The sequence below is a fragment of the Gobio gobio genome (assembly GCF_949357685.1).
Source record: "Gobio gobio genome assembly, chromosome: 11".
Taxonomy (NCBI): Eukaryota; Metazoa; Chordata; class Actinopteri; order Cypriniformes; family Gobionidae; genus Gobio; species Gobio gobio.
Genome location: NC_137104.1, coordinates 40,552,821 through 40,841,178, shown reverse-complemented (window position 1 = coordinate 40,841,178; position 288,358 = coordinate 40,552,821). Strand labels below are relative to the sequence as shown.

Sequence of the window (288,358 nt, the reverse complement as noted above, 5' to 3'; positions counted from 1 at the left end):
AAGTCTACGAGGGCGTTTAGAAATGATAATGGATAGATAATGGCGATATTTCTGCGAGGCAACAAACATTTTGAGAGAAAAGGCTAGAAGCTCTATCTGGACACATTTAAGTGTTGTGTTTCACAAAGACTGGCATCACTGGGATCTATTTGGAGTGGAAGTCCACTCTTAGTTCTGCTGGAATGAGAGTTGGCATTTCATCTGCTACAAAAGCGAACAGAGTTCCTACATAAACTGCTGTTGTTGCGCTATAAAGTGTTATTGATTGTTTTTGAATTGAAACCGGCTATCCTTTCACTCAGGAAAAAGAATATGGCAACACTTTACAGAAAGGATCAATTCATTATCACTGGTTAATGTGTTAGATTTCATGAACTAAAAATAAAACATTTTACAGCATTTATTAATCTAGTTCAATGTTAAAGTATACACATACTATTGTTCATCATTGCTATTTAATGTTTGTGCATAATATATTAAAAGTAGAAAAACTTTTGTTTAAAAATGTTGAAAAACACATCAATTATATTGATTCATTTAGCTGGCAAATGAGACAAAAACAGGAGCCTACCATATTAGCAGATATGTAAAAAGGATTATGGATGTGTATCCAAAATAATAATGGATATTTCTTCACTTCACTATGCTTTCTAATGAATAATGAAAAATTATACTTTTTTTTGTAAGTAGGCCTGCTGTATATACTGTATTAACCCTTAAATGCATGAATGTTTCGGCAATCATTATTACACATTTGGGTATTTAGCAGATCTAGTATATCTAACACAAATGGACCTCTACTGCATGATGTTAATATACAACTATTAATATTAGAGTAACAATTACAGAAGAATAAAATAAAGCATATTTTGTTACCTTTTGGAGCTTGGAAGGGTTCAGTTTGAGCAGATGTTTTATCATCGCTGTCCTCATCAGAGCTCATTACATTCAGTATCTGGCTCATATTCGCCATCTCAAACATATTCTCAAAACTATCATTTCAACATTTTCAAAACAATATTTTGATTGCTGACAGCTTCTTCACCAGATCCACTATCAAGTGACAGTGACACTAATATTTGATTGCGTTCAGTACTTATGTTCAGACATTTTTTCCATTCCACTGAGTCATAATTGGCTGAGGAATATATTGTCAAGTCTATGAGGGCGTTTAGAAATGATAATGGATAGATAATGGCGATATTTCTGCGAGGCAACAAACGTTTTGAGCGAAAGGGCAAGAAGTATTGGACACATTTAATGTGTTGTGTTTCACAAAGACTGGCATCACTGGGATCTATGTGGACACTAATATTTGATTTGGTTCAGTACTTCCTCTGCAGTAAATCGCTGAGCCATTTCAAGTTTTTCAGATGATACTTCCTATTTTTTTTTTGTTTTCTGCCTGTGGTAACTATTAGTGAAACGTCACGTCATCGTTGTGTATCAGACATTGCCACCTTGCACTTATTCAGTCATCAAAGATTCAATTATTGACGTCCCGGGGTAACTAAAGACCCAAGGTATGAGTTTAAGGGTTAATGTGCTGCAAAATAATACATAACACATTTTAATAAAAAAACGGCAGTATCCTAAAATAAACAAATAAATAAAAGTTGAATAACTCGAATAAATAAAAATGAAAAAGTATTGTTAATTGTTAGTTCATGATATCTAATGCATTGGGAATTTTTTATTAAAAAACGTTCAAATTAAACGTTGTTGCAAAGTGTTTCTAAGGATACATGTTCCTTGAATCCATGGGAAAACACTTTTAGAACCAAGAAGTCTTAAACACTGGCACTGTATGACAGCTTTACAAATATAACAGTTGTAATCACTCTGAGTGTCATATCAGACAACCATTAGTTCCTTATATATTTCCCTATGGGCCTTTCTCACGACGCAACAGTCAAAACATATAAGAAATATGGTACCTCAAATCTACCTCAGGTCAGGGCACGAGTAGGCTGCATATAAGTAGATTTGTTCTGCCCATTAATCTTGACAGCATGCCTTTATAGGTCCACGGTACCCTGCTGGGTTGGGCTGGGTTTTGTTTTGCTCGCTGTTAGCGATGTTAGTGTGACATTGAGTCCCATTCCACCTTCTCCAGCTTATGAATTAAGGAGAAAACTCCCTTTAGAGGGTTCCACCATCACTCACGGAGACAGTGGTACACGGCTGTTAATACTCTACTCACTGTGGTTCAACCCTAGCAGTGCGACCTGGCTAGTCCAGTGGGACTGCATATGTGATTAATGTAGCATTCTAGGCTGGGAGTTTTCATTTTCCCCCTATCAAGGGAACCAGTCTCTGGGGGTCTAGCTAGTGCTGGTGAAACTGTGTTCTCTACTGTTATTCTCAGGTGTCCCAATTGACTCCCAGAAGGAGAAACAGCACCACCAGTGTGGTTGCCATAGAAGGTTGATACCAGCGTCTCCAGTTCAACTAGTCAATCTACAGTGTAAGCTACTAATAAATACTACATTGAAGATTTTTTTATTATTATTTGTTTCCCTTTTTATACGTTTCTTGCAATTTGACTAATTTATCTGCCACAATTTTCAATTAGGGTGACATAATTAAACTTTAACAGGTTAACTTACACTAAATACCACTATAACCACTAGAAAATCAGTCGGTTCATTCAAGCAGTTCAGTGATTCAGTGATTCAAAGAATCGGTTCTGTGATTCTTTTAGGTCCTAGTTTTTTTTAATTGTTGAGTTTAATTTGTTAATGAATCATGCACGGCTGTATTTCATAAAAGCATCATATGCCTTACAATAAATTTAGGCTTACGAGACCTGTTTTGTGAAACTGTTCAACTGATTCTGCAAAGTTTTAACCCAAGGAATCATTTGTTCATGAAGCGAACATTGCTAATACTGATCAACAACCGCATTTAAGTAAATATTATTTTGTAAAGCTACCATGTAATGCTATTTAGTATATACAAATAAAGACCACAGGTAAATTGATGGTTGCAGCGCAAAGGAGAGTTATCTAGACGCAGCAGCTCCCTTTTATTAAACTTATCAAATGAACTCAAAACTTTACAAAAACACTGGAGAATATTCCGTAGCAGCAACATATCAACCAACAAAGCAAAGATGAGGGCTGACAGAGAACTGAAAGAAACACAGGGCTTTAATTTACACCAAACAGAGGAACTAATGAGACTAATTAATGAGACACACCTGAACAGAACTAACTATATCAGTAACCATAGAAGCAAACAGTGACAGAACAGAGGAGAACTGATACTAATAAACACACTAGAAGACTGACAAGAAAACTCAGGCCCCGTCCACATGGAGACGCGTTTAGCTTTATACCAACATGTCCTCCAACCAATACGCTTATAGCCTATAGGTCGTTTGTCACTTCCCTGATATACGACCCATAGGAGCGTTTACTAAAGTTGCGCCCCTATCGACAACAGGACACTTTCATTTTAATTAATGAAATACGACCCATAGGAGTGTTTACTAAAGGTGTGCCCCTATCGACAACAGGACGATATTTAATATTAATGCTATGTTTTCTTTTATTGGCATCATATTTCGGATTTTGTGTAGCTCAATTGATAGAGCATTTCAAAATACAACATCATGTAATCATGTAATCATGTGATCATGTAATCGTGGGTTTGATCCCAGGGAATACACGTGCTCATAAAGTGTATATGCACTATAAATCACTGGGTAGGTCTAGGGGTGGGGTGGTTGTAATTGTTAATAAAAAAAGATTTTTGCTAAATGGAAATATGACAAATGGTGATAAAAAGTCCACACATTGCATTTAAATGAACACGCATTTTGATTGGTAACGACAGTCATACGTCATTTCATGACGACAGACGTAACACTACACTGTCATTATTTTTACACCAGCTAGAGGGCGAATGACTTTAAAACGTAAATAAAGGTCGTAATAAGGTGCTTAAAAAACGACCTATAGAGTCGTTTTTTTTTTTTGGCGGACAGGGTGCTGTATACATAATATTGTATCGTATCAACGTTTCGTCCAGACGGATCCGCCGTTTTAGGTGCCTGAAACCGGTATTTTTTATCTCAGAGTGGATAAATCTGAAACTGACACCCTTGCGTTTTTGTGTGTACAGCCAAAATGTAGGCATATATTTTGTGAAATGGTGATGTCATCACACCACGTCCCGCACGGTAAAGACTAGACGGGATACAGCTACGGCCACTGGGCATGCGCACATCAATATTGCATCATTTAATTACTGTATTTGCATTATTGTAATGGTAGGTTTAGGGTTGGGGTAGGTTATTAAAAACCCAATCTGGTCTGCCTTCTAGCCACAACTCTTCTTCTCCGTTTTAGTGCATTTCTGTGGCAGAATTACAGCGCCACATACTGGTCTGGCATGTATACTACATCGTTTTGAGTCGGTTTCAGTGGTTTCGTGTGTACGCAGATATTTCTTGAGGGAGAAATAAGAACTGGTTTCGTGTGGATGATGCCTCAGGCATGAACTAAACAGAAAACACATTGAAAACCAATCAAAAACAAACTCTAAACAAGGCTAAACAAAGTCAAAACGTGACATAAACAGGCATCTGCAAATCATTTTTGATAACACTTTAGTTTACAATGTCCTTGTTATATATGTCACATGTAGTAATAACAGTAAATGATGCATAATTATATGCAACTATCCCTAACCCAAACCTTAATCCTACTGTAACCCTATTAAATACATGTTGTTAATTAATAATATATAATTACACAGTAACAATGACACCTTAAAATAAAGTGTAACCGATTTTTTTAACTGCATATTTTCAATGAACTGTGCAAACAAACTAAAAACCCTTCCTAATACGTTTAATGTAGGAAAGAGTAGATATTTTCAGTGAGCACTGATTACCTCAGTATGCTTGGCTAATGAGTGCTAATGATAGCTATTACATTAACTAATGTTAATGATTAGAACCTTGTTTTAAAGTGCTACTTTTTTCTTCTTCTTAAAAAGTAAACTATGTACACTGGTTAACAAATCCAATCCAAACCCACAAAACAGAACAAAAAGAATGCAGGAATAAAGCAAAGTGTGTGTGTGTGTGTGTGTGTGTGTGTGTGTGTGTGTGTGTGTGTGTGTGTGTGTGTGTGTGTGTGTGTGTGTGTGTGTGTGTGTGTGTGTGTGTGTGTGTGTGTGTGTGTGTGTGTGTGTGTGTGTGTGTGTGTGTGTGTGTGTGTGTGTGTGTGTGTGTGTGTGTGTGTGTGTGTGTGTGTGTGTGTGTGTGTGTGTGTGTGTGTGTGTGTGTCTGTGTGTGTGTGGGTGTGTGTGTGGGTGTGGTGCACAAAAGTATGGAACAAAATCACTTTGGCACATACAAGGTCAATTCTGATACAATTTCAAAATTTGGGGCGGCAATTGGCTTGGAAATTGAAGTAAAAGACAGTCCAATTTACGGACCATTTCAATTCCATCCCTGTCTCCAGCTGGAAGGCAATTCTGAAACCAGAACTGCCACAGAATGCAACTTGCGAGACTTGGGTATGTTTATCACGTAAGGGATCTACCGCACACACACAAACACTAACCCACCTCAGTGGCGTCTGAGCAGAGCAGGCCCTATTATCTGCGCTCTAAAGCTGGGTCATAAGTGGTGGTGATTGTTCACACTGAGGGAGAGAGGGCACAGGAAATGTGTCATTTACTTCACTCTCAGCGACATGATCGCAGCAAAACTTAAATGACAGGGGTGGCCATCATACTGCAATTGTAACCCCTCTGAAATTCCTTAAAGGTTCCATTAATGATTCTCAAAAGCACCAAAATAACTCATCTTATACACTCCTATTATAAAACCAAATAACAAAAACAGTATTATGTTTTTCAATTTTTAACATATTTACCAAAAGCACATGTTGAATGTTTTCAAAATGAACCATTAATTGCACTAATTTAAGTATTACAACCAAATACAACAAAACACAGTAATGGTTGTGTTAATAAAAACATAATAACAGTGTTTCGGTGAGTTAAATGATTAACTGACTAAGTTGATTCAGACTGATGAGTTTGTCTACAACTCATTAATTCATAATTTGGATGGGCTTATGAAAAAAAAATAATGTGTAGGGAATTTCACAAATATTGCAAAGAATAGGCAAGTAACTCGCTAAATTAAATGTGAAATTTTGAAGAAAAATGTACTCCAATAATCTTAGTTTTATATACAACTTGAAAAAATGTACAGTGAACTGTTCAGTTGTTCATGAATCTGACTATGAAACTGATGGCCAGTTTTGGGTAAGTTAATTTGTTACTAATTACATCCGTGTTTCCACCGCAGGAACTTTCCCCAGGAACTAGGAACTTTGGGGTGGTACTCGGTGTGTTTCGACCGCAAGAACCAGGTTCTAAATGAAGTTCCAGGTAAATATTTCTGCGTTCAGTAAATATATGTCTTGCTCTTTCTGTCCGATGGCGCGCGTTCGTCTCAGCAATCGGTCAATGTCCGTAATGGCTGATAACATACGTTGTCATTTTAAATCTAGCTTTACGAGCTTTCAGAATACGCTTTAGTATCAGTGATCTCTTTTCCGCAGTTTTGTTAATGACCTCTTTAGTAAACCAATACATAACTATCAAAAGCATCTCCTCCATACTTGTTATTGTTGCAGACAGTGTCGCGCAAAACTGATTACTGTCTGTCGCTGACTGGGAGGAGCAGTTGCGCACTGTCCTACATCACCGGACTAATTTGCCTAATCTTCACGGTACTTTAGACCGCAGTGGAAACGCAGACAGTAGCAGGTCTGGGGGGAAAAAAGTTCCTGTAAAAAAAGTTTCTGGTACAAATTGTTCCGGGTAATTTCGGTGGAAACGCGGCTTTATATAGAATTGCTTTACATTTTCATGGGAAAAGTAATTTAATCTATACATTCACACTGTCAGTCCAAATCCAATTATTTGAATATCTGATTGGAATCTGATCTAAAATTATTGACTGTCCACACTGTGTATCGTAACTGTTAAGATCAGATCTGTGTGTCCAGGCCGCTCTTTTGTTTTCCGGAATATCTGCATTGGTTTCGATGGCAATGTGAGTCACACGAGACCAGATCAGAGCAGTCAGACTGAATTTCCAGAAATGTGATTAAAACCACATACACTATTTTGCCCACAGTTTTAGGGCCTCCTGCCTTTACATGTCCATGAACTTTAATGACATCCCATTCTTAATATGTAGGGTTTAATATGGAGTTGGCCCACCCTTTGCTCTCTTCTGAGAAGGCTTTCCACAGGATTTAGGAGTGTGTTTATGGGAATTTTTGACCATTCTTAGAAGCGCATTTGTGAGGTCAGGCACTGATGTTAGACAAGTTCCTCCAAACCAAACTCGCTCATCCATGTCTTTATGGACCTTGCTTTGTGCACTGGTGCACAGTCATGTTGGAATAGGAAGGGGCCATCCCTGAACTGTTCCCACAAAGTTTGGAGCATGAAACTGTCCAAAAGGTCTTGGTATGCTGAAGCATTAAGAATTCCTTTCATTGGAACTAAGAGGCCAAGCCCAACCCCTGAAAAAAAATACCCACACCATAATCCCCCCTCCACCAAACTTTACACTCGGCACAATGCAGTCAGGTACCGTTCTCCTGGCAACCACCATGTCCAGACTCGTCCATCGAATTTCCAGACAGAGAAGTGTGATTCGTCACTCCAGAGAACACGTCTCCACTGCTCTAGAGTCCAGTGGTGGCATGCTTTATACCACTGCATCCCACACTTTGCATTGCACTTGGTGATGTAAGGCTTGGATGCAGCTTCACAGCCATGAAAACCCACTCCATGAAGCTCTCTACGCACTGTTCTTGAGCTAATCTGAAGGCCACACGAAGTTTGGAGGTGACAGCTGTGCACTGTGCGCCTCAGCATGCGCTGACCCCGCTCTGTGAGTTTACGTGGCCTACTACTAGTTGCTGTTGTTCCCAATTGGTTCCACGTTGTTATAATACCACTAACAGTTGACCGTGGAATATTTAGTAGTGAGGAAATTTTACAAATGGACTTATTACACAGGTAGCAAGGTATCACGCTTGAATTCACTGAGCTCCTGAGAGCAACCCATTCTTTCATAAATGTTTGTAGAAGCATCTGCATGCCTAAGTGCTTGATTTTATACACCTGTGGCCATGGAAGTGATTGGTACGCCTGAATTCAATGATTTGGAGGGGTGTCCCAATACTTTTGGCAATATAGTGTATGTATGTAGCTCGATTTTTTTTCAGATTTGGGCTGACAGTGAGTGCATTCCAAATCATGTTCTCAACCCGACAATGCACGTGATCATGTAAATGCGTAACCCGTTTTCCTTTATCAGAGTATCGGAGCATAAACTGATCGCCACAGTTAGATTTTTGCACCTTACACCGATTTTGCCCAGTAAACACATTAACCTGATTTCTGTGGGTTTATTGACGTGTGTGATTTGTGACGTCCTTACTGTGAATTTAAGTGCATCCAGACAGAGAGAGCATTCTCACTAAATTTTTTCTTGACCCAAAAAATAATAAAAAGAAGAAGTGGTACTGTCAAAATGCTGCATCTGTAACTGCATGAGAGAATAATATATGAGCCGTAAGTTTCCCACTGACATGTTGCAATACTCACAACCGACATAACGAAATATTAATTTGTATGAGTCAGATAAGCAGATTGTAATGAGTCAGATAAGCAAATTATTACTTTTTGACGTCATTGATGGGAAATAACCTGATTTATTAATAAAGTATTTTACTGTGGTTTACTTGCGTTATCAAGTTATTGGTTTGCATGTAAACCCGGACAACAGGTTATTTCAATAAGCAGATTTTTGTGAGTTATCAGTGTACTGGTGTGCATGTAAACGTGCTCAGTCTGAACGTAGCCTTAATTACTGTAATTAATTACTTAGTAATGCATCACCCAACACTGCTGGTGACACTGTATTCTTGTCATATGTGCTAATGTCAGTGCCGAGACAAGCAATCAGTGACTTAAAAATCAATTCAATTTTGTGTAAACACTTGCCTTACTAAAAAATGATGTACTTAATTCACTTAACTTAGTCAAGTGGATTTTGCTTGATTCATGCGTGAAATTTACCTGAAAAAATCTGAGCGCAAAAGCTTGCAAAAGAACAGTTGAGTAAAATGTACTTTTTTCAGTGTAGAAAGACATGATAATTTATTGTCTGCACATTTATTTTAACAGAACTGAATGTCAGATTTTTTTTAATAAATAAAAATTGGTTCTCAGATCACAACTCTACCAAACAAAGCAAATATGTATTGAGATAACCACACAATGAATCTCCCTAGATGAGAGCAATAGAGAAACAATTTTCCCAAACTGTTGTTTTTTCAGTCCCTTGAAAGCTCTCCTTTCTTCCGCTTGTCAAATTTGGTAAATTTGATTGGTCTAACCTTTAAAGAGTGATTTAAAATCAGATAAGAGCTTTCCGCCGCTCAGCAATGACAGATCTTGAGGACCATTGCAATTTGTTTGATACAGTAATCTCGTCTTCCTCGTTTTTTTCCTCCCTCAAATCTCATCTATCTGTGCCCTATTACTAACCTTCATTTGCTATTCCACACTCTACCCCTTTTCCCCTAATGCAAGCCCTTCTCTCTATTCCTCGTTTTCATATTACCGTCTCTCTAGCCTTGTTTTATCCCTTTATGCCTGGCTCTCTTCCCCCTCTCTCTCCGTAATAACAGGCCTATGGTAAATGCTGCTCCCTCATGCCCTCCCTTGCTCTCTCCCTCTCCCACCAGCCAAATTACCAGTTGGTTACTATAGAGACGTGTTTATAAATGCGCTTTCCTCTTTTTATGATTCCCAATCTCCCCCTTTTCTCTCTCCACCTCCCCTCCTGCTTTTCTCTGCCAGCATTTCCTGCCCTGCAAGGCGCCTATTCTTTCTCTTTTTCCCTTTGCTTCCTCTTTCTGCTTTCTATTTTTGGGTATTATTATCCTCTTTTCTCCATCTCCATATGTTTTGCCCTCTCGGTTCATTTTATCTTTATTCGGACTGTGTTTTTCATAAGTTGTCATCATCGCTCGAATCTCCCCCATAGTTCCCGGCGAGACCGATCGGCTTCTATGACACATTTTGATTTGTTGTGCAGTTCTCGCAGTCTTTCACTGCAGAGAAGCCCTCGGTCCCACCTCAATTAAACAGCTGTGTCAAATGACTAATAATCTGAGATGTTTACCGTGCAAGCTGTCTCTCTGTACCGACACATGTCTCTTGAAAAAAAAGAACGGTGCATTTGTTAAAGATGTTAGATGGAGATTACAAATTGGACTGTATATCACTTATCAAATTAAGTTTAGGGGACCTTTTCACTAATCAAGTTAGGAAGAAGGAAGTAAAAATGATAAATATAAAATCCCTGCATCCATCAGTCAAACAAATTTGATCTCCAATAAGCATTTCAAATGCAACTTAATATGTTTAGAGCAAAAGGTCAAAACAATTTAGAACAGCAAAACATATAAGTGTCATGGGAGTGCAAACAATTGCATACTCAGACAAATAGGCCTATACAGTCTTCTGTCATCCTTTAGGAGCCATTTGCACAGCACCGTTTTCAACAAAGAGCGGAATTTTTTTATACGTTTTGCTGGTTCATTCACACAAAAACGGCATTTTGGCGGCCTGGAAATGCAAGCTTTTGAAATCATGTTTCAAAATGCACGTTTTTGAAAACAATGTCATTATCGCCTCTATATTATCAACAAAAACTCAATTTTGTGAAAACAAAATGCGCTTGCGTATTCTGCATCCAGGCTACGTCTACATTTACAGGATACATTTGAAAATGGAGTTTTCGTTTGAAAACGCTCTCCGTCCACACTAGCATTTTCCAGTTTCTCATCCACACTGAAACCCGTACAAGGACTGGCACCAAAATATATTTCTGAGCTTATAAACTTTCGTTACTCACAGAGATCTCTGAGATCCCAAGACCAGATGCTCCTTGAAATTTCTCGGTCATGCTGAAAAGGCAAAGGAGATCGCATGTTCTCAGTTGCTGTCCTAAAGTTGTGGAATGGTTTACCAATGTCTATCAGATCGTCTACCCCTGTAAACATGTTTAAAACCTGTCTTAAGATGTATTTGTTTGATGATGCCTTTGCTACTTATTGGTTTGGTCCTTAGCACTTTAGTACACTCTGTTTTTTTAAGATGCTTTATAAATACATTTTGATTTGATTTGAATTTGATGTCGGAAAACGCTAAATTCACCTTACTGCCCATGTGTAAAACCTTATGAAAGTTTACTGAGATGATACGCACAGAATATTTTATGTAGCTCTTTCCCCGCCAGCGTTTTTATTTTATTTCTTTTTTTTAAGTTGCCAGCCACCACCGGCATTTTTGGTCATTTTCAGAAAAATGTCATGCCCCCCAGAATATTTTGTTGTATGAATATCTGAACATGCAATATATGAAAAGAAATAACAGACCCTCTGCTTTTAAACCAAAAATCCTGTTTTATTCTAGCTTCATGCATCTTTTTTTATCAACACTTGAATGTGGATAAGTTTCATTAAAAAAAATTTGAGCAAAAAGCTAAGAAAATCGCATGGGTCGGATTCACAATGATGATCAAAACATAGATGGAGTAGATCGTGTCCATCAACACCCCCAAAGCTTCACAACTTCCGGGGTTGACATTTCAATTGATAACATTAGGCCGTTTTTTTTTATATGCTGCTTATTGTTGATGATCGCATTATTTTTCATTTGCATCTTCTTACATATGAGATCGCTCTGCCCAGACACTGTGCCGACACTATATTGCTGTCTGGGTTGCCTGTGTTTTGATCTGGGGATGCTGTACTCGATCAGGAGATGCGTAATAGCGCCCCCTAGCTTTTAACATGGAAACCCGTGAAATCTTGTCGATTGCAGCGAAACATTTTCTCATAAAACACGAGATAACTCTTCAATGGCAGGGAAAGAGATTACAAAATATCTCACCATTCACTGATGCATCCAGGTCGCTCAGTCCCCGTTATATGTTTGGTCTAAACACAACCGTTTTGCAGGACAGCAGTTGCGAGTAAGCTTTCTGTCATCTTTGCAGGACTGGGATATGAAGAGTGTACAAAGGAACATATCTTTAGCAACAGTGTGAAAGTGAATAGCCTAGCACATAACAAGCACAATAGAATTAGTACTAATTAGTAGAATTAGTAGTAATAAACATATGCATAATTATCGGTTCAATATGCATCACATGACTAAACATACATCATCGTTTTCAAATCTGTTTTCACAGTCCACATAACAACGCTAAACGGCGTTTTCAAATATATCCACTTGGCAAAAGCGTTTTCAAAAAGCTGTTTTCACAGGACAAAAACACAGTCTCAGTGTGGACAGAAGGCCAAAACGGAGAGAAAAAGAAGCGTTTTCAAATGAAAAAGTATTAGTGTGGAAAAGGACCCAGTCTACTGGCATGTAGCGTTTCTTTACAAAGAGACATCGCCAACTACTGGCCTGGTAGCATGTTTTCAACAACATTATCGTCTGTACACGAAAAAATACAGGCGACCAATAAGACCAAAGTTTTTAGGAATTAAATTATTAAAGGATTTAAGGAAATAAAGAAAAATAAATAAGAATGGTAAAAGTTCCAGTTCTATTGTGGTTATGAAGTAAAATATTTGCAAATAATATATATATTTTTTAATATGCACATTCACTCTGATTTTCATCTGCTTAATATGTAAAAAGGCAAATATTTTCTTGTCACGTCAAATCCAGATATGATTTACATAAATAATGTCATATTTAAAATTCAAAATGGTGAAATTTCATTAAAAATGTCAAGTAGCTTGCATCACTTGATATTATTGTTGGTCATTGAATGATTTTATCGTAAAACGTCATCTTATGACGCACTCTTTCACTGCTATAACTAAAGTGTTGCTTTGGAATTCGCACAGTAAGCCCCGCCTTCTTGGATTTGATTGGCCATCTCACTCATTCTAACAGTGACGAGCGCTGTTAGACCACTAAGGCAGACCAACCTAAAAATTTAACATTTGTCATCCTAGCAACAAACAGGGGTGCATTTCCCGAAAGCGTCGTTAGCCAACTATGGTTGCAAGTTATTATCTGTCACAATTCACCAGTGTGAGTCCCCATGAGAACCACCTGAGGGCACTCCACTCCAGACTGTCACTCCATCAAGGACTACATCTCTCATAATCCTTTGCCCGGACTCTTCAACACCCATTGATTACATCCACCTGCACCCCATTACCTAGTTCACCCTATATAAGCCTGTTCATTCTGTCAATCATTGCTAAGTCTTGTTTGTTTGTCTATACTGCATTTCTGAGCATTCTCCCTGGTTTCATGTCTCTTGGTTTTGGATTTCTTGCCTGTTCCGTGGATTACCCGTTTGCCTGTCTCTCCTGTCTTGTTTGCCTGTTTGGACTGCTTACCTGTTATGACCTCTTGCCTGTTTTTGACTACGATTGTGGATTACCCTCTCAATAAAGCTGCGTTTGGATCCTCAACCTTCTGACTCAGAGCAGTACGTTACATTATCAGCATAGTTCAAAGAGTCAGTGTTTCCCAAAACCATAGTTCCAACAAACGTTCGCAAACAGCATGGCACAGTTGCGTGGTTGGAACGACAGCGCTCGACCTGTGGTTAGTAGCATAGTTTCTTTTTTTTTTCATAACATGTGGACTTAATAAATCCTTATCTTGAGATAATAAGCAAGCTGACATTCAGTGCAACCTATATCTTTTATTTAGAATACATACAAATGTCATTTACGTCTTTTAGTTTGTCAAGAGATTTAAAGCACTGTTTTTAAAGAGCATGCATGTACGTACGTGCTCTAGTACGTGGACGAGCCAATGATTGAATCTGGAAATAACGCAAAATAACTGAGAATTAGTGCTCAGATGCCATGTTCATAATTTATAGCAAAAAATCTACACTGTAAAAAAAAATCTGGTCTCCAATTGAAAATTTTCTAGTGACCGATCACATCTAAATTTTTTAGTTGTTCAAATTGAATTTCTTGAATTTTAATTGAATTAAATTGCATCAATTCACAGAAATTCAATTTGGCCAACTGAAAAATTTTGATGTGATCGGTCACTAGAAAATTTTCAATTGGAGACCTGAATTTTTTTTACAGTGTAGCATTAATTCAACCTTAAACGGATTCATTAAAATAAGTTATTACTCCACCGCCTGCGTGACATCATTAACCAACGTGGCACAAATTTGCGACAATATGGTTTCGGGAAACAGCCGTCAGTAGCTAGTTGATTTCTTCAACGATGCATCGTACTATGGTAGTTAAGCAGTGAGTTACATTGTTGTACAGGAAACGCCCCCCAGAGCGGTGTTTAATAGAGTACAGCAGAGCAGCATCAAGAATACCAATTATTAGGGGGGGACAATTTGGTAATTTCTAATTATTCGGGGGGACTTGTCCCCCTCATTGTCTATGGTGGTTACGGCCCTGCTGTATTTAATAATGAAAAATGCAGTTATGCCCAAATACAAATGCTGCTGGGTGTAATGGAAAGCTAATATATTTACTCAAGCTTCCAGAAGTTACTCAACAAAACTAATAAATACTCTGTTTGCTAATTGTAGTTAACTATAGGAACAGAGTACAATAGTCTTTGACTCTCTAAAGGACATGTTAGTCAGTAAGGTTATTAGTTCAAGTGCTGTTAGAAAAGCCATAGCTAAAGCAACAGTCTATATCACTGGAGCTGATGAACTAGTTTTGTCTCATTACACAAGGAAGTTTAATTTGAGCTAATGGCAGTGTAATTTAGTACCTAGGCACTTTTTGTAAGTGCATTACAATTAGGTCTTATGACTCATGCAAAGAAAGTCGATGATGAATTTGTACAAATCAGACCAGTAATATTCAAGGACAAAGAAGGGACCAGGTTAATGACCGCACCAGGCTTAACACTCCTCTAAGATTTTTTTTTTTTTTACATTATAAAATCAATTCAGCCAAGCTAATGCACACTGAGCAGGAAAAATTCAGACCAGCAAGGGTTGCATTGCACAAATGACTTGTCATTAAAGACCATTCAGGCTAAAAGACAGATTGATTTAAGCACCGTGACGCACTGTGCCTAACACATTGCCGAAATGTGTTCTGGCTGTTGTAATTGGTGTTATTTACTTTGTGCAGCAGCAAGGCACCTAAAATTCAAGTGAAACTATTTTTTAATGTTATTGTCACCACTGTGTTCAGTTTGATTGGACTTTCAGTTTGTTTGTATCTGTCACGTGTTCCTTTGTTCTGTTTCCCGCCACTCGTCTGTCTCCCCGGTTACCATTATTATTATGCTGCGTTCCAGGCAACCTGTAACCCGTGTATTTCCAACCTTCTACCTGTGAAAGTGCACTGGAACGGTAGTCAAACCCGTGACTTCCCAATGAACTCGTACTAGATCGATGTACTCCCAGTTATGAGCTCTGACGTCACATAGCCCGCGAAACAACAACGGCAGCCCTTACGGATGCGGTGGGAATATACAAATAACGTATAATAAAAGGTATGACAGCTTCTCTTGCCTTATGCACTGTTTTTCCTCCTTCCTTTCCCTCAAATAAGCAAGGAGTAAGCACCTTTGGCGATTGAAATGATTGTAATTGAGCATAACAGTCCGCCATGCTTTGTTTACATCTAGCTATCACAATACCTTGCGCTCAGGCAGTTTGGCGTGACTTTGCCTGGAACGTCGTGAGTCGTGGTTTGAAGTAGTAATTTACGGGCTCAAAAACCTGCCTGGAACGCAGCATTAGTTCATCTGTGTCAGGTGTGTGTCATCATTATCCTCATTGTGTTCACTATTTAAGTTCCTTCCGTTCCTTCAATCTCTGTCCGATCTCCGTTATGTTAGATGTGTTGTACTATTGCTTGACTGCCTGCTTTGAAATTACTTTAAATTAAACTATGTTTGGGATCTGTATTTACCTGTCCTTGTCGTGTCCTGCCGGCACACTATTGATCATGCAAAGTCCGATTCATTTCCGTGAACCGGTTCTTTTCGGACAGTTCGGCTAAATGAACCGGTTCAAAAAGCTGATTCATAGGTTCCTGACGTCATCATGCAATTTAGATAAACCACTTTTGTGTTTCATTTTTTTTTATTGCTGAAATAAGACTTTTATCTCCTGCATCCTATTCTCCTGTAATCCAGAATGGCTGCACAGCTGAAAGGTTAGTTTGAGCTGTTCTAATTTGCTTTTCCTTCAACCTAAAGCTTATTTATTGGTGTGAAAGGGCCTTTACATTTGCCAAAAATGTAACTTTTTTTATTATTAAAAAATAAACAAACAAGCCTAGCCCAACTAAGAAAATGTAACACAAAATTAACATAACACATTTCAAGGTGACATTGTTACAATGTAATTATATTAATTAACAACATATACTTACTATAGGGTTAGGATGAATTAGGGTTTGGTTGAGGGTTAGTTGCATGCAATTATGCATCATTTACAGTTATTACTATGGTAAGTGCATGTAACATATGCAGCAAGGACATTTTAAGTACATAAAAAGTAAATAAGGAACGCAATTAGTAATTTAAGGGAGTATTCCCTTAAATTCCGAGCGCATTCCGAGGTGCACAGTACGCAGAAGTCGCCAGTCAATAACTACAGACCTACAAGCTTCGTGTGGCTTTCAGATTGGCTCAAGAACAGTGCTTAGAGAGCTTCATGGAATGGGTTTCCATGGTGGAGCGGCTGCATCCAAGCAAGTGCCATGCAAAGGGTCAGATGCAGAAAGCACGCCGCCACTGGACTCTAGAGCAGTGGAGACGTGTTCTCTGGAGTGACGAATCATGCTTCCCTGCCTGGAAATCCGATGGACGAGTCTGGGTTTGGCGGTTGCCGGGAGAATGGTACTTGCCTGACTGCATTGTGCCAAGTGTAAAGTTTGGTGGAGGGGGGATTATGGTGTGGGGGTTGTTTTTCAGGGTTTGGGCTTGGCCCCTTAGTTCCAGTGAAAGGAACCCTTAATGCTTCAGCATACCAAGACATTTTGGACAATTTCATGCTCCCAACTTTGTGGGAACAGTTTAGGGATGGCCCCTTCCTGTTCCAACATGTAAGAAAATGTAACACAAAATTAACATAACACATTTCAAGGTGACATTGTTACAATGTAATTATATTAATTAACAACATATACTTACTATAGGGTTAGGATGAATTAGGGTTTGGTTGAGGGTTAGTTGCATGCAATTATGCATCATTTACAGTTATTACTATGGTAAGTGCATGTAACATATGCAGCAAGGACATTTTAAGTACATAAAAAGTAAATAAGGAACGCAATTAGTAATTTAAGGGAGTAAAACAATATTATAATGTATTAAAAGTAACTTTCCCCAACACTGAAGAAAACGATATGCATGGCACACCGACGGACATTAAAAATAAATTTATTATGACTACATGCTGCAGTTATGTCGCCTTGTAGTCTCGCGTAGCCAGACCTTCAGACTGATGGCAGAAGGTATGGACTCCATCGCAGTTTTCATTATTCGAGGACCGCCCAAGAGGACGTTTGACTGACATGTAACACAACAAATCACAGTTCGTTTTGTTCCGCGTCATGTTTAGAAGCGTGAAAAATGTAAAGTCGATGTCCCTGCAATAACAGACCAGCGTGCATCTAATAAATTATTCATGAACGTTGTGCAGGTTTACTGCAACAGTGGAGCCGCGAACCTCACATACTTTTGAAAATCCAGTGTTTAGTTGATCCTGGTAAGAGCTCATTGTCACAGTTGTAAACATGACGTGTTCTTCTTCCACGAGGGAGTTTGGAGTCGCGGCATTTGTTTCTAGCAGGACCGTTAAGGAATGCAACACATGTCTCGCGGACATCCTGTAGAATTCAGCCAATCAGAAAACGACTTTGAAACTCCTGAAGTGTTTCCAGATAAGTGTGCCATATGCATCAGACGTTCAGCCAGCGGTCCGTGGGCATGACGTCTGAGGCTGAGACTATGTCGCCTGCAGCTGAAAACGCGCCATTGACCAACAAAAACCTAGTAGTATTTTGCAGTATTTTTGTGTTATTTAAAAGGCGCTTTAGTTATATGCGCCTATATGCGGGTGCACAATGCGCGTGCACTTTGCTTATTACACACACAGGGACGCAGCACACAAACATTTTTAAATATAAAAATAATAATAATAATAATCCGCCATGGTGCAACCGCAACTGGCTTTTAAAGGGAATGGGATCTGATTGGTTTATTGCACATTAACGCCCAAAACACACCCATGACTCATTAAGTCAACTTCGAAGCTTAATGAATCAGTGAGTCGATTCAGCGATTTGGATCGCCTAAGTCATGTGATTTCAGCAGTTTGGCGGTTTGACACGCAATCCGAATCATGATTCGACTCGCTGATTCATAACGCTTCGAAGCTTCATGATGCCGTGTTTTGAAATCGGTCATCACTATATAAGTTGTTATTTAGGTTTTTTTTTGCGCACAAAAACTATTCTCATCGCTTCATAAAGTTATTGTAGAACCACTGTAGTGAGATGGACTTTGTAACGATGTCTTTAGTACCTTTTATGGGTCTTGAGAGTGTAAAGTGCATTGTGCCAATGGAGGCCTTTCTGAGCCATCGGATTTCAACTAAAATATCTTAATTTATGTTCCGAAGATGAACGGAGGTATTACAGGTGTCCAACGACATGAGGGTAAGTAATTAATGACAGAATTTTCCTTTTTGGGTGAACTGACCCTTTAAAGTGAATTAAAAGCATACTTCCAGTCCTTTTTAGCTAAACTATACAAACAGAGTGACAAGTCAGATTTCTAGGTGAAAGACTATCATGAACTGGTTCTTTTTAGTGAATCACAAAAACTTCATCTGACTCACTTACTGAACCGCAAGTTACTAATTTCCTCATATAAAAATAAGGGATGAATAAAATGTGTTAACACAATCTGTTCTTTTACTATTATTGTTAAAATAACCCCAGCATTTGGCAACAGAATTGCATTTCTTTTACCTAAACATGTCTTCCTCAAATTCAAAAGTATCATTCATGGAACTGTTAGGTAACTAAATCTTTAAACAAGAAGATGAATCATAGTCATTAAACTTCATAAGATTCTCACCCCAAGTAACAACACTGGTGTCTTTCACTCAAAATGTGTGTTGGCCTTGTTGTCGTCTTCAGTCACAGCCTGTCTTGCATCAAATTTGCAGCTCGCTTTTTCATTGTCCCAATCTGCATGCAGCAGAGGGAGGAAAAACGATTTGGACACAGCGCTAAACACATTCACACACCTTCTGTCATCCTTCTGTTCCTCTCATGGGGTGTCGTTCTCCGTGCCTTGTTACCCGGGGGTGCAGAGCCAGGGACGGGAACACTCATGTGATGTCATAGACACGGGGGAAAGAGATGATGGGACACAGAAGCGTGACATTAAAGATGTAAAGCTAGTTACCTCCTGCTGTTTTCCACAGCCAGTTAACCGTCAAGTGCCTCGCGTAGGGCCAAGGCTTTCTGCAAAAGCTTCATCTGAGAACAGAATTCATGCAAGCACATTGCGGATGTACAGGAAAGGCTTCCATACACTACATGGCTTTTGCCCAGATATTTGTCCCATTTTACAGTCTGAAGGAGCTGAAACTAGCTGTCAAAAGTCAGAGCCAGTCTTCAGATTTTGTATGAATGGCACAGACTTCGATTTTCTAGCTTCAGACTATGATTCCATCCAGTCAGAGGATATCAAACATACACTATATTAGCAACAGTATTGGGACACCCCTCCAAATCATTAAATTCAAGTGTTCCAATCATTTCCATGGACAAACGTGTATAAAATCAAGCACCTAGGCATGCAGACTGCTTCTACAAACATTTGTGAAAGAATAGGTCACTCTCAGGAGCTCAGTGAATTCAAGCGTGGTACCGTGATAGGTTGCCTGTGCAATAAGTCAATTTGTGGAATTTCCTCACTACTAAATATTCCATGGTCAACTGTTTGTGGTATTATAACAAAGTGAAGCAATTGGGAACAACAGCAACTCAGCCACTAAGTGGTAGGCCACGTAAAATCACAGAGCGGGGTCAGCGCATTCCGAGGTGCACAGTACGCAGAAGTCGCCAGTCAATAACTACAGACCTACAAGCTTCGTGTGGCTTTCAGATTGGCTCAAGAACAGTGCTTGGAGAGCTTCATGGAATGGGTTTCCATGGTGGAGCGGCTGCATCCAAGCAAGTGCCATGCAAAGGGTCAGATGCAGAAAGCACGCCGCCACTGGACTCTAGAGCAGTGGAGACGTGTTCTCTGGAGTGACGAATCATGCTTCTCTGCCTGGAAATCCGATGGACGAGTCTGGGTTTGGCGGTTGCCGGGAGAATGGTACTTGCCTGACTGCATTGTGCCAAGTGTAAAGTTTGGTGGAGGGGGGATTATGGTGTGGGGGTTGTTTTTCAGGGTTTGGGCTTGGCCCCTTAGTTCCAGTGAAAGGAACCCTTAATGCTTCAGCATACCAAGACATTTTGGACAATTTCATGCTCCCAACTTTGTGGAAACAGTTTGGGGATGGCCCCTTCCTGTTCCAACATGACTGCGCACCAGTGCACAAAGTAAGGTCCATAAAGACATGGATGAGCGGGTTTGGTGTGGAGGAACTTGACTGGCCTGCACAGAGTCCTGACCTCAATCCGATATAACACCTTTGGGATGAATTAGAGCGGAGACTGTGCGCCAGGCCTTCTCATCCAACATCAGAGCCTGACCTCACAAAAGCGCTTCTAGAAGAATGGTCCATAAACACACTCCTAAACCTTGTGGAAGAGCTGAAGCTGTTATTACTGCCTGGTGGGCCAACTCCATATTAAACCCTACGGATTAAGAATGGGATGTCATTAAAGTTCATGTGCATGTAAAGGCAGGCGTCCCAAAACGTTTGGCAGTATAGTGTATTTGATACTTTGAGCCGATTTTAGAATAAAAAATCTTTTTTTATCTTTCATGCGTATGTAGCAACAATGTTCATATGTTTCACGGTTGTGTTCAGAACTAATGAATTAGCGTATGATGCCCAGTTTTTTTTTTCTGTAACCATTTACAAAGACGGTAAGAGCCTTGTGTATTAAAATCTGTTCAGATTTTAAAAGCAGTGTAGTGTTTTCCAGCCTTAGCAGATGCATGCATGTTTTTTTGGCTTTTCCTTGAACAGTTCGGCCAGATTAAGTTTCTTTTTTTAATATATATATATATATATATATATATATATATATATATATATATATATATATATATATATATATATATATATATATATATATATATATATATATATATATATATATATATATATGTTCAGGCACTTTTGAATGATGTATTAATATAAACAGTATTATATTTAGATTTCAGTGCTGCACACATAAACGTTTCCTTCTGCACAGATGACTCATTGCAGACCCTGTCATTGAGATAAGCATCGGGGGCAAACAACAGCGCTCCACCACTGTGACAGAGATTTGATTTAAAACTTGAACTTGTCCTTGAAATAGAACAGAACATAAAACCAACAGTGTTAGTGAGAAAGTTTCTGTTTGTAACATCTGAGGCTTATGTAATACTACTGAAAATCAAACTTTTGTTCTACGTTGAGGTTACTCGACTTGCTGAAGACATTTCTGAGATGGATGTCAGTTAAAGTCCCCCTGTAGTCATTAAATGTATCCCTTTAAACTCATCTTTGATCACCAAAATGACATATGTAAAAGTTTTTTCCTTTGAAAAAAAATTATTTGTGCCTTAAAATAGCTTGTGTAACACCCTTGCTTAATTTAGTATACGCTGATTCATGAATATGCAAATTAGCCCCACCCCCACTCACTCGCACAAGCTCAGAAATACAGTCCGCAAACTTACTGAGCTGAACGCTGCACAATGCTGCTCTTTAAAACATCAGACACATAATGGTAGTTAATATGATTATCCTTTTGCTTGACTACGTTATTAAACAGCAAATAATCTGTTGCTAATGTTACACAAACCATGTTCCCGTTTGCCATCTCAGTCTGCCTTCAGTATCAGTCAGTATCCTTAAACGCTTAGAACAACTTAGAACATCAGTGGAGAAAGGCATATAGTTCATCATAACATTGTAATAAACATCATATACATAATTCATCCACTTTATTACTAAATATGTTGATTTGTTGATTTTTCATATCAACAAAAAAATATACCGTAATAATTTGGCTTCCCTTGAGACTCCAGAGAATAGTTAATGATATGCTAAAGCCCGCCAGCACCTAGACGTGATTGGTTTTTGTCTTTGATTCACTGCAGTTTTAAAGAGAAAATTCTCAACAATGGCGTTGACTTATGAATTTGAACATGGTCTTAAAGCATAGTTAAAACACCACACAGACATATAAACAACATTAAAACTTGATTTTCACCACAGGGAGACTTTAACAGCTTCTATTTGTGTCGTACACAAAAAGGAGGACAGTGTGTTCTATTTTCAGTGTGCATGAAAATGCAGATTATCTTATTAAAGTCCTTATGAAGTGACCGGAGAGCATTTCATTTCAAACTTTGTCATAATGGCTTTATTAAGTCAGATATTCCAAAATTTGCCAGCAAGCTCAAACTTTTTCTGTCACGGTTATGGACATTTCAAGGGTATGGGTAATTTGAGTCACAGTATGACTGGGATTTGTGTCAATTAATGAAGTATTTTGGTGAGTTCCAGGCGTATTGGTCCTGACGCCCTGCTGTTGAGTCTCAATAATTGAAGCCTATAATAGTTTGCGCTAACTTGGCACCAGGAAAGTCCATTGCTACAATACCAAACCGCTTGCTTTGACCGACATAGCCTGTCAGAAATTCATACAGGCGGGGGTTTATTAGCCGAGCCAGGGAATTGGGATGTGCCAGGATACTGGCGCCGCTGCTGTAGGTGAGGAACATACGGTTTTTGTAACCAACCGTAGCCGCCTCCAGATGAGTGGAGACACTTCTCCATTTCTTCTCTACTTCCTCCGGCTGCAGAGAGGACACCTGGGGCGAAAAACAAAAGTGGTGAGGGTGCGAAAACTCTCTCTGATGGATTTTTTAAGATTAATATAAAGAGTCTCCTAAGTAAGTCTGTTTTCCAGAACTCTTTGAAATTATTCAAAAAATTGTATAATTTAATATTTTCTCTCCCACCCCATTGCTCTCTTTCCTGGGTTTGGTTCTTCAACCACGGGCACTTTTAGAAGTTCCAGAAGTTGAGAAGATTTTTTCTCCCCCTCTTTTTGTTAAATGAACATTAAAATACATTAAACTGTCTTGGAAGCCTTGTTGCAGTGCCTTTATTTATTTTTGCTACTTTTCATATGCCTTTTGTAAACTGTATTTTATTGTTGCGCCAGAGCCAGACTTTTAATCTTAAAATGAAAATTCCTCATAAGGATTCTTTGATGAATAAAAAAGTTCAAAAAAGCAGCTTTTAGTTGAAAATTGGTAAATGTCATTATTGCCACTTTTGATCAAAATCAATGAATCCTTGCTGAATAAAATTATGTTCTTATAAAAACAAACCAACACAAAAAATATCTGCCCCTGGTTTTTTGAATGGTAGTAAATGCATATCAATTTGAGCATTATTAACACCACAACTAACATTTCTGGCTCTAATAAAGTTTTATCAAAAGTTACTTACTTACCATGTTAATGAAGAGCATGCATGCATAAGATATGAAACGTGATCAGTGAATACATTTATTACGAATATTATTAATGTCTGTCACTTCCAATGAAGCTATAACTTTGTCAAATTATGCAAAAAATTTGAAAATATGTTTTAATTGTTTATCTAGAATGCCTAAAGAATGAGTAAGCAAGGCATACAAGTCAGTAATTGTATTCCAAAAATGTTTAATCATAATTGATAATTTCCATTACCATTGTTTCATGAATTTCAAATGTGTAAGTTACATTTGTTGGTTCAGCAAAACGAAATCATGAACCCTTCTTTGATGCTGCTGGACATTAAATTATAGTGAGAGTGTAAAAAGTGATTTTAAATGAGTTTATTTTCTCCATAAGCTCACAAAAAATGAACAAACTGAAAAGTCCCTTCCATATTCACAAACCCATCAATACTTTTCACACAGCTTAACCCTGGGATATTGTCATTCTAAACACTACTTTTAACCCTGGGTAAAGGAACGTTTCACACTTGTAATTTAGAAGTGGGGTTAGCACTGCTTTTTACCCGGGGTTATGAAACAAGTTCACAGTTTATGTCAAGTTTAGGCTTACAAACAGGGTTTGGTGTTTCTACCTATAATTTCCCTCTGATTTTAGGGATAACTTATGGGTAGGGTTAGGTTTAGGGGTAGGGATTTGGTTAGGACTACATTTTCGGACAGGAATGTTTTGCCAGGATCAACAAAATAGCTTTACTGTAGCTGAAACAATAGAGCGTGACACTAGCAACGCCTAGGTCATGGGTTCGATTCCCAGGAAAAGCAAGAACTGACAAAGTGTGTACCTTTAATGCAATGAAAGTCACTTTGGATAAAAGCGTCTGCCAAATGCATAAATGTAAATGTAAAATATGTTTACCTAAAAACAACTGCAAAATCAGGAAAAAATCAGGTGTGTACGTTCCTTAACCCTGGGTTAATGTCCATTTTTGCATATTTGTAGTGTCTGTCACTGATTGGGCGAACGCTGCACACAATATGTGCATATAAAGGCTCTAGAATGGTGATTCCTCATATTATGTATTTCCAACTGTACTATCAACACTGCATGAAAAGAGTAAAATCTGGAAGGATATGGATACGGAATCAGTAAACTCCCACTTAAAGGGTTAGTTCACCCAAAAATGAAAATTCAGTCATTAATTACTAACCCTCATGTCGTTCGACACCCGTAAGACCTCCGTTCATCTTCGGAACACAAATTTTTGTTGAAATCCGATGGCGCAGAAAGGCCTCCATTGGCAGCAATGACATTTCCTCTCTCAAGACCCATAAAAGGTAAAGACGTTGTCAAAAAGTCACTACAATGCTTCTACAATAATTTTATGAAGCGACGAGAATAGTTTTTGTGCGAAAAAAAAAAAATCTAAATAACGACTTTATTCAACAAGTTCTTGTCTTCCGTCTGGGCCTCTGACGTGAACTCACGGAGTACCACGATGCAAAAACTATATTCGTTGCTTCATAAAATTATTGTAGAACCACTGTAGTGAGATGGACTTTTAAAAAAAATATCTTTAGTACCTTTTATTGAGAGAGGAAATGTCATTGCTGCCAATGGAGGCCTTTCTGAGCAATCGGATTTCAACAAAAATATCTTAATTTGTGTTCCAAAGATGAACAAAGGTCTTACGGGTGTCAAATGACATGAGGGTAAGAAATTAATGACATAATTTTTATTTTTGGGTGAACTAACACTTTAAATTCAAGTTTGCAGAATGTATGCAGGTTAAAATGGACCAAGGTTACACAAAACCGTAAATATCCACAAACAACCATGTACCTTAAGTCAGTGGACATGTTCAGAAAGTTCAGTTCCTGAATAGACTTTTTCGGACTATAAAGGTAAGAATGAAACCGTCTCTTCTTCACTGCAATTTTCATGTTTTCTGTCATTTTTTACCCTCAAACGTGTTGTTTTTCTATTATTGTCCAAAGGTTATACTATTGGTGTGGTGCTTATGATATTCCAGGATCAACAAAGATGATGATCCAGATATATATTGCACTTGGTGAAACCAGTTTCTGCGGAACACACAGTGTGAAACAGCATCTTATGAATACCCAGGATTAATTGTTATTAGTTTTTTTTGTCATAAAGGCCTTCTGAAGCAAAGCGATGCGTCTTTGTAGGAAAAAATATCCATATTTATAACTTTATAAACTATAATCACTGGCTTCTGGTAACGGACGTATGCGAGTCGAGTTCCGGGCGAGGAGTGACCTCTGACCCAAAGCATGACGTATTGACGAACACGGAAGTGCAGAGGATAGAGCAAAACAAAACACCGGTCCCGAATTAGAAGTCTAAAATGAGAAGTTTTAAAGGGGTCCTTGATTATGATATCACTTTTTTAACTTTAGTTAGTGTGTAATGTTGCTGTTTGAGCATAAACAACATCTGCAAAGTTATGAGGCTCAAAGTTCAAAGAAAAGGGAGATATTTTCTTTCACAGAAATCGCTTTTTAAGGACTACAACAAGCTTCTTCCCGGGTTGGTGACATCACAAACCCTAAAATGTACATAAACCCTAGCCCGGGTACACGCAACAAAGGGGTATGAGGCCATGTTGGGCTGCTTTAGAGAAGAGGAAGAGTTGTTGTAGAAGAGCACATTTAGGAGTCTGCTCAAGCTGTTGCATTTTTTTCACGTTTTTTGTATGTAACACAAATGCAATAGCATGTTATAAAAGCAAGATGACAACATAAGTTAAACCGTAATTAAAATAAACTATACATATTCTATCTTCATGCAGCATATATTCTCTGGCTCTGTAGGAATCTTACAACAGTTACCACACAAGTGATTTATAGATTATCATGACAGAATATGCTAATGACTTCAAGATAGTTAACCCACATCAGCTACATAAATTCGTCAACTAACCATTCAGCAACCATTCTGTTGCAGTCTACATGTTGTCATTTCTTCTTGAGTCTCTCCATCATTATCCAACTCTGGTTTGAACATAAAAGGCTGAACAGTTTCGGACATTTTCAGTGCGTGTCTGCATGAGGTAATCGGAGCTGCTAACATGAGCTCTTGAGGCTCTGCCCTGTTTTTGCTCACCCTCAAAAATTGACAATTTTAACATGCTATAAAAATTATTTTTGGGGAATTTTGAAAACTTCACATACCCTCTTTGGGGACATTAGAGACTTATTGTACATCTTGTAGAAAGAGGCATAATAGGACCCCTTTAAAGAGAAATGTCGATGAGCTTGAGTTTGTTGACCAGCCCTATTTGTTTGAACTGCGAGAGGTGTCTACTCTCACCTAAGCTTAACCTACTCCTACATCCTACGTCATGCGTTGAATACAGTGAAAAAAATATGGGATCATTTTCATTTGTGCACTGTAAAAAAAAATTGGGGGGAAAAATTGTGTAAATTGATCATTACATATTGGCCCAATAAATGACTTCCAAATAATTATCGCCATGCAAAAAGATGCATTGTACTAATCATAGCTTAAGGTCTTCACTAAAAATTAAAATTGTATATTCACCGAACATATTTAATTGTGCTCAGTCAATCTATGAAGTCGAAGTGAAAAATCCATGTTGGCTGAACAAGTCCTCCGTCCGAAAAACGGTATACGCATGCGCAAAATGCGCTTGAAAAAAACCGTTTGTGTGGAGATTTCAAACGCGGAGACGCGGGAGCGGCAGCGCGAGCGGAGCCGAACCAGTAGGTGCTGAAGACCGAGACACATTCCCGAGAGAATAGAGATATTCATCTCACAAAGACTTTGGTGAGTATTTAGCACTGAAATTATTCTCCAGAGTTTTGCTTTATGACCGGGTATGAAGTTTAAAAGACATTTTGTAGAATCACGAGTTCATGCATTCATTGTTTTCATGAGTGTGTTCTCGTTTACCACATAATTATCTAATGGTAGCCTGTAGCCAATAGTTTTATTTTCCTCATGTCTTATATGTCTAAAACAATAGGTAATAAGGAAATTAAGTCATTTTTGTGATATGTGCGGCATGCGACTGTTGAACACGGTGCGTTTGGCGTCGGCCTCTTTCTGGGCTTAAGTTATTGCCTTTTAATATCAAACACGATTTTCTTATGTCCATTCATTCGTCTCATCCTCATTATATAATGAAGAAACTTCTGTTCTGTCTCTTGCCAGATGTGATGCAGGGGAGCTTTGTCATTAATGTTAGTTTTTATTTTTATTTGCAGGTTTTTAGCTTGCCGTGCCGTGTTTTCTTCACCACAAGACATCCTGTTATGCAGAAGACTTCATGAATGTATTCAAAGTTTTTCCTTATTGAAAATAAGGTATTTTCACCCAAATATCCTGTGTTGGAATTTACTTGTTAATAAAGTAATGTGATAAAATGTCAACCCTGTTGTCTGTTTCTGTATTTTGCTTAATATATTTATGTTTTTAGTCATTTTTGTCTTTTGGGACAGTGAGAAATAAACAATTGTTACTACAATTTAAAATATTTAATTGGACCAACCACACAGTTTCGCTGTAAAACATTTCTCCAATTCAAAAATTTCCAGTGACTGATCACATCTAAATTTTTCAATTTGGCCAACTAAAAAATTTAGATGTGATCGGTCACTAGAAAATTTTTAATTGGAGAGGTCTGACATTTTTTACAGTGTTGGTAAATTACATTTTTCCATTAGCTCAACATATTTCTAATTGAGCCCATGTTAACAGGCTGTTGCCACAATGGATAAAATTCAATTCACAGAAATTCAATTTGGCTAATTGAAAATTTTAGATGTGACCAGTCACTAGAAAATTTTGAGTTGGGAAGATTATAAATTCATTCCATTGGCTCAACATACACGGGTTTCCTGTTTACAAACATTACAGGGTGTGTGCGCATCCTGGAGGCAGAAAGACAGATCGCTGAGCTGGTCCGCTACTGCAACAACCTTAAGTATTGAAGCTTTCCTTATTGTTTGTATATAACTGCTGACTCAATAAAACGTGATTTTAGTTGGATCTGTTTGTCTGTCTTTAATTTTGCAGTGTTGCTGTGATACATGTATGAATGATCATGTTAGGCTAGTAATGTACTAGCCGCATCTACTGGACAGCGCGAATTTGTTTTTATTTACGTGCCACATTTCATGACTGCACATATATACACAAAATACTAAACTGTAAATAAAATATTTGACAATGGATTACGTGAGAAGCCTTAGTACCTCCGACCGTGCCGATTATATATATAAAAAAACTTACTCTCAGCAATGGTGAGATCTTGCCAGATCCTTACGCTATACATGACGATCTGTGGATTGTGGATGACAAAAAATGGCCAGCAATTGAATCGCCTGATATATACAATTATTTAATTCAGACACCAAGTGTTTATACTAGAGAAAGTATTAGAGCGTCCAAATCCCTCGATGCATAAAACTACGTGCGGTCATGTGCAGCTTGTTAAATACTTTGATGCTGCACCGGATTTTTGCATGTTGAGGTCAGGTGTGCTCCCTAGTCAAAGGCAAGGGATTAAAGCCAAGCCTTATGATGCCTGGGTGTATGTCCACAAGGCCCTTGGGTACATCCTCACAGCTAACTGCAAATGCATGGCAGGGTACGTCTACCTATCAAAATGTACCTGCAATAACAAAAATAATTTTTTGGCAAACGCATAGGTATGTTAAACATCAGGCACCCAGCACTGGCTCTGTTGGTACAATTAACCACGCAGCAACTCCTTGGCATTTTGACTTACAGACACGCCACTACCAACCTACAACACGAGAGGTTTCTTCTTTCTGCCTCTCGGGTGCGTGCGCAAGCAGTGATGACGTCGCAGAGAAATCCATGTATATTATTTCCAATTGAGCCCATGTTAACAGGCTCTTGCCACAATTGATAAAATTACATTTACAGAATTTCACTTGGGCCAATTTAAAACTTTAGATGTAAACAGTCACTAGACAATTTTGAGTTGGGAAGATTATACATTTTTTACAGTGTGGGTGAACCCTCCCTTTACCTCTTTCAAGTGTGTGCTTACCTTCCAGTCATCTGCAATGTCCAGTGAGTTGTAGCGTATGCCCAGGTCAGGGCCGGTGAAGTCTTGCAGTACAATCAGCTTTCCTCGCGCCTCTCCCATAGTGGGCATCTCACGACTATGCCACAGCAGGTCCCAGTGTGCATACTCATTAATGTAGCGCACAACTGCCCCGTAGATATCCCGCGTGTCACTCAACTCCTCTTTCAGCCTCATCAGCACAGTTTCCGATGGATACTCTCTGAGGAAAGCCACCACGTCCATCAACACGTCCCCAAAGTGAGCATACTGATACGAGATTCCGTGGTGGATGGTCAAGTTGCCTTTTGCATGCCGGACACGGATATCCAGAAAGCGGATCCCGGCGCGCAACTGGAAAGTGAGGGACCAGGAGTTACACTCGGACAGTGAGCCACCATACAAGGCCATGGTGTTGTGTGTGCCGGGCATCGTCACATCTGTTATGGAGTAGATGTCAGGTATGGTGGCCATCCAGGAAGGGTTCAGGATCTCAGGCGTGGAGGTGTCATCATAGTCAGGTGTCTGGATGGCCTCGTATCCTGGGAAGGCCGTGCTATAAGGACAAGCAGAGGTCAGATGAGGCAAAGAATGCATCCTTATCTGTCTTACTAAAAAGATACAAGATTACTGTGAAAACCCTCTTATCTATAATGGATAGATATAATGAAATTAGATAATTGGTTCATTTGCTCACAATAATAGCAGGTAGACAAAGAGAAGACAGAGTAGACAGTCTGAGATAAAAGCACTATGGCTAACAGATGGAGGACTTTTCTTTTCGGTGAAATTGATTTTTTTTCCCTTAACTATAAATGGAATAAGAACTGTAATTTGTTATATTGGATACTATGAAAGAGGTTTTGGAATTATGGTTATGAACCTTACCCCAGCAAAACGCCCATCACCATTAGCTGCAAAATGTGTCCTCTGGTGCCTTCCATAATGAGCCTTTTCAATGCGCACTGATCCTTTACTGTAAAGATAATCATTACAGTAATTCAATTATGATTTCACTGTCACTTGTGATTATTATAGCAAATTTTTGTGGTATGACTATGACATCACCCTACACAAAAAGCAGACATTTGGTAATTATTTTATGGGGTCTAAAAGTATGCTTCCATTTGCAGCCTTTTCTAATTTGATATTCTTCATTACAAATTATAGCAGATTATATAATTTATAATGTATATATTTGTTTTAATTTCAGAATGTCTTAGTATTTAGTTTGTGACCTTTTTGCTTCAAGCTGACAAGAACAAACTCTGATAATCCTGTTCTCCAGGAAGATTTCAGATGTTCCAGTATTTTGTGACTAGTATTTACAGTATATGTGAATGTCTACAAAAGAGTTCATATGATCAATGTCACAAATGTATTTAATTAGCAGTGTTGGGGGAAACACATTACAAGTAACTCGAGTTACGTAATCAGATTACTTTTTTCAAGTAACTAGTAAAGTAACACTTAATTTACAACAAAATATGTGAGTACATGTGGTCACTTCTTCTTGAGTCTCTCCATCATTATGCGACTCCGGTTTTGAACATAAAAGGCTGAATAGTTTTGGATATTTTCAGTGCGTCTCTGTGTGAGGTAATCGTTAACACAAGCTCTTGAAAGGGGGCCGGGAGCAGCAGCTCATTTGCATTTAAAGGGAAACACAAAAACAGCAATTTTTGCTTACCCTCGAAAAATGACAATTTTAACATGCTATAAAATATTATCTGTGGGGTATTTTGAGCTATACCTTCACATACACACTCTGGGGACGTCAGAGACTTATTTTACATCTTGTAAAAAGGGGCATAAAGGAACCCCTTTTAAGAGAAATGTCAGATGAGCTTGAGTTTGTTGACCTGCCCTATTTGTTTGAACTGCGAGAGGCGTCTACTATCACCTAAGCCTATGCTACTCCTAAATCCTATGTCATGCATCAAATAGAGTGAATAAATTATGGGATCATTATAATCAATCAATCAAATTTTATTTATAGCGGATACTATAGGGTTACGCATTACAAGTAACTCGAGTTACGTAATCAGATTACTTTTTTCAAGTAACTAGTAAAGTAAAGCATTACTTTTAAATTTACAACAAAATATCTGAGTTACTTTTTCGAATAAGTAACACAAGTTGCTTTGTTTTCCCATGTGCTGACAGCTCTCCTGGTCTCATGTTTCATTCAGCCTTATTATTAACATTTTGGTGTAAAAGGGTCTTTATATTTGCCCAAAAATAGATAAAAAAAACAAAAACAAAGCCGAGCCAAGGTGAGAAAAAGTAAACGCATTACTTGTCTTAAAAATTAACTCAGTAACCCAATTAATGCAATATTGTAATGCATTCCTTTATCAAAAAGTAACTTTCCCCAACACTGTTGATCAGTGATTTAGAACTAGTCCATTTCTGATTCATTTTACATAATTTATTAATTTGTTAATCTCTTTGTTCAAAATGTTCTATTTCCAGATGGAAATTAAAAACATTCCAGATTTACAGACTTCTGGACTCCACGGTATATGTATTCTGGATTTGTTGCAAAACTAAAAACCTTCTAACAAACTCTGTGTTGGTAAATACTTTTATATTCAAATTCATCTTAACCACAGCCAGAGAAGGGATCTCTTACCGTGTGAACCTGAAGAGGTCTGTGATGCAGATGCACAAAGAACCAAGGCACTGTCAGGTTAGCCGTAAAGCCTGCTGTTTCTACCCCCTTTTTTAGCGAGTACACAGTTCTGGCTTGACCAATACAAACTGACCCTTTTGTTTGAGGTGTCATTGTGCCTATTAATAGTGTACACTAAAAAGCTGACTCGTTGAGAGTGGACAAAATGCTCCAATCCGAACTCAGTTGCCTTGCAGATCAGATCAGATCGTGTTATAGTTTATAACTTGATATTTCAATATATATTTAACTTTAAAATCTTTAGTACACCACTTTAAGGTTCTCTCAATATAGGATATTTCAAAATCTTTAAGTTTCATTGTACTGCACATTATTTCTATGTTTATTAATGAACCAAACATAAACAAAAAGGGTAGAAATAGAAAAGTTCTACAGGTATATGGAATGAAATAGCTAAAAGTAAAATATTACCCTGTTGATGTATAATATATGTATAGATACATTATCTCAAAGAGGTTTAGTGTAAATAAACATGAGCCTGAACTTATGATAAACATGGTCAAAGTTAAGTTTTCTTACCAGAGTTTATGGGAAAATGTAAGTTTACATTTTCTGTGAGCTATCTGCAGCTTTTTTTTCCCAGGGGTGAAGCAAAAAAGTTTGCTTATTTACAGAGCAAACATCTTTGTTGTTGTGTGTAGAGTACCCAGCGTCAAACCTTGGAAAGTGGGTTTAATTTACAGAAAAACAAAACAGCCTAGAATTAGCATACTACATTTTCTTTCTCTATTTCCCACCCCCACAGAGGTGCTGCCTGTAATTTTACCATGTATCATGGCTAGTTTGTTTGTCCAACCAGCTAATGTGTACGGAGCCCCTAATGGAATATGGTGGGTGATGGAAAACAATTAATTCAGTCATGACAACTCTCTTTGGCATGATAATGGATTTGACAACATTAATATGTTTGGTCTTGGTGAAATAGATCTGCTACGCAGCTGCTGCAGAGCAAGTACAGGACTTGCTACTGCCAATAGATACAAGTAAGACATGCTGCTATGAGCAAGTAAGACATGCTGCTTCTATAAAATATAGTGTTCATGAATTACCCATAGCAGATCTATACAGGTGGAGCTGGGGAAGGTGGCGGGTTTCTTTTTAACTTCATCGGAATGGTACGAAAAGTTTTTGACACTTGCTATGTGACTACAAAAAATACCATGGACATGAATCGAAAAGGTTAAATGGTCCTGAAAAAAACTAGTCACACTTGTGTTCCTTGCAGTCAAAAATTATTGCATTGGAAATAAATGGGAGATGAATTTCATCAAGTGGATTTATTGCTTTAATTTTCTTGTAGTTTTAGAGGAAAATGTGTTTTTGAAATATATGTCATTCAAATTGAAAATAGTATTTTTGTGCCTTTTTCATAACAATAAACATAAAATTCTGTAACTTATTAAAACAGGTTTCACTTCAGCAATAATCTGACAAGTGTCGTCTTTGAAAAGAGATAAAACTTAAGTCTGTGCTCTAAAGCATTCAAGAATTATGACAGTTTAAAGCTGCTGTTCTTAACTTTTTTGTGTTCAAGATTTATAAAAATGATATAATGAGAATGTACAACATGAATCCATTTTCCAAACCGTGTTTTTGCCTTACCCTGAGTCATATGGTGCACTTATAATAAGTGTTTATATTGGGACTATTTTAGACCAGACTGGTAGGAACCGCTGCGGAGGAGCACAGACCCTGTGTGACTCGCCATGGCATTAAACAGAGAGAAGTAGCTCCGGCTGCAATGTTCTTCCGCAAGACGCATGCAGTTCTGTTTAGTAACCGCTAGAGCGCAAAAAGACTGCAGCTTTAAGTTGGAAATTAAATTTTCAGGTCTATGCTCAAAAAGTGAACAAATGGATTTTAACTACTGCATAAATATAATTTAGTTCCATAAAATTGCCTAGAAAATATTAAATATTAAATAAAAAACATTAACTAACAAAAATGTAGTACATTAGTTTCATTGAAATAAATAAAAGAATTGCGCATTAGGCACACAGTGTGCAGAAGTTGCCAACTTTCTGCAGAGCCAATAGTTACAGACCTCCAAACTTCATGGCCTTCAGATTAGCTCAAGAACAGTGCGTAGAGAACTTCATGGAATGGGTTTCCATGGGCAATGCAAAGCGTCAGATGCAGTGGTGTAAAGCACACCGCCACTGGAATCTAGAGGAGTGGAGACGTGTTCTCTGGAGTGACAAATCAGGACCCACTTTATATTAGGTGGCCTTAACTACTATGTACTAACATTTTAATTAATCATTTGATACAATGCACTTATTGTGTACATACATGTTTTTACATTGTACTTACATTTCTAAAAAATATACCTGCATGTAATTACGTCTGTAATTAATTTCTGTAGTTACATTTGTAATTGCACAGTTGACACTTCCCTTACACCTAACCCTACCCTTAAACTTACCCATACCCATGACCTCAACCCGATAGAACACCTTTGGGGTGAATTGGAGCGGAGACTGGAAGCCAGGCCTTCTCGTCCAATATCAGTGCCTGACCTTACAAATGCGCTTCTTGAAGAATCGTCAAAAATTCCCATAAACACACTCAACCTTGTGAAAAGGCTTCCCAGAGGAGTTGAAGCTGTTATAGCTGCAAAGGGTGGGCCAACTCCATATCAAACCCTTCAGATTAAGAATGGGATGTCATTAAAGTTAATGTGCATGTAAAGGCCGCCGTCCCAAAACTTTTGGCAATATAGTGTATTTCTTAAAACAATAAATGAAGCAAAATGTACAGTAACATTTATCAAATTAACAGGCACTTTTCATCCAAAGCAAGTGATTTGCTTAATAAACTGGAGAAAAATGAAAACAATCTCAAGAAAACACATTTTTCTTGCATTATCAGGTTCTAATTAGCAAAATTTCAATTTTGATAAACATGTAAACATTGTCAAATAAAGAAAATCGCTCCAACAAATCAACTTTCATTTATTGTATAGCCCTTTTTGTGTTTAGCTACATTATTTCCACAAAATGACTATTGTATTGCACTTCAGGAAATAACTTTTTTTTTTCAAGTTTAAAAGCTCAAATGCAATTAACAGTGAAACACTATAATAATGCCCAGCATGACGTTATCTATGCATCTCACTTCTGCTTCTTCTATTTCCCATTATGCTTTTGAAATCAGCTGGTTATCCCCCATGATCCCTGAGCCATATCTTCTGAAATAAATAATAAACATATTTAATTAAAATGAAAATGTGCCTTGTTTCCCCTTTAATCCTAATATAGTCTCTGTAATTGTGCTTCTATTTGCTTTGCTTGTATGCAGCGGCATACATAAATATGTTATTGTGTTGAGGCCATCAAGCATTTAACAAAGCAAATCTTAATTTGACTTTACCTGAGTAAACAATATTCATTCTCACGCACAATAAACAGTCTACGCTGATCTACATTGGTTCTGTGTAAAGCTGTGTGTTTAAAGAGGTTTTGATATTTTGACAAATATCATCTTTACTAAATTGTTGCACACAAATTCCCCCAACACATTAGTGAATTAGGATTTCTTTTCTAATCTAAACTGGACTCTTGACACCAATTATGAAGAGTTTTATAATGAACGCTGATAATCATTTTTACGTCTTTGCCGTTTTTCTAAACGAACAGACTTGAGCTTTACCCATTTATCTTCCACGTCCCCACACTCTCTCTATCTGTTTCTCATTAGTGTCTGTGGTGACAGGATGTGTATTGTGATGCTTTATGTCCTTTGTTTCCTTTTGTCTCTGTCTGTTTTGCAATTACAGGGAAACAGACGTTTTCTATTGGTTGATGATTCTAATCTGTCATTTTTTATGGTGGAGTAATTACAAGTTCAAAGTGGAGCTGTGTCTTTCAGTGCCTTTGGTCCCCACGTCCAATCCTTCAAACAACCTTTATTAAAACTTTATTTCACTTCTCTATTATTGCTCTCTTTGCTTAGCCATTAAGTGAACAAAGATGAGCGATTAATTCTCTACGGAGCTGAGCCGCAGACTTGTGCAGGGGATCGAGATTCACATCGGAGGAAGCAGTTAAAGCGACAACATTTGTGCATTGACACCTCAAGTTGAGAGGTGAAATCAGTGACATCTGTGTTGATACTACTGGAGTTTCTGGAGGATTCAGAGCATAAATAACATCATGTTTAATTCAGATTTTAAATGTGGTTTGCAAGGTTTTATTATGTTAAAAAGTGATATAAATTAACATTAGGTTTGGGCATTTAGAAATAGTTTATAGGATGTATTTATTGACTGTGCATTTAAATCAATCATATACCACACCGTATAAAGCATTTATTTATGCATTTGGCTCATTTTATTCAAGTTATACCTTTTCTTTTAAGATTAAGAATTCTTTGGGAATAAAACCCATGATCTTGCCGTTGATGGTGGCATGCTCTGCTGTATGTTTTACAGACACACACTTTTCACATATGGGAATGTGGATTTTAGAATGTAGTTTTGCTATATAGACCAGTTGTTGGTCTATTCAGTAATTATATTTTGTAACAGCAAAACTATGCTGATTCATAACGCTCCGAAGTTTTGAAATCGGCCATCACTATATAAGTCGTTATTTAGTTTTTTTGGCGCACCAAAAATATTCTCGTCGCTTTATATCAATATTGAACCACTGTACTCACATGAACTGATTTTAATATGTTTGTAGTACATTAATGGATCTTGAGAGAGGAAATGTCATTGCTGGCTTTGCAGGTCTCACTGAGCCATCGGATTTCAACAAAAATATCTTAATTTGCGTTCCGAAGATTAACGAAGGTCTTACGGGTGTGGAACGGCATGAGGGTGAGTAATAAATTACATTATTTTCATCTTTGGGTGAACTAACCCTTTAAATCTAGGTTTTTTTCATTTTTTTTAGCTTTTGTTTTAGTTCTTTTAAAACACACTAGTTAAACTAAACTGATGTCTTGACAACTAACTGAAATTAGTTTAACAAAGTAAGTTTTTTATATATATTTTATTTTATTTCAAGTACCAAAAATCCATTTTTAATTTATTTTGTTTTACTTTCAGTCAACTATAATAAACCTACTTTAAGAACCTGTAATAATACTGAAACGTCAATAATAATAAAAAAAACGAGACAATAAAACATATAGAGGCAAATCTTTGGCTTTTTGGACGTAACGTTCCCAGTAGGACCAATATGGGCTTTTCAAAGGCTGATTCTTAAACTTTTATATTTGGTTAGCCAACAGTTTGTCTACTCATAAAATACTGACTTTCTGTCAGATTGTTTATTGAAGTTATGAAATCTGACACAAAATCCTGTTTTTATCCTGTTCTCCTTTTAGGCCTGTTGGGAAATGAGCAAGTGTCTTGGGAATCAATACAAGGGCATCAGATGCTCTACCTCTCCTTGTCTTATCGTTTCCCTTTTAAACGCAAGTCTTTGAGAGAAAGTATCAGGCAAGTATCATTATATTTCAGGAAACAAATTGATATGCGTTATGAAAAACAGGCATGTTTACATCTGGGTCTTGATCTCACCGTACCATGTACACTCTTAAAAAATACAGATTCCAAAAGAGGGTCTTTGCAGTGATGCCATAGAAGAACCATTTTTGGTTCTTAAAAGAACCATTTTCTAAACATTTTAATAATCTAAAATATTGTGTTCTACTGTAAAGAACCTTTTGTGCAATGTAAGGTTCCAAGGATGTTAAAGGTTCACGGAACCATTGATGCCAATAAAGAACTTTTCAGTTCAGTCAGACTTTAGTCAGGATGTGTATGGAAGTAAAATAATGACAAATGTATTTGAAACAAAAAAAAAGCTTTTTGCTTTTGAATTGCAATAACCGTGCTTGCATTTTAATGCATTGTTTTTTTAGGGTATGAAATTCAACATGGTTGTATATTTAAGCTGTGAATATTTTAATTCAAAACGTTACAAACACATTTTCATTATTAGAAAATCAATAATCCACATTCACTATTTAGATTTCACTTCCAAAATAGTCAGTCTGTTTTAAAATACAACCTATAATATTCGATTTTCGATTTTATTCGATTCAATTTTCAGAACATTATATTTTGCTTCACAAATTCGCTTAAACAAATTTAGTGGTTCAAAATCGACAGAAAATTCGACATTGCACATCCGGGAACCGCAGGAATAGCAGTAGAGCACCGATGCATAATCTCCATCTGCTGTCAGTCGGCTAACTAGCAGGTGGTGCAAGAGGCAATGTGACACCAGGTGCGACGCAAGTGTTTTTTGCTCGTTTGAGCCCAACGCAGTTATCATTTTCACATCCAGCGCCATGTTATTTAAATAGCAAATGCACTCGCGCCCATCTGTTCGCCAATGGGCGTGCTGGTCTAAAAACGAGGTGTGTTCAGCCACATTATTGGCAAGTTGCTATTTTGAGGCAACCGAAAATGACTGCGCCATTGACCAACTGAAACCTGGTCTTAAGTCAATAGGGCAGTATTTTTACTATAGGCGAGTGCACAACGCACGTAAACTCTGCTTAATACACAAACAGGGATGCGCAGCAGCACACAAACATTTTTAAATATTAAAAATAAAAGATTTCTCTCTGGCGAAGCATTCAGTCTTTCCACTCGTAAATTACGCCATATTCATAAAATAGCGAATCCACCATGGTGCAAGGCCAACTGGCTTTTAAAGGGAATGGGAGATGAGACTCTGATTGGTTTATTAGATGTTACGCCCAAAACACACCCATTACTCATTGGGAGACTAGGTACAACGTTTTTTCTGTCGATTCTGAGACCATGCGCTCAGATCATTCAATAGGACCCAGAGCCATTAATTCACAAAAACAGATTTGCAGAAATGGAGGAAGCGGTAAATATACACTCACCTAAAGGATTATTAGGAACACCATACTAATACTGTGTTTGACCCCCTTTCGCCTTCAGAACTGCCTTAATTCTACGTGGCATTGATTCTACAAGGTGCTGAAAGCATTCTTTAGAAATGTTGGCCCATATTGATAGGATAGCATCTTGCAGTTGATGGAGATTTGTGGGATGCACATCCAGGGCACGAAGCTCCCTTTCCACCACATCCCAAAGATGCTTTATTGGGTTGAGATCTGGTGACTGTGGGGGCCATTTTAGTACAGTGAACTCATTGTCATGTTCAAGAAACCAATTTGAAATGATTCAAGCTTTGTGACATGGTGCATTATCTTGCAGGAAGTAGCCATCAGAGGATGGGTACATGGTGGTCATAAAAGGACGGACATGCTCAGGTAGGCCGCGGCATTTAAACAATGCCCAATTGGCACTAAGGGGCCTAAAGTGTGCCAAGAAAACATCCCCCACACCATTACACCACCACCACCAGCCTGCACAGTGGTAACAAGGCATGATGGATCCATGTTCTCATTCTTTTTACGCCAAATTCTGACTCTACCATCTGAATGTCTCAACAGAAATCGAGACTCATCAGACCAGGCAACATTTTTCCAGTCTTCAACTGTCCAATTTTGGTGAGCTTGTGCAAATTGTAGCCTCTTTTTCCTATTTGTAGTGGAGATGAGTGGTACCCGGTGGGGTCTTCTGCTGTTGTAGCCCATCCGCCTCAAGGTTGTGCGTGTTGTGGCTTCACAAATGCTTTGCTGCATACCTCGGTTGTAACGAGTGGTTATTTCAGTCAAAGTTGCTCTTCTATCAGCTTGAATCAGTCGGCCCATTCTCCTCTGACCTCTAGCATCAACAAGGCATTTTCGCCCACAGGACTGCCGCATACTGGATGTTTTTCCCTTTTCACACCATTCTTTGTAAACCCTAGAAATGGTTGTGTGTGAAAATCCCAGGAACTGAGCGGATTGTGAAATACTCAGACTGGCCCGTCTGGCACCAACAACCATGCCACGCTCAAAATTGCTTAAATCACCTTTCTTTCCCATTCTGACATTCAGTTTGGAGTTCAGGAGATTGTCTTGACCAGGACCACACCCCTAAATGCATTGAAGCAACTTCCATGTGATTGGTTGATTAGATAATTGCATTAATGAGAAATTGAACAGGTGTTCCTAATAATCCTTTAGGTGAGTGTATGTTATGATTATCAGGGCCAGTATGTGTGCAGAAAAGCTGATAAAGACACAAAAGCTGTGTCTACGTTTAAGTCTTCACGGTTACTTTCCCTGTGAAGGGGAGAGCGGGATACAACTGAACACTTTTTGACTTTCTCAGTTTGTGTAGATCCACTTGGAGTTCAGAGTATTTATTTTTTCCCACATTAATTTCACACATGGCTAGTACAATTAGGTGGCTTTGTTTCATTAATACAGTGTATACTTTTTGTTACAACTAAACCTGCTTACCCCTAAGCAGCTTTCTTTACCACAAACAAGATATTCCCCTTGATGCTGATGTACAGATCAAACATTACATCTGAGGAAGACATATTTCTCTCAGATGTTTTGTTTGCTTAACTTTATATCGCTGCGCTTCAGTACGTCATATTCCAGGATTCCCCTGCCGTTGGGACATAACATAGCTTAATGGACTAATACAGTGATATAAAAAGTATAAACCTTATCGATGAGATGCAAACTATATACAGGCAAGAAGATTAGCCCACAATATCAAGATAAGTTAGGCAACGCACAAAACTAAGCATCTTAACATAAAGAAAACGCTTAACGTGGTTTTTTGTGATAATAAAAGCCCAAATTTGGTATTACACTATGCCTGTTAAATATTATAGGTTGTATTTTACTATCTACTATTTTACTAGGTTCTATTTTGGAAGTGAAATCAGAAAGGTGAATAGAAGTTGTATTAATAAAAATGTGTGTGAAATGTTTTAAACCGATATATTTACAGCTTAATTATACGACCACACTCTCAGAAAAAATGTGCAAACATTTTACCTTAATGGTACAATAGCTTGTCACTGGAGCAGTACCCTTAAAAGGACAACTTTCTACCTTTTTCACACTTAAAAGGTAAATATTAGTACCTTAGAGTAGCAATATGTAACTTAAGGTAGTACTATGAACCTTTTAGGTGTAAAAAGGTACAAAAATGTAATTTTAAGGGTACTGCCCCAGTGCTGTTGTACCATAAAGGTACAATTTTAGCATTTTTTTTCAGAGAGTGCATGAATTTCCGCACACAAAAATGAAAGCCCTAAAAATACAATGTATTAAAAGGCAAGCACGGTTAATGCAATGCATTTTTTTTTTCAAATAGCTTTTTTGTTTCAAATACACTCTTAAAAATAAAGGTTCTTAAATGGTTCATTGACAGGGTGTATGGTTCCATAAAGAACCAAAGAAACTTTCCATTGCAGACTATAAATTGGTTAGAAAAAAAATGGTTCTTTAAAGAATCTTTCACAAACCGGTTCTTCAGGGAATAAAAAATGGTCAACTGTCAAAACCTTTTTTGGTTCTTTCTGGCACCTTTATTTTTAAGGGTGTACATATGACATTATTTTACTTCCATAGATGTGATGCAGGCAGGTTCCTGTATCTCAGCTCCAAGAGCAATAGCGCTTGCAGTGCCAAGGTCATGGGTTCAATTCCCAGGAAATACATTCTGATGAAATGCACCTGCATAAGTCGCTTTAGATAACAAAATCCAGCAAAATGTAAATGGTATGCACTGACACAAATGAACCTACACTATAGCCGATAGATTACAGGTGTGATCTGTCTAACCAGGCAATTCTGTTTGAGAATCCAACATTGCTGGGATTATCGCGTGACTATCTGTTTTAATGACCAATGGCAGACAGGGAGTGTTCAGAGAACCTTTTTGAAAAAGTCATTTCCACATTCCACTTTTTACCTTTAAATAGGTCCAAGACTCCAAGGGTCTTCATTGGTATCCATGACCCCATCATGGCGAATCATGTGAACAGCTGTGCTCCACCCCTTCCAATCAGCCTTTGGCGATGCATCTGCAACAGCGAGAATCCCCCATCGCCTCATTATCTCGCATTCAGCATCTCTGTGATTTACTCACCTGCTTCGATGTACGCCGCACAAACTACACAAACAGGAGGAGGGAGAAGAGTTGTTGGAAAACATAAGAAGCTGACAGCAGCAGCAGAGGTTTTCAAATGGAATTGTTTATGGAGATGGAGTATGTGAAAGACAGAGAGAGGGAGAGAAAGAGCGAGCAAGAGAGGAGATGATAATGACCAGATGTCAGATTGAAATCTAATACACTTAATGTGTTGAAGCTCCATGCTGAGCTGTGCTTGTAGCTCACACGGTGGAATTAGAGATTTGACACATTTGCAAGTGATGTGAGACATCTACATCGTAGTGATACGCAAGATGTGCAGGTATATAATAGAGTAGGAATACATCAGGATGCACTCTACTGGCTTATAATTTATTAAGAACCTGCACAGTTTGACTGCCCGGTGTCAAGAGATATTTATAAAATCACAAGCATGCTATTTTACAGTTACATCTGTGTTTGATTTATTATTTAAACAAAGCAGTTTGGAAAAAATCAATCAAAAGCACCAGTCACTTTTGATATATACAGGATAAAACTCCTAAAAGAATGTCCGTCAGTACCAAACACAAATCAAAATAAGTGTGAGCTCAAGAAACAACAACAGAGAAGACAGAGCTTGCACATTAAATCATAAAACTCTGTTTAGAAGCTAAACAGAAGCCAAAGAAATACAGTACATTTGCACATGTATAGAATAATCAATTATAATTACGTCCCATAATTACTAAAATGTCATTTACAAATATATGCAATATAAAACACACTATATAATACTTTTATTCAGCAAAGACGCATTAAATTAACCAAAAGTGACAGAAAATACATGTATAATGTTACAAATGATTTCAAATAAATGCTGTTTTTTTTTAAACTTGCTATTCATCAAAGAATCCTGAATAATTGTATCGCTGTTTAAAAAAAGAAGTAAAACAACTGTTCTCAAAATTAATGATAATAATAATAAATGTTTCTTGATGACCAAATCAGCATAATAAAATCATTTCTGAAGGATCATGTGACACTGAAGACTGAAGTAATGATGCTGAAAATTGTCATTACAAAAATGCTAAAAAGAGCTTTGCCATAAATCACATTTTAAAATGTTGCAAATTAGAAAGAAAAAAAAAAGTTTTAGATCAATATTTCACAATATCACTGTTTTAAATGTTTTTTTGTTTTTTTTTTATCAATATTTCACCCAAAAATGAAAATTCTGTCATCATTTACTCACCCTCATGTTGTCCCAAAGACTTTTGTTCATCTTTGGAACACAAATGAAGATCTTTTTTATGAAATCTGAGAGATTTCTGTCCCTGTATTGACAGCTATGCAACTGACACTTTGACACTTCAAAAAGTTCATAAAGAGATTGTTAAACTAATCCTTATGAATTGTGGGGTTTATTACAACATTTCTGAAGAGACACGATCGCTTTATATGATGAACAGATTTCATTTAGGTTTTTATTCACATATAAACATTCATCCATTCATCCAGCACATCACATGGTAAATGGAAGCTCAAGCATGTTCGCCTGAAGTTTGAGAACCAAGGAGGTTCATTCTCGTGTTACGTAGCACATTTGAGCTTCCTCAAGAACCAATGAGGTTCATTCTTGTTTGTTACGCAGCACGTTTGAGCTTCCTCAAGAGCAAATGAGGATCAATCTTGTGTTACGCAGCACGTTTTAGCTTCCTCAAGAACCATTTAGGTTCATTCTTGTGTGTTACGCAGCACGTTTGAGCTTCCTCAATAACCAATGAGGTTCATTCTCATGTTATGCAGAACGTTTGAGCTTCAGCAAGAACCAATGAGGTTCATTCTTGTGAATTTTAACTTAAATGACCATTAAAAAAAAAAATCCCTAAATTATTTGAAATGGTTAATATCAGCTTCATATTCAGACTACTGGCAGAAGTAAAACACATGTAGTAGGTCGAGGTCTCCATTCTGATAAAAAAAAAAGCACAAAAAAAAAGAGCTGGAATTGAAGCTAAGCCTGGAAGCCTTTCTGAAGTATGACTTTGCTCTCTCTATCAATGATTACACTCACAATAGCCGGAGATCTCCTCCACTGAACCCTCGCCTCGTTCTTAAAGCCACTCCATGTCTCTGTTATCTCTCGGCTTAGCTAACTCATCCGTGTAAGCATGTAGCCCATCAAACGCCACCCACCTCCCCCCTTGACACAAGCACAGAGATACACACCTCCCTCCCAACCGGAGGTGTTCTCTGAGGAGACCCCGTCTTAGCTGGTTCTCAGCGAGACATCCGTGCCACGCTCTACCAGCCCCACCAGGATGGCAGGCAGACAGAGTGAAGTTGAGCCGGCATGCCTCAGCGCCCGCCCTCTCAGCTTTTCCTCCCAGCCAAGATCTAGACTGCCTGACTGTTTCAGGGTGGATGTAGTCCATGCTTCATGGTTTCAGCGACACTGGCCATATTTCAGTGTCGGACCCTCATAACCAATTATGGCTCTCAATCTTGAGTGCTAAATGACCCTCGTAATGTCACCGGAGATAGAGACAGAGTCATCTCTCAATTTCTGGCGCCCTCGCCGACTGTGAGAGAGGAGTGATATCACAGCATTCGGGGAGTCTCGATTCAGCAAGAAACCTGGTGACCTTTCTTCGCTCCTGACAAGAAGACTTCGCTGACCTTTTGTAAAAATGCTAATTCTAAACGTTTGCCTTATAAAAGCGGGTTCCTATGGGACGGGCCCAGCATGTCAAACAGAGGCAGGAGCAAAGCCCCAGTGGCAAGTGAGATCAGCTGTCTGATTGGTCCTCAGTCTGAAGTGTTGTGCAATTGCATGCACTTGCCAGTGTGTTTGTGTAACTCTGGCCTTATTTACATGTTTAGTTTTGGAGTGATATTTACTGCAATCTGTGACTTTGATCTTTTGGTTAGAAACAGTTCAAATGCAAATAGTTTAAAGTATAATATTTTTTATACAAATACCAAAATAGGTCAGTTAAAAGGTCAACGAAATGTGTGTTTTTAATATAGCCTACTGCATTCCAGATAATCAAAATGATCAAATATAATCAAAATGATAGTATTTATTATTATTCAGTAATGCCAAAGTCAAAGTCACTACATATAGTGCCTGTACTGTCTCTGAAGGTACAGTGCCCTCCACTAATATTGGCATCCTTGGTAAATATGAGCAAAGGCGGCTGTGAAAATAAATCTGCATTGCTTATACTTTTGATCTTTCATTGAAAAAATTCTAACCTTTCATTGAAGTTGTTACAACCTGCGTTTCTTGTACCTGTAATTGCTCTGTGTTCTCTCTTTCTGTCTCCCTGTTCCGATAGGCTGTCCAGTGATGGTGTGGATGATCGTCATTGGTCGTCTAGTTGAGGCGTGGACGATATAAGAACGCTGCCAGCATTTGACGGGGAGCTCATTGTTGGTTTGGTCGCAAACGGGTTGAAAGCTCCTGGATGGGGTTGAGAGCTCCTAAATCAAATTTAAATTGTTCTAGTAACATCTGGGCATGTTATAATATAACGTAACATAGCGTAGGGGTGTCCCACTATTTATTTTGAAACTTGTTTGGGTTCTGTTTTTGTTAGGTAGTTAGGTCAGCTAAATGTATTTTATTTTTGCTATTTGATTAGGTTATTTAATGTATTTCCCTGTTTCTTTTGATATTCGTTTTGTTTGTTATTTTGGCACAACCTTTGGCGCGTTTGAGTGTATAGCTGCTGCGTTGCACTGGCTGAGAGATGTGTGGCCACTCCTGATCCAGTGCAAATTAACTGGGAAAGCCCAGGAAGTTTGTTCCACTTTGTCTGTTGGTGACAGTTTGGACTATGATAAACGGAAAAATGCTGTGCTAAGGGCGTATGAGCTCGTGCCAGAAGCGTTTAGGCAAAAGTTTCGTTCATATGTTAAAAATGCCACTCAAACTTATGTTGAATATGCACGGGAGAAGAATGTGCTTTTTGTTAAGTGGTGTCACTCCAGCAGAATTGCTAACTCTGAACAACTTTGTGAATTAATTTTGATTGAAGATTTCAAAAATTCATTGCCAGATGGTTTATTTGAACGAAATGAAAGCGTTGACCCTTGCCGTGGCTGCTGTTTGTGCATTTCACTTAGCAGGTCAGAAGGAGACTTGGTTCCTGTAACAATCCTGTGTGATACAGGTACCAATCAATCGTTTGTGTAAGCTAGTGTGTTGCCATTTTCTGATGAAAGTTATTGTGGATCTGATGTCCTTATTCAAGGGATTGAGTTGGGCGTGTTGAAAGTACCATTACATAATGTGTACATTCGATCCGGTTAAGTAATAGGCTTTGTAAAATTGGCAGTGCGTCATCAGCTGCCTGTGAATGGTGTCGCCTTAATTATAGGTAATGATCTAGCTGGAGCCATTTCCATAGGTTATTGAAAATCCTGTGTAATATTCTGTTACTTCCGGTGAGTTAGCATCAGAATTTCCATCCGTGTTTCTGCATGTGTAGTCACGTGGGCTCAAGTGCGTAGGTTTGGCCATTCGATTGATCTTTCGGATACCTTGTTGACCGCTGAGGACAAAGTCTTATCGTAATTTCTGAGCTGTCCGGTGCTAGAACTAGAACTAGAACTAGACTGCATTGTATTATGGATTGTGTTGACGTCTAATAAGAGTTTATTCATTCAAAGTGAGGAGATGGGGTGGTGGAGGGATGCTATAAAAAAAACTGTCAACGAAAAGAAAGTAAACTGCAGTGTATATACACCTCTTGTCATTGATTAAATTGATTAACTTAATGTGCTCCACTCGTGTTTAATTAGGTTTAATTATCTGAACGTGCTCCTCCCGAAATTTGTTAATAAAAACATTACGTTTTGTTGTTCTAGAAATTCTTATGAGTAAAATACCTCTGAAGTATATGTCCATTCATATTCAAGTTTTTAGGACACCAGGGTGACTAGGATCTTGACATTTTCCAGCCAGGACTTCCTGTTCCACAGGAGTATAAATATGAGAAAACACAAAGGCCAAATTCCCTTAATCCTCCATCACAATGAGTAAAACCAAAGAATATAGTTCTGATGTGCAGCAAAAGATTGTCGAGCTTCGCAAAATAGAAAGTGGCTGTAAGAAAATAGCTAACTCATTGAAAATTCCCATTTCCACCATCAGGTCAAAAGTTTCAATCAACTAAAGATGTTAAAAATCTGCCTGGAAGAGGACGTGTGTCTATATCATCCTAATGCACGGTGAGGAGAAGAGTTTGAGTGGCCAAAAACTTTCCAAGGATCACAGATGGAGAATTGCAGAGATTAGTTGAATCTTGGGGTCAGAAAGCCTAAAAATATATATCAAACAGCACCAGAAGTAGTTTGGGAGGGTTTCAAGAAAAATCCTCCTTGCTCCTCCAAAAAACAAACTCCAGCATATTCAACTGTCAGACACGACTGGAACTTCAAAAGGGACCTGGTTCTATGGTCAGATGAAACAAAAAAAAGAGCTTTTTGGCAGCAAACCCACCAGATGGGTTTGGTGCAAACAGGGATAAAAAGTACCCCATGACCACGGTTAAATATACCGCTCAATCTTTAATGTTGTGGACCTATGTTTTTGCTTGAGGTCCTGGACCTCTTGTTCAGATACATGGTATCATGGATTCTGGCAAATACCAACAGACAAAAAAAAAAAATCGAAACTTGACAGCTTCTGCTAGAAATCTTATAATGGGCCGTGGTTGGATCGTTCACCAGGACAACGATCCAAAACAAACATCAAAATCAACACAAAAAAATGGGTCACTGAGCACAAAATAAAGCTTCTGCCATGGACGTCTCAGTTCCCTGATCTGAACCCTATTGAAAATGAGCGGGGTGAACTGAAGAGAAGAAGAATCAACATGGAGCTGGGAATCTGAAGGATCTGGAGAGATTCTGTATGAAGAATCTCTTGTCAGGTATAGAGTTTTGTGAAATTTTTGAGTGAAAGATCAAAAGGATAAACTATGCAGATTTATTTTCACAGCTGCCTTTGCTCATATTTCCCAAGGGTGCCAATATTTGTGGAGGACACTGTAAATTATAGGGTTGGGATAATCACAGGGAGAAATTTAAGACAGCAAAGCTTAAAAATGGCATGTCGACCTTCAGATATACCAAAACAGCATTGGTTCTGGTATACAGTCAGGCCATAAATATTGGGACATCGACACAATTCTAATCTTTTTGGCTCTATACCCCACCACAATGGATTTGAAATCAAACGAACAAGATGTGCTTTAACTGCAGACTTTTAGCTTTAATTTGAGGGTATTTACATCCAAATCAGGTGAACGATGTAGGAATTACAGTAGTTTGTATATGTGCCTCCCATTTTTTAAGGGACCAAAAGTAATGGGACAATTGCCTGCTCAGTTGTTCCATGGCCAGGTGTGTGTTATTCCCTCATTATCCCATTTACAAGTAGCAGATAAAAGGTTCAGAGTTCATTTCAAGTGTGTTATTTGCATTTGGAAACTGTTGCTGTCAACTCTCAATATGAGATCCAAAGAGCTGTCACTATCAGTGAAGCAAGCCATCATTAGGCTGAAAAAACAAAACAAACCCATCAGAGAGATAGGAAAAACTTTAGGCGTGGCCTAATCAACTGTTTGGAACCTTAAAATGAAAGAACGCACCGGTGAGCTCAGCAACACCAAAAGACCTGGAAGACCACGGAAAACAACTGTGGTGGATGACCGAAGAATTCTTTCCCTGGTGAAGAAAACACCCTTCACAACAGTTGGCCAGATCAAGAACACTCTCCAGGAGGTAGGTGTATGTGTGTCAAAGTCAACAATCAAGAGAAGACTTCACCAGAGTGAATACAGAGGGTTCACCACAAGATGTAAACCATTGGTGAGCCTCAAAAACAGGAAGGCCAGATTAGTGTTTGCCAAACAACATCTAAAAAAGCCTTCACAGTTCTGGAACAACATCCTATGGACCGATGAGACCAATATCAACTTGTACCAGAGTGATGGGAAGAGAAGAGTATGGAGAAGGAAAGGAACTGCTCATGATCCAAAGCATACCACCTCATCAGTGAAGCATGGTGGTGGTAGTGTCATGGCGTGGGCATGTATGGCTGCCAATGGAACTGGTTCTCTTGTATTTATTGATGATGTGACTGCTGACAAAAGCAGCAGGATGAATTCTGAAGTGTTTCGGGCAATATTATCTGCTCATATTCAGCCAAATGCTTCAGAACTCATTGGACGGCGCTTCACAGTGCAGATGGACAATGACCCGAAGCATACTGCGAAAGCAACCAAAGAGTTTTTTAAGGGAAAGAAATGGAATGTTATGCAATGGCCAAGTCAATCACCTGACCTGAATCCGATTGAACATGCATTTCACTTGCTGAAGACAAGACTGAAGGGAAAATGCCCCAAGAACAAGCAGGAACTGAAGACTGTTGCAGTAGAGGCCTGGCAGAGCATCACCAGGGATGAAACCCAGCGTCTGGTGATGTCTATGCGTTCCAGACTTCAGGCTGTAATTGACTGCAAAGGATTTGCAACCAAGTATTAAAAAGTGAAAGTTTGATTTATGATTGTTATTTATGATCTGTCCCATTACTTTTGGTCCCTTAAAAAGTGGGAGGCACATAATACAAACTGTTGTAATTCCTACACCTTTCACCTGATTTGGATGTAAATACCCTCAAATTAAAGCTAAAAGTCTGCAGTTAAAGCAGATCTTGGTCGTTTCATTTAAAATCCATTGTGGTGGTGTATAGAGCCAAAAAGATTAAAATTGTGTCGATGTCCCAATATTTATGGACCTGACTGTATGTAGTAATGTGCAATGCCATTTTAGTTTATGTTTAAAATTAAAAAAAAAAACAGACAGATATTTAGAAAATTGGCTGAATCAACTAATTGTGATGTTACTTTACTTGACTTTATTTTTAAAGGTACAAACAAATAACCAAACAAACAATCACAAACTGTATGCATTTTGCAGAAGAACATTGTTTTGGTTGTGCTTTGGCTCTGTGTGACTGTGAATGAATATGAACCTTCATAATAGATAAGGCTTTACAATGAACTTAGAGAGCTATATATGGCAATATTTCAACTGACTTGTCAGGTTGAGGGTGTCTATATTCCTCCATGTAAATAGCAAATCCACTATGGTGCAAGTGCAACTGGCTTTTAAAAGGAATGGGAGATGAGACTCAGATTGGTTTATTGCATGTTATGCCCAAAACACACCCATTACTCATTAAGAGAATAGGGACATCCCTTTTAGACCATGCACCAGGCGCGCCGACCATTTTTTCATGTGGAAAGAAGGATTCAGACACACCCTAAGTGCACTTGCTCGTGTGCTTTAGACCATGCGCTCAGATCGTCGGAATAGAGCCCAAAGCCGTTTCTCAGTACTAAATTTAGTTCTTTTTCACTGCCAAAATGTCAAAATTGTGGCCAGTGAAAATATTGTGACTGGTGAGCATAAAGTCCATGTCAAGCCCTGACAGTACTTGTATGATGCTTTTAATGGTGTTTTTTCAATCATTCAAACGCTTGACAGTTGTGGTCACAATAAACTAAAAAAAAAACACTGTTTGACAAAAGCTGTGTAAAGATTTCTCAAAAAAAAAATCATTTTGTGTTTCTCTGATTGAATAACAGCATACAGGTTTACAGGTTTAGAACAACATAATGACGAGTAAATACAGACAGAATTTTATTTTCTAGGTGAACTTTTTTTTTTAAACCAAATGTGCATAGATATGAATCTCAGTGTTTCGTTGTTACTTAAAAAGGAGTTTCTGATCAAACATTTGCATTTTTATCCTGTAATGAATTCTGTTTATGTTTGCCCCGAGGGCACCATCAGGCCTGCTGGATCCTTTCGAAGTGCACCATCATCAGCATTAAAAAAGGGCAGAAGACGGTTTTAAACAAAGGAGAGACATTACTGTCACTGTTTATTCATTGCTTATGCCGGGGCTGATGCGACAGATGTGATACACAACGCAATTATACGTAATGGAGGATTGAGCACCGGCTCTCGTAGCACAAGGACCTCTTCACAGGCCAATCAATAGCATGGTACGACTCAGCTCGCTGGAAAACATCGTCCTCCTCTGTGTCATCGAGCGCTCCTTGTAGTAATAAGCAGCCGTTGCGAGGCTTTTGATAGCGCTGCATAACCCACTCGGCTAAATTAAACAGATTTTGTTTTCTCAGCGTCTCTCTATGACAACGTCGAGTGTTGAGGTCGAAGCCGGTTGAAGTATCTGCTACAGTTTGCGATCGAACCGGTTCGGTATTTGGCAAGTGCACAGCCATATGTGTTACAAGCGAGCCTCTCCACTCTTCACCTCTCTGCTGCTTTTACTCTATCCCCCTATCTCTTAGATAAAGCCGAGATAAGCAGTCTCAACAGAAGCACTTTCCCTGTGTCACACCACACTCGAAAACTCATTAAACCCAAACAAACACAAAATCCTCAAAGGGATTGTTCTAGGTTTCTCTGCCGGACCGTTTTCTCTCGCATTACTTCTTTGCTAAGCAGAAATGTTTATCCCTGACTGTTTATGTGATTAAGGTCCGAGCCCTCATGTCTTTACTTTGCGTTTTCATTTGGCTCCAGAGCCGCTGTGGCAGAACCACTATGGTAGATTTGGATGACCCTCATTCTGATTAGCCATTGATTTCCCATAAGGCTAGAGTGACACTGCTACAGATCAGAGCTCTGCTAATAAGCAGCGTAAGCAATAGAGGAAGTGCAATGAAGGCAATGATAAAGCCACACAATCTCAGCACTGGAAGCGTTAAAGCTGTGGCTGATGTGAGGGTCTTAAAACTAGCTGGGAATTGACAGTTTGTGGATTCAGGATGGGTTCTGAAAGTGCCTTTATAATTACAGAGAGACAGATCTCACATCTCAAACCAATATGATCAATTTGATGGATTACAAAATCATGAGGTCTGTGTAAAAAGGAAAAAAAACAGGCTCAACCTCTCATAGGCTTGAGCAAAGATTTATCTAAACATTTAGGCACCTTTAGTATGTGAAAAAATTAGAGTATACTATTTTTAACCCCCTTTGATTGACATGGCATGTCACTGAATGAAGCTGTGCATTACAAAATGGATGAATACTCATGAGGTAGCACAAATTCATTACATTCCTGCTTCACTAACAAGTGTGCAAATGTCAGTAATTCACTCAGGAAAACACACGAGCGCTGTTATAAAATGAATCTGATATTTAGTCTAATGTCAAAACATTACACAAACCAAATTTCTGCTTTTCTCACCAATCATGCCAATTCATTCAAGAGGATTTTATCTTCCAAAATACAGTTACAAAAACATGGTTTTTTTTTTTCTTCTTAATGTCTTAACCTGATCAGTCCAACCCAATCTCACGGTAATTTGTATGTAATTTACGAGGTGGCTAATTTGTGGCTAAATCATACGAATTTTACGAGTTGCCCATTAGAGGGGATGTATTGACGTCACTTTCCTGCCGGAACACGCCCCCTCAGCCGGACTGAGTAAAAGAGCCGCTGCATGACTGGATTTAATGGGGGGGGTTGGACTCAACTTACTAAACATCCAGTGAGCCATGGGTATTGACATGCAGCTAGGATTTGTGTTTCCTGACATTTATATGTGCCTGATTTCAACGCCGGGGAAATACATAAAGCAAATTTGCCTGTGAACGCTTGATATAAATACAATATGCAGGTCTAAATCGGGGTGATCACTCATATCAATGTTATATTGCCATAAGTTTTGGGACGCCTGCCTTTACATGCACATGAACTTTAATGACATCCCATTCTTAATCCGTAGGGTTTGATATGGAGTTGGCCCACCATTTGCAGCTATAACAGCTTCAACTCTTCTGGGAAGGCTTTCATTAAGGTTTAGGAGTGCGTTTATGGGAATTTCTGACCATTCTTCTAGAAATGCATTTGTGAGGTCAGGCACTGATGTTGGACGAGAAAGTCTGGGTCGCAGTCTTTGCTCTAATTCATCCCAAAAGTGTTCTATCGGGTTGAGGTCAGGACTCTGTGCAGGCCAGTCAAGGTATGCCACACCAAACTCACTCATCCATGTCTTTATGGACCTTGCTTTGTGCACTGGTGCGCAGTAATGTTGGAACAGGAAGGGGCCATCCCCAAACTGTTCCCACTAAGTTGGGAGCATGAAATTGTCCAAAATGTCTTGATATGCTGAAGCATTAAGAGTTCCTTTCACTGGAACTAACGGGGCAAGCCCAACCCTTGAAAACCAACCCCACACCATAATCCCCCCTCCACAAAACTTTACACTTGGAACAATGCAGTCAGGCAAGTACCATTCTCCTGGCAACCGCCAAACCTAGACTCTTCCATTGGATTGTCAGACAGAGAAGTGTGATTCGTCACTCCAGAGAACACATCTCTACTGCTCTTGAGTCCAGTGGTGGCGTGCTTTACACCACTGCATCCGACGCGTTGCATTGCACTTGGTGATGTTAGGCTTGGATGTAGCTGCTCGGCCATGGAAACCCATTCCATGAAGCTCTCTATGCACTGTTCTTGAGCTAATCTGAAGGCCACACAAAGTTTAAAGGTCTGTCGCTATTGCGTTGATCCATCTCTGTGATTTTACTTCGTGGCTGAGTTGCTGCTGTTCCCAAATGCTTCCACTTTGTTAACATACCACTAACAGTTGTCCGTGGAATATTTAGTAGTGAGGATATTTCATAAATGGACTTATTGCACAGGTGGCAACCTATCACGTTACCACGCTTGAATTCACTGAGCTCCTGAGAGTGACCCATTCATTCACAAATGTTTGTAGAAGCGTCTGCAAGCCTAGTGCTTGATTTTATACACCTGTGACCATGGAAGTGATTGGAAAGCCTGAATTCAATGATTTTGAGGGGTGTCCCAATACTTTTGGCAATATAGTGTATATCGTCATACTGTCCAGCTCTAAAACTTGTATAGATTTGACTGAGAAATCATCATCTGTCCACCCTCGTGTTTCCTCCAAATTTGTATAAATTTCTCTCGTGGAAGATGTCAAACTGTCAAAGCTTTTCCATAAAAATAATATTGTGCATATTATGCTCTCAATTTATTAAAAAAAGCTTAATTATCTTAATTAGTTTTGATGATACATTGATGAGTAAATACTATATAAAAGCACTATTGGATTTGATATAAAACACTGCTTAAAACTGGTAAAATGGTAAATGGACTGCATTTATATAGCGCTTTCTACAGACCCATAGCCATCCAAAGTGCTTTTTTAAATATTGCTTCACATTCACCCACTCATACACCGACGACGGTGTCAGCCATGCAAGGCGCCATCCAGCTCGTCGGGAGCAGCTGGGGTTAGGTGTTTTGCTCATGGACTCCTCGGCACTTGGTCAGGTGGAACCGTGGATAAAACCACCAACCTTCCGGTTAGTAGACGACCTACTTGAACAGAAAATATTATTTTCAGCCTTCATTCTGACCCTCTCTCTAAAATGATCTGTTTTTAAGGGATGGCTCCTTTAAGGCTTGTCAGTAAAAGGTCACTGTTATGATTGGCACCGTCATTGCCATAGGAAACTGTATCAACGCCCACTCGCTATTGCAAGTGAGTTTTGAAAGCCTTATCCATATAAAACCATAATTTACAAACAAAGCTTTACGAAATCATTTACTTGCGGTTTGTGATGCAGCTGCTGTCAGATCCAATGTATTAGGATGCTTCATCTTTCAACAAAAGTTTCTTTGCAAACTTTCCATTACACATTGACTCGTTTACAAAACAAAATGAAATGCTCTGAACAAATATATAATCTGCTTCAGGAAACCAGTAAAATAAGCCATTTACTTGTTTCCAAAGCTGAGATCCTTTTGAAATCTGTACAGGGACGCAAACAAGCGGTCATGAGTAGTACATAGGGTACATAACACACACACACACACAGTATCTGCCAAACTCATGTTAATCTTGAGTACCTATATAGTATCCTTCGGATCTCCAAAGAGTCTTTAGTTTTATTTATAAAAGACAGATATGCTGTACCGATTCTTTCCGAAAACAGCCAAACTCGTGGAGGAGTGCAGTGGGCGGAGCTAAAGTGTCACAAACCCACACACACACACACACACACACACACACCTATGACACATACACATACACACAATACACCATGGCATTATCCCTGGATAACTTTCGATTGACTATATGTTGGTGTTGTTTACATTATGTGCACTTATGCACCGATTGCCAACAAAACACAGACGTTTGATGCAGTTTCACTCACCGCCTGCGGTTTTAGCTTTGATGATGTTTTCTCTTTTAACTCTCTTGCTTTTTTAACTCTCTTTTAACTCTGCTAGCTCTGCTAGCTTAACCACTGCTAGCTTTTTTATAATTTTCACAAAAGTTTTATGGCCCCCAGAATATATTGTTGTATGAATATGCATATCTCAAAAACAGACACAAAAAAGAACGAGTCCATCAATCACCATCAATCACCCCCAAAGCTTCACAGTCCTATAGCTTGTCCTGGTTCGACATAAAATTAGGCTGATTGATTTATAAGCTGTTTATTATTGATGATTGCGTTATTTTACATATGTATCTGCTTAATGATATTGTTTGCTTCTGCTTCTTTTTCAACTGTGTTTTGAACAGGAGATTCTGTACTCTTTCAGAAGATGCGTAATAGCGCATGGAAACATGGAAAGCTGGAAATTTCCGTCAATGGTGGGAGAGAGTTAATCATTCTTTTTTAGTTTATGTGGCTGTTTCAGACCATCTACATATCATTTTAAATTAGTAAGTTTTCAACAGAATTCAAATGGGTCGCACATTTTTATAATTGGCATCGCGATAGGAGCAGCTCGCACAAATCTTTTCACACTTTTGGTGCAGGGTGAATGTGTGCACAGTATGGTGATTCAGATTCACGCACCATTCGTAAATAAACTGGACTTCAGTCATATTGCACTGAGAATTGGTCTGTTCAGTTCAGATGGGAACTTTGCACGTTCAGAGCTTTTATAAGCACTATGCTTATAAAACTGATTAATAATTCTATATGCTTCCATTAACCATAGTATATATTGGTAAATACAGTATTGGTAGTCAGCAAAATACGCCCCAGATTTCTCATGTCATGACCCCTTTAATGAAGTTTACAATTTTCTGTTTTCGATGCTATACAACTCTATCTCTATTTTCAATGGTGCATATTCATTAGTACTTGCCACCTAAACAAATCCATGAAATGCAGTTTAAGATACTCAGCTAATTTTGGAGTTAGCAAGTAGCTAAACCAGAATCTAGAAAGCATAGAAATATGTACACATATTGTAAATAGTGGGTAAAACATTATACTTCTCTTTGAATTTCTTATCAATAGTGTTTAGTATTGAAATATACATTACATGTATAGGAAATCCTTCCTTGGCTAAAATGAGGTCTCTCAAAGGCATGCCTAATGCTCTAAAATTATGTTTAGGTAAGCAGGACATACTAGATTTTGCAACACAGCCTGAAGTCACAATCCTGTTCTGAAATTTCAACAAAACTCCCTTGAGAGGCGGCTCAGGAAGCTGGATAACCTCAACAGGTGGACTGTAGACTCACTTTTCTGATGCAATAGCTGAGCAGTTTTAAGAATGAAGCTATGGGATGATACACCATAAAATCTATGCTGTTGCACAATGGCAGAATTGGATCAGCCACACAGCCTGAAGCTGATGTTTGTTTCTGCCCTGGAATCGGGTTAAAAAAATGTGACTTTGGCTTATGCGTAGCTTCTCACTTCCCTGACATGCTTCCTGGACAGTTGACAGCTCCAGCTGCTTTCTCAAACACAGCTGTCCACCAGGGTGAAAAAGAGATATCAGTGGAGGTGGACTTCATGGCTCTTTTCCAAAACCTAGTGAGCTGTCTATATCGTTTTCGAGGGAATTGCACTTGGTCAAATTCTAAGGCTGCATCATATGCACACAATATCCTTTATGGAGAAGGCAAAAGAAATCCATCCAAAATGGTGGGTGAGAAACGTTGATTATTAGTATAATTTAATTACCAAAACATTTTAATAGAAAAATAGTTAAATCTAATTACAAACTGACTATTTTACCCAGTATTTTTGTGTGCTGTATAAATTCATACTTAGAGATTACTGAAACGTTTGCAAACATGCTTACTTGAACTTTCCTGAACTCCAAACCAAGACTCACAAAAAAAGGATCACAAACATGTAAGTAAAAATGATTATATAAGGTTTATGCCTACTGGATGATAAGAGAGATAAACTTCTATCAGACTTTATCTAGTCACACACACACACACACACACACACACACACACACACACATAACTGACCCCAACAGACCTCATGCAGACTTTCAGGCAATTATTCAGACGGCTAATTAGGTCATTCTCCTCCTCTAGGCCCCGACAGTGCAGAGGTATGAGACGCAACAGACTGACCCACTGACCCTCCTGCCCCAAAGCTCAACAACAGAATCCATGATTGGTCCACCACTTACATCACCGGTGGATGTGCCAGCCACAGAAAACTCCTGAGGTGGTCGCCAGTCTCTAGAGTTTGCTAAAAATACCAGGAAGCTTAAGGAACCTTCTGGAACTGTGGAGTGAGATCTAATTCTCATAAAGTGCAGTTAAACATTTGGTATGTGCTAGATAAATCAATCAATAATTCTACAAACTTGAGGAGCTTCTTAAAGTCAATATAATCTAAACTGACCTTAATTCCTGGTCCTGGTCTTCCTGAACAACAACAACAAAAGATTGATTAAAATTTCCTATTGCAATTTTTTGGGGTATAAAATGTTGTAAAATATACTTAAATTTGCAACATAATATTATATAGGGTTAATACTATAAAGGGTTAGTTCACCCAAAAATGAAAATTCTGTCATTAATTACTCACTTCATGTCGTTTCAAACCCGTACGACCTTCGTTCATCTTCGGAACATAAATGAAGATTTTTTTTTTTTTTTTATGTGTTTAGGTTTTGAACCCAGTACAGCACTTCTGGGTTCTACGTCAGAATGCCGGCTCGCTATTGGTCGACGCTGTTCATGTGAGCATCACGATGCATCTGTGTGGTGCTGACACAGGAGCTGGCCAATACCCTAACGTGAACAGCATAGGAGACTGACATAAAATGTACTTGCAAATCTGATGCACTAGCATTTCAAATCTTAAAGACCTAGAAACATTAAAGGGGGGGTGAAACACTCAGTTTCAGTCAATCTCATGTCAATCTTGAGCAGTGTTGGGGGTAACGCATTACAAGTAACTTGAGTTACGTAATAATATTACTTTTTCCAAGTAACTAGTAAAGTAACGCATTACTTTTCAAATTTACAACAAAATATCTGAGTTACTTTTTCACATTTATTTGACTGACAGCTCTCCTGCCCGCATGTTGAGAGGCGTTGTGTTTAAACATGAGGGTTATTGTAGTTCTAGACTAAATGTGAGCATTTATTTATCTCACTTGCACAATAAAGATTCTGTCCTCCTCAAAATGAATAAAATCAATCAAATGCAAAATCAGAGTACTATGGAAACCCCCAATAATTAAATGTTAAATAAAACAACTATTTTTATGCATTTAATCTACCTTTATTTTTAATTTACCAATGTCTTGCTGCTGACCTTTGATGATGAAAATTACTAGATTTTTTTTTTTTATTGGTAAAACTTTTTTCTCCTGCATTCTATTCTTCCATTATCCAGAATGGAGCTGTGCCCTCTACTGTTCACGCGGGAATCTGCATTTTTACCTCAGCCTGGGGCTTATTATTTAAATTTTGGTATGAAGAGGTCTTTAAAAATATATAACTTTTTTGTTATAAAAAAAACCCAAAACAAGCCCAGCCCAGGTGAGAAAAAGTAACGCAAAAGTAACGTAACGCATTACTTTTCCTAAAAAGTAACTAAGTAACTCAATTAGTTACTTTTTAAGGGAGTAACGCAATATTGTAATGCATTACTTTTCAAAGTAACTTTCCCCAACACTGATCTTGAGTACCTATAGAGTAGTATTGCCTCCTTCTAATCTCCGAAAAGTCTTGAGTTTTATTATATTTATAAAAGAAAGATAGGCTGTACCGAGTCTTTCCAAAAAAAAACGAGCGGCTGGGGGTGTATCGTGTGGGCGGAGCTAAAGAATGACGAGCGCGCACAGCTATTGCGTTGAGAGCGCCTGAAAGCTCTGACTCACTTAAACGTGGAGAAAAAAAACGTTATCCTAAATAAACCATTGAGATCAATCAGATTTAGCCAAACATATATGATCCAGAATCAGTTCTAGAGGCTGAAATTGAACAGGAGAAGCAGCAACGACAACAGCAGGATGTCTAAATGGTATGTACTGTAACTTATATACTTGCTTAGAGGCTTGTCATGCGTGAGTTTTACAACATTTTTGTGTGTTTACTCATGGTTTATGATGACTGTGGATAATTTGGTTTATGGACTGTATGCGATTTAATGTTAGCAGTAGCAAGCGGAATGGTTTTGCATGTCAGACTAGTACTTGTTTACATAAAAAAACAATGGAATAGTAGCACATTTGAATGAACGAGTCGATAGCTAACAACACAAAGACATTTGAAGCAGTTTTACTCACCGCCTGCACCCAACATACGACCGTGAACCTTAATCGCTGGAACCGCTCCGTCTTCCAGCATTAGATGAGCTACAAATCCGGGGTTGAACCGGGCCTTGTTCATAAACCATCGTCGCCGAAAGTCAGGGAACAAACAAAAACACTTGTACAACTCCGTTGCTGCTCCAGAAAATCAAACTCCATCCACTGTCCCATTAACGCTGGATTCTTTGAGAAGCTGTACAGGGTTGTCTTGCCCTGACAACCAAAAACATACTTCTTTGGTGACATTGTTGATTTCATGAAGTCCTGTGACTGCAGCGCTGCCGCTTCTCTAAAGCGGTTGCTCTCTCACTCTAGTCGCGCGCCCCCACCTTTCCGGGAAAAGAGCCTGTACTATCCGCCCTATCTGACGTCAGATAGACCCATACACGAAAAAAACTTTCCGAAACTTGTGAGAAACCGGAAGGAGTATTTTTGGCTCAGAGATACTCCATCAAACGTCCAACTTTAAAAAAAAAAAACTTTGTTAATGTTTAGCATGGGAATACAAGTCTTTAACCCCCCCCCCACAAAATATACACAGATGCTAAAGTTTCATACATGGTGGACTTGTAAAAACTGATAAATGTCTTACTGGAAAATTACCAGTACCTTTTTCATTTATGGACATTTCCTTCAACTAAAAACAAACACAATGCAATGTGCATCCCAAAATGCAGGTAAAAAACAACTGTGAAAAACCAATACAGAAAATTCCTTCATACCAGGGCTGTATTTTCATAGAGACACACTTTATACACCTTGTATGAAGAGTTGAATGCATGTTGTTTCATCTGTGAAACAGCCTTGTAATATACTGTAGGCTAAGACACAACAAAATAACAGTAACAGTCACTGCATAATTTCAGTAAAAAATACAAAATACAAAACAAGTTACTAAACTTAATAGCAGCCTTAACAATAGCAACAGTGCAAATGTGCAACCTTATTAATTATTCATGTACCGGTACAGGCTGGGAGCAACTGCATTATGTAGAAAGGGGTGGTTGATTATGATTTCACTTTTTTAACTTCAGTTAGTGTGTAATGTTGCTGTCTGAGCATAAACAACATCTGCACAAATTTCAAAGCAAAGGAAAATATATTCTTTTTTAAAGAATAAAAGGAATAGCTTTTTTTAAAAAGGGGGGGAGGGGTAACACACAGTTTCTCATGTTAATCTTGAGTACCTATAGAGTAGTATTGCATCCTTCATACCTCAAAAAAGTATTTAGTTTTATTAGATTTAGTTTTAAAAGCTGTCCCGACTCGTTCCAGGGGTCTATCGAACTCGTGGAGGTGTGCAGTGGGCGGAGCTAAAGAGACACACACACACAGACACAAACACACCTATGACAAAAACACACACACACACACACACACACAGTACATTCGTGGCATTATCTCCCCCCCCCCGACCTAAAAAAAAATGTTTTGCTTGCATATTAGTATATCGGCCGTTTATTGTTGCAAATATGTACGCCTTATTCTGCATGACCGTATTGTACATCCCTTATCATACCCAGGAATGTAGCCAGGTTTCTAATCACTGAGATCCCCAAAAAAATTGAGATAACAATAGCTTGAAAACCATGTCAGTGGGCAGAAATCTTCATCAGTGAAGAAAGTAGTAAACATGTTTAACTGATATTTTTATGTTTTATTAATCATTTTCGTAGACATGTTAATTTACTGAAGGCTACCAGGAAAGCTAGGAAACTAGGTTTAATAAATTAATTCACAATATGCACACATTCATTACTAATCTTAAGCCCAATACAGGCTGAAAAAAACTGAGCTTTTTATTAACTGAATGCTACAAATGGAATTATATTCATTTACAATGTACACACTCACTAATCTTGCCTGATCTAGCTTTATTAGTATTTGTTAGTTTGTTAATATTTCTTTGTTTTTTAATTACATTATGACTCACATTACATAGGCCTATTTTCAATTAAAAATGGCGAAATTAGACAAAAGTTTATTAATTTGCCAGAATATTTTTGTAATTTGTTCAACATTTCTGACTTGAATAAGGAGATCAAATGTGTCGAGACGCGCTGCTAAAATTCGCGCCTCATCAGCTTCTGTGTGAACATAAAGCCCGCCTACTCTGATTTGATTGGTTTTCTCAAATATTTTGACATTGACGAGTGGTGACAGACCAATGAGGCTCAGATGAACACACACACCTCTGCTTCTGGGAGAGACCCAGTGAACTGTTCCCCGCACCCACTCCCCCCTTCTCACACACACAACCAAAGTGCATGGTACCTTCTCAGCAAGCAGGGGCACCTGCAGTCTGTGCAGAGGCATCAATTTACCAATTCCCCACTCAGTGAAACGATAGATATAAAATCGCTTCGCGGCGCAGAGGATTTTTTATTTTTTTTTTAACTGCTCGTGCCGCCCCCCATGTGAAATGAAAAAATGCCGCCCTGGGCGACTGCCCGGTTCGCCCGTGCCCAAAACCGCTACTGACCGGGAACAAACAAACACACTTGCAGAACTCCGTTGCTGCTCCGGAAAAACAAACTGCTTTCCACTGTTTAAAGCTGGGTTATTTGGGAAGCTGAACAAGGTTATCTTTCCCTCACGAACAGAAACATACTTCTTTAGTGACATTGTTGATTTTGTGGTCTAAAAACAAAGCGCTGCCGACGGCTCCTGTAACCTGAACGAAGCTCGTTGATGGGCACACTCTCGTATGCGCTCATCCGGGAGAAATGCCCTTACAAGGAATTACACCCATTTTGACGTAATACATGGCCACACTTGAAAAAAAAACTCTCCGAAACTTGTTTGAATCCTGAAGGAGTGTATTTGGCACAGAAATACTCATCCAACTCCTTTTTTGAAATTTTGGCCATGTTAAGCATGAGCATCCAACTTTTTAACAGTGTAAATAAGTCAGAATGCATACAATTAAACTAGCATTAGAACCCCACTAAACCATGCCCGGGTACACGCAACAAAGGGGGTGAGGCCATGTTGAGCTGCTTTAGAGAAGAGGAAGAGTTGTTGTAGTAGAGAACATTTACGTGTCTGCTCAAGATGTCGCATCCGTCTTTTCACATTTATTGCAATACAGTACGTAAAATACAGTGCAAATGCAATACCATAAAAGCATACATAATTTATAACCATAATTCAACTAAACTATACCTGTTCTATCTTGCAACAGTTCCCACAAGAGTGATTTATAGATTATCATGACAGAATATGCTAACGACTTGTTAACTCCAGCTACATAAATTCATCAACTAAACATTCAGCAATTATTCATTGTCCGGCTCCGGTTTGAACATAAATGGCTGAATAGTTTCTGACATTTTCAGCGTGCGTCTTCATGAGGTAATCGGAGCTGCTAACTCAAGCTCTTGAAGCTCCGCCCTCTTCTTGAAAGTGGGCCGGGAGCAGCAGCTCATTTGCATTTAAAGGGACACACACAAAAACAAATTTTTTTTGAGGGTTTTTTTTTGCTCACCCTCAAAAAGTGACAATTTTTACACGCTATAAAAATGATCTGTGGGGTATTTTGAGCTAAAACTTCACATATGTTTTATTAACAAACTTCGGGAGGAGCACGTTCAGATAATTGACACAAGTGGAGAGCACTCAGCTAATCAACATTAAGAGGTATATACGCAGCAGTCTTACCTCCGTTTGTTGTCAGTTTACTAGCATCCCTCCACCACCCCTTCTCCACACTTTTAGTTCTAACCACTTACATACATAGGGGGGTGCTCTGGTTTGGGGCCAAATTCCGAGCTCGAAGCCCTTCCCACCGGACAGCACGCCAAATATGCATTTAAATTTAATCTCCATAAATTATATGTAAGTGTGATCTCGTGAAACACACTCTGGGGACATCAGTGACTTAGAGGGGCATTATAGGACCCCTTTAAGTAGATTTTACTTAATTTAAACATTTGAAATGTACTCAAATCTGTGCATCTTGGAATCAATATTTAAGAACTCACTATATGCATATTAAATAAAATACTAAGTAGTACTTATTTGCTGACTTACAGAAGCAAAACAGGACATAAATGCCATATCATGCCGGCTTCAAACCACAATAGGCCCACAAAGCTGCAGTAGGTTGGCGATAACGAGGTGTTACACAAATATACAGAATAAAAGAGGCTGGTGACCCTGCAGTACAAGCACACACACATACACCCACACTGATTGAGTCAGTAGGGGGCAACCTGCTATGCCCACCTCAATCAGACCCTATTGAATTCTCCTTCTCCTTTCAGTAAGGGTGGATGAGTTGCCCTAAGCACAATGTGTTGGAGTAACAATGTGATTCTTGAAAATACACCCAGATGACCACACATTAACCGAATAAATGAGGTTTCTAGTTCACCCAAACACAGACACTAATATCATCCCAGACTTATGAAAAGAAAGAAAAAAAGTAATGTGTCTAAGGGAACACATCTTCCACATAAAGTGAGCCCTCTCTCTGATAGCCCATGTGACATTTCATCTATTCTCCCTCAGGGTTCTGTTGATCCGTTGTGTTACCTCTGCCTCTTACGCAGGAGTCTTTATCTCCCTCCTTCTCCCTCCATCCATCCAAACCAGGGAAAAAAGGTCAACCGCACCATTATTTTATCCTGAACCTTTGGCATAACATTTATTCTGAAGGCAAAAAATATCCACCAAAGTGAAATATGAAGGAGTGGCAAACAATAAGAGAGTACTATTGGTTAAGGTCAACTGAAGCTTTGAAGCTGAAGCTAAAGAGTTCAAAAGCCCACTGTGCTGTCTGGCAATTTCTTAGAAAAACTGAATATTATTGAAAACGAGGTGTAAATGTTTTAAAAGACTTTATTCCATTTTATTGCAAATCAAAATAAGTGTAGTTCTAATATACAATCAGAGTTTATAAAGAATGGTCCGCTGCCCTGGATCCGTGTGAGAGAGTTGTCACAGAAAAGTTTACATTCATTGATCTTGTACATCCATTTTATGCCTTGCACACATACATTTGGTTCTCTTACGAGAGGTTCTCTCGTATTGCGTAAGTTCCTTACGCTACGGGAAAGTATTCTTTCTTCGAGATTTCTGAAAAACCCAAAATTATCCTTAATTTTGTAACATTGTCAACGCAGTGCGGCAGCCTGGCAGACCATAGCAGGCTATTCCAGCGTGCTATTGGCTGCTCTGCTGGCAACTGCAGCAGCCTATCGGTGAGCCCGCGTGACGTGGCGACCAATGAGGGCGCTTCGCGCCCACCTGGCTTCATTTGCCTACAGGTGGGGCGTGGCCACGTGTATATAAGCAGGGCTCACGGGCTGCATATTCGATTTTCTTTTCTTCAGCGAAGCCCTTCGCATCGCTGGATCTGGAACCCGCCGCCGTGACCGCGCAGACAAGCAAGCAGAGGACAGCGCCTGAGGAAGCCGGCAGCATCGCGCCACCTTCAGCCTTCCGTGCCTGCTCTGCTATCCGGCAGCCCCATATCCTTTTACGCTCAAAGTGTTGTCGCCGCTGCGTCACACTTTTCACAAAAAGAGCCGAGCGTTGATACAAATGTCTCGTTCCACCTGCGGCTCGTGTCACGCGCAGCTCAGCTCCGGGGACCAACATGTGATCTGCGCTCTCTGCCTGGGCCGTGATCACGCCGCCGCCGCACTCCACGCTGGCGGATGCCAAGAGTGCGAAGAACTGACGATGTCGACCCTGCGGGCTCGACTCGTCCTGTTCGAAGATGATATCCCTCCAGTCCCTGCCACGCCGCGCAAGAAGAAGCGCCGCTCGCAGCGGACTCCGGAGCTCGCAGAGAGAAGCTCGCCGGAACCTTTCCCGCCCGCTTCACTCTCGCCTTCCCCGCCCCCACCCCAGGCCGCCATTTCTGTTGCCGCCTCCGGGGATGAGGCGGATGCGGCCGCGGAACGCGCCGACAGCTGCTCCATCATGGCTTCCGACAGCGAGGACTGGTCTTCCGCGTCCTCTTCAGTCCGGGGCTCCGGACGCTCTCGAGCGGGTGAGGACGCCGAACTCTTGCGCCTTCTCACCCGGGCTGTCGAGCAGCTAGGCCTCGAATGGGCCCCGCCCAAGGTGGCAGCGCCGAACCGACTTGACGGATGCTTCCTAAACAGTCGCCGCCGTGCGCCCACCTCCAGGACTGCACCCTTTTTGCCGGAGCTTCACGAGGAGCTCGCAAAGTCCTGGAATGCGCCATTCTCCGCGAGGGTCTCGTCTCAGGCTTCTTCGACGCTCTCACAAGTTGACGGCGCGGCCGAGAAAGGCTACAACGCTATCCCTCCGGTGGAAGAGGCGGTCGCAGCGCACCTTTGCCCGCCTTCTGGTTGGCGCTCAAAGGCTGCCCTCCCGTCTAAGGCCTGCAGAGTGACGTCATCGCTGATCGGCCGCGCTTTCGCTGCCTCCGGTCAAGCTGCGTCCGCTCTGCACTCTATGGCCGTGCTGCAAATCCTCCAAGCTAATCTCCTCCGCGACATGGACGAGAAATGCTGTGACGCTGAGTTAATCACGGATTTGCGAAGCGCGACGGATCTCTCCCTTCGCGCCACCAAGACCGCAGCACAGGCCCTCGGACGCTCTATGGCCTCCCTCACGGTAGCTGAGCGCCACCTCTGGCTCACGCTCGCGGACATGCGAGAAACAGAGCGCGCGGCCTTCCTAAACGCCCCGCTCTCTCCGTCTGGGCTTTTCGGACCAGCGGTCAAGGGGATCGTCGACCGTTTCTCCGAAGTGCAGAAAACGACGCAGGCCATGAACCTTTTCCTGCCTCGACGCCCCGGCGCTAGCAATAGCTCCGCTGCTCGCCGTCCTCGTGACCAGCCAGCAACGAGCTCCGCGCAGCGCCCAGCACGGCCCCCTTTGTCTCAGAGAAGACCGAGCGGCCGCCCCAGATCGCGCTCTTCCAGCCGTGGTAAGCCGCCTCCACCTCGGGGCCCCCGGCCTAGGATCACGCTGAAGCCCGAGCCTCCAAAGTCCTCCTAGCAAGAGGCGAGAAACGACGGTTAAGTCCCGCCGCGGCCGGACCACCGTCAAAACTCTTTTTCCTGTCAGCCCCCACCACTGTGGCTGCTGCAGATGGATTTCACGCAGCCAACGAGCCGGCAAAAATGCCTTCTCGCCTGTCAATAACCGCCGTTTTTACGGCGAACCAGAGAAATCACAAAAGTTGCATTATTTCTGGTCGCACGGCTCGCGCCGTATGTGTTTCAAATGCAGTAAATGTGCCCACTTTTCTGTGTTCACCCCTGCACACAAGCACTATAAACCCTGTGTCCCCCACTCACATAAAGCGGCCACCGGCCGCTCGAGTGCTAGAGTTAGGTCACGTGTCCGCTTGTTTGCGTCCACGACTAACCACCACACGCGCTGTCACACAGCCACTCTTAACCGGTCATGTTCCACGCGTAAGAGTTGTGCCCGCTCAAACGCGCTCACACATTTTCGCGAACATTATGCCTCAGGCGCCACGCGCCACGCCACACACCATTTATTTTCCGCCCAGGGTGGCCGGAGCGATGAGTGTAGGGCCGCACACAAGCCACTCCCCGCTCGAAGCGGCAGAGATGCAGTGTGTAGGGCGGCCAGCCATCGCGAGCGATCGGCTGGCCCACAGCACAGAGAGCGCGCGCACTGCGCCCGCCCCTCCTATACGGGCCGTCAAACCCGCGAAGCGCGGCGTTTCGAGCCCGGAGGCCGTTCTATCCCGTGTGGCGCACGCGAGAGCGTGGGAAGCCATTCCAGGTGTATCAGAATGGGTGCTGAAAACAGTGAAGCACGGCTACACTCTGCAGTTCGCTCGCCGCCCTCCGCGCTTCTGTGCGCGTACAGAGACGAGAGTGAGCGAGGAAGTAGCACATCTACTTCGAGCAGAAATAGCCACGCTGCTGTGCAAAGGGGCTATAGAACCGGTTCCCCACTCTATGAGCGAGTCAGGCTTTTACAGCCGGTATTTTCTCGTGCCAAAAAGGGATGGGTCGCTCAGACCGATTCTGGATCTGAGGCGTCTGAACAAAGCTCTTATGAAAAGATCGTTCAAGATGCTCACGACCAAGCAGATCCTCGCGCATATTCGCCCGAGAGACTGGCTAATCTCCCTAGATTTGAAAGATGCATATTTTCAAATCAAGATAACGCCGCGTCACAGGCCATTCTTACGATTCGCCTTCGACGGCCAGGCTTATCAATACACCGTCCTTCCGTTCGGCCTGTCACTAGCACCCCGTACATTTACGAAGTGCATGGACGCGGCCCTCGCTCCTCTGAGAAATCGAGGGATGCGAGTATTGAACTATCTGGACGATTGGCTCATCCTGGCGCAGTCGGAGGCCGAGCTCCTCGCCCACAGGGCAATGCTGCTCAGCCATCTGGACAGCCTAGGGCTCACGGTCAATTGGACCAAGAGCTCATTAGTGCCCACGCAATCAACCTCATTTCTGGGTTTGAATCTGGACACTGTGGCAATGTCAGCCCGCCTGTCACCCCATCGCGCGCGCCGAGTTCGGCGCATGGCTGCGTACTTTCGGCCAGGCAAAATCGCACCTCTCAAGCTGTTTCAGAGGATGCTGGGACGTATGGCCTCAGCTGCAGCTGTGCTCCAGCTGGGCTTAATGCGCATGCGCCCGCTGCAATGCTGGTTAAACGCCCGTGTGCCTCACAGGGCCTGGGCGTCCGGTGGCTTCAGGATCAGAGTGACTCAGGGCTGCGTGTCAGCCCTAGAGCCCTGGTTAGTAGCCGACTGGTACCAGAGGGGAGTGACGATGGGAGCCATCTCACACCGCAAGGTCATCTCGACGGACGCCTCCACCACGGGTTGGGGCGCCGTTTTCGAGGGCAGATCAGCCTCGGGCCTTTGGTCGAGCGAGGAAAAACTCCTACACATAAACTGTTTGGAGATGATAGCGGTAGAGAACGCGCTCAAGCAGTTTCTCCCGCTTATACGAGGACACCATGTGTTAGTCCGGTCGGACAACACCACAGTGGTGTCCTACGTGAACCGGCAGGGCGGTGTCAGGTCCAGAGGTCTGGGCAATCTGACAGAACGCCTGCTCGTGTGGGCACACAGCTCGCTGCGCTCGTTGAGAGCTGCGCACGTGCCGGGCCACCTCAATGTGGGCCCGGACAAGCTGTCCAGGGGCCTCATTCTCCCAGGAGAATGGTCCCTGCACCCCCAGACAGTCCAGCTGGTATGGCGCCTGTTCGGCAGAGCGGAGCTCGACCTCTTTGCAACAAAAGAGAACGCCCGCTGCCCGACGTTTCTGTCCAAAAGCGAGGATGCGCTGTCCCAAACTTGGCCCAGCCTCCCGCTGTATGCTTTCCCGCCGATCTCCCTATTGCCCCAGGTCATAGCGAAAATCAGGGAAACGCGCCGTCCGGTGCTCCTTATAGCACCGCGCTGGGAGAACCAGATTTGGTACCCAGAGCTGGTGAAGCTGTCGCACTCACCCCCCTGGCCAGTTCCGCTGAGAGCAGACCTTCTCTCTCAAGCAGGAGGCTCAGTTTGGCATCCCCATCCAGAGCGATGGTCTCTGCATGTATGGGTGACCAACGGATACCCGTTGACCTGCCCGAAGGGGTTATGAACACGATTTCACACTCTAGAGCCCCCTCGACGAGGCGGTTATATAGTTCTAAGTGGTCGGTGTTCACTGAGTGGTGTGTTTCCAAGGGATTGGACCCACAGCAATGTGGGGTCCAGCGGGTGCTCTCCTTCCTCCAAGAGCTTTTGGAATTGGGCAGGTCCCCTTCCACGCTCAAAGTGTATGTGGCGGCTATAGCAGCGTTCGCTCAGACGACGCTAGGTAGCACGCTAGGAAGGAACGAGCTCATGGTCCGTTTCCTCAGAGGAGCCAGACGGATGAATCCCCCGCGGCCCCCGTCGGTTCCTATATGGGATCTGGCCTTGGTCCTAGAGGCCCTGAAGGCTCATCCCTTTGAACCGCTCGAGACTGTGGAACCAAGGTTCCTTTCGCTGAAAACCACGTTTCTGATAGCTCTGGCTTCAGTGAAACGCGTGGGGGATCTACACGCGCTCTCAGTGAGCCCGACGTGTATGGAGTTCGGTCCTAATGACTCTAAGGTCATTCTCAGACCGAGGCATGGTTATGTCCCCAAAGCGATCGGCACTCCCTTCAGGGCGCAGATTATCTCCCTCTCGGCTCTGCCAGCATCCGATGAGGGGGACGGTGGCAATTTCCTCTGCCCTGTCAGGGCATTGAGGGTTTATGTCACACGCTCCGCCGCCTTCAGGCGTTCTGAGCAGCTATTTGTTTCGTTTGGTGGGCGCACTAAAGGTCTCGCCTCCTCGAAACAGACCCTGTCCAGGTGGATAGTGGACGCGATTGCAACTGCATACGCTTCCAAACACCTGCAGTGCCCGCTAGGTGTCAGAGCACACTCCACCAGAGGCATGGCCTCTTCGTGGGCTTGGGCCAGAGGGATTTCCATCCACGATATCTGTATGGCGGCAGGCTGGGCCTCCCCGTCTACGTTCGTGAGATTTTACAATCTGGAAGTTCCTGCCTTACAGGCGAAAGTGTTATCAGTTCAATAGGGCCGTTGGTTCTGCCCAGTGATTCTGCGCAGACATAGCTCACATACTGGTAGTAAGTTCGGTACTAGGCTCATGTGAATTTGAAGGAGACCGGCGGTGCCGTTCCCTCATTTACGAGACGAGCTGTTGTGAGTTTGAAGGTGACCGGCGGTGCCGTTACCTCACTCATATAACAAGATATTGTGAATTTGAAGGCGACCGGCGTTGCCGCTCCCTCATTCATGAGACAAGGTGTGGTGAATTTGAAGGAGACCGGCAGGTGCCGTTCCCTCATTCATGGGACAGGGTGTTGTAACCACCCGTCGTAAACCACCCGTCAGTTCGAATGAAGTGTCTGTATATGTGGTGGCCCGTTTTTTCTTTACCGGCCACCCTGCCCGAGCAGTGTTATGGTCCCCGGTTCGCTGGGATACATATGCTGTATGCGAGGCGCGCACGGCGTTGACAATATGTTCCCGTAGCGTAAGGAACTTACGCAATACGAGAGAACCTCTCGTAAGAGAACGATACTCGGTTACTTAACGTAACCTCGGTTCTCTCTAGAAGAGGGAACGAGTATTGCGTTCCTTGCCGTGCGCCCCGCTGGCTTTTACGCTTCAGAACTAAGAAAACCGAATATGCAGCCCGTGAGCCCTGCTTATATACACGTGGCCACGCCCCACCTGTAGGCAAATGAAGCCAGGTGGGCGCGAAGCGCCCTCATTGGTCGCCACGTCACGCGGGCTCACCGATAGGCTGCTGCAGTTGCCAGCAGAGCAGCCAATAGCACGCTGGAATAGCCTGCTATGGTCTGCCAGGCTGCCGCACTGCGTTGACAATGTTACAAAATTAAGGATAATTTTGGGTTTTTCAGAAATCTCGAAGAAAGAATACTTTCCCGTAGCGTAAGGAACTTACGCAATACGAGAGAACCTCTTCTAGAGAGAACCGAGGTTACGTTAAGTAACCGAGTATCGTTTTATGTGATGCATTCTACATTGTTGTTGGAAATTCTGCTGATTTGTCACCAAAATAATGTTTTTTAGCTGGCTAACATACAGAGGAGGTTGTCACATTTGCACAAATGATTTGTAGTCCTGTAAGTACAGAGCCCGTAAGGGGACATGGTGGTGGGGAAAAATATGAGATGGGAGGAAAAATAAGAAGTCAGTGCTTTTGTGTTTTCTTGCAAAATGTTCCCCTGAGAAAGTTTGCGTTCGCTCGCAAAAAAATCTTTACATTCCCTCGCAAAAACGTTTGTGTTTGCTCGTAAAACTTTTGTGTTCTTTGTGAGTGAACGCAAAGTTTCTCGGGGGAACGCAAAACATTAGCGAGCAATTTTTTTTCTCCTATCTACTTTTTTTTCCTTCACCATGTCTCTTTAGGGAATCCATACAAAAGCATCAGTAAAAATGTTTTGAAAACTTCAAGAGCAATCAGTAGTATTTTGCATCGTTTTCCAGCAATGTTTATGAGTAAGTACGTTTATGAATATATGGAGTGACATTATAGTTACATAATTTGTTCTAAATGTTCTTTTTGTAAAGAAACAACTAAGAAAACTTTAAATGTAATGAAAAACAGACAGATATATAAATATATCTAGCAAACAATAACGAATAATGTATCACAAAAAATAAATACAAAATTATTAGTGTGGCCAGTAAAAATGGCATGGCAAATAAAAAAATAAAAAAAAAACAACTGAGAAAAAAATACTTGTTGAGCCCTGCCATAAAAGCATTTAGTTCCCATGATATATCACGTTGCACCTAATATATTTTATTATTATTTTATAAATCATTATTTTGACTTTTTATTTAAAAAAATTATCTTATCTTGATAATAATGATAATATAATCTTTTATTATCATTATTATTATTAATAATAATCCGTCCTAAAAATATTTTTAAAAGAGTAGAGAAATAAATTAGTCAACTACAGCAAACATTTTGAGGGTCCAAGGACATATACAGAAGACATATAAATAGTAAAATAAAATAAAAAGCAGTTTAGTAACAAATTTAGTTATTGTGCTGCTCCAAAATTATTAATAAACAAATTTCCATTAAAAAAAAATCTGAGAAAATCACTTGAAATTAAGGGGGTGTTTCCACTATTTTCAACTTTAAATATAAAACATTTTATGCGTTTTGGCCATTCATTTACATGACAACAGCATTTTGGGGGCCTGAAAATACAAACTTTCGAAAGCAGGTTTCAAAGTGCAAAGTTTTTGAATACTATACCATTAATCTCAGTGTAAACTACAATCATGCGCATGCATATTACACATAGACTATAAAAAAATATGGATGTAGTGTCAGTGACGTCACCCGTAGTTTCTGAAGAGCATTTTTGAAGCCTTAAGTGGGCGGAGCCGGCCGTTGCCATCTTGACAGCACGTCACTTCCGGGTAACTGAAAATGGGTAAAGAGGCGGGACGTGGGTGGAGCTGAGGTGCCTGGTTGCTGAAAACAAGCCCACCTAGCTCGACCATAGTGGCAATCCACCTGTCACTCAAGTGCCCACACCCTTAATTATGCATAACTTTAAGGCTTAATATAATTTAAACGGATGAATTATTTTAAAAAAAATCCCTCACAGTTGTCATGAAGGGCAAAATTAGCTGTATAGACCAAAACCACTTTTTGTACCAATTTGTAAACATTTTTTTCTGCTGTAAATTTGGGCATTTTAACAGATGTGAGATATAGATGTGACTACCTTTTGGAACCTGTCTCTAGAGGCCAGTCGATGAATTGCAGTTTGAGTCACTTCCGTGTTGGCTTCAAGAAAGACCACGCGAGGTTGCCGCTTGGTATTACGTGTTCAGTCTACATCCATGTAAAGTTTCTTTACAAAGTAACATTGCCACCTACTGGCCTGGCATGCATAATACAGCATTTAGTCATTTTCGTGGATCCGTGGGAACGGGAACATTCGCTTGTATGTGAAAAACTTCAAGAAACGTGTTTAGTACATCATTGTCTAAGTGATTCTGCAAGTTGGCAGAGCTATTTTTGGTCCACCATCAGCTGAAGACATTTTCCTTCAAGTGTTCACCTCTTCCTGAGCAGACAAATCAACATTAGTGCATTGTAGTACATTAGCGCGACCTTATCAGTCAGCACGAGTCATCAGTCACCATCAAACTCATCTCAGACTAAACACTGAACCAAGCTCAGCAAAGTCATACCAGGCTAGTGTCTGAGACGAGGCCAGACTGAAATGTCTTTAAATCCTTTAGGACTACTCTGCTTATCTTATCAGAGCAGGCAAAAGGAGCAAACTTAGTGTAAGAGATAAAGAAAGAGGTGAGGAGAAAGACAAAGACATACCTGGAACAACAAAACCAGGGATGACCACCCATGGATTCATTGGAAGTCTTACTTAATTACTTCCTTAATCGATCGGGCCCGTTGCTGCTTGGTCAGTAGAGACGGTTTGTACGTGGCCATTTATTGACCCGTATGTTGATTGTGCATTTGCTTTGCTGTACACAACGAAAGCTTCTGGCTTAAGAGAGAAGCTGGGGAAAAGACACGGCCCCATGTGAACTCCATAATAAAGCAGATCTGAAGTGTTTCTTACTTGGGGTCTGTTACAATAGTCTTAGAAATTCAATGAAATACAGCAAAAGGGTTACAAAATAATCCGATCCTGGTCATGGTTAATACCCGCCAAGTGTTAACTTGGCTAACACCAGACACTTTCAAGACCTGTCAAAAAAACTAGGGCAAACAATAATATATGCACTAATTGGCTAAACAAGCAACACAAAGCAACTATCAGCAGAAAAGGAAAAAATGAACAATAAGACACCAATATAAAAATAACTATTTCAAAGAAATACAGAACAGATTAAATGGGACAGTTATGAAATTGTTGAAAGTAAAATTATTTTGGTAAATGCAGTCAATTCATAGGAATATTATAAAATATTTGATAATATATTATTAGTATTACTATTACTGTACTATTATAGATATATAATTGTAAAGTTCTGAGCTTTTCTTGCCCTGCCAACATTTTCACTGGCCTTACCACAAAAATATTATATATATATACATGCCTTAAAGGGATCATCTATGGAAGTCAATGGATACTGTCAACTGTTTGATTACCAACATTCTTTAAAATATCTTCTTTTGAATTTAAAGAAACTCATACAGGTTTGGAACAACTTGAGAGTGAGTAAGTGATGACAAAATGTTCCTTTTTGGATGAACTATCCCATTAAGTCTTCTTGGCATAGATTCAACAAGGTGCTGGAAACATTCCTCAGAGATGCTGGTCCATATTGACAAGATAGCTTCACACAGTTCACTTCCATGATTTGAATCGTCCATTCCACCACATCCTAAAGGTGCTCTATTGGATTGAGATCTGGGGCCGGTTGCATAAACCGTTAAGACTAGTTTTACAAGTTAGACATACATTTTTTTCTTTAAGACTGTTCAGAACTTTTTTAAATCAGTTACATAAAAACATAGACAGGCCTAATTTTATACGAAAAGTAAGACTGAATGCCACTTGCCTAACTGCTAGTGGCTCATACTAGATCTTAAGACACTTAACATAACATAGTCTTAACATAATGGCTTAGTTTATGCAACTGGCCCCAGGTGACTGTGGAGGCGATTTGAGTATAGTGAGCTATTGTTCAAGAAACCGTTTGAGATGACTTGAGCTTTGTGACGTGGTGCGCTATCCTGCTGGAAGTAGTCATCAGAAGATGGTACACTGTGGTCATAAAGAGATGGACATGGTCAGCAACAATACTCGGGTAGGCTGTGGTGTTTAAACAGATTGGTATTAAGTAGAGGTTGACCGATTCATCGGTTTTGCCGATTAATTGGCACCGATAGCTGATTGGTTGAAAAATCCATACCGATGTTACCATACCAGTTTTTCTGGGTTGCGTCCGTTGCTGGAACGGCTGAGAGGGTGCGCTGTCATTATGACAAAAATCCAAACCAAATGTTGCACATATAAAACTAGTGATGTGAGAAAGCAAACTGTATCATCATGCAGCCGACAGAAAACAAATCAGAATACCATTCGATTTCAATACATATTTTGTTATTTTGATGTGTAATCAAGTGTTCTAAAAAACATGACTGTTTGGATTTATATGAAATAGTAACACTTTACAATAAGATTCCTATTGTAACATTAACTAAGTTACCTATATGCATTATGCTATATACATTTTTACAGCATCTATTAATATTTGAGCAATACAATTGTACCTTGATCATTCATGTTAGATCATAGTGCATTAACTAAGGTTAACAGATCAAATAAAAATTAAAACTCAATTTAAAAATGTATTAGTAAATGTTGACATTAACAAACTAACAATGAACAATACGTCTACAGCATTTATTAAATATTACATTTTTAAATTGAGTTTTAATTTTTATTTTATCTGTTAACCTTAGTTAATGCACTATGAACTAACATGAATGATCAATGTACAATTGTATTGCTCAAATATTAATAGATGCTGTAAAAAACTGTATATTGCATAATGCATATAGTTCATGTAAGCTAGCTAATACATCCTTGTTAACAAATGGGACTTATGAAATGCACATGCATGCTTCTAGATTGTAGCTAAAGAAACACATTTGACCTGTAATATTTTAATGTTTAAATTATTTTCTGTAGAATTTGTTCTGTTAAAACTTCTCATTTTAATATATAAATTTTTATACATGTATTTAATTTAGCAAATTTTCATGGTTCAGTACTGTTTTTTTTTTCTTGCAATAAATTTCAGCACACTGTGTTATGTTTAAAAAAAAAAAAAAAATTTTAATCCAGTATCCATTTTAAAAATGATCAGTTGATTAATCGGTTATCGGCAAGTACAGTCCAACCTAGTTATCGGTACCGGTAAAATTCACTATCGGTCGACCTCTAGTACTAAGGGGCCCAAAGAGTAGCAAGAAAATATCCCCCACACCATTACACCAACAGCAGCCTGAAGCCTTGATACAATACAGGATGGATCCATGCTTTCATGTTGTTTATGCCAAATTCTGACCCAACTGAATGTTTGATGTACTCCAATTTTGGGGAGCCTGTGCTAGTTGTAGCCTCAGTTTCCTGTTCTTATGACAGGAGCAGCACCCAGAGTGGTCTTCTGCTGTAGCTCGTCTGCTTCAAGGTTCGATGTGAGATGTCAGAGACGCTCTCCTGCAGTACTCGGTTGTAAAGACGGTTATTGGGTTAATGTTGCCTTTCTATCAGCTCGAACCAATCTGGCCATTCTCTCTTGACCTCTGGCACCAACAAGGTATTTTCACACATAGAACTGCCGCTACTGGATATTGTCTCTTTTTCTGACCATTCTTACCTTAAAGATGATTGTGCAGGAAAATCCAAGTAGATCAGCAGTTTCTGAAACACCCAGACCAGCCCATCTGGCACTAACAACCATGACACATCCAAAGACACTTAAATAATTTTTCTGATGCTCAGTGTGAACTTCAGCAGATTGTCTTGCCCATGGGTGCGTCTCATTCAGTTCCCTAGCTCCCGAGCTCGTGAATCAGTATATCGTGTACATGAATTTGGGCACTGGTAAGGACAGTAGAGGACACCGGCTCACTACACATTGGGACACCGAGGACTATATTTCCGGCGACGTGACAACGTCCTCATTGTACAACATCATTACTGGTATTTATGAACAACAGCAGAACTGAATCTTTCTGACATGACTTGTAATGTTATTCAAAGTACATTATGGTAAATAATTTGCTTGTTACATATACGTACAAAATTTCAGCCTCAAATAAATTATAAATGTTAGCTCTACATTGTGTTCATTACCCGTCTAATGACGTATGTTTATGCTGAAATATAATAAAATAATGGTTTCTATTTTTAAAAACATATCACGTGATGTTATCGTCGTTATGTGTAGTGTGTTGGCTCACATGATTTAAGTTTCGCGCTTCAGAACTTCCGTTAAGGGAACATAGTGGTCATCGATGCACCCTGGGTTTTGCGGTGCACTGTGGGACTTTTTTGGGAGCGAACGTTTCAGTGCACTGGAAGGATTCTGCGATTGAGACAGCCCTTAAAATGGCTCCCTGATCAGTGCCCTGACTACCGTCTACATGCCTAAATGCATTTGTTGCTGCCATGCAATTGACAGATTAGATATTTGTATTAATGAGCAGTTGCAGGTGTACATAACAAAGAGGCCGGTGAGTGTATAGATGGCATGTGTCGACATCAATTTCCCGCCGGAACACGCCCCCTCAGCCGGGACTGAGTAGCAGAAGAGCTGCTGCATGACTGGATTTAATAGGGGAAAACGCGAGTAAAACAAACGATTATTAGTTTTAAAAAAGGTTGGGCTTCATATAGTGTTCCTTACAACTTACCAAAGATCCAGTGATCCATGGATATTGACATGCAGCCAGGAATCGTGTTTTCCTGACATTTATACGAGTCTGATTTCGATACATAAATATTTATTACTGTTACAGCAATTTCGAGAGTAAATCCCGCATGTATATGCGGATGGGCCTATATATTGAAGACGCTTGTCAAGAATGGAAAACAAAAGTTTCATTCAAATTCTAAATATATTATAGGCCTATTATTTATCTCACAAAGTTCTGTTATATTAATCAATAATTATGAATCTTTTATTTACATAATGTCTACACTTAGAAAGGATTAGCACACATGCAGGAATCAGCACTGGACAACAACTCGAGCGATGAGTGGATTCTAACTTAAACACCTGTGATTGGCTATTCGTTCTAGAAATCAACAAACATGTCTGTGATTGGTTACATTACTCACCGAAGCAAAAACACGCACTGGATCTTTTGCCATCTCCTTTTCACTAATAATATGCTATTATTATGAATGCTTACAGAGGATTACAGATCCTATGGGTTGGGCAGCTTTTCCCTCTAAAAGCAACCAGTAGCAGAAGCAGCAGGTGGCAGTGGTCTAAATGAGAAAATTACACGCTATTATCAAGTCCGTCTCCCTCGGTCCAGAGGGGGGCACAGGGAAATCCATAGGGTCCGTGGACAAGCCTCCCCCGACATTCCCCCAGCCCCCTTTCCCTCTGGCGCCGGGCCTGGTTGTGTTTGTTTTTACACTGTAAACCAATGCTGCCTCTCAGTCTTTTTGCCACTCAGTGCACGTAAAGCTTGGTACATACAAATACATGTGTTTTTTTTTTCTCGAAGTGGCAAGAACAAAGTTCGTTCTGGCCATGACATTCCATACCTCACGAGAAAAGCAGGTGCAGAACATTTCCGTTTCTCCGCGTTAACTCCGCCCACTTTAAATATCTGACCAATCACACAACAGTTCTCGGACATCTACAAAAAAACAGCTGATGTGTCGAGAACAAGCGGCAAGAACTCCCAAACCAGGTCTCCGAGAACAAAATTATGTAATTTTGTTCTCGCAATCTTGGGAGTGAGAACTTTTTTCTCTGTTCTTGCAGAGTATGTAATGGCCTTAACCGCAGTCACTCCAGAGAGTGTATATCAGAGTGAAACAGCTTAAAATATAGATTTTATCCAACAGGAATTTATTGGATCGTTGTCTTTGATAATTGCTGTGATATCATGTGAGTGACAGGTGTGTGTCAAAACACACAAACAACATTGCTTTCTAGACAGTTTTATATCATAGCCTTTCTAGAAAATATTGTGTGAAAGTTTGACTGTGGTACATAGAGGAAGCAAGATTACAGCCTGAAGTCCTCATTAAAAGTATTTATGAGCTCTTAAATTAATGAGGCTGTATTCATGTGTCAATGTTGTCCTTCAGTCTCTCTGGAAAGCTATAAAAACCCTCCACACCTCTTTACAGCCTTAGCCACGCTGACCATGCACACCTTTACATCTCTTTGCTCTCACCAAAGTCTTTGAAAGTGCATTTATTCTTGGCCTTGTCATCTTATGCACCGGAACCTTGTGACCGTTGAAAAATTATATCACATTGCACTGAATCATCTACTTTGAGTCAGCCTTTTGCAAACCTGCCTCCGTCATCTCATATTGAATAATCTAACCAACCCGCCAAAGACTGACTTTCATTTTGGTTTCTTTTCTTATTCTTCTTTATCTTATTTGCTTTTACAGATCCCGTCTATACCTTCACCTCTCCTTTGTCATCCATCTTTGTAATTCAATTTTTAATGTCTCGCTACAGCTTTCTTTTTCTCCGTCTCCTTTCTTCATCCTTCGTTCCACGCTCTAAATCAGCCTTTAAGTCGTGACACTGCACAATATTGCCAGCGATTTGCCTGGCAGATGCCTTTATCCAAGGCCTCTGTTTCTACAATCACATTAGCCATTAGTACAGCTGGGGAAGCACTGGAGCGAATCAGGTTAAGTAGCTGCTCAAGGGTACAAACAGTAGAGGCCCACCTGGAGTTCAGGCCTGCCTGACTCGCTCAAAAGTACACATACTCACACACTTGCACTTAATATGTGAATTTTAGAAGACATGCTTAGAAATGCTTAGAAATGCACAGTCATGCAAGCAGACATTTGCTAATTCATATTAGACCGGGTTGAGTGAGAAAGTGGTCACAGTAGAAAGAGAACGAAAGGGAGGTAGCACTGTCAGTTCAGTTTAATATACTTATGTAACCCTGAACATGAAAGAGAAGAAGGAGAGAGAACAGTCTTTTTTCTATAGTATTTCAGCTGCATTGAATAGTTATCTTAGGATCTCTGCTTACTAAAAACCATCCTTGAAAGGCCAACACAAAGTTCAGCACCATGTAAAAGGAAACTTCAGGACCATGGACAGCTCTTTAAACCAGCTCAGAGAAGACTAACAGAATTAAGATGGTATTACTTTTGCTGTCTGTTACGGCTGCACAATCCACAAATTGAAAACTCAATCTCAAGACATACAGTGCCCTCCAAAAAATTGGAAACGCTCTAGGGTTTTGGACAATATTAATCTATTAATATTAATTCTTAATCATTTGGCATTAATGCATTAAAGTAACTATTATTGAAGACCAGCAATAATGATTTATTTTTGATTACACCTCAAAGGCAATGTATACACAACACACCGACCTTTATAGTTTTACTATTGATTGATTGACAGAACAAAAGACCAATCAGAACACCATTTATAAATGGCTCCAAGATATTTCTATGTGCTGATTTCATTCATTTTTCTATTTTTATTGATTTATTTTTGGTAACACTTTATTTTAGGTTTCAATTATTTCTATTAACTAGTTGCTAATTAGCATGCATATTACTAGCATGTTGGTTATTTATTAGTGCTTATAAAGCACATATTAATGCCTTATTCTGCATGACTATATTCTACATCCATTAATCCTACCCAATACCTTATTAGCAGTAAATCAGGAGATTACTGAGGCAAAAGTAATAGTTAATAGTGAATATTAACACTAAAGTGTTACCTTTTTATTAAATAAAATATGTTTTCAAAGTTTGTGTTGTCCCTTGTCATGCTAGTGCAAAGTCATCATAAAATTAAGATTTGTCATTATATCTGGTTCGAGATCAAGTGTATTTATAAAGCACATTTAAAAACAACAAAGGTTGTACAATTTGGAACATAAAAAATACTGTACAAATAGTAATAATAAAATAAAAAAGTGCTAAAATATATCCCAAAATCCAACGTTGCCTATAGTGTTTCCAAACTGGGCCATAACGAGAAATGAATATTCCACATTTGCAGAGATGGACAGTAACTAAGTATCTGTACTTTACCTGAGTATTATTTTTTCTGGAAACTACATTTGACTTCACTGCATTTGAAAGACAAATATCATACTTTTTACTCCATACATTTCTATCAAGGTCCTCAAAGTTGAAAGTCGTTTCTGTAGCAGCTTTGAAAGTCAGTGGATGATATTTTTTCTTCTTTAAACTTTTTTTTTTTTTTTTTTTTTAGACAGCCTATCAGTAATCACTCTTGAAGGGTCCCAAAATTTTTTGAACACTGATCAGTTTATAGCAAAATTGAAGAAGGTGGTTCCTCGGCACAGTGTGTGCACCCATGGCCATAATTAGAAAGAATGTTTTAGTTTTCTGAAAAGAATAAAGATTCGTTTAGTTGGCATAGGGGAGAGCGGGGCACTACCTAATGCGGGGTTAGTTGTAACACACATGGTTTAACATTTTCTACACCTGCCAGCATGACGAAACTTAGTGTATTTACAAGTTGCCATATCAACATTATTTAGAGAAAAAATTGCATCAAAATTAAAAAATCTTTTGAAGATATCACTGAACATTTATTTAACCATAGCAGAAGTACATTTCTTACATAAGTAAATTTTTAATCTCTGATTTTTGTTTATTTAAAATAAGACACATCGTTACAAATCTTATATCTGTCCTTTAACAGTTGAGATATTTCTTTAATTCTGATCTAACAGCAGAAGACACGAGCCGGGGTTAAATCCCAGTTGTGTTGTCACACTGCGTTACAATGTGCCCCTATTAGAACTATGCTATTCTATTCTATATTTTTATTCATTCTATTGAGAAACCATGAGAAAAAGGTGAATAAAGACTGAGAGTCAATGTTCAGAAATGCTTAATTATTATTATTTTTTAACTATGCTGTATGTGTTTTGAGGTGTGTTCGTTGTCAAACTCGAATTTTTTTTTATTTTTAATGATTAAAAAATGCCATTATTTTATTTGAAAAAGTTAATTATTGTATTTTACTGACAAAATATGTTAGTTTGTCTTGGATTTTTTTTTTATTATATCAGGTAACATTTTAAGCTGTCATTTGGTCATGTTACAATGTGCCCCTCACATGTTACAATGTACCCCACCTATGGGGCATGTTGTCACATTTCACTTCCATTCTTTCAGGGAAAATCAAGAAAAAAGTATACACTGTATTAATGAAACATAACCATATAATTGTACTAGACATGTGTGCAATTAATGTGGGAAAAAATAAATACTCTGAACCACAAGTGGATTTACACAAACTGAGAAAGTCAAAAAGCATTAGGTTGTGCCCTGCTCTCCTCTACACTTCATGCATGTCTCATAAAATGTTAAAAAATGTAAATGTCTGGGAGAAAGAGAAGAGTAAACAGTTGGGAGAATACCGGATGTGTATCAGAGTATAGGGACCGTGCATTTGGCCTTAAAGTGACAGCAGCTTTGTAAAGAGCTTTGTAACTTTTATACAAGTATTGAAATGAGTTTAAGGTAGTTGTATGCTGGCTTAAACCACCATGATGGCATATTGTGCATTTAAACAACAATGCAACAATAATAAAATAATGCATTGACATTAAACTTAAGTAAAAATCTGTTTTAAGAAATTTCATTTGTGACGGAGTAATATTTGACCAGTAGTACTTTTACTTTTACTCAATTAATACAGTTTAAATGTTTAAAAAAAACTCGGTGAACATCATTATCATCTGATGAAACATCAACATCAAAAAATATTTTCATATTTAATCTACTGTCAAAGTTTTATGAAAATAAGCATGCATGTGAAATGGTGTGTACAAAGAGCTCCTAACAGCAAACACAGAAGAATAAAGCGGAATTTCAGGCAATATCTCTTGTACTGACTGAAAGAAATATAGCTCTTTTGTCATTTGAGTCTGTTGCATATACAAACTTGAGATTGTAACAATAAATAAATCATTGCAATAATAAGAAGACGCAAATAAAATCTGCGACTGAGATTGAAACATTCAGATAAATGGTGTGACAGCAGACGGAGAGAACACGGAAGGATGAATGAATTAGTTGACGTGGAAAACGAGATGGATGAGGGACGGGTAACGGAGGGGGAGGAGAACAGAGAACAGAACGCACCCGTCTCCGTGTGATCTCGCATGCCCCGTGAATAAAAACCTTAGGAAAAGCAATTAAACACCAAACAAGGATACATGACTGCAGCAAGTCACATTGATGATAATGGATTATCTGGATAATCAATGTGCCCATAGCAGGGCTACTCATGAATTAATCACAACCAACACGCGAAAGCAAACAGAAACAGCCTAGTTTTACTAATGTCTCCCGCTGCCTAGCAACGCCTGAGCCACAATGTGCACATCAGCACATCGCCATCACTCAAAACTCGAGCCAAACGTATCTGAATATAGAAGACGCATAAAAGACATGTAAACATGCACAATGCAAACATAATGCTGATGGCATATAAAAAGACAGCTTGCTTACTTATTATCAACAAAACTGTTTGAATGGTCAGAACAGATGTTCCTCGAACGCACGTGTCTTTGACAGAGTTTCAGAGAAACTTTGATTTTGGGACGAGAAGATAACGCGAGAGTCTCGAGATACAAAGATATGGGCTACGGCAAGTGAAACAGTTTAATACTGGATGAGAAATGGACTCTGGAGGGGGAAAAAAAGAATGTGATTGACAACAGAAGCAATTGACATGGCATACTATGCACAGACAAGTGCAAAGACGGTAGATGCAGCGAGTTAAAGAAGTGATAGTTCTCCCTCTCTCTCATCCCTTTTACTGCTGTCACCACAGCAACATGCCTGGAGGGGACACAAGAGAGGCAGCATCCCTGACAAAAACAACAGAGAAGGGGAGCAGGGATTGAAAGAGGGAGAACACAGGAAAGAAAGAAAGGCAGAGCGGGAAAGAGTGATGCTGGGAATGACAATAGGACAAAATAGAATACGGGGGGAAGAGGACAGGCCAATTAGTCACACCTCATTGGTCCATTTTCAAAATGAATTTGCATATGATAGCAATAACTTTTCAATTTATACGTTTGGTTCACTCTAAAAAAAAAAAAGGTTCTAGATCTTGGCTCGTAATCATAGGGGAACCTTTTTTAGTGCTATATAGCACCAATATTGGTGCTTCAGTGGTTCTTCAGCGGTTCTTCAGAGGTTCTTCACCGGTTCTTTGACTAAGGTGCTATATAGCACCTCTGAAGAACCGCTGAAGAACCACTGAAGCACCAAAATTGGTGCTATATAGCACTAAAAAAGGTTCCCCTATGATTACGAGCCAAGAACCATTTTTGGTGCTATATAGAACCGTTTTTTTTTTGTTGAGTAGGCCTATGATGCCAAGTCCGTCTGAAATCGCGTATATTGAATTTAAACTAACTTCGCGATCAATAAAAAATTATGTTCTATATGAATGTGTGTAGTATGAATGTAATCCGGACGTGCTACATCTGCCATGTTGTCATTATCATGTGACCTAGTTGTGTCGCTTCACCTCCATTCACAAATCCTCTCCCGTGGCCTCATGGGATAGTAAAGTGTCCATTGCATTGGTTGGACACTTCAGAATCTCACCGGAAGTAGTAGGTCATCCGGGTGCTTTTCGCCTGTTTTTCGAATACTATGGCCCTGTCCCAAATGGCATACTTCATATGCAATTTTGGTCTTGTGTACTTACAATGGCTGCCACGTGCATGTGTCGGTTAAGTCCATAGGGTGTCCCATTTGTCATTTTAAGATTCAGAAGGGTGCTCGCGAGTGCCCCCTTTGCGGTCAATATGTGCCCTCTGTGCAAACTTTTGCCGAGCCTGCACTGATGCGAGCTCCACAGCAGCTTTCTTTCTAAACCGCAAGAGTTTAGGGTGCCATTTGGGACAGGGCCTATGTATTCAGACATACTCTGTTGGCATACTGATTTTCGCATGCTATATAGTAAGGAAGTATTCAATTTTGGACGCAGTGCAAGTCTTAAGCCCCATTTACACTAGTGCGTTTTCGTTTTAAAACGCATTACTTTTGCTACGGTTACGCCTGCCGTCTACACTACTCCAGTGTTTTTGCACCTCGAAAACAGAGACTTTCGAAAACGCTGCAGTTTGAAAACTTCGGGGTTGCGTTTCAGTGTAAACAGACCAAAACGGAGACTTTTGAAAAAGATGGCGTGGCTGCCCACATTACCCTACCTGAACACGACAATAAGAGACCAGGGCTGTGTTTCACAAAAAGCATTGTACACCTAAGTTGCTCGTAGAGATCGCTGGTGGCTTTTGTTACAATGCTTTTGGGAGACGCAGCCCTCAACGACCATGTAAACAATTATACGGAGACGGATGCATGCTTTGCTGACCTTTTAAGCTGTATTTTAAAATACTGCAGCTGCCTACATGCATAACTGTTTACACTTGTACACGCATGCCCAGCGTGCATGAATGGTCATGTGACATGTGTTTTCAGTCATGTAGTGTGGACGGAGATCGTTTCTGAAACGAAGTGGAAACGCCAGTATAAAAGAAAACTTATGAACCCACTTCTAAAAGAGGATCGTTTTCATTTTAAAACTCCATTTAAAAACGAAAACGCACTAGTGTACACGGGGCCGGCCCCACTTTATATTAGGTGGCCTTAACTACTATGTACTTACATCAAAAAATAAGTACAGTGTACTTACTGTGTTTATATTGTATTGCAAAACACTTTTGCTGATATGGAGGTGGGATACGGGTAGGGTTAGGGACAGGTGTGGTGGTATGGGTAAGTTTAAGGGTAGGGTTAGGTGTAAGGGAAGGGTCAACAGTGTAATTACATCTGTAATTAATTACATACAGGTATATTTAAAAATGTAAGTACAATGTAAAGACATGTATGTACACAGTAAGTGCATTGTATCAAATGATTAATTAAAATGTTAGTACATAGTAGTTACCTTACCATACCTATATTCAGACAGTACGTGATTTCAGACGCACCGTAAGTGTGGAATGTTGGACACTTCATGTACTTAATAGTTGCAGCTTTAATTACGTGAGGTAGACTAGGTAAACCCAGTCCGATCTGCCGGCGATTTGATTTCGCCCTGCAGCTCAGGCTGGAAACCATACATATTTCTATCCTGCTTCTGTAACAATTTTGCGGGGACCAAACACAAACCGGCTTATCCCCCTGGTGCACTATTGGCGGGTTTAACACAATGATGGATAGAGAAGCATGGATCGTTGGGTCTGACTGGTTGAAGGACTATCTAATTGCGTACAGAGTCATTTGAACTATGCCCATTGATCACGCCTCTTATGGTATGATTGGTTGAAGGACTATCCAGTTTCGTACAGTCATTTGAACTATGCACGTTGATCACTTGAGGTCTCTTGTGCAGTAGAAAATACAGAGCAGAATCCCCAGACCAATGTTCAATCTTAAAAGATTGAGCTTGGTCTGGTGATAGCCAGACAATACGTGAGGTGGAGGGGCTGTAGAGTGTACAAAGTACAAAAACACGTGATATGAGGCGCACATCCTGATTTTGCCCAGTGAGACGTTTTCCTGGGTCAACATATTTTGTTGATCCTGGAACAACATTCCTGTCCAAAGATGTAACCATATCCAGTAACACTTTATTTTAGTGTCCTTGTTACATGCTACATGTACTTACCATATTAATAACAGTAAATGATGCATAATTGCATGCAACTAATCCTAAACCAAACCCTATAGTAAGTACATGTAGTTTACTAAATAGTGTACTAAATATTATTCAGTAATATAAAATTACACTGTAAAATAAAGTGTAACCCCATATCCCTACCCATAAGCCTAAACTTACCCATAAGCAAACTAAAATCAGAGGGTCATGATAGGTGAATAACACTGATGTAGAAACACCCAACCCTGGTTGTAAGCCTAAACTTGACATAAACTGTAAACTTGTTGATTGGTTGATTGGAATGTTGTTTCAGGATCAACCAAGATGTTGCTCCAGGAACATGTTGCACATGGTGAAATCAGGTTCTGCATATGAGGCATAATCAGTTAAATTTGTGGGTGCCATACACTCAAAAAAAAAGGTTCTATATGGCACTAAAAGTGGTTCTTTGTCATAATCATAGGGGAACCACTTTTGGTGCTATAAAGCACCATATCTTAACATGTTCTGTATGTGGTAGCGGTGCTATATAGCACCTTAGTCAGTGGTGTTATATAGCACCTCAGCCAAAGAACCGCTGAAGAACCACTGAAGATCCACTGAAGCACCAAGATTGGTGCTATACAGCACTTAAAAAGGTTCTCCTATGATTACGAGCCAAGAACCACTTTTAGTGCCATATAGAACCTTTTTTTTTGAGTGTACTGTACATAGCTTGCAGTCATGAAAGGCTGGGGTTTATGTGAATGAAATGCATATGTCACCACCAGAGAGAAGTCATATTGCTGGAATATCGACATTTTGATTAAAAATGGGAAGGACAAAAAACAAAACAAAAAGGAAACGCATAACAGGATGAATTATTCACAATGACCATAATAAAATGCATTTTAAAAATAGGTCCATTTCATGCCAACAGAACAGCGTTTATGATAATAACCCATGCAGTGTGAACAGCCCTAGACAGACTTCCGAGGCATTACACTGTCTAATGATCCAACAGCAAATTCAAATGAGATTTAATAAGAACTCAGCAAATATTTAATGAGTACAATACTATTTCTCAATAGACACTGAATTATAAGTCAAAAATTAAACGTTTTTCTCCTTGCAATCTTCCTAAAAGAACTATTTTATTCTTCTAACCAACCACTGGATATCATATTTATGATATCATAGGCATTCTGTATGATTTATAATAGTCCTTTACAATTTTTGCTTGTCAGACTGTACGAACATGATTTCATGTGACACTTTGGGATCTTTTAATTTTATACCTCTAATGTTAGACTGTACAACAGTCAAGATTTGTAAAAAATTGACACACACCAGAGTTTTACATCATCAATCTGTGACATGTTCGCTGACGGTGAGATGCATTTACATGCCAGATAGAAATGGTGGCTAGCAAACAACAACAATCTCTACAGCTAGTCTTGGGGAAAAAAAATGAAGTGTGATGAGATTGGTTTGTTGTGATCTTACTATTTGTGTCACTCATAAGATTCGACACTCCTATTGGTTTTTGATTTGACGGTTGTCGTAGGAGAGTCCACACTGCAAGACTGTACTTTAAAACATCTGACATTGGCAGAATTTATCCTGAGGTGAAATTTGATCACAATAGTAACTAATCGGCTGTCAGCGAACATGTCAAGCTAGCGACCGAAGACTACAGGCTTTGGTCTAGGATCAGAGAAGTCTTTTAGGATTTGCAATAATCATAGAAAATCATACAGTATTCACCCGGCTTTATTAGAATCAAGCAAACAATGGATTCTAAACGCACCTCCACTTTCATGCCTCTGTAAAAACGATTCATTCAAATAATGACTTGATTACATGTCTTCTACAATGAGCATTTCCTCAATGAAATGGTAAATAGGTATTTTTTTAGGATTTAAAATAATAATTTAAAAAAATGTTTAGGTGGTGTAACTGTCCAGAGATTATGAATTAAAAACAAATCTTAATAAAAGGCTGAAATTATTGAAAAAAATAAATGTCGGCAATTGGCAGTTTGGCAATAGAGAATTCATTCTTTAAAAAGATAAGCAGTGAGCCAATTTTGTTTTGAAATATTGGTAATATTTAATAATAATGGTATTTTTCAATGTATTAAACTAGCATGGATACAAATGCTACATTTCTAAGAAACTGACACAAGATTTTTCAAAGATTTACGTACTTTTTATCACCTCAGATATCATTATTTAACATTGACCCACATATCAAATCCATACTCTGACTAGAAAAAGGACCAAATCAATAGAAAACAGTTAAATAAAACAGAATTATTTACGTTTAGCAAATCATTAAAAATATACAGGTACCATTAGGTGAGTGGGCGGTAGGGGCGTGGCCAGTTCTCGGGCAACCGCAACCTGTCAATCATACTCTGTGGCGGGAGCAAAAAACGAGTGTCAGTGAGGACGCCGAGGCTATGATTGCCTTACTTTCCCTATTACTGTTACAGGCGTCGTGTGTTGCGTTTGGACAAAAAACCCACAGTAAACGCATAGTGTGATCTGACAAAAGCTCACAGAAGTTAAGTAACCGCAAAATATGGCCGTGTGAGTTGACAGAATCGTTTTTTACACTTATTCAGTCGGTTTTACACTTATTCGACGCCAGTCACCTAACCAAAGAGACACCTGCCGCTGAAGACCTAGGCTACTCTCCTTTTTGTCTCAACCGTTCACCGTACCATTTTTCTTCTCTTGTGAAGGATTTTGTCTCAGAAAGGAATTATTCAGTTGTTTCAGTAAATTCCAACAGACCTGCTCAGGATGCATTGGATGAGCGCCTCTTTGCCATGGAGTTGCATTCGGGAAAGCGCGAAGCTCTGTGACTGAACAAACTAGCCGTACTGCGGCACGGCTTCGCAAAATCAACGCTTTGCGACCGTCTGTCCACTTGCTGAGTCGCAGGAATGTTGTAAAAGCCGCTAGTTTTGCGTGGGACTGGGGGACTGAGAGTCGAAGAAGGCGAAGAGACCACAGCAGGTGCACGCGAACGCAGGAATATTATAATGGCTCTCGCGGCGGTTTCTCTCTACCTCCTCGCGCTTGCCTGGGCGAACTTGCGCCCGGTCCACGGGAACAACCGTCACGCCGTGTACTGGAACAGCTCAAACATCCAGTAAGTGGGTTCATAAGTTTCCTACATCGGGATGTGGGGAGATTTAGGTCCCGTGCGACGGTTAACACGGAGAGACCGAGGGAGAAAAAATAGGCGAATCTCACGAATACATGTCCGGGACAAGATTTTCTTCCCCCTTAAAGCTTATTTAAGCACAGTTGAGATTTTGTTTAATATGACTTTTATGGCAATTAAGATCATTTTCATCCTAGATTTTAATTTGACCGGATTTATCTGTCACACAATTCTTGCAATAGCCTACAAATAGAAATAAAAAAAAATCAACCAATTGATTTATTTATAATGATTTTTGGGGTGATGCATAACCCGAACATGTTCTTGACAGGTTCCGTGAGATTTATCCGAGAGTTTTGATTTAGGGGACAACTGTCTGGTCACGTGCTGTACATTTCGACTCGCGCGCTGAGGAAGTTGATGAAGTGGCTCCTGATTGAGACATGTTTACTCCAGCCTCCAGACTGATTTATTTCTTTTACTATCACAGGACTTGATTGTGTGGATTGTGTGCTGACAGGTGATCATTCACATTACCTGACAGCCGAGACTGGATGGCTAAATAATCTGAGAGGAAAAACAGTATGGTGCTTTTCTTCACTTTTTTTTTTTTTTTTAATCTCTCCACAGATCTTTTTTTTCTCTTCTCCCCTGCTGCCCTGTTCCCTTGTCTAGAAGAGCTTCTGTACTGTAGCCTTTCTTCAGTTTAATTTCTTTTGTCTGTAATTACAAGACCTGTAGTGGTGATGAATGAGAAGTCCTGTGCCTTTAGTGTTATTATCTTAAGATTAATCACATTTATCTCTCCTCTGATAAAAGGGAGGGCGAGTAGCTCCTCCCTTTCCCCCCTCCTCATGTCTATTTGTATTCATCTCATCCACTTATCTCCTGGCTATATTCTGCTTACCCGCTCTCTTCTCGTCTTATGTATCACTTTCAGTGGTCTCTTTTTTTTGCCGTATTCCCCTCTTTCATCTTAGTATTGATATGCATCCCTATATGTGATGGAAATATTTCTCATATTTAAACTGGGGGTCAGAGTATGTGGCATGAATGTCAGCGAGCATTGCACTCCGAACATGGTTTCAGCATTACTCGAAAACCTCTAGAGCAAACTATGGGCCCAACAAGCACCAGCTGCAGCAATTAAGTGTGTAAGAGAGTTTGTGTATGTGTGTGTGTGTTTGTGTGTAGAAAAGATGAGAAGAGCCTCATTAATACCCAGGTCCTCATTATCTTAACCGCAGCATCTTCAAAGTGCACAACAGTCGCACGTTTCCCTGTGTGTCACAGTCTGTTGATGCTGTTATCTATTACCTTTAATTATCCTTTGTGTTTGAACGCAACTTTTGGTTAGATGTCTACTGATTTCTGCTTATCTTTATTCATACAGCTAGATAAAAAGTGGGCTGTGTAAAATAATTAATACGTTCATTTTGTTGCATCGGTAGTGTTAATTATGTTTAAATTATGATATATGTGACCCTGGACCACAAAACCAGTCATAAGGGTCACTTTTTTGAAATTGAGATTTGTATACATCATCTGAAAGCTGAATAAATAAGCTTTCAGTAAGCAATCATTTCCATTGATGTGTGGTTTGTTAGGATAGTACAATATTTGATACAACTATTTGAAAATCTGGAATCGGAGGGTGCAAAAAAAAATTAAATATTGAGAAAATCGCCTTTAAAGTTGTCCAAATTAAGTCCGTAGCAACGTATATTACTAATAATAATGCATTTTTGATATATTTACTGTAGGAAATGTACAAAATATCTTCATGGAATTAGATTTTTACTTAATATCCTATAATAAAATCGATGATTTTGAGTATAAATATACAACAAATATACCCGTGCGACTTATGACTGGTTTTGTGGTCCAGGGTCACATATATGCAGTCAAGAATAGTGAAAGGTTTGTGTATATATGTTAGGTATGAAAAAAAAATTGCGAAATATACTTTGAGACAGGGCTGTAACCACCATACATTGAGATTGAGGGGGGCAAGTCCCCCCGAATAATTAGAAATGGCCAAATTGCCCCCCCCAATATTTGATATGGTTGATGCTGCACCATTACACACTCCATTTGTTGCAAAGATGACAAAAGTAAAATGTTAAATTTTTAGGTTGGTCTGCCTCAGCGGTCTAACAGCGCTCGTCACTGTCAGAATGAGTGAGATGGCCAATCAAATCAAAGAAGGCGGGGCTTACTGTTAGTGCGAATTCCAACACGAAACTTTAGTTATAGCAGTGAAAGAGTGCGTCTTAAAGCTACACTGTGTGATATTTCCCCCCATCTAGCGGTTAAAAGGTATATGACCATCCAGTGAATATTAGTTTCTCTTCCTCTCAATTCCGATTTCGTTTTAAATCCTACGGTGGTCGATTTAGTCCAAGATTAATATGTCTTCCAGTTCGACCTCGTCCACATTCGACACGGTGCCTTCGAGTGTTAAAACGTGAAAGGCGAAGCTTGAATTCACGGGTATGTCCCTCTTTGGCTGATGTACTTTCAAGATGGAGGGGCAACATGGCGACCCGCATTCGAACCCATTACCCGTATGTATTTTCAATGGCATATTATAAACTTACGAGAATACTTTATTACTTGAAAGAAGTAAATATACAGTAATGAGTACATATATTTTTTGAAAGAACTAAGTGTTTTTAGCTAAGAATAAACTAAAAAAGTTACACAGTGTAGCTTCAAGATGTAAGTAGCTAAACATTTAATATTTAAACACTGTTTACGATAAAAACATTCAGTGACCAACAGTAATTTTGAGTTATTGACGAAAATATGACATTTATGTCAATCATCATAACTGAATTTGATGTTTCAAGAAACGTTTTACATTATTACATACTAGGTAGACGAAAATAAGAGTGAATGTATGCATATTTTAAAACATATTATTTACTTCATAACTACAATAGAACTGGAACTTGTAACTTTTACCGCTCATATTTCTTTTTCTTTATTACCTTAAAGCTGCAGTCCGTAACTTTTTGCACTCTAGCGGTTAATGAACAGAACTGCATGCGTCTTGCGGAAGAACATTGCAGCCGGAGCTACTTCTCTCTGTTTATGTCTATGGCGAGTCACGCAGGGACTGTGCTCCTCCGCAGCGGTTCCTATCCGACCGGTCTGAAATAGTCCCAATATAAACACTTATTATAAGTGTGCCATGATGATTCAGAGTAAGACAAAAACACGGTTTGAAAAATGGATTCATGTTCTCATTATATAATTTTTGTAAATCTTGAACACAAAAAAAGTTACGGACAGCAAATTTAAATCCCTTTTAATCCTTTAATAATTTAATTCCTTTAATTAAACCAATAAGACCAATACCCCCCCAATGTCTAAGACATGGTTACGGCCATAAAACTAGTATGTTTTGCGCGCTTGTTGTGTATTCACGTTTCTAAGAGTTGTGTGTGTTCAGAACTCTGTCAGGGTGTTTGTACCTACACGTCTCTGTTAGTACAGAGTCTATTTCTACTCCCACACTGGGAGAAGATCTGTAAAATAATGCGTAAACTGACCCAGATTGCAGGTAGCCGAGGAACTCTCTAAGGCCTTACGGCATGAATACTGATCCCAGATCAGTCCTGAGAGGCTTAAAGCTTCGGGCCACACACTACTCAGAAGCGCATGCAGGCATGGTACAAACTGGAGCAACAATCTCCCAACCAACCGGTTCCCATGAGCCCCTCAAGGGCATGAGAGTGTTTATGGCCCAGTGGGTTGTCACCGTTCTAGGTGAGACCCTCCTTTTGCTCTATCTGCTTGGTCCAGCTGAGGTTGACAAGTTAGAGATGGAGCCGGTAGAGCACTTTATGTGGGCTAACGTATCCGGGATCACTCCGCATCCTGGCACTCGCATTGCTGAGACAGATAAAAGAGCAGACTGATAAAAGCGCTTTCATAGATGCAGCGAGAAAACCTTGCTCACGGAGTCTGTTTGAAATTTCACTGTAAAGTCAAGTGAATAGAGGATCATCAATCATGTGAGATGATGTGCCTGTGGAAAATGCCAAATCTGGAAGAAGTCAGAAAGAACGCGACTGCCGGTGTAATATGACAGAAATTTGCATGGGGTGCTTCAGATATGTGTAAACAACTGAAGCGAACATGTATAGGGTGTTGATTCGGATGGCGAGGATGAGTCAGTAGCACACGGCTGGGCTTTGATTGCATCTGCACGGCCCCATTAGAGGCAACGCTCTCAGCTTCTGCTGGCACTGGCACTGCAACCCAAGCTCATTACAGCTGTCCCAGCTAATGGAACACACACTCGCACACAAAGTCATTTAGTCGCGTTCTGTCCAACGCACACGCAAAGTCCCTTGCAAACAAGTATGCATACTAATGCACTTTATGCGGCTCAACTGACTTATACGCCGAATGAGAAGAACATCCGTGCTCTCGAGTGACAGGAAAAATCCAACCTTTTTCACACACATTAAATCATTGCGGCTCCTAGGTTCTCTGCTAATTAGCAAAGTTTGATGTGGAACATGTGTAGCTGAGCAAGGTGGCCGTAGGGTACATTTCCTGTGGCGCCGTGGCCTCTTGCACCCAGCACCAGGTTGGTGTCATGGCCCAGTATCAGAGCAGGGCCCTTTAATTGGTCAGCCTCTGTCAACATGATGATAACAAACGAGAGCCCTGCTTTCAGACCGCACTCAGAGCTCTAGGCTAGGCAGCAGTGAAGGGCTTATGTAAGGGGAGATTTACCTTCGGAGAAAGACTAAATGAAATGTAATATGTGCTGAAGGAACGAACATACAGGCTGCATAACTGCGACCTTTAAGAGCTGGGTCAAATGAATTTGAAGCTAGCTTGTAGTTCATTTATTCCCACTTGTGGCGTGTTGCTGAATTAAATTTTTGTTCCTGTAATTGTTTACCCCTGAAGTAGCTCCGTGAGACTTGATGAGTTGATTGTTCCTGCTTTCTCGTTCTTCGTTTAGGGGTAAAATGAAGTTCGAAATACGTGAGCAAACGTCTTGCGCCGCCCACGCTGCTGAGAGCGACGTTTAGATGAATATGTAAATATGTGCTGCGCACTTTCCTCTCAATAACAAAATAAACACAACAAAATGGTGAAAACAGCAAGCATTTTTTGATAAAGCGTCTGATCATCATAGCAATGTGGATATGTTTGCACAAGCTCTGCAATTCGGCACTCTAGTAAGTCAAATCATGTTTATTTATAGCACTTTATACAATAGATTGTTTGGGGGGGGGGGGGGGGGGGGTTCACACACAGTTTCTGTCAATCTCATGTCAATCTTGAGTACCTATAGAGTTATAGAGTAATTTTACATCCTTCGTATCTCCAAAAAGTCTTTAGTTTTATCATATTTATAATAGACAGATATCACAGAGCGGCTGGAGGCGTATCGTGCTAAAGAGTCCTGTTCATGTTGTTTATTTGATAGCCAACAACACACATACAGACATTTGAAGCAGTTTTACTCACCACCTGCGGTTCCAACGCATGACCGTGAACCTTTATCGTTTGGACCGTGCCATCTTTCAGCATTAGACGATCTGCAAATCCGGAGTTGAACTGGGCTTTGTTTATGAAACAATCATCGCCGAAATGCAGGGAACAAATAAAAAAACGTGCGCAACTCCGTTGCTGCTCCGGAAAAACAAACTCCATCCACTGTCCCCTTAACGCTGGGTTCTTTGGGAAGCTCCCTTGAGTGTACAAAATCAAAATTGATATTATATTTTTGAACATAAAATATTAAATTAATCCAGTGACCCTGAAAAGTATTTAGACACTTTTTTTAATTAACAAAAATGTATTAAAAATAAATATCAATATATAGTTACATGTCAAACCATTTTTTTTTAGGAAAATAGTAGGGATGCACGATATTTGATTTTTGCCTATATCCGATATGCCGATATTTTTCAACTCATTTTGGCCGATACCGATACACGTTTATTTTTTCCCTTTGTTTGGAAACCAAATATTAAAATTAAATGAAGACCAAAATATTTGGATACTTTAAGGATGTCATTACATCAGTGAAACTTGTTTATAGTCAATGCGATGAATGACACCTGTGCTAAAACACCTGTTTGAAGAGAAACTTGACATAAAAAAAAGTCTTGACATCAGTTGCTTTAAAGTGGCAAGAGAAAATATTGCACATTTTGAATAAATTGTAGCTGCTTTGGATAAGCGTCTGCTAAATCAGTGGTTCTGATTTCCAGTCCTGATCACAAACAAGTTGATGATTCAAATCAGGTGTGTAAATAAATGAGGGAGAAATACACATTATGCAGTGCTATGGGTCCCCAGAACTGTTGAGCACAATTATTTCATAATTGTTTTATTTTTTTGATTATTCACTTGAAAGCAATTGATTGGTCTTAACTTGTAAGTGTTAGACTACTGCCACAGACATTATTAGCAGTGAATGTATTTGAGCATGTAATTGTGGTATGATTACGATTTTTTTTTTCAAAGCACACATTTTAGAGGTGACACTATGATGATGCTACCATTATGGATTGTTTGTTTTGTATTAGACCAGACCAGATGTATTCTTCTATTCAACTAGATGAAACAGGACTAGTGGGTGGGAAAACCAGCGGGAAAGACTAGGAAAGTTTTTATTTAGTGCACAATCTTCTGTGCTACAGAGCAAATTATCATCTTGACAAATGGCTTCCCTGGGAAATGGAGGCATTGGGTGGAGTGATCAATGACCAGCCGAGCAGGAGGCTTCCTCCTGCAGCTCATTACAGTCACATATATCCTATTAATGAAAAAAAAAAAAAAACCCAGACAAAACTCACTGAGAAAAACAAGGTCACATGCAGAGTACAGTTGCTGACAACAAAAAATGTCCGCTCTGGTAAGCAATGCATAGGAGCACTTGTGTTATTCTATGGCTTTCTTGAATAATTTGAATGCTTTAATATATTTTTTTTAGATTCCAATTTGATTGAATGCTTTCCTTCTTTACAATACCCTCAGATACAGCAGGGTTTTTCCTGGGTCAAAAATGGTCTTCGGTGGTGGCTGACAGACATGGTCATCCATACACACACACGCACAGTAAAAAAGTACCCTACCCACGTGATCTGCAAGCGCAATACTGACAGTAAATTTTAAATAAATTCTAAGAAAGTTTGTAATTTTTGCTTATCTTATTTTGATACCTTATTTTTACACTATTTACAGATAGTTGTTTTGGTATATAATCACATCAATATTAAAAAGTAATATTAAAAATTAACAAATAGCCTAATTTTCTGCCATATACAATTTCATAAAATTATCAGCTAGCTAATAACAACTTTGTTCTGGGGTTCACCTCACTCCAGTCTAAACTAAATGATTTATAGGCTATTTATTTTACTACACATTGTGAACATAAATAAGCATAAAGACTGTGGATAATTAAAACTAACTCTTACACCCACTCTTGCTAAATTGTGTAAGCACACTTGTGTTCTCATTTCAGATGTGTTCAGAGTAAATTATTAAACTGATTCATGAGTTTATTGTTGGACAGATCAGTTGTTCTAACCAGTCGTTAAAATGATTCGGTTCAAAGGAGTCATTAGGTCGCGAATCGGACATTAGCAGATGCGTTGTGTACGAATCCCGTCTGTTAGAACATCGCAAAAGATTTGTCAACACACAGAAAACACTTCATAACCCGATAGGATTTTTTTCAGGTTTATTGAAAGTATGGTTTATGTCAGCTGGTCAGAGAAGAGTCAACATTTTTGAGCGCAATTCACACCCAGCGGTAATTAAAGGAAAACATCGTCTGATAGCGCCACGTGCAACATGGATTCGGTCTTCCGACTTTTTGATTTTGATTAACGTAATATGTGAAATATTAGAAAGCTAAGAATGCTTATTTTGAAGACAGAGAGCGTGTGAGCGGGGGAGGAGCTCTCTGGTCGTTCTCTCTGTCAGTCAGTTAACGCAAGTGCAGCAGTCTTCTATTCTACATTACTCATAAATCACAATAACTGATCAAATAAGGCTTTGGCGGGACAACAATTTGTTTTGGCGGCCGCCAAAAATGTTCAATGTAGGAAAAACCCTGTACAGGTTTCAGTATAGGCCAGGAAAGAGGACAACAGTTAGTAAAAGGTTTTAGTAGGATGGGCATTTTTCAAAAATATTGTATTCAAATATTTGGGTTCATAATTGTTTTTCATTAAGCTTAGGATTTATCATGGATTCACTGCATTTATGGCCAGCAAAGCATCATGTAGCAAAAAATTCCAATAGTATTTTTATTTTTTGAATAATTATTACAGATAGAATATTTGAATATTCAACTATTTGTGCACACGCCTAGTTTACCAATGTTCATTTGTCATTTTGACTACATTAGTTCCGGACAGATAAATCAGCTGCAGTGGGACGTTGGCCGATTGAACAAGTTCTCTCTGTGCTATTTTATATTGTTGGTCAATTTGTATCAGATGCACACTTAGTCCAAGTTGAGTTAAAATTGTTACATTTTAAAAGCATGTCTCACGATCTCTCCATGTCATCCATTTCATTAGTTGTACTTCATTAACTATTTAGCTGTTGTTGCATCTCTCTCCAAATTGAGTCTTTGAGGCTTTGACCATCCCAGACTGAAAGCCACCATGTAGAGTGTCGATGTACTGAAAAATATCACCATAATCAATCCAGTGTTTGATAATAAGGACTGCCCGATGGCCCAGGCCAGCATGAACGACACGGAGACACGGGGTGCTGCATCGTCACCAAAATGTAACAGGGCTGGTTGTAACTTTGAGGCCACTCTGTCTGTGCGGCTGTGCACCGGGGAAAAGTTCCTGTGGTCGAGAGAGAAAGGTCACCGAGATAGTGACCTTTTAACTTCTGCAGAGGTCACACCTCTCTGACCAATGAGAAAGGTGTCATTTTCAAGTGGGAAAGGTTTCTTTGTTTGGGAGCTGACACATTTTCATGATCAGAGTAGGGCTGGGCGATATGACGATATTATGGCATATCGACGATGTCTCGCAAATATCTCGATGTCGATAACAGTCAGTGTTATCAGACGATAATTCACAGTATCATAAAAATGACGACTGATAAACTCTCAGGACATTGCGTTGCCAAATACATTATAAATAGCTTAGTACTTACCTTTTTAGTGTTTTTGATGCATAGCTACAGTAGCCTATATGTGTTAAAGCAAAACATTGAAGTATATGGATAAGATGTTGGTTGTGGTTGTGCGCAAAGAGAAGCACGTTACAAATTAACGAGACATAGGTTGGCTTGACTAAATGTTTTAAACAGCTCTAAAAATATTATTGGCTATTAAATTATAAATAGAATAGCCTATTAATAATACAAATATTAATCAAACATGTAAACCTGGAACATTTAACCTGGAACATTTAAAATACTAACGCTAAAAATAAAAGGAGAGAGCGAAACCTTTGAAAAAAAAAAAAATATTCAGGACACAATGCGAACGATATTCAATCATTTAGACAAATTGCTTTTATCAGTAACATATTCAAAACGTTTTTTAAAAAAATCAAAATATGGGTAAACAAACATCACCTTAAAACAACTTTATGCAGGTGATCTGTAAAACACCGTAAATGTGGTTTACCCAGCATGTCTTAACAGTTGCATATGAAAATCATAAATGCATTTTTTAAAATCATCAGTAAAATCTTCAAAAAACTAAATCATCATTCAAAATTAAAACAATTGATTTTTTTTTTAATTAGACACCTTAATAATAAAATATAATCTAAACACAACGTTATTTAATTGTCTTAGCAGTTGCCATGCATTTTAAAAAAAATCATTAAAATCATAAAAAATCTAAATTATCATTCAAAATTAAAACAAATATGTTTTCATTTTTTAAAAATACATTAGGCTAGTTCTCAGAAATAAAATATAATCTAAACACCACGTTATTTAATTGAACCTATGCATTTATAAAACATTAACGCAACAATCTAATGCAGGTTTCTAGACACATAATTTTGCATGATTTTGCTTAGAAAGCCCTTCTTTAATGTGAATTTCGTTTTGTATAAATTGTATCTTAATTTTAATCAACGTTTAATCAGTTAATTGCCTGGATTTAATAAATAAGAAGCAAATAGTCTAAAGCAGACAATAATTGCGGGAGCGATCACATGCTTTGCGCATGAACTTGAGCGTGTCTCAAATAAACCCAAACTCAGCAGCTACTTGTCTCACAAACATGAGAAATATGTTTATATAAAGCTTGAAATGTCCACTTTTAAACGTAACGAAAATAGTCCAGCAATGCGCAGTGTTCAATAGTGGCAACGATATGCGTCCGTTCATTCACTCTTGTCAAAGACGCATCCGTTTACAAACCAATCAATGTCCCACATAGATGAAGACGAGTGGACGCAAGTGTGTCATGTTAAGTTCTTCGCTCGAATAATTGCAATGTGAAACCAAACCAAAACTAACCGAATGTATAAAATGTATCAAAACATGAACTTCGGTTCGGACCTTGGTGCGGACTTTCAGGTGTGAAAACGCCCTACACTCTCCAAGAGCTATCTGCCAAATAATCTGCTGTGTGGCTCTCAGGCACATAAATCGTTCCGAGGCAGTTTGATTGTAGTACCCAGTTTTTGTCTATGTAATGAGCAGTAATTGACATGTAAGGTGTCATCGTATTGCTGCTCGACCACATATCCGTCGTAAGAGCGACGTAATCCGCGCTACTGATGTTAGTCATAAGCTCAGTTTTCTCTGTATTATACAGCTCTGGAATAGCTGTTCTTGAGAAATAATTCCGACTGGGTACTTCATACTGCCGGTCAAAAGTTTGAAGCATGGACCGGAATTCTGCCTGGTCCACAAGACTAAGAGGCATCATATCTTTAACCAGAAAACGGGTCACAGCTAGAGTGCACTGTCTCCATTTTAAACTGGATTTATCGTACTTCTTTCCACAAGCGAACGCAGAAGCAATCTGAGTTAAACAAGAACTTTTCCCGCTTTGAGAAGCGGCTGCAGAGCGGGGCTCAAATGAGGCCGCTACACTGGATGGTGTAGCCTATGTGGATATGGCAGCGGAGATTAGTGGGCTGCGCATCTTTAACCTTTACTTTTTTTTGCACAGCCTGCAGATAGCCTCTGTTGGATCCGCTGGTTCTCCATTTGCATTTGGTTTTAAATCCATAATACTGCCAAATTACCGGTGTGCATCTTTTCTTTGATATTAAGCCGTTGTCCTCCATTTTATGCCTGGAAAATTTTGACACGGACATGAGCAATGGCGCGCGTGGGCGAGGTCTGTGCGGAGTAGACGATATTATCAGATATCGCGATATTTTTGAAGGCGATTATCCCCCCCAAAAAATTCACATATCGCCCAGCCCTAGATCAGAGTGAGCTGGCAGTTTGTGCATGATTAATATAACAAGCATACGATACTTGCTATGACGATGTGACGTACACCAATGTGTAAGATATTAAACAAGAGTTATTTTGATATCAAGTCATGATATAGATGAGGTTACGTAGGATCATGTAGCATGCATAAGTGTTATTGACATTATGCCAGAGCTGTCTGCCATTGTCTGTGATGTTTGTATACTGTAATATTTACCAGTAAATAGTAGGCTACTAGCTACTAAACTGGAATTTTGGTACCGTGACATCCCTAGTGTGCGGTAAATTAAGGGCACACATGATTCATATTTAAATTTTAGAAAAATTGTAATATTCACAGACACTAGTCTATATCTCCAGATGCGTTCTCAGGTACCGAAATTTGGCACCGATTGATTTAATGTGAATCGGTACTCTGTAGTACCGACGTAATTCGGTCGGTGCCCTTAAAAGTACAGAGTTCGGTAACCAACCCTAGTAATAATACACACAATGTCCTGGGCATATGCTTGTGAACCACCGACCCGACCAGCATCATAAGCCTGAGTAGATTGTAAAACCATTGCCACCAATGCTCTATACGATCAACTTAGCTCGCAATGCTTTTGAGAAAAGCAGCCCAGGCCAGTAGAAAAAATCCTTAGCATTGAGTCCTGCAACAGAGTCCTGCACGGGTGCGGGTGACCCGCGAATATTGCTGAAACGAGTGAAAAACATCCTCACTGTGTCGGATACGGGTGCAGGTCGGGTCGGACAAGGGAGAAACACGGGTTTTAAACAGTCACATGCAAACGAATATATATAAAAATATATGCATGTATATTGTAGATGTGTTTCACATCTACAAAAATAGGCCTTGCCTGTATTTCAAGTTGATAAAATAATTTCAAATCCATATCAGTTTATTTGTGGCCGCGCGGCGCACGCGCGCCCCTGCCTGCACTGCAGTAGTTGAGCTAGATCCTGAGGAGTTGAAGAAAAGATCGTATATTGGATAGCTGCAAATGTGGAACTTCATCGCTGAGGAAGCATGCAGATAACTGTGGTAACAAACCAAGCACAGTTCTATCGAACAGTATTTTTCAAAAGGGGACAGACCTGAATGTGCCTCGTAGAGATGATAAGGACACATGACCATGTTTGACGGTGAAGTTGTACTTGTGTTATCTTCAGTATGCTGGCAATAAACATTTTTGTAAGTGTGTATATAATGTGATATGCTAAACTGATTTTATTGCGGGTCAGGTGTCAGTTCTATTTTAAGCGGTTCGGGTCGGGTGCAGATTTTAATTAGTGCTGTTATCGGAAATCGGGTCAGATGCGGTTTTTAGCACTGCGGGTGCGGATTTACAAAATCGGACCCGTGCAGGACTTTAAAAAAAAAAATTATGAAATTGTACAATTATTATTTTCTTGGTTTATCATTGATGTCACAATATGTGGGTGCTTATGTTTATTTGTAAGGATTGCTTTTGTTGTTGAATACTGTGATTTGAGATTTAAATGATGTAACTTTGATTTAACATATGTAATATCAAAAAGGTATGTGTATTGTTATGCCCTCGAATGTCTTACTTGGATGTAAAAAAAAAAGAAGAATGTAATGAATTCAAACCCTGGCTCCTCTAGTCAGTCCTCATGCCAAGGGACTTAATTTGTGCAGGTAGATAAAATCTATTTCAGTCTTTGAGCATTTTTTTTTTTTGCCCAAGAACAAGAGGAAAGTCAGTTATCGATGGAACGGAACAAGGAATAAAAATATTACTGGAGCAAGGAATTATTCAAAAGGTGTTAAAAGAAACCGAGACTGGCAAATTAATTAACACAAAGAAATTAGGAGCAACAGTGAAGATTAGAAAATTAATTGGAAATGGGGGCTAGAGAATGTGACGTTTAGAGGTATTTTTCTCCTGGAAAAGAAGGTTAAATTGAGGATTGTTATTGAACCACATGGTTTTAGTCATTTGGATTGATGCACTGAGGCAAGCGAGCATGTGTTGTGCTAGTCTGTCGCCGTTATGCGGTGGCTACGCTCTCAAGAAAAGAAGAAGACAAGTGGATTTGCCAGCTGATTACATGCAAGGCTGTCCATCTGGCTTGGCGTGATGGCAAATTCTCTCAGATTCTGCATATCAAATGTATTCCAGCATGCAGTATTCAGTCATTCATTGCCAATGAATTACTACGGACACAGAGGAAGTAGGAAAGGCATATTTTTGAAATTTGTAGGTTTGTGTGTGTACCAGTCATGTTTTCATTGTTTCTCTTGATTCCTAAAAATCCCAATCAGTCGCAATGCTAATCGATGTGTGATGTACTTGAGTGAATCTTTAATAGCTGGAAGCGCGATAACCTGTTTTCCCATTGCTCCCAAAAAGGCTGGATCCTTCCTGTAGAAATGACACATCTGTGCCTAACATCCCCCTGGTCTTGTGCCTACTGCATACATAAAGAGAAAGCCTGCCTCTGCTGTCTGAAGGAGCATACGCAGAGCGGCTGGGTGGATGTATGTGTCCGACCTGTTCCTTCTCTTTATTTTCAGCATGGAGGATGACAGTTCGTAAGGACCTCGGTGAATTCCCTGCCACGGTGTGACTCATGCCTACAGCCTTTGCCAAGTAAAACCAATGGCTTGCTGCGTAATTTCTCTGCGTTCCCCTGGGGAAGTCAGATTGAGGAAAGGGAAGGTGATCGATCCGAGCTGAATGCAGGAAGGGCCTCCAGCCTCCAAATAAATATATAACCATTAAATACGAGGCGTTCGGTGCCTGAAGAACATTCGATTTCGGGCCTTGTGATAATCAATGCGCAAATTCATTTTTGCTTGAATGTGACAGCGTGTGAGAAATACCAATTAGAATTGAGTGCGGAGTGGGAAGAGAGGAGGAATTGATTTGAATTTGAGAGGAGAGGGTGTAAAGCTTGACTCTCTCAAACACTCTTCCCGGAGGTCACCCCCTTCAGACACCTAAGGAACAAAAAGTGAGAATGCATGAGAGATGGAAAGCTGAAAATGATGGTCAAATGAAAGTCATCGATGGGGTGGAACATTTGGTCATCATGGGTCAGTGGAAGTATAAGGTTTTATGAGGGCCTCATTTCCATTTTCCACGGATTTGTTCAGGTCCTTAATCTTAAGTATTACGGTAAATTCAGTGCATAACCTGTCCTGCAATGGTGCTATGGACATGGATGATACCTGAAATCATGCTGTTCCTAAGTGATCTAAAATTGTTGTGTGTTGGAAACTTGCCAACCTTATAGCAATGCCCCGCAACCACCCAGAGCATCTGTGCATTGAGGTTTTGTGAGTTTTGCACAGGCAAGCACTTTGCATTTTCTTCAATATTAAAAACTAGTTTAGTTCTCATTTTCATTAGCATCTTTTTCCAGTTGCCATTACTTATGCAATTACTGGTGAAAAGTATTACTTTTTTGGGAGTAGAGGATGAAGTTTGACTGAACTTGTGCACCATAAATGTTGGGAAAAACTCTAGTGATAATTTTAAAATTTTTAGGGATGCTCCGATCAGGATTTTTGCTGCCGATACCGAGTACAAATTTCTTGTCATGGTGATCAGCTGATACCGATCCCGATTCCAATGCTTCACTGATTTATAAGCTCTCTGATCACTGTTAACCTTTTTTCAGATAAAAAAAAAACTATAGATGTTGCCTTTATTATATTTTTTGTTACATTTTTATGGTAATTATGTAATGTAATGTAACTATTGTTTTAACAGGGTACATTTTAATATGCCTTTTAAATGGGGTTTCTGCATAACACTGCATATCAGGATACTTAATAGGGCTGTATTTTCTCTGTTTTCCTATTTGGATAAAAAAAAAATTATCTGTATTTATTTTAACAATACTTTTATTTCACATCCTGCCCAATGATGTCCTTAAAACAATGTTGATATATTGAAGGCTATAAACAAATACAGTGAATGTAATGTAGGCATGTATTAATAATTTAGTTTTTTGAAAAATGAAAATAAAAACAAAAACAAAAGCATATTAGCCTACATTTGATTACCCAATTATAATGGTCACTTTCATAAAAATATACATACTTGTAGGTTTAAAATTCTACATTTGGCACATTTATTGTCCAACAACAAATATTTTAGAAATATGTATAATTTTCACAATTATTGCGTTCCGTCAGTTTGGCGCGGTAGCGCTCGCGGAAGATTCACATGCAGAAGGCTCGTCGTCTCCTGACAGCAAAATTCTTCCGAACTGCATTCGCCCATCCCTTAGGACCGACTGACCCATGTTCAGCTGCTGTTCACATGGAACCCTTCTCCACTTCTGCCTTCAAAGCTCTTGTTTGAATATTTGCTACTACCTACGCCCTCACGCGATGACGTCATCAAATTGCAATCGTTTCTTGAAGTTAGTGAGTACCGATCGAGTCATAAAATATGATTATCGGCCGATACCGATCTCCAGCCGATCGATCAGAGCATCCCTTGTTATTTTGTAGATCTTTAGATAGTGCCTTTAGATTAATGTAACCCTTAAATGTCCAATATGTAAGATTTTTGGATTAAAATATTAAAAAACCATTAGAACATTGTTATATATTTTGTTGACTTGTGTACTTACGGAAAATTATATATTGTGGCTTTAAATGGACTATTTGCATTGGCTTCAGCGCACTTCTAGTGCTTCTGTCTGGTACTTGTACAGCTCGAAAAAAAAAAGCCTATTGAAGTTTCTTCAGGATAGAATATGAGCTTATATACAATATTTTGTTGTCTGCAATTGCTGTATTTATGCCAAGGCTCATGGCCCCAGTAGCTGTATACCTTCTTACCACTATTAGAAGGTATTATGGTCCTTAGTGGATTAGAAGTACTTAATTTTATGCGAACAAAAACTAGGCTGTGAGGGATAGAAGTGCATTATGTTGATGTTTCAGGCAACAAACCATTGAAAATCTTTCTTTTTGAATTTCTACTGTTTGATTCCTGGGTACATCCATTATGGTCGATATGCGATTTTGTGAACGATATTGTGAACTCTGAACAATATTGCTATTACTTACTATTGCTAGTCAAACTTAGGTAGAGGGACACACTCATTCTAGAGAATATTTTATTGGATAACAATTTGAATAAACTCCTGAGTGCAGGATGAATCATCAGTACTTCTGGAACTAAATAGAATAACTGGATGTTGTAAAGAATATCTGTTCAAATATATTTGTATTAACTTTTAGAAGTACACTACAGGGCTCCAGGCTGTGACCAATTGGTCACATTTTGCATCTGCTTTTTTTCCTGCCACTAAGTTGCCCTACTGATAAGAGCTACCATTTCTGTTACATATGAGAAACTGCAAACAAAACGAAAGTGAAACGAAACCGCACTATTTGTTTGAGCTGCGGTCTGTATATCAGCTCGCGGACCAATAATAGACAGCGCAAGCTCAGAACAGGTTTACTCACGGGCCGTTCTCGATCACACGACACCGCTCCTACACAGAACTGTGAGATTCAGTGAGAAAGCACTTGAATTTGCCGCAAAATGAATAACATCGCAGCAAGATCTAGTGGAAAGCATTCCAATTTGGAGCAGAATTATGTTATAAACCACACGCATATCAGATCAAACCAGAAGAAACATTGTGCCATGAATGAAGTTATAGAAGGATTTTCATGTCCACAAATAACGAACATTCACCATGTATTTAATGTAGTGACGTTAACTGTAACCATGGTATTGTGGCAGAAATAAAATGTATACATATTTTTTTAACATTATTCATCTCAGGGTTTGTATAACCATTTGAGAGCATCACTGTTAAATTTCCAATAAACAAACAAGTAATATTATTAGTAACTGCATTTATTAATGCAAAACAATAGTAATTTTATGATTAAATTAACTTTATGATACATTTTCTCCCAGCGCTACCAAATCAGGTGCTGGCGCCACCATCTGTAGAACTTAGTGCTCTCAGATGTTAGTCTGGAGCCCATGTATATATATATATATTAGGGATGCCACAATTCTCAATATAATATTGAACCGTTCGGTACGGCATTCACGGTTCAATACGCGCATGTGAATTGCGGTTTTTCGGTTTTGCATTGAAACATTATTTTTCAACAAATTCTATGATTTGCCTCCATCCCAATACTGAACAACACGACATACATTCACATCACACGTTAGTGGTAGAGTTATACTCACGGAACACTATAGATATTCACAATCAAGAAAGTTCATTATTTGCATGCGTTTTAAAGCCTTGCCGGCTCATTCACGTGCGCGGTTTTAACATGCGCTTTTCCGAGCGCGCGCGCTAAACGCCTGTCAAACACGTGATTACTGAACTAAGTAGTCGTCTTACTGCGCTAATAATACTGTCAAATACACACAAGGTTAACATAAACACAGTCGGTTATGTCTAAAGTGAAAGTAAAATCGCATGTGTCTTTATTTTAGATGCACGGAGGTCTTAAATTGACAGCAGCAGCCCAGTGAACACGCTGTCCTTAAAGGGACAGTTCACCTCTAAAATTATGTAATTATTTACTCACTCTAATATTGTTCCAAACCTGTATTCATTTCTCAATGAAAGAATTTTCATTTTTGAATAAACTATCCCTTTAATGTTAATACAACAACAAAAGACAAAGCGAAAATCACACGCTGCTCTTGACTGAAAAAGTGAATACAGTAGCTTTAATAAGAATCGATGTGTATTTTATAGTGAAGTATATATATATATAACTCCAAGTGAACAGAGATGGACTAAAAGCCAAACATTTTTTTTCTCTTTCAAATTTCCACCCAAAAAAAAAAAAAAAAAAATTCCACCCAAGTTTGAAGACCCTTGGAATAGGCTGTACGTTGTTTGCTCAAAGTCTTGTTTTCGTTTACATCCAAATGAAACCTGCAGTGTTTTCAAGGGTTGTTTTGAGCCATGTCTTCACTCCAGGTGTGTCATGTTAAAGAGAAAAACATGTTCCAGTGGACTCTGTTTGTTATAAGTAAGGTACCTGTGTGTGACATCACTCCCTTGAGTCCCTCTGATTGCCTCCCTGGAGAGTCACTGTCAGCGCTGTGACCTAATCATCACACTTGTCACAAGGTCAGGTATTCTGTATGCAGCAGGATGACTATAAAAATACAAAAGAGCCATGTGCATCTTGATTTTTTTTTTTTCAGTTCTTAGTCATCTGACAACTGTAAAGGCACTGTATTCTACTATACTTACAACAAAGTGCAGTGGAATGCTCGAAAAAAGCCGGACAAGAAAGTGTCATAGGATGTTAATGGTGGAAGAATAGCCAACGGAATTTCTCTCTTGAACAAGGTGAGTGAGAGTGCACGCGAGTGCACATTTGACTTCAATCACCATTAGTATTCCATCAGCTCCAAGGTTATGGAGTGTTCACTTCACCGAAGCTCCAAATTCTGTAGAGATGGGTTTCCCACTCCTGACAGGTAAAGCCAATTCCAGACTCAATGATTTGAATGCAAATGCTGTATTGGAGAGCCACCCCAACTTCAAGTCCCATTGTATTATTGTACAGTATGTCTGTGACGCTGAAGAGGTTCCTATTATTTTCACTGGGTAGATAAATTGCTTTTGTTCTCAAGTTGCAAATGTTCACACATTGTAACGTGATAGTAGTCACCAATCCATGGTTAGGTTTACTTGAGGAAAACACAATATAATAAATAATTGTATATATATTCTCTATGTATTAACTATTTTATTCTGTTTATTGTGTAAGCATAGACATAGCAGAATCTCTACATGCTCATTTTAGTTCAAATGTATTATAATCAGGACTATGTGAGGCGTCAACTTTTAGAACATAACTGTAATTTAGGATTTTCATTTGCTCAAATCTCTTTTCGCATTGTCAGAGTGTGACTTTAACGACTGTACCGTTGGGTGCCATGTCTGAGATTTTCTTTCTCCTGAAGTCTAAAACATTTGATTTTAATAAAGAGACATCCACCTCTGACTCTCCCTTGAGGGCAGTTAAAATGAGGCACTTCAGACAATTCATCAAAAAAAAAAAAGCTATTTTGAATCTGGACGTAATAATTAGTTATTCTGTTATAATTGAGAATATGCCTATTGATGCAGTAATTATAAGATCTCAGACCCTTTGGCTGCCATCAGCACAGTAATGAGAACATCAGAGGGAAATCGAAATCTCTCTCCAGTGTTTTGCACATTCACTCATGCAAAAATGTAATTCGACCTCCCTTCAGTGGCAGTCGGGGGCGACCAGAAGTTAAACGCGAGCATTTCAAACGTCCAGGAAAGTTTAAATCAGTGGAAACTTCCAAGCGAAGCGAATCCATTTCATTAGAGCACGATGTAGCTCGACGCCAGATGCTCAGATTAAGTGGTGTGGACGGGATGTCATTGCATAGGAAATTACATTACAATGTTACTACTCAAGGGCAACAGAGTAGGAAGTCTCAAAGACAAGTTGGTGGAACTAATGTCTACTTCATTTCTAGGTCTAAGGAGCCTTCATCAGAACTCACTCCGTCGCTCTGATCACCCTACATTTGTTCGGTGATTGAAAAACAAGACTGCAATTATCCTCAATGTGTCATCCTTGAGCGAGCGAAACGGGAAACGAAACCTTCATCTCCATTGATTAAGCCCAGGCTGCCTTGAGTCTTTCAGCGTCGCCCCATTTCACGGCTAAACTTGGACCAGAAAGCACAAACGGAGATCGATACGAACCCTCCCCGACATCAACACGGGCAGCTCAGGATGGTTGCGGCCCAGGCTCCCTCCACATTTCAGCCTCATCATTTACTCTTGTCTCGTGTAGGCCTGCATCGCAAATCCATTTGGCTGCCTTGATGTGTAAATTTCTTTATGGTTTATACATGAGCTTAGGCATCATCTGTCTACCCTTTACAAACATTCACAAGGTTTAATTTCTGCTCTTTCCATTGATGGTGTCTTTGACTTGTCTCTCCATACGTGTGTGACCAATCATTTAGCTTTGTATACCTTGCTGCATGCAATGCATCTCGATGTGGATGTTTGGGGGGAAAAAAATTGTCATTTGTGCATAATAGAGCATCGTTCATGGGTTTATACCAATATTTTTTTCTGGGGGGAGCGCAACCTGTTTACAATGTGCAGAGCGATTTGGTTGGGAATAATACTGTGCGCTTGAGTAAATTTGTGAACATTGCAAGCGAGTCTGTCTAATGATGATACTGCGGAGGACTGCGGCGTGTGTGTCTGTGTGTGTGTTAACTAGGAAACTCTCTGAGAGTCCAGATCTCAGATCCTAACCACACTGTGTGTGGGTGTTCTGAATATCAATGTCCTGCTGTGCTCTCTTCTTGTCCGCCCCTGAAAGCGAGCGAGAGGGAACGTGGGCTTGTCCATTGGTGTTTGTGTATTCTCACACATAGGTGGCATATGCAGTTTCATTGTTTATTAAGCGTACATGGGTTTTATTGTTTATTTTATGGCTTATTGTGGATTTTGGAAGAGACGCAGACCGTGTAGGTACCTCGGGCAGGATGTGTGTTGGTGTGCGAGTAGGTGGATGCATCACCGAGTCGAGTGTGTGTAGTAGCCTGCGTGGGTGAGTTAGTTTGTACGCAATGTCAGGGAGTCATTTAGCTCTTGGTCTTTGTAGTCGTCCACGGCCCACAGATAAACATGTGTGAGTGTTTCCAGTTAAAATACACACTTGATACTGGACACCTAATGAGCAATTCTGTGTGGGTATGAGAGACAGGAAGTGGTTTATGCAGCCCTTTAGAATAGTACTGCTCTAGCTCTGCGTCAATGGAAAGTCCCAGAGGAAAGGGCATGGATGCGGGAGGTGTGTGTTTTATGATTGTTTGTGTGTTGAAGAATTGGCTTTTATGACCAATACAAAAGCTGTGTTCAGAATTAAATATTGAAAACACATTGCTTGCTTAATTAATTTAGCTTTTTAACTTCACCTGTACAATAGATTGTAAAATGTGCGGTAAATGTGCTACCAGTTTGTTTGTGAGACTGGAAATGGAGGGGCAAGTTAAGTGCATTGCATTGTGGGATGCACTATCCCACACTGCTTACACTGTAAGTTTTGGCAAATACAGCCGTGGCTCATCTGTAAGGGCATTAAACAGTTGAGTTTTACCGTTTTCAAATCCATTCAGCCGATCTCCGGGTCTGGTGGTAGCACTTTTTATCATAGCTTGGCAAGATCATTGAATTTGATTAGACCGTTAGCATCTCTCTCAAATGACCAAAGAGTATCGATATTTTTCCTATTTAAAGTCCCTGTAAAGGCAATTCTGAGATTTTTTTCTAAACACATTATAAATGTTAGAAATGTATTGCTGAAACAAATTACAAAGACTGAACTATGTAGTACTGAATTCAGAAGTTAGACCGTTAAACAGTTTTTCACCGTTGCTGTGTTCAGGATTTTCTGGGCGGGGCTAAAACGGTGGCTCGATGACGCACTGGAGCCACCGAGCCTGGCTCCTCCCCTAACACGATCATAACTAGAGCACATTCGCATCAGTTTGCCCGCTCGATCGCGAGTTACTGTCAGTAATGTTAGTTACTATAGTCTACAACTTACAAAACAGCTTTCAAAACAAAAACGATGATCAAGAAGAGGTGGATTAATTTTGTGAACAGCCATCTTAATGGAGATCTGAGGATAACCACCGACGCCTGCCTCTGAGTCTGCAGTGACAATACACCGGATCGTTTTACAAACTTTCACCGGAGACAACTGGGATTCACTGATAATCCGCTGCAGAACCGACTATCCCCCGCCCCGGCCTTAGTCCTCCCGTCCCACCGACATCTGGTGCGTCGTGATCATAGATGGTCATGATCAGTACGTGAGTGTTGTCTTGTTTTGCTACGGCAGCTTTCCCACGAGTGGGCGTGGTTTCGGCGCCGCCAGCGGACACACCCCCAGCGTTTGAGAGCAGAGAATGCTGCTCATTTTTTCAAGTTTTTGATAAGCTATTTTATGTACTTGGCGGATTTTTTAATAATTCAAATTTGGCTGGGTGGTTAATAACACATTTATCTGTGGTGTGAGAAACTCAGAACACATGTTTAGTTTTGACTTTACAGGGACTTTAAAACTTGACTCTTCTGTAGTTACATCGTGTACTAAGATTTTCTAGGCCGATATCGCTAGGAACTATCCTCTCATTCCTGCGTAATAATCAAAGTACTTCTGTCGTACCATGTGTGCAGCGGCGCAAAGATATTACGCAGTGCCTGAAAATAGGCTAACTTCCGTCGTGACAACCTGCTTGCACAGGGAGTGTGCTGGGGACTATTTTCAGGTGCTGCGTAATATCATTGCGTAATATCAATATCATTACGGTTTGAAAAAAGGATTCATGTTATACATTCTCATTATATAATTTTTGTAAATCTTGAACACACAAAAAAGTTATGGACAGCAGCTTTAAGTTAAGTTAAAGTTATTTCAACTCACTATTTACGATTTACATTAAACTGACTTACAATTTTGAGTTGAATCTTGTATAACTTAAATTAAAAAGTTGAAATTGCTTAACTTATTTTGATTAGTTAAATGAACTTAAAAGCATATGTTGACATAACTTATTGATCCTATCATTTTTTAAAGTGGAGAGAAAAATCTGCCTTGAATGAATGAAATAAATATTTGATATTTATCGTGATAATTATCAATGTCTCTTATCATGCCTCTATTTCAAATGGCTACAGATATATTTTGTTTAAGTCCAGTTTGGCCTGTAATACAGCAAATGGTCCAGTCGTAACTGCTTTACATCATTTTTGAGTAAATACCATTTTCACTGATAACCACTCAAAAGCAATTTTGCAATCAACATATATTGTGAATTTATAACTTGAGATAAATGGGAATGCTAACAGTTGGCTCTCTCGGGTATTATAGACCTCCTTCCACACCTCAGTATGCAATGCAGTGCACTCAGGTTGCATACTGAACATTTTGGGGAATGTACTAATTCATCAGGGTATTCCATAAATACAGATAATCTGCATACCATGCACGGTATGCATATTGCATAGTACCGGCTTTCAAAAACAGTAGGCAGTGTGCCATTCCATATCCAGTGCATTCAAATGTATTTTAAAAATGCAGGGGTGCAAGGTTTTGATGCATAGATTTGCTTGTACAGCAACTTAGATATTCAAACTAACTTCCTGAGAGAGGGTGAGTGAGAGAGACAGGATAACAAATAAACAAAAGAAGGGGGAGAAAGCAAAAATGAGAGGTAGAATACAAAAGGGAGCTATAAACACATTTTTTTTTAAATAATGAGAGGCAGGAGGTGGTAGGATTTCCGATAAGAGAGGAGATACAAAGATTGATGGAAAGAGAGACAGAGCGGGGAGGGAAAGAGACAAGGCAGGCAGTGAGAATATTAATGTTGTGTCAGACAGTTGAGATTCTTCATAGACCACGAGCATTTCTCCCTCAAGACATCCACAACACACACACACACACACACACACATACACACACTGAGAGGTGCTCAGACAACAAGGGCCACCTATCCTCATGCATCCAGAGACAGACCTGCCAGATTCACATTTTAGAATAAATCAACCTCTCTCTCTCTCTCTCTCTCTCACTCTCTCACACACACACACACACACATTTAACAATACAGCATACTCCGCCTAATGCGCAGTTTTGGAATATTTGAGTTGCACCACTACCACAGTAGTCTTCAATCTGAATTCATCAGCATCTAAAACTGCCCTTCACTGATTGTGGATCATTGTAATCAAGCCTTGATGGTCGTCTGTAGCCTGTTATACTTCCATCACGCAAACCTGCTCAAATACAATTCTGTTATGACATACGCACACATCCATTCGTACAGGTGCTTTCCAAGTTAACGCTATGTCAGGATTGTGAAATCTCTGACAAGACCTGTCACAGGGCACATTCAGCTTACAGACAGAATAAAGAAGACAAGCACGAGAAATAGGAGGAGAGGGAGAGAGAAAGAGCAGGGTAAGAAAAAAGAGATTCTTAGATCTTCATGATTGTAAGAAGAGAGAGAATATGTCCTGTTGTTCAAATATAACTGTGTGAATGGACAATGACAACTAAGGTTATATCCATAGAGGAGAGAAGGAATCAAGCAAATATAGAATAATGGAACAGGAAGGTGATGTGGATATCACATCATAGGAAATACAAAACTATAAAAAAAACTATTAGAAAGGAAAATTTCAACAATAAAATGTCAATATTCTATAAATCATCTGTTGGCTTGCATGGATTGTGTGTTCCTGAAGAATTCAGCAGGAAGTTCCAAAGATCTCTGGGCATTATGGAAAACATGTGCCTTTTCATAAAGTGCATTTGTGTAAGATGTTAGCAGTATGCGTTTAAGAATGAGTTTAAGTGTTACTAAATTGCATAGTGCCATCTCATCAATTAGAATATGCTGAGACATAATTATGCCTTCACAAATAAGCTAATCCTTTTAGCTGTCAAGAATATTTTTAAAGCATTTTTCAATTCAGTCATTTTTTTTTTCTATAACCCGTGTTAAAACTGCCTCTGATTTCATAGTTGTGATGAAGTCTTGTATAGTTGCAATGTTAGGGTTTCTCAACTCTCTACAATGTTAGGGATATGTCAATTTTAGGCAACACCCTAGCGATAAAATAGCTACAAGATTGAATTTAAAGGCATCAAAACTTTAGACAGCTAAAGTGATGTGATTGCTTGTTTTAGTTTTTTTCTCAGGCAGAAGGAGAACAATGGGAATTTACAGTGAATGCGGCATCACAGCATCTTGTTTGTGAATTGAGAAATTTAGGGCTGCCTCTAGGCATGTGACGGTATAACATTTTCATGTGGCGATAATTGCTGAAGCTTTTGTCACGGTGTACTATATAATCATGACATTGAAATAAGTTGGCTGGCTATTCCGGTTCTCCTGAGTTCCTTCCATGGCCGTAAGACTGGTTCAGCTCACCACTCTTCACGTATTCACCGTTCACTGCCCTGAGTTCCCAAATAAAGTCTTCTTGTGTTCATTATTGACCTTGTCCAGTGTGTGTATCCTGACAATAACAGGTTTAATAACTTTTTTCTGATAAAAGTAACTGAACATTTAAATACAGCAAAACAATACACACACAAAGAATGTAGAAAGTAAACAAATGTTTCAAACTGATTAAAGTGCAAAATAATTATAAAGAACTATAGGTAACACTTTACAATAAGGTCTCATTAGTTAATAAGCATTAACAATGAGCAATAGTTACATTTGTTACAGAAGTTATTATTCTTTGATAACGTTAAACGATACAACAGATCATTGTTAGTTTATGTTAGCTCAGGTTTTTAATTTAATAATGTATTATTAATTGTTGACACTAACAACTAAGATGAATAAATGCTTAGAAGTATTTTTCATGGCCAGTTTTAATTAACTAATGTTAACTAATGAAGCCTTATTGTAAAGTGTTACCAAACAGAATCAGAACATTTTCAGTCAATATCTCTAGGGCATGTTGTAGTCCAGATTAAAATTTACAAATTATTAAATTTGAAAATTAATCTATAAGTATTTAGTGCTGTGATTAACACCTTTGCGAATACAAAGATCTGAATGGCTGTTTAAAACATTTAAAAATGCTGTTCAGAAACAGAAAGTAGCACATCTGCATTGTTTACGGGGTTACCGGTAGTGCTCAGTTCATACCGAATACCGTTTTTTATTTTTATTATGATTTAATTTTTTATTATACCGTAATACGGTATAATACGGTATAAACAGTATGTCGCTTAAACCACGTTCACCACTTGTTAAGAGTGGTAAACGACTTGTTATTATTCGTTATTATTCGTGAAATTGTGCAGTGTTGATATTGTTGGATTTAAATGCAGCATTTGATAGAGTCGATCACTGCATTCTTTAAAACTTAAAAAAAAAAGGTTGGCATCTGTGACTCAGCAATAGAGGGGTTTGAGTCCTGGTGGTGTGGAGATATAGGTCAGTTTCATCCATCGCCTGCTTCTGTCACGGGTGGGGTGCCGCAGGGCTCCATTTTGGGCCCGCTTTTATTTTCTTTATACATGCTCCCTCTTCGTTACATTTTTGAATCTCACAAGCATCCGACCTCTAGTACAGGACCTCTGCAAGCAAACATCACACTCCGCACTCATGTAAAGAACCTGGTTGTTGTTGATTCAGAGTTAAAATTTGACAGGCAAATAAACTCTGTTGTCAGAGCCAGTTTTTTCCAATTTAGGGGTTTACGGAAATTGAAAGAGACAGACCAGAGTGAGTGTGTTTAAGTTTTTATGGACATATTTCATATACTCTAGTAATCTAAACATGGACCAGCTCTGTGTATGTGCACATATTTAATCACGTCTTCTTCAAATGAAATATATGTGCAAATAAGGACACTGATACAGCCGTTCGTCTGATCATGAACGCAATGACATGATGGATTATTAAGATACATTATTCTGATACACAGAAGACAATGGTGTAGACCGAAAATTCAAAGAAGAATGGACAAAAGAGTAACTGCTTTATTCGTTCTGTGTTAAACTGATGTGTCATTTGTTCAGAGACTGTAGTGCTCGTAAATGTACTGAAAATATTATTAGACCTTTTAAATGTTCTTCTGAGTTTGTCCCTCGTTTTGGCAGTTTGTTATTACATAGGGTTACATTTTTTAACTGTGTCAAGGTGCCCTCAACTCAGTTTTTTTCTCTCCGTGGTCATATTTTAATATTCATGTGTCTGTAATGAGTGTGTTGCAGGTCTGTGTTTTATTGGTTGTGGTCTCCCCACAGCATCGTTTCGTGGGGCCTTGGAAATCTGTATTAATTCCAGTGTGGAATTTTTCTACAATAACCACTCGGCATTCTAGTCAATCTACTGCAGTATTTCCTCTCTCAATCAGCAAAAAATGTGGTTAACACCCGTTCATGCATGGAGAAAAAAATACTGTCATATACCATGAACCGGTATAATTTTGAAAAATACCGTGATATAAATTTTTTGTCATACCACCCAGCACTAGTTACCGGGTAACGGTTGCATTTCAGAGAGTGAATGTGCATTTACATTTAGTGTTTTCCGCAATGCTGGTCGTGTTAAGCCTTTTTACGCATTGACGAGCGTATGCGTACAGCCAAAGCACAGCCTTGCAAAGTATACTTCAATTTTGGATAAATTAAGAATCACAATTTTTTGGTTTAAAATTGAGATCGCAATTCTCCCACAATTCTGAAGAAAAAACATAAGACAACTAAACAAAATAACACATAATTTACTAGAGGTTCTGGCAAAATGTTCATTGCTTATTTGAATGAAGGAGTCAAAGTCTCATTCATTATTGGATGAATCGACGTTTGTGAACTAATCTCTTGAATGAATGATTCAATATTCCAACACTTTTTTAAACAGTCTGTTGTTGTCAACTTCTGGCGTAACAAGATAAGCGATACAGTACATACCACTGCATGAAAACACTGAAATCCGGCACTATCCGGGCATGGTATACTCCAGTGTAATTTGATGTTTACCGGATGTATGTGGGAAAAAGCGGATCAGAGTAACACGGAACAGTATATTTCCAGAAAAACCCGGAAACCTCACGTATGCGGACGTATACAGGAATCCGTGAAATTTCACGGACATATACAGCTGAAACACTGCTGGGTGTGCTAGGACTGAAGACTGTTAGGTGTGAAGAAGACCTTTCATATGTTAATGACTGACACTTGTGCTGGCTGTTCTCAGAAGGAGGGGGGCAGGGGAGCACTTCAGGATTGAGAATTATCTCTGGTCTACTGTAGGCTACAGCAAACAAGCTTTTTACACAGAAAAAATAATTCTTAAGGCCCTGAAACACTAAACTGAACTAGCAATGACTAAAGCCGACTGTGGGGTTGGTTCACGTTGCCTGGGTCTGAGCCAAACCATCAGAATGGTGTGTCAGGGCCTTAAAACCACTGCATGAAAAGATCCCCAAACAATTTTTGCAAAGTTTTACAAATTGTAGGCAATAATAGAATTAAATAAAAAGGAGATGAAATGTGGAAAATGAAAAAGTTTGTTTTAAAAACACCAAAAACTGATATGCTCAAAATAAAAATATGGAATAAAAAAGAGCAGGGATTCACTTGCTCAAGAAACACAGAAACACAAGCAGATCTTTCAGCTCTGCAACTATTAACAAAAAGTGTCACTCCAAGATTCTTAACTATAACACGCTGCAAAAGAGGGGCATTTTGAGGTTTGAAATCCACCACTCACAATAGATGTAGGTGCAACCAATAAGGTTACCAATAAAAATAAGGCAACCAATAAAAATAATCCTAATTTTACAGAAAAAAACGTCAGTTTTTTACAGTATTTTCTTGTAATTTTGAATTATGTTTAAAACAATGTAAAATTACAAACAATATCTAAATAAACAACTTGACTGTTATTTTAAGGATTATATCATTAATGACAAATTACAGTAATTCTAATTTTTTTATACAGGAACATCACTGTATTTTTTTTCTGTTTTCATAAATAACAAATTCATGCAAAATTACAAACAATATCTGTAAATTAACAACTGTAATACAATATTTAGCTCATTATATAAAAGGTTTATGTGTATGTCCATACTAACAATTTAACATTATTCTTTGTCTTTTTAAAGTAAATCTTATTAGTTTTATATTTACACTGTAAGAATAAAAACCTTAAAAAAAACAGCAGCTACAGCTGCAAAACAAAAACCGTAAAATAAGTCAAATATCTTAAGTCAAATAAAGTTAAAAAACTTCACAGAAATTTACATTAAACGTTTTAGAGAAAACACTATTAGTTTACAGATTTTTCCTTATTTAAATTAAGATATTTTACTTTAATTTTCTGTTTTACAGTGAAGGTGTATTTTTACATTCAAACTGGTTTTACATTCAATTCTGGATACAAATATAACAAAATATATAGCAAACTAAATATCAAACAATAATTGTTTTTAAAGAGTACAAATCTGCACTGCTCTCCAGGTTGAAACTTTCAAGCCTCTGCCCACACCACAAAACACCATTTGACCAATTAATTAAATATAACAGCAAATAAAAATAAATATACACATTTTCTAACTGTTGTTTAAAACAAGTTTTTTTTCTATATTTGCCAGGCTATTTGCTGTCTTTCCGTGTTCTTTTGAGCGTGATTGGTCAATCTGAACGTCATCCAGAAATCTGGCCAATGGCAGTGCGCGCCTTCCGTTTGAATTATACACCCGTTGTCGTTGCTCGTGGCTCGCGGGGACGCGACGCGATCGCGGCGTCTAATCTTCAACAGGACGGCTTCTTCTGTCCATTAATGGCATTGCATGGATCATTTTAAACCTGTTAAAATCTTATTTTGGACGAATTTTGATTGTGGGATGTCGACTGAGAACGAAAAAACATGAATACGAACAGACTAAGGTTTCAATGGCGGACAGCAGACGGCAGAAGGTAACGTAAATCCCTTTATATTTTTTCTACTGCTTATCAAGATATAACGTTAGTGCATTAAAGTCATATGCTAATCGTGATTAACTTACATATTCTGTTTCTGTGTTTTGTTGTAATACTGTTAAGCTAGGGCTGGGTGTTATGGCGATCTGATGATACTGACTATTGTTAGTGATTTTGCTGTAAACGTTAACATTACCGTTTTATATTGCGGAATGGGAATATAGCGTATATAACGCAGCACTGACTGTACTAAAACTTTTTGACATTTTGACAAGGAAACATGCATGAATGTAGAATAATGAACGGGACATGCATGTGTTAAAATAAGCCTCTCTCAGACAGCAGGCGATCCCGAAATCAATTATCTTTCTGTAAAATGCACACAATTATCTCAGAAACCTTGTCATGTGAGGTATTCACTTGATTTAAACAGTCAGTTATGTCTTAAGTAAGTTAAACAGTTCAAGTTAACGTGGGGAAACCCGGATGCGTCATTATGTGCATCAGTTCTTAAAGGGGCTGCAGCTTTGTCATAATTTTAATAAAACAAAAGAATAGAGAAGACCTTCTGCTTCTTTTAGAATCAAGTGATATTAATTAATTGAATATCATACAGTGAAGACTTTTAAAGCAGTATTATTCTGTAGCATTTTAATAAAATATCCATCAAAATATATATATATATTGTGATATCGTTATTGTAAAATAAAATTTCTCATGTATGTATAATTATATGGTCATAATGCCCATCCCTACTGTCAGCTAGTTTTAAGATCAAGCTTGTCATAAAATGTAACAGAGCTTTGGAATGAGTAATCTGAGATCATGTACTCATTCAGCAGAGAGGACAGGAAAACACCATACTTGGACTCTGAAGAATTATAGGCAAACCAGGATTTTGGATCTACTGTAAAGTTTTTGTATGGGCCTGGTGAGTATGTTTTGCAAGTCCATGTCCGTAAGTTGATAATTAATATTAATGTTTTATCAAACAAATTAATATTCATTTGTGTGTGTGCATGTTTCTTCCCCCCTCATGATCCAGAAGTTTTGGATCCATGATACTGAAGAACTTTTACAGATGTTGACCCTGAATGTGTAAAAGGTAATCTTAAAAATGTTGTCATTATTTTAATATTCTCTGTTTTTTTCTGTAATGTAGACGCATGCGTTTTCTGTGAAGTTGCTTTGAAACAATATCAGGGTTTTTTCTACATTGAAAATTTTTTGCCGGCCGCCAAAACAAATTTTTGTCCCCCCAAAGCCTTATTTGTTGAGTTATTGTGATTTATGAGTGATGTAGAACAGATAACTGCTGCGCTTGCGTTAACTGAGTGACAGAGAGAATGACCAGTGAGCTCATCCCTCGCTCGCACTCTCTCTGTCTTCAAAATAAGCATTCTTAGCTTTCTAATGTTTCACATTTTACGTTAATCAAAATCAAAAGGTCGGAAGACCGAATCCATGTTGCACGTGACGCTATCAGACGTGGCGCTATCAGACGTCTTCCTTTAATTACCGCTGGGTGTGAAATGCGCTCAAAAAACATTGACTGATTCTCTGACCAGCTGACATAAAGCATACTTTCAATAAACAGGAAACAAATCCTATCCGGTTATGAAGTGTTTTCTGTGTGTTGACAAATCTTTCGCGATGTTCTAACAGACGGGATTCACACACAACGCGTCTGCTAATGTCCGATTCGCCACATTATGACTCCTTTGAACCGAATCATTTTAACGACTGGTTAGAACTGATCTGTCCAACACTGAACTCACTAATTAGTTTAATAATTTACTCAGAACAACACCTGAAATGAGAACACAAGTGTGCTTACCCACTTTAGCAAGAGTGGATAGTAAGAATTATTTTTAATTATCAACAGTCTTTCAGCTTATTTATGTGGACAATGTGTAGTAAAATAAATAGCCTAAAATCATTTAGTTTAGACTGGAGTGAGGTGAACCCAGAACAAATTTGTTGTTAGCTAGCTGATTGTATATGGCAGAAAATTAGGCTATTTGTTCATTTTTTTAATACTATTTTTTTAATATTGATATGATTATATACCAAAACAATTATCAGTAAATAGTGTAAAAATGAGGAACAAAAACAAACATCAAGGTATCAAAATAAGCAAAAGTTACAAACTTTTTTTGAATTTATTTCAAATTTATTGTCAGTATTGCGCTTGCAGATCAAGTGGGTAGGGTATTTTTTTTTACCGTGCGTATGTGTGTGTATAGATGACCATGTCTGTCAGCCACCACCGAAGACCATTTTTGACCCAGGAAAAACCCTGAATATGTATTGTGAAAAGCGCTATACAAATACATTTTAATTGAATTGTTTTACTTTTATTGGCATTAACTATATATTATTAATGTATTATTTGGCAGGTCGCAAGATGTATTTTATTTTGTGAGACTTTGCTGAGGAAGTATTCTTTGGCTCAGTCTGAAAAGGCCCAGAAAAGAAACACTATGAAGAACATCACACAGAACCGTCAGAGAAAGAGACAGGTAAGTTAAGAAACCGGTTAAGCTTTTCCCCCCCAGAATTTTACTATACTCCTCTCTGAGTTTTACTGGTTAATTTACTGTCATGTTTTGCAGTTGCTGGAGACCAGGTCCAGGGTTTCACAAACCAACACAGAACCTGTGGAAGACCGCAACTATAGACCTGATGTCTGAAGATGATGATGCTGTTGTTGATGGAAGGCCAGTGTGGATGGTTAGGCTAGCTACTACAAACCAGACTAGACTGACCCACACTACGTGTCACATCACCAGCCCATCACGGCAGTTTGAAAAAAATTTCAAAACTCAAACAACATTGTGTTAGAGTTGGTCACAATTCTTTTATAATTATAATTTTAATATTCAATTGTTCCATTTTATATTTTCTTTATTCCTATGTTTATATACTTATACTTTTATTGGTTCCCATATATAGAGTATTTACATATATTTTATATACACTTTTTAATTTATAGATTTCTTTGTCTCGTTTTATATTGTATACTTTGTATGTTTGTTCCTTTTTAGATGTCCATGTTGCTTTTGATCTCCACGTTTTCTATTGTTCCTTTTACGTCGCCTTCCTTTAGAAACATTTTGTTCACTTATCTTTTCCCCCATTAATTTTAATGTATGTTTATAATGCTCTTTGTTCTTTTTATTTGGTTATATTGTTTACTTGGAATATTTATATGTATTTTAATATATTTTATATACACTTTTTTTGTCTTCTAAATTTATTGTTCTCATTTTATATTGTTTAAGTTGTATATTTATTCTTTTCCTTTTTATGTTCACTGTGTATTTTATTCCTTTACATCTCTATCTTTTAAATGCATTTTGTTCATTTTTTTTCCCTTTTTGTTTCTTTACCAATTCATTTTAACGTATATTTATGTTCTTTGGACTGTTTATATTTTTACATTTGTTCCTTTACATTTTCATCCCTTTTAAATACATTTAGTTCACTTGTTTTTGTTTCACCATTGTTTTAATGTTCATTTATAATGCTGTTAAGAATGTTTTTTTTTTTTTATACCTTTTTAATAAATATTTCAGACTTTCTCAAATTGTTTTGTGTGTATTTTTCTTTTGGGAGGGAGAGGGGATTATTTTTTATAAATATATATATATATATATATATATATATATATATATTAATGAGCAAAATCTGCATAGCTGGCCTATAACCAATCAAGTCCCTATGCTACAAAACCTAGCCCACCCTTAGCCTTAGAAGTAACCAATAAAGTCACTTGACTGGGTTTTCAATGCGCCCTGTCCTCCAATAGCAGTCTGGGTTTTGGGAGTGGTTTAAAAAAAAACCAATCCAGTTTGAGATGAAGGACCAATAGGGGATGGAAGGCAAAGCTGTTTAGAGGTGTGAAAATGTCTCCTGGGAAAAACTTGATGGGATTATTTGCCATGGCAACAAATGGCTGTAGCATGGGAGTATACGGCCACAACATACATCCGATTTGGTACCATTTCGGATGAATACGGACATATACGGATCCATGGAATTTGACCTATCCGGCCAGTATACTCCTGGATTCTTCCGAATTTCAGCAGTGTATACAGGAGTATCCTGGTCCGGATACACCTTTTTTCATGCAGTGTACGATTTACTTTATTTTGATCGCTACCAAATAGATATCAATGTCCATATCCAAAATATAAGCTTTTATCCCAGTACACATTTGTCCCCTGTCATTTAAATGTTTATAACATTATAAAAATAATGTGTGGTTGACAAGAAGCTGCTTCATACTGTACATTTACATGGCAGCTGCTCTCTCTGGATCAGTGGCAGCGCAGATGCAGATTTGAATGTTGCAGTGGGATGATCGTAATTTCAAAGGTTGAAAGTCCCAAAAGTCTTTGGTTTAAAGGCTGTTTCGCGCCATGAGTGTCAGCGGAGCATGAGCATCACATGTTTCCTCTGCCCTTATCAATGAATGAGAGCATTCACATCGGAAGCAATCCAGAATGGCAGCACAGCTGAAAGGTTTGTTTGAGCTGCACCCTCTACTGTACGAGCGTGAATTTGCATTTCCTTCAACCTTATTATTTCAGTTCTGGTGTTAAAGGGCCTTTACATTTGCCCCAAAATAGAACTTTTTGGTAAAACCCCCGCAAAATGAACGAAACGCTTTACTTTTCTTAAAAGTAACTTTTTTAGGGAGTAACACAATATTGTAATGCATTAAGGCCTGTTCACACCGGGAAGAATATCGCACGCGCTTATCGCCAGCACTTTTCGAGACATTTTTTGAGTGTTCACACCAAAGCGATTTTCACTTGCGATGCGCCGAGTGAACGTGCAAATTCAGTAGATAGCGCTCCCAGTACATAAGGTGGTGCTGCGGCACTTTACGCTTCTGACACTCGCTTCTCACACAGAAGAAGAAGAGAGACAGTATTTACGTGCTTGCCAAAACCATTCACACACTTTTTGCTAACTGGCGCCACCAAGTCGTGTTTTACTGTCACTTCAGCAGCTCCAGGCACGTGAACAAAAGCGCTGATCTTATTGGTCGCCAGTTTTTAACGCGCCGTGTCAAAATAACAAAACAAACCCGAGGCGTTTAAAAAAAAATTACGCTTTTACGCATGCCGTTTTGCGCGTCTGTGTTAGGGTTGGGTACCAAACTCGGTACTTTTAAGGGCACCGACCGAATTACGTCGGTACTACCGAGTACCGATTCACATTAAATCAATCGGTACCAAATTTCGGTACCTGAGAACGCATCTGGTGATATAGACTACTGTCTGTGAATATTAAACCGCAAAAAGACTATTTAAATACGACTCCTGCGTGTCTCTGTGCGAATGAATGCCGTAGAAGCACGGTTTACCACACACACACACACACACACACAATCGTGCTCACTATCACTATGACGGTCGCGTGTTTCCATCTCTGCCGTCTCATATGAGGACATGAACACACGAACGTCATCTCCAGAGCCACTGTGAGTCACTTTATGAGCCTTTTACACATGTCATTTGAGAAAAACTACCGTCATATCATAAACACAGAAACTCAAAGGAACGGCAACCCGTCAAAATAAAAGTCCGGTTTATCTTGACAAATACATCACTGTTGTACAGTAGAATTTAGATATGTCTCAATTAATAATACTAACACAAATGTAATAATAGACCCTTTTCACATTTCCGGGTTTCTCAGAGCGGAATTCGTCATAGTTGGGTTAAATATTAAAGCTGTGAATGAGAGAATACATTAAATATTTTTTTTTGTGCCCATTTGCTCACATAGCAAAAGAAAAACGCCACAGTAGTGATTACACAACTTTCAAAAAGAGGGAAAAAATAGAGTGAGATTGATAACGGCAGTGAAAAGAGAGAAATATGTTAATTTTTACCATCACTTCCATAGACGCTATTACTAAACACCCTCACAGCAGCGGTAACTTGTTTATTGTCATTTGATGCAAAAGTAATAAAATACAAAGTATTAGTGTTATAAATGTACATATATATTTTTAAAAATTAAAATATAAAAAACGTTGCAGGATTTACGATATTGATGACCATTAAAACGCGTCATCACAGTCTGTGAAAAGGGTCTATAATAATCAAAACTTTATTTTTTAAGTAATAAATTAAAAAAAATCAGTTTTAATTATAAAGCTCAGTTGTGCAGAACTTTGTTTGACAAAAAAGTTTAATTATATTAAAAGATAAATTCAATTAATGTCTTATGTCTTCATTTGATTACCAGAAAATACAGAGCACATAATTTGTAGGAAATCTTTTCATAGAAATGAAAATAAAAATATAATATGGTTGTTTTTATTAATTAAATTGAAGTACCTTGTAGCTTACTATCTACTAAATATTACAGTATACAAACATCACAGACAATGGCAGACAGAGACCAGGGCAGCTCTGGCATAATGTCAATAACACTTCTATAACTGACTTACAGGTTAATATTGATGGAAATCCCTAAAGTACCGAAAAAAGGTACCGTTGGGTACCGGTACCGAATTCCGGGTACCGGTACGGATGCCGGTTAAAATGTGAACGGTACCCAACCCTAGTCGGTGTGCACACTCACATTGGCGCCCTTTGTTCAGTCACGAGGCGTTAAACGTCAGCGATAAACGCGCACGAAAATCGTCCCGGTGTGAACAGTCCTTTACTTTTCAAAGTAACTTTCCCCAACACTGCGGCCGACCCTCTCATTCATTAACAGGCTGCGACAAAGTAAGCGCTGCTCATGCTCCACTTACGCTTTTGACAGGTAACCGCCATGGAAATAGACAAAGCGGAATGTTTGTCATTTAGAAATAAGATTGCGTGGGTGTTTGAATCGAGATTAATCGTGCAGCTCTACTCAGTTCTGCTGAACACTGAATTTTACCATTCTATTACTATTCTGGCCATTCTCTCCCAGAAACTTTCCTTTTGTCAACTCTACATGATTTTCTTTTTGCAGTTCTCCATATTACTGCCCAAAGCTCTTAACTACCCAAAGGTGCAGCCATTATCCATTTAAAATTTAATAACCTGAGGCATTATGCTTTAATTGGCTGGTTTTATTAACTAATTGGCTCCCGTTTGGCTGTAATTTGTGTAGGTAAATTCCAAATTACTCCTGAATGACTGGAGTTTGCAGAAATCCCCGTTTAGAGTGTCAGAATTGCATTATTTTCCACTGATATTTAGCATGCGGATAATGACAGTGCAGTGTGAGCGATGGAGAGATATTAGCATTCCCGTTGCACAGATTGCCTGCGTAGTCTCACTTTTTAAACCCAACACGAAATGAACTGTTGTCAGCAGCCCCACCCTCTCCCCTCATTAGACATCTCATCAGCAGTCAGTCGTCTCATGGATAATTTATGAGTGCGGCGTTTTTGGTTAATTTCGCAGGCAGCACAGGTTTGCTCTTTAGCTCTCGCGCCACACAGGGGAAGTTAGCATTAGCTCATTGTCTGCTCTGATTTTACAGCCCAGAGCAACAGTGCCATTTAGAAAATAGTCAATCCCGACAGATACCAATGAGGTATCTGCATCTCAGATGCCCAATGGCTCACAGATGCCTGTTTCTAAACAACCTTTAGCGGGATTCGGTAAGCCGCCAGGTTACTAAATGATTTATCCAGCTTTCCACTGACCCACAGGGTAACCCTGTTAACAATCAAGCCTTTAATCATTGCACTCCTGTTGAGAGTGTCTGGATAGACTGGTGATTGGCTGAGTGGATCAGTGTCGGGAAAAGGAGACTCTACCAACAAACCACAGTCCTCCGCTCAACCACACAGTGCTGCTACAAAAGAAGGTTTTCTGTGACAGTTGGGTGAGCTGTGCCGAAATGGTTTTACAGATACGAAAGTACCCTAATGGTTCCATTTACAGATGTAATCCAGTCAAAAGTGATAATTATGTCATCTTTTACCAACCCTCATGTTGTTTCAAATCCAAATCAAACAAAAGGCAGAATATTCATACTGCTCTTTTCCTGTCAATGAAAGTGAAAGTCGACAAACACTAAATTAAATTGATTGTGCTTTCAAGCATTCGTTTCAGACGCACTAAAGAAGTAATTTATCTTTTTAAATTGTCATGTGAACATTTCGGTTCCACTGTAAACATCTCCATTTGAATTTAATTGGAATGACATGAGGGGGAGTAAATGACACTTAATTTTGGGGTTTTGTGTGTGAAAGCTAAAATATTTTCCCTGTAATATGCGGAGAGAAATTATAAGTAAGACTTTGTATGTTGATTACTCAAAATAAAACGATTAATCAACAATCGATTAATTGTCGATAATGCATTTATTCGATAAAACGTATCGATCGTCGATTAAGCAGGGCCATGTGTGTGTGTGCTGCTCAACCACGAAACATGTAAAGCAGACACAGGGAAAAATGAAGTTAGTGTCCCGGAGTTATGTTGGGGACCATTTTAGGCTATAGACGACCATAGAGTTACACCTTCATGACTATAAGTTTGTGTGTGCATTCACAATTTCACAGCCTTTTGTTTTGTGCAAATTTAAGTTGTAATATTGTGTTTATTTTGTGTAGGCCTATATATATATATATATATATATATATATATATATATATATATATATATATATATATATACGGTGGCAAGAAAAAGTATGTGAACCACTTGCAGAATCTGTGAAAATGGGAATAATTTTAATGTTTAATGTTATTTTTTATTTAGTACTGTCCTGAATAAGATATTTTACATAAAAAATGTTTACATATAGTCCACAAGATAAAAATAACCCCGTTCAAAAGTTGATGAACCATTAATTCTCAATACTGTGAATTTGAAGATCAAGGTAAATTGTACTCAATTTGTCTTCTGGGAAACATACAAGTATCTTCTGTTGCTTCTGAAGGGCAGTACTAAATGAAAAACAAATTGATATTTAAACAAAATAAGAAACATTTGGACATCTTCATCCTGTTCAAAAGTTTTCACCCCCAGCTCTTAATGCATCGTGTTTCCTTCTGGAGCATCAGTGAATGTTTCAACGTTTGTCCCTCAATTGTCCTCAGTGTGAAAAGACGGATCTCAAAATCATACAGTTACTGCTGGAGAGGGTTCAAATATGCAAAAGATGCTGTAAAACTGAAGAATGTGCCGGACCTGAAGGATTTTTCGGAAGTACATTGGGCAGTTTAACTGCTCAAGACAAACAAGGGACTCATGAACAACCATCAAAAAAAAAAAAAAAAAAAAACAGCTGTGGATCATCTAGGGAACGACACACAGCACTGAGAATCAATGGTTCATAAACTTTTGATCTGGGTCATTTTAATAAATTCAGCTATTTTTTTTATCCTGTGGACTATATGTAAACATTTTTTATGTAAAATATATTATTCAGGGCAGTACTAAATAAAAAATAACATGCATTTTGCATGATCTCTTTTATTTAGTTAAAATTATTCACATTTTCACAGATTCTGCAAGTGGTTCACATACTTTTTCTTGCCACTGTGTATATATATATATATATATATATATATATATATATATATATATATATATATATATATATATATATATATATATATATATATATATATATATATATATATATATATATATGATTTATCTCATATAGGATGCATCTGGTTAAGAAATAATGCGGTAGTAAAGCTTGATCAGCTTCAGCGCATACAGCTCAAAAACAATACACAACTAATAATGACTATGATTGGGACTGTCATATTCATAACATTATAAAGAGAACAATATTGTAATAAAACATTGTGAATTATTACATTGTGTTTTATCGCGTTGCTCCAGGAATAGCGTGTCCACAACATCAGTCACGCATTCTGAATATGAATATCACTTAACTTAGTTTAAGTTCACTTGTGAATTGCGCAATTTTGTACATATATAATTTATAATATTAAGGTTATTTTGTATATATCTGATTAATCTCATATAGGATGCGTTTTTTTAGTTAAACAATAAGCTAGCAAAGTGCTCCAGTTTACCAGTGTTCATTCAGCGCTTCAGCTTCAGCGCGTGCGCTCAAGCAGCAATGCACGACTAATAATAACTATGATTGGGACTGTCATATTACATTAACATTAATGAGAACACTATTTTAATAAATTGTTGTGAATTAATTTGGGCTTAGTTGCCGTTTTCAGCGCGTTGTTCAAGGAAGAGCACGTCCACACATTCTGACTAGCACACATCTGAGTAGGCGTTGGTGACACGTTGTATCGGTCGTTATATTTGATAATTAAATAAGTAATTTAATCAATTGATCAATCACATCGACTCATTTTACAATCCTACTAGCCCTTTATTTAGATTAAAAACCCTTCTCATTCATTTGGTTTTGGTGCATTTTGAGCAGCATTTGCACACCCTGTCATGCTGTCGGCTATAAGCCAACGCTGTAGAGGCATATTGCAATATTAAGGCTAACGATTCATCGATTAATTGATCGTTAATTTAAACAATGATCGATCATGGGAATTTGTGTAAATTGACATGCCTACTTAAAATATAAACTGCCATTTTTTTTTTACTTTTCTGTTTATTTCCACATTCAGATAGCACTGGCTCAATCTATGGCAACCAATGGAGATTGTGTTTGTCTGACCAATGTCGCAAAACCAGTTTGTATGCATTTCTAACCTTTTTTATGATAGCAGGCAGTCTGATTTTGATTAAGGTAATGTCTAGAACTACGTGTTGCCATCTTTATTGACAATGTGGACAGTTTAGGGACTTCCTGTCATGTTTTCTTGTCAAGTCTGACTGCCAATGCATGTGAGCATGTGCGCTAACCTCTAGGCCACAGATCTAAAAGTCTAGACCCACTTTTACATAAGCCTTCTGCACCTGGAGCGGATCACAGGGGTGAAGAATTACAACCCAGAGCTTGAGTATTTCATCAACCTGCAAGCTCATTCGTTTCCCCCGGCAGATAGCATACTGCAAGCAGATTGTAAAGGGTGCATGTACCTCGCAGTACAGTAATGCATGAGTGGGTGTAAATCCAGAAAGACCTCTGCAGTTCTTCCTCCTTGCACCCCTTCTTTACCTTTATCTAGCATGTGTGGCCCTGACCTATGAAGTAGGGTGATTAGCATTAGCTATCATTGGTATTCATTTCCAGCTCTTAATTCCCCAGTCTTACTCAACCTCCCACTCCCCACTTGACAGTGGACCGCAGGTTAAACTCAAGGGGGAATGCTCCATCACGACTAGATTTGATCCAATTAAGTATAGATTTAATCAGGCCTTGTGTTTCAGGAGGTGAATGTGCAATGTGATCCGCACGGTAACCACACACTCCTCGGCATGGGCTTTCCGGCCCACTCTCCCAGTTTCCTTCTGGCTGAGATTACTGGTTGCTGTGTGATTCAATCAGTGTTTGCTTTTACAGCTTTTGCTTTACTCATAGTTTTTTATCTTCTTCGCCCCAATGTGACAAATTGTGCCGATATGCCTTGCTGATAAAATGATGTGCAAGGAGTGCTAGTGATAAGATCATGTCAGCAGTGTGGTCATTCTTGAAGTGAACTCATGCATGTATGGTGATTAGATTCACTGTTTTGGATTGCTGCCTTGAAATGAGCATGTGAGTGCAGAAGGACGCCTCCGGTGTGCGCTACCCATTAATAGTCACTAGCGCTTGCAGCAGCTTGATTAAAAAGAGTTATTATGCGCAATAAGCTGCAGAAAACATCTCATTGCTGTAATCGTGCTGTATGACACACACCCAAAGCACGCACTCAGAAAGCTGCCTCTCAGACAGCAGTTTATGGCACTCAAATGGTCAAATACACACAATTGTGTCAAAATGCCTGTCTTGGCGATTATTCATGTACATTCACAGTCGGTTATGTTTTAAGTAGGGCTGGAACTAATTAATATTTTTTCAATTCGATTAATCTATTGATTATTTTTCAGATTAATCTAACGATTATGTTAACCTATTGTTTCTTTTCTGAATAGTCGATTAATCATTTGGTTAATTTACCAATAGGCCTAGATAATAACCAATAATTTACCAATAATTAATAACTGTAACTAATTTATGTCTAAACTTTTACCTAATTATATTATTTATCACAAAAGATGTAGTTCATGCAGTGTAGGCCTAATTAGGAAAGGTGTTTACTAGGGTTCTCTGTAAAAAAAAATCGAACTATACCGTTCATCTCAAATCTGACGACACATCTATAATATGGTTTTGCTGAAAATGACAAAACAGACAGACAGAGTTAGGCTAATGTGTGTTTCTGTTGATGGATACACGTGCTGGCTTCCCAATACATTACAACAGCGATGATCAAAAAGCATGTACAAAACAGTCACTCTTGTATGCGAGTGCCGCATGCTCGAACATGACCCAATGTACGCCATCGTCACCCGGGTGTTGTAGCGCGTTTAAAATATGTAACTTACCTGCTCTCAAACCAAGCTCATGTGCCACTTGTCGCCATGATGGCAACTCTCCAAAAACACATGAACAGAAACTCTTCTAAATTAACATAATAAAACAGGGCTCCAGACTAACTTTTTTCACTAGGAGCACAGTGGCCCCCAACTGAAAATTTTAGGGGCACAACCAGAATTTTTAGGGGCGCACACCGTAAATCAACATGCTAACCAAATCTACTAATTTCCACTGTATTACTAATAGGGATGGGTATCGTTAAGGTTTTAATGGTATTACTACTCTTACCGATACTGCTTATCGATCCTGTACTTTAACAGTATTCTTACCGGTTCTTTTTATTATCCTTTTCTTTTCTTTTTTTGTATAAAAAAAAAACATAATTAAGAACATAATTAACATGGCTTTATAATCTGAAAAGTAAAATATCTATAACAAAAGAAACCGCAAATTTTGAACAAAATATAAAACATCTATGTGCAAATGGACCAGTGTGCAGGCATTCGGAAGGTCTGCTAACATTAATATTACAGTAAAGAACAAACCTACAAAGAAATCTAATAAAGTAATGAAATGTAAAATAACACTGCATAGTTTTCACTGTATAAATTGATAGATTAATGCTTTTAAAAGCTAAAGTTATTAATTCAAGAGATGTGAATATTTTCTATTTGCCTTTTGTTCGATTCGAATTAATGGCTCAATCGTCAGCAGGTTTATTAGACGCTGCCCCTTTAAGACCGATCGAATGTAGAACTAATAATATCATATTCTCCTATTTCTCCAAACTATTTACGCCCATTTAAGATATAAACTGTTAAAATAACTACTCTCCAATCCGGTCATTTTGACACCAGCTATTTGTTGTTTATTTGATGGTTTAGACGCGCACACGAAGCCTAAAATATAAAGTGCAAGTCAGTCCATTTCGCAGCACACACACATAAGCCGCCTTGAAGTTGGAAACAGCGTCTCTTGCGCGGATTATTGTGCATTTAATAGCTCTTTATTATCAAACACATCCCACAGTTTATCAACAGTAGAGACTGCAGTTTACAACAATCACTGAATCTGACGTTTAGTTTAGGTTTAGGGAGAAATGACAGCGCAAGGATGTCACGTGCGACGGAACACGATATAGGAATAGTTTTACCTCATACCATCTTTTTATAATTCTTGGAAGCCAAAATCGAAAATAAAATCACAGCACATCCCTAAAGTTTAAGCAGACTAAACTTTTGTTTAGTTCTTGGCCATCGTCCCTCATTAAAGCTGACTGTGGTGTTGTGTTCGCTGTAGCTCCACGTGAGAGAGCGCTCGCTTTCTCTTCTGGATTGCGAATGGCAAAAATTCATCACGGACAAATGGTTTAATATTCTCTCATATAGAAACGGCTGGCAAAGATGGAATTTGCCAGACATAACGTCTATCAATTATAATTAGTAAGTGTATTTTCTTAATTTCTCCAGTGCCGACAGCAGCCAAATTTACTGGTCACACATGTGCGACTGGATGTAAAATTCAGTCGCACACTCTCAAATTTTAGTCGCAAAATGTGACCATTTGGTCGCACTCTGGAGCCCTGTAAAAGATTAATCACTCCTAAATCTCCCTTAGCATTAATCTTGCACAAAAAATATATATTATATAACACTTAATTTTAGCATTTACTCTCCCTTTCGAGTGCCATGGGCAAAGCATGCTGGGAAATAGTTAAAGGAAATGTATGTAAGATTGTGGCCAAAACTGGTACTGCAATCACTTTCAAATTACTGTAGAGCGATGTATCCCCTATCCCCCTCCCCCTGACTCGAGGTTGCCAGATACACTGCGGGATCCAGCTGGAACGTAGGCTGCTACAAGGAGCTTCCAATGGCAAGTGACGAGTCCTACACAGCAATTTTTTTTTTTTCATTTTCACAATGTTTTTCTGATTCATAACGAGGTCTTTTAAGTTTCCTAAAGTTTTATTTTTTATCCAAAAAGTTTGTAGCTGCAGCTGTGGTAACTAGAGCAGAGCTGGCAACCCGGATGTCGAAACACTGACTTCGTGATTGGTAGATAGGTTGAGGGTGGCGCTTCAGGCCAAAACACAACATGTCAACATCAACATCAGTTGAGGGCTGCAACTTCACTTTTAAATGACAATATCCTGGCCGGACCACTGTTGTCAGTGATATAAGTATTTGAAATTAACATGATTTCTTAATGTCTAGTGACAAATCAGGGCGATTTTATGATTAACTGAAATATATTTCTTACATACAGTTCCTTTAAAGTTAAACTTAGGTTCACGAGTTTGTGTGCCCATATAATCTTAGTGAAAGTGGTAAACAGATTTGGCTTGCTGTCTGCTATAGAGGGCCTCAGAGAGGATATTCTACCCGAGCTCCATCTGTATTTATGCCTTTTAATTATGATAGGACAGTGAGTAGACAGGAACCGAAGTGGAAGAGAGAAAGGGGAGAAAGGTCCGCAACAGCCATTAGGATTGATTGTGTTTGATCTAAAGCTGGGCATACACTGTGCGATTTTCATTTGATTTCGAGCCGAATTCTGACTCGTGTGACTCTTTCCTGGGTCGCGCCGATTTTCAGCTTTGTCAATTGTTGTGAGGTGTTCATGCAGTGTACAGAGGGAAACGAGAGGCGAGAAACCTCTCCCAATCGGCAATCGGATAGTCGGATGAATTTCTGGCATGTCTCACTGCGCCTGCGCAAAAGCAGAAGTTGAACCAGTTCATCTTTAAGGCAACAAGAAATAAAACGAAAAGAGGGAGATCTTTAAGTTCTGTAAATAGCAGCAATTTAGCAAACGGTTGCTTACCTCTAGTTTGTGTTGTAAAATGGATAAACCGAGTCTTCCAAACCACTGTGAATCCTATCCAGCGCCTCATTTATTAATTTAGCTACTTGATCATTAACCCTCTGGACCCGAGAAACGCGCCCGCGCCTTTTGCTGGTTTTTCCTCATGACAGTGTAAAACAACTTAAAATACTCCGTAATTTTTGGCCTCAAAGACATGAACGATTTGTCTTTACAAAGCTTAAAGTGTCTACTTTTATTTGTTAACCTGTAAATGCCCCCCATCACCTCAAAACAAAGAATCATCTTCATCATTTTCATTGAGTTTGGAAGACACGCTGGGTTTACCTGGGATTTACCTCAGAAACAGAAACAGAATGTGATTTTTTACATGAGAATTTTTAAGGTAAATGTTTCTTCTCACTTATATTAGCGTTATTGATGCATACACTTCACATTGTGCTACTAGTTGAACTATTGCTAGACTAAAATGTGTGAAATCAACGGAAACATGTTGATATCCTGCAATGTGCAATGTCGGTGTCAAAGTCTCAAAACCAGTCAATTAATCACTACAGATTACAGAAAGTGAAAGTAAAATCTGACGAGCTTTCGGTGCATATTCTCAGAGACAACGAGAGATATGCTGATAACATATAACTATTTTATTTTCTTAATATTTATCTTGTGGCCCATATAGCGTAGTGAAAAAAATTAGAAGAGAAGTAGGCCTATTTCGTATTAAACAAGTTGTTTTTGAAATAAAGCTGCTCTTTTCATTGAGACTGATATTATTGCAGTGTTCTGACATATTAAAGACAGTTAATCTTTTTAATTCTAGGCCTATAATTCATTGTATAATCGGCCTAAATGTTTTTAAATACTTAAATTTTAATGAGGAGTAAGCTAATCTCTCTAATATTTTATTATGCAGCGTGTTGGTTGTGCAGTGATGTGTTATGAAATTTTTATATTTCTTGTACAGTGTGAGCAGTCAAGTCGCGCTCAACGTTAGGACCGTACAGTGTGAGCACATAAATCGTGAGCTTTGGCTTTACATCGCATGCGATCTACTCGTAGAGTGTGAGTAGGTAACTTTGCTGAAATCGCATAGTGTATGCCCAGCTTTAGTGACTTAAGAGTCCTCTTGACTACTCGTAACTTTTCTGAGATTTAGGAGCTAGTTTTAGTGTTAAAATGCTGTGTGAAATACTCTTAGAGCAAAAATTTAGGAGTCCTAAAATTAGGACTGACACACACTTAAATAATTTTTAAGAGTTTCTCCTAAATCGAGTTAGGAGCTACTTTTAGCCTTAAGATGTTTTGTGAATACGGCCCCAGATATGTAACATTATTAGATCAATGCGGTACATTAGGTCTTAATATATAGGCTGTCTGTTTCATTAAAGGGGTGGTAAACCACGATTTCACTTTTCTAACTTTAGCTAGTGTGTAATGTTGCTGTTTGAGCATAAACAACATCTGCAAAGTTACAACGTTCAAAGTTTAAAGCAAAGGGAGATATTTGCTTTTAAAGAAATACATTTCTAAGGACTACAGCAAACGGGCAGTAGGCGACTACAGACATTCCTCCAGGGTTGCTGACATCACCAGCCCCAATATTTACATAAACCCCTCCTCCGAGAATATTAAATAAGGGGGGGCGAGGCCATTTTGTATTACTGCAGGGAATCGTTGTTGTGTAGTTAGTAGGCTGGAGTGTTGTTGCTGCAATGCCGACGAAACGCTGTTATTTTCATCCGGATTGCAGGTCCACTTTGTTCAGCCTTCCTAGGGACGGGGGTGCGTTGCAGTGCGTTTAACATACAACATGTTATATGCATGTGTGAATAAGACAGAGGGGAACAGGTCGCAGATTTATGCTGCCCATCATAAATCACGAGACAGACAGGGGTCGGAGGAGAAGACCGGAAAATGTGACATAATGGACAATATTCGTCTGTATTTGCAATACACGAGCAATGCACGAGTCCGCTGCACATTTCACGGAGGAAAGCTTCCACAATCTTCGCAAGTTCAATGAAGGATTCGCACAACTGCTTGTCCTGAAAGATGGATTTAAAAACAGAAGCTGTTTACGGGCCACAACCTGTAAGTATGATTTATTTTTCGTCTATGTGTTTTCCTGTAATAGTTTGTATTGTTAATTGTACGTTGTATAGCAAGGAAGTAAACAAATGACAACGCTCTTTGGCTCTGCAAACCAGTTTGTTAAATGCTCATTCATACTTAACGTTATCCGACAAACACCTAACGTTACAAACTTTAAAAAAAAATCTCAACAGCGAACTTGGCATTAGTGTAAATTATTCTTTAAGTAGAGCTTTTATGTATTGTTTATCTACATGCTTGTTTATCTACGGGCATGCTAAACATGATTCTGTGTTTGATATGGCTACTAGTAAAGCCAATGTTTAGTGTTCGTTTTGGGTTAATAGTTCTTGTGACAGATATTTGGCCATAATCGTTCTAAAAATACAAAAGTAATAGTGCCATTCAGTAGCGATCACTATAGATCTGCAGTCTTTACTCTTGAGGACTGAACAGGTTCTGCTCGATCATCTTCACTACAATTGTCTAGGTCTAATTCGGGCTCAAATTGGTATGTTTTTATTGACGCCATTGTTTCTAATACTACCCAAAGCACAGTCTACCGGTAAAGGTAAGGGGCGTGACGTTTCCGACAAACTTGCACTAGGTGTTAGCGAATCACAGCACACTGGGCCAGCTAACCAATCTGAGCCCATTGCATATTTTTGAGGGACTGGCTTCATACAACCCGGGAACCATCAGACCGTTTTTACAAGGAGGGACAGAGCAGTGTAGAATAAAGGTAAAATATAGGAAAAATAATGCATTTAAAAAAAACCGAAGCATAAACACGTTACAGTGCACTCCACAAACACAATCAAGCCTTCGAAAGAATGTGTTTTACCACCAGTGTTGCCACAGTTACTTTGAAAAAGTAACTTAGTTACTTTACAGATTACTTGATTTTAAAAGTAACTAAGTTACTTTACAGATTACTTGATTTTAAAAGTAACTAAGTTAGATTACAAGTTACTTTATTAGTTACATTCATCAGTTGCCGACAACACCCCTGCCGCCTCAACATAGAAATGACAACTGTTTTTGCCAACACTAAACATAAAACATGTTACTAAACATAAAACACTAAACATGAAACCCTAAACATGTTAATGAAAAGGTACAAATTACTTTGTGTTCTTATTAAATACATTTATGAAAAACAATTTATATTTAATTTTTAATTTATATTTATATATGAATGTAAATAATTATATGGGCCTACATAAATAATATAAAATTACAAGATTTATATTTTATTGTAAACGTAATGTGCAGCTCTGTAAAGGGACAACAAATATATGATCGATCCGTGAGAACAATATATTTTTTAATAATCTTTAAGTGCACAAAACTATGAAAATATATGAAACGCTTCAAAACAGAGCGGCAACACAAAGCGCTTATGCGCATCCCGGGTGCAGAATGATGCGCTTAAAGCAACATGGGATCAGAGTGTGCAGTGCAGCGCGAGTGCACATTGAAAAGTCCACGGCATAAAGAGAAGATGAGCGTTGAGCCCACAAATCCTAGTCTACTATGTATATCGGTCCAAACATTCACTGATTATTTGTTTCTTCACAGTTTTTAATTCTTGTGCGTGTGATGCTAATTAATAGTCCTTGTGTTGTCACCCGAGTAGCGAGCACAACATCTTTCAGAAACCGCTAGATAAACTCCAGGAAGATAAATTATTTTATCAACATATCAAGTATTATAACAGGAATATATCATATGGAGTGAGCTTTACCGCTGACTGGAACCGAACGCGACGCGCAGTTTTGCTGAATGGAGAATGATTGACAGCTACAGCGGAGGAAAGACATTCAGCTATGGAATGGCTTTAGATTACTTTGTAGGCTACTAGCAAATAATAATATACTAATAATGATTGCTGAAGGATAATGTGACAATTTATATTTCTGATGATTATTTAATTATCACGACATGGCTAATCTGAAGTGACTGCCTGTCTTGAGTTTTGTCGACAGACGGAGGCGGCAAGAAATTTGACGGAGCGGCCGCTTCGTAATTCTCTATGCAGGAAAACCCCTGCTGAGACTAAACAAGAAAGCAAAAATAAATATTTTTACTAAGGAAAATGACAAAAAAAGTAACTCACAGTGACTTGGATAAGTTACTTTAATCTGATTACTGGTTTGGAAATAGTAACGCGTTAGATTACTCGTTACTGGAAAAAGTGGTCAAATTAGAGTAACGCGTTACTAAGTAACGCGTTACTGGCATCACTGTTTACCACCCCTTTAATGTTAATCAAACAATTGTGGTATCATGGAAAAAAAGTTGAATATATATTTTTCCTATAGATATATGGTTTTGACTTGGTTTGTGTAAAATTTGGTGTTATTTACTAGGGATTTTAAGGTATGGTTGCTAGGTGATTTTGTTTTGGAACCTTTAGAAAACTTTAACAAAATTTTTCTCAAAAGTGACTTTGCTGACTATATCGACCTCAAACTTGTGTAGCTCAGTCTTTTTTTTTTTGTCTGATTCGAACAAATCACACATCATTTTGAAGTTTTTTTTAATAAAGTGAAAATAACACATTTTTGAAAAATGTATTTATCTGGCAAGTCCCCAGCATAGAATGATTGAATCAAATCTTTCCAGTTCTTTTACAAATATTGTTAGCACATTGTTAGTACCTTGTAGTTTTTTTCATGTCGTTTTTGCAATTAATGTTGTTTTGTTAGATTGCATTTGTTAGATCTTTTCTGTCTCTTATTCGTTATTGTTGAATAAATCAAAATACCAAACCGACCAATATTTTATATGGGATACTCTTGAGACTTTAGTTATCTTTTTTGGATTTAACAAACAAGGTACAGAGCTGAGCCTGAGAGGAGGATGGAGAAGTAGTTTGAAATGTGAATGGCAGGAGTAGACAGGAAATGGCCCTCTGTAATTTCCTTTCTTTTTCAGTTCTGAGTGGAAATTAGCCTAATTCACTTAGCAAGCAATATTCAATCTCCCACTTTCGTTATACCAGCAGGAAAAAAAGAAAGAAAGAAAAACAATCTATGCTAACCCTTTAATTTTGTTGAGAGAAGGAGCATGGGAATGATAAAGCGTGTTATCGCCTGACTCTCTTCGCCTGAGTTAGCACATCTAAACACAGTGGGTGATTATGCAAAAAGAGAGAGACGAGCACGGATTCTGTGTTGACACAAACACTCGATTATTTAAATAATGAAACGATTGAATTATCGGCCAAACTGGCAGTGAGAAGACAAAGGAGCGGCTCATCTTTCATTACAGGCGGTGAATACAAAGCCTTTGTAATTGAGCACAGAAAGAGGAGACACGTTTGTGTGTGAGGTATTGCTAACGGTTGTGGCAAGTTACGGAGGGTCTGTGAGCTTCTCAAAGGAGAAACTGCATCGCTGTTTGAAATATGGCTCCCTGGTGACACTTCTTTCCCTTGCTTTCTGTCTCTACTAAAAGTGCAGCGTCACCTTTATGGTTTCTGGACGGGATGTCTCATTAATGAAGGTTGAGTGATTTAAAGGGAAATTCCACCCTAAGATTGCAGTTACTTAAACTCTAAATGTATGATTTGCTTCTGTAGACCATAAAATAGATTTTAGACTGTAGGGTATTGACAACTAGTTAGCAAGTGGGTTTTTTTCTTTATTCTATTATTACTGATTATCTGTTATTTATTAATTATTGACAGTGTGCTGTTTTTTTTTTTTTTTTTTTTTAAAGTTCAGTCCCTTTTAATGCAAAGCGACAACAGTCATTCAGACGCACAATTTTCTTGTCGCATGTCACACTGCATCTTGAGTGTCGCATCTTGAGTGTCCCATTTTAAGCTTATCTTTTTTATCGAGGATGTGTCGGATTAACCCTTTCATGCATGAATTATGGTAAAAATTATCTAGATTTTTTAAAGAATCTTTTTATTACTTTAATATGATGCTAAAATTGAAATCCATTAAATTTTTTACAAAATTCAGTTTTAAATTATTTAACCGTCCATGTATGTGGACACCATGCAACAAAGGCGTAAAATGGGACATGAAGCCAAAGATGACAATATGGAACATTGTGTTTTTATTATGTTATGCTATGTATCTCAGCTCAGTTATTAAAAACATTAATATTACAATATAACAACGATAAAACACATATTGTAGAAACTATAACAGTAGTTACATATAAATGCGAAAACCTAGTAGCAATATGGACTGGGCTTTGCTGGCACTTACTCCTCATCCCTGCTGTCACTGTCATTTCCACTGTCCTCTGGGATATTCTATATTATTCTGTACTGAGTGCTTGACCTGCGCTGTCCCTGTTTGGGAGGCAAAATGCTAATTTGTCTCGGTATGTATATGTAAAGTTGCCATTTAATGCGGTAAAATGTCATTTTGAATGGTTATTTATGTTGATATATTTGTTAATTGTCTGTTTTATTACAATATAAGACAATTCAAAATATGTTTGCAAAAATAGAACATATATACTAGCAGGTTACAGAAATCAGACTTTATGCAATCTGACTCCACTGTTGCATGACGTCCACATACGTGGACAGTTCGTTTTTGGTGTATAAAAACTACATTTTACTCTACATTTTAGTTTATAAAACACTAACATATTCATCATACTTTACTGTACATCCTAATATAATTTTTTAGCTCAATTGACCTCCTTGTATAAAAGTTTTTCACAGATATGCCTTGGGCATTTGGCACATGGATATCACCATCAGCCATCTTGGATTAATGGTGTCATCAAGCAATGAATATTTGGAATATAAGACGGTAGCTATTGTTACAATATTGCTGGCAATCTACTGACACTGCCCTCAAGTGGTTTGGAGAAAATTACCATGATAAATTAACCCTAAATGGAGTTAAATTAACTGTCCACAAATGTGGACTCCATGCATGAAAGGGTTTTAATCCATTTTTTATTTTTTATTTTTACTAAAAATTGTTTCCTTAATTGGAGTGGCACAAGATGGCTTTTTTTCCTTAGTTTGCCACCTGAACACACAAAAAAGTTGGTTCCATTAATCATTCAACAATGTTAAGTGGTTAAAAAAAGTCTTTAATTGGTCCTTCATGGACAAAAGTGGGCACCCATTGGAAATGAATGGGTGAGACTATAATGTAAAGCATTTCTTGTTAATTTGTTTTGTTAATAACAATCCAACACAATGCAGATAATACATACACATAAATGAAGGGGTGAGCCAATACAACATTCTCAATGTGGCAAACACACACACACACACACACACAAACACACACACACTTCAAAGTCAGATCAGAGAAAGATTTGTTGATGCTTTCAAACGAAACATGTACATTGTTTATTCTTACCTATTTGTTACTTTTATTGAGTTATTGTTAGGTTTATGGTTTATTCTTACCTGTTTGGTACTTTTTTGAGTTATTGAAATTTGATGTTTTTTTTTTTTTTTTTTATAAATTATTACTCTGTCTCCTACTTTGTCTTTTTCTTATAGCATTGTCAGATTTGTCTGTAAGAATATTTTGGCATCTTTGTATAGTCTCAGCTGTTTTTTATTTTGTTTTGTTTTTAAACTTGTGATAAAATCAAAGCTTAAAAGGTTAAGTTTGTTAAAACATTGATTTATATATTTCAGCCAATGCAGCCAGTGAGTATACAGCCATATAGTGGCCATTGTTATTTCATGTAATTGCTATTTTTATACCAACATATATCACTGACGTATGCCAAATTTTGAGGTTTTGGCTGTTTCAACTTACTGGAATGAATATTTTACTAAAAGCCACAATATGTAATGTTTCGCCGCTAGAGGTCTGTTACTCACAACAAAGACGTAGCTTGATGATGCCTTGATTTCACAGAGCTTTTATTATGCTGCAGACGACCACTTCCGCTTCTTCCGGTTCTGTGTATGTGGGATAACGCAGTGCTTGTTTTATCATATTACATACAGTGTGTTGAAAGTTATGTTATAATGCTACTCTGCATTTGCCTGGCAGCTACTGTGAGACACTTGCACACTGCAGTAAGCTAGATCGATATTAGGCATGGTAAAACATGGTACTCGTGGTAAATCAATACTAACTGTATTGAGCTGTATAAAAATGATTTGTTTTCTGTCCATGAATGCATCCAAACAGTTGCTCATCTAAAACACATAATATATTAAAGCCTCTTTTATGTTTCCATGGTTTCTACAAAAATAAAACTGTAAATCGAGGGTAACATGGGTATGATGGCATTGATAGGCGACGCACGGTCCGTGTCCTTGGTAGCATTGCTTATTTCTCTGGATTTAAACATTCTTGGAAACATTTGGGATGAAGAACTTAAGTCAATAATAAATATATATATATATTATATATATATATATATATATATATATATATATATATATATATATATATATATATATATATATATATATATATATATATATATATATATATATATATATATATATATATATATATATATATATATATATATATATATATATATATAAAAAAAAAAAAATATATATATATATATATATATATATATATATATAACATTGTTCTAGTAGTTTTTGGATGTTTTAATCCAAAAATATTACATATTGTGCCTTAAAGTACAATATAGAAAAACGTAACCTAAAAATAAGCATATTTTACATAACAAATTTGGTAATTTTAGAGAAATGCATAAATTGAGTGTTTTTATTTTATTGAAGATAGTGTTATGACATTTATTTAAAACACACCTGTGACATTTGTGCCCAAATTTGTCCACAAATGACTCAAGGGCTGCTCTATTTAGGACGCTTATCCATCTTTTAAAAATGCATCTCAAGCCCTTTGAATTCTGTTCCATCCAGTTGACCTCCAAGTATTTTTTAATGTAAAATGTAAACGCCTCCTAAGTAATGCCCTGAAACCAGCCTCATTATACAGTGCTCCCTTAAGACTGATTTGTCGACTAGTCATTCAGAACAGCCAACCCACCGGCTAGTTGATTTTGGTGGAAAAATGAACATCCCTATTAGGCAGTGTGCTAATGCCGCCAAACTTTTACATTTGTGTTCCGCTGAATAAAGTAAGTCAAGTGGGTTTGAAACGACATGAGGGTGAGTGAATGATTTCTGGGTGAACTGTTCCTTTAAATGGCCAAATGTTGAGATCATATTTCGACTCGTCCTCAATTCCGTGAGATCATCAATCATGACAGGCCAATGTAACCACACTGGACTTAATTAGAGTATCTGAGATATGGGTGTAAGCAGTTTAGAGAGTTCTTCTTTTACTGTCATCTGTATTTATGGATGTAGTATGGACTTTATGTAGTCTTATGGTGATTAAACCAGACCTGAAAACAATGGAAAGATGACATGATTTGTGGAGCGATATGTAATGATCTTGCAACTTGTATAGAATTTGAGGAAATGGTAAAATGGGAATAGTATGAGGAACCCTTCGGCTCTTGTTCATTGTGTGTCTAGTACTCTATATACAAAATTGGGTCTGTGCCCTTCTGTTGGAAAGCAAGCATTAATTTTACTCTAAATTCAGAGTCAGTTCCCTTCAGTGTATTTTTAAGTTAAGGGCTCAATCTTTTAAAAGTGCTCTGTTATTGTGATCCCTCAGGTCCTCTATCTTGAAGAAAATGACACAAAGCACATTCAGAGTGTTTAATTTTTGACCTCGAGTGAAACAATTATTGGAGAAATCTTATTAAATGTCAGTGAACTCTCAGTGAGCCAGTGAGCAGTATCCAATAGTTTTCAGAGAGAAATACTGTAATGAATGTTTTTAAACTGTTCATCAAATCACACCAAAAAAAAGAACTGTAACACAAAAAAAGAATTTTTATAAAATTTTTATTTTGTTTACTTTTTTTAGTGATATACCGGCACATTTCTCAATATCAGTCAATTAATTTGTATATATATATATACAATTATATATATATATATATATATATATATATATATATATATATATATATATATATATATATATATATATATATATATATATATATATATATATATATATATATATACTGTCAATCGATTAAAAAGTCACTCATTTTTTTCTGTAATTAATAATGATTGATATTATAATATTTTATATTGTAACAATTTCACAGTTACTCTCCAAATTAATGTAGAAACAACTTAGACAGTATTTTATAAATATTTGTTGTAATCTTTTTGAATGAAGGACAGTATCACTGATACTAATACTGCTACTGATGTCTCTATGAAATATATATATTTAAACATTAATATATACATTCAACATTACAGTGTAATTGAAAGCTATATCAAGTTGAACATTTATTAGGCTTTAAATAGCAAACTTAAAACAATCTTCACATATATTTCACCCCCTGCTCTTAATGCGTTATGTTTCCTTCTGGAGCATCAGTGAATGTTCGATCCTTTTTAAATAGTTGTGTTTGAGTCTCTCAACTGCCCTCAGTGTGAAAACACACAGGGGCGCAGCTAAGGGGGGGGAAAGTTAGGAAGATTCTAAGGGCCCACACACTTTTGGGGCCCCCTGAGATGATCTTGGATAGCTAGATTGGTGTGGTAGAGGGCCCAACATCAAATTCTTTCATAGGGCCCAAAATTGCTAGCGGCGCCCCTGAAAACACGGATCTCAAAATCATACAGTCACTGCTGGAGAGGGTTCAAATATGCAAAAGATGTTGTAAAACTGAAGAATTTGCAGGACCTGAAGGATTTTTCTGAATAACATTGGGCAGTTTAACTGCTCAGGACAAACAAGGCACTCATGAACAACCATCACAAAACAAAAAAACAGCTGTGGATTATCCAGGGAATGACACACAGCACTGAGAATCAATGGTTCATAAACTTTTGAAAGGGGTCATTTTAATAAATTCAGTTATTTACAATATGTAAACCTTTTTTATGTAAAATATCTTATTAAGGACAGCACTTAATAAAATATAACATGCATTTTGTATGATCCCTCTTATTTTGTTAAAAGTATTCACATTTTGCAAGCCGTTCTCCTACTTTTTCTTGCAACTGTATATATATATTAGGGGTGTAACAGTACATGTATTCGTACCGAACCGTTTCAGTACAGGGCTTTCGGTACGGTGGATGTGTGCATGTTCCCACACGAACATATGAAGTATGATCCTGTATAGACGCATCAGTTCGGCGCGCGAGTGAACGCGATCATCTCTTCCTAGTCAAAGAATAATCATGAATTCATATCTTAAGGTATGTTGAGGATACATTACAACTTACTGAAACGTATCGTATGTCGTGTAATCGCTCAATCGGTGTTTCAACGGCAGAAAGACGCCAATAAAACAGCTTGTAAACAATCATGTCACGCAGCATTACATTTACCTCAGAAGTCATTCAGTGTCCACAGCTGTTAGTTCCCTAAAGAAATGAACTCTTTCGCTTAATATATGCACTCTATTAGCTATATATTCATTATACTCTACACCATTTTATAATTAGATTTAGAAGTTAATGCAAAACTGCCTTATGTGAATTATACATGTTTGCATACACTATGTTATTTGAGTGTTGATTATTATATCTAAAAATATTTAGGCTAATAGTTTGTTAACTTTTATTATTATAGTAAGGGCTCCCTATATAGTTTACAGCATTATCTTTAAGAAAATTTTAGTTATAATTGAATTAATTTAAGGATAGACACAATTTTTTCAGTAAACCACTGTTTAATAAAAATACATAAAAAGCAATTTTATAAAACTGCTGTACCGAACCCGTACCGAACCATGACTTCAAAACCGAGGTACGCACCGAACCATCAGTTTTATGTACCCTGTATCAGTTACACCCCTAATATATATACACACCATTATTGACCATTTACTGTTTTGTACACCACTTCTATGGAAGAAAGTGCTGTTATTGATTTCAGTGCAGTCTTTTGAGGTTGTTGGAAGGAGAACAGACCCACAAATGCTTAGAGAAGGGCAAACTTCAACACCAAACCGGCAATGATACAGGAATATTAATGCTACTGCTGCTAAATGTTTAGAATTTTTTTTTTTTTTATAAAACGATTTGACACTGCGTCCTTTACCCTTGGGTTGGCACTATCAACTTCCACTGCGCCACCCCAGAGTTGCCGGCTATAATTGTATTCAAGATGGGATGGAAGCACAAACAGCCTTCCCTCCTGTTGTGTTCAGGTATGAGTGGCGGAGGGAAAGGTCACCGTTATAAAGTTCTCCCCTAGGATCCGCGTCTCTTCAGGGATGAGCTCAGCTCACCTCCTGCCCTGGCCTGATAGCTGAGACTCCCTTTCTTTTCGTTTTTTGAAGTGCTCAGTTGGGCGTCTGGTGCAGCGTTCACATGCCGCTCAGCTTGAGCTGCCAAGCACCGCCCCCCGCACATACATAAACACACTCTCATGCTCGTTAAGCATCTCCTTTCCTGCATTTGCATACGGAACAAACAGGAAATTGTGTTCATTTGTATGCAAATGCTTTTGTCCCCAAGGCAGAGCTTTTGAATTAAAAGTTTTACCATCCCATTAATTCCAAATTACAGTCAGGCACAGACACGGGCGGCCATCTTTGCTGTGACGGGGAGGATGTACCAAAGGAGAGCCCTCATTCCAAATCAGCCATGTCTGGCTTGGACGCTTTAGTGTGCCATCTGCACATGACATCACATTTTGGCCCAATCCAGTGGTCCCCAGATTGATTGGTTGTGCTCTGTCCTGGTCTTCGTGTGAACTCTCCAGAGAGGAGTATGTGCTGATCCGGCGTGATTGATATACCTCAATATTCTCGAAGATGGGTGAGTTGAGACCTTGCTGGAGATTTGATGGACAGGTTGTTAAGTAGACGAAGAGTGGTCATCGCTCAATATCTTTGGAGATGGTGTGTTGTCATTATTGATTCATTTACATATGTGACCCTGGACCACAACACCAGTCATAAGTCGCATGGGTATATTTGTAGCAATAGCCAACAATACATTTTATGTAGGGGTGCACCGATCCGATATTAGGATCGGATATCGGCCGCGATACTGACAAAATAGCTGGATCGGGGATCGGAAAAATTAACAGATCCACAAGCCGATCCAGGTGTTTTTTTCCGTCGCAGCAGAACCTACGTCATTCGTCAGCTTCACGTGTGTCGCATGCTAGAAGGGAGCGAGCCAGAGATTCGGCTGTGTGGAGGAGATATTTCACGCTTGCCACGCCAACTAGTTCGTCGCTGTTTCGAGGGTATTACTGCAAAGTCAGGGTCTTTCCTGCATTGACATTTTTTTGACGGCCAAAGCCTAATTTGATGAGTTATTGTGATTTACGAGTGATGTAGAACAGATGCTGCGCTTGTGACTGAGTGACAGAGAGACCGATCTGAGAGCTCCTCCCCCGCGCGCGCTCTCTGAGTCTTCAAAATAATCAGTGTTAGCTCTCTCATATTTCACATATTAATCCAAATCAAAAGCTCGGAAGACCGAAACCATGTTGCACGTGACACATTCGGAAAATTTTGTCCTTGAATTATCACTGGGTGTGAATTGCGCTCAAAAAACATTGACTCTTCTCTGACCAGCTGACATAAAGCATACTTTCAATAAGCGAGAGACAAATTATATCCAGTTATGAAGTGTTTTCTGTGTGTTGACATCTTTCGCGATGTTCTAACAGACGGGATTCGCACACAACGCGTCTGCTAATGTCCGATTCGTGACCTAATGACTCCTTTGAACCGAATCATTTTAACGACTGGCCAGAACAACTGATCTGTCCAACACTGAACTCATGAACTCAGTTTATTAATTTACTCAGAACGCAACTGAAATGAGAACACAAGTGTGCTTACCCATTTTAGCAAGAGTGGGTAGTAAGAATTATTTTTAATTATCAACAGTATTTCATCTTATTTCTGTTGACAATGTGTAGTAAAATAAATAGGCCTAGCCTACAATCATTTAATCTGGAGTGAGGTGAAACCAGAACAAAGTTGTTATTAGCTAGCTGAAAATTTTTATTAAATTGCATATGGTAGAAAATTAGACTATTTGTTAATTTGTAATGCTACTTTTTAATATTGATATGATTATATACCAAAACAATTATCTGTAGTGTAAAAAATGTTTGGTAACTGTCAGATTACTATTGTATGTTTGACTGTTTTTTGTTTCCACTGCTACATTTTATTTATTTAAAGAAGTTAGATTACATTCTATTTTAGATTTGAATGCACAATTGTTTTTTAAATAAATAAGAATTCAACACCTTACATACATCTGTTATTTTGTCTTAGTTATGTTTAGTTAGTAAAGTCTGGTGCCTTTAGTCTCTTCAAGGAAGGTATAAGGTGGAAGATATACAGTTTATTATTAATTCAACAATATATCGGATCGGTATCGGGTATCGACAGATACACAAAGCCCAGGCATCGGTATCGGTATCGGGACTGAAAAAGTCGGATCGGTGCACCCCTAATTTTATGGGTCAAAATAATAGATTTCAAATTCAAAAATGTACCCTTATGACTGGTTTTGTGGTCCAGGGTCACATATATGAAGGCATGCACAATGTATGAGCTCTTTATTTTTTGCTGCACCAGTACAGGCACATTGGAAAACATATTTCGCTTAAACATCAGTACTAAAGAGAGGGACACAGGTTGAGTAAATTCAGTGTATTTCAGTGAATATTTCCTGAATATATGGGTGACTGTGCCTATTTCACATTGGAAATATTTTGGCGGCCATGTTACAGCGTTAGGTTGAGTAAATTCAATGATGCAACTACATCTGCTAGATGCAAGATGTTACTGTTTTGCACATTGTAATCTAGTTTTTATTTGGTTCACACAGTGTTCTGTTTTGAACGTGATTCATTTGGAATGGTTTGTGTTTTGGATTACTCACTGTATGTTTTATAATCTTTTTTTTTATTTCTTTTTTTTAATACCAAAATTATGGTATTTTGGAAACTGATATTTGTGCACGCATACTAATGATAGGTCAAAACATTGTTAAATTGGTTTTAATTATGAAAGCCAGAAATGATAAAACAAAACCGTTTTTGGAACCGAAAGAGCTGGTTCTCATGCTGAGCTGAACCAAATGATCCGGTGTCATGACAAATCAGGTCCTCCCTCGAAATCGGGTCTCTACTAACTATCAGTTAATGAATATACTAAGCACAAATAACGATGTTCATTTAAAATATGTATAGCTTGCAGTGCATAATGTAACAAATTTTTTATGAAAATAAGCTGAAAACATTCTTCCTGAAAAACGTATTGCTTTTCTATAGCATTAAGCCTTAAATGTCAACTATACATTGGTTTGATTTCTTTTTTAAATAAAAAATGCATGGTATTATAATGTTATACTAAAACTAAAATTAAAACAATGGAAAAACCCTTAACCTGTAGAAAAAGAAAAAAGGAACATCTTAAAGGAATAGTTCCTTTATAGTTCACCCAAAAATGAAAAGTCTGTCATTAATTACTTGTGTTGTTCCAAACCCGTAAGACCTTCATACACAAATTACAACACAAACACACAAATTAAGATAATTTTGTTGCAATCCGAGAGCTCTCTGACCCCTCCATAGACAGCTATTTAATTAACACTTTCAAGGCCCAGAAAGGCCTGTTTGTTAAAATAGTCTATGCGACTCCAGTGGTTCAACCTTAATTTTATGAAGTGATGAGAATACTTTTTGTGCGCAAAAGTAAAACAAAAATAACAACTTTATAAAACAATTTCTCTCTAGTCTGTGTCAGTCTAATACGCAGTTTACGTTGTAACTACAGTGCAACAGCTGCGTCATCATCAACAGCATTGGCTGCCGGGTCTGAGCTGTACGGTTTACAACGAAACCGCGTTCTGAAGATGAAAGAAGGTCTTACGGGTTTTGAACGACATGAGGGTGAGTAATTAATGACAGAAATTTCAAATTTAGGAATTTAAAATGAAAACCTAACCTATCCTATTAACCATGCAGAATAATTTAAAGGGTTAGTTCACCCAAAAATTAAAATTCTGTCATTAATTACTCACCCTCATGTCGTTCGACACCCGTAAGACCTCATATTCGGAACACAAATTAAGATATTTTTGTTGAAAGCTGATGGCTGAGAAAGGCTTCAGACAGGCCTCCATTGGCATTCAGTACATTCACACTTCCATGATCCATAAAAGGCACTTAAAACGTCGTTACAAAGTCCATCTCACCACAGTGACTCTACAATAATTTTACGATGCGACGACAATAGTTTTTGTGCGCAAAAAAATTTTGTTTTCTTAAAACAACGTTTTAAGTGCCTTTTATGGATCTTGGAAGTGTGAATGTACTGAATGCCAATGGAGGCCTATCTGAAGCCTTTCTCAGCCATCAGCTTTCAACAAAAATATCTTCATTTGTGTTCCGAAGATGAACGGAGGTCTTACGGGTGTCGAACGACATGAGGGTGAGTAATTAATGACAGAATTTTCATTTTTGGGTGAACTAACCCTTTAAGTGGACCTTTTTTTTGTAATTGCGCCTTTGAACGATTACGTAATTGTGACATCCGTAATTGTAATCACGATTAGAAATTTGATGAATTGTGCAGCCCTAATGTAAGGTAATGTGAGTATAAAGTAAACTATCAGGCTAGTCGGGTGTTTGTATGCTATGCTAGTACATAAGCTAACTAAATAATTCGCAATTCAAACAGTATTTATCATAACATGATTTTGTAGGAATTGTAATCAGGCGCTAAAGAGAGTCCCTATTAAAAGTAATTTGAGCAAATGGGATAGCTTGCGTTCCTAACAGAGACCCAATTTCGAGGAAGGACCTGATTTGTCTACCTTCGTGTGCAAGTCTCACTTGTGGACTTTCTGCAAGAAAGTCTGGTATGAATATAACACAGTGTGCTTAAAGTGTAACTCAACCCTAGCTCAGAGCCTAACTCCACCCACTGGCAATATTTGAAAAATGCTGGAAAAGTGGGCAGAGCCCAGCGGAGACAGAGGGGACGAACCAAGGGCGGGGCTGAGAAGGGGCCGTGCACCTGAGACCCGCAGTGACGGATTGATTGACAGCTGTCTGACTCGCAAAGATGGAGAATGACTGTAGTGACGCCTGTAGCTTTGCAACAGAGCGGTCATTCGAAGTAGAGGACTTTTCTCCCCCACCGTCACCTGAAGTGGAGGAGGGTGAATTGTCTGTAGACAGGACCAGAGCCTTATCAATTTGAGCCGCTGGCTCAAACTGCGTTAACTCCCGATGCCTATGATGCTACTGAAGAAGCAGCGCAAGAGAGAACGGGACCACTGACCTAATCCATGAACAGTCAAATCCTTATACTGAGTGCCACTAAAAATAGATCAGATATACATGCAATGTATTTTCATTCAAATTAACTTAATCAATAAGCAGCACAGGACCAATAAGTAACAGATTTCCTCAATTAAAAGTTAGACTTTATACGCACGTTACAGTATTTTTGTTCTATTTTTGTAGAAATTTTTCTACTTCATGTAACATGAGAGTTCATGTTCTCATGTGATCAATGCGGGAAAACATTTCTAAGGGCGTGGGGAGCTCGTGCCAGGGGCGTGGTAGTGAGCCTTTGGAAGAACCATCATACGCCATGATGACCTACAACGTCCAATAGGAAAATTCAACTGCAGTTGCCACCGTTCAACCTTAAGAGGGCAGCACTCAGATGTTTCAACACCATATTTTGTAGAATTAAAACACTTTATACCCAAATGCCAAAAAATTTACTCGAATCAATGAACAGCACTAATAAAGCCCCAGTCTTGCAGATCATTAACTAAAAAAAGTTGGTTTTGGGTTTAGTTACCCTTTAAAGTGGCATAAAACCCCCTGCTTCAGCAGTATTTTTTCACACCTCCAATTTGAAAAGGGTTCCAAAAAGGTGGGAGGGTGGAGTGTGGAAAGAGGGAAGGGTTTGCATAAAAAGGAGAGTTTCATTAAGCGCATAAAGACAGTTAATTTACACAAAGGCAATGCAAACACACACACAGGTGAGATGGATAGTGATGCCGAGAGCAGCATTTACAGCATTTCTAGACTAATTTCCTTGATAAACAGAGGAATAGGTATTAATTCCCGGTTGAATTGCGCAGCATGTATTTATCTGCTAGAAAGTCAATGGGCTGTGAGAGCATAAATAAGATGAATAAGAGGATTAGTTAATTAATTAATTGGATTAGACATTTGCTGTTTGCCTCAGCACAGGTCATGTAAATAAAGAGCAGCATTCTGTACTGCATTTTAAACTCTTCTTATCTGCTCTGTGGAGTTGCAGTGCCTATCTGGGAGTTTTTCAGCTAGAAATGAGAGGTAAAAATAATCCTTACAGCATTATTGCATAATTCATTTACTCTGTATATGGGTCGTAAGCTGCCTTGAATAAAAGCTTCTTAACTGCAGAAACATAAATATGCTAGTACCTTTGTAGTCTTTAACAAGCTTAAAGAGATAAACTGCTAAAAACTGATTTGAACCAAAATCTATACTCATTACACTTGAGAGATGTCAAAAAAGAGGAAGCATAAAAAGGTGCAACACCAAGCAGAAGAGGAGAGGAAAGATGACACCTGGAGTACACCTGGCAATCTCCAGTAAACATGGCATCTGTCCTAGAAATCATGGTAGTGTGGTAATGAGGGTTTGATGGGGACACAGTGATGGAAGGGAAGGCAGTAACAACACAGCATGCTAGCTGCCACCAATGACACTTTCACCAGTCTGAGGACAGACAGCAAGATGACCAAACTCACACACACTGACTCATCAGGAAAAAAAAAAAAACATGTGACAAGACCTCTTAATGAGGAAGACTTCTAGCCCCTCTATTGTGAAGAATCTTTGAGAATTTCTAAGGAATAGTTCACCCATATTTGAAAATTCAGTTATCGTGCCCTCAAGCCATTCCACACATCCATATAGCTTATTTTAAGACATCACTTCCTTAATCCGATGAATAGAGGTCTATACTTTTCGAGCAGGCAAAGAGGCTTTTAGTACAGTTCTAAAAATGGGAACCGTCAGGCTTTTGACGAAAACGTTGATTTGTACATCTCTCAATCATCATTGAATTGCATTGCCTTATGTTTTGCCTCCCACAATTAAAACTACTGAGCTTTGATAATTTAAATATCATCTTACTAAGACATACTATTGGCAGATATAGGGCTCTATTTTAACGATCTGAGCAAGTGAGCACATAGTTGTAAGCGCATGGCGCAGGTGCACTTAGGGCATGTCTGAATCATTTTTTGCTAGTTTAACGATGGAAAAACGATGGTCCAAAAGGGTTATACCTAGCCTCTTGATGAGTCATGGGTGTGTTTTGGACATAATATGCAATAAACCAATCAGAGTCTCATCTCCCATTCCCTTTTAAAGCCAGATGCGCAATGGTGGACTCACTATTTACATGGTGGAACTTGCGAGCGGAAAAACTGAACGCTTCTCCAGAGAGGAATCCTTTCATTTGTAATATTTAAAATGTTTGTGTACACGCATATTAGTAACGCAACCTTTAAATAACACAAAAATACAGATTTTTGTTTATTCTTTATAATAATAATATTCTAATCCCAAAATTGAAAATCGACCCTAGTATTGGCGTGTTGCTATTTTGAGGCTACTTATAACAAATACGCCATTGACCAACAAAAACCTTGTCTAAAGTCAATGGCGCAGTTGTTATCAGTTGCCTCAAAATAGCAACGTGCCAACAATAGGCTTGAACCAGAATATTATTCGATTTTCAATTTTGGGATTAGAATATTATTATTATAAAAAATAAAAAAAATCGCACACCTGGCATCGCCCTCGAAACGGTTTTCATTCGCGCCAGCATATGTTTGCACTATAAAATCTGGCGAAATACATTACTCTGTTACTCTCAAATTGGGGGGCTGTGAATGAATGCAGCCGTGCCCAGTTTACTCTCGGTTTGCCAATTCAGGGATGGGTTGCTTGAATTGTGGGTTAATTAGCCTATTATTCTTAATGAAAAACACAACAACAAAACAGTACAATGACAAAATCCCTTAAATAGGCACTTTTACATTTCGCTTCGAAACTTCGAAATCTTGTCATTTAGCTCCTCACTCTCATGATGAATGAAATCCTGCTCTCATTCGGCTCACGCTGCACGTTCAGTTTTTAACTGTAGTTAATCTGTTCTCTAAATGACTAAATTATTTTTTACTACTATAATATATCAAAACTGGGACGTAACAGACCGGTGTATCACTACAGTGTCCGTTCTCGGCGCATATAAGCCCTGCCCGCATGAGGCGCGCCACTGAGAATCTCGAGATTCCTGTCTTTATTGGATAGAAGAATATGTTCAGCTCCTTCCCTCCGAAGCTTTGAATATTCAATGTTGATTTCTAATGAAGCTTCGAAGCTCAAAAAATGGTTTTCGGACCAGCCCTAGCCAACAATGCGTTTGAACACACCCAAATTTTCAGACTAGCACGCCCATGGGCGAACAGATGGGCGCGAGTGCATTTGCTATTTAAACAACGTGGCGCTGGACATGAAAATGATAACTGCGCCGGGCTGAAACTAGCAAAAAACACTTGCGTCGCACCTGGCATCGCATTGCGCTGGGTGTGATAGGTCTCATAGCGTGACAACAGATATTAACATGTATTTTATTTAAGTAGTCTATTATACTAATATAAATATCTCACTGATTCACAATACAAGCTATGATGATTCTTTTGGCCTTGTAAATATCAGTAACTGCGCCAAATTGCATATATTTTTGCTTAGTTTGGGCCTGTTTTTGTTTTTTTTTGTCTAAAGGTTCAATAAACTACCATTTTTAAAAAATATATATATTTTTTACTTATTTCATATCAGGATCTGCAGGGTCAAGAACATTTAGAGACAATGTAATAAAGAAAAGGAGAAAAAAGTCAGGAAAGAGAGGCTAAGGGTTAGTGATTGAGAGTAGGAAAATGTTGGTGATTGAAAGGACTCGATGGAACAGACGAGACATTTGCAAAGCTAATGGCAACACTTGAAATGCTCTGCCTTCCGATGTGACTTTATCCTAACCTTATGCTTGATGCTTTTTGATTAATGTTTTAAAAGCCTCCCTGCCCACAAGAAAGCCATTTGAGAGCTCTCTCGTAACAAAGGGAAGAACATTGCATCTAGCATAACAAATGCACTATATTATGCATTGTAATATGCCTCAGCACCTTTGCACAATAAAGCTAAATCCACCTCCAGAAAATACACTGTAGATGGGGCTCTGCAAACGTTGTTTTATTAAAGTTTATCATTATCTCTACAGCAAGCAGCTCACTTGAAAAGTATGCGATAGGTGAGATACAAAAATAAGTGTCGAAGGTCATTTTCTTAGTTTGTTTGTATAACTAGTTATCATTAGGCAAGTTTTATTGGTTTTCAGACTTTTTTCATCTTTTCTTTTCTCCTTTGCACTAAGTCGTATACAGGCAAAAGTGTTGTGATTGACGGGCAATTATAGTTTTGCGAGTGAAGGCTGAAAGTCTCCAATAGTGAGCAGGGAGAACAAAAAGGTTTGATCGTGGCCATGGAAGTACAAGGTGCATTATCTGCCTTGCTATAATAACCTCTCTCCCTCCCTCATATCCCTCTCTTTCTCTTCAACTCCTTCCAAACAGTGGCAGCTATTAGTGCTGAATGGAGCGGAATTGAATTAGCGCTGCCCACCGTTTCTCTAAAAGCGCCAGGGCCCAGGGGCACCATCACCATGCTAATAAAGCCCAGGCTCTTACTGTGTGAGGAAAAGTGGCCGGAATTGCTGATGGGAGGACGTCGGGTGGGGGCAGAGGGCTTTCTTCATGACTCAAAGGTAGACATGAGCAGGGAGCAGACAGAGCTGGCTTGAATAAGAGCGCTCACCCTGCGATCCCATCGGCGTTTCGCAGACCTGAGTGACACGGCAACAATAACTCACGCCGCAGCGTCCGTGGCGCTTCAGGCTGCCTAGAATAATTTTAGCTGCTTGTGGCGCTTTTGGAATAGTGGGGAGCCGCAGTTTAACTGTAATTACATTCATTTTCCCAACTCCAGCTCATGCAAAATGCCAAGACTGCAGTCAAAAGGAAAGGAAATGTGCACTGAGGGGATCCAAACTATTTGCTGTTGAGCATATCATCATCATCCATATTCACCATTATAAGTTTGTTACAACTTCATGTTAAAGGATATAGAAGTTGACTCCTTGGGAATAAATGCATAGGATGGGAAGGTCATGGGTTCAGTTCGTATGTAAAATGTATCTCTCAACTGCACAGGGAGTTTGTGTAAAAGCTGCAGCCAAATGCTTAATTGTACATAGCTAGGGTTGTCACAACATGAATAGTACAGTAGTCACCAATAATTGTGAATTTGTATACTAGTATTGTGAATACTAGGGCTGGGTATGGTTCAAATATTTGGTTCTTTAACCAAGATTACATTACCTAAAAAAAAAAAAAAAAAACGTTTGTTGACTTTTTTACAGACTCGAAGGGCCCTATCTTGCACCCAGCGCAATTGACTTTGTACAAAATAGGAATGTGTCATTCCTATTTTGCACCCACGCAAAGCGCGCTTTTCCCTCCACAGAAGCACGTCGCTAAACTAGTGAATGAACTTGCGCTCCCTGGGCGGTTCAGCGCAAAAAAGGAGGCGTGTTCCGGCGCAAACAATCCCTGGTGCTATTTTGCTGTTCCGTTAAACAATTGCGCCACTGACCAGAAAAAACCTAGTCTAAAGTCAGTGGCGCGTTGCGCGTTGTTCATTATGCTATTTTAAGGGCACATGCTTGACCATAATGTATAGCGTGCACAACGCGCATACACTTTGCTCATGTAACCTACACAGATGCAACAGTGATTTTTGCAAATCATAAATTGTTACACTAAAAAAATATTAACACATGAGATGACGGAAATCATTGTGGTGTGCCACGAAGATGTGAAAAAATAGGCATAAATCTAGCTTACAAATGATTCAGGCTAATTGTAATAATTAAGGATAAGACCTGTTTGCCCAATAGTGGCAAGACATATATGTATATAAGGACATCTGACAAATTGGTTTGTCCGTCAAGAACCAGGAAAAAAAATCGACTGAAAAACTGAAAAAACTGAAAGACTGAAAAAAAAAAGACTGTGAAATCACCTTTACCATAATGGACAACATTACAACTTCACTTCTCTGTCTTTCACTGCTCTTACAAGAACATCAGTCTCCTCGGCTGTGAACCGCTCCTGGCGTGCGCCTGGTAAATACGCCATAATAATAGCAATCCATAATGGAACTTGCGCACCTGCTTTTAAAGGGAATGTTGGATGACGCTCGGATTGGTTTATTCACGTTATGCCCAAACCACACCTATGAATAATGAAGCTACTTCAGACCAACCCATTTTAGATTTGCGCCGGGCGCAAGAGCCATTTATCCCGCCGGGAAAATAGCAACAGCGCCGAGACCTGCCCACAAAGTTACTTGCGCTTCGCGCTTTGACACTTGCGTTTCAGATCGTTAAAATAGGGCCCAAAGACTCATATGGGGTACTGGGGGGCGGAATATATGCCTTGCGCTCAAGCACACTGGCAAAAGTAGCCTAATGATTATGAATAAAAATATAACAAGGAGACATTTTTATTGTTTATTAATAAACATGTTTTTTGAGGCTGTGTTGGCTGCAAAGAGGAAGTTTATGATGCCGACTCGTCATCTCTGCAGAGGGAAATGCACCTTTTATTAGGATTACATAATCGAAGTATTTGATTTCAATTCAAATTGGTTTGTTTAAATGCAGACATTTCAAGCTTTCTATAGGCATATTTCTCAGTATGGGATGCGTTGCAGTTCTTGCAGTCGAATACGGAGCAACTTTCTGCTCTTAAGTTTAAGTTATTCCATGCACTGTCAAGTGCTTCAGATTTGTCGTGCATCGAGCCTGGTAAAATGTAGACACACTTTTGATCTTTTCCACATCTTTTACGTCGATGTGGGTTGGGATGCTTACCCCCTATTTACACTGCACACGTCTGCGGCGCATCACAGCTCAGACAAGGTTTTGTTCTGCCCCAGTGGCGTGGTACATTATATATATATATATATATATATATATACACACACACACATACACACTTGGTACTGAAGTTCCTGTACTTTTCATATCATTAATAAGAACAGTGGTCAAGTTACTTTTTTTATAGCAAACGATGTTAAAAGTTGGATTTTACTCAAAATTACTTATTGTACACTTACTGCAGTCCCTTTAGGCGCCTGGGGTGTTTAAGGGCACAATGGTGAGTTATTAATACATTAGCAATGACAAAAAATTATGATAACCGATGTATTTTTCTATTTTAGCAATTGTTGTTTTGGTAGCTTGTTGTAAATCACCCACTACAACTAACATGGCGATAAGCCTATGTGTGAACTGATATTAGGCAAATATTGTAAATCTACAGCTGTTGTTGGGTTTTTCTCAATACTATGTGGAAGAAGCAAGATAATTTAATAATTATATTGCCGCGTGGTGAACCTATGATAAGTCAAAAGTATTGTTATGATTATTTAACTATTATTACTTTGTGTTGTTGGCCAGATAAAATGGCACAGAAAATAAAAACGGACATGAGATCATTTTACAGTGCACCAAAAGGCCACAAATATACTTACAAGTACAATTTTGGCTGTATTATTTGTCTCCTTCAAAACTTGCCCATGAGAAATGTTTAATGCCCCCCCCCCCCCACTGTTAGATGAAATGTACGCCCATGGACTAAGCTTACACATTTGTTTAAAGGACAGCATTGGGCAGGATGCGGAATAGTGTGTTTTGTCAATAAACAGGGGCTTTTTATCCGATTCATCAATTCATCGGAAAAGTTCAATCGGCCAATTAATCGGTTATTAAAATAATCGCTAGTTGCAGCCCTAAAAATATTTTAAGCAGAGCTGATCAGTCATTTGCACCTTTGCACACAGATTTTGCACCTAAGTATGTGTGTACACACAGTTACTGAATGACACCTAATGTGTGCTGTTGTGCCATAATGGTGTGTGTATGAAGCCAGACTATTGACTGCTTATTAGAGAAACTCCAGAGACGGTTGATCAACCAAAACAACAACATTACTGAAAGAATTATGGCAGAATTAAGAATGGGGCCAGCTGTGAAATGTACCCATCACGGTGCTATTCCATGATCAAAGAATCACTGCCATAGTGCTGGAAGGAGGAGGTAAGAAGCAGGAATTGTAATGCATGCCCATGCAGAGAACAAGGCAAAGAGAGGGGTAGTATAAAAGACAGCCTTGCTTAATTCCTGTATGACTAAACCGACAACATGCTGAGTGACTCGCTGTGCATCTAGGAAAGAAAAATCTGTGGACTGAAGCACTTCCTCTAATTACACACTCTGGTAGAGCATAGCATAGCACATTTGAGAAGCATGGACTGGTAATAGTCCACACAATCTCTGCATCTTTAATGGTATCTAATTGACGGCCATGAAAGTAGCTAGTCTGTGTTAAAGGGATGGGTCTACCGCTTATTGTATTTTGGCACTGTGTGACCTGGGGGTGGGAGAACAAATCAATTCTCTGATGCATCGGGATTCTCTCTTCAACGTTTCTGGATCAATTCAAAAAATTTAAAAGTTAAATTTTTAACCGCAGATGTGCGATGGCACTATACGTGCTTTAGAAACAGCCATAGTCTGCCTACTTTCAATTCCACGCTCATACACAAACCCAAAAACCCTCGAAACATCCATTGTCCATGAAGTTTGAAAAGGTTGAAGCAAATTACAAAGGCAATCATGGACTTTATTGCATGGGTATTGAGAAACCCGCACTTTTGCTTGATGTTAGTGATGATTCTAGTGTTTTCCGTTTCCAAATGGTCTACGAAGGCATCATTTATGCTGTTTGGAATGCAGTAAGCCTATTTCAATACACACTCTCACTTACTGACAGACAGCTGCTTTCAAAAGCTCATGTGCGCTTCGTGAAGAGCGCCTGTGTGCGACTCTGACTAAGTATAGTTCAAATGCTTTTATGACGCTTATTTAATGTAAACACAGTAAGTTATGTATTAAGGGATTAAACAGACTGGACAAAACATCTGAATTCAGCCTATTAGATCTGCCACTGTGTATGATGTCATTATTAATAGTCATACTGTTCTTGACTGGAAAGCATTCAGAAACTCTCAGTACTATTGTTTTATTGCTTGTAATATATTTCTTTGTTTACTCAACCTCACAATGTTCCAACCCCGTTTTATTGACTTTCTTCTACAACATCAAATCAAAATAGTCCATGGACTATAACCATCACTTTTCATTAAAATATCTTTTGTTTTCCATTGAAGAAAGAAATTCAGACAGGTTTTATAATTAATCCAGTTTCAAAGTTTCATCCCATCTAGTGGTGACCTTGGAAACTGAAACTATTGTAACTGCTACTGATACTTGCACTCATTAGTGTATGTGCTCTGGCAAGGATGAAATAATTATTTCTAGAATGCAGTGTACATTGAACTTGGTTGGATAAAAGGGATTTTTTTCTGATTTCTTCATGTCATGTCAGAACTGTGTGAATGCCAGTGGAAATACTTACATTGTGTTTGGGCTGTTTCAGTTATAGAATCATGGCCAAAGCTAATTGTTATTCATTATAATCATGGCCAAAGCTAATTGTCAAGTCCTCCTCTCGTTCAACTTCCAAAGGACACAAGGACAACTCAAATTTCTTACTCAATCACTTTTAATTTTCTCTTTGTTTTGGCAGTTGATTCAGTAAATTAGGTTGTAAACCTTTAAAGACAGAGAAACAAAAGTTACCATTTTAATTAAACATTTTAGTTAAACATTTTCAAATGTTTTAGTAAAGTTTTAACATTTAACAGAATTTTACCATTTTAGACTTGTACTATCCTTTTGTTTTAATTTTTTTCCAAACTCAAAATGAAATATTTTAGCACAAACTAATTTAACTAAATCAATGAAGCAATTTCAAACACCATTAAATAAAATAAACATTTCACCGACCATTGGTGTCTTTGGACTGAACCTTTGAGTGAACTTGGAGAGTCTTCTTTCTCAAGTTTCTTTGTCTGAATGACTGAAAACTCCCTTAACAGGTGCTTTCAATCAGTAACAATGACTGATCCAGTGGTAAGCAGTCAGTTTGCTGCTGCTGGTGCATTCTGGGAAATGTAGTTTTTTGTGACCCATCCCTGAGATTTAGCTCAACACCTCCCACTTGAGCTCCTGGTTTTTCCAAATCCAGAGAGGTCACTTAAGCCCTTGGTCCTTTGCTTGTTCTTCAGTGGGAAGTAGAATGACAAGGCGTCGGACATCTCTATGAAGAATTGTGGCTGGGATCTTGGTTTGAAGCCTCTTGGTTCTTTCACTATTTGCTCTTGTGGGCCCTTTGCAGTTTGCCTTTGTGATATGAACAGGATAGCAGTGGTCAGCATTGACACTGACCACTCTAGCCAGCTTGTACTGTCCTCTCAGGGCGTTTTGGTCAGCCAACCAGACCACATCTCCAACCGCAACATTTCGCTCTTTGGTGTGCCACTTGTTTCTTATGAACAGATTAGGGCCAGCCAATTGGCTCCACTTCTTCCAGAACTTGTTTACCTCTGCTTGAATATGTTTAAGTCTTTTGTAAGGGTAGCCATCGAACTGGAAATCTCCAGGGTCTCCCTTTGAATTAGCACGTCCTAAAAGCAGAGAATTTGGGGTGATGTACTCTACACAGTCTTCTCTGCTTTGAGTTCTTGCATCGATGGGTCTCTCATTTGCAAGGTTGGCTACCATGAAGAGAAAAGTTTGAAATTCTCCCCATGTGAAAACACCATCTCCACCAAGGTTGCTCAACGCCCGCTTCACCACTTTGACAGCTGCCTCTGCTGCTCCATTTCTATGGGGAGAGTCTTCAGGGTGGATCTTCCACGACCATTCTGTACCATGCTTGGCAGCGGTGTCTTCAAGTTCAGACTTGTTTAGTCGGTCAAGAAATTTGTGAAGCTTCTCTAGAGCAGGTTTGTTATTCATTATAATAAGTTAATGTAAAAAAAAAAAAAAAAAAAATATATATATATATATATATATATATATATATATATATATATATATTAGGGGTGGTGAAAAAAATTGATTATCGATTAATCGCGAGTATGTTATGGACGAGCATGAATCGATCATTAAATTTTCAAAAATCGATTTTTTTATTTATCTAAACCTGACACTACCACTGTGTGTGTGTGTGTGTGTTCATTAGATGAATGTAAATCTGTCGTTAATGCTGAGATGATTCTGAGGGAACACTCTAGAAATCCTTTCTTTCTACAGTATGTTGGTTCTGATCTACTTCCTAAAGGAAATAAGCCTTTCATTTATTTGTTATTGTTTAGTTCAACTTGATGAGTCACAACACAATGTGATGTATTCATTTCTGTGTAACTACACGACACTACACGACAAGTGCTTTGAGTTGTTGTTACTCAATAAAAGAGTTAAGTAATTCAGTAGCTGACTTTTTTTTTTATACTGCAATCACTTTGTAGTGTATTTTCGTTTACTGTTGTGAAATGGAAAATCAATAATCGCTAATCGAGAATCGTTAATAATCGAAAATTAATCGACTGTAATCGAATCGGGACTTCAATAATCGTAATCGAATCGAATCGGGAAATCAGACAGATTAACCACCCCTAATATATATATAATATACTGTACAAAATAAGTGATTGTGTCCTCTACAATAGGACTGCGTGATTATGACAAAAATCATAATTGTCAATTATTTCCTTGAAATTGTAATTGTGATTATTAAATACAATTATCATAATTTACATTGAAATATGTTTTTAATAGCTTTATACCATTGTCTGAAGCAACTGCATGCCATATTTTTATATAAAAAATAAAAAAACAAGCTGAGAACACTCTTGCTGAAAAACTTGTATTGCTTTTCTGTAGCATTAATCCACAAATGTCAACTATACATTGGTTTGGTTTCTTCTTTAAATAAAAAAGTAAAAAATATGCTTGGTACTAGGGCTGAACGATATGGACAAAATTTCATATCTCGATTTTCATGCCAGATATCTCGATATCGATACAATACGATATGACTACGTGTTCGGTGAAAACCAGAATCTGAATTAAAATGTGTTTGATTTAAGCCTACATTTCAAAAATTTGTTTCAGAAAATGTATTGTTTTTAAGCCTTTCGCACGTACGATCACACAGGTGTGATCAGTCTAGGCTGGTCCCTGGAGTGTATGATCAAGTGCATCACATGATCAACTGCTAAATTCAAATGTTGAATTTAGCCAGAGACAGGCGCGCTCAGACCTGTCATATATCACAACTTTTCAGTGTTTTCAACCACATATTGTTTATTTATGGTTTCAAACATATAAATACACATAAGTACTAAAAAAACAATACATTTAGAGTTTGTAAAATACACACTGATGTCTATGGAAGAGGTTATAATAATCCTTTCCATTATAATTCGACACGTTTTATTCATATCAGATACACATTGTGTAAGTAACTTCAATGTGTACTCTATTCTATTCCCAGTTCACCAGCCACTTACTTTTAAGTATTTCGGGAGAAGTGGATGAATTCACGTGTTGTAAACATTGAGGTTGTAAATCCAACAGATCCGATTCTCTGAACTGCGTCTGCGGCACAAACTAACACGGCAGCGCCCATCGTGCATACAGCTCAACTAACGCGATCGTTATAAAGGTGTTTAAACAACAATATACTTCCACTTGCATGTATTTGACAATCGGAATATCAGATATTTCATGCCATAGTTAACACATTTGTGAATATTCTGAATAAAAAAGGAAAAAATGACATAAAAGCAGATCATCATTCATTCAACGCTGTTGCTGCTGCGGTGTGTCACGTGACAAGCAATGACGCGTCACCATGGAAACCCCGCCCCCCCTCTCACAATATAGTTCCCACGTCCCTGGTAGTGTGTGCGTGCTGGCTTTAGCGGTGCATTCAAGGGCACTCGTAAAACTGATGTTTGTTGTGACTGCCAGAGTTGTATGCAGGGCGAGCGCGGAGAGGGGAAATCTATATCGTCTATATCGTTGCTTTTTTCGATAGTAATATCTTGAAAGTTCATATCTATTTATAGATACGATAACGATATATCGTTCAGCCCTACTTGGTACAATAATATGGGCTTTCTCACAGGGTAGTTCTAGGAACTTAGTTATAGGAACTAGGCATTAAGGTGGTTCCCCGAGAATTAAATGTTCCCCTAGGATCATTTTCCTGGTTTCTTTCTTACTGCCAGAACTCTGAAGTGACTTAAGCCGCATTTGTTGCTTTGACCTTTATTTTGACGCCGCTGAGAACACCAGACCCTGAGCACATAGCTCTCACTTTATCTGTATTTATTAGCTTATGATCTGTTTAACAGCCCTGTCTAATATGTTATTAGGTAGCACTGTTATACAAAGAAAGTAAACATTGTATGAAAAAGTATTAGCGTTTGCCGTGTGGCTGATGTCCAGGGTCACTAGCTGAGCAGAAATACATAATCATGTTTCGGTTGGTCCCCTCAAAGTTGCGTTGGATTTTATCCTTAGCATAAAGGTTGAAAGGTCCAACTTTCACTGTTTTCCATGTTATTTAGTTCATGAAATGGTCCCACTTTAATTAAGTGGCCTTAACTTAACTTACATGAAAAATAAGTACATACTTATTGTGTTCATATTGTATTGCAAAACACTTTTGCTGATACTGAGGTGGGATACGGGTAAAGTTAAGGACAGGTGTGGTGGTGTGGGTAAATTTAAGGGTAGGGTTAGGTGTAAGGGAAGTGTCAACAGTGTAATTATAAATGTAACTACAGAAATTAATTACAGATGTATTTACATGCAAGTCATTTTTAAGATGTAAGTACAATGTAAAAACATGTAAGTGCATTGTATCAAATGATTAATTAAAATTTTAGTACATAGTAGTTAAGGCCACCTAATATAAAGTGGGTCCCATGGTGTTAACATATCGATTGTGTACATCTATATGTACTTTTTAAAAATGGTGGGTGCTGGTGTTTCATGTGCGTTCGACCAGTCAGCGTACACTTAACAAGTAGTTCATATTGTGCTGTGTTAGTCCCTACTTGGGATGAGTATCGAGAACCGGTTCCATTTTCAAATTTCCCAGAACTGGTGATTCGATAAGAAACGCGCATTTCGATTCCGCTTATCAGTTCCTGTGTGCGCATTTTAATATAATTTCAAACCATTGAATCTCGAAAGACTTGTGCGCTGTTTTCTGTGCTGACACACACTCTCACACACACATGTACGCACAGAACGGCTTCTCATAGTGAATAATGCGCAATAATGAACTGATTTCTCTTCCGCATCTTTTTGCACAGCACACGAACGGACAAATACACACAAAAATATGTCAATATTCTCATAAACACAGTTGGTTATGTCTTCAGACAGTTGAGAAGAAAAAATGAAAGCGCCTGTGTAACAGTATATTGGATCCGTGCAGCTCTTAAAGTGACAGTGTCAGAATTTCCTGCTGCCGTCTCTGTGATAACGAGAAAATCCATTAAATGACAGTTTCAACCTGAATACCTGAAAATGTTTCAATCGTATCTTTGTATTTATTTGTGTGTATTTGTTCTATTTGAATTACTGAGTGTTTACTTGTCTTTAAAGGGGTGATGAATTGAGAAATCAACTTTCCCTTGAGCCTTTGATATATAAAAGTTCATTGTGATATAAGAATATCCTGTACGTTTCGGAGCTGAAAACGTCCTTGTTAGTCAAAGAAAAGCTTTTATTGACACCAGGCCCAGAAAACGCTCGATCTCATAATATGTCAACCCTTGACATCATCGTATGCTGACACGCCACCTCAACAGATAAATATGTACGCCTGATTCTGTAGCCCCGCCCACCGACTCTTGGAGCTATACGGATCGCGCTACCGATCAATAAACATGCCGAATATAGCAAGATATTGCACTGTGCCTGGTTGTGGAAGAACACAGTCGCTGCATAGGCTTCCTTCGGATTCTAATATTGGAAATTTGTAGTTGAACTTTATTTTTAATGAATATCCAGCTCACGGTTAGGCTATGTTCATTTCACCGGATTCGTTTGTAAACAAGAGCCTGGGTTTGCAGACAGGATGAGATTACATGAATGAATGAAGCAACACACTAATGTGAGTAAAAAAAAATTATATATGTGATTGTATTGCATTGTTACAGATCAAATACAATGTTACATTGTGTACATGTCTAACTAAACATAACTTACCATGCTGTCACAGGGCTCGCAAAGCCCAACGTCCCGGGGCTATGTGTTTTCCAGAGGGGCTACCAATACGTATCATCTTAAATAGTGAAATAACATTCATTTTGCAATAAGAATAAATGTGAATGAGATCAATTTTTTTTTAGATTCATAATTGCAATTAGAAATTAGATTAATTGTGCAGCCCTACTCTACAATTTACTTTGTTTGCATTATATGCACTACTGAAAATATTACTTGTTTAGCTTAGTGTAGAGACACTAGGTGCGTTTATATGGAGCACTGTAATCGGTTTAAAAGTCCAATCCGAATGAAAATGCTCCATATAAACACCTCAATCGGAATAAAAATGGCCAAACCGAATGAAATTGTAATCGGTTTGGGAGGGGTGGGATAAACCTTTTCATGAACCAATCAAACGAAAAATTCCACCATGTAAACAACCTGATCCGATTACTTTGAGTGCGCGTCTTTCTGTGACGTGATATACAGCGTGCGCACCTCCACAACTGAAGAGCGCACGCCGTGCTCACACCAGGCAAGAGAGAAAAGTTAATTTTTCGGAGGTATTCAACATTTTATTTCGTAACATGTTATGAACATGATGTTGGAATAATGACACAGACATAGCCTGGCTACACCATCTCATCTTGACAGCGTTTGTAGGCTTCAACTGTGCCTGACAGAAGAATTCATTTTTCTGAGGTGATTCTCACACTTTACAACAAATAATGAATAGCTTTTATAAAACTGTACAAGTCCTGGTGGCCGTTGAGAGTTGCCATTGCAACGGGGAACATTCAAGCTGCTGGAGAGGACGTGTCGACATTTTGTTTCTCGTAAGTTAACGTTAGATATAAAAAAAAAAGTTAAACAACTGCTTCAAATTGGTTAAGTAACTTTACCCACAGTCTACTTTAATTACTTTTGTTAATATTTATACCTTTGTGATTATGGTATCTTTCCTTAATCATCTGAAATATCTATGTGTTTAGTAGTATGCGGAGCACGTCTTGAATGCTTTCATTCTTGTTTCACCATACATCCTATGTTTTTATTAGTAATTTGAGTGCATTTTATAGTTAATTTTGTGTCTTTCAAAATAAATTCTGCATTAATCATTCACAGCTGTTGAAAAAGCCATTGTATAGGACATAAATTAGTTTAAACTACTGCATCCGCCCACAGAAAAATAAATAAATATAAAAATTACCAACACAGAACTATTGATCCACGATACTAACGTTACGAATCTGATGCGGCAGACAAACTGTGTGCGCATGTCACAAAATGATTCCGACTGAAAGTTAGCACATGTAAACACCAGATCGGTTTAGATAACGTCCAATGTAAACAGTCCACCAAATATTTTAATCGGAATGATTTTAATCGAAATGACAAAAAAGTGCGCATGTAAACGTGGCTACTGAGACTGTTTTTTCTCTTGAGCATTGTAAACAACTTCTGAACTTCCAAGGAGGCAATATTAATCTAATGCCAACTGGATATCCTTTCCTCTGCAATTTCGACATTGATCTGACAACAGGGGGCACAAGGTTTTCCCAGTTGGCACAATCATTGTCTGCATGCAATTGGCAACCTCTAGCTTTGGCAAAAATCTCCTCACCTATAGCATTTTGTATCTCACCCCCATTGGCTGACACAACACAAAGGTCTGCCAACCTACTGGAGCGTTGCCTCTTGTCTTTTTAGAGGCACTAAAGGAAGCATAGAGCCATTTGTGCTCGAGATGGCAGGGGAGCCCACAACATTTTATCTTCTTAGTTGCAGTTGGGCTACATCTATACAGGGCACAAGAGGAACCATACAGTCTTAACATTTACTATAAAAATGAATTTCTAAGATTCAGTTGAGAATCGTGTTTGAGCTAGCGTGGTTAACAGTGGTTAATCTGCATCGGAGGCCCTTGATACTAGTAAGATAGCTCAAGTTGACTGTTGAGGGTAGGAACATTGTAAGAGTGGTTTTATTGTGTTATGTATTTTAATGCTGCTCTGCGGACTAGCATGATGTATTACGTAGCACTCAAATTAACCATCTGTTCGTCTCCTTTGTTTTGTGATGTTTTGCTTATTTTAGCAGTCTGCTAAAGTTAACTGTCTTTTCCCATGGCAAGCTTTGTTTTCGTTTAATTTGTCTTTGGCAGATTGTGCAATAAAACCACTCATTTGTTTACAGGACACAGTGGGCGTTCTGTGAGATTTTATGTTTGATATTTTCCTGAATATCACTCCTCAATTATTTGTTTTTGTGGCTCTTGGTTGTAGAGGGGGGGGGGGGGGGGAGCGGGGGGAGGGGGGGGGGCTGACATTGATATTTTAATGAAATAAGCCTTGTTGTCAGTAGTTATTTTCAGAAATTAAGTTATGTCATGTTGATGTTGATATAGTTAGAACCATATGGATCATCCATATTGATGTGGAGCTCTCTTGGCTGGAAGTGGATATCCTCGTCATTAACATGCATGAAAACCTGCTTTTTTTCATGCGCGGTTACACATTCCCAGACCAAAGCTCAGCTAACCTGTTCACTACTAGCTGTTTTCACACTGCGAACAAATGTCATGTGATTTTACAAGTAATCTGCCCCCTCCCGAGAGAGGTACGGAGGTGTGCTGTAATGACAGGCCTGTTTCACCAGCCACCTGTCATGACCTGCTTCGCAGCAGGGCCGCACCGACGCTAACTCAACGCAGCCATTCATCTCCCCACGCTAATTGTCATACACTTATTCATCGGATTAGCTGCGTAATTATTCCTCATAATTACCACTTATTGTTCTCACTCGTTGTTTCCTTGCTCAATTTGTTTGTTTGCATTCACGGCTTGCCGACAAAAAGAAAGAAATTCATTGTCATGCCAAATGAAACAATTTGGATTCGAATGAAATAGATTTAATTTAGAGTGTAGGGGGTGATCTTAAAGTAAAGAGGCGGAAAATTGAAACAACGGGTGAACGAAGACAGAGTAGAAAGGAATAACAAACACCAGAATTCTGTAAATCTAAGAGGTAGCCTATTATTTTCAATAATTCAAAATGTCTTCATAAGGCAAATAAATATAATATACACTTACTTTATTCAGTCAGCAAGATTTATGTAAATGAGATGTTTACAATAATTGATGCGTGTTTCACAGGATGTTGTTAGCCATAAGATAATATAATGATAACGATTATTTTATTATTATTATTAAAAGTATTTTTTAAAGCAGTGATGGACTCTTTTTGCTAGATCTAGTATCTTCATTGTTTCGGTTAAAGTCACAATTTGTAATTTTTCGCCGCTAGAGGTCGCTTATTGAAAACAAAGGCGTAGCTTGATGACGCCTTGATTTCGGGGAGCTTTTGTGCCGCAAACAAACGCTTCCGCTTTTTCTGGTCATGCGTATGTGGATTAAAGCAGCGCTTGTTTTATCACATTAGATACATTATTTGTGTGTGTTTAAAGTTATGTTATAATGCTAATCTGTGTGTTTGCTCAGCAGCCACTATGAGACACTTGTTGCACAATGCAGTAAGCTAGATCGATATTAGGCATGGTAAAACATGGTACTCGCAGTAATTCAAGAAAACGAGTAACAACTAACTAGGGCTGAGCCGATAAACGATATCATATCAAATCACGGTTATATTTAAGTCGATAACGATGATAAGCTCTGGACATTTTTACTCTAACAACCAATCACACAGCAGAAATAAACACGACAACAGCCAGTCAGAACCAGTCAGCATGCAGCTTTTAATTAAGCTGCACATCAAAAGTACAAGCTCTACTGGCAAAGAAAACTCGACACGGGAAGGAAAAAATGTGTGGAAGCGGCGACGAACGTTAAATCAAAAGTGAAACTAACCTTGAGTTATCATCCAAAGACGACGAATTTGTTGATAAAAGGTAGCACGAATTGTTACTTATTTGAACCGCGCCACACAGACGGCTCGGGTCAAAGTCCAAAGAGATCCAGTGAGAAGCGCGTGCATTCAGCGAAAAACACAAGTCTCTGGGATTTAAACTATTTTAAAGCCAAACAAAACAGTGCTGACACACAGGAGAAACGCTGTGCTCAATGATGCAGTCAGAAGGCTTTTCGATCTTATCTATAATTTACCATGATTAACTGTAGTAACACTAACTGTACTGCATGGTACTATGGCAGAAATGTGGGATATTCATATAGAATTGTATTATATTATTAATGTAGACATTTATTAAATGTATTAATGTATAGAATTTGTGCATTTATAGGCTACTAAATGTTTTTAGGCTACTGTTTTTCACACAAATACCATAGAAACCATATAGCCTAGATACATTTTACCATGGCAGTGGTAAATCTGCCTTTAAATTTGAAAGAAATCAATATTTTACATTTATCGTGATAATTATCGATATCGACTGATATGAAAAGATTTTATCGATATAATTTTTTTGGCCATATCGTCCAGCCCTACGACTAACTGTATTAAGCTATATAACAATAATTCGTTTTCTGTTGATGAATGTATCCAAACAGTTGATCACCTGTCTAATAAAACACATAATATATTAAAGCGTCTTTGGTGTTTCCATGGTTTCTCCAAAATAAAAATCGAGGGTAACGCGGGTATTGTGTCATTGATAGGCGACGCACAGACACGCTCTGTCCTGGTTAAAATTGCTTATTTCACTGGATTTAAACATTCATGGAAAAAAATTGGGATAATGTTAGTGCACATGTCAATAAAATATATAACAATGTTCTAGCGGTTTTTAGATATTTAGATTAGATATTTAATCCAAAAATCATACATATTGTGCCTTTAATCAAATCTGTTGTATTTTTTAGTTTATCAGTGCTATTTGTTTGTATTTTTAGCTTACATTTTGACCTTTTGACCATTTTTTTTCTTTTATCTATTTTTCTATTCTTTTTTCTTTGATTTGATCACATGAGTCATGCCTTTAGAAAAAGTGTACATTGTATTGATTTTAATGTAACTTTTTTTATTTCATTGTTTTGTTTTAGGGATAGTTTACCCAGGTATCAAGTAGGACACCAACACCAAGTGTGTTTGGCACATTCACATTTAAGCCAACGAAGTATAAGAATTAAGAATGAGAATATGTTATGTGTGGGAAGTAAAGCCGGTGCAGGAAGAGTGCAGTGTGGTTATGACGCTGAGAGGGTGAAAAAAAAAACAGCAGAAGCATGGGTCGGGACTATATGCTGAGAAAGTATCCCCGCAGGGCTCCTCTTGGAAAGATTATATTTGGTGCTCTTTGGGTCTAAAGCGTATCTTTACATCAAGATAAAAGCATGATTGTATTAGGCTGTGCTTTGTCTGAGGAAAAGGCCTTTTCTTTCCACGTTGCTCCATATTAGCAACACTCAAAGCTGTGTTCTTTGCTTTAGCTTAATGATCATTGTCTATTAAGTGGTTATGCTCTCAAATAAAAACTGTTGGACTAAAATCGGCAGCAGAAAATAGAGAGGGAAAGAAGTGAGCTGCCTGGAGCTGCAGAGACTCTTGATAAAGTACATTACAATGACCCATTTCTGTCTGTTTGCAAACTCAATGATGCAATGAGTGATCGTGGCTAAGAAAAGTCTACGGTTTGTTCTTTTATTTCTTCTCAATCCTTTAACAGGTCATGTCTGTAATCATCTCAGGCAGTTCTTCTTTAAAGCTTAAAGCTAAATTTAAGCAGAAAAATCTTCTGTACTATTCAGACCAGATTAGTTTTAAATGGGAACATGGAATGTAATAAATATCTGAGCTTTTTTTTTGAGTCAGTGATTTTTGAGGTCCCCCTGTAGTAATTGTATCCCTTAAAACTCATCTTTGATCACCAAAATGATGTTCTTAAACGTTTTTTCGCTGTGAAAAAAATTATTCATATCTTAAAATAGCTTGAATGTAACTACACTACGGCTGTCACTTTTGTGAAAAAATCCTGTTCGATTTTTGAGACAAAAGTGTTCATTGAATCGATTGTAAATCGATTTTCCATGTCTAAAGACGTTTCCATTTTCAATTCCAAAATATAGGCCAATCCACGGACAACTAACAGGCATTAAGACGAACGTAAAGAGGGCGCTTGAGACACACAAGTCAGTAATATATCTGATGATTTATTGCCGTTAAGTTTCGTGCACAAATAATAAACAGGAGTGCAAAATTCTCGAAAAACAATAAGCAGAGTGGACTGCCATAACATCAATGAAGAACATTACTGCAGGCTTCAACATGGCTGTGTTTACAATTAGAAATGTCAAACCAATTTTGCCTACATAGGTGATTGTAGCCCATGAAAGAGGTTGAAAATAAAACATAAAATTCACTGAAGGACTAGCCTAACTCTACCGGGTCTTTGTATTCATCTGGATGATGAAGCTGCATATGCTATAGTTGTAGTGCTGCTGTGATATGGGAACTCGTGATCGCACAGTTTGCATACCACTTTTTCCTTCTTCATTGTTTGATCTACAGTCCAAAACCCGAAATGCATCCATATCGAACTCCATATTGAACTTTTGGGAAAACACCAGCAGCAACCGATTGAAACTGTAGGCACGTAAAATTAGTGAGAATCTTCTTTTTAACTTTCGCAAATCTTACTGCACTTTCGAAATTCCTTTTTTTATTTTTCTGCTTGTTTGTGAGTTTTGTTACATCTATCTTTTATTTGTTTAATTAGTTTAAAATTAAAAGTGTACATATTTGGTTAAAATCGATTCCCTATTTTCGTTTTCGAAACTTGTGTTGGTTGGTCTGATCGATTGTGCAATCGATTTTCAAACGTAAAGTGACAGCCCTAAACTACCACCTTGCTTCAATTAGTATACGTGGAACCATGAATATGCAAATGAGCCCTGCCTCCACTCACTCATGCAGGCTCGTCTACAAGTCGATGTATCAGAAAGGTAATATGTTTTTATGTTTTAGGAAATAACTTTCTACAACGTCGGACACATAACAGTATTTCATATGATAATCTGGCTTCTATTGAGATTCCCTTGAGATTGAGATTCATGACATAAGAAACACTGACGATTTCACTGACGTCTTTTTTTCACTGCAGTTCACTTTCTGTAAAATGCCCTGCAAAGATAATATGTGAATTGATACCAGAAAATGAAAAGACGAGATAGCACTTTTGCATATGGACTTAAAAGAATAGTGCACCCAAAAATGTAATTTCCCTCATGTCTTTTCAAAATGGTATTAAGATGCATTTCAGTCAATTAGATCATAAGTGGATGACGTTAAATACAGGTGTAAACTGGGTCTAAAACGTTTTGAGCTTGTCCACTTTCCACCACTTCCAGAGGTAGTCGAAAACGCATTTGACCGGATTGCTTTTGTAGTGTAAAACACTCATGTGGTCGAATGTGTTCGAATAGCCCCAAAAGACCTGCTACTCTCTGCCTACTGACTTAATGCATGAAAATGATGGGAAGTGCGCTAGCCAAACAGGATTTAAACTTTGTCGGCTGTAAAACCATGTTTGCTTTGAAGACCGTTCCTGATTTCATTCCTGAACACACACTCGCTGCATTTGGGCGGCTGTCAGAGCAGAAATAATGCTGCTCTCTGTGTGTTTTTCTGTCGCGTTACATCAAAAGATCTGAAAAAGTCCATCCATTTACCCACACACAGACCCTCCCCTCGAAGAAATCAGGACAGAAGTGGTTGAAAGTGAAGACTTGTGACCAGTAGAAGACGTGTGACCTCTTAGCTGAATTAAAAGAACTATATTTTTGCAGTTAAGTCGATTAGATTGTCTATTTTTTTTAACATTTTAAGTGTATTACTATTGATTAAATGTTGAATTCATGTTTATAAAAAAGATGCTTCTGAGCATGACCTCGTATATGCTTATACTGTTTGAAATGACATTAAACTTTTCAGATGTCCAAAGTTATTAATACTTCACAGACTAAAACTAATCCCATCCCAATAGGGTTTTTGGCTGAATGAAATCTCGGTGCTTGCTTTCCAGTATCAAGGGAGCAGAGCGGGAAACGTTGTAACTGGACTATTGAATTTGTGTGGAACATTTTTGACAGAAAGCAGAGAAATCTTCCCAGCAACCCATGCAGATGGTGAGTGAGCTCCCCATGTTTGTGGTCAGAGATCCCACGGGCCCTGCACGCACACACTCACACACACACTTCAGTGGCCCACTGATGGTAGATGCTTTCCTGAGCCAGGATTACTGTGCAGGGTGTCTGAGGGCTTCAAACTCCCCCTTAAAATCGATACAGAACTCAACTGTGTCCAGCCAGCTGGAACTGGCTCCCATTTCCTATCCGGATTCAATACACCGCTCGGGCTCTACGGGCTTTGCACTGTGGAAATGAACAAACTCCATTAATGTCTTATTAGTATGCAACAATGTGTACTTGATTCACGGCCGTGTTTAAAACTTCACCTTGAAAGTTGTATTTGCAGACATTTTATAAGCACAAGTTGGTTTAAAACAGACACTTTGAAGGAATGAATGAAGGCTACATTTGACTTTATGCCACTTTTCTATACTATACTACAGTAAGCTACACAATCATTTAGCAGATACGTTCTTATCGAATTGAGGTGTGTGCGAGGTTGCTCTAATTCTGAAGTCTTTAATTTCTTTCTTTTCCTGATATAGTGTCTGGCACGATCAATGTGCTTCGCTTATGTAAACAAAGATGCTCTGGCATGTATAATTAATGCGCTAGATTTGAATGGCGGAGCGGAAGATATATTGTGGTCAACTATTGTCTGCTCCATGCATAAAGCTATCATATGACAATAGAAATAGTTTAAAACACATCATACTTATATGGTTGTGTTGTACTTTTTTGGTGCTTGACAATTGGCATCTATGCTGTGCTGTATCATGCCATCTTACCTTGTTCTATACCTCTTTTTTTTCCCAAGCACTCACACCTTTCTCTTTCCTATGCCTGTGGTTATGGTTGGCTGCCCTCTCTCCATTTCTCAGGCTCTGTATTGACTGGGAGAGTGTTGGGCTGTGCTAAAACAGTGCTGATGTATTAGCAGGCATTAGCCTCCTGAACCGCCATTAATCTTACTGTAATAAACTTACACGGCTGCATTGACATGGTGGATTTCGCCATCTCGCTCTCACACACATTGTTCTATTGTATCTGTCTATTGGTTGATTGAAATATTGGTCTATTGGTCTTTTATCTATCCATTCTGTCTGTTGGTCAATTGATCTGTCGGTCAATCTAAAATGTTTTTCTTCATTCTATCTCTCTTTTCCTCACTCTATATATATCTTGCTCAGTGTCTGTATGGATATCTAGTGTCTCTTTGTCTGAGTGTGTATGTCTGTTTGTGTGCAGTTCTAACGTCCTGCTTGTTGTTTATGGCATATTTCACTAATACAGCTGTAAGAATCACCAGCACTATAAATGGAGCTCTAATTAGAATGGAATCTGAGGAACGCTATTGATCATAAATTACACCCGCTCTGCTCTAGCTCTCTCTCACAACTAGTGTTTAATATCTCAGGTCTCACTTGTTCTGTCTCTCTCTCTCTCTCTCTCTCTTTCTCTCTCTCTCTTTCTCTCTCCCGCTCGTCTCCTTCCCACAGTCTTTGTGGTTTATGTCAGTCATGTTCAGTGGAGCGGCTCTGAGGAACAAGCCCTCCTACCAGCCCCAGAGCAGCTGGGTCAATGTGCATCTGGAGAAGAGGTGTCTTCAGGGAAGAGTGAGAATATTAGTATTACACCAAAGAATGATGCCGATGGGGCACCGAATTTGTTCGTAGAAAATTGGAAGGGATAAGGCAGAGATTTTACACATCATGGAGCATTATGGATGGAAATGGTTGGAAATGGATTAGGAGCAAACCTTTGAAGTGAATGTACTATGGATAGGACTATAGATTAGACAATTAACCACTGACATTAAATCTGGTCTTCATTGCAAGGACCAGCCACTTAGACTGGAATCAACATGTAGAGTGACCAAGTACAAGGTTTTGCTTTTATATGCCATTTAGGGATGGAGTTGTCCAAGATACACTATATTGCCAAAAGCCCTCCAAATTTAATTCAGGTGTTCCAAACACTTCCACGGCCATCGGTGTATAAAATAAAGCACCTAGGAATGCAGACTGCTTCTACAAACATTTGTGAAAGAATGGGTCGCTCTCAGGAGCTCAGTGAATTCAAGCGTGGTACCGTGATAGGTTGCCACCTGTCCATAAGTCCATTCGTGAAATTTCCTCACTGTGTAGAGAGCTTCATGGAATGGATTTCCTTACATCACCAAGTGCAATGCAAAGCGTCCGATGCAGTGGTGTAAAGCACGAGTCTGGGTTTGACGGTACTTGCCTGACTGCATTGTGCCAAGCGTAAAGTTTGGTGGAGGGGGGATTATGGTGTGGGGTTGTTTTTCAGGGGTTGGGCATGGCCCCTTAGTTCCAGTGAAAGGAACTCTTAATGCTTCAGCATACCTAGACATTTTGGAAAATGTTATGCTCCCAACTTTGTGGAAACAGTTTGGGGATGGCCCTTTCCTGTTCCAACATGACTGCGCACCAGTGCACAAAGCAAGGGCCATAAAGACATGGATGAGCGAGTTTGGTGTGGAGGAACTTTATTGGCCTGCACAGAGTCCTGACCTCAACCCGATAGACTCCTAAACCTTGTGGAAAGCCTTCCCAGAAGAGTTGAAGCTGTTTTAGCTGCAAAGGGTGGGCCAAGTTCCCATGTGGTGAAAATCAAGTTTTGAATGTTGTTTATATGTCTGTGTGGTGTTTTTAATATGCTTTAATACAAACCATGTGCAAGGTCATAAGTCAACACCTTTGCAAAGTATTTTCTCCTTAAAACTGCAGTGAAAAAAAAGACGTGGTTTGAAATCGCTGGTGTTTCTTACATTATAAGCTACCTTGTAACCAATCAAGTCAACGTGCCGGCATCATTACTTTACTGCCATGCAGGGGGTCTCAAGAGAAGCCAGATTATCCGGTATATTTTTCTGTTCATATGAAAATACGGGTACATTTAGCAATATAAAATTATGTACATGATGCATATTACGATGTTAGGACGAACTATATTAGCCTGGCTCCGCCCTCCTATGTACTTCTGCTCAATTTTCATTTTCCTTCAGTACTCCGTCTGGGATTGCAGTATATTCTCTGGTTTTCTCCAGTCAAATTTTAACCGGTCCAATCAGCGAACAGAGGGAGTGGCTGAGAACGATGATGTTGATGTCGTGCGCTAGTTTGAGATGACATGCGTCACGTCAGCGAACGTTAGCGATTGGTTATGGCAGATCCAGAGTGGCTCTGGGCAGATCCAATAGTTTTAAACTTCAACAGAGTACCCGTCTTCAAGGAAGTTAATGCTTGTCAATGGAGAGTGGCCAGACTCTCTGCACAAATAAAATGTACGAAAGTCTGGTAGGACCAGGCTAGAACTAAATGCCTTTCTCAACTGATGTTCTAAGTTGTTCAAAGCGTTTCTAAGGAGACTGATTTTTAGAAGGCATGCTGAGATGGCGAACGGGAACATGGTTTGTGTAACATTAGCAACACATTATTAGCTGTTTCATGATGTAGTCAAGCAAAAGGATAATCATATTAATTACAGTATGTGTCTGCTCTTGTGCAGCGTTTACCTCAGTAAAGTTGACCCGACCGAGTGGATCTCTGAGTTGGTGTGAGTGGCTCCGCGTATAGCCTACTAAATGAAGCAAGGGTGTAGAGTCACATACAGTATAAGCTATTTTACAGGGGGAAAAACATTTAGATGTAATTTTGGTGATCAAAGATAAGTTTTAAGGGATAATATGATTGACTACATGGGGACTTTAAGTCTTGTTTTCCCCAAAATATTGAGGTGAAAAACAAATAAAAAAAATTGATAATACAGTATATACAGTAGTATTGTTTTATTTAATCAGTCAGTCAGTCCACTGCATTTTTTAGGTTTACTGTGTTGAACAAACGCTACAACTGCATGCTGTATTCTTTTTGGTTTTCATATGTCTGTTTTTACCCCAGCTGGAGGAATCTATTCATTAGCTAAGCGCTTGTGGTGTTTTAGTTTTGCACTTGCCATGCTGCACAAAATCATTTTGGGGTCTTGTCCGCAGCATGTTAGCGACGTGACATGGTTGTCTGGTGTTGGAAGGGCCAAAACGAGAGTGCAAGCATGAGAGCAGATGAGGAGAGAAGGAAAGAAAGTCTTTATTTGGCTCTGAAAGAGTGAAGGAGGACGCAGAGGAGGTCAGGCCCGCTGAGCAGGGGTTCCATCGCACCTGCAAGCTACAATAACAGCCGGCGCGGCTCATGCAGGCCGCTGATTGAGTTTGATCGGAGAGAAAGCAGTGGAGAAAAAAAGCAAAAGAAGGAAGGGAGGGCTATGGAGTGAAGCGAAGGAGGAAAAAGAGAGAACTGCCAAACCAAGCGGGGTTCAAAGGAAGCAGAAAACAGAAGCACACCTTTGACATCATCTCTGCTTTGTATGTGGGGTTTTAATGAAATCTTCGGAGAGAGCAATGGCGCAAACCCCGCCCGCTTTCACATCAATCATGTCTCGCTGGTGTCACCTCCAGATTCTCACGTAGACAGTGGCCGCAAAACCTCACAGCTGCTCAATTTGCGCACTTGTTCTGAAAACCTCGAAAGCTGTGGTTTCTAAAGCCACAGGGTTGCTCATGTAAATTAGCTAATCTTTTGTTCATTTTCGGCAGACCCGAAGCATGCAGATGTGCGCTTCCTCCATCACCTCCTCCGGCTCAATCTCTTTATCTTCTGATTGCTTTTTGTAGGCATCTGAGAGTTTATCTGGGCTCATTTTTGTAGCCTTCAGCATGGATGCCACTGTCCACCATATTAATCAGCACATCTTTATGTGTGAAATTGTGATTAAGCGAGCAATATTTTGGACTTACTAAAATGGACTACTAAAAGCCCCACTTAATCTAGTTTTTGTAAGATAAAAATAGGAATGAATTTTGGATTCCCAAAATTAATTCCCAATGAATTATAAAGACAGAGAAGGGGAGAGAGCTTCTAGACCAGGGGTGTCCAAAGTCCGGCCCACGGGCTAAATGCGGCCCAGGGATGAATTTCAAACGGCCCGCAGCTTGTCTATTAAAACATAGTATCTGTGGCCCGCCACGCATAATTTACAAATCTAGTACTAGATTTTAGGCAAGGGAAATGCGTCAAAAGCGGAACGAAACAGCGCTACTCGTGCACATTGCGCAGCACAAGCTCACAAATGCGTTTACTTGCTAAGTGTCTCGATCACGCGACCACTAATGTTAAACAGCCAGTAAGAGTTCGAGTTCGCCATAGAAGTCTCCGGACAAGCTGCAAATCTTTCTGTGATTTAATTTAGTTTAAAGCCAGTTGAAACAGCGCTTACTTAATCAACAATACTAACGTGCAACTACTTTTAACTAGCAATTAACCAACATTTATCATGGATTTACTGTGGTAACACTAACTGTAACCGTGGTATTTTGTCAGAAATGTAGTTAATATCTAATTTTATATATTTTTTTAATGTAGACATGTATTAATTGAGTAATAAAGGCCAAATTGCAGACTATATTTTTGTCATAAACCTGCAGTTTTGTGCATATGTATTTATATTAAATGTAGACTAAATACCATAAAGCCATTCTAGATATAGAAACAATATTTTTACTTTTTACCACGTAGTGAGGTTTTACCTGTGGTGATCTAAATAGAATTCTCGTTAATTTAAATAAGAATAGAGTTCTAACTTAGTAATAATATTTCAATTTCACCCTTTAAAAACGTTTTACAGGTATTGTTTGTGTATTAAATTTACATCTGTGTCCTATCTCAACCTACTCTACTGTCAGCGCAATTTTTTGTCAAATCTGTCATGTTTCCAAGAAACAAAACACACACATATGTATATATATATATATATATATATATTGAAAAGGAACCAGCCCCCAGGTGTGTCCACAACATCGAATCTGGCCGCCTTTTAAAAAAGTTTGTACAGCCTTGTTCTAGACAATCCACTAAGGGGTAAAAAATAGAAGTCTATTATAAACTTTTAATAAAACTTGGCAGATTCAAGTTTTCTGTCTTGTTGTACATGGCTATACTGTATCAAATATGAATTCACATATTTGTGTTTCACATGTGTTTCAGGTTTCATCTTGCTTCCTGCTGTTCATTCACATTTTACTCAAACTGTGGAATATATAGCCTGGCGTGGCCATACTCAATTCTAGTCAGAATTTGAGTCTGGTACCGCTCCATTGAGCTTTGATTATGGGGCGTGTTTCAACCGAGCCAGGAAAGACCTCAATTGGATAGACCCACAACCAATCAGAGCAACGGAGCGACGCGTAACGTTAGTTGTCAAATGTCAACAATAATATTGCTGTGTTCCCAAGTCCGTGTTTTTCTCCATGTCCGCGGGTTGAAGCGACCCCAATTATGTGATTATATAAACCCAGGAATGCGAATTTTAGCAGGCAACCTTGCCAAAATAACATATTTTGCCAACCAAACGCCATTTTTTTCCGGAGAACCCCCCAGAAAGTTATTGTTTTGGGCTATAGTTTTGAGTAGCAATTGTGCGCGACATTGCAAAAACACTTGGCAACCCTGTCTGCACGCACGCTGGATTAAGTAACGTTACAAGAAAAAGATGAGTGTAAACGATCTTTGCCAGTAATAAAATAATTTAAGGATACACAGAGTACTTACCAACACGATCATCGTTTCTGAGAGAAATAGTGAAGGTGAACGCATATACGAACAAGTTCTCCGTTTAGGATGAGAGCAAATTCAACCCAAGAGCCTTCGATGACGTGGATGATTACGTTACTGTTGATCATCTGTCCATCATCGTCTAAAGCCCGCCCTGACAATTTCATTGGTCCGAACAGTTTCTGTTCGGGCATAATTACTCCTCTATGGAGCGAGTCCAGACCGAATTGCCCGAGCAAAAAAAATTGTGGGCGGGGCTAAATTCGGCTGGCATCCAGGCTATGGAATATACAAACAGGGTCCAAAATGAACACTTACCAAAGCCAATTTTTACTTGGTGAATGTTAATTAACTTTTTTTTCCTTTTTTTTTTTTGCTTATAAAATTAATTAAATGGAGCTACTGGGCAGTTGACTGGCAGTAATGCAAGGTTCCAGCATAATGTATGTTTTATATTTCAACAAAAGGACTGAAGCTCAGTGACTGTTACCTCAGTGGAAAATGTACCCATCGTAAATGTAGCTAGGAAATGCATTTTTAAATGTCATAACTCCAGAACTCCATTTGGAGACACATTTCTAACATAATGAACATCGGAGGAACAAAATAACAATGATGTTCAATGTTTTATAACAGTTGCTTCACTGAGAGCTGCCTTGAATGACAATGACATGCAATGTTTGCAGGGTGAAACCTGTCAAGAACATGCCATGGTCAAAAAGAAAGAAATTATGTTTAGCATAAATTGTCATTTTAAAAAGTCTTCTTTGTATTACGATTTTTGTTTTACATTGTTAGATTTTTTTTATCCACCATAAAAAAAAATAGTTTGATGTTATTACATTAGAATCTCAATGATTGTATTTGGACTGTAGAACAATAAAATTACTGAAATGTTCGTAATGAATCATATTAACAAAAGTAACATATAGAATTGTAATGCAGGGCTTGACGCTTACTTTTTTTTTCACAAGGAAAGATTTAAGGCCTGTGCAAACCGGGATGATTATTGCGCGTGCTTATCACCAGCGTTTTTTGGCGCGTCTTTGTGTTCACACCCAATCGATTTTCACTTGCGATGTACTGAGTGAATGTGCAAATTCAGTAGATGTGTAACGAATAGTCCACTGGAGGCAAGTTGAAGTAATGAATCCAAGTGCAGTTTATTTACAGGTGTGAACAGATACAAAACAATCTAAGACTTGATTTGACAAATGAACAGACTTGACAACAGACTTGACTTGGAAACAGAGAACTATCAACAAGAATAATCAACAAGGACGCATTGCAAACATGAGGATTAAATACTCAAAGACTAATGACTAGACAAGGGACACCTGTGAACAATGATGAGACAATTAACCAATGACAACATGACACAAGATCGCATGAGGGCATGGGAATCACATGACAAACCAGGAAACAAGACAGTGAACATGGCAAACTAAGAAACATGACAGTGAACATGATAAACTGAGAACATGAAACAAAACACACTGTGACAAGAGGCCGCTCCCGGTACACAAGGTGGTGCTGCGCCACTTTACGCTTCTGGCACTTGCTTGTCACACAGAAGAAGAAGAAGAGAGACAGTATTTATGTGCTTGCCAAAACCATTCACACACTTTTTGCTAACTGGCAAGCAGCATTAGCAGCTCATCTTCTTCTTTGTCTACTTACGTCCTCTTCGTCGTATCAATGTGTGCTCGGCAAGACTTTTTTGTGCTTGAGCGCCACCAAGTCGTGTTTTACTGTAACTTCAACCGCTCTGGGCACATGAACAAAAGCGGAAATCTCATTGGTAGGCCAGTTTTTAACGCGCCTCATCAAAACAAAAAAACGAACCCAAGGCTTTTTTTTTAAAAAGGCCGTGTGCACACTCACATTAGCGCCCTTTGTTTAGTCACGAGGCGTTACACGCGCTCGAAAATCGCCCCGGTGTGAACAGGCCTTTAGGAGCGTAATTAGAAACTTTAGGGGCGCAACTATTTCTGCCTTAAATTAAATTACATACAGTTTGTGTAACCAAATAATACATTGGACATTGGACACACTGCGTGACTTTTATTTATAAACAAGCCCGAAATACACCGGGACCCTTACTTTGCAATGTCTATGCTTTATTATTGCAGGATGCTCATTAAAATTCAGATGAAGGAGATACAATATGCATCCTTACAACCGTATACATATTACTCTATAAGCACTGTAAAGTAAACATTGTCATAATTGATCAGCATTAGTTCATAAGCATTTATAAGCATTCAGTAATGCGATTTATGTTTTTCCATGCCCAAGATAAAAAGCTTTAAAATGATCATCAAGTCGTTTGTTATACCATTTAAGGTACTGAAGACTTTTTATGATCTTACATTTAAGAAAACTGATCCGCAGGGATTTTTTTATTCGCACACGTTCTCCAAAATACATTGTACAGTTTGCACACATCTATTTTTTGTCGCAAATGCAATGCCCTGTGATGTATACTTTTATTTTAATTTATGTCGTTTTCTCAATATTTAAATAAAACGTATTAAATATTTTTTTTCATTAGGTCATTAATTTATTTCTTTTTGCATTTTATTATATTACATTGCAGTAATGACTCATAAATGATTAATACAAAAAGCTAATCTGAATGGCCCCCCAAAAAACATGCTTTTTTTAACCACTTTGAGGTGAAATTTGACCCTGACAAATCTTGACAGGCTTTCTAAGATTTACTGAGAAAAACAGCTAAGCAATTTTATGGTCAATGAGACAATTTTTTTTTTGCTGCATGCAAACAGTTTTATAACCAATATGAAATATTTCTAGCTAGAAAGTGTTGTCAATTCACCAGCATTTGGAAAGTACTGTATGAAAAGAAGTTCATGTGACCCCGTGTAAAATGTAATTTGTAAAGTTATGTGCTCCCCCTATGTGATTTATCCGATACGACTTAATAGAGTTCATAAAATTCAACAACATGATTTTTAGAAGACAAACAATTGATCCAAGGTAACAGGTGAGAGGACAGCGTGAAGAGCTTAGCAGCTGGAAACGATTGGTGGAGGGAGGAAATGGCACGGAATACAAGTCAGCATGGATGAAGAGAAAGAAGGAAACGAGGAGTGGAACACGAGGTGAAAGACACGGCGATACACGGGCTGATGGGGAGAAAAAGGGAATGCATGGAGGGCGAGCCAATCAAGTAAGAGAGAGGGTGAGGGTGTGTTGTCAAGGGAAGGAGGAAGAGAGCTAGGGGTGAAAAGGAGAGGGAAAAGAGGAGGAGGCTGTTGTTTTAAGATCAGTACGGATGAATGCGTTCTCTCTCTCTGGGGAGAAGACCTACTGCCTTTCTCTGTCTGTCATTCCACTTGTCTGTGTTGAGCGAGGGAGGGGGACGGACGGCTGAAGGCACGGGCCTTTGCTTTCAGAATGATTTTAGACTTGCCGTTTTCTGGAAATGCTGGAGTGAATTTGGCAACCGTCATTGTGCTTTTGTTTCCATTTCTGTTGGGAATATGCATTTTACTACTTTGGCACGCAGTCTCTGTCTAATTGCAAGAGTTTTACTATAAAACTATGCGAAAGAACCATGCGAAAGTAAAATGTGTGAAGCGTGAGATTAAAGTTGACAGCACTGTGAAGAACTCATGCAGAAAGGTCTTTATAATGAACTAAAGCTGGCAAAACAACAGCACTTTATTATGTGCCCTTTGTGTATAGGGTTAGTACATGAGCTAAATGAATGACTAAAATAACAGCTCATTCAGAAATTGTCAAGGTATTGGCATCAGAACTGTAAACACATTAACATACTGCCCACATTTACACATCAACACGTATTCAGTATTCAACCACTTGGCCGACCCCGATGAACAACAATGAAAACTATGCCAGTGCATGGAGTTTATCCAATCATAACAGTGCTCATTTATGTATAGAAGTAAAGAGAGAGTCATGATTAAATAGAACGGAATGTGGAAAATGGTCATGAAAAAATATAGCTGCAAGCAGCAATTAACAGGGTTCAAGCGTTTAAGAACTTCATGCCAACCATGCTGTTGGGTTCTAGGCTGAACCGGTGAACAACAGTAGTATTACAGGCCCCATCTTTAGTTGAAATAATTGATGGTTTAGAATTTACTGTGAGCCATCTGAGCATCAGGAATCCATGAAACCTGGCAGGTTTCTTCAAAATGAGTTGTTCTTCATATCTACACAGTTTTGTGAAGTTTCTACTTTGTGCATACGATATAGACATGTTACTCACAATTGGCCATATATAAAAAAAAATGTATCTGCTGTATCTGTTCTTTTGACAACTTTTTGCCATGAGGGTCCCTAGATTTTCAAATCATTTCAAATATTTAACAAATGATTTGATTAACAGCAGTGGCTCTTGAGGAAAAAAATTCCAGAATGAGAAGATTTAACATATGACATGCATATTGTGTGTATGTGTGATTCGTTGCGCGATATATATGGTCTAAAACACGACAGCCCGATGGCCGTTTTCTTTCAAACTTCGCACAGACCTCTAGGGCCATGAGTTTTGTTCCGATCTCAAAGTTCAAAGGCCGATGGCGGCCATGTTTTTCAAGGTACACAAATGTCGAGGCGACTTGGACAAAGACACAGCATGACCATTTTCAAGTCAATCGGACTAACGGTTGCTTAGTTATAGCTGTTTTAGGCTTTTTTCGTATTATAGCGCCACCACATTTTTTGTGTGACCTGGATGCCCTAGGAGTCTGAGCTGTTTTGGGGCCCTTTAGAAGTTTTGACATGCTCTGACATTTGTGTTTTTTTCAGTTGCTTATAAACACATTAATGGCAAAAGTGTAATTACACTGTATTCAGCACAATCTGGGCTACCATAATATGTGAACATGTATGTACATGCTTGTATTTTTGAGAGAAAAATGTTTATGCATGGTTTTTGAGAAAACAAAACAATGTGTTTTAAAATTAAGGCCTCAAAACACACAATAGATATGTGTCCACAAGACTTTTGACTAATGGGTGTATTTGCCTAGATTTTTTTGCTTTAAACCGTTGTGAGAATCATTGAGCCTACTCATTCACATAAAACAATACACTGATTTAAAATTTGTAAGTGTTTTTCTTCACAAAGCCTGTATGCGAGGAGGCGTGATATCTAATGAATAATGATGGATATCATCTTAGAGGACAAAAGAACACAAAAGGCTGTTGTGCACCAAAAATGGCACCACAAATGAGTATCTTAGACATACCATGTCATGTTTAACATTAATGATATCCTGAGTGGTGAAGTTTGGCATCATAAAACTGGCCAAAAGTGCACTGTATGTGAATCAAAATAATTCTTCACATTTAAAAAAAGACTGGGACTATAGTGGACAAGTCATATGGACTCTTTTTATTATGCCTTTATAGTGTTTTTTTTTTATCACTTTGAGTGCTCGATGGTCTCTGCTCACTTTCATTGTACAAAAAGAAAGCTGCATGAATTTTCTCCTTAATATCACTTTTGTTTCCCGCATAAGAAAGAAAGTCATGCGGGTTTGGATCGAGGTTTCATTTTGAGGTGAACTATTCCTTTAAAACCAAAATTGTTCTCTCTGTGGGAGAAAGCAGCACAGAGGGCATGCTGTGTGTGTGTGTGTGTGTGTGTGTGTGTGTGTGTGTGTGTGTTTGTGTGTGTGTGTGTGTGTGTGTGTGTGTGTGTGTGTGTGTGAGTGTTATTATCTCATGTTCGTCATCATCACCGTCCACCAGACTCACAGAGAATCACCCTTCACTGTCTCGGTCACCTTCACTCTCTTTCTATATATCTTCTCTTTCACCCTCTGCCCTCCCACCCTGTTGTTCCCTTCTCATTACACCTTGCGCTCTTTTCCTTTCTTTCTCTTGTTTCTCTCTTTCTATTTCTGATGCTCTCTCAACTTTGCAACTCAACTCTCTTATTGTTCAAAATTGGACCCTTTTTTCACATTCACAGCTCATGACTGAACTTTTGTAGCTTTAATAAATATTAATTTCTGTTTAATCTGTTTAATTGATAATTTACGTAGGGAATACGGTGAAGTGTTTGACAACTGTATTCAATTTCGGTAACACTTTATAATAACTACACGCTATGAATCATTAGTTAAACATTAGCAAATAGTTAATTCATCATTTATAAAGAATTAATAGACATTAATAAGCAGTTTATAAATACACCTATACATGATTTATTCCTGATTTATAAGCAGTGTTTAATAATTGTATTTTCAGGAATACATGATTAATAAAGCATTTAGTGTAACTATTACTAAATGTCTAAATAAGATGTATAAATGTGCATTTAAAGGTGCACTATGTAACTTTTCGCCTATTCAAAACAAAGGTGTAGCTTGATGACGTCAAGTTTGAGTGCAGAATCTTAGGATATGTGGTCTTCACCTCACAGCCGGTGGAAAAGAATCAGGATAGGACTCAATCATGTTCTTGGATGCGATTGTTAACATTACTGTAGTATGAAGCAGAGCGGAGCTAAGTGCTGTGGGAACTGAGCAAGGCCGCTGGAGCGATTGTTAAAAAGATGAACGCAACACCATCTCACGAGCGACGGGACTTTTATTATGCCACAGTCGCCTGCACCATTTCCGCTTTTCCGGTCATGAGTATGAGGTAACGCAGCTCTGTTTATCATATTAGATACATTTGAGTGTGTTGAAAATGATATGGCGTTACTCGGTGGCAGCTATGACACTTGTTGCAGTAAGAGTAAAGCATTTCTGCAAAATAAAACCGGTAAGGCGGATATGACGCAATTGACAGGCGACTCCCTCACATGTCCCGGTTCCTTGGTTAAAATAGCAATTTTCTCACAATTTACAAATAGTTGGAAACATTTGGGATATTGCAAGTACTCAACTGAAAAAATATATAACACTGGCCTAGTGGTTTTTGGATATTTTTAGATAGTTCATTTAAATAGTTCATTAATCATTTCCTTACACTTTCTAAATGATCTTATGAACCACTGACAAGTCCTAAATAACTGGTTTGTAAATAATGTAATACTTAATTTAGAAAAAAATAATTGATCATTAATAAAGTATGAAAATATTATTATTAAACACATTATAGATATGCTTATTTACTTAAGCATTTATAGCTGTATTTATAAACTGCTTGTTAATGTATTTCCTACCTAGATCAAATATTTAAGAAATATACTGTCTTTATGTTGTTTCTACAATAATTTGTGAAATTATTACAATATAAAAATACATTAAAAACTTTGTTGTTAAGTGCGATTAATCGTGAATAATTATAGAAAAATGTGCGATTAATTCGTTATTTTTTAATCGATTGACAGCACTTATATATAGACATTTTTATATTTTCATATTTTATAATATTATAGAATTCATTTTGTTTGCACAAAAGTGTTCATTTTGAACCCTATGTTCAACTTTATCCTGCTCTTTCCCACTCTTTCTCTTTCTGTTTTCCTCCCTTGAGTCATTGTCATTTTTCATCTGTCTCTCTCACCCTAATCTTTGTCCTCTCTCCTGTCTCTGATTCCATTCATCATCTCTGCTGTGGCCTCCCGGTGAAGGTTACTGGCACAGGATGGAAGGATGAAGAAAACAAGAGGGCGGAAAGACGACCGCCCGGAGTGACAGAGAGGCCTGGGATCTCTCCTCTCTCCCCACCTCTTCCTCCTCTATCTTCATCCCTCCAGCTGCCCATGGACACCTCTCTGCATCCATCTTTTCCCCGTATCCCTGTCATTCTTGCTCTCTCTTGTCCTCTGGTGCGTTCTGATGCACCTGAAGGGAAGGGTGACAGCTGTCAAACACTGAGCCAGCAATGACCCATGAATTAGGTGGTAAGAGAGGGTGTTGTGTGTAAAGGAATGTCACCCCGAAATGAAGATTCAGTGATTATTTACTCACATGTCATTGTTGTGAAACAAAATAGGAGCATTTTTTAAAGAATCCCATTGCAGCTCTTCCACCAAAATGACAAAAAGACACTAAATGAGCACCATAACTGTATATGATTTTGTACTATCTAAGTTTTTGTGATGGCTTTGTGTGAGGAGCAGTCCAAAAATGTGACCGGTTAACTAAATACCACTGTCATTGAGTTGAACTACCATAAAAGTACCAAATGTGTCATTGCTATATTCCTTTAAGCCTTTTGACGTCATTTAATTGAAGTAATCATTCCAGTGAGTTTTGATTCATTATTATTTAGTGTTGTTTTCTTTAATTCAACAGCCGTGGTTACTGTGAATTGTTCTTATATTGAAAAGACCTGCGTGAAGATGTTTCAAATTATCTCATTTTTGTTCTTCATACAGGTTTGGAACAGCATGAGGGCGAGTAAATGATGGCAGAATTTTCATTTCAAGATGAACTATTTCTTTAAATAAAATAATACAGAAACGTTCTAGTAATTTTCCTGCAGTCGATGGAGCTCAAATACAGATGCCGCCGCCCAGCACAAAGCAATTAAATAAAGCGCTGGTTTACATTACTCTCAATTTGTTTCAGAAAAGAGGGGCACTCACCTTAATAAATTACGTGATGCCTGTTTTTCCATAGAGGTAATACTCAGTAATAAGGCTTGGAGTGTAAAAAAACTGTTGTATTAAAAAGCCATTCACAGTTGATGAAAAATAATAACAAATATACACCCTCTGTGACATGTATTATGGTACATTAGGGAATGGAAAGCATATTTCAGTGTTAGTGCACTTCCACTGCTACATGAATAAATATATTGAAAGTTTGTAAGAAGAGGTACTGATGAGGCCTATTCCGACAACGTTTTTGTGACTATTCATATCAATTGCTTAGAATGCCTGTTTGGGACATAGGCTAAGCGGATAGAATCATTTCAAAAAGCCCCCCCCCCCCCCCCCCCCAAAAAAAATTGTTTCAGCTTTCAATGTTCTGTCCTCACAAACACACACAGTCATAAAGCTCAGCTCTGTAAAAACCTGAAGTTAGTTTGTCCTCTGGCACAGATGCCGTCCGCTCTCCCGGGCATCTACTCCCATTCGCTCAGCCCCAGACGTTAAACCATTGCTTTCCTCATCTAAATTAGCAAACAATCATTTCCAATCGTCTCCACACACCTGGAAAATGCAAATCGCCATCACCTCCCTTAATGAATTGAGTCCTTTTTTTAATCCTCTCATTCCGCTGACTTTCTTGGAAGTGAAAATTAGGCTTGAACAAGGTCGGCCAAGAATGTGTGCAGCTCAGCATGGACTCCAGATCGCCACCATATCCATCCAAATCACGCCATTTTTGATTATATAAAAGGGTTTTTGAACCATTTAACCTCAAATTGTCCTTTATATGGGAGACTGAGGCAAATTGTCACACATGATAGATTTATTTTTTAAAGTCGCATAGCTTAAAGTGTTGGCTACAAAAAAAGAAGATATTGAACTATGGAAACCTGTTTTTACCTCAGAGCAGAAAAAGGAAATTGTTAGAAATTTCAAAATAAGTCACATTGTGAGATATGACGTTGCAATTGTCAGATATGCATTTTACATACAAATATGTTACAATTATGAGAAAAGTTCAAATAAACACATTTATTATTTGCATCTTTAAAGGGTTAGTTCACACAAAAATGAAAATTATGTCATTAATTACTCACCCTCATGTCGTTCGACACCCGTAAGACCTCAAATGAACACAAATGAAGATATTTTTGTTGAAAGCTGATGGCTGAGAAAGGCCTCAGGTAGGCCTCCATTGGCATTCAGTACATTCACACTCACAAGACCCATAAAAGGCACTAAAAGCGTTGTTACAAAGTCCATCTCACTACAGTGGCTCTACAATAATTTTACGAAGCGCCGACAATAGTTTTTGTGCGCAAAAAAAAATCGAAATAACGACTTCAACACGTCCTTGTTTTCCGTTTTGGCCTCTGCCGTGAACTCACGAAGCACCACGACGCATGTGCGAGAATATGACGTAGCAACGCTGTTAACCCCCACTGCGGGTATATCTGCGGTCCCGTGTGTCCCCCTTGTTCAGTCACTGGAAGCCTGGCTAGTGCTTCCCAGCACGTCTCGCTGACTCAGACTCGGCTATGCGATGAGGTTCGCCCCGTGCTGAAGGAGGGTGCTCCTGTTTTAATGGCCGGAGATTGCAGTCCTACTGGTGAAGGACGCGGTGAAGGACGTTATCCGGAAGAGCCGGTCCCTCCAGCCGATATGAAGACAGGCTTCAACAGCCCGTACTTCATTGTACTTCATTGTACCCAAGAAAGGCGGTGGGTTGCGGCCAATCAAACCTGTGGTTCTTGAATTAGTTTGCAGCGATCGACCTGGACGCGTACTTACATGTCTCGAATCTCCCTCAACACAGACCGTTCCTACGCTTTGCTTTCGAGGGGCAGGCATATTAGTACAGAGTCCTACCCTTCGGGCTGTTTCTGTCGCCCCGTGTCTTCACGAAGGTCGCGGAGGCGACCATTGCTCCCATGAGATAGCGTGGTGTTCGCATTCTCAACTACCTCGACGACTGTCTGATTCTGGCCAAGTCGAGAGAGCAGTTGTGGGAACACAGGGACATGGTGCTCAGTCACCTCAGCCAGTTGGGACTTCGGGTCAACTGGGAAAAGAGCAAACTCTCCCCTGTCCAGAGGATAGGGATGCGCGGTATACCGGTACTGGAAAAATACCGGTATATATTTTATTTCAAACGGTGCGATATCATGATTTTGCTCATTTCGGTATATGCTGCTGTTCCGAAGCTAGGTGGCAGTGCGCTACCCAAACTGACGTGAAACCGGCAAATGTTCTAACAGAACAAAATGAATACAGCAGTTGAATCTCACTCAACACGCACAAAAGGAATTAATAAAGAGAGGGTTAGACGTGAAATTTGGAATTACTTTGCTTATAAAACTGCTGAAGAACCATCAAACCTTGCCAAGCATCGGTCACTTAATTCCTGACTTGTAAGACATTAAGAGATTGACAGGTGAGTGCATAATTCTAACGATCTAATTTAGACATTTTTCTTTTAACACTGATTAACGCACATACATAAGATCGTATCGTTTAAATATAAAGAAATCTCCAGCGTTCGTTTCAACCAGTGACGTTTAGACCTCATAATATTTGCACGCATACTATTGCACTATTTACATCCGCGAAAGATGTAACCAACTGTGTGTAACTACTCACTAAAGATTTACATTTTTGACATAATTTTGTGTGTATTTGACTGAGGAAAAACAACTTAATTTGGAATGCGCGAGCTCTTTAGGCTTGTGTGTGTGTGTGTGTGTGTGTGTGTGTGTGTGTGTGTGTGTGTGTGTGTGTGTGTGTGTGTGTGTGTGTGTGTGTGTGTGTGTGTGTGTGTGTGTGTGTGTGTGTGTGTGTGTGTGTTTGTTGTTGGCATGAGCGCAAAGAAAACTCTCTCTCAAAGAGCTCTCATCCCATATGTATTACGAAATGCTATAAAATCGCTTGCATGTTCAAATTGGCGAGGTTTAAAAAGACGTGGGCTGTGATTTCCGTCAGCTGTCCTGCAACGGAAGCGAAAGTGTTGAATCTGAGCGCGCAGATGCTTTTATAGTGTATGCGTGATCACGTCTTTTGAAGCCAGAAGCAATTTGCTCATTTTGAGAGAATGGAGACGCGCAGTAATGCTGAAATTACTTTCAAAAAAGTTTCCAAATGACTGATTGATGTGATAATCTTTGTTGATTCATTTAATAATAAACATTTGCGGTAATTTCCCGCTTCATAAACCCAAAACTTGCGAGAGTGAGTAAAATTATGCGCAATACCCGCATCAAAATTCAGACTCTGTATGGTATTGATTTAATATCGGTACTTCGGTATTAGATTGTGGTACCATACCGAAGACAAAATTGTGGTATCGAGCCATCCCTACCAGAGGATCTTTCTCAGTATGGAGTTGGACTCTGTCAATCTGACAGCGTGCCTCACAGAGGAGCGTGTCCAGTCGGTGTTGAACTGCTTGAATTCGTTCAAGCGCAGAACAGCGGTCCCACTGAATAATTTTCAGAGGCTCCTGGGGCATATGCTATCCGCAGCCGCAGCCGCAGTTGCCGCCGCTCGGGTTGCTTCATATGAGGCCGCTTCAACACTGGCTCCACGACCGAGTCCCGAGATGGGCATGGCAGTGCGGTTCATTCCGTGTAGCAATCACACCAAATTGCCGTCAAACTTTTAGCCCGTGGTCGGACCCTTCATTTCTACAGGCAGGTGTTCCCATGGTCTCCACGGATGCCTCTATCACCGGCTGGGGGGCCACGTACAACGGGCATGCAGTTTCGGGTCTGTGGACGGGGCCTCAACTGCACTGGCAGTACGTCTTGTGCTAGGCCACTTCAAGGGGTCGCTACGAGGCAAGCACACTCTGGTCCGTACGGACAGCACAGCGACCATTGTGTACATCAACAAACAAGGTGGTCTACGCTCCCGTCACATGTCACAACTTGCCCACAATCTCCTCCACTGGAGTCACAAGCATCTGAGGTCGCTTCGTGCCACTCACATTCCCGGCCTGCTCAATCGTGCAAGTGCTTCCGGGAGAGTCCTCCATCCCCAGGTGATCCAGCTGATCTGGAGACACTTCGGGAACGCACAGGTAGACCGGAGCGCGAGATGCAAATCTTGCACGCCAATGTGCATTGGCTCGTTCTGTATACACTCGAAGCTGATAGGGCTCCCAGAAGGGATCCCAATTCATCAGTGACGTCCAACGTACATCTCCGTTGCCTCCTTCAGGGAACGAGAGTTACATACATAACAGAGACGTTTTTTCTTTATTAGACCGTTTGTATCTTTTTATTTGATTTTCCCAAATACATGTCAGATTTATAAAAATAAAAAAAAAGGATGTTTTGTCACTCCAACTGGCTAGAAATGACTTTTCCCACCAAAGTCGATTTCCATTCACATTTGGGGCTCATCGAGTGTGGCTTTTGTCAGTTTGAAACATGATGTGTCATAAGGCTGATCTTGACCAATTAAGTCTCTAAGCAGGAAAGCAGTATGGAACGGGAGAGAAATTACATGCTGTCAAGCATGCAACATTTAGTGTTACATTTCACTGCGTTTTAGCTTTAATGTTTCAATTTACAGGCTCAGAGCTCTCCCTCCCTCACATACATGCATTAAAATGGATGGGTGTTATCTAACGTAAGACACGTAACCTCAAGCAGGGGGTGACTCTGCATGCATCAGTGCCCAGACAGTCTCCTTTAGACTTCATTCACCCTCCTGCATACAGGAGTAGAGCTGGTTTCTTTGCCTCTCGCTCTTTCCATCTCCTTTCTTTCTCTCTCTCTCTGTAATACTAATCACTCAACGCACCAGCAGTGAATGCTGGTAGGATCTCTCAACTCTCATCTTGGTGAAGGTTATGGCCATTACATGGCACACACGTTCATTATTAACATTCTCCCTCTCGCTCTCCGTCTTTGTCTTTTTGTGTGCTTTATGTTTCTTTTCTCACTCTTCTGCACTATTTGTCTCTCTTGTTTTCCCTGCAAGCTTAAAACCACCCTCACCTATAAGACCATTGACGTACTGATGCGGCAAAGTGGTCGACGTTAACCAACTCCTTGACAGTAGAGATGCTGCTTTTGTTTACAACCCTCTAAACCGGCTCTGACAGGCTGTTGGTTTATATTTACTTGTGAGCGAAAGCAGGGATGTTTAACTGAGTGAATGAGTTCTCAGCTCTTAATGTTTGTGAACCAGTTCCTAACATTTTATTCTGCAAAGATGCATTAAACTGATCAAAAGTGACTAACATTGTTGTAAAAGATGTTATATATATATATATATATATATATATATATATATATATATATATATATATATATATATATATAATTTTTTTTTTTTTTTTTTATCACAAAAATAAGTTTCCTGATTGATTTCTGAAGGCTCATGTGATACTGAAGACTAGATTATTAGCTACTGAAAATTCCATTTTAAAATATATTAAAATTGAAAACTGTTATTTTAAATTAATATTTCACAGTATTACTGTTTTACTGTATTTTTTATCAAATAAATGCAGTCTTTGTGAGCAAAATGTTTCTTTCAAAAACATAAATAAAAACTTTCCAACCTCAAACTTTTAAATGCAAAATTTAGCGTTCTGCTGGGCCAGTAGTTCAGATTTTGACTTGCTGATGTTTGTTTTATAAATTTTAGTTCATAATTTTATTTGTAAATTTGTTATTTGTCATTATTGAAATTATATATTTGTTTACCGTTATACATTTTTCTATATATAAATGTGACAAAGAACATCTGTAGTAATATCAGGAATTTATAGTTAATATAATATTTAAATATAATACAGCCATAAAGATATAAAACAGCCATAAGCCATAAATACTGTATATTATTCAAACATACATTTATAAAATGTTTTCTGTGGTGTATGTTAATCCTAATATATACCGATCAGGCATAACACCTGTTAGTAGGTTTAGATATATTAGGCAGCAAGTCAACATTTTGTCCTCAAAGTTGATGATTTGAGCGAGTTTGACAAGGGCCAAATTGTGATGGCTAGACGACTGGGTCAGAGCATCTCCAAAACTGCAGCTCTTGTGGGGTGTTCCCGGTCTGCAGTGGTCAGTATCTGTCAAATGGGGTCCAAGGAAGGAACTATGGTGAACCGGCGACAGGGTCATGGGCAGCCAAGGCTCATTGATGCATGTGGGGAGCGAAGGCTGGCACGTGTAGTCCCATCGAACAGACGAGCTACTGTAGCTCAAATTGCTCTAGAAGTTAATGACGGTTCTGATAGAAAGGTGTCAGAATACACAGCGCATCGCAGTTTGTTGTATATGGGGCTGCATAGCCTCAGACCAGTCGGGGTGCCCACGCTGACCCCTGTCCACCGCCGAAAGTGCCAACAGTGGGCACTTGAGCGTCAGAACTGGACTATGGAGCAATGGAAGAAGGTGGCCTGGTCTGATGAATCACGTTTGCTTTTACATGACATGGATGGCCGGATGCGTGTGCTTCGCTTATCTGGGGAACACATGGCACCAGGATGCACTATGGGAAAAAGGCAAGCTGGCGGAGGCAGTGTGATGCTTTGGGCAATATTCTGCTGGGGAAACCTTGGGTCCTGCCATCCATGTGGATGTTACTTTGGCATGTACCAAAGCATTGTTGCAGACCATGTACACCCTTTCATGGAAACGGTATTCCCTGGTAGCTGTGGCCTCTTTCAGCAGGATAATGTGCCCTGCCACAAAGCAAAAATGGTTCAGGAATGGGTTCAGGAGCACAACAACGAGTTTGAAGTGTAGATTTTGCCTCCAAATTCCACAGATCTAAATCCACTCGAGCATCTGTGGGATGTGCTGAACAAACAAGTCCAATCCATGGTGGTCCTACCTCGTAACTTACAGGACTTACAGGATCTCCTGCTAACATCTTGGTGCCAGATACCACAGAACACCTTCAAGGGTCTAGTGGAGTCCATGCCTTGACAGGTCAGGGCTCTTTTGGCAGCAAAAGCGGGACCAACACAATATTAGGAATAATGTTATGCCTGATCGGTGTATGTATAACTACTTCTAATTTCAACTTTACCTGTGTATGTTTTTTTTTTAATGTTTTTTTTAGACAAACCTTTTCTGAAATTCCCTTTCCTGTTCCTGCATCTCTGCTGTGTTTAAACAGTGTTTATGTCTAAATAGGACCATTATCTTTCGCTTTCCGTCGTTTTCTTCACCTTTCCTTTCGTCTTGTCCATATCTGGACACACACTGCTCTTTTTTTTTTTTACCTCTGACTCCCTCATTTCCATCCATCCCTGGGCTTATCCCTGAATCCCTTCATCTTCCCCCTTCTGTCTTTTCCCAGTTGCTGTTTTCCTGTGTTCCTGTATCTCTCTCGTCCTCTGTTTGTCACTCTCTCTCTCTAACCCTGTCCCGTATTCCCCGGTGTAATGAGATGGCTGTGTTGGGCCGGGTCAGAGCCTCTCTCTCTATCTCTCTCTTTGAGAAACAGAATAGCAGAGTTAGGAAAGGGAGATTAGGCACATCAAACCATAGTAGCCTCAGTGCACACTGGGCAGTCTGGGTATTTTTAGATGACTATTTCCCATTCTGCAGGTCCCACAGATTGAGTGTCGACTGCAGGCACACACACACACATAAAGTGAGAGAGCGGGAAAGGTTAACCTGCATGCCAACTCACAGAAATATACAAACACTCAGGGAAAAAAACACTGCCACAAACCTTTGGCTGCCACAAACACCTATGTATATATCAGTGTAGCCGGAGGCAAACACAACACCACTCACAGAAGGATTCTTTCTTTAGCTTGGTCTCATTAGCTTTGTTCCAAAACCTAGTGAGCTACCTTGCTGTCCACTACCTATAGAGTACCCTGATCGAATATGACTTTTTTTTTAGGAAATAATTGGACGCTAACATTGTAAAGTAAGTATAACATAATTATACAAAATATTCCATTCTGTAAACGATGGCTGTTCCATTTCTGCTGAATTCTGTATGCTTAGATTCCATAAGGACCTGCTCATAAGTGACTGAATTGGAACGCTCTACATAAGCAGCAAGTCAGCACACCACACAAATAGCGCTTCTCATCTGAAGCTTCATCCTATTTGTCTGATGTTAGTTAAATGCTGCTATACAGTAGCTGTGGCTAACAACATGATTCTCTAATAAGCAAACAAATACTTGGCACACAGAAATATGGAATCATATAGTCCATTTTTGATTGAATTAAGCTTTGTTTTAACTTTTAATTTAGTGACGTATAGCTCACTTTGTCGGCCATCTTGAATTAATTTGTCCTTTAAACTCTTTGCAGTGCACTCTATGTGTTTTATATGACAGTAGAACAGGGCTTAACATTAACACCCACCAAACTGGATTCAGCAGTGGCGTGTAACGGTCACTTCGACTTGCCACTTTGGCGGGTTGAAGTGTATATATAATATCCATTTTTCAATTGTAGACCTTTAAAAAGTCCTCTGAAATAATAAACTAAGTGCAAAATAATGTTGATTTTTCGATACATATAGATACTGAAATATCTGAAACGCTTCCAATACCCATTTTATCCTCTCGCTGTACTTTGATGTTACGCCAATCGGTCTGCGCACCGTCGATGCATCTCGCACAAGCCTTCCAACAACAATGGCGAACGTTGCGTTACTATTGATGCACATGACTATGTGAACCTACATCGGCGAATCCAATGCATTTGTGAAGCTCGCCATAGTTTGTATAGACGGAGATTAAAATCGAGCAGCTTTTAGCTCGATTAGCTGCTATTTAAAAAATGACGATTTGTGTTTGTCTTGTTGGTCACGGCAACCCCGTTCTTACTTCTAGACCAGAAATGTTTTGGTCCTACTTAAGAACCACTTTTCCTGGTTCAGAGCTGGTGCTTTGGGTGTCGAAAGACAAAGAACCGATTTGAAACTAGGCTCTGGCTCCGAACCAGCAGTCAAACTGCCTTGGTGGAAAAGGGGTTAAAGTGACAGCAGCCTAATATACCTGCTGCTAAATTATGAGATAATCGTAAAAATATCTATATGGCAGTTTTTCCCCATGGTATCAATGTCAAAATTGTGGCCAGTGAAAAACTTTGGACTTTGGAAAACTACTTGTCACAGTGGCTGCTGAGCAAAACATTTAATGTCCAGAGTAGCGACAGAAAGTGAGGGTAACTAGATCAGGATAGGAACTGAACCCGAAAGCAACTATTTAGCCTATGTCTTGTGTCTTGATGTTAATCTTACATATGCATATGTTTGGTTCTAAGAGCATTTTTGTATAAATCTGTATAAACCTTAATGTATGATCATTTTGGTACTGTGTTTAGGTCAGCTCTTGACGTCAAAACCAGATGAGTACCACTGTCTTAGTGCCATTTTCAACGGCATTTGGAACAGGCTTTATGTCAGGAGCACTATGATGCTGTCTAGGTAGGCGGCTCATTACATTTTAGAACGAGACTATTGCATGACAGGTGGGACTGTCAGTAAGTAGTGTAATTAACACTGATTAGATGAGCTAACGATGCTTTCACACATTGTGTGTGTGCGTGTGTGTGTGTGTGTGTGTGTGTGTGTGTGTGTGTGTGTGTGTAGGTCATGTGAGGATTATCGGTTGTTCTTTCGTGCAAAAGTGAAAAGGGGGTAAGAAACAGCTGTGGCAGAGAAAACAAAGAAACACAAAGGAAGTCATTTTATATGTGTTTTCCTTTTGTGAAACGTATCTGAATATCTATAACGTTCTTCAATTAATTTAGCTGTGCATTTATAGTTTATGCTGTAGCATTAAGTATTTAACTCCTCAAAGTACCTGCATTTCGAAATAGTTCATCCAAAAATGAAAAATTCTGTCATCATTTACTCACCCTCATGTCGATTCCAAACCTGTAAGACTTTATTTCGTAGAACACACAATTTTATATGCAGCGTTTGTCATACAGGTTTGGAATCGACATGAGGGTAAATGATAAATAAATGATGACAGAATGTTCGTTTTTATGTGAAGTATCCCATTAAATTCAGCAGAAGAGGATGTTAGATTTACACAAACACACAAAGCAACATCCGGACAGTGAAGCCGAGCAGACGATGAAGGTTTTTCTTTTTATGAGTCCAGCAGAACACTAACTGAACAACCCACAAGCATCTTGATTTATGTCTTCCTGTCCGATACCGTCCTTTAAAAGAAGCAACACAAACACAAAGCAAATGGATTACATGTGTTACTGTGTTGAGTGTCACCCATTCAGGGTTGTGATTATAACCCTAAGGCACATGGTTCTTCACTCAAACAGGCAGGAACCGCTCATATGCTTCTCGAGGGTCTCTAACAAGGCTTTTGCTACTGGAGTTACTCGCTGATTAGCCCTTGAGCAGAAACTCGAATTGCTGTGGGGTTTCTATTGGCTCCTGAGCTAATAACCCATTTGCAGGGTTCTAGGGTGTGTGTGTGTATATAAATGGCTTTACGCACAGGTCCACGCATGCTTTTTCAAACTGTAATTGTCATCAAAATATAGCCCAAATGGCCAGTGTGCTTCGAGGCTGCTGTTTGATGTGAACGCATACGCTCAGGGGGCGGCAGTCGTTTGCCACGAGCAAACAAACATATTGCGCATTGCAGCAGCAGCTCGTATATAACGGCCCATGCGAGCTGCACAGTTTACTTTCGGTAGTCACTGAATTTATGGTCCATTTATGGTTTAGTAGCTTGATTCATTGCGAAATCCTAGCGTTAATGCTCCTGGCAAGTAACGCTCCGGCCTCCGAGATTCCCCTTAGGGTGTGGGCGGATGACAGCACACCAGACAAGGATTCACTGTCGACTCCCACTCACACACACATTGACACAGGAAAGCAGTATGTAACATTAATCATTGCATTTGATTTGAAGGGATCCCGCTAGTTTTCTTTTTTTGTGTTTTTTTTTTTTTGTTTGCTTTTGTTTCTTCTGTTCTGTTCTGTTCTCGCAGAAATTATTCTTGCATGTCCAATGCATACTCTTGCATCAGTATTTTATTCCAAATTCTTGCCACTTTTCAATTGACCAAAGAAGGAAAAGAGTAGAAAGGAAACTATGAAAGACCATTTCCACCTCCAGATTAAGTAGAGAGAAGTAATTATGAGATCAATTTTAAAATGTGTAAATTGTTTATACATTGTTTGAGATATATACATGTTTAGTCACAATTTAGAAAGGTTACTGCACTATAAGAAAATTTATATAAGATTCAACTCGATCTGAATATAATTTAAGTTGGAATAACTTTAAAAAACAAACATTTAAGGCAGCAACTGAATTTAAGTTTTTACAGTGGTTTTTTTGACAGTGTGGTTGCAGTTGTGAGTCACAATTATGACAATTTTGCAGTTAAAGGCACAACATGTAAGATGTTTTGCACTAAAATATCCAAAAACCACTAGCAACAGTGTTATATATTTTGTTCAATTGTGTACTTACATTATGCCAAATGTTTCCAAAAATGTTTAAATCCACAGAAATTCACAATTTTAACCAGTATAATGGCCCGTGTCATTGCATCGCCTGTCAATGACGTCTTATCTGTGTTACCCTCGATTTTCAGTTCTACTTCCGTAAAAACTATGGAAACACTAAAGACACAATATAGTATGCATTTTATTAGACAGGTGAGCAACCGATTGGAAGCCCTTATTGTCAGAAAGCACATCATTGCTATATCTAGATCTAGCTTACTTAATGAGCTACAAGTGTCTCATACGAGCAACCGAGCGAACACACAGAGTAATGTTATAATATAACTTTCAACACACTCAAATGTATATTTAGCATGATTGTTTTGACCAAGTAAAACAGCGCTGTGTTATCCTACATTTTTAATTTGTCAAAAAAATTACTGTCTGAGATTCAGGACTCACGGCTATTTCGTTAGTATGAGATAAAATAATGTGAATTTAAGTGATCAAACGTAAATTTAACAAAGTTCAAGTTCAGGGAAGAAGGAACGGCTAACGTTAAACTTAACTTTAATTCTAATAGACAAACAACACTATGGAAGAAGTAACAGTGGCCAACTATGGCATAAGCATAATAAAAACATCAACTTAAAATGCCTGAGGCCTGGTCCTCACTTGCCCTTCACTGCCGTCATTCCTTCTTATATCCTTCTGGAGCCTGAACTTTGGACCACTCATTGCATGCGCTGACCCCACTGCGATTTTACGTGGCCTACTACTTCGTGGCTGAGTTGCTGTTGTTCCCAATTGCTTCCACTTTGTTCCCACTAATACCACTAACAGTTGACCGTGGAATATTTAGTAGTGAGGAAATTTCACGATTGGACTTATTGCACAAGTGGCAACATATCACGGTAATTAACTGAGCTCCTGAGAGTGACCCATTCTTTTACAAATGTTTGTAGAAGCAGTCTACATACATAGGTGCTTGATTTTATACACCTGTGGCCATTGAAGTGATTGGAACACCTGAATTTAATGATTTGGAGGGGTGTCCCAATACTTTTGGCAATTTAGTGTATAATTCTACATAGTCACATTGTGAGATATAAAGTTGAATTATGGGAATTATAAAGTTTAATTATGATAATTATGAGATATAGAATTGATAAATTGTTGTAATTACAAGAAATAGTCAGAATTACATTTTCTGTTTTTAACTCCCATTGGAAACAGAAATTTTATCCGGCTGGATTCAAACCTGCATTTTCTACATGATCCTCAACACTCAATCTAAAGCACACATATACTAACCACATTTTTCTCTTCATCGTGTTTTCTAACACAGTTAAATTTTTGTCATGAAACCTAGTTATGCCAGGGCTTTGTTAGCATGCAGAAAGAGCAAATGAATCCTCAGGGATATGTAAAACAAAGTATCCCTGGATGGCCTCCCAGTACTTCCAAAGAAATCTGTGATAATAGGGCAGGATTTCACATTTAACTGCACATTGAAATCAAGCTACAAAACTCACATTTGATTTCACAGGGTCTTCAGAAGGTCTTGCATCTTGAGCCATCCTAGCTGCAAGGTAGCCAAATACACCCGTCATTTCCAAGTTGTGGGTGTCCAGCTTTCCAACCTTGGCTAAATTACAGCAGCATTACCAGTTTAGCTGGAAACTATGAGGAACAGTTGCACCCTCTGACATTTCTTACCTCTGAAGAACCATTAAGACAAATAGCCTCTCCCCCTCTTCACTTACTTGATGAAGGACACTGACCTTCTGATGGGGGCCTTATTTGATGTGAACCTGATAGCACCATCTTTCCAGCAGACAGATCCCACCTCTATTCCCAGAATGCCTTTGGGAGACAGTTTGATGTAATAGGAGGAGTTATATAAGTTAGATGTACATTCTCTCCAGAGCTGAGAGAGAGGGAGGTGACGAGAGACAGACAGAGAGAGAGAGAGAGGCAGAGATGGTTGTAAATTTTTAATTTATTTGGTGGAGCGGCAACCGCTGTGTCCTGCCCTCATGCACTCACGCTCCGTCTCCATCTGACTCGCTCCGGAGCTTCATCAGACCCCGTGTGTGTGTGCGTGTGCGCATGCGTCTGTGTTATTGTGTACAAAGTGTAAATAATTACTCAAGCTTTCTGGTTGGCTGCTCTAGCTCAGGGGTGTTTGAACAGTTTTTAAAAGGTTGGTTATTTTTATGATATAATCAAATATTCATGGTGGATAGAGGCCATCCTATGACGCACCCATTCGTGACAGAGCGGGTTTGTGTGTGTGTGTGGGCGAACAAAGACATTTATGAAAAATAAGCATATTAGACATGTGTGAATTACTATGCATTAGTTTAAATCACGTTAATCTGTACTTTTAGAACACTCTCTTAAAGGTCAAGTGTGTTATTTGCTGAATTAAGCTGAATTTTCAAACAAGTTTTAGGAATTTTTCCCACTTATTGACTGTTCAGGTCAGATTCGAATCTGAATCTCTCATGTGACCACAACGACCTAAAACTTTAAGAGGTGTCGACCACTAGGCCATGTAATGAAATGCAACAATTTATTCACAGGTGGTTCTCACAAAAATACATCCAGGTGACATAATCATAATAAGAACAAAAAAGAGATTAAATTGTTAATTGTGATTTTATTTTAGTGATAATTAAGCACATTTCTTCCCCTTATTTGTTTGTTTTAGTTATTTATTTTAATGGGAATTCTCATTCTTTTTCTTTCGGGGTAAAAATGACTAACAGCCATAGTGTGATTCTGCCAATCACTAGGGATACATAATATATTGGTATGATAATGATTATCGGCTACTATTAAAGGTTTTATTTTTAATGTATAAGTCTTTATAGACCTATTTGGAGCAGGCGTCACAGTTATGTCACTTGCAGCAGCGCGCACATAGTGATGGCAGAAAAATATCAATAACAAGTGGAGGAAAATGGGAAAAATCCACAGAATAAGAGAAAAAAAAATAGTTGTGCCTTTGTATGTCAGAATCGGAATGCCAAAAATGTGCGTGTTTATATCTGCACGTCCTGCGCAGCGCTTTACTTTCTCATGCACGCATGTTTCTGGTGCTTTCATTGTAATGCGCTGCGTGAATATATTTGACTATTGCTTGTTTCTGCTGCTTATTTGCGTGTTTTGATCCTGGGATTCTGTACTATTTCAGAAAATGTGTAATATCGCCCCCTAACGTATAACATAAAAACATGGATTGCCGGAAAATTCTGTCAATGGCGGAGAAGCGTTGTGTCATAAATGTTGAAAAATTCCAACGATGACAGGGAAAAAGTTATTATTAGTGCATCCCTAGCAATCACAGGGTTCAGAGGTCAAGCATCATCATATCTCCTCGATTTTAACATCTGAATCAGGTAGTCTATCTTTCTCTCTTTGTCTCTCTCTACCCCCTTCTGTCTCACTCTTAAGGAGGAGAGTGAGAGCTAACACCTCCGTGAATCAGACTTCCTGAAAAGAGTGGCGGCTCCCCATCACATTGTTCACTTCAAAGGCAGCGCTGTTCACTCTATGCTCTTTGAACAGACACAAGTGGGTCTACTGTAATTTGTCTGCCAAATAAAGCTCTTGGAGAGCTACGAGTGTATGTGCGTGTCTGAATGCGCTACTGTAAGAGCTCAGCTGGGGATGAGACGTCTCTCAAGCATCAATTATTTAGAAACTTATAAATGTTTGATACAATTGATTAGCATGTAATTGTTCTCATAATGACATCTCTAGTCTACAAGAATTGGAATTATATTGATTTGTGTGTGCATTAGGTGCTTTTTTCCCCCCGTTTATCATAGAAATCCACAGTTTAACCTAAGATTTTTTTTTAACATAAGACATTTTTTCAAAATGAATATAGGATACAAAACCAGCTGGATATAAAGTGAAATGCATCTGATTAAAAAGCAGTGTTAAAGAATACGGATCTTTTCAATCTCACCAAGAGGAAAATAGTGGTCTTTATGAAAAGCTTTGCAGCTATTTCTTTAGAACGAATCGCGTCGGGATCAGAAGCCTGAGCTGTCGTCCACACAAACAAACATGAAAGGTCACATACACTCTTACACTTTCAGTCTGTTGAGTGGGTAATGGTATTATCGGGAAACTATACTTATTCACTTATTGGTAAAGTGGCCAATATGAGCACTAGCATGAGCCTCTATTTCAGTTTTCTAAAGCCCGGTCTTCTGAATAATGTGTGAATGGAGTTTAGATGAAGTGGCCACAGAAGTTCTTTAACCTTCATTGTTAATGCCGTTTTGAAGGATTCAATGTTAGAATGAAAGAACGCCCATGTATTCCATTAACCTGATAATGTTCTGAGAAAAGTGAGCGTCTGAATTCTTTTTATATACAGCTCTGGAAAAAAATTAAGAGACCACTTAACATCAATTTCTCAATGTTAAGTGGTTTCTTTTTTTTTCTTTTTTCCAGAGCTGTATAAATATTTATAAAGTGTCATTAGCACTGACAGTGACTTTTTCATTTGAGGTCTCTGTATTGTTGGTTGGTTGTCCTCACAAATGTATTGCCATAATTATTTATTTATCTAGACAGATGTCTAGATGTTTTCCTGTTTGGGCAACAAATCAGTTTTCTTATTTCTGAACATTAACATTTCGGAGAGCAAAATTTCTATATTGTTTCCATATTTGCATGGGGCATAATGTATCATGTCATAAACAAAATGAACATGCATCAAACTCAAGTAGAATGCCTCAAGGCATCTTCCTGGTATGTTTTCACTGTGTGGGCAAAAACATATTTTAGAACAGGTATTGCCCCCCCCCCCCCCCCCTCCCCCCTAAAAAATCATGATAATAAAGTAAGGCTGCCCCCTAATAATCGACTAAAAGTTAGTCTGTCATCACGCAGGCCGTGAGTCCGATTGTTAACGGCGGGTCCTTGTGGTAATTACAGTATATTTGACAGTAAATCCAAACATTCGCCTATCATCCATCGACCTCAAATATGGCTTATCATTTGAAGCATGCAAGTAGCGACTTTACATGGCTGCTTGCTGTAACGTTAACCTAAATAAATGTGTATATCCAAGCGTTCGTGCAGAGTAGGGATGGGACGATTACCAGTTTCACACTAAACCACGATAAAATTATCGTTAGTATTATTGTTTGAAATTTAATTATCATTAAAACCGTGTTTGATCATCATGTTTTTGAAAACTTGGGGGAAATCCTGTCCTGCCAGAATCGGTCAGTCGCAGGCGAAGTGCGCAACGTTATTTTTGGAACGAGAAAAAATAGCAGGGACTAGGGCTGGGCAAAAAAATAGATTTTTCGATTAATCGTTTTTTTTAAATGTGGTCGATTCAAAATCGATTCTCAAAGGCCACAAATCGATCCCCCCCCCCCCCCCCCATATTTATTTCCGCAAACATTGAACATAAGATTAACGTAAATCTAATTACTAGTCTTCTCCGCTAGATGTCACCCTCTTGTTGGCCTTGCGCAATATTACAAAGGAGCGAGAGGCGCGCGGCCTGTCATTCATCATTCACTGGTTAAATGGCGGCTTCCGGTGCATTGACGTTTGTAATGCTGAAGTGATATGCCACAAATCTGCAGAACCATTTGATGATGAGACATCACCCAGATGTTGCAAGAACAGCCGAGCAAACAACTGCTAAAAATAGATCACATAAATGCAAATGCTTGCCTTGCATTATGATCATTAAACTTGAGCATTCACTTGCGTAAGTTAGCCATTACATGCAAATCAATAAAATCAAATCGAGTCAATACAGCGCAGGACCAATAATTCAAACCTAATAGCTTATATTATAAACAGATTTCCTCAAATAAAAGTTAGTCCACACGGCAACTAACTTGTGTCCGGGTATGAACGCGCTTCTCGTGTGTGAAAAGTAACGAGCGTTGACGGCATGCATTCGCGGTTAACGGCCTCAGTCCTTGAAAGGCCTCGTCAGACACTACGATCGACCCAAATTACAGACGGTTTTTATATTTTAGAATAAATATATCAAAATATCCATAAAAACTAAATTGTATAAAATACTTCTCAGATAAATTTTTTTGAATAAAGTTGCATTCAAATTGTATTGTATTTAACATAATTGTATGCATTTGAAATTTAGAGATGGGTTCTGTTTTAATGTACTCAAGTATACCTAAAATAAAGAGAGTTTAAAATACAATTTTGTGGCTCTTAATTTCTTTTTAATTACCCATCTGTAAACTTGTTCACTGTTCTTTTTTATAAATATAGTATTTGTATTAAATCTATATTCATTGAGTTGAATCGAAAATCGAATCGAGAATCGAAATCGAATCGATTTGAGAGCTTGCGAATCGAAATCGAATCGAATCGGAGCATCTGAATCGATACCCAGCCCTAGCAGGGACAGCGCTTGGGATATTTTGCAGCCTTCTTAAAGGGCCAAATCTTAGGTGTGGTCATATTTTGGCTTTTACAAAAGTCCTGAGGAAAACTTAATCGAGGATGGTCACCCTGTCTACAGAATATTCACCCTGTCTACAGAACACTTCAAATCTGCCGAGTTGTCTTCGTGATCATCACCTGTAGAGAACACAAGGCATGTTAATGTTGACCTCAATACCAAAACTACGTCTGGGAAAATTGGACACAAAATTTTGTTTTGAGTTGAAATATTTTTATCTCACTCACTTGAAATTAACGTGAAGCTTCCGCAAAGAAAACTTTGCAGCAAGTGGCTTTGAGTCAAAGACGAATTAACACGTTCAAACAAGACTATTAAGCGTGACTTTTAGAGATAATAATGTATATTCATTGTACACTTAATATACAAATAAATAATTATAGGGACATATTGAATTGAGATTAATGTTTAGAAACCCATTTTGTACAGCGTACAAAACAATAGTCTTGACGATCATCTGATTGCAGCAATCTTACTATAATAGTAAAGTCCTCTGATTTAATTTTCAATACAATCAAATACGGAGACGCAAGACGGCAAGTTGCATTTGAATGAATCGAGAGCGAGCACGTCCACTGTGATACATGGATGTGCGCTGTGTTATAATGCGTAGCTATTGATGACGGCCATTATAAGGAAGGAAATGCCATAGAATAGAATCTTGTTTAAAAAAGTGCATTGAGCTGCTTGTTTTATTTGTTGTTTGTTGATTTTCAAATATAAAACTTGAAATGTTTTTGTGTAGGTGAAAATATTGGTGAAAAAATATCAGTTAAACCAATTATAAGTGTATAACTGCTCAGAATTACTATTAATTTCTCCATTTTGTCAATACTCGACTACTAAGGATGATCACATGAGCACTTCTGCTCTTCCATTGGTCGTCACTGCATATCATCACTGCCTATTTGCATTGTTGGCGGTAACACATTACAAGTAATGCAAATTATATAATCAGATTACTTTTCAAGTAACTAATAAAGTAACGCATTACTTTTGAATTTACTTTAAAATAGTTACTTTTTCAGTAAATGTAACAAGTTACATAGTAACTTGTACTTTGCTTATTCATTTCACTTTCGGTGTGAAAGGGCCTTTACATTTACCAAAAATAGAACTTAGAAAAAAAATTGAAAAACAAGCCCAGGTGAGAAAAAGTAACGCAAAAATAATTTAACATTACTTTCCATAAAAAGTAATGCAATTAGTTACTTTTTTAGGGAGTAACACACTATTGTAACACATTACATTTAAAAGTAACTTTCCCCAACACTGCTTATCACACGCTCAATCACATTGAATTGGAAACATCTGCTGTCACACAAATTATCAGCTCTCGTTGAAAATGAAAGACTTACGGCCACTTTGTTGCTGTAAATCTATGCGTTAATGCTGACGCTTAGAAACACATTTAGGTGCAGTTAAAATCCAATTTGGACAGTATGTCTGGCGTTATACCCAAAGCGTTTTAGCAGAAAGAGGCGACTCTCAAGTTTGAAGATGTAAGTGTCTTTTGTAAGATGTAAGTGTCTTTTTTGGATTCTATAGATTATGTACGGTAGATTTTCGAGAATCTTCCTGTCTCTCTGTATCTCACTGTCTCTCTCACGCTGTCTCTCTATCCACCCATGTGAATCATTCACGGATTGCCCCCGGGAGTAAATTTTCTATGTTATAGCTTTAACCTTTTACAGGGAATCCATCACAGTAATAGCCAGCCAAGACTGCGTCAGATACCATTTTTGCAATGTTTAAAGCTCAGAAGCAAACTGTGCACAGAGCTGCAGTTGTGTGATAAAAACATATAATGATGTGTGAAGCCTGGCGTGGACTGAGCGAAATAGTTTGGGATGCATGTTATTGACTTTTGTAGAGCTGAAAGATCGTTAGATGTGGTGGATGAATTTTAAAGGATGGCAAGGTGCACTTTTACATTTAATTCAATGTGTTATTTGGCATTTCTTTATAATTATTTGTCAATTTCTGAGTGAAAATTGTTTCAAAGCCTACTTTTTCAGTGTCTTAATCGTTCAGCTTTGGTATGTAATTGGTAATTGTATATCATATAAATAGTATGTGTTACTTGTTTGTCAGGCAAGTGTACTGCAGTGTAATTTAGCTGACATTGACAGCTAAGTAATATCAACAATTACAAACCAGGTTGGAGCTGTGGCACAGCTGTTAGTGCAAAGATACGTTGAAGGAATGTATATGACATTCGTCTTGAAGAAGAATTACATATACACCTAGGATGGCTTTTTTAGCCATTATTTTCATGTTATTTTATATCATTTTATTTTACCGCATGTATTTGTGAAAATGAGCATGTATGTGTAATGTTACCTATGATTAGTCAAAGTTAAGAAGTTAAGATTAGTATTGGAATTGACTTTGATGGTTGATGATGCACTTTAAAAAATGCTGGATTAAATACAAGCCAAGTTGGGTTGAAAATGGACTAACCCAGCAATTGGGTTGTTTTAACCCAGCGATTGGGTTGTTTTAAGCAAACATTTAACCCAACCGCTGGGTTAAAACGAACCATTCACTGGGTTAAAACAACCCAATTTCTGGGTTAAAACAACCCATTTAATGGGTTAAAACAACCCAATTGCTGGGTTAGTCCATTTTCAACCCAACTTGGCTTGTTTTTTTAACCCAGCATTTTTTAGAGTGTGGCGTAGTACGAGAACAGTAGGACGCAAGATCACTTAAGAACGCATATTGATAAACTGCTAAAGTCTGCCAAAAGCCCTATTCAGACGGGACTAGTTTTCCAGGGGGACGTTAGAGAAAATAATGTTTCACAGACATACTTTGATATTTTAATCCCGTCCGAATCTGCCAAGTCAGTGTTTTTCTCACACAACTTCAGTAAAAAAATTCGGCAAACTCAACGGTCCTCCGAGAAATCTAATCCCGTCCGAATGCAAATATCTGTGATTGCTGATGTTGTATTATTCTAACGCTTCTCCTCATGTGTTTTTTTGACCTACCTGAGCGACCGTTTGCATGCTTTAAGTTAGTTTCAATATGGATGGTATCGTTCGGAAAAATTATATTATAAAATTAAAACATGGAAAACATGCGAAGACTGCCCATTTTAATTTGAGTGTCAGGTCACCAAATGCAAGTTTATTATAAACAGCAACTGCTATAAACTTGTGAAGTTTACTTAAAAGTTCACCAAATAATACATTAAAAGATATTTGTAATCCGTGATGCACGCAAGCACAGCACATGACCTTCTGTAACGCCCACGTCTAGAAAACACACACCCTCCTCTGTAATAAACACAGATATGTTAGTCCTGTCCGAATTTGTACATGAAATCACAGACGACGAGTGAGGAAAATTGTAACTCAAACGTTGTTTCATTTGATTTGATTGTTTTGTTTTGTTTTGTTTAGTTTTGAAAATGAATATATGTAGGGAAACTATGACAAAACAGATGGTGAAGGAGTAGCTCAATAAAATATATATTTTTTTTAAAAAGCATAAAAAATGCATGAAGTCATATCACTGGAATATATCTGTAATGTGTCTCGATGGATAAACTGTGTAAATAGAAGATTTTCTTTAGCAGTTAGTGTGGAGACTTTGGCTCTGAAGCATTTTATGCTGACGGCTGTTTATTGTATCCTCAGACGATTATTAGCTGGATACGTTGCTTCTATCTATCACTTTTATTCCTCATCTACCATCTTTCTCTCTCTCTCTCTCCCTCCCTTCCGCTTTGCCTTCTAACTAACAAGGTTTTCCTGCCCACTGAAAAGAGAATGATGATGAGACAGCAGAATGGGAAAGTGAGAAAAGAGAGGAAGAGGGGAAACCATTACTCCGTTTTCACACTTCAATACATCTGCACATCCCTGGGGAGCGTGCCATCTCTCTCTCTCTCTCTCTCTCTCTCTCTCTCTCTCTCTCTCTCTCTCTCTCTCTCTCTCTCTCTCTCTCTCTCTCTCTCTCATCTGTGGGTGTCATAGGGAAGACATATAGTTGCGTAATACTTCACCTATAGAGCATGTACGCTGAAGAGCATAAACGCACACTGATGTTATAGTTCCCCCCCAAAATTTTAATTCTGTCATCTGCTCACTTTCCTCTTCCATGCAACAAAAGAAATTTTGAGGGATTGTGCTGGTCGCTCTTCGTGTAATTACAGGGAACTGAAGCTTCCAAGCTTTAAAATGGATGCAAAAGTAATATAAAAGTCATATGATAGCTTTGTGAAGAACAGACTGAAATTTAAGTTGTTCTCTTGAAATCTTATTTTTTAGTGCTCATGTAAGTGTTCATGTAAGTTTTTGACAGAAGTAGTGGCTCTAATTCATTCTTTTCAGTGAATCGGTTGATCCGGTTTGTCAATTCTCGCTCAGAACTTACTCATGCGGTCACAGCCGTCTGACTGGACCATTTTCATGTTTTAGGGTGCCGTTTTGAAAGCTTCAGTCCCCCTAGGGACTACTTGTGTATTAAAAATGACCACTATACAGGTTTTGAAAGTAATATTCGGGTTCGTAATGTGACATAAAGTTAATTCAATAATTACATTTACGTCACTATTAACCTCATTTCAATCTAAATGGGGAAATGCTATACACTAGGGGTGTAAAAGTTCAATTTACTCACGGTTCGGTTTTTTCTCGCGGTTATAGGGTCACGGTTTTCTGTACGGTTCGGTATGTGCTATGTTCAGGGAAATTAGTTATTAGCTATATTCAACTGTCAAATAAAAATAAAGAAAATAAGAACTTATGATCAAACTACAAGCAACAACACAAATACATACAATCGAGCAAAGATGCATGTAAAATAAACAGTGCTTTTCGGGTATCTAACAGCGGTTTTCAGATACAGAAACTGAATAAAGTAATAAAATATAAAATAATAACATTGCATATTATAATTTTTACTGTATAAATAAAATAAAATGAATCATTATTGAAGTTACAAAAGATATTCAGTCAAAAGCAGTGAGTGATTTCTTTGTCATTTGTTCTTTGATTAACATTAAAATCACAGACAGCAGGAAAACGCTCCTTTTTCTCTTTAAGACATAAATGCATGGATCCAGTACTGTTACACATGAACACATGTCTTTCTCGACTGTTTACGTTTTTCTTAAGAAACAACCCTTTGCTAGGATACTTGCCAAGGCGGGCATGTTGACTATTTTTGTGTGAATTTGTCCGTTCAAGCGCAAGACGTGAAAGAGAACACATTTTTTGCGCGATATCTGCAACGTGTCGTGTGCGCGCTTCAGATGAGTGCACACACACACAAATCTTCTCTCAGCGCGCAACGTGTGGTGTTCAGGTCTCACCAACACCCGGGTGAGGATGGCGTAAATGACTGGGTCATGGTCGAGCAGACGGCTCTCGCATACAAGAGTGACTGTTTTGTCCATGCTTTTTGATCATCGCTGTTGTTGTAATGTATTGGGAAGCCATCTACATAAACATACATTAGCTTAACTCTGTCTGTCTGTTTTATGCTGCGTTCACACCAAAAGCGAATAGAGCGTCTGGCGCGAGTGATATCAATGTTAAGTCAATGGAAAGGCGCGTCTGGAGGTCCCGCGGTGCGGAAGGCACGTTTGAGGCAAATCCGACGCGCGAATGACGCGAAGTGGACGCGAATTGAGCGTCTTGCGCTTTACGCGCGTTACACGCGAGTGGTGCTTTTGTGCATTCACGCGTTTTGAAGCAAATTCGCGTCTGACGCCCGAGTTGAAAGTTTTTTGCTTTGGCATCAATTCGCGCCGCGTTAACCAATCAGGAGCCTGCTTGCTGCTGTCACGTGGTAAAGTGACGTGATGAGAAACCCTGCATAATTTTTTGACTACTATTGTGTCACAAAATGTAGTTTTAAGACTTTTTCAGGTGAGAATGTAGTTGTTTAAAGCTCAAATCGGTGGTTTATTTAGAAAGAGAGCGCCTATTTAAAAAAATAATCTTGTGTTGTTGGAGTTGTGAGATTCAGGTGATCACCGGGCAATCACCGCTCATAACCCCGACGAGAGCAGCCTTTCCTCGGCTAGTCCTTCTGACGTTTGCCGCTGACTCTGATGTCCTGTAGTGGTGCATCTTGTGAAGATCTAACGGCGATCTTTGGTGTCATGAATCTATACTTTGTTGTCTGCCAAATCGTTTTGACTGAGGGCAAAGAGAAATTTCATAGCTTTATTTTTTAAGGATGTTTAAATATACATGCAGTGAAGATAATGTAGGAGTTGCCTGGACCACATTTGTGTGGCTATTAATGTTTAATTTATATTTTTAATGAAAACGAAAAGAGGCAGAGTGGTGTTTTATGACATATTTCTCCTGGAGTGCCTTGAACGCGTGTTTATTTAGCTTTAAACGCTCAATTTATACGCGCGTCCAATTCGCCGCGGACGCGCGAATGGATTCAAAATGTTCACGCGTCAAACTAGACGCGGTAGACACGATTTTGACGCTCTATTCGCGTTTGGTGTGAACACAGCTGCGTTCAAATATAGCGTCAAAATCGTGTCTACCCAGTCTAGTTACACGCGCAGCATTAGGCGTTGTTATTTTCAACAAACCATATTATAGATGCGTCGTCAGATTTGAGATGAACCGCGGTGCAAGTGCATACCGAACCGTGAGTGGAGAACAACTATACGGTTCGTTTTTTTACAACTGTCATATCCCTACTATACACACTTATTGGTTACACACTTATTACTAGTATAGATTAACTCTAACCAAAATAATGTTTTAAAACAATGAATCAAAATGTACCACACATAAATGTCCCTATTACCTGACAGAAATCTGATATACATGTGTCTTGACAAATCACACTTGTTTCTGTAATAGTTCTAGACTCTGAGGGAAATGCCCAACATTTGTAGCCAATCAGAAAACTACTCAATCAGAACACACATTCTGCCTTTTATATGTGTGAGTTTGATGACATGTCTTTAGAGAGTGGAGTTTTGGAAAGTTGTTTATTTCAGTGAATGGAAATCACACTAACTTAGGTCAGATTTAGCCGCCTTACATTCTGTTCTCAATGTATAGCGATACAGTCAAAAGTGTGAGCACACCTACTTTTATTCTTTATTATGAGCATTTTCCACATTTTAGAATTGAAGTCATCAGTACTATGAAGTAAGGGAATTATGCAGTGATCAAAATGTTCATCAGATCAAAGCTCTCTTATATTTGCGCTGCTTCTTTGTCTAAATTTGAGCTCTACACACTCTAAACGTTCAGTCAACCAATTTCATGAAAGGGATTTTAGTATGTTTATTAAGCCATATTCCTCATGGGAGCTATTAGCTGGTGCTTACAATGTGACATTTTAGATTTTACTCTCCTTTGGGGACATTCGGTCCTTGAAGTGTAGGTAAAACCTGACCCACACACACACACCTCAACAACATCATCTTCAGGAGTGTGAAGTACATCCACGTCCCAATTCTGCGCCTCTCTGTAACCATCTCATCCTTTGTTTTCCTGCACTCTCATTTCATCTTTCCTAACTCTTTCATCTTCTCCCTTTATCTTCCTCTCTTCCTCTCCTTGCCTGCACCCTCTCCCTAAATATAGCAGCTTTGAAGCATCCCTCCCCAAAACACACTGCATGACAAAAATCTTTCATTCAGTCTGCGTGTGTGTGAGCAAGGAAAGAGCGAGAGAAAGCCCTAATCAAGGATGTGATTGCCATCTGTTGTGTATTGATAAAAGGCTAAGAAAGACACTGATTATAAAAGAGAGGAAAAAACTGTAGGAAAAAATAAAGAAAACTGCAGAAACCGTGAGTAAAAGAGGAGGAGCGGAGCTATAAAGAGGACACGTGAATAATGCGCATTTTAGAAAGCAAAAAAAGCAGCACTGCATGTAGTAGTGCAGAAAGTGTGTAAAAAAAAAAGGAAGTGTGAAGAAAGACACTGAAACCGAGGAGAAAGGGGTTAGCGGAAGAGGAACGGAGAAGGAGTGGGTGACATTTCTGATCCTCGTTTTGTAATTGAATAATAATCTCCTGCGGGACCTGACCTAGAAGCGCGCAAGTGTGTGTATTAGCATGGGTTTTTTTTTTCTTCTGTGTGAGCTTGTGCAGGACAAAGAGTCAAATGAGAAGGGCCGCTGTGAAATGAAACACTGCCCCCTGTTGTTTGATCAGGGCCTCGCACACATTAAGCATGAAAAATGATCCGGTTTAATGTGCTGTGGCAAAGCATTGCAATAGAACTGCTTTTTCGTTCAAGCAGGACTTACACGTTTTAGAAAGGTCAATGAGATAAATCTTCCCCTTCCTTCTTTTTTTCATATCTGCCCATATCCAAAGTATATATGACGGATGCCATTCGAATAGCAAACACACTGTTATCTTATAATAATCCTTCCTCTCTCTTTCTTTCAGCTTGCGGAGAGAGGGTTACACTGTGCAGGTCAGCGTTAACGACTACCTGGACATCTACTGTCCACACTACAACCAGAGCCAGCGGGGGGCGCTAGAGCGTGGCGTGGCTGAGCAGTACGTTCTCTACATGGTCAGTTACCGAGGATACCGCACCTGCGACCCACAGATGGGCTTCAAGCGCTGGGAGTGCAACCGGCCGCACGCCCCCCACGCACCAATTAAGTTCTCTGAGAAATTCCAGCGTTACAGCGCCTTCTCACTAGGTTATGAATTCAACGTGGGTCATGAGTACTACTATATATGTGAGTAGTTGATGTAATCATTAAAATGTTCTTTATAAAATGTTTTTTTTCTAATAGTTCTGTCACAAACCCCAAATTTAAATGGGCACTTATGTATAGGTTTTATTCATAAAAAACAAATAGTAGTTTTTTTTAATATATATTTTAAATCATATATACTGACATGAGTCGTACCAGTTGCCTAATTCAATTAATTTCGCATTTATTTGTTTAGCGCTTTTCACATTACATATCGTTTCAAAGCAGCTTCATAGAAAGAGCATGTGTCTTACAATTTAGAGGGATCTGTTATCAGAGGTGAATGTACAAATCACACAGTTAGCTAACAATGTATTCATTTAAGGTAGAAACAATGAGCTCATTGAAGTAATGAATGCATGTTGGTTAACAAATGATTAGGATATATAGATAAATGTAACATTGGTGTTGATTCAGAGTTGCGTCATCTGAAGTCCTTGCAGGATTTGGAGTCAACTCTTCACAGGTGTTGGAGCATCTGAAGTCTTCATAAGAGGCTGGATCCAAACTGGAGCTGGCATACTCTCCAGTTACCTCAGGATGGGCATCCTGAGATAAAATAGAAAAGCAAATGGAAAATAATTAGCGTAGCTGCTGTTCATAACATGAAGCAAAGATAAGCATATGCATTTGATCTGATAATACTGGAGTACAAGGTTATGAGGTGTAGGGGAGCGCGGGGCACAATCTAATGCGGTTTTGTTGTAACACGCAGGGTTTAAAGCTTTCCACACATGCCAGGATGACAAACTTAGTGTATTTACTAGTTGCCATATCAACATTATTTAGAGAAATAATTGCGCCAAAATTAAAACATCTTTGGAAGATATCACTGAATATTTATTAACCATAGCAAAAGTACATTTCTTACTTAAGTTTATTTTTCATATCTGTTTTTTGTGTTTATTCAAAATAAGACAAATCTGATATTATTTTAATCTTATATCTGTTATTTAACAGTTCTTTAATGCTGATCTAACAGCAGAAGACACGTTTAAATCCCAGTTGCGCAGGTGGGGTGCTTTGTCACACTGCGTTACAATGAGCCACTATTAGAAATGACTGAGAGTCAATGTTCAGAAATTATTCATTATTTTGTTTTTAATCATGCTGTATAGCTGTATTTAGCAATGTGTTTGTTGTCAAACTCAAAAATGAGTATATTTTTTTAAAAGTTAATAATTGTATTTTATTGACAAAATATTTTAGTTTGTCTTGGATATTTTTTTGATTATATCAGATCATGTTACATCGTGCCCCTAACATGTTACAATGTACCCCACCCATGGGGCACGTTGTCACATTTCACTTCCATTCTTTCGGGGTAAATCAAGAAAAAAGTATACTCTGTATTAATGAAACAAAACCACATAATTGTACTAGACGTGTTAAATTAATGTGGGAAAAAATAAATACTCTGAACCCCATGTGGATTTACACAAACTGAGACAGTCAAAAAGCGTTAGGTTGTACCCGCTCTCCCCTATTATGTGAATGCTTGGCTAAAGAGATACTCTGGCTAAAGAGTGAGTCTGAGCCCCGAACATTATCAGAAAGGCTATTCCAGAGTTTAGGAGCTAAATGTGAAAACGCTCTCCTTTCTTTAGTGGACTTAGATATCCTAGGTAGTACCAGAAGCCCAGAGTTTTGTGATCTTAAAGAGTGCTATGGATTATAGGGCGATAGAAGATCGGCTTGATACACAGGAGCTAAACCGTTTAGGGCCTTATAGGTCAGTAGCAATACTAATACAGAACTTAAAGGGATAGTCACCCAAAAATGAAAATTCTGTCATCATTTACTCACCTTCAAGTTGTTGCAAACCTGTATGAATTTCTTTGTTCTGCTGAACACAAAGGAAGATATTTGGAAGAGTGCTTGTAACCAAGCAGATCTTGGCAGCCATTGACTAGATTTTTCTTTTCCCCACTATGGAAGTCAATGGCTGCGGAGACCTGCTTGGTTACAAACATTCTTCCAAATGTATTCCTTTGTGTTCAGCAGAACACAGAAATGTATACAGGTTTGTGACAACTTGAGTGTGACTAAATGATTACATCATTTTCATTTTTTTTATTTATCCCTTTAAAAGGTAACCAGTGTAGTGATGATAAAATTGGTGTTATATGAACATATTTTCTTGACCTTGTAAGAACTCTAGCAGATGTTTTTTTGGACTAATTGTAGCTTGTTTATTGAGGATGCAGGCTAGTAATGCATTACAGTAGAGGTCATGAATGCATGAACTAACTTCAGAGACAGATAGCATGTTCCGTAGCTTAACAATGTGTCTGGGCTGGAAGAAGACAAGTTGCTGTCTAATATAACACCCAGGTCTTTTACTGTAGAAGATGAAGTAACAGTACATCCTTCTAAACGCAGATTGTATTCTAAGAGATTCTGTAGGTTTTTGGTCCAATAAGTGGAGTGACAGATCGCTGTAACGCCTCAGTTCAAGTGGCTCATGAACCGGTCATCTCTTGCTAGTTCATTTATAGCAAATAAACATGAATGAACATCAGAAGGCATGTTGTTTCAACCGCGGAAAGACGTCAGTACACACCATTTTTTCAAGTTCAAGTCCACCGACATTAATCTACTTACTCACCTGACTGCTTTGTTAGACAAAATCACAGATTCTGCGTAATGATTGGTCAGATCACCTGTCAATCAAACTCCAGACGAAGGGTGAATTTAATAAAACAATGAATCATGTTCTCTGCGTTAACATGAATTATCTTGAACCTGCTGAAATGTTCCTCTAAATATATTCTCTTTTCAACTGTGCATTCTGAATAATGAATCAATATATTTCCCCACTACCAAGGAATTTATCTAGTAAATGCATTTCAGTCGTAGTTTAGCATTGTCGTCTCGCTAAATAAAAGTTTTTACATCTCAAGCGAGTGTATACGTTTTATGTGCACATTCTGGAAATTAGTATTTGTAATTTGTATGCAGTATCTCAATATTTGCGTAGGAATATGTAGATGGAAAGCTAAAGGCCCGTTGCCACAGAAAATGCTTCAGAATTGTTCCTCGGTTTGTGAAAACAAGCTTACAATAGAAGTATCTGGGGAAAATGCTGCACAATTACAAGTGGATTTCTGTCAACAAACTCAGGTGCAAGTGGAAATTATTTTCCGGCTGTCCATAGAACTTGTATTTAACATAATAATCCTTTAAAGTGTTCTTTTGCCGGCGAGTTCCAGAGAGCAGTAGGCATACTTTATCTAAACTCCACTGACAGAAAAGGTTATTACACAGGGAAAGGCATACTGGGGAGCAGATGGAGGTTTAGTGCTTTGTTCAAGGGGACATTGTTTGCAGAAGTGCCTTGGCAGGATCCTCCCTTTCATGGTGTGGCGATTGTACCGCTGAGCCAATCATGGCCCTTCCTGTCGCGGAGTTGGGAATAAAAGAGAACTTTCTGCGTGAGCACCATTATGTGCAGGGTTACAGATAAGTCATACAGATGCAGTTAACAAAAGAAAAACTTGTTAAGAAAACAATTTGCAACCCCAGTGATAGTCTCTAAAGGGCTTTATTGCTATGAAGCAGCAGTTTGAAGAAAGACGGCAAGTTATTACAAACACAACCGTGTTTCATTCATTTTTCCAAATCACAAGTGAGAATAATAGAAAGCTCCTAAGGACAAGCTCAAATGATTCTTTCCCAGCAGTCCATTTGCTCTCAAAACTGCCTTGTTGGTGGAATGGTGACAGGTTCTCCATGCAACGGAGCTTGTTATCGGGATACGGACGTTACGGGAGGCCGCCGATCATCAGTCTTTCTGGCATTTGGGTCAGTCACTACCAATTAGAGCGCACCCGTTTTTGATTGAAAACGTTCTAATGCAGGCTATAAACCGAGTGTTAATAGAGCATTGCTAATGATGATTTTCTGATGCATGTCTCACCTAATGCTAATAGTCGTCTTCATTAGTGAGGTCTGTAGGCAGGTTATTAGCGATAGTATGACAACCATTGGTATTGAAAAATGGTATCGCACTCAAACATTTCTATGATAATGTGGCCCATATGTTTATCAACCTGAAAACAAGAAACGTTATCTTCGTCTTAGCCCAGGGGAGTTTGTTTAGGGCCAATTCATCAATCACAGATGGTATCTGCAGCTTGTGGAAATGGATAATTTAATAAACGTACACCGTATCTGTTTTGATCCGTGTTATTTATTTAGTGTTTGCTTTATCTCGGCAGGAGCTTTGCCTTAGATGCCTTAAAATGGCTATAACATTTGCTCTGCTCTTTTGAAATAAAGAGTTTAATGTGCTACGTCAATGCACTCTAAAGCACTCTCACCAGGTTGCTGCTCATTTCAATTCTTCATGTGAAGAGGTTAGTCATTCTGTGATCATTTAGATATGGAAGACTTAAAGGGACAGCATAAACAACCTGTTGAACTTGATCAGAGTGAGTATGGAAAATGGTCATGTGAAACTAAATTACAGCGTTTTTTGGTGCAAGAAAGTGACTTGCATTATAGGTGGACTTGGAGAAATGAAGAACGATTTAGGTAACGGGTTAAAACCAGTATGGATATGTGAGGAATGTACATCCATCCATCCATTATCTTCTGCTTATCTGGGGCCGGGTTGCGGGGGCAACAGTCTAAGCAGAGACTCCCAGACTTCCCTCTCCCTAGCCACTTCCTCCAGCTCTTCCGGGGGAACCTGAGGCGTTCCCAGGCCAGCCGGGAGACATAATCCCTCCAGGGTGTCCTAGGTCTTCCCCGGGGTCTCCTCCTGGTGGGACGTGCCCGGAACCCTGAGTAGGCGTCCAGGAGGCATCCGAAATAGATGCCAGACCCACCTCAGCTAGCTCCTGTGGATGTGGAGGAGCAACGGCTCTACTCTGAGCTACTCCCGAGTGACCGAGCTTCTCACCCTATATCTAAGGAAGCGCCCAGCCTCCCTGTGGAGAAAGCTAATTTTGGCCGCCTGTATCCGGGATCTTGTCCTTTCGGTCATGACCCACAGCTCATAACCATAGTTGAGAGTAGGAACGTAGATCGACCGGTAAATCGAGAGTTTCGCCTTACAGCTCAACTCCTTCTTGACCACGACAGACCGGTACATCGACCGCATTACTGCAGAAGCTGCACCGATCCATCTGTCAATTTCCCGTTCCATCCTTCCCTCACTCGTGAACAAGACCCCAAGATACTTGAACTCCTCCAGTCTCCACCAAACTGAAGTGGGCAAGCCACCCTTTTCCGACTGAGAACCATGTCCTCGGAATTGGAGGTGCTGATTCTCATCCCAGCCACTTCACACTCGGCTGCCCTGACGGAGTCCAACATACACCGGGAACTAGTCTGACTTACTGCTGGCAATGCGGACCAAGCTCCTTCTCATGTCGTACAGGTACCAAACAGCCCTAAGCAGTGGGCCCCGGACCCCATACTCCCAGAGCACCATCAACAGAACGCCATGAGGAACACAGTCGAATGCCTTCTCCAAATCCACAAAAAACACGTGGATTGGTTGGGCAAACTCCCATGAAACCTCCAGCACCCTGGAAAGGGTATAGAGCTGGTCTAGTGTTCCACGACCGGGATGAAAACCACACTGTTCCTCCTGAATCCGAGGTTCCACTATCGGACGAATTCTCCTCTCCAGTACCCTGGCATAGACTTTCCCGGGGAGGCTGAGAAGTGTGATCCCCCTGTAGTTGGTACACAGTCATCCGGTCCCCCTTCTTGAAAAGAGGGACCACCACCCCTGTCTGCCAATCCAGAGGTTCAGTCCCAAACCGCCACGCAATGTTGTAGAGGCATGTCAGCCAAGACAGCCACACAACATCCAGAGACTTGAGGTACTCAGGGCAGATCTCATCCACCCCCGGTGCCTTGCCACATACAGTACTGTTTATATATTTTATTGTAAATAAATTGAATTGTGAAATGCAGTTTAAATCTGTTGTGTTCTACTTTGTTGGTACATTTACAGTGCCGTCAACGTTAACACATTAACACATACAATTAAATTTTTTCCAGTTTAACGCATTACAAATATTTAATACAAAGTAACGCAGTATCTGTTTTTTTCTGTCATTCTTTGGCTAGCGTTACATTATATGATCACGCTCTTAGTCATGCAAATGCTTTTGAACCATCCATGCACGACAAGACAAAAGAGAACGCGCTGTCTGTGAAAGTTCTGTCACACACACAACGCACAGAAATACTCGCGGCAGTATCATGAGCACAGACAGAACGTCAGAAACGAGTTCTCTTTCGTGCTTGAACGAACAATAACATACAGAATTATGCCAAAATGTCCGTTTTGTTAAGTATTCTCATAAGAGCAGTCTTAAATTAGTTTAATAACGTCTTAAATTAACATTAAGAGTTGTGAGAAAATGGGTCGGTGTGACAGCACGTCATTTCTGCGTCATGTTTGGCAGCGGCAGATCTTAAAGTGACAGCAGCCACTAATGATTTATGTCAAAGAACAAAGTAAACAGAGGAAATGAATCACTGCTCTTGACTAAAGAACTTTTGTAGCTTTAATAAGAATTAGTCTATATTTAATTCATATGCAGTGCAGACTGTTAACTTTATAACTTTATAACATTTTTGTAGCCTATTCCTACCTGTTGGACAGGAAGGCCACGTGTAAATATGACATTTATTATGGGTTTATGTGTGAGGATTGTTTTAAGTTCACTTAAATTAAAGGGGGGGGGGGGGGTGAAACACTCATTTTCAGTTAATCTCATGTCAATCTTGAGTACCTATAGAGTAGTACTGCATCCTTCATATCTCCAAAAACTCTTTTGTTTTATTATAAAAGAAAGATACGCTGTACCAAGTCTAAAGCTAAAGAATGACGAGCGCACGCAGCTATCGCGTTGATCTATGCATGTTTACATAGAAAAACTATTAATATTAATACTAATAAATTATTAGTATTATTGTATTATTTCTTATCATATACCTTATAGAAAGAGAGTCGCGTTTGTTTCTATTGAGCCTGATTTCTCAAAATGGTGTGTGTGTGTGTGTGTTTGTGCTTATCCTGGGTACCATGACAACAGTGCGAGTTATAGTAAGCATGAGCACTCATCACAGGAATGCGCACAGAGTAACGGCCGAGCTCAGAATTTTGACTGAATAATACGGTTTCTTTCTCACAAAACCTTATAGTATGCCTCCTGAAAATATATTTTTTGTAATGTTTTAGCCTGGTCGCTATTCACTGCCATTATAGGAAGGAGCGCGTGTAGGACTATTTTTTTTAATTTCTGCTTTTGAGGTCCGAAAAAGATAGAAGGACATAGAGCATTGCAACAACAGCAGGTTGAGTAAAATATGGCTTTATTTTCATTTCAGGGTGAACTATCCCTTTAATGTTTAAAATTGGGGGGGAAATCTTTCATTGAGACATCAGGTGTATTAGTATCAGTGAGACTGGCCCTCATTCATAAAAAGATGCCATTAAAAAATATTTAAAATACACTGTCTTAGTTTTTTTCTGAATTAATTTGGGATTAACTGTGACATTTTTACATCATAAAGTACATTAAAAATTTATAAAATGTATGTGTTTTTAATCTAGTTAATTTTTTTAATCGATTCACAGCACTACTTAACATTTATTCTTTTAGCTTTGGACAAAAGCATCACGTCACATGACCTCATTACATTTCAGTATAGCAGTATTTCATATAGATAATGATTTTTAGAATACATACTAGTTTGACCTGGTGCTACATTTGTTACTTCCTATACTATACTTTTTACTATAACTGTGCATAAAACAATATAGAATCTCACAATACAATGTGCTTGACATTTCATTTTCATGTGACGAATGAACCGTGAAATAATGCTGATTTGTAACATCGATATTTTGACTCATTATTTGATTGGACTGATAAACTAGACATCTAGACATTTTTACAAATAATAACTAGACACCAATCACATTACATGAAGAGGTAATGTGACTGCAATGTAGAATACTATTATTTGTAACGTTTATTATTGCATAATACTACTTGCTATTTACTTGATGGTGTCCATATAGTAAGCTACAGTAGTATTACATTCTGAACCTAGAAGGGATGTCAGTGCATGTCATTGTCCAGTAGGTGGCAGTAGGTTAATGTTTGTTCTGTCATGTGTTGTTGCAGCTTCACCAATCCATCACCACGGACACAGCTGTTTAAGACTGCGGGTGTTCGTCTGCTGTTCTACAGGTGAGCATCATCACACACACAAAGAAACAAAAAAAGCACGTAAACTGCAAGAGGTCGTCATGATGGTGGTTTTAATGTGTGTTTGTGTGTGAGCAAATTATTTTCAGAACTTAATGCTGGAACACGTTCTGTGGCCTCTCTGATCAGAGCCATGTGTGGAGACGTCCTCTCATCCCCTGCTCTCTCTTTCAGTTTCTCTTGTCGCTCTTTTGCTCTTTCTTTCTTTGATAGCGTAACTCATGCAGCTCTTGAAGAAAAGTTGAACCCCTCGCTGCATTGAGGTCTGTTCAACAAGAACGATATATCTTTATAGTTATCGTCCTTGGTGTGAACAGGCCTTAAATCACAAACATTTCTGTGTTACATTACAAGTGTGTGTATTTGTTGAAGTTTTTAAATGTAAACTATATTGAGCTAATACATAGATGCATTTTGCAACAAAAAAGTATTCTATGGTTTAGCAGCGTTTTCATTTTATTTTATTTATTTTTTTAGTAAAAAGACTATATTGACAAATTGCAGTGAATGACAGTGGAAAAATACAAAAGACAGGCTAATACATTTTTAAGTATGCCTTAAAAATGGTTGTGACATGAAAAAATCAAACTTGATGTTTAGAGGTCTTTGTAGCAAGTTTCATCGCTTAAAACGTCCTCCTCATTATAAACGAAACATTAATAAAAAAGTTTTAAAAAGTGGCTTATTTTGATACTTGGGTCTCCAGAGAAATGTGATTTTGTAACATCATAATGGAATATTTTATTTAAACAAATGTAATATCACTCACTTTATAGATGTTTTTACAATACATTTGTCCAGTTGTAAGGGTTTTAAGGTATTTTTTAAATTTATTTAAATAATTAAACTACTTTTTATTGTGTGTTTACTCCATCAGGGATGTGTTGTGGTATCGCCCTTTCATTTTGCGTGTTCGTTTGATGTGTTTTCTGCATTGTAACTAATTTAGTTTTTTGTTTTTTACAAATTATGGAACAAAAAGCATTGGGTCTCCCATTGATGTCTAAGTTTATTTATATAAGTTAAAAAAATTCCTTAAAACCCCCAACACTGTATAAATGTGGAGTAAAAACATTAATAACGTGAGTGATATTACATTTGTTTTTAAAAAATTACATTATAATGTTACAAAATCACATTTTATTGTCTGGGGCCAACATCTTTTTCCAAATTTTTCACGCTAACATACGACCAGATATCATTCCAATTCATTTTTTTATTTGTAGAGCTAGCAAGTGTCAACCATCACATCAAGTCTCATGCCATTAAGATGAAGATAACTTTTTTTTTTGTTTATTTCAGCAAATGTTATTTGGAGTCAAAAAGATACTGAATAGCTTATAACTTTATTAACATATTGTGAATCTCAAGGAACATATTAAAATAATTGTAAAAATCCATGTCTTTTGTGTTCAAATAGTGTTTCACGAGTTCACACTTACAAATAGGTTAGATAGAGTAGAAGGTATAGGTATTTGGCGTGCTGTCCGAGGAGAGAGCTCCGTGCTCTGTATTTGGCCCGGACCCAGAGGACTCCCCCTGTAAGAGTGAGGAGTGCTGAAAACTGTTGAGGAACGTAGGCGAGTCGACTGTGTATATATGTATAGGCCTCCTCTCATGCTGATAGGATAGACGTAACAATTATTGATGACATGTTGATTGGATGGTTCTGAATATGCTCCTCCCAAACTTTGTTAATGAAACATCATTTGGGGTTACTGTATGCACTGTCTGAAATCATGTTTTTCTTTGCTACAGTCTCTAATGCAGATGACGACTCAAACCAGAGTCCACCTGACTACACTGTCAGACCCCAACCGCATGACATCGGTGAGTGAACACACACACACACACACATTTGTGAAGCCTGTACATGCATTTGCTTTATAAAAGTATGTTTATCTGCTCTCGCAAATATGGCTTTTTCCCATTTAATGTGCCTCATGAGCATCTTAAATTCCTCATAAAAGCCTGAATGACCATAACGCCCAGTGACCAGGGGATGACCAATTTCAAACAAATGAATGCATTTATTCATTCCCTCTATTTTTGCTTTCTCACCCTCACTCAACTACTGTTTTTATTCGGAGAAATCGAGCTGTAAATGTGCAGTGAGGCATTATGACTGCACATCTGAAATGTATGTCCGGCGAATACTCAGAAACCCAAGTTCACATCAGGATCACAGGAAGATCATCCGGACACTGCAGGATGCACAGCTTGGCTCAACGCCCACATGCCCTTACTAAAGCACATAACAACAAATAGCTGGCACTTTACACCACCGTAGGCATCCAAAAGCACTCTAGCAGTAGGACGTCTCTGTGTGTGTGTGTGTGTGGGGGGGGGGGGGGGGGGGGGGGGTACATGTGTGTTAATGCACACGAAACATTAAAATGGAAACTGATTCTTGTATCCATTAATGGCACACATACACCATATGAACCAAATTGACCCTCTTTTAAAGCTGTCAACATCTTGTTAGTGTTCCCAAACCATGTCTAATAAAAAACACATTGCTGACAGGTCAACTATTATAAAGGGGGGAAAAATCTTGCGTGTTGCAGTTTTGAGGAGTAAGTTTTACTTTGTTTCCTGTCAACAGCTTCATAATACCGTCATTTGTGCTGATGCTGCATTAAAACATTTATTCTGCATTATGTAGTGTGTTCCAGTCAGGGATTATTCTCGATGAAACCAATGTGAAAAGATAGGGTTACAGTTGTCAAAAAAGCAATGCATAATCACTATTCTGAAAAGTCTTCCAAAGACCCAGGAGACCTGATGTTTCTTTTTTCAGCTTGCTAGGTCACACGGAAAGAATTTGTACACTAGTTTCAGTTTTTAAAAAAAAGTGAAACAGCTTTTTGTACTTTTTTTCTCTTTATTTGGCTAATAGGCTATTTAAATAACTATTTCTTCTAAGTTTTTTCTTATCATTTATGGACATACTATTATTATTATGTTCCATCTTATGTTGTTAAATTAATGTTTATTGCAATTTTTGTTTAATGTTTTGGTATATAAAAATTATTTTAGTTAATGAAATATACATTTTCTTATTGTAAATTTAAAGGTGCAGTGTGTAATATTTTGGAGGATCTATTGACAGAAATGCAATATTATATACATAACATGTTTTTAATGGTGTATAAAGTTCTTAAATAATGAACCGTTATGTTTTTATCACCTTAGAATGAGCCATTTCTCACCATTTTGCGCCGCCATGTTTCTACAGTAGCCCTAAACAGACAAACTTTTCTACAGGGCGCTAGTCACTCTCTGCTATCTCAGACGACCACATCTTTGTCCTGTGTCGGCCACCGTAGCTTCTCTATGTGCTTCGAAAGGGAGGGGTGAGCAGTGGGCGATTGTAATTCGCAACCTCATCTCTGCCACTAAAATTTACACAGTGCACCTTTAAGGTCAATCTGTAAAAATTAAAATGTTGCTACCATATTTTTTATGGTAAATTTCTAGTTGCCGTTTTTTCTAGGCCCCGATATACTTCAAGTAAAATCGAAGAACAAACCAGTGACATAATTTTTTTATCTATCATTGGTCCGTGGCGATGATGTAAGGTGTGCTCTGAGGCTCCGCCTTTTTGATGTGCAAATCTTGTCCGGTTCATTTCTTCTGTTCAGTCCGTCGAGGTCAGATGTCACCAGTAAAAACATGAACACACTGGAGAGCTGCTTCATAGTAATTATAGAAATTGTCATTCGAATTGAAAGCTATACTGACACTTTTTCATGTTTAAATCTTTCCCCACCATTGACGAGTTTTCTCATCCTTTATATGAAAACTAGTGCTTGTCAATCGACTAAAAAAATTACAGAACTAATCACACTTTTTTCTGTAATTAATTGGGATTAAAACAATTTTTTTTATTTTTTTTTTTTATTTTTTCATAGAGTTTTTCATATTTTTATATTGTAAAAATGTCACAGTTACTCTCCAAATTAATGTAGAAACAACTTAAAGACATTCATTATGAATGAAGGCCAGTATCACTGATACTAAATTACTATGAAATTGATTTTTTTTAAACATTAATGATACACATTCAATATTTCAGTATAATTGAAAACTATATAAATTTCAACATTTATTAGGCTTTTAAAAAAAAACTTTTAAGTTAAGTGAACTTAAAACAATCTTCACATAAACACTTTATAATAAATGTCATATTTACCTGTGGCCTTCCTACCTGTCTAATATACAGACATTTTATAAAGTTATCAAGCAGTCTGCACTGCATAAATAATAAATTAAATATAGATTAATCCTTATTAAAGCTTCAATTTTCTCTGTTACCTTTATTCTTTGATTAACATTAATAAGAGACAGCATTAGTGGCTGCTGTCACTTTAAGATCTAAAGCACGTCACTAGACAATCGTGTTGGTATGCTGAAAATGTATTTCAAACTTCTTTTTACCCCTAAGCAAAGAACAAACTGTTTTGCAATAATGCAGTTTTTCACATGAAATTCACAGCTTGGATATAACCAGCATTTTTTGGATATATATATATATGTTTTTTACTTTTGCACACTGAACAATTCTGGTACGGTGTTGGATCAGGACTTGATGTCCAACGTCAAATCTTGGACTTTAAGCAAAAGCAGTTGAGAACCACTAGGGTATAAGACTATATTTGTTTGACAGGAATGTTGTTCCAGGCCCAAGATGCTGATTCAGGAACATATCCTACTTAGTCACACAAAGAAGAGCTAAGCAGAACCAGTCCAGTCGGAAATGTACCTACGAGTGTTAACAGTAACAAATTCCAGACATTTCCCTGATGTGTTGACACCGCTCCGCTGATATGTCCATTGAGCTGTGTGTCTATGTTCACTCACGTCTGCTATCACAGCAGCGTTTAACCTCTAACTGCCCAAGCGTCCTTTATCAGCATACAGCGTGGCTGCTGCTGATAAGAAATGTCACATATTCTCTGTTTCTTCCCAGTCTTCTCTCTACAATTATATCTCATGTTTTGATAAGATTTCTCTCTCTCTACCTCCTCTCTTCTTTATTTCTCCTTTTCTCTGCCTTTCTCTCTTTCTAAGTGATTGTTTTCATCATCAATAACCTTCGTAGAATGTTATATTGAGCTTTGGGGCCAGTAATAATACAGAAAATGAATGGATGCGTTTTATGTTCCTTATATTTAGAGAAGGCTGTGGGGAAACCATTACAGTTGCTGTAGGTGATTACAGTACTCAAAGAGGACTCTCCCCTGCTCCCTTTGTCATTCTGTGATATTTAGTAGGTGATATATTACCGTCTATGTCAATGTCTAAACTTTGACGTCTAGCTTTTGGTTGCACTGGCTTAATGGTAAGTGCATGTCCTCCTGACATTGAGCCATGGTGCTCATATAAGGGATGCAGGTTTGATTCCAGCCTACAGTGATGTTCCGATCTCATTCCCTCTCTCTGTTTCCAATCTTTTAATTTCCTCTCTTGAATATGATATCCTCTGATAAGAGCAGCCTAACATGATGGAAATAAAGAGCTAAAGTTAGCCATCACTCAGTGAGAGATTGACAGTTGACTGATAGGTTATTTATTTTAATTTTTTTTCTGAATGATATCACAAATGTTTTGGACATTTTGTGATAATATACATGAAGTTGTAGATTTATCAAACAGGATGGAATGTTGGAAATCCAGCTTTGCTAATACCGGTACTCACTTTTCAATTAGAGAATAGATCTGGAATTGGTCTCCATCTCAGAGTAAAACATAAGACCAGCAATTATGATATTAAGTTTCAAGTAATAAATAAATCATATTACCTATACATATTGTATTATAAAATGTTTTTCGAAAAAAGCCTCTTATGCTCACCAAATATATAAAGAAAATTGTAATAACAGTAATATTATGAAATATTATTGTTATAATTTTAAATAAGTACTTTACAAGCCATATGCTGACTTGGTGCTCATTTCTTATTATTATCAATGTCATTATTTTTCAGGATTTGATTGAAAGTTCAATAGAACAGCATTTGTTTGAAATATAATCTTTTAGAACATTATAAATGTCTTTACTGACACTTTTAATCAATTTGCTTCCTTGCTGAATAAAAGCTGAAAAATTATATATGTATATTTGTAAATGCTTTACTCTGAGGCGGCGTACATAGTTTTTAGACTTTTTATCAGTATAAAAAGTAGAGATTGCACCGATTGCACTTTTCTTGGCCGATTCCGAAGTGTGACCTGCCAATACCGATTTTTGGCGATTCTTTCTAAAAACTATAATTGACAGCATATACAATGAAAAATCTACTTTTCTTCAACGCAACACAAAAAAGTCAGTAATAAAGTAAGAACAAATAAATATATTGCAAACAACAGCACAAATAAATGCAATAGAGTAAAGAGAGATTAAATAAACATGGCGTTAAGTTTTTCAGGTGGTTATTATTCAGGTAAGAAATACTACAGAAATTAAAGTAATCAAATGTAAAATAACACTGGATAGTCTTCATTGTAAAAATGATATACAGGTTAATGCTTACAATTAAAGTAACAAAAGTTATTCAGTAAGAACTGAGAGTGATTTTCTCTGTCTTTTGTTCTTTGATAACATGACAGACAGCAGCAGGTTTATTTGGCTGCTGTCACTTTAAGAGCTAAGGCACGGATCCAATATACTGTTACACAACATGCGTTATCTCAACTATTTACGCTTCAAAACTTACTGTGTTTAACTGAATACTCCCTAAGATGAGCATTTTGACATCATTTTGTATGTATTTGACAGTTTAAGCACCTTAAGCCACTTATTTTGGTACTTCCAACTCACAAGAAGTGGCTTGTGTGCTCCACTTATCATCCACCATCAGTGGTGTGGACGCTTTTGATGTGAGCACAAAACCTGTGGGAATGACTAAAAGAATGCACAATACAAGCACTACAGAGCTCCAGACAAAATAAATCAATTAAGGAGCCATTGGCTCCATAAGTGGAAAAATTGACGCCAAGTTATTTTTTTAAGTGCCAAGTTATATTTAAGTACCACAAAAGAATAAACATGTTCAGTTAAAGTAGGAACTGAATTGCTTTTCCAAATTGAGAACCACATACAGCCACAAAGTATTGCTCTTTACACAGAATCTGAACCAGTGTCACAGACCATAATAATGTAAGCATTACTATTTGGCCTCCTGCTAATGCATCCTATAAACGTTGTTGTATGTCTTGCACACACCCAGTCTATTTTTCTTTATTAATATTTGTACGGCAGCTCAACATGCAATTATATGGGCGGCGTTGAATTTCACTTTTAGCTCATGTAGACAACAGGTTAAGTAAAAATATAAGGATTATGTGATATAGTGATATATTTAGCTAAATGCCCCTCTCTATAGTTGTTTTTCTAGCTGACTAACGAGTTAATGAACATTGAATGGCTTTTCTGAGGTAAATTTTGATGTTACGTGACATGATTGTTCTCTTTCCAAGGTCAAAATGCTGATTGAGCGATCTGTCAGGCCACATTAAAGAGCGCCAAAACAACATTTATTTCTTGTATTTCATGATAAAATTTACATAATTTGAAAGCTGAAGGTTTAATTGTTTAATTGTTTACTTAAATTAACAAACACATCAAAAGTGTCAATTAAAGGGTTAGTTCACCCAAAAATGAAAATTACCCCATGATTTACTCACCCTCAAGCCAGCCTAGGTGTATATGACATTCTTCTTTCAGACTAATAAAATCCAAGTTATATTACAAAAAAAGTCCTGGCTCTTCCAAGCTTTATTAAGGCAGCGACTTAAGTCCAAAAAAGTGCATCTATCCATCACATAACTGCTCCACACGGCTCTGGGGGGTTAATAAAGGCCTTCTGAAGTGAAGTGGCACGTTTGTGTAAGAAAAATATCCATATATAAAACTTTATAGACTAAAATCTATAAAGTCGAGTTACGGCAAAAGAGTAGGCTTGACACATGGCTTGACACATGCGTATTGATGAACGCAGAAGCGCAGAGGATAGAGCAAAACAAAACACCGGTCATGAATTAGATGTCTAAAATGAGAATTTTTAAAGAGAAATAGTGGAGGATTTCAATATAAGAGAAAAGGGGCTTGAGTTTGTTGCCCAGTCCGATCCGCAAGAGGCGTCAGGGGGTTACTCTTTTGCTGTAAGTCGACTTGCATACCGCTGACCGCCGGAGGCTAGTTATTTTAGTCTGTAAAGTTTTAAATATGGATATTTGTCTTACACAAACGCACCACTTCACTTCAGAAGGCCTTTATTAACCCCCTGGAGCCGTGTGGAGCAGTTATATAATGGATAGATGCACTTTTATGGACTTCAAAAATAGGGGTGTGAATCTACACTGATCTCACGGTTCGGTTCGATTACGATTATCATACCATCGATTCAGTTCAATTCGATATCACGATGCGTCACAATGCATTGACGATGCACTGCATCCTCATACAATTTTGTCAGTCAGTTATATGAACTGAACCTTTAATTTTACCTGCTCAAAGAAAACACGCTTCTTGAATGTATCAAACAAAACTCAAGTCTGGGCACAGAAGACAACAGGAGCATTTAGAACAAATAGAAACAAATGATTAAAAGCCACTTCAGGAGGTGGTCTGCGCTCAATACAGTCAAAACAAAAGTCTAAATGCATCTGGTTGCTGAAACCACATATGTAACTTTTACTCCTCGCAACAAAAAAATGAACGTGTGAGCGTGTTATGGGCTATATGATATAGCCAGATATACTAAAGCACGCATCCCGCAGACAAGCAGCTCCGTATCTCTTCATCAAGCTAACGCACACACTACCGAAAGTAAAGTTGCAGGTGCTCAACATACAATCATATTCATTTAAAGTAAAGAAACTGAATGATCTGACCGGTGCTGTTGCCATTGGCTCAATGGTGATCAATAAAATGCAGCTCATATCTGTTGTTTTGGGTGACGTGAACTCCAATAAATCTGCATACGGGAAATTTAGATCGGATTTATATCCGTTTTGCAGAGATACATTTATGTGCCCAGGTGTAAATGAAATCGTTTAGTTAACACAGCGCATGTGTTCTCCAGGTCGTGCTTACCAGATTGTTCATAAAAGCTAAAATGTGCCCAGATGTCGTCTTTTAAAGTAGTCTGAGCATTTGAATTACTCTCACTCGCGTCTTGCCTCCCATTGACATTGTATGCTACCACGACACAGCACGTACGTGACAAATGACGTCAGAAAAGAATCAGTACATTTTAATCGGTTATGGTCTATTACTGAACCGATACCGATGTATCGAAGAAACGATTAATTTCGATACCCCTATTCAAAAATTACCCAACAAGTCGCTGCCTTTATAAAGCTTGGAAGAGCCAGGACTTTTTTAATATAACTCTGATTGTATTCGTCTGAAAGAAGAATGTCATATACACCTAGGATGGCTTGAGGGTGTGTAAATCATGGGGTAATTTTCATTTTTGGGTGAACTAACCCTTTAAGTACAGATCTTACTGCGATTATGGATGCTGTGCTACAAATAGTGTGAAGTTCAGGTAGTAACAGTAAACAGTAAAGATTAAAAGATATTGACGATAAGAATCCATATCAGTATTCGCATTATTATTATTATTCTTAGTATTCGCGGATTAGTTCGCATCCACACAGCTGACATGTTCATCTGTTGTAGTCTATCCACGTTGTGTGCACAAAATACAGTACTGGGATGTTTATTCAACACGTCTCCATCGTTTTATATCTCTCTCATGCTGGCACAGCCGTCAGCGTTGTTTCTCGATAGAGATGAGGGCTTTGACAAAGTCTGATATTTTTTCATTTTGATGCATTTCTGACGTGGAAAGCTGATCCGGCGTTTGCAGAAAATCGGCCAATTCCGGTCCCTGGCCAGTCGATCGTTGCGTCTTTGTCTTTACATGCTCACTAACTTTCTTTCTTTCTGTCCTTCTTTTCTTCTTTCTTCCCTCTCTCTCAGATGAGTTTAACCCTGAGATCCCCAAACTGGAGAAGAGCGTCAGCGGCAGCAGTCCGTCCGGAGACCGACTGTTAATCACTGTGGCGACGCTTCTCCTCGCTGCTCTTCTTGTGTCTTAGCAACCGTCTCTCCCTCTCTCTGACATTTCTGAGCCAGCAGTTCCGAGCGCTCCGAAGAAAAAGATCGCCTTTCGTTCAACCTGTGCGGGAGATTATCCAATCAGAACAGATTATCCTATAGTCGAGCCCTAAACACTGGAGCTAATTGTAGATCTACCGCACCCAAATAGTGGCCTTCGTCTCCACAATTTTGGACCTTTGGAATAAGGATGACGTGCATCAATTTCAGAATTTGCCTTTGTGATGGAACATCCACTCTCCTCAAACATACTCGCGGAGGAAAACAAATCTGGTTAGACAGTGAGGTCTCTCTTCCTCTTGCTACGTCTGTTGTCATCTCTAATGAACCTTCCCACACTGGGGCAAATCTTGAGATGGACATTTTAAGATTGACACGAGCTCAAATGGATATGACAAGCATCATAGAGGTCGGTGGATCTCGGCTGAGAGACTCGAGGAGTGCTGGAGACCTTTGACCCTGTCTTAACATTCTGTCACAACCCATACCTGTCGGACTGCAATATGTGTCAGTCATTGATAGCGCTGCAGCAGAGATCAATAAAACTCATTTGCCAGTCACTAAGTTCAGGTGTTAGGCTTATGAATCGATCGCAGAAAGGCACGACTGCTGTTCCTGCTAGTTGCCGGGATGGAGACTCATCTGTGAGCTGTAATGGGAACGCTTTCCATCTAGTTTCCTAGTTCCATTGTTGAACTTGGAAACTAGAGGCGCATTATCGGTCAGAGACCATCACTTTTGTACATTGTATGACCGGAAAAGTTTGGTTGTCATAGCAGCGCACATAATGAAAGAGATGGAGATGGATGGAACTAACGGTAGACGGATAGATAAACTTTTATTTCCTATAGTATGTACGTGTCATCATGGATAGGTACTGGACTGGCCAGTGCCACTGATTAGCATAGTGGCCATTTTTGTAAAAACGGTCGAGTCGTAAACTGCAATTCGCTGTTTTATATCGAAGAATTGCGATGCAGATTTAGTTTTTACCGTATGATACATATTTAACTGCTCTTTGAGTATGTTACTTTATATACTTAATTTATTGAGTTATTTATTGATCATTTGATCCTTTTTTGAAACTTTGTGAGTTTTGTCTGCTTTCTTGAGGGATCCTTCCTCGTCTTTGCTAATGCCAAATTATTTTGTTTATTTTTGTTCGTTTCATGGACTTTATTTCTGTTGATGTGCCAGCAAATAGAGTCTTAGTTACAGAAAGACATCTCTAACGCATCTCGTCCATTGCGCTCAGTTGAAATAGGTACATTATCTCCATAAGGAGAGTCTTTATTATAGGACAGTGTGAGATTGTTGTAGTCTATATTGGTGGGTGGGGCTGGGAGGGCATTTAGGGCGGGGTTTCTCGAAAAGGCTTCAGTGCAGTAACGGAATGAGCTTAAGCATTCCTCAGAATGCTGCAGACAATGTCGAGAGTGAATGTCTATGTAAATGTGTCTGCGTATGTGTCTTATGAGTGTGCACTTTACAGGGGGTTGTGTGAAAGTGTGCGCATTTTGGCATTTTCATATGCATTTAGATACACATTTGTAGGTTTTAAATACTCAAGCTTGCGTGAGAGTTTTGGCTGGTGAGAATGGGACAGGCGAGGACGAAAGCATTTATCATTGTTGGCAACAACAGTACCAACCGTGTTTACCGTAGAAAGATTACAAACATGTAAACGAATCATGAATGACAATTGCCAGAATGAAACTTAATAAACCATTCTTATTTTAACACTCTAGCTGTTATTTTTATTGCCTGCAGGTTGCCTTCAGAGTATTGCAATCGGCATGATAGGATTCTCTGAATGTTTGCGTAAATGAGACTCATCCATGTGTCAGGGCTCTTTTTTCCTAAAGAGCACACGCTCCTAATTTAGGAGCACATTAAAAAAAACTTTAGGGGTGCAATGAAAATGTATCAAACAATGTGTTAAAGGGATGCAAGGAGACATTTACAAGCAAAATGGATTTATTAGAATACATAGGGCCTGCTTGAGCCAGCACAAACCCTCATTTGTTGCGTTAAAAAAATTACTGTCAGGATTTACTTAAGAAGTTACGTTGAATTAAATGTCAGATACAGATTGTAAAACCTTAATAACAATAATAACCAAGACTTTTAATCATAAACAAGCCTGAAATATATATATACTGTCTATATATACTGTTTAAAAAATTGAAGTTGTAAATAAAACAAAGATTATTGGAGTAGTAATAATAATAATAATAATAATTTGTTACATTTATATAGCACTTTTCCCTGCACTCAAAGCGCTTTACATAGAAGGGGGGAATCTCCTCAACCATGTGCTGCATCCACCTGGATGATGCGACGGCAGCCATATTGCGGCAGAATGCCCGCCACACACCAGCTTATTCGTGGAGAGGAGCCGGAGTGATGAAGCCAATCAGTATATGGGGATGATAAAGTGGCCATGATGGACAGGCATATTTGTTACACCCTACTCTTACCTTCCTACTTACCTACCTACCTACTCTCTCTTTCCAATGGACATCCTGGGATTTTTAATGAGAGTCTAGACCTCGGTTTAACGTCTCATCTGAAGGACGGTGCTCTTCGACAGTACACTCTAAAAAAAAAAAGGTTCTATATTGCACCAAAAATGGTTCTTGGCTCGTAATCATAGGGGAACCTTTTTTAGTGCTATATAGCACCAATTTTGGTGCTTCAGTGGTTCTTCAGCGGTTCTTCAGAGGTTCTTCAGCGGTTCTTCAGAGGTTCTTCACCGGTTCTTTGACTAAGGTGCTATATAGCACCTCTGAAGAACCGCTGAAGAACCACTGAAGCACCAAAATTGGTGCTATATAGCACTAAAAAGTGTACAGTGTCCCCATCACTATACTGGGGCGTTAGGACCCACACAGACCACAGGTTGAGCGCCCCCTGCTGGCTCACTAACACCTCTTCCAGCAGCAACCTAGGGTGCTTCTCAATTCTTATTTGTGCATCCATGTTTCCATTCCTCGCTTCCTTTCCTCGTGTCTTAGCTCCACCCCTTCAGGGTGTGAGGGAAGGACACAAGGAAAAGACGCGAGGACGGAGGAATTGAATCAAGTGAAATTATATATCCTCGCTCCCTTGAGCATCACTTCAAAGCGTCGTCAATCAATGATGAATCTACAGCACTGGATTTAGCTTGCATGTCGGGATTTTTGAACATTACAGATAATTATTTATATTGTAATAGTTTCAACCTCCACAAAATACCACATTTGTCCGTATTTTTTAATATATTACCAGTTATTATTAACAATGAATTATTCCCAGTTATTAACTGCGTTTTATTTGTTGTATAGTATTACAGTTTGTTTCATTTTCTTTCATTTTCTTGTGCTTTGATATAATTCTGCACTGTCCTACTACGGTTATTGTAATATGACATACATTTGTGTGCATGTAATCAATAATGATTATTATAATAATTTAGAAACTGTGGCAAGATGTGAAGGGGCATACACCTGTGTATCCTCGCTCATGATTCCTCAGGAAGCCTCCTCACTCCTCCATCATTGCCTCCTCGCGGCGCAATTTCGAGAGTTGAGATGTCCTACAAGATGGCTGAGCTCGATCGGTTTCCGGGTCATAGGATGGAGGACGGAGGAGCGAGGAAACGAGGAGGGATATTGAGAAGCACCCCAAGTTTTGCCAGGAGGTCTCCCATCCAGGTACTGACCAGGCTCAGCCCTGCTTAGCTTAAGTGGGCAACCAGTCTTGAGCTACAGGGTGATATGGCTGCTGCAAAATCTCAATCTTTGTAGTTAAAAATTTCACGTTCCATTCAATGTGTTATTTGCCATTGCTATTGCATGTAATTAATTGTGAAATTTAATAGCAATATTTGAGTGAAAATTGTTTCTACACCAATTCTTTCAATGTATGTACAGTATACAGTACCTGTGAAAAGTTTGGAAACATAAAAAAAAAAAAACAGTTTTTTTGAAAGAAGTCTCTTATTCTCACCAAGGTGGCATTTATTTAACCAATGCAGTAAAAACAAACAGTAATATTGTGAAATAATAAAGAACTGTTTTCTATTTTGATATATTTTAAAATGTAATGTATTCCTGTTATGCAAAGCTGCATTTTTAACACCATTACTCCAGTCTTCAGTGTCACATGATCCTTCAGAAATCATTTTAATATGCTGATTTCTGCTCAGGTAACATTTCTTATTATTATCATCAATGTTGTGCTGCTTAATATTTTTGCGGAAATGGTGATACTTTTTTCAGAATTCTTTGTTGAATAGAAAGTTAGTTGAAGAACAGAATGAATTTGTATTTATTACATTTATTTATTAAACTTTTGATGCATCCTTGATTAATAAAAGTATTAATTTCTCTCTTTTTTTAATCTTACCACAAATGTTTGAATGGCATCATTATTTCCACAAAAATGTTAAGCAGCAAAAACATTTCCAGCATTGATAATATAATAATAGTAATGTTTCTTGAGCAGCAAATCAGCAGAATTTGTAAGAACAAATATCAGAATGATTTCTGAAGGATCATGTGACACTGAAGACTGGAGTAACTGGATGCTGAAAATGTAAAATTTTAATGTATTTGTGTTTTCACTGTATTTTTGATACAATGCAGCATAAGAGACTTCTTTCAAAAACAAACAAAAAAATGTGTGTTGTCAAACTTTTGACAGGCTAGATATCCAATGAACAATGCCTTTTTACATTTAACATAATCTCTGTGCTGTTTCCAAATGTTTACTGACAGTATTTGGCCAGCTTGTTAGAATGTGCAATCCACAATCGTTTCTTTCTTGCAAAGGAAAAACATAGAAACTACGCCAATACTGAAACTGACTGAATGACTATAACGTTTTTTCAATGCATTTTTAACCATTTAACATAAATTGCCAAATCAATAAAAAGACCCGATGACAATGTGTTTTTTGTCTTTGCATGTTATAATTAGGCAGTGGCTATTTGCACTAAGTGAAAATAGCATATTTTCTTAGTGATGATTGCTATTTACACTTTGTGCAAATAGTGATAGATGCGATTTACACCATGTGTGAATAGCAACTAGATTCTATTTACACTAAGTGAAAGTGACATTTTCTTAGCGATAGATGATTTTTAATATTAAGTACAAATAACAGTAGATACTATTACTAAGTGAAAATAGTTATATATTCTATTTACACCATGTAAAAGTAGCAGTTCTTTGCAATATGTGTAAATAGTAATTACATGCAATTTATACTTTATTTTGACAGATACATACTATTTTCACCTCAGTATTGTTGTACATTAACAGGATGCAATAATAACATAGAGTGTAATTGATTATATTTATTAAAATTATTAAATGGATGTCGCCTTAATGGGACAATGAAAGCCCTCCCTACACCTACCCCTAACCCTACCCAATAAATGTTTTCATTATTATTAAACATTTTGTTAGGCACTTTATTTCCACATTTAGAACATTTTATTAATTTTTATTGCAAGTAAATGCATTTCTGGTGTGATTTGTGATGAGAAAAGAGATAAGAAAAAACTCTGCAAATGGTGGATTCGAACCCATGTCAATCGCACCAAAACCGAGATCCATTAGCCATACGCTTTACTGAGGAAACTCCGTTGTAAATTATTGCATGCATATTTTTCTATTCAGTATTTCCATGGTTAAATAAGCTCTTCTAAAAGAGAAAATGTAACCCATTAATAGTATGGCAATTATGTAACACGTTTCTTATAAAAGCTTTTACTTTAATTAGTCTTCACAACCGAGTCTGTTTCTTGAAGGTACATCTGTCTAATTTTTTTTTTATCTCTCCATCTGTATTCTGCACTTTTCCCCTGTCTGTTATTTTATCTGCTCTGTTTCACACTCAGACATACTCATTCACATTCAGCTAGACCAAACACTCGTCTGTCTCCTCAGGTAAAAGGTTCCTGAAGTGATGAGAATCTGACCTCAGAAACTCCTGCACCTATGTACGCTTCTTCTCTTACGACACACAAATCAAAACCTTCAAGGTGCCCATCATTAGAGAACACACACACACACTCAAAAACATAACATAAAACACCCCACACTGACAGTCCTGGGAAGATGCAGTTGTTCTTCTCAATTTCGGCCCTTCCATCTAAGGAGAAAATGCCTTGAAGCAAAACATGTTTGTGCACATCTGTCTGTCTTTCGTTCTCTTTTTTCTCATTCTTTCTCCGTCTCTGCTGTTAAGTGTTTTTCAATTCCAAGGACACTCCACGTACAAGTGAAGATAATCAAGATTCAAGGGTGATCAAGGGTAAGCAAGATTAAATGTAACATCACACATACCAGTTTTGATCCAACTGCATACTATTGTGCAATTAGCCATTCTAACTATTATGGTTTCACATTTCAAAAAAACATTGGCTGTGTGTTCATGTGAATGATCCAATTTGTCCACCACAGCGACAGTTCTAATGGTGATGAGGAATGCCAGTAAACAAGACCAGACAGAATCTGTTGAGGGGAAGTCATGGTAAAATGTGTTAAAGCGAAGAGTATGGGATTATGATTTACAGGTGAAAGTAACTTTCAACCAAAATATTTTCGCACACAAGAAAGGGACGGGGGGTGCAGAGCGTCGAGTATTCGCAATCAGTGTGGATCTGCCTTTAAGCAACTTGTGTAAAGAAACTCACAGCTGACTTCCTTCAGGCGATACATATGCTGCTCCTCGACCTCCCAGATTGTGGTGGCATCTCGGTCATTGTGAGGACTTTGTCTTACAGAGCTAACAGCCATATATTAATTAGAGAGATAAGAATAGAAAGTCAAAATATATGAAAGGTTTAATGGGAAAGATCTTCAGTGATAGTCACTTAAAGGGGGGATGAATTGAGAAATCAACTTTCCCTTGAACCTTTGATAGATAAAAGTTCATCGTGATATAAGAATATCCTGTAAGTTTCACAGCTGAAAACTTCCTTGTTAGTCAAAGAAAAGCTTTTATTGACACCAGACCCAGAAAACGATCGATCTCAGAATATGTCGACCACTTACGTAATAGGATGCAGAGCACCGCCTCAAGCCCGCCCACCGACTCGTGGAGCTAAACGGGTCGCGCTACCGAGCAATAAACATGACGGTTCCAGCTCACGTGCGTAAGACATTGCGCGTTTGTTCGCTTCATTTCACCACGGAATCGATTGTAAACAAGATACAGGTCGAGACTGGATTTGCAGACATATTGAGATTAAAACACAATGCTGTGCCTTCTATATTGGATCCGACAGGAACGGTGCAACAGACACTTATGTGAGTAAAACATGTTTTTTATATGTGTTAGTATTGCATTGTTACAGATCGTTTGAAATCTATTGATTATATACCTTAGCACGCGGTCACAGGCTGGAGAATCCTCTATTTGAAGTGTTATTGCTTCATTCGTGATCATACTCGGACTTGTAACATTATGGGCCAGGGCACGGACTTGACTTTTTTAAAAGCCCAACGTCCCCGGGGCTATGTGTTTTTCAGCCTGCCGACGGGCTATCTTAAATAGTGAAATAACATTCCTTTCTTGCGAGCGCACGTGTGTGTGTGTATGTGTGTACGGTTTACGGTTATATTTACTGATCGGGCGACAACATTCCAATCAATCGTGGGTGGATTAGAGATGAATCTTTGTGTTTGTTTGATAAAGATATTTTGCGAGTCCTGTGAGTGATTCCCCAGATGCTTTCAAAACAATCCCCACATGTACTGAGAGGAGCTGAAGCTCATTAAATATGCAAATCTTATCCAATCTTAGCCGTGGGCGTTTACTTCCAAGTCTTCAGTGCGGCACGGCCATCAAAACCGACCGTTTCTTCAGACAGCCACAAAACCAAGGCAAAAAATAGGCTATTACTTATTCATTATGATGTTTCTGAATGTAAAAATCATGCGGACGTCATAAGTTGACCTCAGACAACAGTATAAAAAAATAAAAACTGCCAGTTCATGACACCTTTAAAGGGGGCGTCTAATGCCATTTCATGCATTCTGACTTATTTACACTGTTAAAGGGTTACTTCAGCGATTAGCATTAAGCTTTGAATCAGTAGAAACCTGGTCGTATATTCAAATTATCGTACTTTGCCCCTTCATGTCCCCCTGAGACGAGAGAAATATGCATTTTATTTCTGGAAAAAAATCCTCCGATGACACAAATATCGTCATTTTGCGTCATCGGAGGATTTTTTGGCCAGAGGCTAGAGACTACAGCCAGTAGTAGGAGCTAGTTCCGCATGTTTTCAACCCGCCATAGGGGTGGGATCTCACTCACAGAATGTAAATGTGCACGGCCGCTCGGCTCGGGTATTCATAACGGAGCGGTGCGAAGCAAAGTGAGTGTTTCAACTTTTCAATGAATTCCTATGAAAGTTAAGCTTCCATAGGCATGATCTGAAAACGCGCCATACTGCACACGCGTTGTGAATGACTGCCACGCTTACCTCAACTCTGCTCAGCTCTTTGCTCTCATGAGCGTGTGTCGTGACTTTCGTTCGGCTCACTCACACTTTGCTGAAAAGACACGTTCAGTTTTTAATTGTAGTGTGTATTCTCTAACTGAAAGAAATTATTTTATAACTATGAAAATCAAAACGGCGGTGGGGTCGGTGTCATGGTGGGCAAGTGATAACCAGTAGCCATGGCTTTAGGAGTGGCCTCGTTGAGCAGCGAAGCAAGTGCATTCTGGGAGTTGTTGTCTTTCATCCACATGAGACAAAAATACATTTTCTGTCTTTTCTTAGTCTAGAAGGCACCAAATTCAAAAATCATTTCACATTTCTACTACATAAATGACCCAGTTTAAATACACTGGAGCTGAAGTACCCCTTTAAAGAGTTGGATTCTCATGCTAAACATGGCCAAAATTCAAAAAACGAGTTGGACGTATGACAGAGTATTTTTGTGTCTAATACATACATAGAGTTTGGCGCTGTATGACGGCATAAAGGGCGGATTTGCTTGTATGGGCACTTCTCCCGGATGAGCGCGTGTGCACGTCAACTAGAGTGAGAGCAAGACCACGCCCATCAACGAGCTTCGTTACGGAAGCCGTCGCAGCGGTTCTGCACCGTTCTGCAAGTGTGTTTGTTTGTTCCCGGTCGAAACCGCAGGCGGTGAGTGAAACTGCATCAAATGTCTCTGTTTTGTTGGCAATCAGCACGTAAGTGCATATAATGTAAACAACACCGAAGTATAGTGAGTCGAAAGTTATCCAGGGATAATGCCATGATGTATGCCAAAAGGCTGAATAAGCTTATTAAGAAGGCAGGCTTTGTCATTGGAGTGGATCTGGACATGTTTGAGGTTGTTACAGAGAGGAGAATAATGTCCAACCAAGTTGACCATCACAAACAATACCTCACACCCCCTCCATGACATGCTTGCTGGAATGAGAAGTACATTCAGCAACCGATTGATCCATCCACATTGCAACAGAGAACGCTACAGGAGGTCATTTATGCCTAATGCTGCGAGACTTTACAATTCATCTGAGGTATCATTAACTTTTCATTTTAGGAATTAGGTCACTACACCCATCGTATAGCTGTACTTTATGCAGTTGATTATCAGACAGAAAATGTGCATTACTGCTTTTATTGATTGACCGGTTTTTATTTGTATTTTATTCTTTTTTTTTTCATCTTTCTTAACATCAAACAAGATGTGCTACAATCACTGTTTTTCTTGTGCATAGTATGTTTTTGTGTGTAGTGTGAGTACTTTACTATCTTCATGTATTGCTGCTAATGCACTTTAATTTCCCAACTGGGATCAATAAAGTAGTAGTAGTACTACTACTACTACTACTACTACTACTATTTCGTGTGTGTGTGTGTGTGTGTGTGTGTGTGTGTGTGTGTGTGTGTGTGTGTGTGTGTGTGTGTGTGTGTGTGTGTGTGTGTGTGTGTGTGTGTGTGTGTGTGTGTGTGTGTGTGTGTGTGTGTGTGTGTGTGTGTGTGTGTGTGTGTGTGTGTGTGTGTGTGTGTGTGTGTGTGTGTGTGTGTGTGTGATTCTTTAGCTCCGTCCACTAGAGATGGTGGTCCAGTGGGTTAAACCATGGACCTGATATGCAGAAGGTTACCAGTGTGTCCTTGAGCAAGGCACTTTACTACTCCATGTTGCTCCAGGGGGATTGTCCCTGTAATAAGGGCACTGTAAGTCGCTTTGGATAAAAGCGTCTGCCAAATGCTTAAATGTAAATGTAAATGTACACGCCTGTACAAGTTCAGCTTTCGGAAAGAATCGGCACAGCGTATCTGTCTTTTATAAATATGGTAAAACTAAAGACTCTTCGGAGATATGAAGGATGCAATACTACTCTAAGATTAACATTAGACTGTAAACTGTTTGTGTTATGAACACACTGTTATGAAACTGTGTGTGTTATGTCTGCTCTCATGACTTCAGAACACTTGGGCCACTTTTTTTCTTTTCTTTTTTTTTTAAGCTTTACAGACTTTTTGTAGCAATAACGTATTACATAGTTTCGGTCAACACTTTTAGGATTCTAAAAAAAAAAATGTTTCCGTTATTTTGGTAAATAATTGTTTTTGTTATCTTTGCATTTTATACTAAATTTAAATAAAAATGACATTTTTATTTTGTTATTTTTACATATATACATTTGTGTAATACTGTATACATTTCAAACTATATGAGGTTATTTAATTTTACTATGTTATTTGTTTTAGAAGATAATACAAGATGAATCAGATTACTTATTAATCAGTTTAATACAGTAGCTTTTACACCATCCATTAATTCTGCCGTGAAGAGTACGTAAAGTGTTAAAGGGATAGTGAAATGAAACTCGATCTTAAATGACTTTCATGAAACACAAACATTTATTTTTGCAGCATATTCTGGCCACATTTTGACCAGGAAATGTTGACCTCTAAAATGACCGTTATAAAAGTATTCCATACTTTATATTCAAAGTTTTCTAAAGACATAAAATATGAGAGGAACACATTAGAATTTAAGTCGGCATCTATTGAAAATAATTGCATCTGCTGTAGCCATCAAATCAAACATTGCTGCCATTAGATGCACATGGAGATATGAGAGAAGCAAGGAATTTGGCATGGAAATGTATCTGCACACATTTTTGTAGTCCATTTTTGGAACTTGGCTGATGCGATTGGAAAAGAATTGTCAAGATTCTACTAAATTCCCATTTTTTGTTTTCTACTGGAAAAATAACAGCATATTGGTTTGGAACAACATGATGGTGAGTCAATAATGACATAGTTTTCATTTTATTGACCCATTCAGTTGGTTTTCCATTAACAATACCCTTCAAAACTCCAATCCTGAAACTAAAAGTCTGGTTGTGTAATCAGCGGCCGTGAATGAGCAGATGATCTCAGTCGTTGGCCTGGCATCTTTCCCGGGTACAGAGAGGTTCATTAGCCTGTGGTGCACCACCAGAGGGTGTCAGGTTCATCTGTGGGCTCCCACTCCCAATTACCTTGTACCATTAACAGCAATAATACTAATTATGTCCGACACGATGTCACTATTGTATCGCTAGGTGCAGACTGTATCTCTCGGACAGATGGTTTAGCTACCAAAGGCCACTAACAGGGATCGTGTTGTTCATTTAGACATTGGAATAAGGTCCACTTTGGAGCAGAAGCCCTAATTACACCAAGACGGCTGCCAGATTTTGCCCATATGGATTTTGGCAATGCTTTGTTTGTCAGTCCATGTTAAATGCTAATGACATGGTACCACAATGATAATGATGCACTATTGTGTAGTGGGCTAAGAGAAAACCGTAATGCTAGTTTTGCTTTGCTAACCATTAGACATCAACGTTCAGGCAGCAAAGCTACTATTTGTTCTTTGATTATCTCTACGTGAGTTGTTTTTAAAGACCAGCGTAATGCTAACTTGCTAATTCCATTCATTATTGTCCTATTGTTGTAAATAGAAAGAGCAAAGCCTGACTCAAAGTCTTAGCTAATCATGTGTGTGGCCTGATTTTTGGTATAGCAAGTGGTTACATGTATAGCCTTGCTTAGATTGTCAGTCCAAATCCAGTTTTTGTGCATATCCGATTGGAATCCGATCATATTTAACAAGTGTGAACGGTAAAAAAAAACAGGAAATCCAATGTTTACAAATCCGTTTCAAGCTACATTCATATGTGATTCGAAATCTTATTTAAATCTAATTACTGGACGTCACTTTCTCACTCCACATAAAACGTAAACACGTCAGACATTGCAGAAGCAAGGTTGCATGAAATGTGCAGGTCACACAGAAAATTATAATATAATGGAGACATCTCTGTGGTTCAGTGATGAGGTGTCTTCACTTCTTTCAATGTGCGGCATGGAATAAAGTTGCTCATGCCAGCCTCGATTTCTGATTCTCCTTTATTAAACACAGTCCAGAGATGCAGCTACACATGGTCATATTCTAAGACAGCATTACAAACCCCTCCATGCTGTTTCTGGCTTAGTCCTACCAACGCAACATCATTTACCATGCAAACCAACAAAGTTATTTAGATCAGATTCCAATCGGATACACAAATAATGACAGTGTGAACGTGGTCAGTGTTCTCAATGCATGCTAACTAGGCTACTCATGAAGACAACCTGTGGAATTTGACTTCATCAAACAGCCTACAGAATGGATTTAAACTGAACAAATTTTCCGAAAATCCAAGACTATTTGGTCTTAAGTGGTTTTATGTAAGAATATAATTCACTTATTGGAGCTGTAAGGTGTAAACCTGTTTGAATGTCGCTGCTGGCATGTTCCCGAGGTGAAGATAAACCCCATTCTGTCTCCCCTAGATCACTCCGTCTGAGAGTGTCAGTATTAAATTCCCTCTGGCTGACACTTGGCTCCAAACTGCAGATCAGGATCAGGTGTTCCAGCGCTCCTCCCTTCTCCTGACATTATAAGCTTAAAGATGACACCCCTCCAGGTCAATGCCTGAGAGCGCCACTTGAGGAAGACAATATGGACCACTTCTAGGGTTACATATGTGATCTGATTTGTGGTCTGAGAGAAATTTTGATAGTCTTGTAAATCAAGTCATACTTAACCCCTAGGAGTCTGAGCTGTTTTGGGGCCCTTTAGAAGTTTTGACATGCTCTTATATTTGTGCATTTTTCAGTTGCTTATAAACATGTTAATGGCAAAAGTGTAATTACACTGTATTCAGCACAAATTGGGCTACCATAATATGTGAGCAACATGTATGTACATGCTTGTATTTTTGAGAGAATAATGTTTATGCATGATATTTGAAAAAAGTAAAACATTTGTTTTTCAAAATTAAGGCTTCAAAACACACAATAGATATGTGTTCACAAGACCTTTTTTTATTGGGTGTATTTGTCTAGAGTTTTTGCTTTAAACTGATGTGAGAATCATTGAGCCTACTCATTCACATAAAACAATACATTAATTTACAATTTGTAAAACACTTTTTCTTTACTAACCCAGTATGCAAGGAGGCGTGAACAAACCATGAATAATGCTGTGATTCACAGCTGAGAGACAAAGAATGCATAATGGCCTGCATAATGAGCTGCATAATGAAGGAGCTTCAGGTACTAGATTTTAGGTTTACTAGATAAGTACAGTAACAGTAAAACAAACAAACAAAAAAAGTTTTCAAAATGAAGCGAGTTTTTACTTAAAGCAAGCTAAATTATCTGCCAAAACAAGAAACAAGATCTAAATCAGAAATGTGTTTGAAAGAAGTCTCATGCTAAAAAAACAGTAATATTGTGACACTGAACCCAATTCAGTATTCAACAAATACAAATAACTGAATAATTGGTAATGATGAATGTTATAATTAAAATATTTGGGATTTTAAACAACATGATGCAATGCAATTATGATTTTGAATAGTATTATGTGAATTCAGGTTGATTGGTACACTTTTCCCAGTCATTTCAATGGCAAACATTTTCTGAATCATTTGATTTAGTAAACTATCATACACACAATACTCAAATATAATTTCGAGCTTCAGTTAATTTATGAGACACGCGTGCAATGCATGATCACCAGCGCTAAGGCTATTGTCTGCTATATCAAATATACCAATATATTTATTATACCAGTCTGTTATATTATATCAAATTAAAATTAAAATTAAGACACAATTTATACCAAACGAAATTCACTTTAAAAGAAAGCAATTGACTTTCTACAAAACAAAACAAAAATCGCTTTCTACAAAACAAAACTCCAGAATCATTTCTGACAAACTTTGATATTAAATTAAAAAAATAACATTACGGTATAATATTTAAACATCAATATGAAGCAAAATATGTTTGACTGGTACTATATTTATAGCATCTAAGCAGACATTTGCGAAAAGCTTTATTGATATGACACTAGGCTCTTTAACAATAAACACATCATAATCTTTTTCCCAGTCGTTTCAATGGCAAACATTTTTGCAATCATTTGATTTTGTAAACGATCAGATACACACAATACTCAAATATCATTTCGAGCTTCAGTTCATTTATGAGACATGCGTGCATTTGTGTTTAATATTCACAAATGCTAAAATAATAAACTTAGCCTACCACAATCAGCCCTGAATCCTCTGGACAGAACATGAACTGCTTTCCATGAGGGAAACGATGTATCTGAACTATAGCGCTTCACTTGATCTGTTTGTATGAGTTGATGTGTGGGCGTTGACGCGGATCGCCTGTATTTTAATCTCAAAGAGCGCGTGCTCCGTGGGCATGGCCGCATTAGCAGATAATGAGTCAGATAATGAGTCTGACATCTCCCACTTTTCACACAGATTACATAAACACAGAATATTTGTTTTCGTTTTGATTTAATTTATTTAAAACCTGACATTTCAATGTTTCTTTAGACATATGTTTCATATTTGTGTGATAAGTTTTCACTAAGCTACAGGTCATTTTCTGAAGAGAATCAGATTAGACATCATTTACAAAGAGGCTGCAGGTCGCGCATCATGTGTGTTTTCTTTAATTTGCAAAAAGCACAACAATTTGTTTTTATTGTGACTGTACAAAAAAAAAAACAGAAATTTAACAGATTATAATGATGTATAACACTTGCCTGTTATTCTCTCTTTGGCACTGATAAGAAAAAAAGAGAGCCGATCGCACCGGCGCGACTGCCGACTCGAGAGGGTTAAATAGCAAATGCATTTGCGCCCATGGGCGTGCTGGTCTGAAAACGAGGTGTGTTCAGGCTCATTGTTGGCGCGTTGCTATTTTGAGGCAACTGAAAACAACTGCGCCATTGACCAACTGAAACCTGACCTAAAGTCAACAGCGCAGTATTTTGTTATTTAAAGAGCGTGTTAGTAATATACACCTATAGGCGGCTCCACAACGTGTGTACACTTTGCTTATTACAGACACAGGGACAAGCAGCAGCACACAGACATTTTTAAATATGAAAATTAAAGGATTCCAATCTGGAGAAGCGTTCAGTATTTCCACTCGCAAATAGCGAATCCGCCATGGCGCGAGAACAACTAGCTTTTAAAGGGAATAGGAGATGAGACTCTGATTGGTTTATTGCACATTACGCCCCAAAACACACCCATTACTCATTAAAGGGTAACTAAACCCCTGCTCAGAGCTTAACTCCACCCACTGGCAATTTTCAAAAAATGCTGGAAAAGTGGGCAGAGCCCGGCGGACACAGAGGGGACGAACCGAGGGCGGGGCTGAGCGGAGGGCGTGCACCTGAGACCCGCAGTGACGGATTGTTTGACAGCTGTCTGACTCGCGAGTCGCAGAGATGGAGAATGACTGGAGTGACGCCAGCTTTGCAACAGAGCGGTCATTTCTCCTACCTTCACCTGAAGTGGAGGAGGGTGGATTGTCTGTAACAGACACAGACCCGGAGCCTTATCAATGCGAGCCGCTGCTCAAACTGCGTTAACTCCCGATGCTGACGATGCTAGTGAAGCAGCCGCGCAAGAGAACTGACCTAATCTATCTGCGTCCGCGGCAACCACTTGCGTGTCAGGGTTTGAAAGTGCGTCTCATGTATGAAAATTATCTGTACACATGACGGGCGGCAATAATATCGCAAGAAAAGCCTGACGTGTACTGACAACTGCATTATTTAACCGTATTTTCTTCAATACAATGTTAAAGCAAGTGTCAAGTGAGTTTCATTCATAATGTTTACTTCATGTAATATGAGAGTTCATACTGGAGTGAAGCCGTTCTCATCATGTGATTGGGGAAACATTTCTGAGGGCGTGGTGAGCTCGTGCCAGGGGCGCGGATAGTGAGCCGTTGGAGGTACCATCCTACGTCACGATGTACCACAACGTCCAATAGGAAAATTCAACTGCAGTAGCCACCGTTCAACCTTAAGAGGGCAGCACTTTGGCGGTTTTACACCATATTTTATAGAATTAAAACACTTTATACTCAAATGTCAAAACATTTACTCGAATCAATGAACAGCATTAATAAAGCCCCATTATTACAGATCATTAACTAAAAAAAGTTGGTTTAGGGTTTAGTTACCCTTTAAGAGAATAGGTACACCCCTTTTAGACCATTTCCTGTAGTTAAACTAGCAAAAGTGGATTCAGACACACTCAGTGCAAATGCGCCAGTTGCTTTAGACCATGCCCTTAGATCGTTAAAATAAGGCCCATAGTGTTTGAGTCATATGGATTACTTTGGTGGTGTTGTTTTTTTGTTTGTTTTTTTGTTTATGATTGACAGGACTTTTAACTATGTCACCGCCATTGATGGAAATTTCAGCTTTCTGTGTTTTCACTGTTATACGGTAGGGGGCGCTATGACACAACTTCTGAAAGAGTACTGAATCTCCTGCTCAAAACACATGCGAAGAAGATGCAAAAACAAGCAATATCATCTTTAATCTTATGCATATGTAAAATAACGCGATCACCAACATTAGCATATAAATCAAAACTGCATATAAACAGCATATAAATCAAAACTGCCTAATGTTTCTGAATGAAATGTCGACCCAGGGCAAGCTCTAGGACTGTGAAGATTTGGAGGTGTTGATGGATCTACTCCATCTATGTTTTGATCATAATGCTGAATCTGATCCAGACTTAGTTTTTGACAAAAACCTATGAAACTTACCCACATTCAAGTTTTGATTAAAAAAAAGAAGGATGCATGAAGAAAGAATGCATGAAGCTAGAATAAAAGCAGAGGGTCTTTTCTTTCTTTTGATATATTGCATGTTCAGATATACAAAAAAATATGACATTTCTGTGAAAATGGTCAAAAATGCTAGCGGTGGCTGGCAACTAACAAAAAAAAAAAAAAAAAAAACGCTGACAGGGAAAGAGTTAACAGCAAGAACTAGGCAAAAAAAGATATAATGGGCCAAGCCCAAAATTGCTAAACATTAAGCTTTTGATTGCCTTAACCACAGATTTTTGGTCAGAAAATGAGCAAAATTTAAGCTAATGCACTACTTAAAAAAAAAAAAAAAAAAACATCAAACACAGAATTACGTTTTTGGCAGAATATGGGAAGTTGTGTGGAGTGATGAATCACAATGAAACACGAGTTACATGGTGATGCTCTAGACTGGTTTCTTTGAAAATCTACTGAGAAATATAATAATGTATCTCTACCACAGTGATGCACGGAGGAAGAGGAGTCATTGTGTGGGGAGACTTTTTAGCTGCTGGAATTGGTGAGCTACTTCACTGTGAAAGGTAATTTAATGTTTTGGAGTGCAGGAGAATGTTGCAGAATGGCTTGCTTCCCACAATTGAAAAGTTGTTGTCTAAAGGGGAAAGGTCAGATGTTATTTTTCAACAAGACAATCCTCCTGCCCAAATTGCAAGGTCAACCAAGAAGTGGCTTGAGAGCAAGTCCATCAGGCTCATGTTTTGGCCTGGCTAGAGTCAAGAATTGAACCCTATAGTGAATATTTGAAGCCGTCAACATTGAATGGAACAACACTGACTGTTCTTACCCACATGATTTAAAGGAGAAGGCTATTCCGTGCTAAGTTTGTGTGATAATTTATCATATGGGCTGATGAAAGATATTTAGTCAGATATTTAATCTTAAAATCAATGATAATTTGTATTTATTAGTAGTTTTTATTTTTGTTAATGTAAATGTATATATATTTTTTATATATATATTTAAAGGTAAAGTGTCTTATTTTTTTAAAATGTCATACACACAATAAATACACATATATGCATATATGTGTGTGTGTGTGTTTTGTTTTGTTAATTTTATAAATATACTAATGCATTCATGTTTATTGTAGTTAACATTAGTTAATGTTTAATGGACAAACATGAATGAACAATAGTATATTTATAAATTAACATAAACAGAGATTATTAAATGCTGTAAATGAGCAATATCACACTCAGAGCCGTATCTCAGAGCATATCAGATATATACAGCCATATCGCACGGCTACGAGTCTGATATTGCGTCTAAACAACAGTTCGACGGCCAAGGGAGTAAATAAACAAGAAACAACAACGGAGTGTCTTTAAAAACCTTATTTTGTGCAGAACTACTTCCTTCTGCCACAGATTCAAATCTCAGTTTAACAGTTGAGCCCAGGCCTCCGTTACTAAGGGTGCTTTCACATCTCTAGTTCAGTTAATTTTGTACGAACCAAGGGCAAACAATTATACATTGTAGCATTTTTCAGCTTTTTTGGTTCCTTTTCACACCACACTGATTGCTTTGGTCCGAACCAGTTGAAACGAACCAAAATGCAGTCACATGACAACATCCACATCACTCATTGGCCATGGCGTATTTCCTAAACTGTGACTGCGCGGGCTGGTTTTGTCCCTGGCCATAATCTATTACATTGTTTGTAAACACCACAATATGCAAACAATACATTTCTATAATGAAGCGCGGATGCGGCTTGAAAATAACGTTCTAATGCACTGGATCGCGCTGTTCTTGTGAGTTTTCGAAAGTTGGGACCTAATATGGTTATCAGACCAAATTTCTATGAGGCTCCGCACCTCCTCACTACTCCAAGTTTGTCCGCGATCTGCCATGCTAAAGTGCAAACTGTCAACAAACACTTCCTCATCACATAATGCGCAGCTGACTACGGCAGCTGGTTTAGTCCAAAAATGATCAGTACTTTTTGCAGTTGGGTCTGTTCGAGGTCGGATCACGTTCTCACCACAAACAAACCGCTCCAGAGTTTGTTTAAAAGCGTACCAAGACCACCTCTTCAAGGACGTCTCGGTACGCTTGTTTGGTCCGCTTTTGGTGCGCACCCGAGTGCGATTGCTCCTTTCACACCTGACCAAATGAACCGCACCAAAGGGGAAAACGAACTCTAGCACGATTCAATTGAACTAAATGAGGCAGGTGTGAAAGCACCCTAATTCTAAAACGTCACTTTAGAACTAGTAACGATGGAACATTGAGTATTATTATGAGAGAAAGATCGACTAAGCGAGTGTATTACCTGCATCTGATGTAGTATTGATTCTTCAGGTCAATGTCCATAATATCCATTATTAAAAATCAGTTTGAATGTACACTGAGGAAAGCAATATTTTTGTCCTTTTAAAAGATTCGCCAAGACAGTGCTAAACAACTTCCTTGTTTACATCCAGTCACTCAAGACCGTCTTTTCCATCTAGTGGTGTAATAATGTAAATGTCACGGAATTCAAAATTACAATCATTGACAGATCCTTTCGCAATACCAAATACGGCATATTATTTATATAAAATAATATTTATTGTACAATATTTAAATAAACAACAAAAGCCATTATAAAAGACAATAGGAAATAAACACTTGCAAACAATGCTGTCAAACGTACAAAAGCAGCGCTCTAGTAAACAGCCTAACGTTAAATATAAAGTTATCACACTTAATTTTCCCCTTAACCCAAATCGGTTTGCTCTGGAACAAGTAATGGATTAATAAGACCAAAGATTGCCCGTTTGATATACCCCAAATTAATTATATCTGTTTAACCACTATCTATAAGAGCCAGTGGCAAATTCCCTAAGGACTGGCCGAGATGAAGCTGTTCTCAGCGGGGACACGAGCACTGAACGGCCCCTGACGGCCTGGATCTCGCATCTGCGAAAGCTTTTAAACACATTGTATAACAGGCACTATATATTCAGTATGAGTCACATATTTGAGGTCTAATTAAGTACATTCTCAGCTAAAAAAAACTACATTTTGCGACAAAACAACAGTAGGTTTTTTCAAACTTATGGTAAATTTGCTCGACCGCCACGAAAGGAATGAAACAAATGGTGAAACGGTTCCAGTGCCGATACTGTGTGAATATCACACGGCGGGAAATGGCTCTCAGCCAATCAGATTCGAGAACCAGAAAGAACTGTTGTATAAAAGTGTTCATTGTTAGGTCATGATGTCTATAGTAATAACTAATGTTACCTTACTGTAATTTGTTACACATGATTCTTGATTCAAAGATGGCTGCTGAACCTAAAGGGAAGAAAAGCACCTTTACTTAAGTGTGTGATGCTAAAAATACATTGATGTACTACTGAATGGTTGTTTAGGGGTCTCATTTCTGAACTGTTAGGTTGATTGAAAGAAGTCATAAATTGGAAGTGGGACATTTTGTTTAGCAGTCACTTTGAGTTTATTCGACATTTTCAGCACCATTAGTGCAGAAATAAAATGTGTGTGTGTGTGTGTGTGTGTGTGTGCGTGCGTGTGTGTGTGTGTGTGTGTGGTCGGGTGATTCCCCAGTCTAGCTACACCGTCTGGACTCGTCACAGATACAGATGCAGCCCAAAAGCTTGCCAGATCTCATGATCTGTTTCTCTATTTCTCTCTATCTCTCCATCTCTTTCCCTCCCTCCCTCCCTCCCTCTGTTGCATCCTGATCTGTTTGTCTTCTTTTTCTCATCAACTCTAAATCTTTTTTATCACTCTCCTGCTGTTACTCTCATTCTCTCTCTCTTGTTTCCTCAGAACTTCACAGAAATGTATTCAGGTCATCAAATTACACTCAGATGTTTCGTTGTAAAAACAATCCGTTTGTTGTTTTTTTACTGGAAGTGCGATGATGGGCGATTTGTGGAATAAGCCTCAGTTGAAACAATTATGTAGAACGAATCTTGTAAGCTGTTTTTGGCTTAAAAGAAAAATGTCTAGGATGGGGATTAGAAAGTGAATTGTGTCAAAGCATCATTATTGTGCTCTTCATGAGCTGTCAGGCCCTAAATCTGGAAATGAACTAAGTCAAGTCAAATTTATTTGTAGCACTGTTCACAGCACACACCTTTTCAAAGCAACTTTACAGAAAGTCATGTTATTTCTTTGAGTGCTTTACTGTTTTAGAGCAGCATTAGGGTTGGGTGATATGGCTATGTGTAACTGTGGTATACAGTAAATGATCCTAAGAAATTAGGCAGATTTTGTAAACGTTTAAAGGGGATCGTGACCAAAAATGTTAAAGTTAAAGTCATGATAAAACTGAAGTAGCACCTGCCATTTTCACCTGGTATTGACAGGTGATGTTTTGGACATGGATCAATTGGATAACTGACATGGATAAATTGTTTACAGTACGATTGTTTAAATTAGGGTGAATTTTCATGTCATGCCTACTTTAAGAGATGCACTATATTGCCAAACGTTTTGGGGCGTTTGCCTTTAAATGCACATGAACTTTAATGACATCCCATTCTTAATCCGTAGGGTTTAATATGGAGTTGACCCACCCTTTGCAGCTATAATAGACTCAACTTTTCTAGGAAGGCTTTCCACAAGGTTTAGGAGTGTGTTTATGGGAATTTTTGACCATTTAGAAGCGCATTTGTGAGGTCAGGCACTGATTGTACAAGAAGGCCTGGATCGCAGTTTTAGCTCTAATTCATCCCAAAGGTGTTCTATCGGGTTGAGGTCAGGTCTCTGTGCAGGCCAGTCAAGTTTCTCCACACCAAACTCGCTCATCCATGTGCAGTCATGTTGGAACAGGAAGGGGCCATTCCTAAACTGTTCCCACAAAGTTGGGAGCATGAAATTGTCCAAAATATCTTGGTAAGCTGAAGCATTAAGAGTTCCTTTCACCGGAACTAAGGGGCCAAGTCCAACCCCTGAAAAACAACACCACACCATAATCCCCCTCCACCAAACTTTACACTTGGCACAATGCAGTCAGACAAGAACCGTTCTCCTGGCAACTGCGCAACCCAGACTCGCCCATCAGATTGCCAGACAGAGAAGCGTGATTCATAACTCCAGAGAACACGTCTTCACTGCTCTAGAGTCCAGTGGTGGCGTGCTTTACACCACTGCATCCGACACTTTGCATTGCACTTGGTGATGTAAGGCTTGGATGCAGCTGCTCGACCATGGAAACCAATTCCATGAAGCTCTCTACGCACTGTTCTTGAGCTAACATGTACCAAATGACAGCTTAAAATGTTACCTGATATAATCAAAAATATATCCAAGACAAAATAAAATATTTTGTCAATATAATACAATGATTAACTTTTTTTAAATAAAATAATGGCAATTTTTAATAATTAAAAATACACAAATGTTTGAGTTTGACAACAAACACATCGCTAAAAACAGCTATACAGCATAATTAAGAACATAATAATAATGAATATTTTCTGAACATTGACCCACAGTCATTATTCACCCCTTTCTCATGGTTTCTCAAAAGAATTCATAAAAGTATAGAATATAATAGCGTAGTTCTAATAGGGGCTCATTGTAACGCAGTGTTACAACGCACCCCAACCGCTCAACAGGGATTTAAATCGCGGCTCGTGTCTTCTGCTGGTTAGATCAACATTGAATAACTCTCTCAACTGTTAAATAACAGATATAAGATTAAAATAATGTCAGATTTGTCTTATTTTAAATAAACACAAAAAACAGAGATGAAAAATAAACTTAAGAAAGAAATATACTTTTGCTATGGTTAATAAATGTTCAGTAATATCTTCCAAAGATTTTTTTAATGTTGGTGCAACTAACCTGCGTTAGGTTGTGCCCCGCGCTTCCATACTTAAGTAAAAGTTAAATTACAGATTTTTAAAACTACTTAAAAAAGTAGAAGTACACAGAAAAACTACTCAATTACAGTAACGCGAGTAAATGTAATTCGTTACTTTCGACCTCTGTGCCTCAGCATGTGCTGACCCCGCTCTGTGATTTTACACTGGAGAATTCAAATGAAAGGCTGATTCTGGTCTGGGCTCTGTTTCCCAAAAGTATCGTAAACTAAGATGATCGTAGAGAGCATTGGTGGCAAATGGGAAACGCATTCATCTCTGTCGTCTGTTCAACTCAGCGTTGTTGTCTTTCAGAGATATGGTCGTAAGAGTGAGTTGTTTGCTTTCCCCCGCGTGCATTTGGCTACCTACAAACACATAAGCAGGTAAAAATGTAAAAAGCATTTCACATGTACACAAACAAGCACAAAAGTGTTTTGCACTGAACACCGCAATGAGTTTAACTACGCTAGTCCTCAGGTCTTTACACTGGCTTCCAGTTACATTTAGGATCGATTTTAAAGTGCTATTACTTGTATATAAATCACTCAATGACCTAGGACCTCAATACATTGCAGATATGCTGATTAAATACAAATCCAACAGATCACTCAGATCATCAGAATAAAGTCTGTTAGAAATACCAAGGGCTCACTCAAAGCAAGGAGAGTCTGCTTTTAGCTATTATGCCAGCCGTACCTGGAACCAGCTTCCTGAACAGATCAGATGAGCTCCAACAGTAGCCACTTTCAAATCCAGACTCAAAACACATCTGTTCAGCTGTGCATTTACTGAATGAGCACTGTGCCACTATACATGCTTTGTCCGAACTGCTTGAATTTGAATTTATATGTTTAAATTTAACCCTGTTTTTATTTTTAGTTTTAATTATACTGTTAATTTTTATCTTTCAATATTTTCTTTATTTTTTATTTCTTTTCATTCCTATTATAACTGTTTTAATTATCTTACGAATATTTTTATTTAATTTCTGTGTAAAGCACTTTGAATTGCCACTGTGTATGAAATGTGCTATACAAATAAACTTGCCTTGCCTTGCCTTGCTAGCAGCGTGGATCACTGTTCATATCCGGATAAGCGTTTTTCAAGTTTGATAAATAAAAGCTTGATAGTTTAAAGGTGAACTATGTAAGATTTTTGCAGTAAAATATCCAAACACCACTAGTGTTATATATTTTGTTCAGTTGAGTACTTAGAATATCCCAAATGTTTCCAACTATTTGTAAATCGTGAGAAATTGCTAATTTAACCAAGGAACCGGGACGTACGAGCTATGCGTTTGAGGGAGTCGCCTGTCGATTGCGTCATATCTGCGTTACCCTCGGTTTCCGCTTTACTCTCACTGCAGTTTGAACAAGTGTCATAGCAGCCGCCGAGCGAACGTCATAACTTCCTTTTCAACACACTCAGATATATCTAATACGATAAACAGAGTTGCGTTACCTCATACTCATGACTGGAAAAGAGGAAGTGGCGCTGGTGACCGTATCATAATAAAAGTCCCGCCGGCGACTATGCCATAATAACAGTCCCGCTCTTCAATCGCTCCTGCGGCCTTGCTCAGCTCCACAACACTCGCTCCTGCTCTACTTCATACTACAGTAATGTTAATAATCGCATCCATGAACATGATTTATTTCCTATCCTGACTCTTTTCCACTGGCTGTGAGGTGAAAACCACACGTCACAAGATTCTGCGCTCAAACGTGGCGTCATCAAATTACGCCTTTGTTTTGAACAGGCGACCTCTAGGGGACGGAAAAGTTACATAGTGTAGCTTTAACACCTGTAAATGAAGAAATTAAACCGTAAATATTAGTATTGAAATCTTACAGTTGCAGGCCTACTATAAAATAAAATGATTAGCCTATTTTTTTTTTTACTTTTTTATATATATATTCTATTTTTTGTCAAACTTTGGGTTTATATTTTTTCATTTATTTTAAGTTTATTCTGCCATGTCTGTGTAAATCAGTAAAATACTCGGTTACTCTTTACATTATTTCAATCGTTATCAACATTTTTGATAATGTATCATAAGTTTGTATTGCAATTAAACTTAAATGTCATTCATACAATGACAAGGAAAATTAAAAATGCCCTAAAGAGAACTAACGCCTCCCACCCCCACCTCACATTCATGCTTTAAAATTATTTTGGTGGGTCTTGAGATATATTATACTTGTCTAGGTAGAATGGAAAAGTTTGGAAACTCCTGATTTAAGCGACAAATTGATCAGAAATTGATTATACAGTAGCCTTTCTTTTTTTTTAATGTAATTCAAAATCCACTCAAATCCACTGCTTGGCAATTCTCACTATTATTACAGTATTTCTCATGTGTTTAGGTTTAAGGATTTTTTCACATGAAGCATTATATTTTGTAAACTGAGCAGCTTGTCGAAGATGTGTGTTATTACTCGAAGGATTCTGATTTAATCTGACACTCTGATTTGCTTCTGCCAGACGATAAATCAGGCTAAAACAATCTCAAAGTTACACCCACAAAACCCTATACTAGCATGTGTGTCTTTGAATTAGGAATAGCATATAGCATACTACCTTTTCTTTTATTTCTCCATGTAACAATATCAATTCATCCCCTTTATGTTGTGCAAGCCATTATGGTAGTCATGTACTTTATACCCAATTCAGCATAATGGAAAAGCAATAGTTTTCTGCTGCTAATGCCATCATAGAAATGCTCTATTCGCAAACATTCATGATTAATTTGTTCCTAGAGCGAAAGTGTTTAATAATAATGGTGTTGAAGTGATAAAGAGAGTAGTATTTAGCTCATCATGTGATCTCAAGCAGCCCAGATCCACATGAAAACCTGCTGTTATAAGACTACTAATATGACTGGATTTTTGGGATTTTCTCAGGGTAAAACTTTTTTAATATGGAAAATCTACCAATTAAACCCACCGGATACAATATGTGTGTGGTAGAATTTGTATTACACAGCACAAACCTTTATATTTAAAGCTGCTTTTGAGAGAGTCGGTCATGAAATTCCACCCACATCCTCCTGTGGAATAATTCATGCAGTGGAATTCTTCATTAGGCTTATCTTATCTGAAAAAAAGCTATTTCACTCAGAATATTGAAGTTTCTAACTTGCAGAGCTGACATGAAACTTTTCCGTAGTTTAATGTACGAGTTTCTGTGCGATAGCCAAATCTATTAAACAAAAAAGTTAAATGTTTTTACACATATAATATTGAGGCAGAGACGAAATTAGGAATTCTGCTGTAACTCTCTAGCACATCCACCTCTGTTTCACAGACAGGGCTTAAGCCTAGTGCCAGACTAAACTGCAAGTGAGAACAACATGCCCTGACGTATCTTAAAATATATCAGTGCCATTGTTTTGTCTCAAGATGGACACCAGCAATATTTTTTTTTCTAGGGCATGATTATAAAAGCTACTTAAAGGCCTAATCCTGTCTTACTCTAAACCCTGTCTGTGAAACCAGGGCCCAGTGTTCACTATGTGTGCTTAGTGATTACATTACAGTTCAGTTATTTGCCCACAGGAGGCGCTGTATCATACACGGCTCCCACTCAAAGGCCCTCGGCAGTGGCTGTTATATAAACCGCTGTCCAAATGCTTATCAACAATGTGTATTACGCAATAAGCTTAAGAGTACACACCAACTCAACACACATCAGCTGCTTGTGATATTATTTCCATGTATTTATTTGATGTAGATAGCGGATGGCCGCATAACCCACCGCAAGAATCTTCTTTACATTTATGTAAGTTGGTCATGACATATTTCTTACTTGGTAAGCACTTGTATTGACATTTGCATTGTCAGACATAGTGGCATCCAAAAGTCTGAGACCACACTGACAATCTGGGATTCAAAATCTGATTTAATCCTGGAAATAAACAAAGTTTTGGGGTTTTGCAAAAATGAAGACAGAGAAACTTCTGTGCTGCTGTCATTGAAGCAAAAGTGGGACAACTACTAATAGGCTTATAAAAATTCAGAAATTCATATTAATTCAACTTTCCATGCAAATTGGTATATACATATATATATATATATATATACTGTATATACACTGAACAAAATTATTAACGCAAAAACTTTTGATTTTGCCCCCATTTTTCATGAGCTGAACTCAAAAATCTAAGACTTTTTTTATGTACACGAAAGGCCTATTTCTCTCAAATATTGTTCACATGTCTAAATCTGTGTTAGTGAGCACTTCTCCTTTGCCGAAATAATCCCTCCACCTCACAGGTGTGGCATATCAAGATGCTGATCATGATTATTGCACAGGTGTGCCTTATGCTGCATTCACACCAAACGCGAATAGAGCGTCAGGAGCGAGTGATTTCAATGTTAAGTCAATGGAAAGGTGCATTGACGCATATCTGGAGGTCCTGCGGCGAGATAGATAGACTCGAATTTGAAGCGAATTCGCATCTGACGCCCGAGTTGAAAAATTTGAACTTTGCCTTCAATTCGCGCCACGTTAACCAATCAGGAGCCTGCTTACTGCTGTCACATGGTAAAGTGACTTGATGAGAAACCGTGCATAATTTAAAAATACTACTATTGTGTCACAAAATTTAGTTTAAAGACTTTTTCAGGTGAGAATGTAGTTGTTTAAAGCTCAAATCTGTGGTTTATTTATAAAGAGAGCGCCTATTTAAAAAAATAATCGCGTTTTTGGAGTTGTGAGATGCAGGCGATCACCGGGCAATCACCGCTCATAACCCCGACGAGAGCAGCCTTTCCTCGGCTAGTCCTTCTGACGTTTGCTGCTGGCTCTGATGTCCTGTAGTGGTTCGTCTTGTGTGGATCTAACGGGCGATCTTTGGTGTCATGAATCTATAATTTGTTGTCTGCCAAATTGTTTTGACTGAGGGCAAAGAGAAGTTTAAGGATATTTAAATATACATGCAGTGAAGATAATGTAGGAGTTGCCTGGACCACATTTGTGTGGCTATTAATGATTAATATATATATATATATATATATATATATATATATATATATATATATATATATATATATATATATATATATATATATATATATATATATATATATATATATATATATATATATATATATATATATATATATATATAGTGAGGAAAATAAGTATTTGAACACCCTGCTATTTTGCAAGTTCTCCCACTTAGAAATCATGGAGGGGTCTGAAATTGTCATCGTAGGTGCATGTCCACTGTGAGAGACATAATCTAAAAAAAAAAAATCCAGAAATCACAATGTATGATTTTTAACTATTTATTTGTATGATATGATACACATAGTATACACTTGACATGACCTGCAGCATTCCACTTTTACTGTATGTCCACACATTCTTATTTTGCGCGAAAAGGACACCCGCTGTCTGAGGTAACATACGGGCCAGAGTCCTGCAACGGGTCGGGTACCCGCGGTTACCCGCGGCCGCGGGTACCCGCAAACAAGTGGCTAAAACGGGTGGATTGTGACATTCCTAAAATTCACGGGCGGGGATGCGGGCGGATAATTAACTCCTCGCGGGCGGGTAGTAGCGCGGGTGAAAAATATGTGCAACATTTGTCTAAATTACCATTACACATACGCAACAACGACATGACATTTGACCCATCACGTCACCACCACTGCAACAGTGCGACTTTTGTTGATGCTTCTCGTAGCCTAGTTGAAGCGAGCGTTGCAGGAGTATGGATGAAGTAAAAGTAAAGTTGGCGAGTGGAGTATATACAATTGTTGACAACGAGTCTTTAAAGGCAAAATCGGATGTGTGGAGAAAGTGTGGTGTAATAAGAGATCAGGAAAATAACATCATAAGCGGCATCGCGGCTTGCAAACTTCGAGGAGAAACGCGAACATCAGCTAGCAGGCTCAAGTATAGGCTAGCCTATAATATATTGTTTGTGAGCGACAGGCTCAGGTTTTTTTCTTCTTCCATTAACAGGTCTATTTTCGTAGGCTATAGTTATCAGGTTCCATAGCCTATTTAAGCGCACTTTAGCCTGTTTCATCAGCCCATTCATGACGCTGTTGTGATGTTGTGAGAGGTGCAAGATAAAAAATAAAGCACTTTAATTGGAATGGTTTTAGCGTTTCTGATTTTATCACGGGCACGGATCGGGTAATGGGCCAAATATTAACGGGTCTGGGCGGGTGCGGATTTCATTTTGATATTATCACGGGTGACGGGTCGGATCCGGTGCTGAACTATGCGGGTACGGGCAGGGGCGGGTATCCAAAAATGGACCCGTGCAGGACTCTGATACGGGCACAAGGCTACATTGCGCATGCGTCGAACCGTGATGCACACACGCTTTTTCATATACCGTGCCACCCCTAATATATATATATATATATATTCACACACACACACACACACACACATACACACACACACACACACACACACACACACACAACCCGTCAAAATAAAAGTTTGGTTTAACTTGACAAATATATTACTGTTGTACAGTAGATTTTAGATACGTCTCAATGTAATAATAATACTAACACTAATGTAATAATACTAAATTATCAAAACTTTATTTTTTTAAGTAATAAACATAATTTTTCTTCCATGTTTTAATTTTAACAGTATAAAGCTCAGTTTTTTTTTTTTTATGGTTGTTTTTATGAATTACCTATTGTGCCTTTAAAAAATATATAAAGTAGAAACATTTGCTATTGCTTTCAGGTATTTTGTCCCCACTGTATTGTATATACAGTATGTGTCACAAGTAAAAAATAATTAATATGCATTTTTAGGAGGTTTTGTTTGAAAACAATTTGTGGAAATAAAATATCTCAAACAGTTCCTAGATACGGTTTGAACATTTGTTGTATAGAGATGGAATATCTGTTATTGTATTCGTCTATTTTTGCTTTTTCACCTTCCCCCACAGCTCAGAGGTGAGAGATGTAGATCCATGAATATTTTAAGTGAAGAAGAACCTTATTCTTTGTTTGTTGTGCTGTCATATATCGGATGGCTCATGGGAAGCTTTCTTTCTGTCACGATTATGTGACCAGAGTGAAACTGAGAAAGGGATTAAGATGTTCTCTATAGTGGAAGGTGAAATATCTCCCATTCAGTACGATGAACTACTTGGCAATTCTTATGAAGTAAGTTAACAAAAGAAAAGAAACGCCAAACCAGAGCCGTCTGGCAGGATGGAAACACAAAAGCTTATCATGAAAGTGTCACAGTGCAGTTAAAACCGAAATGAACACACACACAAAGAATCGTTTCAGGCAAGCAGGTTTGGGCCTGTGTTGCAAGATCAGTCAGACAGGGTGTTGGATAATAAAGATGTATGACAAAACGTCTAAAAGGACTGATAACATTGATGATAATTTCCTTGGAACTTTCTCTGGGGAATAATGTTTGTACACTTAATATTTAACTTTTTTAACTCTTTCCCCACCATTGGAATTTTCTGCCAATCCATGTTTTCACTGTTATATGGTAGAGGGCGCTATTGCACATCTTCTGAAAGAGTACTAGATCTCTGGATCAAAACACAGGGGAAGAACCGTAGACTGTAAAAAAAAGATGGACGATACGCCTATACTCTCTTCCGTTGAAGTAAGTGAAGCCACCAGTGTTCAAATACGGCGCTCACATCTTGGGTCTCGAGTCCGCGCAGTAGTGAGCGCGAAGTGGATCTGCGATACCAAGGTCCTGCCTAATCAATAACTTTTTGTGAAATAAACAGTTATGAAAATGTAGAGATTACAGCTCCAATCTCCTCCCGAAGTTCCTGAAAAATGTCCGTTGGTGACTACTTCCCTCAGAGAAGCTGTCAATCTCAGCTGTCAATCATAACGCCACACTCCCATTTTTACAGCATCAAATAACTAACTAAAACCAAACTTATTTAAAGAATGAACTCTTGAACTAACATCAGTGTGATAAAAACGGCATAAAATGACAGAAACCATCTTTGGAAAAAGTGTAATTTGACTACTTAGTTTGTCTATGTCCGATTTTTTTATTTTTTAAAGAAAAATGACAAAATAAATATAAAAATATCTCAAATTCAACACTGTTTTGTGCACTTGATGTTTTCCCCTTCCATTGAAGCACAAGATGCTCTTTGGATCATTCTCGAATCATGCTGGCGAACATGATCATCACGTTTTGCAATGACGCATTTTCACTGGTGGTCTCAGACTTTTGGATGTTGTGCATATGTATTTATTTCTTGGACTGTTGGTGCACATATCGTCCTCATAAACTAAACAGGTTAAACAGGGGTGATCCAAACTTTATCTGAGGCGGAACTAGCTCGGTTCTGACTAATTTACTTCTCAGTTTCTTGGCCACACCACAAACTGCATCAATTCAAGTCGCAAAGTCCAAAATTGCTGCTGGCCAGTTTTGAGGTTGAGTCGCTGCTGGCTTGCAGACGGGTCGAAACACATCCCGCAATTAGAGTCTTTGTTTTTGAAAAGCGGCACGGCTGGAGGTGGGGAAAGTGTCAGCGTGCATGAGCGGGAGCAGCGTGAAGCTCCTGGTTCCTCAAGGGTTTTTCAGCAAGCGCTAATTTGGGGCCCAGCCAGGCCTCTGTGATTCGCATGGCCCAGCAAGCTGACAACCATGAGAAACCTAAGAAAGGAACTTTTATGATGAGAGACTGAGCTAAATTTACTGCAAGAAAAAAGGCAGACAGGAAACGTCTACCTTTCTTTCATAACATAAGTAATAAACTAAATTATATCTCAAATCATGAGACTTGTTGAGTAGAGGTGTGTTATTACTTTTCTACACAGTTTGCAGCTGATGGACTATAAAAATGTGGAAAAGACCCTATAGATTTTAGGGCTTGTGGGCAGTGTTTTTTACCACCGCGGTGTTAAAAGAGCCAACCAACTCCGGTTAGCAGTGTTTTGGTGGAGGGGGGTTGAGTGGATGGAATTAATTATTGCATATTATTCACACAAATAATACACAATGCAGAAATACGCTTGTAATATGATAAAACTTAAACAATACAAAGAACATGGAAATTACACAACAGAAATTACACAAAGATAAATGCGTTGTTAACTTGTAGACACGTGCATTTTCTGTAAAGCTGCTTTGAAACTATATGTATTGTGAAAAGCCTTATTCAAATAAATGTGAATTGAATGGAGGTCAAATAATGCTCTTTACTTTGAGAAGGGTGTGAGACACGAGCAGGACAGAGACCATCTCTTGTCTAATATCTTCATGTCTTCTTCTGATGTTCCAAAGCAACTGACAATTGTTGGAAAATGTCTGAAGAGCAAATTTTATCTTCCACAAGTGCTATTGGGTACACTGGGGTCAAAGGTGCCTTTTATTTTATTTTCCTCTAAACCAGATGGCACAGAAACTTGCCACAGCACTTTCCAAAACATACGCTTTTGATGATGCACGTGGAAATTCGGCTGATCCGTGACGCGTTCGCAGGCAGCAGCGCAAAGTTGATTCTGTGCTAATTTCTTCTTTTTTTTATCGCTAAAATTATTGAATATATTTTGAGGTTTTTCAATAACAGAAGAATATGTAAAAGTATGTTATTTAGGTTAAAAAGCACCCCTGCTGTTGGGGCAAAAAGCACAATAATTCTATATAATAAAATAGATAATAAATAGCTGGCTGATTTTTTCATTATTTTGTTGACATGACATGGTTAGATTCAGATGGTAAATATCATATAAGTTGGGTTTCCACCTTAGAGATAATACCCATATTTATAATGAAACCATCATATATTAAGCATATCATATAATAAACAATTTATTGTTACTACTGTAACAATCTCATTCAATGCTTTCAGAATATTTACTTTTTAAAATAATTTTGTTTCTCTCTATATTTTTACATTAACATATTGTAATGACAGTATATCTATTAAACAAAAAGGAATTCTTTATTTATCAAAATAAACAGAAAATAGTACAAACTTTGCTAAAGTATTAACTTAGACATAACACAAAAACATCATATTACCTAAAATATTTGTATCTGAAAGTATTTGTATCTAAAATATTTGTATCTGAATATTTGGATGTAAGGCTGTGTGCCTTTTGCCCCATGGTGAACCTTTTACCCCGTGTGTGGGGTAAAATCCCTACCTTGCTTATGTCATACTTTTATACGATTTTTAAATAAAATAAAATACTTTTATGATTTATTTTCACACAAAATCTATTGCTTCATCAATACAAACATATATATTATTTCTGCAATCAGGGTGTAGTGAAAAGCACATTTTTCAAGGTGTGCCTTTAGCCCCGGTTTACCCTGTTTGGTGTGAGATGCGCTATACAAATAAACAACGTGCCTTACCAAGTCTAATAAGTACAAACTGTGTTAAATCGAATTTGATGTGCAAGTAAAAAGTTATCTGTCCTACAGCATTCTTAGTTTACCACAGTAAAGAATGCAAATATAGAAATTGAAAGTGAATGAAAGGAAGAAACGTGCGAAAACGGATGAGACATGAATGAAGATTTGGGAAAAGAAACAAGAGATTCCATGTCCAGTGGAATAACTCATGGAATATTGTTCAATTCATTGAACCACGGTGACCAGATTGCAAAACAGAATACAAAGCCTTCATTTTATGGGCTCATATGCCTCTCTCATTCAGCACCAATTGTTTGTTGCACCAATTGTTGTGATGTAACATTTAATTGCTAACTTATTTATTTTGCAAAAAAATGTGCATATACTATATTGCCAAAAGGTTTGGGAATGCTGCCGTTACATGCACATGAACTTTAATGACATCCCATTCTTAATCCGTAGGGAGTTGGCCCACCCTTTGCAACTATAACAGCTTCAACTCTTCAAGGCTTTCCCCAAGGTTTAGGAGTGTGTTTATGGGAATTTTTGACCATTCTTCTAGTGTGCATTTGTGAGGTCAGGCACTGATGTTGGATGAGAAGGCCTGGCTCGCAGTCTCCGCTTTAATTCATCCCAAAGGTGTTCTATCGGGTTGAGGTCAGGACTCTGTGCAGGCCAGTCAAGTTCCTCCACACCAAACTCGCTCATCCATGTCTTTATGGCCCTTGCTTTGTGCACTGGTGCGCAGTCATGTTGGAACAGGAAGGGGCCATCCCTAAACTGTTCCCACTAAGTTGGGAGCATGAAATTGTCCAAAATGTCTTGGTATGCTGAAGCATTAAGAGTTCCTTTCATTGAAACTACGGGCCAAGCTCAACCCCTGAAAAACAACCCCACACCATAATCCCCGTCCACCTAACTTTACACTTGGCACAATGTAGTCAGGCAAGTACCGTTCTCCTGGCAAGTGCCAAACCCAGACTCGTCCATCGGATTGCTAGACAGAGAAGCATGATTGGTTACTCCAGAGAACACATCTCCACTGCTCTAGAGTCCAGTGGCGGCGTGCTTCACACCACTGCTTTGCATTGCACTTGGTGATGTAAGGCTTGGATGCAGCTGCGTTGACCCCGCTCTGTGTTTTTACGTGGCCTACCACTTCCTGTCTGAGTTGCTGTTGTTCCCAATTGCTCCCACTTTGTTATAATACCACTAACAGTTGTCCGTGGAATATTTAGTAGTGAGGAAATTTCACGAATTGACTTATTGCACAGCTGGCAACCTATCACGGTACCACGCTTGAATTCACTGAGCTCCTGAGAGTGACCCGTTCTTTCACAAATGTTTGTAGAAGCATCTGCATGCCCAGGTGCTTGATTTTATACACCTGTGGCCATGGAAGTGATCGGAACACCTGAATTCTAATGATTTGGAGTGGTGTCCCAATACTTTTGGCAATATAGTGTATCTGGGGACCGCTTTTCACTTTCAAAACGCTATTAAATAGCAAATAGCATACTAAAAACTATTCATATCAACACCCTAACATTGTGGAGGTAACCGTTTTATGAGCAGCACTTCAGAAAATGTAAAAAAAAAAAAAATTGCAATTGTGCCTCTGTTTTCTTTATAAAAGCTTCATATTGGATCTGGTTTCCCTGAGCCAAAAATACTCAAGTAAACGAAATGTTTTCACAAAAAAAGAAAGAAAAAAAGGCAGGCGTTCCTAAGCTATATGTTCATTATAGAGGCCTATATATTTTCATTTGGCTAGAAATTAGAGAGGAGCTCTACACCAGTCTGCTAAACGCCTCCATTTCCTCTACAAAGCGTATATTTGTGAAGAATAAGATGCTAAATCATTACATCTGGCCTTTGCTAAAGCCTTGTTTCATGAAAAAGATGCAGACTAACATCTCTTGCGTAATCACCGAAAATAATCCATCAAAAGGACGTTTTTGCACTGCATTGCCTCTTGTAAACTTTGATCTTTTTTTTAATGTTTGTCATCCCGCTCTTAATCTGACGGTCCTAAGTACTGGTAATATCTATTTTGTTTGTTTAGTACTTAAGAATTCCTTTTACCCTTTCTGTCTCATTTCATCTTGTCATTCTCTTTCATTCTCTATCCCTCAAACGTCTTCTAATCCGTCTTCTCCCTTTCTCTCGTTTGCTGCTAATCCTTTTCATCCCTTTGGTTTTCCTAATGTTACCATCCTTCAATGTCTTGTTCTTTTATAGTCATCCCTTCTTCCCTCTCCATCCCTCTTCCCTTTCGCTTTAACCCTGTGCTCCTTCTTTTACCCTATATTTAGCCGTAATCCTCTATTTCTGTTTCCACATCTGTACTGCGCTCAACAGCTGGGGCTGAATTTACGCAAAGATCCACACCCACACGCTGACACACACCGCTATAAACACACAAACACACCCCAGTAAACACACACGCGAAAGCCTCTGGAAACACACATACCTCTGCAAACATGTTGCTTCCACATTTTGCTCTCCAAGCACACATGCTAATCAATGTTGGGGAGCTACTTCAAAACTGCAGCTTGTCAAGCGAAAAGCTAGTTATAATTTATAGTTAAATTATATTTAAAATATGAGCATAATAAAAGATAGGTGATTCCCCCCAAAAAATGTGATCAGGCATTTTTTTCCAACTCAATTTGTTGGAAAAGCTACACTATTTTAAGCTGTAGCTGGAATCCATCTGGAATTATGCGAGAGGGCGAAAAATGTACCCATGCAGATTGTTCAACGAGTTCAAGATGGTCACATGGATTTGCCACACTAACCAACAGAAAGCTGCTTAGTTTGAAAGTAATTTCAGTGTGAGCAGTGTTATTCACAATAGTCCTTTTTTTTTTCTTTCAGTTTGTTGAACTGCACATTTATGCTACTGATGAATGAAGTTAAAGGTTTATAAAGTTTATATTCATTCATGTTGTTCCCAACATGTATGCATGTCTTTCTTCTGTGGAACACAAAATATTTTTTTAAATAATGTCAGTTACAGTTACAGGTCACATCGACTTCTTTTGTATTTTTTGTCAGTACAATGGAAGTTAATGGGAACCAAAAATACTTGCTTACCAATGTTCTTCAAAATATCTTCTTTTACGTTTCACAAAAGACAGAAAGTCAAAGAAGTTTGGAATGACATGGGGGTGTGTAAATGGTGACCGAATTTTCATTTTTGGGTGGACTATCCCTTTAAGTCAGTATTGTTGTTACTTTTGGTTAGCTACACTCATTTCAGCACACTCACGCACAAAGAGCCACAGGCAGCGTAATCCTTATCCTTGAGAGCTGCAGTTGTTCAGCAGATTTTCCAGCTAACTACAATCGTGCCGGCACCCCTGGAGCTTTTAGGTAAAGCAGTGGTTTAATTGATTGCAATAAGACAGTCATTAGTTTGCATCCCGGAGAGACGCCCTGCCGTGTGTGCACTGGACAACAACATCACAGCCTATTCTGTGGAAGAAACTCAAACAGATTTATCCCGATTTAGCACACTCATTACTGCTCCAAATGAAGGGAGGGGAAATGGCTGTAACTTTGAAGAAGCAAACAAAACTAGTTACTGTGTGTGCGTGTGTGTTGACTTTTTGCTGCATGAAGAAAAACCTTTGATAGCTGTGGTGGTGTGGGACATTTTTGTGCACCATGGGGAATATGGTGAGCAAGTGGTGTTGTCAGCATGTGGGGCAGGCTGAGGTGCGAGGTAGGAGGTTTTCAGGTGTCTGGGTGGGTGGGGCTGGAGTAGACAGTGCTGTTGTGTGGCAGTAAATAACGATACCCTCCTGGAACGTTAGCACTCCTTTTATGCTCACCTGCCGTTATGGTTGACATGATTCAAATCACCTCATCATGCTTGTTTAGGGGCCAAGCACCGGCGGTGCCAAGGCACATATTGAAACCGTTAGATTTCTTATTATTATTATTCCGCCACTGAAGTCTATGGCAGCCCATAGAACCGTTTGCGGGAAAGTTATGAAATTTGGCACACAGATAGAGGACTGGCCCAACATTAATCACCCCAATTTTGGAGTCTCTAAAACAATCCCTCTAGCGCCACCACCTGTCCAAAGTTTCACTCATGTTTATGCTAATAACTTTTGAACACAAATGGCTAGAAACTAAATTCTTTTTTGTCTTGACTCAAGCCGATTCGATTGCACCCTATGACGTAATTTTGGCTGTCGGCCATTTTGAATTATGTGCTAAAATGATGTATTTTATGAAAATATGAACGGGTTGTTATGAAACTTGGTATGGGTCATCAGCACGATGCCTTGAAGGAGCCTGATTGTTTGTTTCTAAACAATATTTTTTTTTCCAAACGCTTATAACTTTGGGTGTGGTTGATTTATTTTCATGGGAGTAACTTTTTTTGTCTCCTGAATCCTTGCCGAGTCCAACAATACCAGACTTGCCAGGTTTCGGCGTATGGTTTGTGCAGTGTGGTAATTTAGCGCTTATAAAACGTGAGCTGATATCTTCGAAACCGCTTGTCCGATCGAGACGAAACCAGCGTCAGAAGTTCGAAAACATAGGTCGATAACCATATGTTATAGTCCAAATGTCAAAATATTTATAGTAAGGGGGAGTAAAATCCAATCAAAGTCAGGTGTCAGTCATTTTTTAAGTGTTTTTTCATATAAATGTCTATAAAGGCCTGTTCACACCGGGACGATTTTCGCACGCGTTTATCGCCGACGTTTAACGCCTCGGGACTAAACAATGGGCGCCAATGTGAGTGTTCACACCGACGCACAAAACGCCAGGCGTAAAAGCGTCATTTTTAAAAAAACGCCTCGGGTTCGTTTTTTTATTTTGACGCGGCGCGTAAAAAACTGGCCACCCAATGAGATCAGCGCTTTTGTTCACGTGCCTGGAGCTGCTGAAGTGACAGTAAAACACGACTTGGTGGCGCTCAAGCACAAAACGCTCTTGCCGAGCACACATTGACACGACGAAGTAAGTAGACAAAGAAGAAGATGAACTGCTAATGCTGCTTGCCAGTTAGCAAAAAGTGTGTGAATGGTTTTGTCCATATACATAATATGTCTATGGTTTTGGCAAGCACGTAAATACTGTCTCTCTTCTCCTTCTGTGTGACAAGCGAGTGTCAGAGGCTTAAAGTGCCGCAGCACCATCTTGTGCACCGGGAGCGCATCGACTGAATGTGCACGTTCACTCGGCGCAGCGCCAGTGAAAATCGCTTGGGTGTGAACACTCAAGACGCGCCGAAAAACGGCACGAAAAACGCTGGCGATAAGCGCGCGCGATATTCGTCCCGGTGTGTACAGGCCTTAACTCCAAAACGAAATGAGATATTTTCACCAAAATTGACACACACATGTATGGGCTCACTCCCATGACACATTAAAAAAATGGTAGGATTGTGCCTCTTGGTGGCGCTTTAATAGAACAAAACACAAAATTCCCATTGACTACAATGCATTTTTCAGCCTTTTTGCCTAATATCATCTTAAAATGTGTTTAATTGCTCATTGCTGCCGTTTATCTGACACTCCCAGCCCTTTTGGCATGTCTTGTCTTCTTATTTGCGCTTGGCCCCGGTATTGCTGCTTGCAGCTATATTTATGTTTGTTTTGCGTTGCTACAGGTGACAGTAGCATGTTTTTTGATAACTTGTTTTTAAACAATGTAGGGTGTATTTGTGGTAACACTAATATTTGGCTATAATCAACAAACTAGCAAAGATCAAAACTCTTTTTAATGTATATATGTCTATATAATTATGCATATAAATGTAATATTTCTTTTCATTTGATTTGCAATATATATAAATGAAAAATACAAACCTAAACATGTACACCGATCAGGCATAACATTATGACCATTTACAGATGAAGTGAATATCACTGGTTATCTCTTCATCACGTCACCTGTTAGTGGGTGGGATATATTATGCAGCAAGTGAACATTTTGTCCTAATAGTTGATGTGTTAGAATTAGGAAAAATGGGCAAGCGTAAGGGTTTGAGCGAGTTTGACAACAAACTGTGATGGCTAGACAACTGGGTCAGAGCATCTTCAAAACTGCAGATCTTGAGTGGTGTTTCTGGTCTGCATTGGTCAGTATCTATCAAAAGTGGTCCAAGGAAGGAACAGTGGTGAACCGGCGACAGGGTCATGGGCGGCCAAGGCTCATTGATGCACACGGGGAGCGAAGGCTGGCCCATGTGGTCCGATCAAACAGACGAGCTACTGAAGCTCAAATTGCTCAAGAAGTTAATGCTGGTTCTGATATAATGGTGTCAGAATACACAGTGCATTGCCGTTTGTTGTGTATGGGGCTGCATAGCCACAGACCAGTCAGGGAGCCCATGCTGTGTCCTCTTTCAGCAGGACAATGTGCCCTGCCACAAAGCAAAAATGGTTCAGGAATGTTTTGAGGAGCACAACAACAAGTTTGAGGTCTTGACTTGGCCTCCAAATTCCCCAGAAATACCCTGCGCACCTTCAGGGGTCTAGTGGAGTCCATGCCTCGACGGGTCAGGGCTGTTTTGGCAGCAAAAGGGGGACCGACACAATATTAGGAAGTATATTCAATGTTATGCCTGATCAATGTACATACAACATTCATTATTCATTTATTCAAGTTCAAAACTTAATTTGATCACTTTTTTATGTTTTGTTTAAATAAAACTGTTTTATTTATTTAGTCAAAAGTTAAGTATCTCTTCTTCATTTTATCTTCAAGGCATAACAGGGTTGTTGTTGTTGTTTTTTTATTTCCATTTTTCAGTGGCTCAGACATTTTTTAACCCCAAAGTCCATAACACTTTTTATTTTTTATTTTATTCCAGGTTTGCAGTGGTTTCAGACATTGTAAAGTGAATACAATCTGTCATTGGCGCTCAACAAACTCGTTCAAATGGCACTTCTTGTGTAATGTCTTTTTTTTCCTTGTCATAACACCAATGAAACGTCCCTAGCGGTTTTCCAGACAAGAACTTAATTGACCCTGAGTTGATTCGGGTGACCTGGAAAATCCCCAATAATACGGTGAACATCCAGTTAAAATCAAATCTAAAATCGTCTACTTAAGGGTAATCTAGTGGTTATGCCAGGAGGAATACTAAAAATTTATTGGTTAAAAGCTTTCAGGATTATTGACTAAACTAACGCAGACCAACTGGCATCCGCACAGAGCAGGCTTAAACACTCAAAAACTCAACTACAACATTGTTCAAATGTTGTATGAGGTTATCTATGTGTCACACTAAACTAAAATCACAGATATAAAAACTAATCCTGTCAGGATAAAAATGACAGTGACTTTAAATAAGAGCTGAATGTTCCACAAACCAGTCAATATAATAATTACATTAACAAGTTATTGTAAAAGGTCAGATAAGGATAAACCATGTGACCTTTATATGATCTATCCAGTGGCCACTAACAGCAAGCCATCTGCCCTCTGAAGAACAGTTATGAACTTTACAACATGCACGGTCATAATCTCACCAGAGCTAATCCACTTTAGAAATATGCATATTGTAAAGGTTTAATATTCGCTAAAGGCCTCGTTTAATCCATGAACTCTCATTTACGGATCAACCCAGCAGGACACATAATGGTTTTGAAGCACAGTATAATAAGTTTCATCAAATATGGAAAGTAGAGTTATATATGCCCTTGGTTATGAAACAGAGTTAAATGTGTCAGTGAATATGGAATATATAGGAAAGCCAATACATGAAGGTCATTCCATCTGTCAATAAAGACAATCCGATGTGGAATTCCTGATCAGGGTAATGGTTTTGAGGACAAATGGATAATTTCACACATAATCCAGAGTGACAGACAGTAAAGGGGGAGGCACAAAACAGGACTATTAAAGGGGAATGCTTAGGACTTATTTAGCTAAAGGCTAAGAGATTCATATGAGAGTTCAAAATTTCATAATGTAAACTTTCCTGAAATAGGACTTACGTCTCTTTGTCTGGTGGTCACTTCAGTTTATTTTATAGTTAATTCATAACTTGTTATAAAAGCTATAACTTGTATAAAAAAATGAATTAAAAAAAAACATGAAAATACGGTATATGAAAAAGTATTATAGTGTTTGCTGTGCGGTTGATGCCCAGTGGCGCTAGCTGAGAAGAAATACATAATCAGTCCCTTCAAAGTCACATTGGATTTCCTCTTTGCATAAAGGTTGAGAAGTGTCCATCAATCACTGTTTTCCATATTCATGGAGTTAGTTTATGGTGTTAATATATAAGCTATAAACTGTATGTTTGCACAGCTTTTGAAAAAAAGGCATGTGCAATTGTTTTACAAATGTTTGGCCAATCAGTGAACACTTATGCTGGGTTAGACCCTACTCTAAAGTAGGAGCTAATTTAGTCCCACCAAAAGGTATTCCTAGAACTAAAATTGTTCCCAGTTCCTGCTGTACGAACATTCCAAGTAGCGGATACTTCCACCATTATATGAGAAGTTCCTCTGGTGTGAAAGCAAAGTAGATTAGAGGGCCTTAACTACTATGTACTAACATTTAAATTACTTATTTGATACAATGCACGTATTGTATTTACATGTTATTACATCTGTAATTAATTTCTGTAGTTACTTTTATAATTACACTGTTGACACTTCCCTTACACCTAACCCTATCCTTAAACTTACCCATACCACCACACCTGTCCCTAACTTTACCCGTATACTACCTCAGTATCAGCAAAAGTGCCGTAGTTGTTTTTTGATGTAAGTACACAGTAGTTAAGGCCACCTAATATAAAGTGGGACCCTTCACGCTAAAAAATAAATGGTTATTCTAAACTCACCTAAAGGATTATTAGGAACACCTGTTCAATTTCTCATTAATGCAATTATCTAATCAACCAATCACATGGCAGTTGCTTCAATGCATTTAGGGGTGTGGCCCTGGTCAAGACAATCTCCTGAACCCCAAACTGAATGTCAGAATGGGAAAGAAAGGTGATTTAAGCCATTTTGAGCGTGGCATGGTTGTTGGTGCCAGACGGGCCGGTCTGAGTATTTCACAATCTGCTCAGTTCCTGGGATTTTCACGCACAACCATTTCTAGGGTTTACAAAGAAAATGGTGTGAAAAGGGAAAAACATCCAGTATGCGGCAGTCCTGTGGACGAAAATGCCTTGTTGATGCTAGAGGTCAGAGGAGAATGGGCCGACTGATTCAAGCTGATAGAAGAGCAACTTTGACTGAAATAACCACTCGTTACAACCGAGGTATGCAGCAAAGCATTTGTGAAGCCACAACACGCACAACCTTGAGGCGGATGCGCTACAACAGCAGAAGACCCCACCGGGTACCACTCATCTCCACTACAAATAGGAAAAAGAGGCTACAATTTGCACGAGCTCACCAAAATTGGACAGTTGAAGACTGTAAAAATGTTGCCTGGTCTGATGAGTCTCGATTGCCACGGCCTACCTGAGCATTGTTTCTGACCATGTCCATCCCTTTATGACCACCATGTACCCATCCTCTGATGGCTACTTCCAGCAGGATAATGCACCATGTCACAAAGCTTGAATCATTTCAAATTGGTTTCTTGAACATGACAATGAGTTCACTGTACTAAAATGGCCCCCACAGTCACCAGATCTCAACCCAATAGAGCATCTTTGGGATGTGGTGGAACGGGAGCTTCGTGCCCTGGATGTGCATCCCACAAATCTCCATCAACTGCAAGATGCTATCCTATCAATATGGGCCAACATTTCTAAAGAATGCTTTCAGCACCTTGTTGAATCAATGCCATGTAGAATTAAGGCAGTTCTGAAGGCGAAAGGGGGTCAAACACAGTATTAGTATGGTGTTCCTAATAATCCTTTAGGTGAGTGTATAAGAACTGTTCACTGAAAGGTTCTTCTATGGCATCGCTGCAAAAACCCTCTTTTGGAACATTTATTTTTTCATGAGTTTAAAGGTCTAAAAGGAAAACACTTGGAAATGAAGAAAATGTCAGTGATTTGTAAAATTAGCCCCTCCAGGGCAAGTCAAATTAAAGTACTTTACGTCAAAAGTGAATTCCATCCAGATTGAAAAGCAAACATGACTGTGCAGATCATGTATCAACATTTCACAAATATGTTTTCGTGTTTTTTTTAAAGTAAATGTGATGAGCTTTGGTATCATGGGTGTAAATATAAGAAGTGTAAGTTAATGAGTTGTTAGTTGTTCTCATTTAATTTACATTTGCAGACAACCCTACATGCTCTACTGATCTTCATAAAGATGTTCAGCTCTTTTGTGTTTTACAGTTCAGATCAGTCTGGCGTTTTTTGACTGTTCAGAAATTGTAGTCGATCTTTAGTCTGGATTAAAATCACAAGTCTCAAACTAGACCTAATCTGCAGTGATTATTTTCAAAGCTGTAATTGTCTTGAATTATTTATTTAAATTGAGCTTTTATATTTTATATAATGATTGCATGCCGCATCAAATATAATAATATTAATTATGGCGTATGTACAGTATGTTTTTACATCAAAAGATGACAGATATGCAAAATTGTTCGTGCAAATAGGGATTTTTTACAATTAAATAGGGACAATTTAATAAACCAAGCAAAATTGCAATCAAACTTGACAGCAATTGCTTAACTGCAAATTTTCACGTTTACACGTGAGAGTGTGATTTCACACATGCAAGTAACCATGTCTTAGACATTGGGGGGACCAACTTTTTTCTTTTTCTTTTTTTTGCTTGGGGAAGGGGGAGTGTATTGGTCTTATTGGTTTATTTAAAGGGTTTAAATGATTAAAAGGGATTTAAAGAAATAAAGAAAAATAAATAAGATAGGTAAAAGTTCAGTTCTATTGTGAAGTATTTGCAACTATTTGCTAATAATCTTTTTTTTTTTTAATATACACATATTCACTCTTATATTCATCTGCCTAATATGTAAAAATGTTTCGTCACATCAAATTCAATTATGATTTACATAAATGTCATATTTTCAATTCAGAACGGTGAAATTTCATAAAAAAATGTCAAGTAGTTTGCATCACTCGATATTACTGTTGGTCGCTGAAAGTTTTTATCGTGAAACAGTTAATAATAATAATAATTTATTACATTTATATAGTGCTTTTCTGGGTACTCAAAGCGCTTTACATATAGAAGGGGGGAATCTCCTCAACCACCACAAATGTGCAGCATCCACCTGGATGATGCGACGGCAGCCATATTGCGCCAGTACGCCAACCACACACCATCTTATTGGTGGAGAGGAGACAGAATGATGAAGCCAATCAGTATATGGGGATTATTAGGAGGCCATGATGAACAGAGGACAATGGGCAAATTTGGCCAGAATGCCGGGGTTACACCTCTACTCTTTTTCCAAAGGACATCCTGGGATTTTTTTACAGAGAGTCAGGACCTTGGTTTAACATCTCATCCGAAGGACGATGCTCTTTGACAGTATAGTGTCCCCATCACTATACTGAAGGACGGTGCTCTTTGACAGTATAGTGTCCCCATCACTATACTGAAGGACGGTGCTCTTTGACAGTATAGTGTCCCCATCACTATACTGAAGGACGGTGCTCTTTGACAGTATAGCGTCCCCATCACTATACTGGGGCATTAGGACCCACACAGACCACAGGGTGAGCGCCCCCTGCTGGCCTCACTAACACCTCTTCCAGCAGCATCCTGGTTTTCCCAAGAGGTCTCCCATCCAGGTACTGACCAGGCTCAGCCCTGCTTAGCTTCAGTGGGAAACCAGTCTTGGGTTACAGGGTGATGGCTGCTGGTTTTCAAATATTAAATGTTTAGCTACTTACATTATACAACGCACTCCTTCACTGTAATAACTAAAGTGTCGTGTTGGATTTCACACTAACAGTAAGCCCCACCTTCTTTGATTTGATTGGCCATTTCACTCATTCTGACTGTGAACCTAAAAATGTAATATTTTACTTTTGTCATCACAAACAGAGCGGTGTGTACAGCAGAGCAGCATCAACCATATCAAATATTGGTTAAATAAAGGGGAAAATAGCTCTTTACGGTAACATTGGCAGGTTACCACTTTTTACAATGCCTCTTAAATAGCAAATAAACACTTGAAATATTTACCATTAAACCCTAAGGACTGAAATTGTTAATGTTCATAAACCAAGTTCATATGAGGTATCTGGACCAAAGGGGCATTAGTAAGCATCATTGTGTAACAACATGCTTTTCTATGGATTATCATAATGCCATGGTCTGAACATATATAAACAGAGTTTGATTGAGGACGTTTAATGTTATCCAAAGAAGATCACAGGCTGTTTATATATTCTTATGGTTGTCTTTTTGTTCCCTAGCATACGTGTTAGTCCAGATTGTAATTATTGGCTGAGGTCACTAGCTTTATTTTTCGTTTGAGTGGCTTTTATAATATGCCATTCGAATATTAGTAATCCATAATTGTCCTTATATTAATAGCATCACTTCCTCCCATGAGGGGAGAATTAAGGTGAATATGGTTGCTTTATTTTGGTCAGAAAAAAACAAAAACTTTGTATTAATATGGTGTAAATGTACAGCTGAAGTCAAGTACATAAGAGTGTTGTCAGTGCAAAGATGTTTTAAGGGCAGTTCCACTAATGCATTCTGAGTGTACAGTTATAGATTAGACATAACCACAGAGTAAAGCAGAACATCGTTGCTTTAAGGCAAATAAATAGTTTTGAATTTCAAATCCAGAATGCACTGAACAGTGAATATACCATGACGGATATTTTGAGATAAATGTTGTAATATTTATAGGGATCGTTCACCTAAAAAAGAACAATTGCTGTTAATTTACTCACCCTCAGGCTATCCAAGATTTAGATTACTTTTTTCTTCAGTTGAACAGTAAAGAATATTTTTAGCTAAAACCGTGGTCCTTGGTGATTCGTATAATGCAAGTACATGGCTACTGTCAGTTTGAGAGTAAAAAAAAAACATATACAGGCAAAACAAAATTAATATTGTCAAAATTGACTCTCAAAGTGACGGTAGCCGTTGACTTGCCTTATACAAATCATCAAGGACCAAGGTTTGAGCTATAAAATATCCTTTACTGTTCTACTGAAGAAAAAAGTAACCTACATTTTGAATGACTTGAGGGTGAGTAAATTAACAACAAATGTAATTTTTTGTGCAAACTATCCATTTAAGACGTAAATAATAAAAGTAGATTTTTAGTGTTGTTTACCCATGCAAAAATAAAAAATAAAATATAATAATATATATATATTGTTATGGGGTTGTCATTTTATTAGGTTATTTTTTTATTTTTTTATAGTATGTATTTTAAAAACATTAAATTGTATTCCTTTAGTGGTCAAGCAAATATTTAAATATTTGGTTTTGGTTTTCATGTAATATTTATATTGTGTTTTATTTCAAATAAAGTGTTTTTTTGTTTGTTTATTTTTTGCAATAACAACACTATTTCTAGGGCATCGTTATGCTGGTGTTATGGGTGGTTTATATTTAGTAATCACTGTGAGGTCATTGGTAGCTTGTATTTTGAACAATTCATGAAAATAATAACTCATAAGTGTCATTCTTTCGTGAATCAGACTGCTTCTGCTGTGTGTGTTTCATCACATTTATCATATCAAACTGCAAACTTACATTCACAGCTATTTCTTTTGTCATTGCGCTGTGAATGTACACAGCAAGCCATGGGGGGAAAGTTATATGCCAAAGAAGCTACCTCAAATAAGGAGTGGAATTTCAACATTCATTTGCAGAACTAACCAAACCCTTACCCTGACAGAATCTCTCCAGACACAAATTCCTAGCTACTCATTTTCTTTTGTATATTTGAGCCTTTAAATTCAGGGTCATTACCAGGAGATTTTGAAAAGGCCCACAGATGTCTCCATTTAGCCTCTCTAATTGAACACAATATGTGATCGCTTGAATTTCTCAAACACAGGCCGTACCTTTCTCGTCTACCTGAGGCAGTGATTACTGATAATGGCATCAATCTCATTCCCTGCATTTTATGCCAAAAGTTCTGTCTGTAAGGATAGAAATACAGTGCTTTAAAAACAGGAGATTAGTTTGGAGCGGTGCGATTAGCAGACCTCGTTTGGCTCTCTCTGCCATAAGTGATTGTCCTTCCCAGATCATTAACCCTGGCACTGTTCGACAGTGTAATGAGCAACCGGAGGAGCACTATAATACACAATGGTTATGAAACACTCATATTGTGAGATTTTCACAGACGCACATGCGCACACCCACACACACTCACCTATTACGAAACACTAAGCACTGGCATTCGGAAAGGGGGGAAAAAGTATTAATTCCAATGAACCACTGCCATAAATGTGCTCTAAAATAGATACGAGATGAGAAAAAGAGCAATAATGTTATAAAAGCAGATTTGAAGAAGAATTATAGTGACGTAAACAGTCTGACAATCTGATATTTATGGGCGTGTCTTCAACTACTGTACTGTGGACCTTTAGAAAATAAATGCTTTTAAACACTTTTCACACTCGTTTGTTGATTTAATCATAATATCTGACAGTGGATGCAGAATTCTGTCATTTTGGCATTTTAATAAAAGCCATTTGTATTTTCACCAGTGTCATTTCCACCACATCTCAAATGATCTATTGTGTTTAATCATTGTTGGAAATGGAATTTACCAATAAAATGGCTGACGTTCCAAATGGATTCCTTTGGAATCCTTCATTCCAAAATGGATTCAATTTATTATTTTCCTCAAAATTCTACAAACAATACCCCATAATGACAACATGAAAGAAGTTTGTTTGAAATCTTTGCACATTTATTTAAAAAAAAAATCACATGTACATACAGAACCTCACATAAGTGAGTACACCCTCACATTTCAGCAACAATTTAATTATATGTTCTCAAGGGACAATACTATAGAAATGAATTCGATATACTTTAGAGTAGTCAATGTGCAGCTGGTATAGCAGTATAGATTTACTGTCCTCTAAAAAACAACTCAACATACAGCCATTATTGTCTAAATAACTGGCAACAAATGTGAGTACACACTAAGTGAATATGTCAAAACTGTGTCCAAAGTGTCAATATTTTGTGTGAGCACCATTGTTATCTAGCAAATTCACCAGAGCTGCACAGGTTGTTGCTGGGATCCTCTTCCACTCCTCCATAATGACATCACGGAGCTGCTGGATGTCAAACACATGGCGATTCTCCACTTTCCACTTGAGGATTCCCAACAGGTGCTCAACAGGGTTCAGGTCTGGAGACATACTTGGCCACTCCATCATCTTCGTTTTCAGCTTCCTCGGCAAGGCAGTTGTCAGTTGTCATCTGTCATCATGTGTTTGGGGTCATTATGCTGATTGGCCCAGTTTCTGAAGGGAGGCCATCATGTTTTGCTTCAGAATGTCACAGTACATGTTGGAATCCATGTTTCCCTCAATGAAGCACAGCTCCCCAGTACCAGCAGCACTCATGCAGCCCCAGACCATGATGCTACCACCATGTAGGCAAGACTGTAGGCAACTCCTCACCAGGGCGTCACCACACATGCTGGACACCATCTGAGCCAAACAAGTTTATCTTAGTCTCATTAGACCACAGGACATGGTTCCAGTAGTTCATGCTCTTGGACAGGTTGTCTTCAGCAAACTGTTTGCAGGCTTTCTTGTGAGCCAGCTTCAGAAGAGGCTTCCTTCTGGGACGACGGCCATGCAAACCGACTTGTTGCAGTGTGCGGCATATGGTCTGAGCACTGACAAGCGGATCTTCTGCTTCTGCAACCTCTAAAGCAATGCTGGCAGCACTTATGCATCTGTTTTATGAAGCCAACTTCTGCACCTGATGCACAGCACGAGGACTCAACTTCTTTGATCGACCCTTGTGAGGCTTGTTCCGAGTGGAACCCGTCTTGAAAAAACCTCTGTATGACCCTGGACATTGTACTGTAACTCAGTTTCAGGGTGTTACGGATCTTCATATAGCCTAGGCCATCTTTGTGGAGAGCAACAATTCTAATTCTCAAATCCTCAAATGTCGGTGCACAGCCATTTTCAGATCTCTCCAGAGATGTTCAATCGAGTTCAATTCTGAGCTCTGGCTGGGCCACTCAAGGACATTCACAGAGTTTTCCCATAGCCACTCCTTTGTTATCTTGGCTGTGTGCTTAGGGTTGTTGTCCTGTTGGAAGATGAACCTTCGCCCCAGTCTGAGGTCCAGGGCGCTCTCGAGCAGGTTTTCATCAAGGATGTCTCTGTACATTGCTGCATTCATCTTTCCCTAGATACTGACTAGTCTCTCACTTCCTGCTGCTGAAAAACATCCCCACAGCATGATGCTGCCACCACCATGCTTCAATGTGGATGGTATTGGTATTGGCCCGGTGATGAGCGGTGCCTGGTTTCCTCCAGACATGACGCTTGCCATTCAGGCCAAAGAGTTCAATCTTTTTTTCATCAAACCAGAGAATTTGGTTTCTCATGGTTTTAGAGTCCTTCAGGTGCCTTTTGGCAAACCCCAGGCAGGATGTCATGTGCCTTTTACTGAGGAGTGGCTTCTGTCTGGCCACTCTACCATACAGGCCTGATTGGTGGAGTACTGCAGAGATGGTTGTTCTTCTGGAAAGTTCTCCTCTCTCCCCAGAGAAATGCTGGAGCTCTGTCAGAGTGACCATCGGGTTCTTGTTCACCTCCCTGACTATGGCCCTTCTCCCCCGATCGCTCAAGGAAGAGTCATTTACGGATGATGGGGGCCACTGTGCTCATTGGGACCTTCAATGCTGCAGAAATGTTTCTGTACCCTTCCCCAGATCTGTGCCTCAATACAATCCTGTCTCAGAGGTCTACAGACTTCATGGCTTGGTTTGTGCTCTGACATGCCCTGTTAACTGTGGGACCTTATATAGACAGTTGTGTGCCTTTCCAAATAATGCCCAATCAACAGAATTTACCACAGGTGGACTCCAATCAAGTTGTAGAAACATCTCAAGGATGATCAGTGGAAACAGGATGCACCTGAGCTCAATTTTTTTTATTTTTAATAAATTTGCAAAGATTTCAAACAAACTTCTTTCACGTTGTCATTATGGGGTATTGTTTGTAGAATTTTGAAAAAATAAGGAGTTTAAACCATATTGGAATAAGGCTGTAACATAACAAAATGTGGAAAAAAGTGAAGCGCTGTGAATACTTTCCGGATGCACTGTATGTATCCTAAATAGACAGACTTCATTTCAATTTTCACAAAACTGCAACTTGGAAATGATCATCTATTTTAAGTCTGGCTCTGGGAAAAGGGTAAAAACAATCAAATCTGTATCAAGACATTTGAAAAGTGGCAAAAAAAAATGAAGGCGCCATGTAAAAAACGTCACATCACAAAATAACATATGAGACATAAAAGTGCACATCGTTAAAGAAACACCCTTGTATAAGCAGGCCAAGAATTTTAAAACATATTTAAAAAGAGTTTACAATAGAAGTTGAGGCCAAAAGAGGCATTTCATGGTTGTTTGAGTGAGTCAGACTTTTGGCAGTGGTAAAAAAAAACCTGCTTTTACTTTTGAAGTGAAGCTTTGTAAGCCATTCTTTTTACACAAACTGCTTAGGGGTCTATTTCTTTGCTAGGGATTATGAAATGTTCCATTACATTAGCATGTTGCCCATTCTTTGAGTTATGTGCAGTATATCTGAGGCGTTTGATCTCACTCCTGAGACAGATCAAAACCTAATGAGCAAGTATAGGTGTGTTGATCTATCCCAGAAATCCTGCATTCGCACTGAGCTGCGTGACCTTCAAGGCAACAACATACAGGCTGCATTCTGCTCCGTTTTCCTTGATGTCTCTTAAAATGTTTTATTGCACCGTTAGCATCTGGATTTTCTTGATCTAAAAGATCTACAGAGACAATTACCTCAGATTTGTGTCCTTTTTTCTGGACTAACTGGTGAAACCTTTCTCAAGTCCAAACGCCCTCTGGAGGGAGATTTAGCAGTTAGCTCATCACACCAGATGTTTAACCCACACTAGATGAGGATTAGCATTCAGCCCTTGAATTAATGATTTTACGAGGGTGGATCTGACACTGATTGTTTATATCCTTCTCTCTGGAGTGTTCTACATAAAGTCTCGGGAGGAACAGGAAATGCAGGAAATAGTAACTGCGTTTAATCACAATTAAGCTACACTGATGCAATTGCATTTTGGGAATGAGTCTGGTAAATGCTGATGATCTGTCTACGTCAAACACTTGAGTGTTTTTTTTTTTTGTTTTAGGATTTACAGTGCACTTGTAGAGTTGGACCAATAGATTCAGTCGATTTTTTAACACCCCTTCGGGACTGAGATCTTTTGTCAAGGACAGAGTGGTGTTTCGCAGCATCCCAGAAGGAGGGACATTGAGATTGAACCATGGCATTGTAGGAAGTTGTCAATTTTTCTACTCAGCCTCATACTGGCATAAGCTTGGATCGTCAAAATCAACAGTTCTCAGTTGCTCATATTTGAAAGATATTGGATAGTATTCAATAGATGCTTGATTATAAAACAAAGTGCATGTCATGTGTTTTTACATGTGATTATATTAATATTTTACTTAAAAGATGCAAATAACAGTATTCTGTCCCAAAAAAGAGATCTCTAGAGAGAACAGAGCCAACACAGACTTTTGCTTTTATAAACCCTGTCT

The 288,358-nt window shown here is 38.6% G+C and overlaps 2 protein-coding genes across 2 annotated transcripts; one reads left to right on the top strand and one right to left on the bottom strand.

The window, feature by feature from the left end:
- Positions 1 to 22,842: 22,842 nt before the first annotated feature.
- LOC307133693 (1-phosphatidylinositol phosphodiesterase) lies at positions 22,843 to 30,780 on the bottom strand (the record flags this gene model as incomplete). Its single annotated transcript, XM_079828904.1, has 3 exons — positions 22,843 to 23,118; positions 29,822 to 30,392; positions 30,725 to 30,780. The coding sequence occupies 3 exons, from the start codon at positions 30,778 to 30,780 to the stop codon at positions 22,843 to 22,845; spliced, it is 903 nt and encodes a 300-aa protein (XP_079685030.1).
- A 58,742-nt stretch (positions 30,781 to 89,522) lies between these two features.
- Positions 89,523 to 238,005, top strand: efna3a (ephrin-A3a). The gene is made up of 5 exons (XM_079829152.1): positions 89,523 to 90,270; positions 217,567 to 217,868; positions 226,046 to 226,111; positions 227,888 to 227,959; positions 236,123 to 238,005. Exons 1-5 carry the CDS (start codon positions 90,161 to 90,163, stop codon positions 236,239 to 236,241), a joined length of 669 nt encoding a protein of 222 aa, XP_079685278.1. The 5' UTR covers positions 89,523 to 90,160; the 3' UTR covers positions 236,242 to 238,005.
- Positions 238,006 to 288,358: the final 50,353 nt, after the last annotated feature.

Excerpts from the sequence above, each read along its gene's own strand:
- efna3a (XM_079829152.1), top strand. The coding sequence starts at position 90,161 with ATGGCTCTCGCGGCGGTTTCTCTCTACCTCCTCGCGCTTGCCTGGGCG. Across the intron at positions 217,869-226,045 it reads TCATGAGTACTACTATATAT|CTTCACCAATCCATCACCAC; the intron begins GTGAGTAGTTGA and ends GTGTTGTTGCAG. Across the intron at positions 226,112-227,887 it reads GTTCGTCTGCTGTTCTACAG|TCTCTAATGCAGATGACGAC; the intron begins GTGAGCATCATC and ends TCTTTGCTACAG.